We start from the raw sequence: 232,175 nt of genomic DNA on the forward strand, positions 1-232,175 counted from the left end.
GAGCAGTTGCTGATGATGTAAGCCAGATTAACAAACTCATGAAGAAATGAGTGCTGGTAAATAGACTGCCTTCATGGAAATAAGCTGGAAGGAGATATGTGGGCTCCACAGAAATGGACAAAAGCCCTTTGGGAGATCCATCATTCCATCTATCTTGGAATTTTCATCTTTTAATCAATCAATCAATCAATCAATCAATCAATTTGTTTATTGAGAGAAAGAGAGCATGAGCATGCACAAGCTGGGGAAAGGTGGAGAGAGAGAGGGGGAGAGGGAATCTTAAGCAGGCTCCATGCTGAGCCCAATGCAGGGCTCAATCTCATGACCCTGGACTCATGATCTGAGCCAAAATCAAGAGTCAGAAGCTTAACCAACTGAACCACCCAGGTGCCCTGGAATTTTCATCTTGATGTATTTTGCATGCTGAGTGATGCTTTGCTTTGAGAAATTGTAGCCCTCAATAGAAATGGCCATGCAAATGTTATACATTTATATGAAAAAGTAAAGAATTTTTGTTGCTTGGGTAATTCAAATTTATTTATAAACATTTATTCTGAACATTTATTCTAAATGTATGTTCTGATTGGGTAGTACAGAGCTGCCAGACAGATAACCTCTTATATCTGGTCACTAAGACTCTAAGCTATATGGGATACAGGGAGGGCTGGATCAAGGGGACATCTTGAGAGAGTTGTATTGCTGATTCTGCACATCTTCAGGAATTCACTTTCTAAGCCTCAGTTTGTTCTTTTGTAGAAGTGTTGATTTCTTCTAATAAATCAATATGAAGAGGACAATATGTCATTCTCACTTTTTTTTTTTTTTTGAGAGTGGGAGAGCGAGAGAGTACAACCACTAGAATCTCAGTGGTTATAAATTGTCAGAGGCACTAGGGCAGTATCTTCTATATTTCAGCACACCCTTGCTAAAGTAGAAGCTAATCCTTCTGGCGCTGGCATTCTGCAATATTGGGTTTTATGATTATGGAGCCTCACTTAGGTTTAGGTGAGAAAAGTAGCCAGATCCTATATGGTCTTTCTTTTGGGGTCCTGGACCAATTCCAATGTGTTTGGAAGGGGCGGGGTTCTCCTACTCCTCCAATAAGCAATTCTTAGACACCAGAAAGGTCTTTAAGAATTCAACTCAATTCTAACACTGTCTACTTGGAAACACCATCAGATTCCACAGGTTAAGGGTTTAGTCTTATAAGACTGTCCTACCCTCCCTTCAGATACAAGGCACAAGCCCAGGCTGTTACCTGTCCTTCTGACTGACCAGCTGTAGATGGAGGTTTCCATGACCTCCTCCTTGGACTTCAGATGCCAGCTGCAAGTGCACGTTGTTACCTTTACTTCTGGTCAACTGGAAATAAGTTAGTGGTTCCTACGACCCCCTCTTCTTGTTTGATTAATTTGCTACAGCACTCACAATTCAGATAAACATTGTACTTACTAGATCACCAGTTTGCTATAGAGGGATGTAACTCAGGAATAGTCAGATGGAAGAGGCACACAGGGCGAAGCATGTGGGGAGAGAGCAGAGCTTCCCTGCTCCCTCTGAGTGTGCCTCTCTCCTCCAATCTGCACGTCTTCACCAGCCTGGAAACTCTCTCAGCCCCGTCTTCTTGGGTTTTTATGGAGACAGTTATCTGAATGACTGAATATTTATTTTTCTTACAAGCCACAATTTCACAGTCTTACAGACTCTTACATGGCTTTGCTCTTCTCTGAGAAGGGAACCGGGAGGGTTTTGAACGAGGAGTGGTCTGCTTTGACTCAGGCTACGAAAAGGATCCTTCTGGCAGCTGTATGAGGATAATGTGGAAGACAGCACAGGCAGAGGCAGAGCGAGGAAAGAGGCTATTGCAGTAGTCTGGTTAAGGAATGATGGTGGCTCAGACCAGAGTGTTGGTGATAGGGGTGGTGACAAAGAGTTGCATTCTGCAACTACTTTAAAGTGTAATGCCCTAGGATTTGATGTCAGTAAAAGACAGATGTCAGGGATGACATGAAGGTTTTGGGTCTGAACACTAGTAAGGGTGAGTTACCTTTTCCTGAGATGGAGGCGACAATAGGAGGAACAGCTTTGAGGCACAGAAAGGCAGTAGGAATCAGGAGCTTGGTGTTAGACGTGTTTTTTTGAGGCACCAGTTAGAGGCCCCTGGGGGGCAATGTTGGGTGGGAGGCTGTTGGAAATGCACCTGTAGAATTCAAGGGCAAGTTCTGGGCTGGAGGTATAAACGGTAACTCTCAGGTATATATGAACCTTTTTAATGCCTTTGAAAATAGTTGTCAAATTCCTTTTCAGAAATGTTCATAAATTAATACTATCTCTAGAGGATATGGAAATTCCCAAATGCTGGCTATTACTTTAAAAAATTCATGCCAATTCAATAGGAGAAAGATGATGTCTCAATATTTTAATTTTCATGATGTGAATTTCCAGTGAGATTAACTTTTCTTAATGTTTTTTGGCCATTTCTCCTTTATTTCTTGTGAATTGCATGGTTGTGTCCTTTTGTCCATTTAAAAAGTGGGGGTGGGGGCACCTGGTCGATTGGGTGTCCAACTCTTTTTAGAAAAATTTTTTTAATGTTGATTTATTTTTAAGAGACAGAAACAGATCACAAGCAGGGGAGGGACAGAGAGAGAAGGAGACACAGAATCCTAAGTAGGCTGCAGGCTCTGAGCTGTCAGCACAGAGCCTGACGCAGGGCTTGAACTCACAAAGCACAAGATCATGACTTGAGCCAAAGTCAGATGCTTAACCGACTGAGCCACCCAGGTGCCCTGGTGTCCAACTCTTGATTGCAGCTCAGGCCATGCTCCCAGGGTCATGGGATCGAGCCCCACGTCGGGCTCCATAATGAGCATAGAGCCTGCTTAAGATATTCTCTCTCTCTCTCCCTCTCTCTCTCTCTCTCTCTCTCTCAGAAAAAAGTGGGAATGACATATTGTCCTTTTCATATTGTATTTAGTAGAAGTCAATATAACTTGTTAGGTGACAGTTTTTCTGAATTTTATTTTGTTTATAATGCTTGCTGATGTATGGGAAGGTTGGCATATTCGTGTAGTCAAGTATATTATCTTTCCTTTTTGAGTTCGTTTTGTTTAGAAAGTCTTTCTTCTAATATCAGAAAAATATTAATCTATATTTTATTCTAGATTTTTATATTTTAATTAAAGTAATAACTTGCTGATTGATGAAATTTATTTTGATGTATGATGCCAGGCCTTGAATTTTTTCCTGCCCCAAATGGTTAATGAATTGTTCTTGCATCATTTATTGGGCATTCTGCTACATTTCTCATGAATTTAAGCATCACTTTAATTGATACTAAATTCCTGCATAGACTCAGGCCTGTTTCCAGGCTTTTAATTTTTTCAGCTATGTCTACTTTTCTACACTGTTTTAATTTTTATAATTTACAACTCACCTAATATCTGGTAGATCAGAACCATTATTTATTTTTTTGAAAATTTTCTTTATTATTCAACCTCTTTTTTTCCTTTGCAACTTTAGACTTAACTTGAGAAAGAGAGAAAGTGAGCAGGGGAAGGGGCAGAGGGAGAGAGAGAATCTTTTTTTTTTTTTTTTAATGTTTTGAGAGAGAGAGAGAGACCACATGCATGAATGATGGAGGGGCAGACAGAGAAGGAGAGGCTCCACTCAGTGTGGTGCCCGACTTGGGGCTTGATCCCATGACCCTGGGATCGTGACTTGAGCCGAAATCAAGAGTCAGATGTCAGATGATCATCCCGACTGAGCCACCCAAGCGCCCCTAGACTTCACATTTTCAAGTTCTAGAAAGTTTCTAGCCAACTTTTAATTACAGTTCTCTGAAGCTTACACATTAGTTCGACAGGATCAATAGATTGATAATACTGTTTTCTCACCCTTGAATATGGTGTGCTCCCTAACCATGCAGGCTTTCCTTCATGTCCTCAGTATTCCTTTGTTGCTTCTTCATATACTAATGCACATATCTGGATGATTTTATTCCTAAGCAAAACAAAACAAACCAAACCAACAAAAACCCCGAACTCCCCTCCACCCCTCTGCCTAATCTGTCCTCTCTGTCACAGTGGTTCTGAACAAGAGCGATTTTGTTCCCTGGGGAACATTTGGCAACTTCTGGAAATATTTTTAGTTGTCACAGCTGGGGACCCAGTACTGGCGTCTAGTGGGGAGAAGCCAGGGGTGCTGCTAAACACCCTGTTACACCCAGGACAGTCCCCACAACAAAGAATTGTCTAGCCCCAAAAGTCAGTAGTGCTGAGGTTGAGAAACCCTCATGTACCTGTGTGGTGACTGGAGTCTTTCTCCATGGGTTGTCCTCCTGGTATCGTGGTATTTTGATCGGTGACAGAGGTGAGTCTGTTAAGTGTCACAAGGGGTACCTGTCCTCTGGGTGTCTGCTTCGTGCCTTGAGGTGAGTAGCCTCCTGTGAGAGGCTGTACCCCTGACTTGCATGGTGGCCGGGAGCACTGAGTTGCGTATCCTTCAACTCTTAGTCTGTCAAGTGTCTGTTCTGGACTCTTGGTGTCCTTCCTAAAGGCCAGTTTTTCAGAAGGAGACCAAGGAAGATCTGAAAGGAAACCAATGGTTGCATTTAAATTTCAGTAACTGGCAAAACTCACCTCAGATGGCATAAATCAGAAGTGTTTGCCAGGAATGAGGGTGGAGGACTGGTAGGGCCACAAGTGAACTCTCTGGGGATTATTTCTGGCATACTGGGTCCGGTGGTCAGATGGAGAGCTTTCTCCAGGTCTTTTTATTCCTTAAAAAAGAGGTACAACCATAGTGGAAGCCCCTTTGTATTCCTCCCACTCTCATTCCCCTTCCTCTCTTCCCAGAGGTGGCCAGTGTATGGAAGTTGGTATCTTTTACTTCTATTTTTTTGTATTTTTCCAAACAGTATAGTTTAGTCTGTTTTTATTTTATTTTATTTTGTTTTATTTTATTTTTTCTTCTTATTATTTTATTAAGTAGGCTTCACACCCAGTGCAGAACCTACCATAGAGCCCAGTATAGGTCTTGAACTCACAACCCTGAGATCAGGACTCAGACACTTAACTGGACTGAGCCACCCAGGCGCTTCAGTCTGTTTTTAAGCATTAAAGTATCACACTGTATATATAATCCTGCATTTTCTTTTCCACTTAATATTTTTATATCTACTTAATTCATCTTAACTGCTACATAGCATTCTATCGTGTGTGTATACTTCCAGTTTACTTCCAGTAAACTTACCCAGTTTCCTACTGTTGGACATTTAGGTGGTTTCCAGTTGTTCTTTATTATAATGCTTCAGTGAGCATCCCTACCTTGCCTTTGTATTTATTTTGTAACCAGTCAGAGTATTGTTTTTCAATTGGCCCTCTTGAGTTCTCTAGAAAGACAATATTATCATGGGCTAAAAATTATACTTCTGTTTCTTTCTCTCATAATTATGATTCATATCTATTTCTGGTCTTTTTACATTGCTTAGAAACTTTAGAACAATAGTAAATATCAGTGGGAACAATGGCCATCCTTGTTTTGTTCTTGACATTAATGAGGTGGCCTCTTGAGTTTCACTGTTAAGGATGATTTGGGCTTTCAGTTTGGGATAGATATTATTTATCAGTCATGCTGAGGTATTATCTTTTTTTAACCTGAGCTTATCAGGAATTAAAATCATGAATAAATGAATGTTGTAGACTAATTTCAATATTATTACGAAATGCTTTTTCTTATTTGGATTAGTATAGTAATAAACTTATAATATTGAAACAATCATGCAGTTTTTTGATGTATTATTCTTCTAATCTATTGCAGGATTACGTTTGCCAACATTTTGTTTACTACTTTTGCATATATAATATATTAAGTGTGATTAGCCTGCTTTGTTACATTATTTATTCATTAATTCACTCATTTATTTTGGCTGTCTTTTAAGTCATGGTCACCAGGTTTTTTTTCTAAGAGTACATTTTTAAGGTATAATTTACACACAGTACAATGTGCAAACCTTAAGTGTACAACTTGATGAATTTTGACAAATACAAATATCCCAGTAGCCATCGACCAGATCAAGATATGGAGCATTCTCATGGCCCCAGAAAGTTCCCTTGTGGTTCCTTCCAGGCAGTCCTCCACCCCCACCTCTAGCAACCATTTCTGTACTTTCTGTCATCACACATTAGTATTGTCTGGCCTTGAGCTTCATATAATTGGGATCATATAATTTGTACTCTGTGTCTGGCTTCTTTCATTCACCATAATGTTTTTGAGATTCATCCAAAACCTTATGTCAATGGTTTAGCTTTGTAAAATGAACTGATATGATTTACATCTTTTTTCATGCCCTGAAGGGGTTTATGTTACATGGAAATTATTTGTTCTGTGAAAGGCTGAAGTACCGCACCCATGAAATCCTCTGAGGCGGGAAGCCATTTTAGAAGGCAGTACTTGGCAACTTTCTTTACATTTTTTTCCTTTATTATCAGTCTTTTCAGGTAGTCTAATTTTTCTCGAGGCAATTTTGGTATGTTATGCTTTCCCAGAAAATAATCCATTTCACTGAGGTTTTGAAAGTATTAGCATATAATTATTCATAGAATCCTCTTACAATTTTAAAATCTGTGGTTTCCCTTTTTTCATTTATAATATTTATTTATGACTCCTTCAGTGGTGGAAACAAGGCTATATCATGAACCAGCTCTAAAACTTCTCTATCAACTTTACAGTTTTTCTGTTAAGTTTACGAATCAATAGTGTTTGCTTTAACTGTATTTTCTAGATTTCTTTCCATGTTTTTTTTAATCTTTTATAAAAACCAAATTATTTAAATGGATGTTTATTTTACCCACTTTCATCCTTTTCTGATTGACCATAAGGGCATTTAAGGTTATCAATTTGCCTGTGAATCAGCTTTGCCTCATCCCGTAAAATTTCCTATATGATTTTATCTTTTTCATTGTTTTTGAATTGCCTACTTACAGTTTTGATTTTTCTTCTTTAGCCCAAATGTTAACCAGGAGAACACTTAAAAACATCTAAGTGATTGGGTTTTTTGGTTTGTGCACTAGGGAAGCGTGTTATTTTTAATTTGCCACTGCCTTCTAGGTAGGATGGTTTCTGTGCCTTTAGGGTTTTTTGTCTGATACATAAGAAAGGTAAGAGATCTTACCCAAAGATAAGAAAATTAGAGAAACAGACCAAGAGATCCAACATCCAAATAATAAGAGTTCAAGAATGAGAAAACAGACAATGAAAGGGAAGACATTATTAAAGAAATAATTCAAGAAAAATTGCTAAAATTGAAGGATATTGATAGGGCCCCTCAAATGCTCAAGAAAATAGACTCACACCTTTGAAAAAATACATATTTTAAAAGGATGGTGCATCTTAAGTTTCTGGTTGACTTAGAAGATAATTGAAGTCACATTTGGGGAATGCAAATTAACTTAGGATTTGCATGTGGCCAGAGTGTATACAAAAGGACCTCTGGCATCTGATAACATAATGGATTGGTAACAGGGTGCCTGGATGGCTCAGTCGGTTAAGTATCTGACTCTTGGTCTTGGCTCAGGTCATGATCTCACAGTTGGTGATTTTGGGTCCCATGTCAGTTTCCACAACAGGTGGTGCAGAGCCTGCTTGGAATTCTCTCACTCCCTCTTTCTTTGCCCCTCCCTCCCTCACTCTGTATTTCTCTCAAAATAAATAAACCTAAAAAAATAATAGATTGATATCATGTCAAGGAAATAGGTATTCCTATTATGAAAGAATGTCCTATAGAAATATGACATTCTAACTTCTGAAGTATTTTAGATTTAAGTGGGGAGGAAAACCTGTCATAAAACAGGGAGGGAGGCAAACAAACAAATAATCTAGTACTTTTGAAGAGCTATATGATTTAAAAAGCACTGCACCTGTGTTTGATCAAATATTTCAGTCAATCCTAATAGTATCACAAGTGAGGCATCATGACTCCCATTTGGTAGACTAGAGTGTGGCTCAGAGAGGTTAAAATGAACGGTCTAAATTCATAGAATTTGCAGGTAGTAGAGCTGGGATTTAAATAGAGGTCTCTAATTCCCTTGGCCTGTCCCATATGGACACCTCAAGGACACAAGATGGTTGAAGAAGGAAGAAGAAAGGATAAAAAAAACAAAGTATGAAAAAGGACATGTGCCAGCTAAGTCCACCCTGCCTTTAACATTTCTCTGTAATTTATTCTTACATATCATTTGCCAGATGATGCTATGTGGCCACCCTTGTAGGCAAAGGAATCTGGGAAATGTAGCATTTTAACTGGGTACATTGCTTTTCTGAATGAAGCCACACTTATGCTAGGAAGAGAGAAGGAGAACTGAGTAGGCAACCACGAGTTTCGTGGAAGCCAGGAGCAGAAGCAGCCAGTATGTTCCTTCCTTTGGCTACCTAGAAATTGTTTACATGGATGAATGAGGTTGTTTTTTTTTGTTTGTTTTGTTTTTGTTTTTGTTTTTTTTTTTCTTGGCTTTGGATAATGTGGATTATTTTCATGGAATGGAATCAAGTTTTCAGTGTAGTGCATACATTTAATATTTAAATACAAGTTGGCTGGCTTTTTCTCTCTTCGTGACAAGATTATTATGATGATCCCAAATCCTGTGAAGATTTAATGTTGAGTTGTTCTAATAAAAATAAAGTGACAGCATTTAGTATTTTATTATTTTTTTTAATGTTTATTTATTTTTGAGACAGAGAGAGACAGAGCATGAACAGGAGAGGGGCAGAGAGAGAGGGAAACACAGAATGGGAAGCAGGCTCCAGGCTCTGAGCCATCAGCCCAGAGCCCGACGCGGGGCTCGAACTCACGGACCGCGAGATCGTGACCTGAGCTGAAGTCGGACGCTTAACCGACTGAGCCACCCAGGCGCCCCAGCATTTAGTATTTTAAATACACAGAAAGTGCTTGCCTTTTATTTTCTAGCTTTCCTTTCTCTGCCATCTTTCCCAGGACTACTTCCTCTCTACCCTCTCCCCACTTCCCATTCTTCTCCATCAATTCAACTGCTGTTACCTCTTACTGAATCTTCACCTCATAGAATTCCAGAGAGAACCTCTAGTTCAACCAAATTATGTTGTAGGTGGAGAAACTGAGGCCCAAGGAGTCAGGGAGATCTCTGACAAGGACTAAGGTCCCCTGTCTCTGCCTAACCTTCTTGAAGGAAGATCACTAATCCTTATTCCCAGCAGGGAATTTGGAAAGTGAAGGCTCTCAGGTGGGAAAGAGATTGGGGGCATTTGAGAAACCAAAAGGAAGATGGTGTGCCTTGGGCACAGGGAATGAAGAAGTGAGTGGGTAGAAGGGTTAGCAAGGACCATGGTAAGCCAAGCTATGTAAACCATGGTGAAGATATGGGGTTTATAAACTAGTGAAGAGTTGTCGGCAGGGTGGTATATGATTTATCTTCAAATCTCAAAAGATCCTTAATCTGCTTTGTGGAAACAGATTGGAGAGAACGAGGAAGCCAAAAGAGAACAGTGAGGAGCTACTACAATCCTTCAGGTGAGAAGTGATGAAGGCAGTTTGGTTGGAGAGAAGCAGACAAAAGGTAATATTGTCAGGGTTTGGTGACAGATTTATATATTGGGGTATGAGAGAGGGAGGGGGCAAGGACGAATCCTAGGTTTCTGTCTTGTGCAGATAGGTAGATGGAAGAGCCCCTATCGAGGCTGAGCATTGGAGGAGGAACATATTTGAATGGAAGATCCAAAATTTACTTTTGCATGGCAGTTTCTGTGATACATTCTCATGAAGATGGATATATATTGTGAACCATATTTTTAAAATTCTATTTCTAACTGGCTATTGTTAGTATATAAAACAATTGTTTCATGCAAATTTATTTTGTATTTGACCAGTTTACTGACCTTTTTCATTAGTTTGAATCGATTTTCTGTGATTTAAAAAAAAATGATTGTTTTGAGAGAATGTGCATGTGAGTGGGGGGAGGGGCAAAGATAGAGGGTGAGAGAGAATCTTAAGCAGGCTTCATGCTGTCAGCATGGAGCTCAGTGCTGGGCTCGATCTCACAAACCATGAAATCATGACCTGAGAGAAAACCAAGAGTCAGATGCTTAACTGACAGAGCCACCCAGGTGCCCCTTTCTGTGTTTTTTTTATTGTTATTGTTTTCTGATATATGATTAAATTGTCTGTAAATAATGGTAAGTCTGCTTCTTCTTTCCCAGTGGTTTTTACCTCTTTTTTTTTCTTGTCTTATCACCATGGCTATAGTAGAAGTTCTTCTATAGTTACCTTTATTTTTGTAAGTGTTTGTTTATTTATTAGAGGTGGGGGGGGAAGAGAGAGTGGGGGAGGGGCAGAGAGAGAATCCCAAGCTCTGTCAGCCCAGAGCCCACCTTGGGGCTTAATCCCACAAACCACGAGATCATGACTTGAGCCAAAATCAAGAGTTGGATGCTTAATGGACTGAACCACCCAAGCGTCCCTATAGTTACTTTTAAAGGAAAAATGACATCACTATTTGAGCAGCCAAGGGGCAGATGATTTGGAGACAAGAGGAAGCTAGAGGCATAGTAAACAGCTAAGAAATTATGGCAGTAGTTGAGGGGTGGTATGATCATGTCTTTGAATAGGGTGGTAACAGAAGACATAGAAAGAAAAGGATAGCAATACCAAGCCTCTTCCTCCAACACTCACAAAGAATTGTCTGGCCATACGAAATGATCACAAAGCCTCAAAACTAAAGCATGGTAGTCAGACTGACAGGAAGTCAAAAATATTGGGTATTAAACTGGGTAGTGAATATTAAAATTGGGTAGTGTATGTTCATCCGAAAAAGAGAACAGAAAGGAAATTTACAAAAATTCTGTTTGTGAACAGTTATAAGAAGGTAGGATCAAAAGATATTAACAGATATGTTTTTTTCTGATTTATCTCCATGGTTAAAGCTTAATCCATCTTCTTCCAAAATGTCTTATAACAACTACAATTTATGTAACACAAGTGTGCATATAACATCATTTGGTTCCCCAATACCTCTGTGATGTGGAGAGTAATTCATATTTATCTAGGACTTGACATTTTCTACCATGCTTAGATTACCTCATTTGATGCTTATAGTCCCAGGGCTCACTCCCTTGCAATTCAGGCTCGAATAAAAATCAATCTATTTTCAGTTCTTTGAACACAAAGTCTTGTGCTCCCTTTACTAAGCCTTGTGGTTTACCCTGTGCATACCTGTTTCTCCTTTAAAACCCAGTTCAGACCCAAGGAAAGGTCTTTGTTTCATTGCAGGAAGGGAGAGGTAGAGAGGTGGGTGTAGACAGCAAGGTCCCTAAAGAAAAAAATCCCAGCCAGGGGCCACAGCACAATGTCAGATATCCCACAGATACAATATTACCTGCTGGCCTGAGTTTTGCTGAGTTCCCTTACTTCTGGAAAGAAAAGAAAAAATCCTTCCTCCTTTAGCCAAATGCATTTCCTTTGCACATTAGACTGTTCTCTGGCTTATCTTTACCAGCCACCCCTCTGTTTGGGGTAGATGTCAAACCATGTGTTTTGTGGTGCAAGAGACTCATGGGGGTGATGTGACGTTGGGGGCTGGGCACTGTCCCCACAGGGAATGCCCCAAAGCTCCAGAGTCTGGATAATCTGAGGCCTTCTTGCTGGGTGAATAGAGTCTTGGGAAAGGTGGAATATGCTTTGCTGGACCTGAAACTTTTTGTAGTTAGGCTGGTTGGATGGGATGGAGCCTTGGATGGTCTTCAAGCCTTGGGGACCCCAAACCAAAGACCCTAAAAGATCTGTTTCTGGAACCTTTTCTATACATACCCCAAGCTGTCCCTCTGTCAAGCTGGGAGACTGATAGAGATATGGATGGAGTCTATTCCATTTCTCTCAACTATAGTGCCCAGTCTGGTGCCTGGAACACAGAGGACCACAGAGGATTTGGGTAGAATTCAAGCCACAGTCAGGCTTTTCTCTCTTCGCTTTGCCTTCTGCCCTAGCGTCTCAGCCATTGCTCCATAACCTGTCACGTAGCTGCCTACAAAAGAAGATAAAGGTAAAGTCCCAAGTGACTTTATGGATTGAAGAGGTTTCAAAGCTCTTGCTTTAGAAGCTCAAGCAGAAGTTTTACCCTGTGTTGACGGGATAAAGCATTCTGCCAGCAAGCCTGGGCTTGTCTGCGACTAGGGGGCAGGGGAGAAGGGAGAGCAATGTTGTCACTTTAATTGCATTGGCATAAATATTTGATATTCAATAAATTAGATCTGGAGCAAGGAAAACATTCTTGCAAATGGATTTTTTACCTGGAGCCCAGCCCCATTAGCAGAGGAGTGGAGGGCAGCCTGCCCCAGGGCCGGTAATTAACTCAAGTGGAGCAGAACTAAGCATTTTTGACAGCCTTCCTGGTCTGGAATTAACTGTCATCTCAGAGGAAAAAAGAAACTGCACTGTCACATTACGGTTTACAAGAGGCTCCCAGTGCTGCCAGTGAGTGAGTTTAGTTACGTCTCCCCCTCATGCCCTGCAATGTTTTTTCATCATTAAAGACAAGCTTAAAAGCAACTAATGATGTATTTTATATCCACATACCTGAATCACAGATTTCACCAAAAGAGAAGACATTAGCATGGTAATTCAATTTTTTTTTTCCCCTTTTGGCCGTTGGAATGCAACAAGATACAGTGGGTGCTGTTATAAGTCACAACACTGTGATATTTGAAGATAGTGCAAACTGTATTTTTTTTCTTCTTTCTATGTCAGGACTTGGCTATAATGAGCAAGAGCATAGCCACTGTCTGTCTGTGCCGCCTCCCTCTGCCCCCACCCAGTGTGGATGAAAGAGTAGTTGCTTCTCAGAAAAGGCAAAACCATTGGAGCCTGAAGCTCTTTCTAGAAGCCACTACTTGTCTTCTCGTTCTGTGGAAACGGATACAGTGGAAATTGGTGCTGTGTCGGGCCTCATCTTGCCAGTGTTGTGTGCAAGCAAATTTTTATAAGGTTGGAGATCTGTTAGCCAGACTTAGCATGCAGGTGTCTATATGTAATCTACTGTGATGGACTACTGGCTTCAGCAAGAAAGGGCTGAGTGTGTGTGTATGTGCTTGTGTGCATGTGTGTTTTTGTGTATGTGTGTTGGGTGGGGGGATGAGTTGTGCCACAAGTATACACAGATCACACCTACTTCTCAGATTTTCCACCTGCTTCAGTAGTAGTGGAATCACAGCTCACCTTTATCACTGACCCACACTGTTTCCCTTGTGTCCTGCAGTCAATGGGAAACCCCAGTCTCTTGACTTTTTCCCCTTTCTGCCATCCTGTTCACTCTTGGCTTCTGTCTGGCCTCACTTCTGATACAGTGTTAGATCTGAAGATGGGATTGTGTCCCTTTGTGGTTGGAAATCTTTCTGACTTTCCACTTGATGCTCCAGCGGGGTCCCTGACCTTAGATGTCCTCAGAATCTGAGGGATCTAGATTGCCTGGACTAGAGTCTACAGAGTTGGGTCCCAGGCAGTTTGAATGTTCTGTTGGGCTGACAGGCCCTGGCTTACAAGATCAAGCCCTAAAATCTTAGCCTAATATCTTAGCCTGGACTGACACCTCCCCTTTGGGCCCCAGAAAGTGTAAGCCTTCAGAACACCCTTAGACCTTCCCTCCTCCCACTCTTCTGTTGGTTAACTTCCACTCATCCTTCAAAACCCAGTGAAATGCCACCTTCTTCATGAAGAAGCCTTCCTTATTCTCCCAGGTCATTCACTCATTCATTTACTTATTCACTCAACAGATGCTCAGTGATTGCAGGTGCCAGGCTTTGAGCTGGGTTCTGTAGATGACTTAGCAGTGTATATAACAGAAGTAAGGAGTCCCTGGCTAGTGGGGAAGTTAGGAGAGACATGGGCTGGGCAAGGGGGGGGGGGGTCAGTGAGGGCTTCCTGGTGGAAGTGACAGTTCAGGGTGATCTGAAGGATGTTTAGAAGTTAGTCACAAGGAAGGGCAGCTGGGTGGCTCAGTCAGTTAAGCATCCAACTTCAGCTCAGGTCATGATCTCGTGGTTCATGGGTTCAAGCCCTGTGTCGGGCTCTGTGCTGACAACTCAGAGCCTGGAGCCTGCTTTGGATTCTGTGTCTCCCTCTCTCTCTCTGCCCCTCCCCCAATCATTGTCTGTCTGTCTGTCTCTCTCTCTCTCCCCCCCCCCCCCAACCTCAAAAGTAAATAAACACTATGGGGTGCCTGGGTGGCTCAGTCGGTTAAGCGTCTGACTGGCTCAGGTCATGATCTCACGGTTTTTGAGTTAGAGCCCCGAGTTGGGCTCTGTGGTGACAGCTCGGAGCCTGGAGCCTGCTTCAGATTCTGTGTCTCCTTCTCTCTCTGCCCCTTCCCAACTTGTGCTCTGTCTCTCTATGCCTCTCAAAACAAAACAAACAAACAAACAAACAAACACTGAAAAAAAAAGTCACAAGGTATGAGGGGTAGGGGAAGAAAAGAAAGTCCTTCCATATGGAAAGAGTGTGCTGGCGGACCTGAGAGGTGAGATCTAAGCTGTAAACAGAGGCCGGATTCTGGCCTGGTTCACTGTTTGGCGTGTCCCCCCAGTGGAAGAGGGCTCACTAGGTATTTGTGGGTGAAAGGAAAGGCCTTATCCTAGAGGATTGGGTCTCCTAGTTTAGAGAGCTAGTGGGAGTGCGGGGTAGAAGATATTGAAGTGGAGCTCCAATGTCAGGAAACAGGATGTAATCCCCAGGATTATAGAGATAGAGAGGTGGTGGGTCCTTACACTTTAAAGATCAATATGTAAAAAATTTAGGGCTCTGTAAGGAATCATTATTCCTATTTCACCTGTAGGTTTGGAGTGCTCAGGAGTTAACTAACATGTCCACAGGCATTCAGCTGGTAAGTGGTAGAGCTAGGATTCGAACCCCCAGCCTGGCTTTGGAGTCGTGCTTTTAATGGCTCTCTTGGGCAGACTTGGCCTGACCCACCTTCTCACCGGAGCTGTTGGTTTTTCTTTCACCTCCTGCAAGCAGCCCCACACCTGGCCCAGGGCAGACCCCTGGGGGTGACTGGAGACGGAGAGGCCTCAGCGGCCACCTCTCTCACTGAATGCTGAGATCCGTATCACATCCCTGGACTGGGATTTTCAACAATAACATTTAAGAAGGAAAATGGATTTTTGAAAATATGTTCAGATCCCTTGGAGAGAATGATATGTGGCCCACTGTGGCTGATGTGTTGCTGCCCTGTGCTGGGGAGAGGCAGGAGGTGTCGGAGGGCAAGTCAGCAGCCCTTTCCCGGGACCCGGTTCTGTCACTACTGTTGCTGGCTGGGCTCCCGAAGGCTGCAGCTGGGCGGTGTGCTGGCTGGGTCAGGGAGCATGTTATGTGCTTCTGTCTCCCCCGCCACAAATATTTTATTAAGAGCTAATTTACACAGTAAAATGACAAGTCTAAATATTCAGTCGGACACCTGACTGACTGAGCCACCCAGGTGCCCCTCAATGACTTTTAAAAAATAATCTTTTTACTTTTGAATAATTTTATCATCAGAAAAAAACTGTGAAGATAGTACAGAATTCCTAAATACTTTACACTGAGTTTTCCCTAATGTCAGCATCCATATTATCACAATACAGTTGTTGCAACTAAGAAACCAGGGTTGGTATGCTACTATGAATAAAGCTCATATGGATTTCACCCACCTTCTTCATTAATGCCCTCTTTCTGTTCTAGGATCCCATGCAGCATACCACGTCTCTTCAGGTCTCTCTGGTCTCTGATGGTTTCCTTGTTTTTCACAAGCTTGACAGTTTTGAGGAATATTGCTGTTTTGTAGATGGATCTTTAGTTTGAGTTTCTGTGATGATTTGCTCACGCTTGCACTGGAGTTGGGAATTTGGGGGAAGTGCCCTTCTCATGACTTCCTATCAGGGGCACATGTCCTCTCATTGATTTATCCCTGGTGCCAGTGACTTTTTTACAGATCTAGATCTAGAGCATCTCCAGCTTTCCAGAATGTCACTTCCTGCCCCTTTCCAGTCCATCTATGCCTCCTGCCCCAAAGGTAACCACTGTCACCTTGGGATACCACTGTTGGGATTTCTGTCACTACCAATTAAATGAAGGGTGCCAGTGCTCAGATTTGTACTAGTGGAATCATCAGAATCCTCTCTTCTTTGTCTGACTTTTTTTTTTTTTTTCAAAACATAATGTTTTTTTTTTTTTTTTAATTTTTTTTTCAACGTTTTTTATTTATTTTTGGGACAGAGAGAGACAGAGCATGAACGGGGGAGGGGCAGAGAGAGAGGGAGACACAGAATCGGAAACAGGCTCCAGGCTCCGAGCCATCAGCCCAGAGCCTGACGCGGGGCTCGAACTCACGGAGTGCGAGATCGTGACCTGGCTGAAGTCAGACGCTTAACCGACTGCGCCACCCAGGCGCCCCTCAAAACATAATGTTTTTGAGATGCATTCCATTTTGCTTTTTCACTGTTGCTGAGTATTCCATAGTAGGAATACACACAATCTATTTGTCCATTTGACTATTGAGCCACATGTGGGTTGTTTCCAGTTTGGGGCTATTATGGGAAAGCTGCCATGGACATTCTCATGTGGTTCTCTTTGGGGATGTGCCGTGCTTCAATTGAGAGAGTCCAGGTTGGGGGTGGGGAGGCTTTAACCTCATCTCTTCATCTCTCATTCTTGACAGCTTTCTGAAAATGCCCTCATTTGTTCTCTCTACAAATAGATTAGAGAAGAATGAAGCCTCTAAAAGGAACAGAGAAATTTGTGCCAGGAGGTGTACGTTCAGTGTGTTAGCAAATCTCATCAGCTCTGGCCCTAAAATATTTCTTCAATACGCCCACTTCACTGTTTTCCCAGCTCCCACCAGAGATGAAGCCACCTCTGTCTCTCCCCTCCTCACTGATCTGGCCTCCTCAATTCTGTACCCCCTAGCCTCCAGTCCACGAGAGCACCACCAACCAATCCTCCACCCTTTACACCCCATTAAGGCCCCAGAAGCTTCCCTTAGGAGACCCTTCCACCTCCCTCTCCTGCACTTCAGACTCTGTGGCCTCTAGTTCTGCCTCATCTCCCTCCCCAGCAAGCTCTTTGCCCAGGTCTCTGCAGTGGCTCTTCTCTCTGCCTGGAACGCACTTCCCAAGGACACCTGCCTGCCACCTTCCCTTCCTTCAGTTAGGACTGTTTCACTACCACCTCCACAGAGAGGCCTCCCCTGACTACCTGTTCATCCAGTCTGTCTTTTGACTGGGTAATTTAATCCACTTACTTTAAAAATAATTGCTGGTTGGTAAAGACATAGACTGTTTTCTTGTAAAAAACTCTTCTCTGCCTGTTTTGTAATTCCTTACTTCCTCTGGTTGTTTTCCTTTGTGACTTGATGACTTTTTTATAGTGTTATGTTTTGATTCTTTTCTCCATATCTTTTGTGTTTCTACTACAGGTTTCTTCTTTGTGATTACCACGAAACTCACATAAAACATCTTCTAGTTATGACAGTTCATTTTAAGCTGATAACTTAATTTCCATCACATACAAAAACTCCACACTTTTACCCCCTCTGCCCCATGTTATCGATGTCACTATTTACATCCTTTTATGATATGTACCAATTAGCAGGTTATTTAGCTATAGTTATTTTAAGTACTTGAGTCTTTTAACTTTTTTGAAATTTTTGATGTTTATGTATTTTTGAGAGAGAGACAGAGAGTGAGCAGAGGAGGGACAGAGAGAGAGGGAGACACAGAGTCTGAAGCAGGCTCCAGGCTCTGAGCTGTCAGCACAGAGCCTGATGCGGGTCTCAAACTCATGGACCTTGGGGTCATGACCTGAGCAGAAGTCGGCTGCTTAATTGACTGACCCACCCAGGTGCCCCGAGTCTTTTAACTTTTATGCTGGCATTAGGAGTGATTTATGCCCCACCATTACAGAATTAGGGTATTCTGAATTTTGCCGTGTGCGTACCTTCACCAGACAGTCTTCTACTTTATATGTTTTCATGTTCCACGTGGTATCCCTACCTTTCAACGTGAGGAACTCCTTCTAGCATTTCTCATAAGACAGGTCTGGTTGTGAGGAACTCCCTCAGCTTTTGTTTGCCTAGGAAAGTCTTTTTCTCTCCATTTCTGAAGGACAGCTTTGTCGGGTAAGGTATTCTTTGTTGACATTTCTGTTTTGTTTTTTTCCTTTCAGCACTTTGAGTGTATCCTCTGTCCCGACCTTCATGGGTTTGCTGGGAAATCCTCTCACAGTCTCACGGGGGCTCCCTTGTATGTGGTGAGTAGCTTTTTTCTCTCGCCGCTTTCAAAATTCTGTCTTTGACTTTGAACAATTTGATTTTAATGTGTCTAATAGAAGATTTTCTGATATTCAGCCTACTCTTGGTTCTTTGGATGTTATGGATCTGGGTGTTCATCTCTTCCCCTGGAGACATGGGAAGTCATCTGTCCTGAAGTCAGTGTTTGTGGGGGTGTGGAGGCTGGGCTCTCCTGGTCCGCCATCTTGCTGCCAGCACTCCAGGCATCTCCCCCTTTGCTGCTTTAGACATGGTTTCCTTTGGTTCTTTGAGCATACTTAAAAGAGCTGATTTAAAGATTTTGTCTGGTAAGTCCAACACCTGTGCTTCCTCACAGACTATTTGCATGGGCATTTTTGTGAGTGTGTGTGTATGGGCCACACTTTCTTTTTTATTTGCGTATCTTATGTCTTATTGTTGGAAATTGGGCATTCTAAATAACATGACGTGACAACTCTGGAAATCAGATTGTCCCTCCTTCCCAGGGTTTGTTGTTTTGCTGTTTCTGTTACTGCTGTTGTTGTTTATTTGCTTAGTGACTCTACCGTGCTAACTCTATAAAGTCTCTGTATTTTTTGTTGTTTGTGGCCACTGAAGTCTCTTCTCAGCCTCGTGGTCAGCCATTGATTGGATAGAGATGTCCTTAAGTCCCTGGAACCAGAAAGTCTCCCAGGCTTTGTCAAGGGGTTCTTTATGTGGGGCACACTTTCACCACACAGCCTAGCATCTACAGCGCTGGCTTGGTCTCTACTTCCTGCTCACAGGGGGCCCCAAGATGAGCCAGCGGTGATAGCTTACTGCCTTCTCCTACCTTTCCTGATCATGCACACAACCCTAGGCATGTGCACAGTTTTCTGTGTGTGCATGGCCTCCTTTTCCAAACCTTCTATGGAATTCTCATTCTCCAGCTTTTCCTTTTAAGTTTTTTGGTTATTAGCTCGTTGTTTGCCCAAACTTATTTCTCCTTCAGGCAGCTAAAATGTTATATAATTGCTACTTACTGTTTTTGACAAAAGCTCCTGGGGGAGGAAATAAAAGACTGTTTACACTGGCTGAGCTCTGAGCCAGGTCAACTAAGGATGAGCCTTACAAGTGGGGTTTTCCAGGGGACTGCCAGATCAAGTGATGATGATGCTCTGACATTGGGGCTCTGAAAAGCTCCACTCTGTTCTGACTCCATCAGTGGCAGCTGGGCTGCTGGGCTGCCGGTTTTCCCAGTGATTTGCTAGTGATTATGGGTCGTTAGTTTTCAAGGTTATTGTGGGCTGGAGAGCAGGGGGCGGGACTAGGGCAAGTTAAAATGTCACAAAGCTCTAGGTTCTTATCAAGATTCATTGTTTTCCTTGAAAAAGCACCCCATCCCTGATCGCTACAAACTTTTGGTTAATTTCTAACATTCTAAAGCAGTTGATTCTGACAGTTTTTGCCAGTGATCCCATTGCTTTTATGGTCAAGAGGGTTTTTGGAGATTCTTATTCTGCCAGTTTTTGATAATGTCACTCTTATGTAGACAAACTTAGGCCTTTTCTTCTTTGTGATACTTCTTATGGCTTTTATGCTACTGTTATTTTCTCCAGCTAAATGCAACCGTGGATATACCTGTAGTTGAACAAAGTTGGGTTTATTGACTGTTTGCAACACAGAAGCCATACATTATGGGAGAGAACTGTGAGGCACCTCATCAGGAGTATACAAAGGACTTACAGGATCTGCACCTGGGTCAAGTAGTTTTGAGAAGGTTTTAAGGAAATAAGGCTTTTCTTTGAACTGGACACTTTCTGGAAGTGAAGGCAAGTCTGTGATTGCATATTCTAATAAATCTGATTTAGAAAGTGCTAGGAATGAAGTGAGATTAAAGCTATAATTGACAAAGAAGTAGCAGTCACCCTCATTAGCTAGGGCCGGGGGTAGAGTAGTCTGAATAATGGCTGCCACAGTCGTCAGATCATAATCCCTGGAGGCTGCGAATATTTCCTTAGATGGAAAACTTGTCTTTTCAGCTGGGATTAGGTTAAGGATCTTGAGATGGGGAGATTATCCTGCGTTATTCAGGTGAGCCCTAAATATATTCCCAAATGTTTATGTAAAAGGGAGGCAGAGGGGCGCCTGGGTGGCTCAGTTGGTTGAGTGTCTGATTTCAGCTCAGGTCATGATCTTGTAGTTTGTGAGTTTGGGCCCTGCACCAACAGTGCAGAACTGCTTGGGATTCTCCCCCCCGCCACTTGTGCGTATGTTTGCTCTCTCTCAAAAATGAATAAATAAACTTAAAAAAAAAAAAAGGAGAGGCAGAGGTTCACACATACCTGCTCTCTGTGTCTGTCTGTCTCTCTCTCTCTCTCAGGAGAAGACAGTGTAAAGATAGAGCTGAGAGATTTGAGGATGCTGACATTGAAGCCTGGAGGGATGTGTCCACAAGCCAAGGAATGCCTACAGCCACCAGAACCTGAAAGAGGCAAGGGATGGATTCTTTCCTAGAGCCACTGGAGGAGGCACTGCACTGACTGTACCTTGATTTCAGCCCAGTGAGACTGATTTCATACTTTTGTCCTCCAGAACTGTAAGATGATACATTTCTGTTGTTTTAAGGCACTAAACGTGTAGTAATTTGTTACAGAGCCCTAAGAAACATACAGGAGATGTTTGATCATTTTTATGGTTTGGACAATGTCCTTGTTTTTGTCCAAGTTCATGGGTTATGGGTTGAATTGTCTACTCCTCAAGTTCATATGTTAAAGTTCTAACCCCCAGTACTGTAGAATATGACCTTATTTAGAAATGGCCAGTAGTGTGGGCCCCTAAACCAATATGACTTGTGTCCTTACAAAAAAGGGATACGTAGACAGAGATGCACTACAGGGGGAGCACCATGTGGAAATCGGAGTTCTGTTGCCATAAGCCCAGGAACCACCAGAAGTTAGGAGAGAGGCCCGGAACCGCTCCTTCCCTTGCACCTTCAGAGAAAGCGTGGTCTCGCAGACACCTTGATCACAGGCTTCCAGTCTCCAGAACTGCCAGACCTTACGTGTTATCTAATCCGTGTAGTTTGTGGTACTTTGTTACGGCTTCCTGGCCAATGAGTACAGTTCAGAGATGATTACAGAGTGGTCTTGCTTTTGTCTTGCCTGTGACCTTGTCTGACGTTGACATTGTATGAAATTGTTTATGTTCGACAGGAAAACTCCAGCGCCTAGCTGTGAGTGCTGGGCCAGCTCTCCCAAATGTCAGGGACCGCTTTTCTCTTTCTTATCACAGAATCTTTACTCATCTGATAAATGTTCACTTTATGTTGTCTTTAAGCATTCTAACTAATTCTTTCTAAAAATATTTAAACCTTTGATCCATTTGGCATTTATTCTGGAGGGGAGATGGGGCAGAGGTATATGGCCTCAAGTAGAGGCCGTGATCAAAGGGGCTTGAGGTCCAGACTTGCTGAGGTCTTTATGAACCTGAGTTCAAAGCTGTCTTAGACCAATCCCCTCAAACTGCTTCGATTACTAGGAGTAATCTCAGAACAGTCCTTTAGAGCATTTAGGGAGTAGTTTCTTTCTCTCTTCCTTGTCATTCTTGATCGAAGGAAAGGCGTCAGCCCCCTTTAGTTACAACAGGTCATGGCTGTGAGTGCTTCTCACTACAGCCATTAATTCGGAGGATAGGCTCATCAGCAGAAAACCCTCCCAGAGCCCCACGTGCCCCGGGCATCTCCTCTGTCTATTTGGATAAGTGCAGTGCGGGATCAATTATGGATGAGGCTCGATGGGAGATGAGTAAGTGGGCTGTTGTCTACTTTGAAAAATTAATGGGATCTGATTAACACAAGAGCACACTCCCTCTTCCTCAAGCCAGAGAGGCTCAGATCTCCACAGAAGCTCAGGGGCGGGGTAGCGGGGAGCAGTAGCCCCTGTGTCTGTGTGGGGTTAGATTTGATTCATGGAATCATACTTTAGACTTATCTACCCCCTTGACAGATGAGAATACTGAGGACCTTCAAGGTTAAACAATTTGCCCAAACAGCAAAGAAGGAAAGAAAAATAGCCAATTACTGGGTTTTAAAAAAAGTTTGCTTATTTATTTTGAGAGAGTGAGAAAGTGAGAGTGTGAACGTGAGTGTGAGCAGGGGAGGAGGGGCAGAGAGAGGGGGAGAAACCCAAGCAGGCTCCACACTGTCAGCACAGAGCCCGATGCCGGGCTTGCTTTCACAAACTGTGGGATCATGACCTGAGCCAAAATCAAGAGTCGGGCGCTTAAAATAAAATTTTTTAATACAGGAAATTTAAAACCTATGCAAAGTAGAGAGAATAATATCATGTAGACATTCTCAAACTTTTTGGTCTCATTTTACACTTACACTCTTAAAATTTTTCGAGAACCTCCAAGAGCTTTTGGACCTGTGGGTTGCATCTATTGCTGTTTGCTATATTAGACATTAGAACTCAGACATTTAAAAATATTAATTCACTTAAAAATAATACTCCCATTACATGTCAACACAAATACTTTTGTCCTTGATAATTTATTTCTACTATAGGATTTATTTTTATTTATTTATTTAAATGTTTATTTTTGAGACAGAGAGAGAGGAGAGTGTGCACAAGCAGGGGAGGGGCAGAGAGAGAGTGAGACAAAGGATCTGATGTGGGGCTTGAACCATGAGATCATGACCTGAGCTGAAGTTGGACGCTTAACCGACTGAGCTACCCAGGCCCCTCTCTGCTATAAGCTTTTAAATGCTAGTTATACATCATCCGTTAGATTTTACTTTATTTTATTTTGTTGTTATTGTGGTAAAATATATCCAAAGTTTACACTTTTAACCATTTTTAAATGTACCATTCAACGGCACCAAGTATATTCACATTGTTGTGCAACTCCCGCCACTACCCATCTCCAGAATGTTTTCATCTTCCCATACTAAAACTCTGTACCCATTAAACCCTAACTCCCCATACCCGCTGTCCCCAGCCCCTGGGAACTACTGTCCTTCTGTCTCTATGGATTTGACTGCTCTAGGTACTCCGTATGAGTGGAGTCACATATATTTGTCTTTTTTTTTGTCCAGCTTGCATCATTTAGCATAATGTCTTCAAGGTTCACCCTGTGGTCGCCTGTGTCAGGGTTTCCTTCCTTTTCAAGGCTGAATAATATGCCATTGTGTGTATAGACCACATATTGTTTATCCATTCATCCTTCGACAGACATTGGGTTGTTTTCACCATTTGGCTATTGGGAGCAGTGCTGCTACACACATGGGCGCACAAATACCTCTTTGAGACCCTGCTTTCAGTTTGGTTGTGCATATACCCAGAAGTGGCATTGCCGGATCAAATGGTAATTCCATGCTTAATTTTTTAACGATTGACACACTGTTTGCCACAGCCGCTCTACCATTTTACATGCCCCCCAGCAAAGCACAAGGTGTCAATTTCTCCACATCCGTGCCAACACCTGTGGTTTTCTGTTACAATTTTTTTTTAAGTAATAGCCATCCTAATGGTTGTTAAATAACTTTTTATAAAAAAACCTAAACTATGTTTTTCCAAACCAAAAAATTAGTAAGATGAGAGGCATTGTTTTACATTCTGCAAATCCTCTGAATGTCTGGCTTACTAGGCAGCTGGCTTTTCAGATCTGCTTCTGCATTTATTTCATGGTTGTCCAATCACATGCCATGTAGCCTCTGGAAAATTCCACAGTACCTTCATGAGAGGAAGAGAGGGAGAAAGGCAAATGACATTGTAGTGTTATTAGGCAAATAGTTCTGACTTGGCAGACCTGTTTTCATTATTACCTCAGGGTCTATCCTGTTGCGTCTCTTCTCCCTTTTGTGCCTCCCCTTTGTCATTTTCTTTTTAAAGCTTTTTATTTTTAAGTAATCCCTGCACCTAGCATGAGGCTCAAACCCACAAGCCGGAACCCACAACCCCAACCCACAACCCTGAGATCAAGAGTCACATGCTCTACCAACTGAGCCAGCCAGGCGCCTCTCCTGCTTTACCACTTCGAAGCAAATTGGCAGCCGTCAATTCTTACCAGCATTGTGTTGGGTACTTTCCTGCCCCAGCTTCTTAATCCTTGTTGCAGATCTGCTTTATTAGCATGTGTGAGTGTATGGTTGTTTAGTTGTGGGAACCAGGCCCCAGGGATGCTAGGAAATGTTCCCGAGTTCATGCCTCTGGAAGCTGATGGCACACGGGCTGGTGACCAGGTCAGATCTTTATTACACATTCTCTTGTCTTTGACTTCAGACCATGAGAGTCGTTGGGGCTGCCACTGGCTTGCTTCTTTTTCCCATTGGGACTTTGGGGAAGGCATTCCCTGCCTCCCTCTCTCGGAGGTATGGATGCTCTTTTCATAGATTTTAAAGAAGCCTTCTGGGCCAGGCCTCCTCTGGGGTGCTGGGCACAGAGCTGGGTTGGATGCTGCTGTGTGAGGTAATTCTGGACATTTCTTCGGGCATAAGCTGAGGAAGCATTTCCCTTCCCTATTTGGAGGCCGGGGACTGGGAGTGGTGGAAAAACAGCAGAAGAACCCAGGCTGGTGGGGTTTGGTATGGTCTGCTCCAGTTTGAGCCAGGACACCTCCACTCACGGTAGAATCACAGAGCTGAGAGAAGATGGGGCTCCAAAGTCATGTAGTCCCGATCACCTCCCAGGGCAGGAATCATCTCTGAAATGCCCTACCCAAAGGGTGCTAGACTTCTCTGTTTCACCCTCAATGACAGGGAACTCACTCCCTACCTCAGCAGACAGCCAGTCTGTGGATGGTACTCTCATTGTGAGAAAGCTCAGCTCACGTTGGGCGACCTTCCAGGAACAACCCAGATCTGTGTCGTGATGGGAAGAACCCAGACTGGGAGTAGAGATTGCTGGGTATACGATTAGGGTAGCCGTGGGAAAGCCTGTTTCCTCTGAGAGTTTGATTTCTTTGTTGTCAAGAGAACTCATCTCTGATTCTTTTTACCACTCACATTTGTTTATTTTCTGATTTGGCTTCTTTTTCTACAGAAGTGGTCTTCAGGAACTTGGAGAGAAACTGTGGTCCCCTTCAAGTGTGGGCATCACCTTTCCTCTTGGGGCACGTTCTCAGCTGCCCATCCAGGCACTAACTATCTCAAGAAACACCCCTGTCTTCCCCTGGCTCTTTCTGTGGAGTTTGATCCCAGCACAGGCCTCTAGGGTTTCCAGGAGCAGTCCTGGATTCCACAGACCTGCTGCAGCCCCGAACACCCATAGCTCCTTCATCTACCCTCCGTGACAACTCCCTCCCCCAACACCAATGTAAGCTGTCCTCTGACTTTATAAAGACTTAGTAACTGCACCATCCATGAGACTTTCCACACCTTTGGCATATATCCCAACTGATTTTCAAATAGTGGGACCTTCTGACAGGAAGAAGAAAGAAAAATAAAGCAGAAGAACTCCACAGTCAGGTAATTGAGAGAAAGCTGGGACTCAGACTGCCTTTTGGGTTTGGAAAGGGTGTGGATGTGGCTCATCTGGTCCTGGCCTGAGAGTCCTTCCAGGCTGGCAGGCTGGACCTCCCATCTCCATGGCAACTGTTGTTATTGGTAACTGAATAACCATCTCCAACAACAGCGGCTGGAGTGGCTGCTGATGGTTTTCCCTTCTAGTTGAAAGTAAGAGGAGCCAGGCTCTTTGCTGACTGATTCCAAATGCTGAGCTCTTTGCCCCTATTTGGGGATCTTCAGTTGATACTGAGCAGAGGCTGCCCTTCTATTCCCCTCCAACTTCTGTGACTTAAGCAGTGGGACAAATTAACTTAGCATGTACTTTCTAGATTCTTTCTGAGAGGCTGAGAAATCTACTCAAGGACATTTAGCTAGCAAGGTCCAGAAGCTGAAGCTTGACCATCTAATTCTGAAAGCATGCTTGTGACCACATGGCTGTGGTGTCTCCATCCTTTTCCTCTGAGACCATGTGGAAACCTTCTCAGCCGTCCTTGTGAAACCATTGTTCTGTCTAATATTGTGAGGACAAGTGGCATTTCATAGTGATTCACGGGCCCCCGTGAAGCCATCCCACTTGATTGTCCTGTAGTGGAGTCAGTGGGACCTCAAGATACTATAGACCTGAAATTATTAGGGAAGTAGAGTATTTTTTTTTCAAAATTACTTTTTTTATTAATTAACAAGATTTATCCGAGTTCATTTGGAAAGGGTTTGCATCCTTTCCATTCTCCCCAAGGTCCCTAATTTTGTTTGTTGGTTTGATTTTCTAATTTAATTTAATTTAATTTAATTTATTTTTTTATTTTTAAATTTACATCCCAGTTAGTTAGCATATAGTGCAACAATGATTTCAGGAGTAGATTCCTTACCTGTTCAGCCTATCCCCCCCCAACAACCCCTCCAGCAATCCTCTGTTTGTTCTCTGTATTTAAGAGTCTCTTATGTTTTGTCCCCCTCCCTGTTTTTGTATTATTTTTGCTTCCCTTCCCTTATGTTCATCTGTTTTGCATCTTAAATTCCTCATATGAGTGAAGTCATATATTTGTCTTTCTCTGACTAATTTCACTTGGCATAATACCGTCTAGTTCCATCCACGTAGTTGCAAATGTCAAGATTTCATTCTTTTTGATTGCCGAGTAATATTCCCTTGTATATGTATACACCACATCTTCTTTATCCATCTGTTGATGGACATTTTGGGCTCTTTTCATACTTGGGCTATTGTCAATAGCACTGCTATAAACATTGGGGTGCACGTACCCCTTCAAAACGGGACACCCGTATCCCTTGGATAAATACCTAGGAGTGCAATTGCTGAGTCATAAGGTAGTTCTATTTTTAAATTTTTGAGAACCTCCATACTATTTTCCAGAGTGGCTGCACCAGCTTGCATTCCCACCAGCAGCGCAAAAGAGATCCTCTTTCTCCGCATCCTCGCCAACATCTGTTGTTGTCTGAGTTGTTAATGTTAGCCATTCTGACAGGTGTGAGGTGGTATCTCATTGTGGTTTTGATTTGTATTTCCCTGATGATGAGTGGTGTTGAGCATTATTTCATGTGTTCGTTAGCCATCTGGATGTCTTCTTTGGAGAAGTGTCTGTTCATGTCTTTTGCTCATTTCTTCACTGGATTATTTGTTTTTGGGTGTTGAGTTTGATAAGTTCTTTATAGATTTTGGATACTAACCCTTTATCTGATATGTCATTTGCAAATATTGTCTCCCATTCTGTTGATTGCCTTTTAGTTTTGCTGACTGTTTCCTTTTCTGTGCAGAAGATTTTTATTTTGATGAGGTCCCAATAGTTCATTTTTGCTTTTGTTTCCCTTGCCTCCAGAGATGTGTTGAGTAAGAAGTTGTTGTGGCTGAGGTCAGAGAGGTTTTTGCCTGCTTTCTCCTCTGTGATTTTGATGGCTTCCTGTCTTATGTTTAGGTCTTTCATCCATTTTGAGTTTAGTTTTGTGTATGGTGTAAGAAAGTGGTCCAGGTTCATTTTTCTGCATGTCACTGTCCAGTTTTCCTAGCATCATTTGCTGAAAAGACTGTCTTTATTCCATTGGATATTCTTTCCTGCTTTATCAAAGATTAGTTGGCCATACGTTTGTGGGTCCATTTCTGGGTTCTCTGTTCTGTTACATTGATCTGAATGTCTGTTTTTGTGCCAGTACCATACTGTCTTGATGATTGTAGCTTTGTAATACAGCTTGAAGTTCAGGATTGTGATGCCTCCAGCTTTGGTTTTCTTTTTCAAGATTGCTTTGGCTATTCGGGGTCTTTTCTGCTTCCATACAAATTTTAGGATTGTTTGTTTTACCTCTGTGAAGATGCTGGAGTTATTTTGATAGGTATTGCATTGAATATGTAGATTCCTTTGGGTAGTATTGACATTTTAACAATATTTGTTCTTCCTATCCAGGAGCATGGGATATTTTTCCTTTTTTTGTGTGTCTTTTTCAATTTCTTTCATAAGCTTTCTGTAGTTTTCAGTGTATAGATTTTTCACCTCTTTTGTTAGATATATTCCTAGGTATTTTATGGTGTTTGGTGCAATTATAAATGGGATCGATTCCTTGATTTCTCTTTCTGTTACTTCATTATTGGTGTATAGGAATGCAACCAATTTGTGTGCATTGATTTTATATCCTGTGACTTTGCTGAATTCATGGATCAGTTCTAGCAGTTTTTTGGTGGAATCTTTTGGGTTTTCCATATAGGGTATCGTGTCATCTGTGAAGAGTGGAAGTTTGACCTCCTCCTGGCTGATTTGGATGCCTTTTATTCCTTTGTGTTGTCTGATTGCTGAGGCTAAGACTTGCAATACTATGTTGAATAACAGTGGTGTGAGAGGTCATCCCTGTCTTGTTCCTGACCTTAGGGGGGAAGCTCTCAGCTTTTCCCCATTGAGGATGATATTAGTGGTGGGTCTTTCATATATGGCTTTTTATGATCTTGAGGTATGATCCTTCTATCCCTACTTTCTTGAGGGTTTTTATCAAGAAAGGATGCTGTATTTTGTCAAATGTTTTCTCTGCATCTATTGAGAGGATCATGGGGTTCTTGTTCTTTCTTTTTTTGATGTGATGTATCACATTGATTGTTTTGCAGATACTGAACTAGTTCTGCATCCCAGGTATAAATCCCACTTGGTTGTGGTTAATAATTTTTTTTAATGTATTGTTGGATCTGGTTGCCTAGTATCTTGTTGAGGATTTTTGCATCCATGTTCATCAGGGAAATTGGTCTATAGTTCTCTTTTTTAGTGGGGTCTCTGTCTGGTTTTGGAATAAAAGTAATGCTGGCTTCATAGAAAGAGTTTAGAAGTTTTCCTTCCATGTCTATTTTTTTGGAACAGCTTCAAGAGAATAGGTGTTAACTCTTCTTTAAATGTTTGGTAGAATAGAGAAGTAGAGTATTGACAAGGTGAAGGGACTTGCTCACCCAGGCCACTGTCTCAGACTGCCTGCTCTCCCTGTCCCACTCTCCCTCCAACCTTGTAGGGGCATGCAGTGGGGCAGACCTGCCACAGGGATGAAATTCAGGCCTCTTTCATGGAGGACCCTTTGGCCTTGCATTATGTTTTATCACATCTCTGAGTACTTTAATTTTGTAAAACATTTCAGCCATACTTCCACTGATTGGTTTTCCTGGGTGGACTTTGGAGTTGCTTCTGTTAGTTCTTAGATCTGATCTTGCTGAGGTTTTGAGTGGAGTTATACACAGCTCACAACTCATGAAGGCCCTGCCCTGTGAAAGAGAGGAATAACCCAGTGTTAGGTGTCTGACCATCTGTGTTCAAATCCTAGTGCCCCTTCTCACGAAGGACCCTCATCTTTCTGATCTTTCATTGGCTTCTTACAGAGCTGACCACTCCCTCCATCATGAACATTGCCCTGTCCTGAGCTCCTGTGACCCCACCTCTCCCTGGTTTTCCTCTTGTCTCTCCGGCTGCTGCTTCATGGATCCCTGTGATCTCCCTCCTCTACTTGATGTCTTCATGTTGGAGTGGTTCAAGACTTGGTCCTAGGTGATACCATCCACCATGCCTATGGTTTCAATTCCTTCCTGTCCCCAGATCACACCTCTCTTTTGAGCTTTAAACCTGCATTTCTCATGGAAGGCCTTGCAGCTCTTCCTGGATGTCCCTAAGACACAGCAAATTCAGATCATCCAAAACTAAATGTGACCCTTTCCTACCAAAACTTGTCTCACTTAACCCTCACCAACCCCACCCTCCATTCCAGTGTTTCCCATCATAGGAAATGGTGCCACTCTTTCCACAATAGTCAATAGACAGGAACTGGGGAATCATTTTTGACAGGTACTTCCTTCAATTAATCCATCCTTTTGTCCTTATATACTAAAAAGTCTCTAGAATCTGTCCAGTTCTTTCCATCTCTACCACCATTGCCTTCATTCACTGTTATGGCTTGCTTCCTTACAAGTCTCTTTGCTTCCATCCTCCCCCAACTATCTGTTCTGTACTCTAGTTAGAATGACCTTAAAATATAAATCAGATCATATTGCTCCCCTGCTATATTCCTATTACAGACTTCCCCTGTTCTCGTGACAAAGATCTGTGGTGGTTTTAAGACACAGCTTCAGAATACATTCTCTCCCTTGAAACTAGGTCGTGATTGTTTCAACTAATAGAGCATGGTTAAAATGATGTGGGACTTCTGATCGTAAGTCCTAAAAGGCCATGCACCTTCTGTCTTGTTGGTGGAACATTAGCCCTTAGACATGGGTCACCATGTAAGATAGTTTGATCACCACGAGGCCACCATGCCACCAAACCCATGTCATGGGGAGTCCATATATTGGTGTTTTGGCTGACAGTCACAGCTGAACCCAGCCTTTGAGTTATTTCACACTAGGAGCCAGTTATGTGAGTGAAGAAGCCTCTAGATGATCCTGGATTCCCCTACTTTAGTCATTGAGTCACGCTGGTCATTCATGTCTTCCCAGCTGAGGCTCTAGACATTGCAGAACAGAGACCAGCCATTCATGTTGTTTCCTGTTTGAATTTCTGACCCACAGAGAGATGACCATAATAAAATGGCAGTTGCTTAGGGTGGTTTATTCTGAAGAAGTAGATAACTGTACCAAAGTTCAGATCTTCCACAACATACAATTAGTGCACAGTGAATGTTGGATGAATGAAAGAATGGCTACAGGTAATAGTGTTGATATTGTTTGGTGGCCATATTTGGGAGGCAGCAGAACTTTTGTTGCTTCCAAGTGACACGGGCTCTCCTGATTAAACTTCTTACCATGACAGGGAGCAGATAGGAAGGAGAGGACCTGGGCTGTGTGGGGTTTCATCCAGGTGGGAGGAGAGTCTCAGGGCAGGGTGGGTGTGGGGGGTGGTCAGGCAGGGTGTACATGCCATGCATAAGTTCCCTACATCAGCCTTTGTATCTGATTAATGAAAATTGGTCATGGTGGGTGGAGGCAAAGCCCATTCCTGACCTGATGGAAAACTTGGATAGGGTTCACTTGCCCTCCCCGGGCACCATTTTTATACAGATGTTAGATAAGAGCCCAACAAAAGCCTGCTCCGGCTCTGTAGATCTATATGTACAGACGGCCAGGAAACCAGGAAGAGCTGCTCATAAATGGCTCTATAATCCAGGCAAAGTCAGCAGGGAGGGTTATAGTTTGTAATTAAAAAAAAAAATTAACCAATTACGTCCTCAATACATTCAATTCCTAATCCCCTTGAAAAGGATCTTTAGGCATCTAATTGACATATTTTAAGAGACATATTGGCTAGTTAGACATCAATTGACATCCTTATTAAATATCAATTAACACATTCCCTAACTTGATATTTAATTAGCTTGCTGGAGCTATTCTTTTAAAAGTCAATTAAATGCTTAGAATATTCTTACAAGTTGACTCCACTGATAGCGATTATGTATGAATTCCTGTCATAAGTGGTTTTTAGTTAATTGCAGGGCAAGCTGATTCTGAATATACACATCAGGTCTTTCAATACGAATTTTAGAATCAATCATTAGATACTTAATGAACCCTCTTCTCGGTGCTGATTATGAATAAAAGTCACGTCTGGCTCTGGGACTCTGGGCTATTGTATTTTCACATGACTGCAAAAAGTCTAGGTCAAACAGTCCATGCCCCTGCCTGTAGGTAGAGTCATGCTTCAGTTTTTAAAAATTGTGATAAAATACACATAGCGTAAGATTTACCATCTTAACATTTTTTTAGCATGTAGTTCAAAAGTGCTAACTACATTCACATTGTTGTACAGCCAATCTCTAAAAATTTTTATCTTGCAAAACTCAAGCTTAATCCCTGTGAAACAATGGCTCCCTATTCCCCCTCCCTCCCAGCCCCTGGCAACCAGCCTTCTGCTTCATTCTCTCTGGGTTTGACTGCTCTAGGTATCTCATGTAGGTGGAATCATACAATAGTTGTCTTTTTGTGACCGGCTTCTTTCACTCAGCATAGCGTCCTCAGGGCCCATCCACGTCATAACCTGTGTCAGAGCTTGCTTCTCTTTTCTTGTTTCTTTTTTTTCTTACTTAAAATTTTTTTAAAAATGTTTATTTATATTTGAGAGAGAAAGAGAAAGAGGCAGAGCGTGAGTGAGGGAGGGGCAGAGAGAGAGGGAAACAACCTGAAGCAGGTTCCAGGCTCTGAGCTGTCAGCACAGAACCCGACACGGGGCTCAATCCCACAAACTGCGAGATCACGACCCGAGCTGAAGTTGGCTGCTTAACTGACTGAGCCACCCAGGCGCCCCATCTTTTTTAAGAATGAATAATATTCCGTTGTGTGTACAGACCACATTTCATTTTCCGTTCATCTGTCCATGGACACTTGGGTGGCTTCCACCTCTTGGCCATTGTGGATAACGCTGCTATCAACACGGGTGCACAAATAGCTCTTGGAGGCCCTGCTTTCAGTTCTGTTGCCTATACACCCAGAGGTGGAATTGCTGGATCCCTGGTCATTCTGTTTTGGTTTTTGAGAACATGCTTCATTTTGAGGTTTATTCATTCAGTGCATTCTTTGAGCATCTTGGCTATGTGGACACTCCTGAAATCAGGAGCTCGGTCCAGGGGCGCTGCAGACCCGGGAGTGACTGTAGCCTGGCGGGGCTGCTAGTGTGGTAGTCAAGTCCCGGCACAGATGGTGTGACTGGGATGGTTCTAAGCAGTCGTGTGGCATGGGTGTGGTGCACCAGAGGACAAGGACCAGGAAGGGGTGGTTGGGTGGGGGAGGTGTGCTGACAAGAGGTAACAGCAGGCCCAGGTTTCCCCTGCACGCTTGTCATCATTTCCACCGTGGTGGATGTTTCTTTCACCTCACAGGAACTTGCCCTTCACCTCTAGTAATCTCCCTATAATTACTGAGTTCCTATTATCTGCCTGGAACACTGCTACATTTTGTCACATCATCTGTCTGAGAAGGAGAGGTTGCTAGCATTTCCTCTGCTTTGCACGCAAAGATCTTGGGCTCAGGAAGCCTAACTCAGCTGCCAGGGGGTTCAGAGCCGAGGAGTCCATGCCTGACTAACGCCAGACCTGCACAGCTCCCCCAACACTCACAGCTGAGGAGCTAGGGTGGTACCTCAGGCAAAGAGGGCGCTTGCCTGGGGGCGTCACTGTTGCTGGAACTGTCCAACGCTGTTTTGTGGGCCAGCTTGGAGTAACTTGAGTGGTCAGTACCTGGATCAGTTAGTGGATCTTGCAGGGTTCATGTGGGAAAGAACTCTGACCTATCAGAGTCCTCAACAATGGGGTGGGCAGGTCCTAGGGGCAGTGAATTCCCTGTCACCTAAAGTGTGTGAGCAGAGGCTAAAGGATCATTTGACCATTTGGGAGCGAGTCGCACTGGAGAGAGTTTCAGGTTCACAAGCAGTTCATGCCCACAGTCGTTGCATTTATCGTTCTTTGTTTCTGAAGGTCTTTGTGTGTGCCTTCTTGTCTTTGAGATCTCAGTTTTAATGGCCCCTCCTCTAGGAAGTCTCCCTTTATGACTCACTCAAGGTAGGTTTCTTCTTCTCCCACCCTGCCATTCTCTATTTCAGAGAACTATCTGATTCCTACATAGCATTTTTCACAGTTTATAATTATTTAGTGTGTTTGCTTGTTTAACATCTCCATCCCTGGTACAGACCAAGTTGTTTTGTTTACTGTCTGTATCCCCAGTGCCCAGAACATAGTAGGTATTCAACATGCATATTTTAATGGATGAATGGATAAATAGATAGGTGGATGTATAGGTGGGTGGGTGGGTGGATGGATGGATAAATGAATAGATGGGTGGATGAATAGATGAATGGGAAGGTGGATCGATGGACTACTTCCCAGGGTTTCAGGTTCAAGCTTCTCTGTGTTCAGGACGTCCATATGTGTACATTCTCTGTAGAGAGCTTCACTGTGTGTGGTTTCATCTTCAGTTCCCATGGACAAGATTTATGACTTCTCCTTAGGGGTCACTGTAGTGAGCTGATTAGGGGATAATTACAAGAGAAAATTTTTATGTTTTTGACCCCAGAATTAACACATGAACTTTGATGAAGAGGAAAATCAGACATTGGGCAAATTCATTTGCATATAGTTTAACATGCCTTTTCAGCATGTAGGCCGCTAATAAAAAATGGCTATCTTTCAGGGCATCTGGGTGGCTCAGTTGGTTAAGCATCTGACCCTTGATTTCAGCTCAGGTCATGATCTCACAGTTCATGGGTTCGAGCCCCGCATCGGGCTCTTCACTAACAGCATGGAGCCTGCTTGGGATTCTCTCTCTTTCCTTCTCCTTGCCCCTCCTGCTCTGTGCCTCTATTTCTCTCTCAAAATAAATAAATAAACCAAAAAAAAAAAAAAAAGGCTATCTTTCATGTCCAAATCTCCTCTAGAGGATGTCCTGGATGTCCCAGCTTTCTTAGAGTGTGGCCTAAAGACCTCTGGAGATAGGTTCACCTCAGGCCTATTGAATGAGAACCTTGGAAATAGAGCCCATTGTGGGGAGTTTCTGAAGTACCCTGAGATGATCTTGGCTGTAGTGACATCCTCTCTGATTCCAGAGAATGTCAGTGCTTAGGACCCTGGAAAGCTGTCTAGTACAGACCATAACAGATGATGAAACAGGCCCAGAGACGGGCAGTGACCTACCTGAGGTCACACAGCAAATCCGTGGCAGAGATCAGACTGGAATCTTGTCTTTCTCCTGTTAGGACCTATAGTTTCCTCCTGATAATGGGCAAGAGGGAATGGGATTAGGGTTAAAATAATCATAGTGTTCCCAACCTTAAATTTATATTTAACAGTTAGCCCCAATTTTCTACGAATAATGTCCATTAAATAATTAATATTCCTTAAAATAGCCTGTGCTCCCTCATGCCTTTTTATTCCTGGAATATCAAACTCTTTCAGATCATCATTAATTAAGATGCTTGATGGCCCCGAGAGGTAGCCAGACACCCACAGAAACTTGGTAATTCATTCTGAATACCATGAGATACAGTCTCCATTCCAGAATTTTCCCAATTCAAAGACTGCCAAGGGAATGAGGAGGAGGTGGGACTGGAGAGAGACTGTAGTGGGTCCCGAGGGCCACCACGCACCAGGCAGCAGGCAGAGTTCATTCCAAGCACTCTGGCGTGTCAGCCTCACGACCTGGTACAGGGGAATTATTATTTGACAAACTGAGGCCACGGAGGCTCAGACCATGGGGCGATCTCTTCGGCACAGCGGCGTTTGAGAGGGTGGTATATCTGTGTCACATGCTCACCTGTCGAGGTCAAGGTGCTGACTTGTCCAATGCTGTTTTTAAAACACGCTTTCCTTGTTTGATTAGTCCTTGACCAGCGTGGCTGAGTGGAGTGGAAGGTGTTCATCCTGGGAGGAAGCAGAGATGAAGAGAGGTCTGCAGAGTTGGGGTCTGGGGTTGGACAGAGGCCATGCTGCAGAGAACCTTCCTCAAGGTGACTAGTTATTTGTAAGTCTTTGGGTTATTTGTGAGTGACCTTCCCTCACATCCATCATGGCCTTCCCAGGTACCACGCACAGTCACCTCTGGGTGTTTGTTCTTTCATTTATTCAACCAGTATTTATTCAGCATCTGGTATGTGCCCAGCACTGTTTCAGATGCTGGGAAAACAGCAGTGAGGAGGAAGAAACTTGCGGGTGACACAAGCAATAAATCAGCAAGCTAATTAATTAATTACTGACTGTGACCTATGTGATGAAGTTTGCAAATGTTGCTGTGGTTCAGGGCGTTGAGGAGGCAGGCCACGTCAGGAAGCATGGCCAGGGAAGGCCTCTCTGAGGGATGGAGATTTTAGACTGAAGGATGGGGAGGGTCCAGCTGTTTGAGGATGGGTTGCAAGGGTGCCCCAGGCATGTGCTGAGGCTCAGAGGTGAGAAAAGGTTTGATGCGCTTGTGGAATCCAGTGGAGACTCCCCCCTGCTCTTCTGTGTGGTGGGACAGTGAGGGTATGGGGAGGGTGAACAAGTGGGTCTGGGCTGGTTCTGCAGGATCATAGCACGAGGGCGGTTTAGTCCTGGGTAAGGAAACGGGTGTGTGTGGGTGGAGGGGACACTGGAGGGGTCGGAGCAGAAGAGTGACATGAGCTGACCTACGTCCTACGAGATAACTTTGGCTCCAGAGTAGACAGAGGTGGGGGCAGGTGGCTTCAGGGAGCCCAGGTGAGAGGTCCTAGCGGCCTGGTTTAGGGGCAGAGTGGTGAAAGCACGAGCCAAGGTCACACCCAGATCTATTTGGTGGAGGAAAGGATACCTACCAAGGCTGACTTCTGGCTGTTGGAGGCTCCCTCTGAGCCAGGGTGGAGACTTTTCTTTCATTGGACAGGTGACAACCCAGAGGCCCCCAGGGATGAAGTTCTCCCCAGTGGGTGCAGCTCTAGGCAAGGGCTCTGTCCCCCCATGTGGCTGGGCTGAACCCGGGGACCTAGGCCCTCAGAAAGTAGGTGAATCTGGCTTACGAGAGATCCCTGCCCTGCAGGCACACAGCCTCTGTTTACAGTGAGCCCCTCCCCTGGGCTCAGAGAGGAAGTCACTGTCCAATGTGGGGAGAGGAGAGGCCCAGGTAGGATGTAGTTAAAGAACTACACTCTGCAGGAGCTCTGATGGTGGACAGCAGGAGGCCTTTCTGGAGGAGGCAGTGAGGGAACCATAGGACCAAAGACCTAGACAGCAGGGATGTGAGAGATGCCAGTGAGAGTGGAAGGTGGTGGTGGGTGGGTAGTAGGTAGGAGAGAGCTTCAGGGAGCACTGTTTTGGGATTTAGGGTTAGCCTCATCTGTCTGGGCTGGGAGACAGGAGACCTGGCTTGTGGCCTCAGTTCTGTTCTGAGTCATCAGCTGTGTGAAGTGTCTAGTCACATGCCTTCTGTAGAGTTCTCCCCACCAGCTGAGCCTCTAAGGGGTGCTCCTCAGCACTCCCTGTTTATGGTAAAAGTAACCTCCCCAACTCTCTCAGAAGATTGACAGATCTATTTCATATGTTAAAAAGTAGTTAATTATTTAGATCAGCATACTATTAAAGATTGCATTACAAAGTTTATGTTTAATGCCATTGTTATACAGAAAGAGACATTTTTTATCTTGCTCCTTTAAAAATAAATGCACACAATTAATTTGTTTTGAATTAATTATGTAACAAACTGTACAGTTTGCTGACAAATACATCTTTAAGTGACAGATCTTATTTGATTTGGGGAACAAATCCACGTGAAAATGGAGACTGACATTTAATCATGTTGATCATCAAAACAGAAAAACTGCTGTCATGGCCTGATGTTAGGGATTTTTACATTTTGTGGCTAAAATAAAAGCCGTTGGCTTATTGGTTAATTTTGAGGTTTTGTTTCAAATTGACTAAATAGGAATGAAGGTCTCAGGCTGGTGCTGGTAAGACCTAGTCAAGGAACACATTGTGGGTTTCTTTTTCCCTCCCACTAAATGAAAAGCTGAATTGGTTGTACTCATGCCTGAATTTTCTCTCTTTATAATTGGTTTTTGAGGTGAGGGAAGCATATGGATGTGCTTCATAAGGACTGTGATCAGATGGCCCCAGTGAATGTTAGTTACCATGAGGCACATACAGCGAATTATCATCATTTCAGTGATGTTCACTAACTTGTATTTCAGATTCACTGTCGTCAGGCTTCCTGTCCTTAACCAAATTCTGTTGTGGATATAAATGAAACAGTGTATGAGTAAGAATGTGAACTTGAGCTGTATACAGCCAAAATCCTACAAACAAATGTGAAATTACAGCAGTGACAATGCTCATAACATGCTCACTACAGTGCCTGGAATATACTAGGTGCCCAATAAAAGTTAGCTATGGTGATGTTGATGACTAATGCCATGAAGGAGAGGAACGTGGCACACAGTGTGTATAATATGGCGTTTAGTGCAGAGGGAGGGCTGTGGAGCTAAACTTCTGTGTGACCACGAGCAAACTGATTAATCTTTCTGTGCTTCAGTTTTTTCATCTGTAACGTGGAGATGATTAAGATGCTTTCCATAGATTTGGTGTGAGGTTTAAATGAATTAATATATGCAAAGTGCTAAAAATGTTATTTTAAAAAACTTATCGTCATCATCGTATTGTCATGTCAAGGGAGGCTTTGCAGAGGAAATGACTTTGAGCTGAGCTATGAAAGATGAATGTGGTAGCTAGGCAACAGTGGGAGGGACAAGCATCCCAGGCTGAAGGAACAGCCTGTACAAATGCCCTATGGTGGGAAGGATGCTGGTGCATTTGGTTAGCTGAATAAAGCTAGTGGGGCTGTAGCTAAGTGATCAAGGGGGAGGGTGGTGGGACATGAGGCTGGAGAGATAAGCTGGAACCAGAGCATGTAGAGGCTTGGGAGGCTTTGCTAGGGCTTTTTTTTTTTTTTTTTTTTTTTTTGGTGTTTATCCTCAGAACCGAGTGCCAACCAAGGGTTTTAAGCAGGGGAGAGTCCAAATCTGATCTGCCATTTGAAAAGCTCCCTCTAGTGGCTTTGGAGAGAATGAACGGGAAGCACCCATGAGGGCTGTGGTGGGTGGGGCTAGTCTGGATGGATGAGAGCTGAGAAGACTGTATCTAGTAGGTGGACCCCACAGGAGCTGGTGATGAGTGGGGTAGATGTGAAGGGTGAGGAAGCGGATGGAGGCAAGGCCAACTTCCTCTTTCAGTTCATGTAGCCATTGGGTGGACGATGGTGTCTGAGAATGACGTTGTTGGGGTGAGTTGCTTTACCTCTCTGAGCCTCAGTTTCATTTGTACCCTCCATCCTGTTGTGAGGACTGTTAAGTAAGAGAACACATAAAAGTCAGCACATCCCCTAAAACATGTCTTCTTCCTCCACACTCAGTACCTGAGACCTGCCCCTCAGCTATCATGGGTGTGGGTAGGATGGAAAGTTACCTATCACCCACATTTAAGTCTCTGGGTCTTCACTTCTCATCTATAAAGTGGGGACCAGAACCCCCAGCTCCAGGTTTCTATGAGCTCCTGAAGGATGATGGAGGTGAAGGAGCTTTCTGCCCATGGAGGGCCATACTCATATGGATCATGGTCAGTCAGGGGCAGGCAAGTCTGGGTCTCTGAGACGTTTCCTCTTCCCACCCCCTCCCTTCTGCAGCATGCTCCAGCATATCCATTTCTGTGTGCACAGTGTGCGTGGACACACATTTGAGCCCACACATTCCTCTTGACACATGCACACCCCTTCATAGTACCCACATCCACACATCCCTCAAAAGATTTTAACTTAAAAGGTCTCCAAAGCTGTGCAGTCCAGCAGAAATAGAATGCAAGTCACACGTATAATTTTAAAATTTCTTGTAGCCACATTAAAAAATAAAAAGAAACTGGTGAAACTGATTCTATTTTATTTAAAAAAATTTTTTTAGGGGCGCCTGGGTGGCTCAGTCGGTTGAGCGTCCAGCTTCCACTCAGATCATGATCTCACGGTCCGTGAGTTCGAGCCCTGCATTGGGCTCTGTGTGGACAGCTCAGAGCCTGGAGCCTGCTTCGGAGTCTGTGTCTCCCTCTCTCTCTGCCCTTCCCCCGCTCATTCTCTGTCTCTCTCTCTGTCTCTCTCTCTCTCTCTCTCTCTCAAAAATAAATAAACGTTAAAAAAAGTTTTTTAAAATGTTTTAAATATTTATCTATTTTTGAGGTGGGGGAGGAGCAGAGAGAGAGGGAGACACATACTCTGAAGCAGGCTCCAGGCTCTGAGCTGTCAGCACAGAGCCCGACGTGGGGCTTAGATTCACAGACTGCGAGATCATAACGTGAGCTGAAGTCAGATGCTTAACCAACTGAGCCATCCAGGCGCCCCTTAGTGAAACTAATTTTAATACTATATTTTATTTAACCCAATATAGCGAAAATATCAAATAATATTATGTAATCAAAATAAAAACTTATTGAGATATTTTAAGTCCCTTTTTTTTTTTTTTTTTTGTGCTAAGTCTTAGAAACCCATTGTATATTTTACACTTTTAGGACGCATGTGGCTAGTGGCTACCATACTGGATAGCGCATCTCTGGATCATCTGCCCATTCAACAGATGGGGAAACTGATGCTCAACTGATGGGCATGGAGGAGTGAGAAGAGAAGTTCTCTTCAACAGTTCCCCATTCAACAGATGGGGAAACTGATGCTCAGAGAGGGCCAGTGACTGGCTCTTGGCTTTATCCCCTGCCGTGGAAGGTTTCCATGATGCCCCACTGCCTGCAGAGTGGCTCCAGTACAGCTTCCACAGCCAGCCTCCCAGGAGAGGTGGTGCCTGCACAACCTCTTATCGAACCTGCTGACCTTGATCTTCCTCTGAGGGAGTGTCAGCTGGAAGCACTGGGTTCATAGACAGGGAGGGAATGCTTGGGCCTGCCCCTTCACTTACACCCCCACACGGGGTGACTGGAATGGAGCCACATGGAAGGCATACAAGGCTGAGATGGGTGTAAACATGGTGGACACAGTAGGTATGGTCCTGGGGTCAGTACATCCATTCTGCTTGCCCTGGTTCCACCGTTAGCTGCTGAGGCTAGAGTTCACTGACAGTGGGTGGCTGACCCAGATCCCAGCCCCTCCCATCTATGAAGGTGGCTGTGTCTTCAGGGTAGACAGGAGGTAAGGGGTCCCCTAGAACAGTGGGTCAGAGCCTTTTAGCTTGTGCTCAACTGCTGCTGAAAGCCTCTGCATTAACTCTCCCATGGGGCTCCAGGATGAGGCCCAGCTAGAGTTGGGTCCTTGGAGAGCAAGGTTCAAAGGCTGGGCCATGGAGGGCCTGCAGGCCATAGGGGTTGGAGAGGAGCAGGTTCCCGGGAGGTTTTCTGGCCCTTGGAAAGGAGGCAGGACATCTGCCACACTCTCAGTACCAAGTGCCATCAAGTTTAATCCTCTCAGTGGCCCATGGGGGAGATCGTACCGTGACCATCCCCATTTTACAGATGAAGAAATGAGGCTCAGCAGGATAAGGGAGCCTGCCCTAATTCCCACCATCGGTAATGGGAGGAGCTTGGGTTTATTTCTGACCCTGTGGTAGGGGTGCTTTAGTTTGTCATTTAAGCCAAACAAGCTCCTTTGCTCAGATCTCTTGCCAGCCTCCTGTCCCAGAGAGCCAACGGCCTTGTGGGTCAGGGTTACCTCAAACACAACACACCCAATCCCAGCTCCGACTGGCCTCTACTCTGTCCCTTTTCTGGAGACAGAAGGCTCTCAGAGCTTGGAGTTAGACTCCCAGAAATCACTCTGAACTCCTGCCCCTCCCTCAACCCCATGCCCAGGGATTCACTCTCTCACTCATTCAACAAATATTAAGCACCTACTATGCCTAGGCATTGTTCTAATCTCAAAGGAGAAGTCCCTATACAAAATGGACAAAATGTTCTACATTATGTCTCACAGAGACAGACTAAACAGTAAGCATAAAAAAAAACAATTGATGGGTGTCAGATGTATATCTCCATTGCTGTGGAGAAACTGAGCTGGGTAAGAGAAATTGGGAATCTTGGCGGGGGGGTGGATTGCAGTTTTTAATAGGTGGTCAAAGTATGCCTTAAAAATTTTTTTAACGTTTATTTTTGAGAGAGAGAGAGAGAGAGAGAGAGAGACAGAGCATGAGTGGGGGAGGGGCAGAGAGGGACACACACACATAATCTGAAGCAGGCTCCAGGCTCTGAGCTGTCAGCACAGAGCCCAGTGCGGGGCTTGAACTCACAAACTGCAAGACCATGACTGAACCAAAGTTGGACGCTTAACTGACTGAGCCACCCAGCCGCCCCCAGAGTATGCCTTTTAAAAAAGCAGACACTGAGCAAGGACTTTAAGGGACCAAGAGAACTACTCATGGGTATATTGGAGGGAAGAACATTCCAGGAAGGGGAAGAGCAGGTGCAAAGGCCCTGAGGAAGAGATGGGCCTTGCATGTTCATGGAATAGCAGCATGTGGGCATGGAGGAGTGAGAAGAGAAGAGAGAGGTTAGTCATTAGGTCAGAGAGGAAACGGAGAGCAGGGATAACATGCAGGGCTTCATAGGACCTTGGTTTCTACTCTCAGTGAAATGGGCAGAGGAGCGAAGTACTCCCACATGCCTTCTGAAAGTCTCAAGTGGGGAGGCAGGGAGGCCAGTGAGGAGGCTGCTGCCCAATCCAGGTGAGATAAGACAGCTAGGGCCAGGGGTGGGTGGGAACAGAGTAGGTCCAGCCAGCAAGGCTTGCTAATGGATTAGATGTGAAGTGTGAGAGGGAAGGAGTCTGGAGTGACTCCCCCTGACTGTGGCCTGAGCAACCGAAACATGGAGTCGCTACCCCCTGTGAGGAGTATGGCAGTGGGTGGAGTGGGTTGGGGGAAGACCAGGAGTCCAAGCTGCATGTGTGGGGTTCAGATGCCTCCTAGACACCCACGTGGAGATGCTGAGCTGAGTTCGTGGGCTTGTGTGCAGTGAGGTCTGGGCCGCCGTTGCTTGCACGGAGTCAGAGTGAAGCCACTACCTGCAACCGTCGGCAAGGGCTGCGTCCCAGGGCCCTGGGTCGGAGGAGGGCACCAAAAAGGAGTGGCCAGTGGAGCAGGAGGAGGACCAGGCTGCTGTGGGTCCAATGAGAGGAAGACCGAGCTTTAACCAACATGGAGGTCATCAGCGACCACAGTTCTCCAGGTCTAGGCGGGTCTACCTTCACCCCCATTGTAGGTTGAATAATGACCCTCAAAGATGTCAGCTCCTAATCCCTGAAACCTAACGTGGAAAAGTGGTCTTTGCAGATGTGATGAAGTGATGGATTCTGAGATGGGAAGTTGTGTGCGTAGGCCCTAAATAGAATCACAGCTGTCCTTATGAGAGGGGGGCCCAGGGATCGGACACAGGCCAAAGGAAGGACAGCGTGAGTGCGACGGTGAGGTTGGAGAGAGGGCACGAGTCATTTAATGCCAGTGGCCCTTGGGAGCTGGAAGAGGCAAGGAATAGATTGAGTGTGGCCCTGCTGACTCCTTGATTTCAGATTTCTGCCCTCTGGAACTGGAGAATAAACCTCTGTTGCATTAAGCCACCAAGGGTGTGACAGTTTGTTACAGGGGCCCCAGGAAACGCATGTACTCCCTCTGGCATCAGATACCTTCCTTGCCCTCATCTGAGTCATCAGCTTCCAACAAGTGTACTGTACCAGCCTCCGCACGAGACTACCACTCCTGCCTGCCTCCAGCCCTGCCCTCCACACACAGCCTGACTGGGTCACTTCCCACCCAAATTCCCTCAGCATAGAGCCCACATTTATTAGCCCCAAATGCAAGGCTTTTCCTGGCACTCCCCCGCCTACTCTCCATGCACCTTCGTCACCACTGCCTTCACCACTTCTGCTGCAGTTACATCAGCATGTTCTCTCAAGCTTCTGAGCCTTTGCACCTACTGTTCCCTCCACCTGGAACACGCTTCACCAGATATCTCCAGGTATCTCCATGACTTGTCTCCCCATTGACTTCAGGTCTTTGCCCAAAGACCTTCCCTGATGACTGATTTCCAAGTGCAATCTCCTGTTCACCCTCACATTTCTGATTCCCCGCCCAACCTTGTTATTCTCCATGGTACTTACCTCTAGCTATGTATTTAATTTACTTGTTCATTATCCGTTGCCCTCCCCCCACCCAACCCTGCCCCATTAGGATTATATTCCACAGGGGTAGGGCATTTAGACCGGGTGGCTTAGATAATGAACATTTATTTCTCACAGTTCTGGAGTCTGAGAAGCCTAAGATCAAGGCGCTGGCAGGCAGTTCCCATGTCTGGTGAGAGCTCGAGGCTCTCATCCCCTTATATGGTGCACATCCCATCCTGGGGCTCCAACCCATTGACCTCATCCAAGTTGAATCACCTCTAAAAGACCCCAGCTCCAAATACCTTCAGACTAGGGATTAGACTTCAACATATGAACTGGTTGGGGTGGGGGGAAACACACATTCAGTGCATAGCAGGATGGCTTCAAGGTGATCTGTAACGCCTTCTGGGACCCTCAATCCCTTGCGGTCCTCAAGGCCAAAGATTCCTGACTTTTCTGAGCCATGGTCCTCTTCTCTGAACAAGCCTTCTAAGTGCATAAAACAAAATGGATTAGATTTACAAAGGATTCTGAGTATATTAAAATGCAGTTACCAAAATATTAGGAAAACATTTTTGATATAATAATAAATGTACTTCTTTATTAACACACTAAATACCAAGGACTAAGGACGGTCTAATTAGTATCATAATTTAGAAGCCATGATGAGTGTAAACAGTCTTTCAAGATAGCAGCAGTGATAGGAATGTGGCATGAAAATATCTGTGATTTCTCTTGGCGACAGTCATGGGCACTGCAAATACTGTGGTTTGCTGTTAGCATTCACAAGGGAAGGAAATGATACATTTCAGTTAGAGGTGAGTGAAGAGAAAGATGTAATCTTTTTTTACTTCCAAAGTTGCCAACCCCCCCCTCCATTAAGATTCCCCCATCTCTGCTGGAGCTGGAGGTGAGCCGGGAAGGGCTTGGACCCCAGGACTTTTCAACACAGAGAGGTGCCCCTGAGGAGCTTGCCCTCCATGGCTAGAATGGGGGTGGGGAGGAGGGTGGGATTTGAGGGGACAAGCCCAGCAGTGGGCAAACCCGATATCTGTGCAGGCCCTGCCCCTTCCTCCCTGCAGCCCTGGTGAGTCACAAAACGTCCTTTCTCAGGAAGACCAAATATAAACAGTTCAGCATTATCTTGAGAACAAGATGTTTGTTTACTTTTTAAAATTGCAGACATGGCAGAGCACTCAGGCCTACAACTGCAATTAATAATAATTTAGGTCAGTCTCTCCTGGGGTGAAGCTGCATCCTGATTTTAGAGAGGAAGACCAATCTTTTCCTTGTTTTGTGTTCAGGTAACATCATGTTGCTTATCTCTTCTTAGTCGTAGATATTTGTATTGCTTCCCCCCTCGCCCCCCAGATGATACAAGCGATACATACTCATTGTAAAAATTTCAAAACACTACAGAAAGTGAAATTTCCCCCATTTTAACTCATTCCCCAGAGAGAACCACTGATAATGGAGTAGAATATACCATGCATGCCTTTTGTTGCCACGCGTGTACTTACATTACCATACGTAGATTTTTGTTTTTCCAAATAGCATCCTATGAAAATTGCTCTACAGCTTACACCTTTCACCTAAGATATCACAATTATTATTTGTCTATATATCTGTCTCCTTAACTAGGAATTTGAGGTTCAGAGGGAAATCCTGTACTTTTATTAATCTATAAAGCTAATACCTTGCCCAATAATTTGTAAATAATAGGATTTAATAAATATTTGGCAAACAACCAAATTAATGAATAAATGATTTTTTTTCCAAAATGATATCATAAACACCTTTCTGTGTTTGTCCATTGAACAATGCTTCATTGTTTCAGGGTTGCTGCGAGTTAAGCTGTGTGGATGTGATGAACTCTTTCAATAATCACTAATAGGTACTTGGACTTGGATTATTTCCAATTTTTCAAGTTTATATCTGTTCTGCACTGAGTATGTATGTATGTATCTATCTATCTATAGAAATATAGAAATATATATATATGTATATGTACATATATATATGTATCTTTGCATACTTCTTTATGCATTTTTTTAGACTCAGAGAAAGGCTTATTTTGATAGATATTGCCAGGTTGCCCTTTTGATAGGTTGTACCAAATTGCAATACTATCTATCACCAGAGAATCTGCTTTTCTGTTCTCTAACACTGAATATTAAAAAAAATACATATTTTTGAAATTTCAAGCTTACAGAAAAGTTGCTAGACTACAAAGGACTCCCATTTACCTCTCACCCAGATTCCCAGATTGTTAACATTTTATCACATCTGTACTATCTCACCATTATTTTTTCTCTGCATCTGTGGAGGGAAAACCACAGACATAATATCCTATCATCTCTAAACATTGCAGTGTGTGTTTCCCCAAACCATGTGGGTTCTGCTATGTAAACTCCATGCAACTCTCCAAATCAAGAAACCAACTTTGGTGCCAGTACCCCTATCCAATGCACAGACCTCATTCAAATCAATTGTCCCAACCATGTGCCTTTTCCCTCTGGTCCAGGATCTTCTCAAAGAATATGTATTGCATTTAGTTCTTTTTTTTTTTTTTTTTTTTTTTTTTTGGCTTTAGTTCTTATGTGCCTCCAATCTCCTCTAGTCTGGAACAACTCCTCCATTTCCCCCTGTGTTTTGAGGCCTCCATAGTTCCAGGGGGTATCGGCCTTACATTCCCTAGGTTGACCCTCAACCCAGATCTACCTGATGTGTCCTCAGTTGCACTCAGGTCATGCTTCTTGGGCAGAAAGACTATAGAAATGATGCTGTGCAATTTCAGTGCACTGTGTCAGGAGGCACATGGCAGTGACCCATCCCATCCTGGAGATGTTAATCTTGGTCCCTGGTCCTGTTGGTGCCTGACAGGTTTTTCTATCTTAAACTTATCATTACCTTCTTGTCTCTGATCAGTATATTGTCTGAGATTATGCCAATACTCTGTTCCTTGTCAAACCTCCTCCATGGACAGCTCCTGCCTGGATCAACGACTTCCATGGTGGTTGCCAAGTGGGAATTTTCTATTCTCATCATTCCTTCTATACTAATTAGTTGGCCTTCTGTTGTAAGGAAAAGCTTTTCCTTTTGTCCCATTTATTTGTATCAGCAGGAGCTCATGGATCCCTATTTTATAATCCATTTCTATCATTACTTATTTTGATGCTCAGATTGTCCCAGATTTGCTCAGTGGGAGCTGCTTCAAGGACACAGTATCTTCTGTGTCCTTTTGACTTGACTCCATCATTCATCAATCATTTCCTTACCTTCTGGCACAATGAGATATTCTAGGCTCATCCTCTCATGTTGCATTTTCCTTGACTCATTTCTTTGGAAATGGAATCCGTCATTTCTTTGATTGGCCCTGGTATATTTCAGTGGAGGATGATATTTAAAACCAAGATATGAACACACTCAGTATGCTCATTGCTTCTGTCTACCTATCTGTGTATCTATCTGTATAATCAATGTAATCCATGCGTATGTGTGTCTGTCTACCTATCTATATATGTACACATATACACATATAGTCATTTACTCATCTTTAAATTATTTCCATACTTATTTGTGTGCATATTATAGAACCATGAATTCATATAGATACCTCCATTTCCAATCCGGCACCTCAGGGTTCTTTCTATCCTTCCTTTTACATTTGTAAATATCTTCTTAGGCAGTTAAAATCTTGGTTCTCTTTATCCTCAATATTTATATTTGCTCAATTAGTTTACTGATTTGGTTGATGTAACCCATCTCCTAACTTGCCTTCTGTCTTCTTTGCCCACTAGCCCAGCATCTGCCTCACCATCTTGCGACTTTGGCTACTCTGTCAGCCCACACTCCATGCAGTTCCTGAAGCCTCCCTCACCACCCAGCCTCTTCAGCCATCAGGCACATTGGCCCCAGACTTCTGCGTGATCCTCCCCACTGCCAGCCCTGAATCCTTGGCCACTGACTAGCACCTCCATGCTCCTACGCCCCCTCAGTGTTTTCAGTTACTAAATATTGCAAATCTTATAGTTTAAAAGGAATGTTGGTGTAATTTGAGGTCTTTAATCATTAGTGAGGTTGAGCATCTCTTCATGTGATTTCTTATTGAATTGCTTATTTATTTTGCCCATTTTTCTACTAAGTTCAGCTATGTTCTTTCCGGTATGAAAGAGTTCTTTGTACAGTAGAGACCTTGGCTTTGGTCATATGCTACAGTTTATCTTGTGATTTTGTTTATGGTGTTCATTACCATTTAAAAATTTCTACATGATAAAATCAGCCTTTTTTTTTTCAAGGTTTCATATTCCCCAATATATTTTTTTCCTAGCATTATAATCATTTAAAAAATAATTAAGCCATTGATGTCTGGAATATATTTTAGTGTTAGGATAAAAATTGGGAATATTTTTCCCCCAAAGGGCCAGAAAGTTATCCCAACATCTTTTACTGTATAATTCATAATTTTCTGACTAACTTAAAATGTTGCTATTATTACAGATTAAACTTCAATATATATATTTGAACTTAATTGGATTCTCCATTTTGTTCTACCGATTTGTCTATCTCTTTAGGCAACATGCCACATCATTGATTACTGTAGTTTTATAATATATTTAATACCTGATAAGGAAAAAAAATCCCCCTTCATTGTTCTTTTAAAAGAATTTTTACAGCTCTATACATTCATTTTTCTTGGCAAAGTTTAGAATTATTTTGCTAGGATCCCAAAAAATGTTTTCGAGGTTTTAATTTGGATTGCATTAAATTTTAGCAGAATTTGGAAGAATTTATATCTTTATGATATTAGAATCCTCATAGAAGAAGGTATCTATTACTATTCATGCAAGTCTTTACTTATATTTTATGTCCCTACATAACATTTTATATTTCTCTGCACTATAGGTTCTGCACGTTTCTTGTTATGTTCATTCCTAAGTATTTTCTTATTTTTGCTGCTGTTAGGAAATGAGTCTTCTATTCCATTGTATTTTCTGATTAGCTATTACTCGTATATACAAAAGTATACTGAGAGGAAGCAGTCCCTGATGGTTAGATAGATGGGCTTTGGAATGAGGCTACCTGGATTTCCATCTTGGTTCTGTCATTCACAAGCTGTATTGACTGTGGACTGGTGACTTTGCCTCTCTGAGCCTCAGTTCCCTCATTTTTAACATAAGGATAAAAATAGTGCCTATTTGATGGCAGTGTCCCTGGTACATAGTAAGTTCTTAATAACCAGTAGCTATTATTATTTAAAATTTTTGTAATAAACTATTTTCCTGAGCTATTATAATGTATACATTTTCTGAATTACTGCTTTATTATTTTTATATTCTTGTTTTGAATTGTTTCTTTCTTTAAAAATTTTTTTAACATTTCTATTTATTTTTTGAGAGACAGAGGCAGAGCATGAGCAAGGGAGGGGCAAAGGGAAAGGGAGACACAGAACCTGAAGCAGGCTCCAGGCTCTGAGCTGTCAGCACAGAACCTGACACGGGGCTCAAACCCCTGAACTGTGAGATCATAACCTGAGCTGAAGTCGGACGCTTAACTGACTGAGCCACTCAGGCGCCCCTTTCTTTCTTTCTTTTTTTTTTTTAAATGTTTATTTATTTATTTTGGAGGGAGGCAGAAGGAGAGGGAGAGAGAGAATCCCAAACAGGCTCCACACCCAGAGCAGAGTCCTGCTAGGGGATTGATCTCACAACTGTGAGATCATGACCTGAGCTGAAATCAAGGGTCAGATGCTTAACCAACTGAGCCACCCAGGCACTAACCTAGGTTTTATTTAGGAATTATGTAGTTTTCATTTTGATTTAAAATGACTTTTCACAGTTATTGAGACTTAGTTTTATATATAAAAGGACCCAAAGCTTGATTCTTATCCTTTCTTTTTTTTAATGTTTTATTTATTTTTGAGACAGAGAGAGACAGAGCATGAGCAGGGGAGGGGCAGAGAGAGGGGGAGACACAGAATGCGAAGCAGGCTCCAGGCTCTGAGCTGTCAGCACAGAGCCCGACGCAGGGCTCGAACTCACATACCATGAGATCATGACCTGAGCCAAAGTCGGACGCTCAGCCGACTGAGCCACCCAGGCACCCCATCTTATCCTTTCTTTCAATAGCTTTCCTATTTCTTTTTTTTTTTTTAATTAAAAAAAAATTTTTTTTAACGTTTATTTATTTTTGAAACAGAGAGAGACAGAGCATGAATGGGGGAGGGGCAGAGAGAGAGGGAGACACAGAACCGGAAGCAGGCTCCAGGCTCTGAGCCATCAGCCCAGAGCCCGGCGCGGGGCTCAAACTCACGGACCGTGAGATCGTGACCTGAGCTGAAGTCGGAGGCTTAACCGACTGAGCCACCCAGGCACCCCTAGCTTTCCTATTTCTTATTTCTTATTTTGAATTATCTTTTGACTGCCTAAATTTTATTATCAAAATTTTACATCAAAACATTTTAATATTTATTTATTTATTTATTTATTTATTTATTTATTTATTTATATTTTAGAGAGAGCATGAGCAAGGTGGGGTGGGCAGAGTGAGACAGAGAGAGAATCTTAAGTGGGCTCCATGCTCAGCTCAGAACTTGATATGGGACTCAATCCCATGACCCTGGGATCATGACCTGAGCCAAAATCAAGAGTCGGATGCTCAACCAACTGAGCCGCCCAGGTGCCCCTATCAAAACATTTTTTAATAGAAATGCTGATAGATCCTATAGTCTCTCAGTAAATATGAGTGAAATATTTGTTGGTTGTAAAACTCTTAAGCCATACTTTTGCTTTGAAAACTTTGCAGATGTTACTTTGCTCTTCTGACAGCAGTTAGTGTGGAGAAGTTGAGGGTTATTTGATATTCTTCCCCTTGTTGATAACTTGGTATTCCTGGCTGGATGCTCAGATAATTTCTTGTTAAATCCTTATGTTGAACGTCTTGATCAGAGTTGATGTAGATTTGGCCCCTTCTCTAATTATGTTTTTGCAATCTCCATACTCAGCTTTCCCTCCTTTATTATATGATGGATTATTTTTATGATTGATTTGTTCTGTTAGGCTAGTCATCAGTGTGTTTACTACCATTGTCTGGCATCCATGGCTATCATCTTCTTGAAATTGTTCCTAAATCTTGAATTTTTCCTTTGCATTTCGTGTGGTTTTTCTGTATGTTTTTCTCCCTTCCTTCCTTCCTTCCTTCCTTCCTTCCTTCCTTCCTTCCTTCCTTCCTTCCGTGTTTATTCATTTTTGAGAGACAGAGACAGAGTGCAAGTGGGGGAGGGGCAGAGAGAGAGGGAGACACAGAATCCGAAGCAGGCTCCAGGCTGTGAGCTGTCAGCACAGAGCCCAATGTTGGGGCTCAAACCCATGAATCATGAGATCATGATCTGAGCTGAAGTCGGATGCTTAACCCACTGATCCACCCAGGTGCCCCTGTGGGCTATCTTTAATAGTCCTCCCTGTTTCTCACCTATTTGATGGTAGCACAGTGGGATTATTCTGGTGCATAATTCCTTACCTTGGTTCCAACCAATCCTATTAATCTTATCTGTTATCACCTTATCTTTAGTTTCTTTGAAGCTGTGATACATTTGTGGTCTAATGTTTTTTTCTGTTTCCTGTCTTTTTGGCTGTATCTTTTTCCAAAACGGAGTCTCTGTTTTTAGCATGATCTATTTCTTCCTTTCTTTCCTGTTGTCTTTTGAAAATTTCCATAGTTTTGATGTTTGATGTTGTTATTTAAGCTTATTTGTTTTTGAACCAGAGTGGTTTCATCAGGCCTATTATTTACCCGAATTTAGAACAGCTGGATTCTCCCTCACCTCCTTCAGGTGGTCCCAGCTTCAGAGAAGGTCTCCCTCTGAGGCTGAGTCTTTGCCATAAGAGCAGTCTGTTTCAGGCCACGAGTCCAGCCAGGTTCTTCTGCCTTCTCATAAGGCTGAGTTCTAGGGATTCTGCTCCTCTGCCTATTCACAGGGAGGGAGAGAGGCCAAGTGAGTCATTCTTCACATTCCACATCTTTCCTGGAGCTCCCTCAACCCACGGGAGATGCTGTTGCCTCTCTCTGTTCTGTAAAGCTTTTGTTTGTCATCACAGTGTTTTGTCCTGGTGGTTACCCCCTTGAAAGGGTTCTGCTTCCCCTTCAGCTAGAAGACGTGTCGCAGGTTTGTCTGAGTTTGGCCAACTTACTGTTTTGTGGAGTAAGGAAGAGTCTTCTAGACCACTGGTTCTCATATTGGGGCAATATGGCCTCCTACCCCCAGGGGACACTTGGTAAAATCTAGAGACACCTTTGGTTGGCAGGATTTGCTCAAAACTGGTGGAGCCTTCGTGTTCAATGCCAAGATTTTGTTACAGATTAGTTTTTCCATAAAAGCCATTTTGAACCCCCTCCCCCCAATTAATTTTTGTTCATTCTCTTCAGAGAGGGGACATTTAGTAAGTCTGCATTTATTGTATCATCTTTTCTCGAATGTTTCAGATAATTTTAAAGAAAACCTCACAAAATAATTTAGCCATTTGATTTCATATTCCAGAAGCAGCTTTAAGGACCATTTGGCATACATTTTCAAATCGCTCTTTCCTGTGCATTATCTCATTTAACCCTCTAGCAGCCTGTTGAAGTAAATATTATTATGCTCATTTTATAGTGGCTTTCAATCACCTGTGGCTAGTAAGTTAATGTGGATTAGATGTGTCCAACTCCAGATTTTTGTCTTTTTTCCACCATGTGGCACTCCTTTTCAACAAATGAAGTAATGACCTCCTTGTCTTCTGGTGAGTGTGTTTTCTCAAGACATTGCTCACCACCTCTGCTCTACCTAAGGGCATATTTAATTGAACTTAATTGGAATACCTATCCCAGGTTTTAAAAATTACAACATTACCTTTTCTTTAAAAAAATTTTTTTTTAAATGTTTATTCATTTTTGAGACAGAGCATGAATGGGGGAAGGTCAGAGAGAGAGGGAGACACAGAATCCGAAACAGGCTCAGGCTCTGAGCTGTCAGCACAGAGCCCAACGCGGGGCTCGAACCCACGTACCGCGAGATCATGACCTGAGCCAAAGTCGGATGCCCAACCGACTGAGCCACCCAGGCGCCCCACAACATTGCCTTTTCTATCTCATTGCTAAGCAACTGCAAAAATGTTAAATGCTGACTTGAAGGGGCACATGCACCCGAATATTTATATCAACAACAGCCAAATTATGGAAAGAGCCCATATGGGCTCTTATGGATGGAGCCCATCCATCGACTGATGAATGGATAAAGAAGATGTGGTGTGTGTGTGTGTGTGTGTGTGTGTGTGTATGATGGAATATATGTGTGTGTGTATACACACACACACACACACACACATATATATATGATGGAATATTACTCAGTGATCAAAAAGAATGAAATCTTGCCATTTGCAACAATGTGGACGGACTAGAGTGTATTATGCTAAGCAAAATAAGACAGAGAAAGATAAATATCATATGATTTCACTCATATGTGGAATTTAAGAAACAAAACAGATGAACATAGGGGAAGGGAAAGAAAAATAAGATAAAAAGAGAGAGGGAGGCAAATCATAAGAGACTCTTAAATACAGAGAACAGGGTTCTGGGGGGTGCTGGGGAGTGTTGGGGTGGAGGGAATGGGCTAAATGGATGATGGGCATTAAGGAGGGCACTTGTTGGGATGAGTACTGGGTATTACATGTAAGTGTTGAATCACTAAATTCTACTCCTGAAATCATCATTATACTCTGTGTTAACTAACTTGGATTTAAATAAAATTTAAAAATTAAAAAAAGCAGGTGTTATTATATGTACAATTATATGTAAATGTGTTTCTCCCCCTCTGCCTATTGGAAATGGAAGAAATCTAACAGATGTAGTAGCTCACCTTGGATTGGAATTTTCCACCTAGACCCCTTTCCCAGTCTACTATGGGACACATCACCTCATTCGGCCTACCCAGAGGAAAGAACACTGTATTCCTTGTCTCAGCTGTGTGACCAAGAACCCGTTATATAATAGTTCTGGGCTTCATCTCTCTCCTGGTAAAAGTAAAAAGTATATTGTTGTATGTTCTTTTTGCCTTTAAGTTTTCAGATTTCATGAAATCCATACCTGGAAATTGGCCCCAGATCACAGCCTGGGCTTTGCTGTATTTCTGGGTGGCCCTGGAGAAGTTTCTTTGGTCCTCATTTTACCCATCAGTAAAATAACCTTGTTAAATGGGCCCTGTGTTTTTCAAACTGTGTTCCGAGGAGCCCCAGGAACTGTGGCTGGTGCTCTATATGGTTTTTATTTTATTTTAGAGAGAAAGGGAGAACATGAGCTGGGGTGGAGGGAAACGGAGAGGGAGAGGGAGAGGGGGAGAGTGGGAGAGGTAGAGGGAAAGGGAGAGAGAGAGAGAGAGAGAGAGAGAGAGAGAGAGGGAGAGAATCTCAAGCAGAGTCCAGGTTCAGTGCAGAGCCTGATGTGGGGCTCGATCCTATGACCCTGGGATCATAACCTGAGCCAAAACCAAGAGTTGGCACTCACCCGACTGAGTCCCCCAGGTGCCCTGGGTTCTCTGTATGGTTGAGCACTGGGTAAGGCTACATTTGTAACAAGTATTCTATCATTTACAAATTTAAAAGTTGATCTCAGATACCAGCTATTCCTTCCAGGACAGTGTCTTCCCTGAAAGGTGTAAACATTTTTAGAAACTAAAACTTGCTCCTTTAAGCATCATTTTGATTTGATATTGAATGGGAATGAATATCAAGTGGATTTAGATGTCTTGCCTTATTGAATGTAAGAGGCTGAATATGAATATTTTCTTGATGTTAAGGATTATCATTACAAATATCAGTGTGACACAGTGACACCTTGAGGACCTGGTTACGGTGTGAGCAGCTGTCACCCCTTCATGGACTGTGCCCTTGTGAGTGTGCTTCTTTAGTTTGTATGTCTGTTTTTCTAATGATTTCCTCTCCTGCCCATGACCATTGGGCTGTCTGATGTCCTTACTTATTGCACTGAGGGATCATTCTAGATGCTGGCAAGAAAGTCTGACCACAGTGAGGCTCATTTTTAGGGGCATCCACATCCCCCTAGCATACCTCTGTTTTCACAAATCCGTTGTCTCCGGATTCATTTATTGGTTGTTGTCAGAGATACTTCAAATCCAACACTCTGTCTCTGCTTCCTACTAACAGCACCTTTTCTTGCAAAGGCTCCTCATCTCTGTGCCTGACCCCAAGACAGAAACCCGTGGCTCACCCTGGATTCGTCCATCATCCTCAGCTTCACCATCCGCTTAGTTCCCCTGTCTTGGATCTGCCCTTAAAACAGCCCAGTAACTTTTCATATCTCCCCTGATTTCTCTGGAAGGAAGAAAAAGACTGGACGGCAAGATAAAACGAAGGAAACAGCTACCGAGCCCCTTCTTTTTTTTTTTTTTTTTTTATTTATTTTTGGGACAGAGAGAGACAGAGCATGAACGGGGGAGGGTCAGAGAGAGAGGGAGACACAGAATCGGAAACAGGCTCCAGGCTCCGAGCCATCAGCCCAGAGCCTGACGCGGGGCTCGAACTCACGGACCGCGAGATCGTGACCTGGCTGAAGTCGGACGCTTAACCGACTGCGCCACCCAGGCGCCCCGAGCCCCTTCTTTTTAACTGTAGGCACAGTATAAAGAATTTGACATCAACCAGATGGGGTCAGGTCCAACTCTGCTGCTTCTGCTTCTCCTCAGCTCTGTGTCCTTAGCAAAATAACACATCCTTGTTTCCTCATCTCTCAAGTGGGGGCGATAAAGTGCATTTTGAGGATGAAATGACACAGTGGGCCTGGCACATGTAAGCAGTTGATGTGTTCTAGCCAGCCCTGCATGTCGTTTCTCCCTCCTTCCTTCCTTGCCTCGTGGAGAATCTGTCTATTGAGCTGTACTTTTCCATCCAGGCAAATGCTCTCTGCCATAAGTGTGTGCATTGTTTGGAGTGTGGGCTGTGAGATGAGGCCGTGAGTTGCAAACACATCACCTCCTCCAGTTTCCGTTGCTGGCCTACAAATGTCACGTTCGTCCAAATAGCAATTTCAGGACATAACTTCTTTTCTGATATGTTGGTGCTTCTGAAAAAATTAAATGGAGAGAACATTGAGGTGCCAAGAACATGATGAGCTCACTGTGGAAGCAGAGTCAGCCCTTCCCCCAACCGCCAAAGCTCTAAAATTAGACTCAGCCAACCCTGTGAGGAGGGCTCAGTTCTCTCTTGCCCCCAAAGCAGAGGGTGTGCCATTTGCTCTGAGGACCTGAAGTTTGGGGGCCAGACCCTCAAGGCTGACCCAGAGTTCATAGCATCTCTCACCTCCCTCCCCTTCTATGTTGAACCAGGTCCCATGGGAGGGGCTGAGCACCTGCCAATCAATGTCTCATTTAATTGTTCTCTCTTTTAAAAATCAGCTGCATTGAAATATAATTTACATGTGAGAAAATGCACCCGTTCTAGGTGTCCAGTTCAAGGAGCCTTGTCAGAAGCCCCCATTCATTAACTACCGACACAGGCGAGACATGGAACATTTTCATCACCCTGATAATTTTTCTTTTGAATTCAGAAATGTTACAACCACCCAGAAAAGAACAGAGATTAATATTACAAAGTAACATTTACAGACTTGCCACCAAGATTTAGCAAATGTTACTGCTTTGCCATATTTGCTTTGCTCCAGCCTCATTTCTCCTTCTCCCTCTCTCCTCACTCCTTTTATCCACCTTCCCTTTTAAAGAAATGCAATAAAATTCTTTTGAAGAAACAAAACATTATAGATATACTTGGTGCATTCTTCATCTCAATCCCCAAAGGTAACCAGTCACTGCCTGTGTCTTAAAGGTAACGTGTCCTACCTACGTTTTGAAACTGTTACTGCATTGTGTATGATCACAGACACAGCATTGTGGGGGAGGGGGGGGGCTTCTGATATTTACATAAAACAGTGCCAGAGTGTAGGACACCTTTTGCAACTTATTTTTGCTCAACATGTGCTTTTATTTTTTACTTATTTTTTTAATTTTGTTAATGCTTTATTTATTTTTGACAGAGAGAGAGAGAGAGAGAGAGAGAGAGAGAGAGAGAGAGAGAGAGAGAGAGAGAGACACAGAGCATGGCGGGGGAGGGGCAGAGAGAGAGGGAGACAGAATCCGAAGCAGGCTCCAGGCTCGGAGCTGTCAGCACAGAGCCTGACGCGGGGCTCAAACTCCCAGACCGCAAGATCATGACCTGAGCCAAAGTCAGACACTCAACCGACTGAGCCACACAGGCACCCCAACATGTGCTTTTAAGATGTATTCACCTTTTTACACGTAGGTGTGGTCCATTTGCCTTTATATAGTGTTGTGGTATATGAACGTTTTAAAATTCCCTTATCCAGTCCTCTGTTGGTAGGCAATTAGATTGTTCTTTCTTTCTTCTTAACAATATCAGTGCTGCAGGGAATATTCTCGAGCCTGTGTATTGGAGTTACTCTAGGGTATTTACCCGAAAGTGGAATTGCTGGGTCATAGGGTTGTAGGGCATGCACATCTCCAACTTTACTAAATATTGCCAAATTGCTCTCCAAGGAGAGTACCCATACTCAGACTGTACAAGAGCTCCTATTTTTCCCACCTTCTCTATATTGTTAGATACCCCCTGACCCCCCACACCCACTAGTCTACTAGTAATTATGAAAGGTTTGTCAGTTGTTTTAATTTGCATTTCTCTGGTCACCAGTGAAGCTGAGCCTGTTTTCATTTATTTATTGGCCTTTAAAAAAGTTTTTTTCTGTGAATGTCTTGATATTTTTGTCTTCTCATTGCTTCTACTTCTACAAAATAACAAGCAACGTCAACAGCTGTGAGTGAAAGGTGGTGGGAGTTGGAGATTTGAGGGGAGGGGAAATGGGGAGGGTAGGTTATCTCACTTGGGGTTGCTCAAAAGCAGACCCTGAGACAAGGGTGTATTATATATAGGTAATTTGGAGGGGGATCCCAGGACACACAGGTGGGAGATGGGGAAGTGGGGCAGGGAAGGGAAGGAAGCCAGTAAAGTGTTCATGGTCAAGTCTGTTACCATGGCGGGCAACTGAAGGTCAATCCCACTGGGGGATTCTGGGAGCCACCCCTGAGGGGGGTGGGGGGCTGCTCCTGATTGAGGATTCCATAGGTCCTTAGCATTTACAAAGGCTATAGTGGTGGGAAGAGACCTCTGGCCACCAAAGAAAGCCCTTAGGCAAAGACATGCAGATGATGGCAATTAGGAGTTGAGTCAGCACTGAAATGGTCAGGGTCCAGGGCTCATGGGTAGGAGAGTGAATTCACCAGCAACGGGTAGTGGGCTGGCTGGGCAATGCCATAAAGGTTGCCTCAGGGCTAATGGTAGTTTGTTTTATTTATTTGTTTGTTGAGAGAGAGATAGAGAGAGAGAAAGAGAATCTTAAGCAGGCTCCATGCTTATCACAGAGCCCAACAAGGGACTCTATCCCACGATCCTCGGATCATGACCTGAACCGAAATCAAGAGTCAGACTCTCAACCAACTGAGCCATGATGGTGGTAGTTTAAAGGTAGCCAGAGAGCATAAGTGCCCAAAGGATCTCAGCCCTCACCAACCCTTTGGCTTACAGATGAGGAACTTAGGGCCCCCCAAGGAAAAGGATTCTTCCAAAACAACAAAGGACCCAGTGCAGTAAAGATGGCAGGCTGTGTCCCTTGCACAGAAGATAAAACAATTTTTAAAATAGTTTTTATTTTACAAAAGTAAAAGATGATTATCGGAGAAAATTCAGAAAATATAGACAGAAAAGTAAAAATCACACCTGTAGCTGTCAACAACTTGGTTTGTATCTTTCTAGGCTTTTTTTTCTAGGCATATATCTATATATCTATATCTATATCTATCTCTATATCTATATCTATATCTATATCTAATCTATATCTAATCTATATCTATATCTATATCTATATCTATCTCCATATCATTTTTTCCACATAGTTTTTCTTCAACAAAATTTCAATCACATTATACATGCAGAATATACCTGCCTATAAAATGATTTTGTCTTCACATTACTGTATATCATGTATATCTTTCCAAATCACTGAATATTCTACATAAATCTTAAATGCTCCACAATATTCCATTGTTAAACATTTAAATTGTTTGCACTTTTTATTATTATTATTATGAACACCATGGTAATAAATTTCCTGGAAACTAACTTTGAGCATGACCTTGATTATTTCCTAAGAAAAAATTCCTAGGAATGGAATTGCTAGCTAAGAGTGTAAGCACTTTTTAAGGCTGTTAGTACATATTGCCAGTGTGATAAACTTTGTTAGCTCTGGGAACTTGCACAACTGTTTGTTTGCCCAGTAGCTGAGGCCGACGTTCTTGAGTATTGCATGTTGTAATTTTTTACATTGTACAAGATTTCTGTAGGGTCCCCGGAAATGGGTTTGCTGAATAAAAATTTATGCTTGTTTCCTGTGTTTTGATAAACACTGCCAAATCTTCTTTTAAATGTATTTATACCAATTGAATATTCTTATCCAAAAACATGCCTGTTTTTCTCTCTTTTCAGTTAGTTAGTTGGGTAGAATTAGATAGCTGTTCTTTTTTCTGTATAGATCATGCACATTTTAAAAAGTTTAATTTTAGGTATATCTTTTGTTTTTTATTGCTGGAATGGATGTGATTTTTTTAAAAATCTGCTATATTTTCTAATTGGTCATTGCTGGAAACGTAAGAAAACTATTGATTTTAGTATGTTTATTTTAAACCATCTACTTTACTGAATCTATTATTATTTCTAATAAGTTTTTAATTGATTTTCTTGGTTTTTTTTTCCCTAGGGAGAAAATTATATAATGTGCAAATATTGATCACTTTGCTTTTCCCCCCAAATATCTATACCTCTTGTTTATTCTCTTCACTTCAGAAGAGAGGGCAAAATGAGTGGTAATAGTTGTCGCTTTGTCTTTCTTCATGATTTCAGGGGAATGCTTCTGAGTGTCTTCCCATTGAACATGATGCCAACAGTCATTCTACGTGCATGTGTAATTTTTTTTTTTTGTTATGCTACGGAAATATCTTTCTATTCTTATTTCTTATTTTATGAAACATTGCTATCAGGGATAGATGTTGTTTTTAAAAATCAGGTTTTTTGTCATTTATTGTGATGATTATTTACCTTTTTACATTAATAGTCTATAAAATTTTGAACAATTGTTGCTTGATCTCACATTTCTTCTTTTAACATACTATTTAGTTTATTTGCTAATATTTTAGTTAGTGTTTTGCAGGTGTATTCATAATTGGGTTTGTAGTGTTTCATTTTGTGCTTTGTCTGCTCTTTCTATATTGAATCCTGCATAATTTGTAAAAATAATTGGAAATTTTCTTTCATTATGCATCAGAATAATTTAAATGGCAATTGACTTCTGTGATATTTGAATGTTTGAGAGATTTCTGCTTTGTCTGATGTCCACGTTGCAGCTATGCTTTCTTCCTGTTTGCATTCCTGGGAACCTCTTTGCTTTTTGTCTTACTCATAATCTTTCTGAATCATTTTGTTTTACTCAAGTGTTTTGCAGGCATGTGCAAGCTGTATTATGTGTTTTCACCTAAGCAAGCTTAAAAAAAAATCTGTTTATCCCTTTTTCATTTATTGTCATAATAATTTCTATTAAGAATGTTCTTTGATTATTTTGTTTTTTGTTGTGATTCGCTGCAGTATTACTTGCCCTGTATCTTCTGCTATAACATTTACAATTTTTAAAGTAATATAGTGACTGTAGTTTCTGTTTTCTAGATCTGTTAAAAATCGAATGATTAATCCTAGATTCTCTAGTTCATCAATATTGGAAGAAACATCTTGTCTTTTGTCTCTCTCTATGAAAGGGAGGAACATTTTTACTCCTTTTTGTCCCCTCCTCTGTCAATCTCAACTCCAAATCTACCGGACCAGATTAGTGTATCCTGAATTTTTGCCCTGGGGCGTTATAATGAAGTTATTATTCGTAATTATATTATGTGTCATCCTCCATCCAGGAATTGAATATTTCCACTCTATTTTATAAGTATAATTCTTGGGGCGCCTGGGTGGCGCAGTCGGTTAAGCGCCCGACTTCAGCCAGGTCACGATCTCGCGGCCTGTGAGTTCGAGCCCCACGTCGGGCTCTGTGCTGACAGCTCAGAGCCTGGAGCCTGTTTCCGATTCCGTGTCTCCCTCTCTCTCTGCCCCTCCCCCGTTCATGCTCTGTCTCTCTCTGTCCCAAAAATAAATAAAAAAAAAAAAAAAAAACGTTGGAAAAAAAAATAAGTATAATTCTTATAGTTATTAAGTCCTAATTCCATGCTTAGAATTGGGTGGATTTGACTCTCCCCCATGACACAACTTCCATGTTCAAAAGTATTTATTCAGCTAGTTCTCGAGGAAAAGTGTTTGTGGTCTCCTCCTCAGATTCTCCAGTGTTTCATAACATCTTGTCCATTTCCTTACCAGGTGATTGGTGCCTTGACAATGATCTGGGGCCATGTTCTTATTATTTCTTCAAGCCAGCGAATTGTATGGCAGAGAAGTCAGGGTCCTGCTTCTCCTACATGGATATTTACATAAATTTTTATTTATGCATAAAATGAAATAATTTTATCAGAATTGGCCTTGTTACTGTTTGTTTGACCAATTTGTTCTGGCCTCTCCTTTGGGAATACCAGTCATTCTACGTTGAATCTCCGTTGTCTTTCCTGTATGGATTTTCTTATTCTTTTGTCCTTTGCCCCTATATCCTATATTATTTTTCTCAAGTCTACTCTCCACCTCACTGGTTTGGGTTTCTTCAATGATGAGTCTGTTTTTCATTGCTTTGTATACCTTTTTTTTTTTTTTAATGTTGCAATAACATGGTTTATTTCCTTACTGATTTTTCTTAGCATCCATCACCCATTCTTTTGTTAACCTGATCTGTTGTTATAGGATCTTATTTTTCATCCTTTTTTCTTTGGAGTCCTTGATGATTTTTTTCCATTCCATTGAAAGTGGATTTGCCCCAAATTTTCATCCGTTTTATGGGTTCAATTTTCAGAAACATATTCCTCATTTCTCTGGGCTGCTATGTTTGTTTCATTATCTTTTGTTGCCAAGTTTTTGCTTGTGTCCCCTTTTGTCATCTTTGAATAAGATTCTTTTTAGGATTTTTATTTGCCTCAGACTTGCACGGACAGATTTTCCGTGGTGATTCCCCATACCTCACACTTTACCCCTCGGTATTTGAATAGCTTTGGCATCATCTTACTAGAACCATATAAGTGTATATTTTGGATGCATTTGGAGAAAGAGTTGAAAGGCTACAAAACCAACAGAAAATATTAGTTACTTAAAGGTAATTTTGGAGGGAGAGACTATTTCTTTAAAAATCTCTTTTTGAAAAATGGACAAATATTATGAATATCAGATAAAATTTATAAATGACTGAATTACCCTGTAAAAAAATGCTTGACATTGCTGATATCCAATGAAATACAAATTAAAGCAACACTGAAACATCATCTCTTGCATATCAGATTGGAAGGAAGCATTACAATTTTATAATATTTAATATGGTAAAGATATGGGGAAGATGCACTATTTCAAAAAATAATTTATTTTATTTTAGAGAGAGAGAGCATGAGCTGAGGAGAGAGACAGAGGGAGAGAGAGGTAGAGAATCTTAAGCAGGCTCCACACTCAGCATGGGCCTTGACATGGGGCTTGATCCTATGGCCCTGGGGTCATGACCTGAGCCCAGATCAAGAGTTGGAAACTCAACCAGCTGAGCCACCCAGGCACCACCCCCCCCCAATTTTTTTTTTTTAAAAAAGGGAACTTGGAGACTGTATCATGTAACTTAAAATACTATTTCAGGCATTTAAAACCCAGACTGAAATGGGGCTATGGACAGAGTGGGTTAATTTAGTCTTTGTGTATTTTGACTAAAGAAATATTTCACATCCTTTTAAGAACACTATGAACAAATTCAAGATCAGACTTTATTTTGTATTAGGATTGCCTTCAGTTTTTCTAAACTATTATGTTTTGCCTAAAATGGTGATTTCTCCACTGCTTTATCAAATGCCAAATACATCAACATTATAAAATAGATATATACAGAGTCTGAGGACTTCAAATTCCTGTTAAGGTGACCTTGTAGCTGGGGTTGATGGCTCTTGCCCTCAAACTGTACCCCAGAGAAATGATAGAAATGGGAGAAAACATGGAGTCAAGGAATTAACAAAGAACTGATGGAAATTCCTGGGGAGCCTGAAGGCTGCCTTGAGCTGGAGTGTGTGTGTGTGTGTGTGTGTGTGTGTGTGCACATGCACATGTGCTGTGTGATGGTGTGTGTATGCACGTAATCTATGTGTGTATGTGTGATGTGTGTTCTGGTGTGTGTGTGGGGGGGGTCTGTGTGAATGTGTGCAGGCTCATGTATTTTGAGGGGTAGGAGACAGGGCAAACAGAGGCAATGGTGGGAAGATAGAGCAGTGGTTCTCAATCCTGGCTGCACATTAAGTGTCATCTGAGAAAGCTCTTAAAAGTATTCACAGATAACAGTGATATGTAGGAGAATGTCCTCGTTCCTACGACCTTTGTATTGAAGTATTAGGGATGAAAAGTTATGACATCTGCAACCTACTTTCACTGGTTCAGCAAAACAAAACCAACACCCTCACTCCCATCAGAGAGAGAGGAAGCAAATGTGGCAACATTTGGCAAAGCAAGGTAAAGACCATACCCGTGTTCATTGTATTATTTTTTTCAACTGTTTTATAGGTTTGAAAATTTTTTTTCAGAATACAATGTCAAGAAAATGTATGCTCACCTCCTGACCCAATCCCAGACATTCTGATTTTATTAATGTGTGGTGAGGTGGCTTTTTTTTTTTTTCAACTTCACATACAATTTTAATGTTGAACCAGGGTTAAAACCTGTTGGGTTGGAGGAAAGCTTTTAAAAGTTCTGTTCTTGCTACTCCTCCTGAAATGCCCTGCTGTCTTTGACAGCCATTTCACCATAGAAGTTGGAAGCAGCAGCCCAGACCTCCAGTGTCAGTGGAATAACAGGGACAGCTAGCTGCTCTGCTGGCCAGGTGGAACCTTGAACTCACAGGCCAAAGCATAGAGACACTGGAGAAGTACATCTGTTATGAAAGAAAGGTGAGAAATTGAATGTATCCCAGCTGAAGCAGAATTATTGAGACAGATGGATCTAGAATTAAAAATAAACATTATAAAAAGAATTAAGGAAATAAAAGGGAAAGGTTAGGAATATGTAGAAAAATTAAGAAATTGTTTAAAAATCAAGTGGAAATGTTAAGCGTGGAAAGTCGAGGTAAAAGGATACAGGGATTGGAATTGATAGCAGGATGGAAACAGCTGAAGAACAAGTTAATGAAATGGAAGATCAGGTTGAAGAACTTGCCCAAGAAGCAGTAGCAAATGATAAAGGGGGAAAATATATACTATTAAAAATGCTTTGAGGGGCGCCTGGGTGGCTCAGTCAATTGAGCATCCCCAGGTCATGATCCCAGGGTCATGGGATCAAGCCCCTTGTTGGGCTCTGTGCTGAGCGTGGAGCCTGCTTGAGATTCTCTGTCTCTTTCTCCCTCTGCCCTTCGCCCCTTCTCTCTTGATCTCTCTCTCTCAAAAAATTATTTAAATTAGGGAAGATAGAGGTAGAATTGCCAACATTCAGAAAAATAAGAACTCTAGGAGAAGAGGAAAATGGAGAGGATAAAATATTTGGAGAAATAGTAAAAGTTCAACTTTCTGAATCAAAGACAAGAGGTCCTGGCTTGAAAAGGCTTCTAGAACACCGTACAAAAAGAGACAGAGAAAAACCTTCACCTGCTTTAGGGTAAAACATAAGAACAGCACAGACACATCCTAAATATTTCTGGAAATGAAGCAGATTGTCAACAAACAAGAATCAGACTGACATCAAGAAGACACTACAAGTAATATGGAAAACAAGGAGGAGTAGGTATAAATATTGTCAAGTTCAAGAAATAAATAAAGGAAATTAAACTTGAGTAGGAGGTTTTTTTTGTTTTGTTTTGTTTTTTGCGGGGAGGGGAGAGGAAGGGGTGGAGGGAGAGAGAATCTTAAGCAAGCTCCATGCCTAGCGTGGAGCCTGACTCAGGGCTCAATCTCACGACTATACATCAAGAATCAGATGCTTAACCATCTGAGTCACCCACGTGCCCCATGAGTATGAGTTTTAAAGACTACGTAGTGGTTACTACTGACCACAATAAGACCAAAAGCAAAATATGTAACTTCTTAAATCAGCAAAAGGAAATTCTCCCTATCCAATAGAAACCAAGAAAGAAAGAAAAAGAAAAAAAATCCTTATAAGTTGTGAAATTCATATGTTCTAATCTAACAATAATTGCAATAAATGCAAATGAATTAAACTTACTTATTAAAAGATACCTACAATTAGATGTTTTAAAGAAACAGTCAATATTATTATTCTTTAAAATAAGAAATACACTTAACGTGAAAAGGCAAAGAAAGCAAGGACTGGATTCTAGGCAAATATTAAGAGATCTAGGGTAGCAATTTTAATATGAGACAAAACAACATTTAGTATAAAAATACAATAAACATAGCAAGAGGTTGTATACTAGAAAAAGGAATAGTAAAAAAAATCATTACCAACAGGAAACTATATGCCCTTAAAAGTGTACAAATACATCAACAATTCGCAGAATCCCAGGGAGATGCTGGTAATCATTATTTATCATTGGATGTATTATCATATTCCTCTCAGAAGTGGACAGATTAGTTAGTGGTCTAAAAATAATCAGAGCTATCTTGAAAAAATCTCTGCTACTGGTGTTTTGAAATTTCATGATGATGTGCTATAGCATGAGTCCATTTTTGTCCATCTTGCTGGGTCCTCACAGGCTTTTTTCAATGTGGCAATTGATGGCCTTCTCTGTGGGGGAAATTGTTATTGTTTTGTTAATGACATTTTGTGATATTGTGAATTATAATAAGAAATATGTATTTGGTCTTCAACCAATTCCTAGCACTGAGCTCTCAAAATCTTTGACATTACCCATGATCAAAGTGTCTTATTATGTTAATGAGGTGACTTTTAGAAAGCCCTTTAGGTAACTTAAGGATGGGGGCTCGTTGTGGGGGGGGTGGTGGAGGGTACTAATCATGTAACCAGAGGTTTGGAACTTTTAGCACCCCACCCCACCCCACCCCACCCCACCCCACCCCACCCTCAGAGGATGAGATGAGGGCTGGAAGTTGAATCTATTGACAATGGCCAGTCATTTAACCATCTTGACCATGGCCTCCATAAAGACCCAGAAGGAAGGGGTTTGGAGAGCTTCTGGGTTGATGAACACCTGGAGATGTGGGGAAAATGGTGCTCCTAGAGTGGGCATGGAAGCTCTGTGCCCCTTCCCTAGAGCTTGCCCTATGCAACTCTTCCATCTGGCTGTTCCGGAGTTATATCCTTTTATAATCAGCTAGTGATCTGGTAAGTAAATTGTTTCTCTGAGTTCTGTGAGCCACTGTAGCAAATTAATCCAGCCAAAGGAGGGGTCATCAGAACCTTTGATTTACAGCCAGTGGGTGAGAAGTACAGGTAATAACTTGGGCCTGTGATTGGTGTCTGAAGTGGGGCAGGGACCAGTCTTGTAGGACTGAAATTTTATCTTGTGGAATCTGATGCTGTCTCTAGGTAGGTGGTGTTGGAACAGAGTTGAATTGTAGGACAGCCACCTGGTGCCCAAGAGTTGTTTGCTGGTGTTCAAACTGGTACTTTAACCTATTTACATATTGCCCTCTGTTTCTCTGGAACTCCTCTTATTTAAATGGGGCATCTTCTAGAGAGTTTCTTATCTTTTCTTGCATATTTTCTCTATCTTTATCTTTTTAATGTACTTTCTGGGAAATTTCCTCACCTGTTTTTTCCAACTCTGCTGCTGACTTTTTGAAATTTCTCCTATCTTTTAACTTCAAGAGCACTTTTTTGTTGTACGAATGTTGCTTTTCTTAAAAGAGAATCCTGTTCCTAGATCATGCTTGCAATACTTCATTTCTTTGAGGCAATGAATGCTTTTTAAAAAAAGATTCTCCTCTTCTGAAACATCTGTTTCTTGAAATCCCCCTGTATTTGGTTTTTATTGATGCTACAATGAATTAGCACAACTGTAATGTATTGTCATACTATTCCATAGGTAGAAGTTCAATACGGATTTCACTGGGCTAACATCATGGCATCTGAAGGGCTATGTTTCCTTCTAGAGGTTCTAGGGAAGAATCTGTTTTCTTGCCTTTTCCAGCATTTTAGAGACCACCCACCTTCCTCGACTCATCTTCAAAACTAGTAACCCACATCTCTCTGGCTCTTTGCTGGTTGTCATATCTCTCTTTGACCATGGCCAGGACGAGTTCTTAGTTTTTAAGGAGGCATGTGATTAGACTGGGCTCATCCAGATACTCCAGGATAATTTCATCTTAGAATCCACTGATGAACAACCTTAATTGCATTTGTAGGCTTCAAACTGCAAAAGTGCCGTGTCATGTAATATATTCATGGGTTCTAGGATTAGGACATGGACATTTTGTGGGTGCCATTATCCTGCCTGTCTTTTTTTTTTTTTTAGAGTCATCTCTATGCTCAGTGTGGGGCTTGAACTCATGACCCTGAGATCATAAGTCACACACTCCTTTGACTGAGCCAACCAGGCACCCCTATCCTACCTGTCAAATCTCCTTCTCTCTCTCTCTCTCTCTCTCTCTCTCTCTCTTTCTCTGATTTTCACATTAGAGGATTTCCTCAGATGTCTGGTAGTCCTTAGTTATCTGAACATGGTCTTCATCATTCACCCCATTACCATGGCCTCAGAGTGCTGTCTGTGTAGGAAAATGGGTCTCTGATTTTCTCATGGCCCATCTGTGTCTTTGTCCTCATGCCTCCAAATTGGAGATAGTGCCATAACTTTTCACTTAGTTTTATAGCCATAGGAATATCCAACACCACATATGCTTAAATTGAGGACAACCAGAATGTAAAGCACCTCCATCCATTTTCCTATTTAGAATAGTCTCCAAATTCTTGGCCAACTTACATATAAAAAACCATTGCAACATAATTGAAATAGATATTTACTTCTGAATTTTATTGGGATAATTTCATTACATATACACATTTACAATGATATATTAGAAAACAACTTAATGTACTGCTTTTTTCCTCTTGTATATATTTTTAACTTTTTAAAAAATGTTTATTTATTTTTGAGAAAGAGGGATAGAGACAGAGCATGAGCAGGGGAGGGGCATAGAGAGAGGGAGACATAGAATCCAAAGCAGGCTCCAGGCTCTGAGCTGTCAGCATTCATGAGCTGTGAGATCATGACCTGAGCTGAAGTCAGACACTTAACCGAATGGGCCACCCGGGCGCCCCTCCACTTATATTTTAAGAAACAATTGTATTCAGACTCTTCACCAGCGTCTTGGACATCCGTGTCTTCATCATCAGTAAAGCCATGTTTTGAAACTCCACAGTACATCGTCTTTACTTCCATTTGGGGCATTTGACATACATTAATCTTTGAATCTATATTTTTGCTATCACTGAAATTTGTATCCCAAGCCACAATAATCCATGTCAGGACAGGGTTTTGGTTGTTTAATTTGTCCTAGTGGTATATGTGCATGACTTCCACAGACAACCATTCCCTGTATTGATTTTAAAGTGAGCGTTAAAGGCTTGTTTACAAAGACATGTGACACTTGTAATTGGGAGGTGCTACCTCCAGCAATAATTACTAAATCTGTGTCAAATTTCTTTTGCCTTCTTTATTTACTGATTCTGTCAGGTGCCATCCCTAATCATCCCAAACCAGTATTGATTGAGGTCACTTCAGGTTGATGTTTCCTCCCCAAACAGGATTTTTGTTCAAAATAAGGAAATTGAGAATATATTCCCAATAATGTGAGGGATTTTGTAAGAACTCAGATTTGGGGCAATTCTTTTCTGAGAGATAATTTTTAGAAATATATGATATTTGGAGTGAATTTCATCCTAAATCAGTTTTATTGCTTATTCTCAGTTGCCTCTTATGATCTTCTCATTTCTGGTTGCACATTTTGATCCATCAATCAGCAGCTTTTAAGGATAGGGGTTCTAAATATCATTTACACACTCTATTTTCTACCTCAAGTCCTGCCATTCCCTTCATCTTCAGGTACATATTCACCTGGCAACTCAATACCTCTGATTGATGTGATTGATGTCTATTAGGCATCTCCAACTGATAATGTCCAAAACAGAACACAGAAGTGGCAATGGACCTTCTTGCCCCTTCCAGAACTGTTCCCCCTCTGCCTTCCCATTTCCGTTAACAATGCCATCATTCATCCTGTTACTCACGTTCAGACACCTAAAAGGTATTCTTGAGTCTTCTCTTTCCCTTATCAACTCCCACACTGGATTCCTCCCCAGTTCTATTAACCGTCTTCAAGATTCACCACCAGTCTGACCACTTCTGACTTCCTCCACCACCCCCACCCTGGTTCCAGCGCTCATCTCTCTTCTCTGACTTTTGTAAAAAGCGTCAACACTGTCTTCCCTGTTTTCACTTTTGACTCCAAACAGCCTACACACCCCCCAACAGCCAGAGGGATCCTTTTTAAAACATAAGTCCTTTGCTCACATCCCTCCTGTGGATTCTTTTCACATGTAGAATAAAATCCAAAGCCTTCAAGTGGCTGACAACAGTGCCTCTCCATCTTTAACAGGCATTCAAATCATCAGGGGATTTGTTAAAATACAAATTCTGGTGCCATAATTCTGGAGCAGAGTCTGAGATTTTGCATTAAGCTTTCAGGTGACGCCCATGCTCTTGGTCTACAGATGGCACTTAGAATGACAGTGGTCTTTAAAACCATTCACAACCTGGCTGCTGTCTTTGTGAGCTCATTCCTACCACGCTGGCTCTTCCTCAGTTTGTACCAGCCATCCTTGGCTTCTTCCTCTTGCATGAAAATGCCTCTTCCTGTGCTATCTCCTCTTCCTTAAATACTTTCCCTCCAGATACACACAGGACTCTTGCTTCATTCAGGTCTGTGCTTAGATCTCCTCTTCCCAACTATAGCTTGGTCACACTCTTTCACTTTCAACTTTTCTGTGTCCTATTTTAGATCTGTCTCTTGTTAAAGAGCATATAGCCTGAGTGTTACACTTTTTATATAGTCTATCTTTGTCTCTTATTTTGGTCATTTAGCCCATGTGTATTTAATGTAGTTATGGGTGTACTTGAGTTTATATCTACCATTTTACTATGTGATTTATCTTTTTTTCTGTCATATATTTTTTTCTGTTGGATTTGGTGTGTGTGTGTGTGTGTGTGTATGTGTGTGTGTGTGTTCTCCCCCTCTGTTATCTTAGTAATGATACATTCTTTTACTATTGTTTTAAAGGCTACCATAGAGATTATAGCATGTATCTTTCATTTATCAAACTCTAATGTTAGTGGGTACTTTTATCTTCTTCCCAGTTAATGCAACTTGGAACCCCACAGCACTGCTTACCTTCTCCCAGCCTATATGCTATTATTGTCACATATTTTATTTCAATATATATGTTGAGCCCCATAAGCCATTATCATTATTATTTTTTTTATAAAGAATAATTTATTTCAATCTATCCGTATGTTTATCCTTTCCATTGCTCTTCATCTTTCTTACATCTCTGAGCTTTTCTCTCGGATCATTTTCCTTCTGCAAGACCCCTGGTAATTTTCTTTGTGTGAGTCTACTAATGACAGATTTTCTACATCTTGTGTTTGTTAAGACTTCTGAGACAGAATTCCAGGTTGGAGGGGTTTTTTTTTTTTGTTTGTTTGTTTGTTTGTTTGTTTGTTTGTTTTTTGGCCCCTACAGCATATTGAAGATGCCATTCAATTTTCTTCAGCTCATGTTTCCGGTTTTAAGAAGGCAGTTGTAAGTCTGTGTTGCTCTTTCAAAGGTAGTCTGTCTTCTTCCCTTGATGTTTACAAAAGATGTTCTTTGTTATTGGTTTTCAGCAGTTTCAGTTTATTGTGCCCAAGTGTGGATTCTTTTTATTTATTCTGCTTTGTCTTTGCCATGCTTCTTGAAACTATAGGTTGATATCTTTCATCGGTTTTGGAAAATTCTGAGCCCTTGTCTCCTCAAGGATTATTTAAGGGCCATTCTTTCTTTTCCTCCTGACACTCCAATTACACATATGCTGGATATTCTCACTTTATTCTCTATGCTCACTGTTCTCTTTCCTGCATCTTCCCTCCATTCTTCTCTTACAGAGTGAATATACCTCTGTGTATTTTCTTTTGTTCTGACTTCCAGTTTACTAATTCTGTGTTCTGGTGGGTCTCTTATGTTCTTTAACCCCATCCATAGGGTTCCTCATTTTGGTTACTGTCTTTTTAAGGCTCTAGTGTTAATATTGAGTTCTTTTACAACTATGCCATTTTTATTTTAAAAATATGTCCAGTTCTGGGGTGCCTGGGTGGCTTAGTCGGTTGAGCGTCAGACTTGGCCTCAGGTCATGATCTCCCTGTTTCTAGGTTCAAGCCCCGTATTGGTTCTGTGCTGACAGCTCAGAGCCTGGAACCTGCTTTGGATTCTGTGTCTCCCTCTCTCTCTGCCCCTCCCCTGCTCACATTGTCTCTCTCCCTCTGTCTCAAAAATAAACATTAAAAACATGAAAAATAAATAAATAAATAAATAAATAAATAAAATGTCCAGTCCTATAATGAAATTCTTCATGTTTCCTTTTATTTTACATTTGTATCTGAGTACTCCAAAATCCAGAGTTGCTGTGGGACCATCTCTTTATCTGTTGTTTCTGCTGGTTTTGTGTATGCTGTATCATTGCCTATTTCTTTTGAGAGGTCTGGGTTCGTGCCAAAAATCTGATATTAAAGCACTGTTCAAAAATCTTGATTGGCTTTCCACTGCATTCTAAACAAGAGCCTGAGTTTTGGTCTGACACTCCTATCTCTCCAGAATACGGTCCCAACTTACCTGTTCGGCCTCCTGTGCAGTTCTCCCCCGGCGTCTACCATCCGTCTTTGGTTCACCCTTCAGACGGGGCATCGAACCTGCCATTCCACACAACGCAGCAGAGACCATGGAGCTGAGATACAGGAGACCTGCCACTGACCAGCTGTGTGACCTTGAGAAAGTCGCTTCAACTTTTCAAGTTTTAGTTTGGTCAGCTGTCACAATGGTGACTCAGTCTGCCTGTCTCACTCTGTGGTTGTGAGGCTGAAATGCAATAGGGTATGTGAAGAGCCACAGAGGACAGATTTTGCTTAGCCCAGCATTCCTGTCTTTTGGAGGAGAGGCTTCTTGTCCTGCTTCCGCCCTTGGCTTGTGTGGGATATCAGTCATTGCAGCTTACTTCCCTGGACCAATCAGAAGCCTTCCTGGGAGATTTTAAATTTGAATTAAAGGAAGAGATACGGCATCTCTCAGGTGGGAGAGCTGGCAATGCGAGGCAGGGTGTTGGTGTTGGTGGGTTTCTAGTGGGCCCAGAAAGCCCACCTCAGAGTGAAGCCTCTCTGGGTTCTGGAGGCATTTAACTTTGGGATCTGGGTATTTCTGAGGCCAGCTGCAGCTCTTTCCACAGTAAGCAAATTCACCCATCGATGATTCTTTTTGCCCAAGCTAGATTGCTATTTGGTTCTGACTCTTGCGTGAAGTCACCTGACTAACTCAGGGGTCAGAGATCAAGGGACTCCCAGATGAGGTCACTTTCCTCGTCCATTCTCTCCCCTCCTCAGCGCCCTCATCAGGCCAGTTTTGTCTTGTTGTCCCGTCTGATTCTTATCTTCCCACCAGACCCGAGGCTGTGTGTGAGCAGAAAAATAGTCATCTGACTTGGTGTTCCTGGTGAGCTAGGATGGGGATGTCAGTGGTTGAGGATGAGTTTACTAACTCACAGGCTCAGACAGCGTCAGCAGGCCCTCAGAGTCCTTGCCAGGGAGCAGATACTAGAAAGCTCCAGTGTGGTTTCCAGGACCTCTGCCGGCTTCCAAGGAGGGCTGAATTTGGATTTCTATGAATGTCAATGGCTAAACTACCTTCATTTCCACTCAGATCCACCAAATGCACGTTTCTAGAAGTGGAGCTGAGAGTCTGCATGTCTGTCAAGCATCGGGGACATTTTAATATAACCAGAACTAGAGAATCTCTGAGCTGGGTTTCTTCTGATGCTTTGAGTTAATAGTTTTACTCCTTCAGACCCCTGAGCAGAGAGCAGTTTAGGGAAAGTTATGACCAAAGCAAGCCAGTGAACTTCGCTTCTTGTGTTAATGGTCATAGAGGCCTCATAATGACAGGATAACACAAGTGTCCCATAATTAGCGTCTGCTGTTCTGTTCCCTGAGGTCAATTGTTCTGCAACAATGGCCATGCTCAGCACTGGACAGCCAGCAGCTCAGCTCGATCCCCTCCACATTCCATTCTCCTGAGAGAAGAGCCCCTGGGTTCTCGGGACTTTAACCCTCTCCTGCCAGGATCCCAAGGACCAGCACTTAGGTGGGGAAGGTTTATGATCTGGGGCTGGGCATCCAGGGAGGTGGGAGAAAGATTTTACAGAATGACTATTTGGGTCGGCGAGCACTTTGCATCTAACTCTGTGTTTCCCAGACCCAACACGCCAGCTTTCGGGACCGAGGCACAGGGATGCTCCTGGGGATTTTGACTGCACCAGGATCTGAGACACACTGACCGATTCCCTGCCTCTTCCATGCCGAAGAGTTGGCTGAGACATGTCTCTGTCACTCAGACCGCACGAACAGCTTTCCCTATCTCAGCAGGATTATGAGTGACCAGCAGCAAAGTGGTGTGGTGACAAGAACACGCATTTGACCCTAAAGCCTGTGTCAGTTCCTGGCTGCCAGTCATCAGCTATGCGATTTCAGGGAAGTTGTTTAATCTCCGAGCTGCAGATTCCTCATCTGTAAAATGAGGCTAAGGATGCTCACCTCTCTTATTTGCATATTTAGATTGTTTCCAGTTGTTTTCTTCTTTTTTTCTTGGCATGAGCAGTTCAGCATTCAAGGTTCTGGCCACATTGAGGTGTCCACGAAAATCACCTGGGGAACTTTTATGAAACAAAGACCTAGATCCGTTGAGTGGAAATCCATGAGGACCCAACTACTTGGAGAATGGGTACTGGGAGAAAGCGCTGCAGGCCCTTCTGAGGGACACCGTTTGTTGAAACCCATCTCTGAGAGACTTGCAAGGACTGTGACATGTAAAAAAAAAAAAAAAATGTGTGATTTTGCAGAGGCATCAGTTTCAAGTGTGCACACCGCTCTGTTGGAGCAAACTAGCGAAGAGTGAGCCTAGCCAAGTGCCCAGCATAGACTTGTCTGTCTCTCTCAGGTTCACAATGGTTTCAACACTTTACTTGACTCCCTTATTTAACCTCAAATTTCTATTGCTGGTCTGGGCCGCTGCCCTGAGCTCCAGACCCATGTATCCAGCTACCTGCTGGGTCTCTCCGCTTCGAAGTGGACACTCCTCTCTGGCAGGATTTGTCCCAGCAAAGTTCCCGATCTCCCCAATGCTGTTCCACCGTCAGTCTCAGGGGCAACTCACTTCATGGCAATTCTTGCAGTCTCTCGGGCTGAACGTTTTGGTCCTCTGCACACTCATGGTAAGATAGCTTTACCTTCCTCATGGTTCCCGCTGCATCCTAAGCCACTGTCACCTGTCTCCTGAATAAGCGCTGTTAACATCTGAACGATCTCCCTGTTCATTGCCACCTTAATGGGAGTCCTTCCACAAATGTCCCCCTCAGGTGCAGCCCCCTCCCTCCATTCCATGTTCCTGCTTTATTTTTCTTTTTTGCACTTACTACTAGCTCTCATTATTTTGTTTATTTTGTGGTTGTCTGAACTCTGATAATAAAAGTTCCACAAAGGCATAGATTTTTGTCTCTTTTATCATTACTGGGTCCCCAGTATTTAAAACCATGCCAAGTGATAGACACTCAATATATATTTGTTGAATGAATAAATGAATTGCTTGCAACATCTAGGCATTCTTGTCTTCACTTTATTGACCAGGAAATGGAGGTTCAGAAGATGAGTTATTTTTTCCAAGGCCACACCATGAGTTGAGAGAAAAGCTGAGTTTTGAAATTAGGACTGACATACTCCAGAGATCATTTTTCCACATGTGGACGAGGGGCCGTTTTTGCAGTCTACCACAATTTCCTTCTAAATGTCGCTCCTGCGTTTGCATTTCAAATTGAGATTGCTGTACTTATAGAGCAACCTGAAAGCTTAACTTGAAGACAAAGGGGCTTTCTTACCCCAGTCTCCCAAAACTCTGTGCTCTGGACCCAGCTAACCCTGAAGGAAACCACACAGCTGTTGTTGGTACTGACATGATGAGGAGTTGCACCCTCCGTGGCTCTTATGTCCACTGTTCGCACTGGTGAGGAATCATAAGGAGGAAAATACACAAACCATGGGAAGACCCATTTACACAATATTTACCGTGGAATTACTCACTTGGTAGAATCCTTGAGAGTTTTAAGTCTGGGCTCCAGGGTCCAATGTTAAGAGGTTCTGGGAGAAGAGAAGGAACCAGAACAGATACCAAAAAGGAGTGACCTGAGAGGTAGAAGGAAGAACAGAGAAGTGTGGTGTCCTGAAAGTCAAGTAAAAAGTGCAGCAAGGAGGATTCTTAGAAACAAGATCAGGAAATGGTCTTATACGGAGAAAATGATGAATTTGCACTAAAAGATATAAAATAGGACCTTAATAAATATAATGGTAAGTAAACAATAGGACTTCCTATCTGGATAAGCAGATTTAGTATTATAAGGATGTTCGTTCTTCTTATATTAGCCTTTAATTCAATGTAATCCCAGTAAACACACATACACATACCCTCACATTGATGGCATTTAATGAGATTATTGTAAATCTGGAACAATGGGTATGAAAAAATAGAATGAAATTTTCTGAAAAGGAAGCATAATCAGTGGGACTTACCTTATCCTTTTCCCAAACCATGTTGTAAAGTAATGAAAACCACAAAAGAGACATGGATGCTGAGAACAGGGCCCAGAGTGTAGTTATAGACCCAAGGACCCCTGGCTGTTGGGCATAGAAGGAAGTTGGTGTTTCACCTTTGGGAAGGAAATGATGAATTATTCAGTAACTCGTATCTAAATTGGCTAGTCATTTGGATTAAAAAGTTAAGCTAGAAACTATTCTCAGGTCTTTACTCCAAAATAAACTTCAGAATTAGATCAAAGATGAAAAGAGAAAAAAAAAAATGGATCTGTAAATCCATGCAGTATTAAAAAAAAAAAAAAGAATATTTTAGAAAACTTTAGAAAAACTAAAGGAAAAGATGTACCATTTAATTGCCTGAAGATAGATTTCTACAGAACAAAAGAAGTTATAAAGTTAAAAGATAAATACCAATGTGGAAGAAAAACTTTTAAAATATGTATGAAGAGGGGCGCCTGGGTGGCTCAGTTGGTTAAGCGTCTGACTTCGGCTCAGGTCATTATCTCATAGTTCGTGAGTTTGAGCCTCACGCTGGGTTTCGTGCTGGCAGCTTGGAGCCTGGAGCCTGCTTCAAATTCTATGTCTCCCTCTCTCTTTGCTCCTCCCCCGCTCATACTCTGTCTCTCTCTCTCTCCTTCAAAAATAAATAGAAACATTAAAAAAAATAAAATATATATGAAGGAAAGGGTTAATATCATTACTATTAATTAGGAGTAGGGATAACGTTGGGGGGCAAATAAATACTTAGGTGGGGAAGGAAGAGCCTTAGGCTCTGTCCACCCCCACTTCTTACAGGTGTTCGCCTCTTTGAACCCCTACTAGTAGCTTGCAAGTGGGCAGGCTGGGCCATCAGGATGTTTCTAAATACCAGAAGCTGAACCCTCCTGTCCCCAAACCAATCCTCCATCCAGGGGGCCCACCCCGGACCCTACGGCTCCTTCCCCTTCCCCAAGTGGTCATCATGGGGACCAGGAGGAGTCCTGTGAGTCCTCTTCCCCTCAGAGAATGAACCTAGGGGACTTGAGGCCTTGCTGGGCATCAGAGTGAGGTGGGGGTGGGGGGGAGGGAGGCTAGGGCTGCTGGGTAGGGTTAGAGGTGGAGTGCAGAGTCCGAGGTTTAAGGTTACTGGTGTGGGGAGGAGATCTGAAAGTCATGAGCAGCATCTGGGAGGGGAGTTGAGGAGAGGAAGATTTGGGGGTAGGGGCCCAGCAGGTAAGATTCAGGAGCAGAGCAGATGCGGAGTGGGTATTGTAGGCCATGATTTGCAATGAGTCCCCTTTGCTAAGGGGAAGTTACCTTCGTGTCCTGTTTTTAGGAAATAATGTGATGTGTGAAAACCCATCTTGAGACATTACTTCTTTGGTTCATTCATTCAACACATCATTTATTATTTACTCAGAGCCACGGGAGCAAGGCTCTAGGATAGTCTCTATTCCTGTGTGTTCATAAAATTTTAAGGCAACATGAGAATATTTGGATTTAACATCAGATACCACAAATAACCAACCGCCGGCTCTAATTTGCTGCCTTTCACTGGGGTCAGAGAAACACAGGGTGTGTGTGGGTTTCTGTCTTAAGTTTATTAAACCTGCTGTGTGCCAAGCACTGGGTGAGGCACTGGGAGTAGAGGGCTGATGATCCTTGATTCTGGTTTCTTTATTTAATTAATTTATTTATTAAAAAAATTTTTTTTAAACATTTATTTATTTTTTTTTTTTAATTTTTTTTTTTTAATTTTTTTTTTCAACGTTTATTTATTTTTGGGACAGAGAGAGACAGAGCATGAACGGGGGAGGGACAGAGAGAGAGGGAGACACAGAATCTGAAACAGGCTCCAGGCTCTGAGCCATCAGCCCAGAGCCTGACGCGGGGCTCGAACTCACGGACCGTGAGATCGTGACCTGGCTGAAGTCGGACGCTTAACCGACTGCGCCACCCAGGCGCCCCAAACATTTATTTATTTTTGAGAGACAGAGCATGAGCGGGGGAGGGGCAGAGAGAGAGAAGGAGACACAGAATCTGAAGCAGGCTGCAGGCTGTGAGCAAGTTGTCAGCACAGAGCCTGATGCAAGGCTCAAACCCACAAACTGTGAGATCATGACCTGAGCCAAAGTCGGATGCTCAACCGACTAAGCCACCCAGGCGCCCCTGGCTTATTTAGTTTAATATGAGGTCCCAAAACAGGGTCACAGAGTATCCAAAGTGAAACAGCCTTTGTGACACAGTCTGTTTCAAAGCAGTTGAGATCAGTTGCCTTTTTGGCATTTGACTTTTGGTGCTGGGCCAGAAAAAGGTGTGTGTGTGGTGGGGGAGGGGGGGTGAGGGGTGGGGGACAGACAGAAAGACTTTTACCAAATGCAGCTATTTAATCCACTGTCACTTTGTATGAGTCCCATTGAATTTTTAATGGAGGAGATGTTTTTGTGTGGGTCCAACTTCAGGACAAAGGGAAATGTAATGAACACAGGGCAGAGTTGATAGTGTTTAAAAACATGTTCAAAGATCTTATACTTTGTAACTGAGTTGCTGAGCAATAATGGAAGAATTCCTGACACAGCAGGGTGAGCCTGGCTAAGCCTTGCCCACTGACAACTGGGAGGAGGGGCTTTTATTCCCTAGCAGAATGCAGGCTGGATTTCAACTCCACTCACCTCCTTTGTACAGTACACAACCTATACAACTGTGCATGGTCACCTTGGCTTTGAGCTCCTAAGCCCCAGTTGTGGGCTCCTCCCTCTGGCTTTGCCTCTCCAGCTATATCCAGACCCTGTCTTCCAGGTTCTATCTTCTCTACCAATAGCTGGCTTCATGGGGTGCTCTGCATGTAACAAGTTACTTCATACCACTCTGCCCTTGCTTTTACTGTTTCTTCTGACTGAAGCTCAGCCAGCCCCCGGTCATTCCCAAGACTTTGTTTGGGAAGGTCTGTATCCTGCAAGTCCATCTGTATTCCTTCCATCCTCCCTTCTTACCTCCTGCAGCCTCCATCCCCAATACCTGCAGCCCCTGGGTTACCCCCTTTGGCACTCACTGCCTTCCACTATTGTGTCTGCCCACACATCTGTCTAAACGCAGCTGCTCTAGGGCAAGGATCACCTCTGCCATCTTGGTAGCCTGCCTCAGCCCTGGACCTGGCCACAGAGGAGAGCAGGAAATGGAATCAGATGAGGAAATGGCTTCAGCCTGAAAAAGTGGTTGATAGGATGCAATGAGTCCACACTGTAGATAAAATCAGTCATGATTCGTTGGTTCAACAAATGCCGTCTGAGTACATGCCGTGTGCCAGGCCCTGTGCTGGCCCCTGGTGCACACTGAGTAACAAGGTACTGTTTCCGGCTCTGCTGGGGTCTCAGCTTCCACACACATCACCGGGACAGAGAGAAGTGTGAAGTGGTGATTCTGCTCGGAGGAGCAACAGGGGGAAGAAAAGGGGCTCTGAGAGCCTCAAATGGGCCTAACCTGGCAGGTACAGGGCGTGGAGCCCACGGCTCTGGGAGCAGGAGGAGGGCAGCAGCCCGGGCTGGATGCTGTTTCCTACCCTCCTGTGACCTTTAAGAGCTAGGCCTTCCTCTCAGGTGAGCAGCTCAGCCAGCCTGGGCCGGGCACTATCTACCACTACCCGCCCCCCAATTCCCCACTGCACCTTTGAGGAGGGAGGAGCGTCCTAGGCTGAATGCACTTGAGCCCCAGGTCTGATTGGATGGAGTACCTGGTCGGAGTGGGGGGCTGCCCTTAACGCAAGCCCCTTGCTCTCAAGTACAGAGGCTACCCCAGAGCCGAGGGCAGTCAGGCTCCCTTTCTGGGCCGGGGCCAGGCTGCTTGCTAAAATTTGAAGATCCCATCTGCTCACCTACTGCTGCTAGAGTTGCCATTTTAATAACCAAGTTTAGGAGATTCAATTAAGATTGGGAGCCTCATCCCTCTTCCAGGGAGGCCTTACAATTGGTGTTTTTCTTTTCAGGAGCATGAGTGGGGCCCTTTGCAGGGGTTTTTGTACAGCAAACGGCACAGAGAGAGAAAAGAGAAAAACAACTTTGGTTCAAAGATGCCAATAATAGGGGATTGCTTTTCTCAGTCTCCCCATGGAGGGTTGTCAACGGCACAGGCATAATCAGGCCGGCGGCTGCCCTGCTCCGAGAGGGGGACGTGTGCTCCTTTGTCATGATGGGCTGAATAGGATGTCCCTGCACCCAGACCTGGCCTCCCGGCTGACAAAGGGCCCCTTTGTCACCCCGGGCAAAGAGTGCTGCAGAGGTTGCCACAGCAACTCAGGGACACAGACTTAGCGTGCAAGTGACATTTCAGATGGGAAGCAGGTATCAAAAATTCAAATTTCTTTATGTATAGTGGTTTCCCTCTCTGGATATTTTAAAGAAACAATGTGGCAAATGAAATGAAAACAAGCCAGCGATAAACACATAACCAAGCAAGCAAACATCACTGCCAGTCAGCATGCTGCTTCATCCCCCCTCAATGGGTAAAAAGCCATCGCTGGAGCAAGCTGTGGGTTCTTCTTATCCAAAAGGCAACTGGACACCATTACAGAAAGTTTGAAAAAAAAAATCGTCTGCAATTGCACTTGCTGAACCCAGGACACTTTTTCCTCATCTCTGTCTCTGCACTCCTTCAGCAGTCGTGGATGATCCACTCCATGCCAGCCCAAGAGCTGGGGCGGGGGATGCAAAGATAAATGAGGTTCTTGTCTGCAAGGGTGTTGGTATAGTGGGGGTGCCCGTGTGCGTGTGATCTCCATGCAACTCTACTCAGCCTTTCCTTGGGGTCTAGACAGTGCCCATCACAGGCACTAACCGATGCTGTATGGGGAAAGGGGGTGAGCAGAGCTTTATGGGGGAGGAGAAATCCGAGAAGTGATTTGCTGCCAACTGGGCACTTTGTTGGCACTTTGTTGCTATTTGCTGGATGAAATGAGGGAGGAAGGGCTATCTTTGTGTTGTTTTAAAGGAGAAAGCATAGTAAACAGCAGCAGGCAGGTGAAAGTGTCCAATGCAAATGTCTTCTCACAGTAACTGGTGCAACACCGGAGACATCCCCCCACCCCCCAACGTTTTATTTTGGACAGTTTAACAAACACTGTTGAAAGAATGTTACAAGTGAACACCTGACTATGCACTGCTTAGATTAGTTAGCGTTAGCATTTTACTTTCCTGGCTTTATCATAATACATTTATCCATCTAGCCATTTCTCTGTCCATCCATCGTCCATCTTATTTTTTTTTTTCCTGGACGCAATTCAAGCACATCCTTTGACCCTGAAACACATCAGTATGAAATCATTAACGAGAGTCCAGAATTTGTTTACATTTTTTCTTTTGATTTGAAATTTACATGCAATGAAATGGACAAATCTTAAATGTTCATTAACAGATTTGACAATCGCATCTGCCTATGTAATCCAAACCTTTATGAAGGTATAGAACACTGTGATCACTCCAGAAAGTTCCCCCGTGCTCCTCCCAAGTCAAGCCCTGCCACACACAAGCTCTCTCACACACACATACCATTTTGTCATTTGCTTCACACTTACTATTACAGTATAATTACTTCCCATGTTGCTTCCTGGTCTTCATAGTAATTCATTCTTCTGTAACTCACTTCACCCTTTGGTCACCCAGGGTCTGCTCTCCTCCCATGTGCTGGGGACATGAACCCATATGAGCTGGTGGATCAGAGTTCCAGAGCCAGGTTGTCTGGGTTGAGTCTCAGGGCCAGAGTTGTGTAGGGCTAACCTCACCTAACCTCTCTGAGCTTTGCTTTCCTGACTTAGCCTAGAGATGGATGGTAAGAGCAACCTCCCATAGGTGGCTGGGAGGATTAGGGGAGTAATACATGTCAAACGCTTAATATGTAGTAAGTGCTCAATAAATGGTTTCTTTGAGAGAGTCCACAGCTAAGTGGTTGCTGTCAGCACTGCGGGACTGTGAAACCCTTCTTTTCATGTCCATTAACCAAACTGCTGTCTCTGTCCTATTTAGGACATAAGTCTCACTCCTCTGGGCTAGGAGATTAGGGCTTCTGCAGGATGATTTCCTGATGCCTCCCGGAGGAGACTTGGAAGGGAGTGGTCAGAAAGTTGTACATCTTTTATTTTAATGTACTGATGTTTCCCATAAGGTTGTGCCTCTACAAAGCCACCAGCAGTTGGGGAGTAACTGTCACTATAAGGAATTTTGCCAAATTCTTCCTTAAGGTGAGAAGTAGCAACCATTTGTATCTTTATTCTCCTTTGTCCAGGCTAGTACATGACTGAGGCCACTGTAGGTGATAGAAAATACCAGGTGGGTCAGCTGACAATGGGCCCAAGGGTAGAGCTAAGAGACACCCATCTTTTTCATCTGCCTAACTCCTACTCATCCTGCCGTGCCCCACTCAACATCACTTCCTTCAGGAAGCCCTCCTTTCTGTTCCCATTCCACTTTGTACTCACCTTTCTTATGTTGATCACATTGTATTTAAGTGACTATTTGCTTGTCTGTCTCCCCAGTTCAGCTGTAAGCTCCTTGAGAGGATAAACTATGTCTCAGTTATAATTGACTAGTCTCTGCCATGTGCTCAAAAATATTTTCCTATATAAACTTAATGAGTATTTGCCAAAAGCTAAGTTCCAGTTACTTTATAACTATTTTCTGTGTTTTAAAAAATATTATTAGGGGCACCTGGGTGGCTCAGTCAGTTAAGCGCCCAACTTCGGCTCAGGTCATGATCTTGTGGTCTGAGTTCAAGCCCCACATGGGGCTCTGTGCTGACAGCTCAGAGCCTGGAGCCTGCTACAGATTATGTGTCTCCGTCTCTCTCTGCCCTCCCCTGCTCACACTCTGTCTCTCTCTCTCTCTCCAGCATAAATAAATGTTAAAAAAAAATTTTTAATGTTAATATAAAAAAACCCAAGTAACTGTAGAAAATTTAGAGTAAAGGAAAATACAGAAAATATAGAATATGAAAAAATATAGTCTAGTGACATATAGAATATAGAAAAAATGTAGTCTAGTGACATAGACAAACCTTGAGCATGATTGATTAAGAAAAAAGGAGGGGCACCTGGGTGGCTCAGTCGATTAAGCGTCTGACTTCTGCTCAGGTCATGATCTCATGGTTCGTGGGTTCGAGCCCCGCGTCGGGCTCTGTGCTGACAGCTCAGAGCCTGGAGCCTGTTCCGGATTCTGTGTCTCCCTCTCTCTCTGCCCCTCTCCCACTTGCGCTCTGTCTCTCTCTGTCTCAAAAATAAATAAAAAAAAAACATTAAAAAAACATTTAAAAAAAAGAAAAAAGGAAAAAAAAACATTGCTAATAGATACAGTAGAATTTTTTTATTGAAGTATAGTTGACACACAGTGTTACATTAGTTTCAGGTGTACAACTTAGTGATTTGACAAGTCTCTACAGCTTGTGTTCATGGCAAGTGTAGCCACCACCTGTCAGCATACAACACTGTTACAGTTACCATTGGCTATATTCCCTATGCTGTGCCTTTCATCCCTGTGACTTATTCACTCCAGAACTGGAAGTGATACAGAAGAATTTATAAAACTGTAAAATAGTACTAAAGGCACCTTTGCACCAATCCATTTGAAAAGTTAGAGGAAATGAACAACTTTCTAAAAAAGTATAGTTTACCAACACTTACTGGAGAAAAATATAAGACATAATGATCCAATTATAATTTAAGAAGTTGAACCAGTTACTAAAATTCTTCTTCCCCAAGTCACTAGGCAAAAATAATGATAACTTTGACACGCAAAATTTGGCAACAACAGCATAAAAAAAGTACAACCAATTTTAATTATTAACATAGTTATAAACTGAAATAATTTTCTAAATGAAAATTCTAAATGAAATAATATCAAGTGGAATTTAGCAGAATTAAAAAAACAAATTACAACCATATATAAGTTCCAGCAGTTTTTGCCAGGAATTCAAGGATGGTTCAATAATAGCTTAGAAGATAAAATCCAAATGATTATTTCAATAGATGCTCAAAAAGCATTGTAAACCCTAACTAATGCCAGAAAAAAATTTCTTAGCAGACTAAAAACAAAAAGATACTATTAATTGATAAGAAGAATTACCAAAAGTTCACAGAAGTATCTTACTTAATGGCTTAAATGTAAACAGTGTGTTTGTTGAAGTAAATAATAAGACAAAAATTCCTGACATCAACACTTCTATTTAACATTGATTCTAGAGGTGATGGATAATGCAGTAAGGAAAAACAAGTGGTAAGATGCTTGGAAAGGAAGAATCTCTCTCTCTGCAGATTACATGATCATTTACACAGAAAATCCAAGCTAATCTACAGAAAGAAAAAAAACCGTTGGCACAAGTAAGAGAATTTGTAAGTTTCTTGGGTACAAGAGAAGCATTCAAAGTTTTCCTAGTATCCTTATACGTTGATATATGTGTACACATATACATACACACACACATATGTACATGTGCATATATAAATCTATATAAAAATATATATTGTATTGACTATTGTCAATATATATTACACTGTCAAATATATATTGACTATGGAATATTTTAAATACATTACATTAAATTTACATTACATAAATTAAATATACATTGTATTAAACATATTAAAATATAATTTATAAATATATATGCAGCCTCAATAGATTGAAAGGCTTTATTAAGAAATTTTGGTTCTCCCCAGTTTATCAATTAAATGTAATTCCAATAAAAACATGAACAGGGTTTTCTTTTTTGCTTAAGCTGAAATTTATATGTAAGATCAGAGGTGTAGTGAGGTCCAGCAGTCAGGAGTGTGGGCTTTGAGCCAATCCTGGCCACAAGATGTATGTACTAACTGTACGTAAGTTACTTGGCCTCTCTGTGCCGAATTTTCCTTACTTGGAAAACAGGGATAATAGTAGTACCTACCTCATGGGGTTTTATCAAGATGACTAGAGGTACAGCACTTAGCACAGAGTCTGGCACACGTCTGGCACTCAGTAGTTCTTAGCTGTTAGGCATGCTTCTTTTGATTTCCCTGCAGATAGCTGCACCCAGTGATTTCTTTTTTCTTTTTTGAATGGGGTTCAGTCACATTTAACTTTCTTGGCTTCTCTCTGTATTTAACCAGCACACTCTAATACACAGGTGTGCACTTGGCAGACAAAGTTCAGACCTTGACAATTCTCAGGGAGTGTGTTCCAGATAACTCACCCGTTAGAAGCTCCTTGTATTGTAAGACAATACGCACCATGTAATTTAAACTCAAGTGTAGTGTGTTGTAGAAGGAGCATGGATTTCAACTATGAATCCTAGCTCCAAGAAGTCCTGGCTATTACAACAGCAATATATTGGGACAGACCATAGCTGTACTTGTGGTGAGCACGCCGTAATGTGTCAACTTGTGGAATCACTATGTTGCACACCTGAAACTGATGTAACATTGTGCATCAACTACACTCAAAAGAAAGAAGAAGTCTTGGCTCTGGCTGTATGGCCGAGGCTCCAGGCCTTCTCTCTAAGCCTCAGTTTCCTCATTTGTAAAAAATGCTTTATAAATATCGTTCACTTTGAAGGCTGGCGAGAGCGTCCCAAAAGCTCAGGTGCTGGTTCCCAGCAGGTGCTCCATGAACTTCCCATGGACTCTCCACCCTCACTCCTTACATCCAGCCTTCACTTCCTCTCTGTGGGAAACCCCGAGGAGTGTGGAGTCTCCCAGATGGACCTTGTCATTGCCTTTCTGGAAAGATGGAGAGGAATTCAAGGGTGGGGACTTCAGAATCCTTGACTAGGAAAACATCACTTAATGACTCACAAGTTAATAGTGCTTCAGAGATTTAAAGTGCTTTGCTATTTCATCATTGCTTCTTACAACAAACCCATGGAGTCAGCATTACCACCCCATTTTGCAGAAGTGGAAACTGAGACTCAAAGAGGTGTAGTGACTTGGCCAAGGTCAAACAGGGACTTGAAAAGAACTCAGGACTTGAATTCGGAGCCCTTGGCATCTCACGCTTTTTTTCTGGGTAGGGGCCCGAGTGAATCGTCTTGTGCCAAAGCCTCTGCCGCGTGGGCATTGGTCCATTTGCTCTTTGGCCCAGCAGACGTTTGGAATGGAAGCTGTGTGCCATGCTGGCTGCTTCTCAGAGATAATGGACAGACTGGAATGCTGGGGACACGATGGCCAGGGCCCTAGGAATGCCTGGCTACTGCCCCGGATGGTAGTCACCCACCTCAACCAGGTTCCCAAAGAACATGCACACACATAGAGTGAGCATGCCTGAGGGAGCGGGAGTTCTGCCCTGTGACTGGATGGCCCGGAGCCCTGTGGCAGACACTTTCGGTGCTCTATCCACATCCCCACAAACCTCACCACTCCAGCACACGACCAGCTGCTGAGTGCTGGTACCTGTGTCTCTTCGTCTAATGGCTTTGCTGGTTGCCAGAGCCCCATTCTGCCTGCCAGGCTGAACTGCCTGGGAATTAAGGTCCTCTGGGAAAAGACTGCAACCAAAACTTTTAGGAGTTGGTGGGTAAAGACCCAACTCCTTGCCCCTCAAGTGAGATAACTCTGGGCACGTGTTCCACGTTGTTTTCCAGAATTGTGCAGTGGAGTTAATTTTCCACAGTGGTCATTTACCTTTTATTGACTGTCTTCCTTTTCTCCTCTTACTTTCCCACCCCCCTGCCTGTGTGTCCTGGGATCACTCTCCAATCAGCTACTTGCACTAGGATCCTTGTGTCAGGATCTGCTAAACTCAGAGAGGTGAGCTTTCCCCTGGGTTCCTCCGTCTTCCACACCCCAATCCAGCTTAACACGTCTCACCACATCTTAACCCAAGTCAGATCTTAGTGGCCACCAGGAATGCAGAGACAAAGGAGCAGCCATAGCTGGGCTTCTAAATTGTGACCCCCTCCCCCCACCTGCTCACCGGTAAGTGTATCCTGGAATCTGAACCATTTAGAGGCTACTTCTTCGTGTGTGTGTGTCTGTGTGTGTGTGTGTGTAGATGGGAAGGTCGTTCAAAGCTCTGTCTCCCCTGGAAGAGGGCATGAAGCATCCATGCTGTCTTAGCTCCTGTGCTAATCACTGGAGGCACCAAGATGAGTGAGCCCTTGTCCCTGCCCTGAAGATACTCATGGAGCAAATGCATTATTATGGTTTGGTAACACTTCTGTGTGCAGGCCGTTATTGGGGCAGCAGATTGAAACACTGAGTTGGAGTCTTGCAGCCAAGTCTTCATTAAGAGGTGTCACTTGAGTTGGGTCCTAGAGGCAGAGCTGGAATTTGTTAGTGTTTCCATGGTGGACAGAAAAGAGAATAGGGTCAAATATGCCCAGATCCTTAAAGCTCCTGCCCAGAAGGGACAAATAGCATTTCCACTTATGTTCCCGTGGCTAACGCGAGTCATGCTGTCATACCTAAGTGTAAGGGGGGGGGAGGGGGGAAGTATAATTCCTCCAAATGCCCATAAGAAGGATGAGACAGAGTATTAATGATGAGACCTAAGGACTCCCACAGCTGGCTACATAGCTTCTCTGCCACAGTTGTTTCTGAAATGTTGGCTGTTTTGATTTAAAGCCAAGACATTCCTCAGGTAAAGGGGCCATAGTTGGAGTAGGACTCATTTCTCTCTGGGATCCCATGGCTAAGTGGACGTGCCTTGTATTAACCATGTCTTTTCTGTATTTGATGCTTTGACATCTGGGGCCTTGCACACCCTGGACGGACTGCCCCTTCTAGGGTTAGCCAGTTCCTAGAGATAGTCAACAGCTCTGCTGTGCATGTAGTTTTCAAATGTACACCAGCCAATCCAGAGCCCGTACCAGCAACCTCCTCCTTTACTGAGCTCTCACACCCCATGCTGCTGGCTATCCACCTGCCCTCATCACCCAGGGCCAGGTACCACACAACAAGGGATAGTCCCTAGGCCCAGAGCCCACTGAAATTATTTGAATTAGCCAATCCTAAATCTTCCTGCCTCGCCTGTTCTTTTCCACAGAAGTTCTTTTCCAGACAGTAAACGCTTTTGCCCACACTTCTCCTCTCTCCCTCTGCCTCCTGAACAATGCATATGCTTTCCTGTGTGCCCTGCCCCACCCCACCTCCATGGCATGGTGTGCCTCCCCCTCTTGGGAGCTGTAAAAAACTGTCTTTTCAATGACCATCATCTCCTGATCTGTTTGCCTTGCCATATCTACATAATAAAACATATTAAGACATATATGTATTCTGATATCTCAGCTATTTATGATACTAGAAGCTGAGAACTGGAAGATGTACAAGCAGATATTCTGGGTCCCCTAACTGGCTTGCTGCAGGCAGGGCATGACCAAGCTGTCCTGAGCCAGCTGGTCACTGGGTGACACCTGAGATTCCCCTCTCTCAGATTCTGTATGGGGTCAAGAGGAAGAGAGGAAGGCTCAAGCCCGACTCCCATCCTCAGGACAATAAATGAGGCTGGCTATTTCTTTGGGGGAACTGAGTCATCAACTTCCTATCTGATCAACTGCCAACGTGAAAGGGCAAGTCCAAGCTTTGGGTCTGCGTGACTTCCTTGCTGGGCTCCCTCCTGGCCTTCCCGGAGACCTCCTTGGTGCTGACCCTCTCCTTAGGGAAGGGAGTGGACAAAAGTGACTGTGTTGGTGGTGTTGCTCCTGGCAGACCCTTAAAGAAGCCAATGGCTGTCTGTAGCTGATTCATTGCACATGGCCTCCAGCCTCTCATGGATGTAGTTCTATAGCTCTGGTCAGAGTTAGTGAGACCAAGACTGTGGAAATATGGGCATCAGGAAGTGCTCCAGGTGAGATATCTAGGTTTACGTACTGCTAATTAGTCCTGCTATTAAGACTGTGATGTTGAGCATTCCTCCCTGGACCTTATTCTTATCATCTGCAAAATGGCCAAAGTAGTCTTATTTGCTGACCCAGAGGATTGCTGTGAAGATTGACTTCCCCAGCCCACAGCAGAGGTGTCTACAAAAAACCCAAAACAAAACAAAAAAACGTAATGAAATTAAACAACAAATGATAGCAAGCTTTATAATCAATTGTGAAATATTGATAGCTTTCCTTCTGAGATCAGGAATGAGATAAGGATGTCTGTTATTATTACTCCTTTCCAACACTACTGGTAATACTAGCCAGTGCAGCAAAGCAAGAGAAAGAAATAAATGTATAGGGATTGAAAAGGAAAGAACTCTCATTGTTACAAATGAGACAGAATGTGGTATATATATTTTTTAAAGCCACAGAATCTACAGATAAATTGGTAGCCTAAGTGAGTCTAGCAATGTTGCTGAATACAAGGGCAGTGTACAAAAATATATATATGTTCCAGATCTACATTGCCAACTAATAATCTCTAATAGTTTCTGTACATTTAGGATTTGGGAAGGGCTCAGCTGGATGGTCCAGAGTTTTTCATATGGCTGTAGCCAAACAGTGGCTAGAACTGGAACCGCAGGGGGATGATCCAACTGGAGACTGGCAAGCCATCTTACTCTCCTTTTTAGTCTCAGGGTTGCTGCGTATGGATTCTCTGTGTCAGTTACTTCAGGCTTCTTTATTTTTTAAAAAAATTATTTATTTTAATTTAATTTTTTTTAAACTTACATCCAAATTAATTAGCATATGGTGCAACAGTGATTTCAGGAGTAGATTCCTTAGTGCCCCTTATCCATTTAGCCCATCCCCCCTCCCACCACTCCTCCAGGAACCCTGTTTGTTCTCCATATTTATGAGTCTCTTCTGTTTTGTCCCCCTCCCTGTTTTTATGTTATTTTTGTTTCCCTTCCCTTATGTTCATCTGTTTTGTCTCTTAAAGTCCTCATATGAGTGAAGTCATATGATTTTTGTCTTTCTCTGACTGACTAATTTCACTTAGCATAATACCCTCCAGTTCCATCTATGCAGTTGCAAATGGCAAGATTTCATTCTTTTTGATTGTACTTCAGGCTTCTTTAAAGCACAACAGCCTGGGACTTCTTGCCTAGTGGCTGAGGGTTCCAAAAACAAATAACCCAAGAGAGGGAGCCAGGCACAAGTTGTATCAACTTTCATGACCTAGACTCAGAAGCCATGTGTCATTTCTGCCATATTCTATTTGTTAAAAACCATTCACTAAACCCATCCCTTTTATAGGGGAAAGTTATTAGACCCCCACTCCATGGGAAGAGTGAGGGAATTTGTTGACTTGTCTTAAAATTGCCACATTGTACTTGCAACAAACAGAAAAATAAAAAGCTATATAAAGAAACCATTTATAATAGCATCAAAAGTATAAAACGCTCAGAACTAAATCTAATAAAAGATGTGTAAGATCTTTACATAGAAAACTACAAAAAAAAAACAAACAAACTACAAAACATTGCTGAGAGAACTTAAAAAGAAAACTAAACAAATGAAGGGACATACCATGTTTATGGATAGCAAGACTTAATACTGAAAATGTTGATTTTCAAATTGATCTAAAGATTCAATGTGATAGCAACATAGTAATCAAAATCCCAGCAGGACTGTGTGTGTGTGTGTGTGTAAACAGACTGGCTGATTTTAAAATGTCTGTGGAAGTGCAAATGTCAGGAATAGCCAAGGCAGTCCTGAAGATAAGAGTGTGTAGACTTATTCTATGGGGCACTTATTATAAAGCTACAGAAATTCAGACAGTGTGATAATGGCATGGGAAGAGAAAAATAGGCTAATGGAACAGACTCGAGAATTCAGAAACAATACATACACATATGGACGACTTGATTTACAACAAAATTAACACTGTAGAGAAGTGGGAGGAAAGGTGATCTTTTCAATAAAGAGTGCTGGGTCGGTTGGATGTCCAGATGGAAAAAAAAAAAAAAAAAAGTAGAGGGGCCAATGGGAAATTCCTTCTGATGAGATATGGCAGTGCATTTCTAGAAACAATGACTGCTGAAATTTATTTGGAATTTTTTCCTTTCTGAGCAGTAATTTCCCTCTGTTGTTCCCAGACTTTTAGCGAAAGCCTGTTTCCCACACCAGTCTTGTATTAGTGGATCTTTGTGGTTACAAATAGTAGTCACAGCTCATGGTCAGGACCAACAAAGCTGTTGGTCAAGAAGCTGTTGGGAGCTCTGTTCTAAGTTGTCTCCTGAGCAGGCAACAGGCTCACTCCCTTTTCTCCAAATAGCATCAAATGTCCAGCTGCCATCCAACAATGTCACTGTGACCCGCTTCTGGCTCCCGGCAGCCCAGTGTGTCAGAGCCAGGAACCAGTGCGCCAGTCGGTAGAGGTGAGGGAGTAGAGACTGCTAGTGTAGACAATTCTTGGTTGAGAAGGGGAGGAGCAACAGGCCAGCTGCCTGTGATGTGAAGAGTTAGGGAGCTTTTCTTCTGTGGGAGAGGAGCCTGCTTCCCTCACCTTTCTGTTCCACCATGGGAGCCATCGCATTTCTATTCTCAGGAGACCTTGGGGTAGGGGTGGAGGGGTAAATTCTGGACCCCTCTTCAGGACTTCAGTTTCTAGGCCATCTCTGTGGCCCTCCCTCTACTATCATTAAAGGGGTCAGGGTCCTCTGCCTTCTCCCAGTTGTCTCAGACCTGGATCCTCTGGGGCCCGTGGGCCCACACACTTGGAGCTCCGTTACTGAAGTCACCGTCCTTGCCTCAGTTTCCTCATAGGTAAAGTGAGAGTTTAACAGCAGCAACTCCCAGACCTCCAATGGCAGTGACTCAGGATCAGTGGGACAAGGAGGGAAGCCATCCTAAGATCAGTTGCAGGCGCTGGGCCTGGTCCCCCCGGGCAAGGCAGCACCCATCTTCGAAAGTGTTCCTGTCACCGCCTTCCTCCCCCGCCCCCACGCCCTAATTATTTAGGGTGGGCAGTGTCCCACTTCTGGGGAGGGGTGTCAACCGGGTTTCTCCCTCCCTTCGCCCTTGGTGGCGGAAGGCGGGACGGGAAAGGGCCGTCTGGACAGGCGCGCAGCCCTCCCGGACCCCCAGGGGTGCAGGGCCAGGCGGGGGACCCCGCGGCGGCCCGGCCCGAAGGAGGGGGCCCCCCTCCCCTGGGCCCGGGCCCCCGGCCCTCCGCGGCGCCCGAGGCCGGAACAATAGCGCGCGCGGGCGGGGCGGGGGCGGGGCGCTCCGCCGGGCCCCGCCCCCAGCCCGCCCCCCGCGCTCGCACACCCGCTCGCACACTGGCTCCCACCCGCCGCCCGCCCAGGCACTGCCCGCGGGAGCCGCCGCCGCCGCCGCCGCGCCCGCCATGGACGTCCGCCTGTACCCCTCGGCGCCCGCGGTAGGCGCGCGGCCTGGGGCCGAGCCGGCCGGCCTGGCGCACCTGGACTATTACCACTGCGGCAAGGTAGGCGGGGGCCGGGGGTGGGCGCCGAGGCGGGCGCGGCCTGCCCGCGCCTTCGGACCCCGCGCCGCGGCCGGAGCGTCCCGGGCTGGAGCGCGGGGCAGGAGACACCTGGCGGCTCGGGACCGGGCACTGTCGGAGACCCACGGGGGGAGGTGCCGGCGGTGCCAGAGCGCGGGGGACCCGCACGCATCCGCCCCGCCGACGGGCACATGCCGGTCACACCGATACGTTCGCCGTTACCCTCCGGCCCCGAGTTATTCCGTTCACCGGCAGGAGTCACCTCGACGGCCACTCACACGATGACACAGTGACACGCCCTCCCACGGCCCCCTGACAGCCTCACGCTCATTCCCAGGCTGACACACGGGGACCTACTGTCGCACACACAGACAGCCCTGCACCTACTTGCACTCTGTCTTACCGTCCCGCGCAAGTCACCCTGACAGTCATTGATACACAATGACATGTAGTCACTCGCCCACGCACGCTGTCACATAGACACAAGTCACCCATCCACACAGCACGATGCCACACACGCCGTTACATGCCCCCGGTCGCCTGTCACACCCAGCCACAACTGGGGACAGGCACACAAAGAAGTTGCTCCGACAGTCACACGCTCACACTCCCCACGACTCACACGGGCGCGCACTGTCACGCACAGCCACCCATGCACGGTGAACACGAGAACCACACAGCCACAAGCGGTCACACCCGGCCTCCGCGCCGCCCCAGCCCTCACCCCGGTCACCAACTCGCGCGTCGGGGCTTCAACTTCCTGGCGCCCAGACGCACTAATTGGCCGTTCACTAATTGGCCGTCACTCGCCCGGCGGGGCCTGGGATTCCGAGTTGACAGTGGCCAATCGAGGCCTGTCGCTTCCCGGGGACGGTGAGCGGGAGTCCTCACCCCCCCCCCCCGCCCCCCCGCCCCCAGGCTGGGGCCTGCGGTGACGGCCAGCCGCCCCCACCCCCGGCCTTTTCCGAGAGGGCCGCCCCAGCCCGCGGCCGGGTCCCCGCTGTGCTGTCCTGGCGCGTCCTCCCGATGGAAGCTCGCGTGCCGGGTTCCCCGAACCAGGGGCGTCCGACCCCCGCTGCCCAGGCGGAGGCCGGCCCGGGACGCTGAGGTGCGGCGGCGCCGTCCGCGTCTCTCGCCTCGCCGGGGAGGGAACTTTCAAACTTAGTTAGCAGGCCCGACGGTGGGTGCGTCCGGCGGTCGGCGCGTTGGTCCGGGGCCGGAGCCGTGAGCGGCTTTTCGTCACTCGGAGCCCGGATTGAACGGCGCGCGTGGGTCTCCCCGCGGCTCTGCCGCAGACGCACGGGCCCCGCGGCGCTGCGTGGTGAGTGCGCGTCGGTGGTCGGCTGGGCGGCCCTCCCGGGGTCTCGGCCTCCGCCTACACCTCCGGAGCTCCTGACCGAGCCCCTTGCTGTGTGGGTGCTGCGGGAAGGGGGCGGCCCCGCGCGGACCGCGGGGCCTGTGGGCTGGGCCTCGCAGAGCGCGTCCTCGGGCGCTGGGGAGCGGTTTCTAGGGTCGCAGGGCAAAGCCCTCCGCAGTTCGCCCAGGGTGGGGGAGTGGGGTCCTGGGCCGCCAGGACCTGGGCGGCGTGGGGACGAGGTGGGGGAGAAGTGAGGTCTCCCGGGAGGTGGGTGTGATTATCTTCTGTCCGGTGACTGGCAAAGTTAGAAGCGGGAGAGGGGGATGGTGTCTTTAAGAGAAGGCCTGTTCTGGGGCTATTTTCAGTCGGATGGAGGGAAAATTGATTACAAGTAGCAAGTGGAGTCTTGAGGGAGAAGAACACCGTTGGATGAGGGGGCAGTTGGTCTGTCTTCTGCCCGTGGCTTTGTTACTTTTTTGAATATCAAGTTGGCAAGGTTCCAGTCCGTGGTTTCAGGGTGTGCTGGGGATGCAGGATTTGTGCCTCAAAGTCTGGATGGGTGGATGACCGTTAGCCTGGAGTGCTCCTTTCTGGGGTGGTGTTTCTGTAAATCCCTCCAGAGTGGGTGGTCCCATATGTGGGCCTTTGGGGGGACCTCTGAGGGGAGGCCTTTTGGCACTTAGTTGAGGCCCCAGCTTTATTCAGATAACTCCACAAAGCTCTGACTCAGCACCACGAACCAGTGTGAAACCTGGCCAGGGAGAGAACCGCTCAGGGAATGAGAAGCCAGGTGATTCTGGTTTCTAAAGTGTGTGACCTAGGACCCCTGGACCAGAGCTAAGCGCATGTCCAGATGAAGGAGGGTGGCAGCTGGGCCACTAAGATAGGTGAGAGAAAGGTCTGACCTTGTACTTCGATGTGAGCCCTGCTTCTCAGGCTTCAGGCTTTTGTCAGGATGAGGCCGGGGAAGTCACTTGGCTCAGCTCGGGTGGGTCAGATGCCTGTTGGTAGCAGATGTCAAGTGGGCAGTCAGCTTTAGTGCTGGTGGTTTGGAGGTGGAGCACATTGTGGCCAGGACCTGATGGTGAGGGACTGCCCGGGCTCCCTTCGTACAGCTGATCACTATCAGAACTGGAGGGGAGACTAAGGCCCAAGGCACAGCCATGACCACACTTGGAGCCTGTGAATTGGGCTGCAGAGCTAGGACACAGCCTGCACACTGGGGGCTTGGCCCTGGCAGTCCACATAGGAGGCTTGCCTCCACAGGGAGCTGGGCCTGCGAAACACAAGGGCAAGGTTTTGCCCAAGTGATGCTTGATAACCATGGGACAGATGACCTGGAAGGGCCCTTGGCGACTGTTCCCTTGGTGACTGTCCCCTTAGTGATCCTCTACACAGAGATTCCAGCCACTTTAAACCAAAGTCATGAGCAGTGCCTGTTCTTTTGGTATCTTTTGTTTGAGAAAATACATAATGGCAAAAGCTGCTATGGTTTCATTTTTGCTTTGAAATAGATGTTACTTTATTAATCACAGTAATATTAGCATGCATTTGAAAAATAGCTTACCAGACATGAGGCGGGCACATTACTCATTTCATGTAATAACAGTGCCTGGTGAGCATAGGGGCCTGTGGCCCTGTGGCTCCCAGGATCTGTGGCCCCATGTTAGGAACCACTGATCCTCTCCTTCTCCCCTGCTTCACAGAAGGGGCAGCTGAGTCACAGAGTAGTGTACTCACAGGTTACATAGCATGTGAAGAGCAGAGTTGAGGCCTGAGCCCAAGTTTCTTGACTCCCAGCTTGACACTTCTGTGGCCCTCAAGTCTCTGCCGTGGTTTAGGGGTGGGGAGTGCATTGTGACATCCTCCTAGGGTATCTGCGAAGTGCCTTCATTCTGATTTTGGCAAGGCACTTTACGGGGCTGAGGGCACTGCTTAGGGCTTCCCACTCAACTATGGCAGACTCGTGTAAACAGGCCATTGGAATTGGGCAAACCTGTGTTCAAATCTCCAGTTGTGGCTTTGTGACCTAGGGCACATGACTTATAGCTCATTTTTTTTTTTTTTTACTGAGATATGATTGATATAAAATTAAATGCAAATTTTAAGTGTACAGTTCCAAGAGTTTTGACAAATGTAAACACCCATGTAACCATGATCCCAATCCCCATATAGCCATTTTCCATGCCCCAGAAAGTTCCCTTATGTTCCTTTCCAGCCTACATTCTTCATCCCCACCTTTATAGGAAATGACTTATCTGAGTTCTGTTATCAGCGCTTTATTTAAGTTCAGTTTAAGTGTACTAAGTATGTTTAAGTTCTAGAATTTCATGGGCAGCATGTACAGTTTTGCATCTGGTTTCCTTTAGCTTCTTGACTTAGTGTCAAGATTCATCTGTGTTGTGTATATCCAGAGTTGTGTTTTATTGCTAAGAAATATTACATTGTATGCCTACAGCTCAGTTGGTTTATCTGTTTACCTGCCAATGGACGTTTGGCTTTGTTTCCTGGTTGGGCTGTGGTAAATAAAGCCTCTGTGGACATTTTTACATAAGCCTTTTTGTGAGAATTGCACATCTGATGAACTCCAGGGTGATGCGCCAGGCGGTCCAGCGACCACACTTCATGTAGCAGTGGTTTGGTTGTTTGTGTACAGGTTTCTGTGGGGCTCCCAGCACCTGGCACCGTGCCTGACCCATAACTACTCAGGAAGTATGTGCTGGTGGGTGAGTGATGCAACTTCCCACCCACACAGCCCCGGGCACAGCATCTTATATCTTGATGGGGATAAACACAAGCTCCGCCAGTGAATCACTGGAGTCTCCTTGGGATGAAGATCCACGAAGCGGGGTTGCTGTCTCCGCTTCACCTGTACTTGAGGTTTATTAGTCCTGCTCTGTGTTTCTGGTGGATGAGGTCCCACTGCTTCTCTCTGCAGGGGCACAGGTGGCTGTGAGCCAGGTGAGCTCTGAGCTGAGATGGCCGGTCCCGGGGACTCTGGAGGCTGTTAGGAAGCTCTTCTACTTTTTACCTAGATGTGTTTTCTGTAGCCCTTCCCCTAGTCTGTCTCGAAGGGTCCTTACACCAAAACTCCTGTACCTTATGAATGTCAGGAGCCACAGCCCAGGCTTGGCACTGCTGCCTCCAGTCTCCTGGGTGACCTTGAGCATAACAGTGCCCTTCTCTGGGCCTCTGTTCCCCTCTTGGCAAAGGGGAAGCAAATCAGCGAACATCGGTCTAGTGAGAAGGAGAGCTGTGGTGTGGAGATATAATGAATGAAGGCTGGGTATGGCCTTTGTGACTGTAGAGTGTGGTCTACCTAAGAAGGATGAGAACGATGCTTTTTGAGGAGATGGGCCCTCATAAGCTTCAGAGGGCAGGAACCACTGTGCCTACTTTCACTTTTGTATTCCTAGAGCCGGCCTGGCACATAGGTGCCCAATCAATATTTGCTGACTGACGGACTGACTGACTGACTGAATGAATGAATAGATTCAGGGCTCACCAGTTGTCCCCTGTAGCTTGAGGCACTTAGCATCTGTTTGGCTCTTATAAGATTTAGTGAGCCATCAAATCCAGGGCAGGGCAGGGGCCAAGACTCTTTTGGCTGACTGGTCATTCCTAGAAGAGCTTACCCAAGTAGGCCTGGAGGACAGAGCCCAGCACAGAGAGCAGTCAGAAAGCCTGAAGAGCAGTTGAGACTATGCATACAGGACAGGGCCCCACACCTCACCCTTGTCCCAAGAATCCCCCTTAAGGACTGCCGGCCCCTTGTGATTCCATAGGGTCAGCTATCTTGCTTCTGATTTCCTAGAACTAGTCTCAACATATGAAGGCAGTGTGAGTTCTGGAACCCAGAGGAACTGGGTTTGAATGCTGCCTTCACCATCATCAGCATAGGCCCGTTATTTCCCTGTGCTTCAGTCTCCTCATCTACAAAATGGGCACAGCAACACCTCCCCTATGGGGTTGCCTTGAGGTTGAAGATCATGCATATATAGCATGTGGCCCCAGCAGGAAATGCTTTCATTTCTATTCATAAAGAGCTGCACAGTTGAAAGTTAAAATGCTGGAGGAACCTGTTTCAGCACTAGATGCTGGAGGACTGACCAATCCCAGCTGCTGCAGGGGAAGGGTCTTCCTAACATCAGGTGTTTCCATAACCTGGGTCTCTGGATCTGATTTTTCCTGCATCTGGTTTGAAGCCGTCTCTCACCGGACTGCTCAGCATAATGAATTGACAAGGCGCTGCTCATTTCCTTGGGTTCTGTTTCCTTTTTGAATCTGTGTGGGAGCAGAGCTGGATTCATGAGGCAGAGAAGACTGGTTAATTACAGCCTCACCATTCTCTGGAGTGGGCTGGTGACCTCGTGCACATTCTTTAACTGCTGCAGGTCTCAGTTTTCTCATCTGTACAAGGGGGCAGTAATGCCTTCCTCATACTGTTGCTATGAAGCTCAGATTAAAAAAGCAGACATGGAAGTTCCCTTTGATCTAGAACGGTGTTTCCCAGCCTCGGCACTGTTGACACTTCGGACCTGATAACTCCTTGTTTGGGGGGCTGCAGCCTCTCCTCCGTAGTCGTGAGAGCCAAATATATCCTCACACTTCGCTAAGTGTCTCCTGAGGAGCAGAAGTGCCCCTGTTTGAGAACCATTGGCCTGGAAAATGTGACACAGGTAAACTAGAAAGTGATGGCGATGAGAGTGACAGAGCTTTAGAGCTTGTGCTTTCTGTTCAGTATTTTAGTCCTGTGTCTCCCTGTCAGTAAATTCTGTGCCCACGTGGTTGGCAGTCATCCTATTTACATGGACCAAAAACCCGCGTAGTGATTTTTCAGTGTGGTTTGGGAGCAGCGATAAACACATATGGTAAATAATTATTAACTTAATGAGTCGTGGTAAATTGTAATTCTATCTCTTAGTGAAAACATGCTGTATAACACAGGATAATAAATTTTGATCAATTATCCTGATGCTTAAACTTGCTACTGTCTAACAACAAACTTCTGGTCCTGCTAGAATGAGCAACAAGACTGTGGTTTTTCACTATGTAATTACCCATTTACTGCTGGGCTTCTCAGATGTTTAGCAGGTTTTTATTGCGTGCCTACTGTGTGCCAGGGGATGCAGCCATGTCTTGAAGGCTCAGCCACTCAACGGGAAACTTATTTGCTAGATGAAAGGCTGTGTGGGTCTGTAACATGGCTTAAAATGCAGAGTCATAATTAAATATATAATTGTCTGGGGATGTGGCAGGGCTGTGGGAAGGCCTCATACAGCAGAGTCTTACAGGATACGCCAGGCAGGCTATGTGGGGGGCATGTAGAATTCTTGGAATGGTGTCCTGGGCAGAGGGGAGAGCAATTATTGCAAGGGGGCCTGGAGGGTGATTTGGGGATACTGTAGCCTAAGGCAGGGAGGCCTGCCTACAGGGGAGCTGAGACACCAGCAGAGATTGTCATAAAGGGTGTCACATCCCAGCTGGTTGGGTTTTAAGTAAAGGAGTGCCTTGGAGCCAGAGGTGTGGAGCAGAGTAGGGAATGCTTCATGTTGCTGAATCAGGCTGTTATCAGCAGCTGTCCCTTGGTCTTCTGCTGATGGAAAAGTTTAATGACTTGTGTTTCATTTCACCCGGTAGCCATAGAGGCTCTGCTTCTCAAACTTTAGTGCAATAGAATCACCTGGACAGAGGGCAGTTGAAACACAGATTGCTAGGTGCCGCTCTCAGAAGTTCTGACTCAGGAGGTTTGGGGAGAGGCTGAAAATGTGCAGCGCTAATAACAAGTGATGCTGATGTTGCTGGGAACATATTGTTGGACTGGGCCATGTGGCCTTGGCTCAGACACAGTCAGGTATCCCAGAGACCCCTGCCTTCTTTAGGCCCTCTGTAGTTATGGGGAGAGTCTCCTTTACCTTGGAGAGTCTTACATTGGGCTTCTTGGAAACAGACTCTGAGATGGAGGGTTGCCTGTGGAAAGTTTTTTGGGGGGGAAGTTCCCAGGAAGTGTACCTGTAAGGAAGTAAGGGAAGCATGATTGTATGGAGGGAGAAGCTGGTCTGGAGCATGGTCACTAATCTGGAGTGGCTTTGTAGCATTCGTTGTCTCAAACTGGGGCAAGGAGGGCTACCTGTGTCTTTGGTTCTTGCAACATCCAGTCATTAGCTGCAGGGCATCTCCTTGGCCCAGGTGGCTCCGTATAGCAGAGAGGTTCCCAGTGGGGGCTACAGCTGGGACATCCCCATCAGCTGGGCATGAATGCATAGAAAGGGGAGCACTATAGTGCCTGTTTCAGGGAGATGCAACATAGGGAGAAAACTCATCCTTCTCTTGGTTCCCAGGAAATCAAGGGCCAGCATGTTGATGATTTATACAGACTTTGAGTCACTTGCTGAAGATTCTTCCTTATCTCATGATGTGGGTGAGAACTGTAGGATAATTGCTTCTTAGGTCTGAGTGAAGAAAAATTATAATTAATGGGATTTTCTAGGGCCCAAAGAGATTCTATTACTGAGATGTCACGTACTTTCCTGTGTGGTGGGAAGGACTCCACACTGATTTCTGAGAAACTTCTGGGCCATGCCTCAGGGAGTCAGCTCTGGGCAGGGGACAGTGGCTTTCTCCTTGGGCTGGAGTCCTGTCACAGCTTCAATAAGAGGCTCTTCACCTGGCCCCTGCCTCAGTGTCAGCCCTTGTCCGTGGCTGTCCTATCCCCATTGTCTTCACCTTCTCTGAGCTCCCAGGAAGCTCAGAGGTAAATGAGCAGATCATCTGTAGCTATAACATAGGATAGATAGCACACACATCTTTTGCTTATTAACTCCCAATTTCATTTTGCTTTTCTGTCATTTTCCCACTTGATCTTGAGTCCCACCTTTTTTTTTTTTAATTTGTTTTTGTTCTTTGTAAGATACACAGAAATATGGTGGAATATAAAGGAAAACATGGGGGTCCTGCTCATTCTCATCCCCTCTCCCCACTGCCTTCCCTGCCCTACTCCCTAGGGCTAACCCCTGAGGGTATTGGGTGGAGGTACTTCTAGTCATCACTACTCTTCAGTTTACTTCTAATAAGTTTATTGTCTCTATTCTGTAATCACTTTTTCATTCACAGAATTTTGTATTATTTCTTGATTGATCTTGTATCAGAGTATCCCATTCCTTTTATAAAATGGTTATGTGAATATCTTGAGTCTTTTTGAAGATTATAATACAGTTGTTTTTTTTTTTTTTTTAAGTTATCTTCTGTTTCCTGTATTAACTCTGTTTTCTTGGTGGTTAGTTCTCTTCACCTTAGGCCTCTTTTTATGCTGATATTTTCTACACATGTCTGGTGATTCTTGATGGACATTTACTTGTAAACAGAGGTCTAGATTGATCTGCTCTGTAGTTGTAAGTTTCCTCAATGCCTGTGAAATCCATAGTTTTGTGGGTAAGCAATGTGAAGTTGATTTTAGGTGCCCTGGATGTGGTTTGTGTGTGGATACTTGAAGCTGGGGACTTCTATTAGCACATGGGACAAGTTCACTAGAGGTTGGGGGCATCTGTTTCCCATGTAGACCAGCAGTTACCCACGGGTACTGGTACACTTTGTTTCTCCTGCCTCATGCCTACCCACAGTGGGGATTCCCTGAGGAAGATCTCTCATTTAATTGGAATTCTCCTCCCTGGCTGGAGGCAGATCCTACAGTCAGCTTTTGTGAGGTCTGTTAAGCTGACACAAAGGTCCAGGTACATCCCTGGCCCAGGGCTTCCAGTCCCTGCTGCTTCTCTTCGGGGATTTTCTGGGGTTCAGTTAGGATAATAGTTTTCCCAAAGGGCTGTGTTGGTGTGCTGGTGCCTCGGAGCTGATAGGCTTTCATTGTCAGTCTGATTTCTTACTGCCTGGCACTCTTGGTGTTTCTGATCCCCAGCCCTTTCTTGTGTTCTTATGGGAGCTCTTTGGAGTTACTCCACTTCAATCCATCTATCTGTCTGAATTATGAATATTAATGTGTGTATATAAGAATTATGAATATATATGTTATATGTGTGTATATCTTTTTTTTTCTATTCTAGTGTTATTTAGAAAAGAGGCAGAAAGTGTGTGCTCCTTCTGCCATCTTGAACAAAAAGTCCCCTCTCACTGATTTTTATTTTTTAAATTTTGTGCTATTTTATGAAGGAAAGTAGGGTAGAAATAAGTGCAGATTTATTTGCTGAGCATTTACCCATCTCAGGCTCATTCTTGTACCATCTCATTAAGCCTCCTAACTATGCCAGGCACATGTGTCCCCATTTGTAGGTGACAAAACTGAGATCCAAGTAGATCACGTTACAAAAGGCAGCAGAGGAGCTGGTTGGCAGAGCTGGAGTTCAGAGTGTGTTCTCTCTCCTCCTCTCTCCTGCAGCTTCCATGGTGCCGGGTGGAGCTCCTGCCCTCTGCAGGGATGGAAGAGTGGATCAGCTTGCCCCTTGCTTTTATTGTTGACACCTTGGCTCTTCTAGGGGCCAGGGGATTCCCAGCTGGGCCTTCTGCCTTGGTTTTCAACTTCAAACATCCCTTGGTAATAGAATGCCTTCATATTACAGCTAATTAAAACGTGCTTGTCTCGAAGTTGGGCCTCATTTGCAGAAATGATTTAGAAACTTGTTGGAAATGAATCCAACTCAGTAGTATAACCCAAGGTCAATCTCATGCATAAATTTTATTGTTCCATTTTGCTGTGTTTTGACTTGAACTGAACTTGATAATGTGGAATATGGACGCTGGGCCTTTCGTTGCTCATTTATTTTGCAGATATTTACTGAGTGCCTAGTGGGTGGTATCTACATTATTTAAGGAGGTCCCTTCACCCCAACCCCCATGCTTTTTTCTATTCTATTCATTCACCTGAGCTGTAAGTTCATTGTTTTGCAAAATCAGTGGATTCAAATGTGACTTTGAGTTCAGCGGAAGTGCCTGGCTTCCTATCCTTCCGCTTACAAGCTGTGTGACTTTGTACCTGTCACTTAACTTCTCTGATCTCCTGTGTTCTCACATAACCACACTTCCATCTCAGGTTTGTGGTGAGGCCTCCATGATTTACATGACCTCCCTCATTCCTGCTGCCTAGTACCATTCAGGTCATCTGGGCCCTCTGTAGGACAGCGAACATAGGCTCCATCCCAGGTTTTTTTGTCTTTTATAAATGGCTGAGTCTCAGGAGCTTTCCCGTTCAGAATAGGTGTAGTGGTGGTTTTGGTTGGGATGGTTTCCTTTCTCTCCGTATCAGTTCCCTTATTTCTGGTTGTATATCCCACAGGGACTTGATGAGGTTCAATTAAACATTCAGACTCACAAGACACACATGGGCGACACTTGGTTCCTGTCTCCTTGAAGGAGCCACCTGCCAGCAGAAGAGGATCTGTTCCTCTTCTGCAGGAGTAGTTCTAGCCACAGTCTCTGCCTTAGTCCATGGAGGTAGCCACCAGCTCCTCTGTTACCTGCCTCCCCACCCTGTGGGGTTTTAGTTTAGGTGCAAGGGAATGAGACCCACAACGGGTAGGTTTGGAAGTCACCCTGGCTCACAAGCCTTATTCCTCAAAGGACCCATATCTGTTGTAGCAATTCCATAGCCTTTAGTTCGAGGGTTTCTTGCAAGGGGGCATGTCAGTTATAAGAGTCACTGCACTCAGGAAAATCTAAAGTTTGGTTTCTTTATCAGATATTTATAATTTATTTATAGTTACTTCCAGTCCAGGTACAGTTTACCAGTCAGAGGTCATTTTTACCATAAGCAGAGTTGCCTAGTAACATAGTTAACATCCTACTTTAATCAGGTTTCCAGGGAGTTATGCTAGACAATTAACAAAGGTGAAATTCTCTTGCAGAAGGGAAAAGGATTTGCTTAACCCTCTACCCCACATACATCATCCTGTTTTCCCCAGAGAAGTGGTGCTTTTCGGCATCTCTTTTGGAGCCATGAATGAAGTCCTTAGTATGGTTATGATATATTCCATGCTTGTTTATGTTTTCTGATTGATCTATATAAGACACAGACACAAACTCTGGCCAAGAGATATCCTGTGGAGTCATATTGGCTTGGGATCAAATCCTGGCTTTGCAACTTATTAAGAGTGCATTCATTCATTCAGCCATGCAAAGAACATTCACTGACTGCTGTCTGCAGGGCTTTATGGTAGATGCTAGGCAGGAACAGGTGATTAAGACCTGGTCCTTAACCCTTGAGGAGCCACAGTCTTATTAGAGAGATATGCAAAAATAAGCAATTCCAAATGGGTGTGGGATTACCAGGCCAGGCTGAGGTGGTCAGGGAAGGCTTCCCAGAGGAGGGGGGACACCTGGTCTATGCTTGAAGGTGAATTGGCCAGGTGAAGAACGTTGAGAAAAGTATTCCAGATAGAAAGAACAACATTTACAAAGGCGTAGAAGGGGTTGAGAGTGTCAAGAGATAAAGCTCAAGAGGGAAACGAGGGCATTTGGAAAGCTACTTAATATCTCAGAGCCTCAGTTTCCTCATCTACAAAATGGGATTACCATTTTGGGATGGGATTAAATTCCCGCTTATGAAATTAAATGAGATAATAATGTCTGCTTAAGCACCCGGGATAGGTTAATTTTAATTCCCTTTCCAAATCTGTCTATGGATGTCTAAGAGCGAAACTTTGACTTTGAATGAGAGACATGAGACAAGGAGAAACAAACAAACAAACAACCTGGAGGGCTTGGCCACCCACCTGTGCAATGCAAGCTTCTCCTCCAGTGACTCTTCTGTTAGTTGTCTTACCTCTTTTTTGGATGAAGCACTAAATGTTTGCGCTCTGTCTCAGATTATGTCTTACAATATCAGTGAAGCACATAATTGTGTTTTCCTAATGGCTCGACATTAACAATAAGCCACGACCCTGTTGAGGCGTTCTCTGGGACAATTTTCCATCTGCCAACAGCCTTGTGCCCGTCTGATGCTCTGTCAACACATCCTGTCATTTGCTGCTTTGTCTTGCTTTTCTGAAAGGCGTCCCCCTCCCACACGCCAGCTGGGGATGCTTAGCTTTGGGGGACATTTACTATCTAGTGACCACAAGTCACATTAGGATGAGCTGAGGAGTTATCCCGGCCATGATCAAGATCTTTCTGATGTGTAAATTGGGTCCTGTCATTTCTCTGGGTGAAACCACTCAACGGCTCTCTGTTACAGCTTGGTGAACTCTTACCAACCTAAATCAGACCTCTGCTTAAAACCTCCCAGTGGCTCCCCCTGGTGTGTAGATAACATCAAATACCTTTTTTTTTGGGGGGGGGGCCCATAAATCCTGGTGTGATCTAGCCCCTGCCTGCTTTTCCAGCCTTACTCCCAGCTGCTCTGTCCGAGGCACCAGACTTTGTGCTGGGGATACGGTGGTGAGCAAAGACAACCTCCCCGTGGCTGACCTCATTCTAGCCGTCCTGGCCTTCTTGCTTCCAGCCCCCTCATGCCTCCAGTCTCCCCCACAATCCTCTTTTTAGCTTGAGGGGCTTTGCAAATGCTATTCCCTTTGCCTGGAATGTTCTTGCCTTCACTCTTCACATGACTGGCTCTTACTCATTTTTTTTCGCCTTTTCAAAGACTCTGACCTTCTAATCACTGCGGTTATCCCATTATTTTCCATCACAGCCTCTAGTGTATTTTTTCCCCATCACACAATGTGTCTATGAGATTACTTGAGTGTCTGTTCCACCTTTCAGACCACTGGGGGTCATGTTTGTTTTCTTTACCACTGAGTCCCCAGCACCTCAGAATGGTGTCTGCTATAGAGTAAGTGCTCAATAAAAAATTGTTGAAAGAATATATGAGTCAGTGTGGAGGTTATATTTTCTAGAGATGGCCACTATAACATAACTTAGGCTGTGTTTCCAAGAATAAGTCACTCGCTATCTCTGGGCCTTTACATGTCTTATGTGTATATTGTTGTCAGGAGGGTTAGACATATAAACGTGAGAGGCAGTGTCTGGGGTCTGTAAGCGTTTTGTTTGTTTGTTTTTTGTTTTAGCTTTTATTTATTTATTTATTTATTTATTTATTTATTTATTTATTTATTTAAAGTAATCCCTACACAACAACATGGGGCTCGAACACATGACCCCGACATCAAGAGTCGCATGCTCTTCCGACTGAGCCAGCCAGGCGCCCCAGCCTGCAACTGTTAATAAATGTGAATTGGGGCGCCTGGGTGGCGCAGTCGGTTAAGCGTCCGACTTCAGCCAGGTCACGATCTCGCGGTCCGTGAGTTCGAGCCCCGCGTCAGGCTCCGGGCCGATGGCTCGGAGCCTGGAGCCTGTTTCCGATTCTGTGTCTCCCTCTCTCTCTGCCCCTCCCCCGTTCATGCTCTGTCTCTCTCTGTCCCAAAAATAAATAAAAAACGTTGACAAAAAAATTAAAAAAAATAAATAAATAAAAATAAATGTGAATTCCCACTGTTACCACATGCCACCCTCCCCTCCAGCTGAGCCCAAGAAAGAAAGTTGAAGTGTAAGTCAAGAGGGATGACGTTTAAAATCGTCTGGATTTTAATCAATGCTTGGCTCTCTGGGGCAAGGGCTGGTAGACCTCAGCCCCCTGTTTTGTCCGCCTCCCATCTCCCTGCCGGTGGTGACCTTGCCGCTTTCGAGGGGGAGGGTATCACTCCCTGTTGCCTGGGTTGGGGTATCTGGGGCACGGTGGGCCTGGCCTTCAGAGATAGCACAATCTCCAGCTCGTGGGAACATTTCTGTTGAGCAAGCAGGAGTTTTGGGTGACTTCTCTCCAGAAGGGATGACCCCCTTCTTTTTATTAAACTGTAAATTATAAAGATTATGTTACTTGCCCAAATGTTTAGGGAATGGGGGAGATCCCCTGCCACGACCCCACCGTGCAGACTAAAGAACAGTGTTGATTTGGGTCCTTTCCTTTCTGAATATTCAGTGCAGACTGTTCTGCCCCACCTGGATCCTCCAGGAACCCCTTACCTGTCTCATCTTTTCTCTTTTCATGGACCATAATTTGCATTTCTTGTTTATGTCCCACCCCCACTGCTAGAATATTAGCTTCACAAGGACGGGGGTCTGTGGGAGCAGCTCAAACTCCTGCCCATGTGTCTTCTAGGTTTCTTCTCAAGGGCCACCCCCCCACCCCCCACCCCCGCCAGGTCTTTACTGATGTTCTCTGTGCCGCTGTCATTGCCCCTTCAACACCTGGAACACCTTAGGCTCCCTGAGAGGTGGGATGCTCTCTGTCCCCAGGAGATAGGGCCTTGAAGGCCATGTCTAGGAGCTTGGACTTTGTCTCAAAGGGCAGTGGGAGCTGAGGTGTATTGCATTTTAGAAGAATCTTGGCGGCTGTCTTCTGGGGAAAACTTTGGATGAGGGTGAGAGTGGATGCAGGTGATTACTATTGTTTAGGAGAGACTCGATGATGGCTTCCTGCACTGTCCAACATGATAGCCACTGGCCACATGTGGCTAAATTTAATATCAAATCAAATCAAATTGAACTCCTAGGTCTCACTAGTGCTCGATAGCCACTGGGCTGTGCAGATAGAGAACATTCCCACCATTGCAGAAAGACCCAGGCTGTTGGCTGTGGGCCAAAGTAGCACCCAAAGTGAACATTTTTATGGCTCTTGATTTGGATTGTCATGTCATTTTCCAGAAGAGTCATCCACATTCCCTAGCAGCACGAGAAAGCGTCCATTTTGTCCCACCCTTCTGACGCGGCTTATTGTCTTTTGAGGAACCTTCAATTGTGTATATGCCTCTTGTCAAACCTGCCTTCACTTAGGGTGTAACATGTGGACCATGAGGTCTTTGTGATCAGGGAATTATATGTATATTAATGCAGATTTCAATAAAAAGAGTTATGTTTGCCATTGTGGTACGGTCTGATGCTGTTTAAATGCCTTTGGTAATATCTTCAATCAGATGGCAAATAGAAAACAGGAAAGTTAGTAATAAAAAATGAATTAGGACGATTAGCAAAAGGTGAAGCGCTTCCCTCCTCAGGCAACAGGCAGAGTTGACGGAGCTTTGCAGGGTGTTCCTGTCCAAACACACGTCTGGATTATTGCAGTCTCCGGGGCTGGCCCTGGGGTCTGCTCGGCACATAGGACTTGGTTATTGCCTTTAGTTTTGCAAAGGTCATGGACAACCCCTTAGAGGGTCTCTGAGGGACTCACACCAGGATGAGGGGGCTCATACCCTGGGGTGGCTGGATGGGGCCTCTGAAGAGGGGTTTCTGACTCAGGGCAGGCCAGGAATTTGCTTCTTCCAGGGCAGAGACATCCATGGCCTTGTTCCCCCTCCCTACCCACCAGGATCTTGGAGAATCCTAACCTCCCCTCTTTCTAGCATCTTCTGCAGAGGTGCCCTTGGGGAACTTTTCTTCGCTGTCTGGTGTTAGGGGTGCGGTCTCCTCAAGAAGGGGTAGAGGCAAAGGCTTTAACTGACTAATGCAGACCCTGGACTCGTTCCAAGAGAAACAGAATTCTGGTGACCAAGTAGGGTGTGGGATTGGAGCTCAGGCCAGAAGGACATGGAGCTTGCATCTTGCTAATGTTGTAACTCACACTCACCAGAGGGTGGGCCATGGAGATAACACACTGGTGTGTGGGGTGGTTATGTCCACACTAGCTGGCTCATCTCCACAGTCAATAATCAGGGTTGGATAATGCCCACGTTAGCTGTATAATTGCTGTAACAGATGGGCGCGTGTTGTTAATACCATATTTGCTGGATGGTCCCGCAGTTGGCTGGTGACTACCTACCTTAAGCCAGAGCTTCTCAAAACTTGAACATGCATGTAGATCACATAGAGTCTTGTTAAAATGCAGATCCAGATTTGGGAGACCTGGAGTAGGGCCGGAGATTTTTCAGCTCTTAACAAGGTCTGGAAGATGCTGGGCTGCTGGTCAGCGGACCACAATTTGAGAATCAAGTCCTTTGTGTCAGGATGAGCTCCCAAGAAGCAGAGCCTGAGACAAGGATGCTTGTCAAAGAGATCCAGTGGGGTGCCCTCCTGAGAAGGGTCATGGGGGCCCAGGACAAGCCTGGAGGAGGAGGGGAGCAAGGAGGTGGTCTCAGCTGGAGACCTGCTTCAGCCTGATCCTGCGGGGAACCCTGGAGCAAGAGTGGCACTACAGAGCTGGTCCCGTCTTGAGGTCAGGGCTGCGGGTGGCCTTTTGCACACCCTTGTCAGTTGGTCACTGGCCATAGGCTTCCTCAGGGAGGGGTGGGGGAGGAGTGATATGCTTCCTATGCTTTTCTCCTATCAGCCAAGGGCTCTTCAGCAGAGGAAGGGATATTAGCACCCATTTACTGGGGGATGGGTACAGAGCTGAAAAGGGAGATCTGGGTAAGACCCCATCAGTATCCACACACTGTATCCTTGTCTGATAGCCTTGAGAGTGTGGACAAGGAGGCAGGACTGTTTGCTCTTGTTTGAACTCTGCTGTGAGACCTTGGGTAAGCCACTTCTGCTCTCTGGGCACTGTGCTGCAGCCTCACAAGGTTTTGCTCATGATTGGTCCTTGGTCTTTGTCCTTAGGTTGTGATGGAGCCTGCAGGTAGGGATGGGCAGATAGGTGGGGCTATGTACAGGATAAGACAACTCTTACTTCAGAGCTGAAGGTGGGGGGAGGAGGGAGAGAGGAAAAAGAGAGGGAAGAGGGTGGGAGAAGGGAAGATAAAGGGAGGGAGGGGGAGAGGGAGAGAGAGAGAGAGAGAGAATCCCTGAGACCTGTAGTGTTCAGGGAGGACTTCCTGGCAGAGGGAGGCATTTAGGCAGGACCTCCAAGAAGGATAGGATGAGGACCTATAGAGGAGGGGAGAGCAGAAGAGCCATTAATTTAGTATCTATCATGGGATGGGTATTTCACTTACATTATTTATTTACTCTTTGCAACCACACTTGGAGTAGAAGCTGATCCCGCTGTGCAGATAAGCTGAGGCACCAGGAGTGTGGTGACTGGGCCCTGGTCACACTGGGACTGGAACCCAAACCTGTGAGCTAGGACCCCCATTTTTGGCCTCCATGACTGCACCAAGCAGGGAGGGGGTATGACCAAGGCCAAGGGGACCAGTGGCTTAGGGAACTATGGCAGAGCTGTCTGGATGGGTATAGGCTCGTGTGGAAGAAGAGGCAAAACCTGCAACTTGGGAAGGGCATTGAGTGCCAGGCCCTGGAGTTTGGGTCCTATGGGGGGAGCTGCAGAGGGCTTTGGGGCAGGCGTGGTGTGTGCAAGGGGAGTGAGCCAGTGTTGTGCCCCTCTGCTCTGGGGCCCTTCCTGCCCCCACACTGGTGCATCTATCTTCCCTGATTCAGCTTATTCATCAGTGTGTTTGTGTGCGTGCGTGCGTGCGTGTGTGTTTGTGTGTGTGTGTGTGTGTACATGTGCATGTGGGGTGGGGTGGGGTGGGATGGAGTCCATCCTCGACCCTTTCTGTAGACCATTTTCTGGGCATTTGGGGTCCTTGGGGCAGAGGGGCTTCCGCTTTTGCTGTAGGCGCTCTGTGGGACGGAAGGCCTGGAATAACACTGCTACCCAGCAGACTCAGTGTAGGGAAGAGCTGGTTGCCACTGTGACAAGCCCCCCTTCCTGCCTCCCTCCTTCCTGCGTGGCCAGCCCCAGGCCGCACACCCCGTGCCTTGGAGGCAAAGGGAGGAAGGACCACAGACAATTATCCCAGATGAAGGTAGATGTGGGCTTGGGTGTGTCAAGACTTTGAGGCTGAGGATTCAGGTCTGAAACATCTTCAGCCTTGTTTACTCTCTTATCCATGGCCCGAGTTTTTTCTCCCCCAGTAGAATCTGGCAATACCCAGCTCTTTCTCATTCTTCATGTAAACCTCTCTCTCTCTCTCTGGATGTTACGTAAGCTACAGTCACAACTTGGCACCTGGCGCAAGATGTTGATATCAAACACGGAAACTGTTACTGCCAAGTTGGGTGGCAAGGGGAGTGGTGTGAGAGGTACCCGCTAAGTGGGGGTGGGGACAGAGGAGGAGCTACTATCTACTGGATCCATACTATGTGCCAGGGGTCTTATGTATACTGTTTTACTTAACCCTCACAATAGTCCTGCAAGGTACATATTATTTTTACCATGTCACAGACACCTGACACCTGGTCAGGTGACACCAGAAGCTCGGATAGAGAACTTGTCTAAGGTCACACAGCCTGCAGGTAACAGAATGGATCACGAACCAGAATCTATCTAGCTCTGAAGTCATGATGCTTATTCTGCACCATATGCAAAGTATCTTTAGCTTCCTTTGAGGGGCCCTTTTGCATGTGTTCCCTGCTTAGACTCAAACCATCTCAACCTAGGAGACTTGGCATAGGATGTGTTATTCCCACTGCACAGACAGAGGTGAGTGCCTGCCTTGTCCAGGCTCAAACCAAGGTCATAGGCCAGTAGGGCTCAAACCCAGGGTTTGAGCTGCTTTCTACGTCCCAAGAGGCATTTGTTGTTCTCAGCTTGATGTTGTATAGACCAGACACACTTGTTCTTTGGCTGTGAGCGTATCATGGCCAATGCTCTTCTGTTAGCTCCTGTATCAGTTGTCTATTGCTGCATACAAAGCCACCTAAGATTAGTGCTTCAAAGCAACTGTTTTATTTAGCTCACAATCTGTGGGTTAGCTGGAAGACTCTCTGGGCATGGGCTGGCTGGTCTCCGCGGGGCTCCCTCCTGCATCTGTGATCAGTCGGTCATTTATCTGGCAGCTGGATGATCTAAGATGGCCACACTCACCTGTTTGGTGGTTGGCAGGCTGCTGGCCAGGAGCTGGCTGAATGTTGGCTGGGCTTTCCCCAAAACCTCTTCCTCCAGCAGGCCAGCTCGGGCTCCTTCACTTAGCGCTTCAGGGCTCCTGGTGCAGCAAGACAAGATGCTTTAGTTCACAAGTGCTGTTCAAGTTTTTCCTTATGAAACACTTGCTGCTGTCTCAGTGACCGCATAAAGTCATATGGCTAAGCCCACCTTCAAGGTGTGAAGAAAGACTCCATATCTTGATAAGAGGAGCAGTGACGTCACTGTGCAGAGGGCCTATGTGTAGAAACGGGAGGACCTGCATTCATCTTTATAATCTATCACGGCTGGCAGCAAACATTTATGGAGCCCCTGCTGTGTGCCAGGAACTGTGGCAGGAACTCCAGGGTGAACAAGAGACCTATAATGACATAATGGAACACAAAATGGGAGCATGACAAGGTTGGTCAGGAGAGCTGCACAAGTGCTATGAGGCCAGGTAACGGAGGGTCAGAAAGGACTTCAGGAGTTACAGGAAGATGCGTTGCTAGGTGGTGGGGGCAGGGTAGGCATTCTAGATAGCGAGAACAGCATGTGCAAAGGTCCTGTGGAAGGAGAGACTTGGCACATTTAAGCACCCATTGATGTGCCAGTTCCCTCTAAGTGTCAGCATGCTTGGGCTGCGAAAGGAACTTTGGTTCATAGATGTCCCTTGAGCAGCCCCCATGTGACACAGTTTCAGTAGGGAGGTGGTGAGAGACCTTTCCATGGGCAGCTTATACATTGTGCAGCTGGGCTTGGTGGCCTTTGGGAAGAGGGAGAGATTAATGCTCATGTAGGCACCCAGGAAATCCTGTGGAAGAGGAGGGATTTGGGCGTCGGAAACGACAAGGAGGCAGTGAGGGAGAAGTCATAGGTATAGGATTGAGGGGCAGGTCTAGGGTGCTGGGTTAAGTAAGGGTTTGGATTTAGTTCTGTTGGTCAGTGATCTTTGAACCATGAACTGAGAATGGTATCAGATCTGGGGTGGGGACCTGAGTGCCCAGCCCCCTGGGGAACCACCTACTTACTCCCGTGAGCTGCCTTCGATGTCCCTGAGCCTTCAGCAGCCTCTCTCAAGGCATATCAGACGGTGCAGTTTTAGAAAGGCCTGATCATAAATGAGCCAGCACAGAAGTGGAAAAATGGGACAGGTCAGACAAATTCAAGTTTGAATTCCTGCTCCTTGTGACATCACCATGAACCTCCAGGCAAGTGCCACCGGCCTCAAGCCTTGGTTTTCTCATCTGAAAATGGGGGCCTGGTCCCATCCACCCTGGGTTGGACTGAGCCCCTGTGGGGCGGAGTTAATCTTAGTGCCTGTTCTATGCATGCAGACTCTTCCTGTGTGCAGCCAGGGACAGTGCAGGGGCCTAGGTGACTGCCAAGTCGGAGTATAGCAAACACTCCTCTGTACCGGGCCCCAGAATAAACAGAAACCACGGCAACTGGGATGCATCACATGGCCGGCAGCCCATCTTGCTGCTGATGGCCAGGGGATGTCACAGATGCCCACCACCGGTGGGGTGACCCTTGGGAACTCCCTTAGCCCTCCTCTCTGCCTGAGGTAGGACCTAGTAGTTCTAGCAAAATCAATCCTGACTTTGGGTTTTATCCAACCTCATATTTTATTATTGAATTTTATTTTTTCCGTCTTGTCCCAGAAAGCATGTCCTAAATGAGATAAGTTGGAGCAAACCTCCCTGCCCTCTCCTTCCCTCTGTCATCTCCTGTTGGATGCCCTGGATGGAGTTGCCAGGATGCTGCTGGAGATCAGCACCGAAATAGCAACGCGTCTATTCTGGGAGTGTGGGCACAGGGCCAGTGGTCTCTGCCAGTGTCCACAGACATCCAGCAAGGTGGTGGCATTAATCCCCTACTTTGCAGAGAGGCTCACCCTTACCTGAGAGGTTCACAGCTACTAGCAGAGCTGGGATTTGAACCTGGGTCTTCATGCTTCGGAACTCATTTCCACACTGTCTTTGGTTGAACTGGGGGTTCAGGCACCAGTAGAGCTAGGAAGAGTGTGTTTGTCAGCTCCCCATGTGGGGGCCGCTGGCTTGCGATGCCTGCTCCACCACACAGGGGTCCAGGGCAGTGGTGGTGGTGGTGGAGGGGCAGCTAAGGTGGCCTTGGAGACTGAGAAGGTTTTCAGTCCTTGTGCTTCAGCCTGTCAGCCTCCTTGTGCACCTCTGGCAGGAGTGGACCTAGACCTTTGCTTCCAGAAGCATGGCTTTGCCTTGGCTGGATGTTGAGAGTGGGGCTTCCTGGAGCCACTGGCTTCTCTCTCTACATCTGCAGCCATCCAGACTGGAGAGTCAAAGTCCAGGCTAGGGTGATCCCTTTGTCTCTTGGAACCTTGACTCATCTGTAAAATGAGGGATCTGGTGACTCAGTTGATAACACCACAGTGAGCGTGGACGGCAGGCCCAGAACCTTCCTTCCAGTCCTGTCTGTGACACTTACTAGCTGTGAGCATCCAGCAAGTTACTTAACTTCTCTGTGCCTTAGTTTCCTCCTCTGTGATACGGGGATAATAATTGCATCTACCTAACAGGGTTGTCTTGAGAACCAATATGTGTAAATGCAGGAAGCAGTACCTGGGACAGAGTATGTGCTGCTGTAAGCGTTACCTTGTGTTGGGAAGTTAGTGTGGCTATCACAGGACCTGTCCTTGTGCTTGGCAGGAAGCAAATGCTCAGAAATTGCTTTTGGCTGAGGAGGGGAGGAAGAAGGTGATACCCCCGAGCCTGCTGTGGGACCTGGGGACACCCACCTAACCTCTCAGAGTCTCACTTTTGGTGGTTCCTTGTTTATTTTTGGTTATTCAGTGACAAGAACACATATGAAGCTATTAAGAGTATATTTAATACATTCCAAAATTAGAGGCAAAGAAAATATAAAATAGAAAAAATTCTAGGTGGAAAAATGAAAGCAGGTATGTTGGTCCTGGGGCTCTGCAGTTATAGAAATCAGAAAATCCAGCTCTGGGCTTCCTGGCAGATGAGTGAAAAGGGAAATAGATTTACCCCAGGATTTCTTTGATAAGGGGGAAGAGGCTTGACAGGTCCTCACAAGAAATACTGTCTTAACTGGCATTTGGAGCTGAAAGAAATTCCTCTCACCAGCCTCATGGAAGTTCTCAGGCTTTAGTTTCCCGTAAAATGGGGGAAATGGGGATGAGACCATTCTTCCTTGCTACTCCGGCTGATTGTGGGGATTATGTGGGTATAAAGTACGTGGTGTATGCCCAGCGAGTCGTGGGCACTCGGAGGGCACACTTCTCGCCCGTGTGCCCTGTCATGGCTAACTCCTGCCGATTTCTGGACGAAAGCTGAAGTCCAAACATACCCGGCAGTGCCTGGAGAGCACAGCTCTGCTGTTGGGACCCAGTCAGGGGGAGTCTCGTGTGTGGGAGGTGGTGACTGTTTAATAACAGGACAGATGCCAAGGCCAGTGGGCACTGTGACACAATGAGGCATAAGCCCCACAAATGAGCATGTGCAGTGTGTCTGAGGACTACATGAAGGCCACCTGGTGCAGTCAGACATGAGTTCGAATTCCGGGAGGGCTGCGGGGTGGCGGAGAGAGTGTTAGGCATTTACAGAGCATGAAGGGAGGCAGGGTCCTGTGTACCGTCAGGTGTCCAGTGCGGCCCCACACTGGCTGGCAGTTTTGGCGAGGAGGCACATGGGATTAAGCCAACCACGGTGCCCCAGTGGGTGTGAGGATCCAGACAGGCACCACAGAGGCGCAAAGCGGCTTTAATCACTTCCCTTGGGCGAGATTTATTCAACAGCAGCTCAGAGCCTCCAGCATTTACAGGTGCTGACGGGGGCATCACAATATTGTGAAATTAAGCAGGGAGCCGACTTCATTACAGCTTACCTGGCAAGGAGGCAGCTGCCTTAGTTAGCAGCGATGGCTGGATGTGACAGAGCTAAAATTGAACTTGGCAATTAGGCTCGTGAGAGGTTCTCGGTGCTGTAAAAGGAAGTTCCATGGAAATCAACCCTGGTAATCACAGGGTTTACAATTAGTCAGTTACTATTAAGGTTGCCCTGTCAGCATATACTGCAGGGCAATGCAGGGGAACAGGGATGGAAACTTGGGTTTTGACTGTCTCGGGTTACCATGTGCTTGCCTGCACCAGCTTTTTCCATTTGTTCCGGGGCAGAAGATTGACAGACCCTGTGTTAATGTCATGGTGCAGGTGCAGTGTGCCCATTTGCATTATGGATCATTTTAAAGTCCTTTTTTTTTTTTTTAATTTTTTTGGCATGAGCTTGCACCTCTTTCTCATTTTTGGGTTTCTCCTGACTTGTAAGGAGTTGTTTTCCCAAACAGCTTCGTATCTCTCCTTGGGATATTGCACATGAAGAGCTCAGCGTTTTGTTGACTCTTGGTACCGGAGAAAGGAATGATGCAATATTATTGAAGGTTTTTGAGCACCCTCATGGAATTATTTTTATTAAGCCATAACTAGAATATTTCAACAACCTCAGAATATTGTCCCCATTTTGCAGATAAAGGCAGTGAGGAGCTGGTGTGCACTTGGCTACTGGTGCTGAGAGAGGCAGACAGAAGGAAAGAACTTACACAGGTTCACTGCTGAGTCGGCCTGGGGTGTGTGCACTGACCCTCTCGAATGGGAAGATGGAAACTCAAGCCACCTCATTGCTTTGAGCCCCAGTCAATTCATCCGTAAAATGGGAACTTGTACCCGGTAGCATGTAAGGATTAAGTGAGATAATTCAGGCACAGTAGAAGGTCAGCACAGGTGGCTTTTGTTACTAACACTAATATTTATTGTCCACTCACTTTGTGCCATGAGTGATGGTGGCTTCGCACAAAGACCGCACAAGGCAGTCTTAAGTAAATGCAGGCTCAGAGAGGGTATGACTTTGTCCAGGTCTTCTTAGTAAGGGGTGGTGCCAGGATTCAGACTCAGGCAGTCAGGCCCCCAGAGTCTGGCCCTTGCCCCTGCCCCCAACTCTGGGAGCAGTTGAATGTCAAGAAAACAAGGCAGCCTGGATGAGCTGCTTCTGTGGCTTCTGAGAAGAGAGAAGCATTAAAACAGAAATATCTTTCCAAAAGGCTTCGGCTCCTTCACATGAAGCTGAGTCATCTCTCTGTGTTTTGAACCGTAACCATCAAGCTGCCTCAAAATGCCCCAAATAAAAATAAAAATAAAAAATGCTGAGTTCTCCCAAGAGGAGCTGAGTAGAGGGTCCGAAGAGCTGGGACCCCTGCCGCCCTGCACTGGGTACCTTGGCCCAAGTGTTTAATGGGGCAGGCGCTCTCAGGGTGAATGGGTCCAGGTCGGGAAGCTGTTCTGTGCCTGAATGCATGGGGACAGCATGGTCACAACCCCAGAATTCCTGCACGTAATGGAGTTCAGTGTTTAATGGAGAATGCAGGGATTTTCTGCACCTGCCCCGTGTCACCCCACCTCTGCCTCTTAACATGCTTCCTCCCGTCTCTGTGTACCCAACCCTGCCCCTCCTTCCACACTCAGCCAATGACACTGAGGTTCTTAGCTGTGAGCACTGTATCCCTTATATAATATTTTCTCACCTACATACATGAGCTGAGATGTCTTTGGGATCAAGGACAGTGTCCTAATTACACACTGCCCTTGTGTCTGGAACCGTCCCTTGCGTAGAGTAGGAAATAGGCAGAGGGAGGGAACAGAAAATGCTATTGACTGAATGAATTAATAAATGATAATTGAAGGCTTTTTACCTTCACACTTTCTCAGTCACAATAAATTATACCTTTTTCTTCTCAGTCTCTGATTCCCAGTTAGAAAGTTTAACATCCAGCAAGCACTATGGGCTTCTTTCCAGATCAGTGAACGCAGGTCATTTGTCTGGCTGCATACTATTCCATGGTACAGAGAGTTGTGGCTTATTGAGCCTATACCCTATCAATGGATTTTATTCTCATTTTCATTTTCTTATAAATAATGTTGTAATAAAGAAATAAATGTCCCTGTGCAAATAAAGTTGAACCTAGAAAGTCCTTTTCCATCTTAAGCCCATATAAGCATTCGAGGATGGACTTTTCTAGCACTCTCCCAGCTTTGTGTGTATGTTTCCAGATCTTCAGTATATCTGAAATTTCCACCTTTCTATCGTAGTGCAAAATGTGCATCTCCCTCTCCTTCACACAAGTTCCGTGCGCTTGGAACTAGGCCTTGGATCTACAGATTGTGTGTACTTTCTATTTGTTGAGCATCTGCTGTGTGTCAGGCCCTCTGCTAGGAGATGAGACCCAGAGATGAGCAAGGCAGAGGGCTCCTGGCCATCGTGGAGCTCGCAGCCTAGTGAAGAAGATGAACAATAAACAAATAAAAGCAGCCATCAAAACAAACAACCAGAAAACATTGGCTGGAGGGGTGTGCTGTGAACAGTGTAATTCAGGGTGGGTGAGTCAGAGGAGCCCTTTCTGGGAAGGAAGGAGATCTTTGAGCAGAATGCGAAGGATGAGAAGTCAGTTGTGTGAAGGCCTGGGCAAGGGAACGGCATGAGAAGGGTGTAGAGGTACGGGTGCAAGACTCTTCCTCTCTGGAGCCCCTTCTAGTCCCCCTGCCCCCTCCTCATGCAGATATGCTGGTCATCGGTCTCTTTTATCACCATGTGTTCCCCAGGTCTTTCTTGTCACTTAGTTTATTATTGTTACAAGTGTTCAATATTGGGGTGATTCCCAGAACTCCTCTCACTGAGTTCTGAGTATCCTCAGCTCTGTGAGGCTTCCTCAGCAGCCTCTGGTGTTTCTAAAATGTCCAAAAATGAAAATTGGTTTAACAGGGCCTGGCACAGTACATGGCACTTAATAGTGGAAAAGAGAAAAGAAGGAGAAGGAGAAGGAGAAGGAGAAGAAACAAGACAAGAAAGAAAAAGCAGCGACTGAAAATACCTCCTTATCCTACTCCCCAGGGTGACCACTATTCACAGTTTGGCATCTTTTACAGTGTGTATCCAAACACACACACAGTTGTTGTTTTTATAAAAATGGGATCACATCCTTGATTCTTTTTCCCAACCAGTCCCAAGTCAGTACCTGCAGACCTTCCTCATTCCATCGTATTCCACAGAATGGATATATTTTAATCTGTTCAACGCAGCCCTGCTTTGAGACATTCAGCGTGCCCCCGATTCTTGTCTGTAACAAACAACATCTGTGGGTGTGCACTGTGCACGCCAGTGCAGGTATTTCCGCAGGACGGATGCTCAGAAGTCTGACTGCCAAGTGAAACGGCATGCAACTTTCACGTGTTGACAGGTGCTGCCAGGCTGCCTTCCAGAAGCTTTTCCAGCTCAATACCTGCTCCCGAGGCAGCATGCGTGAGTGGGGAAGGCTCGTAAGCCACAAACGATGCAGAGCCAGTCTGCCTCCCCTTCCGCTCCCTGAGACCTGGTGTGGAGACCGCTGCCAGGAGCTCCGAACACTCAGGCCCAGATTGGGATAGAAGATGGATTTTGATAAAAGAGATTAAATAACAGGTTTTTCCATTTCACCTTATAGGAATGGGATGGGGGGGGCGGGGGTGCCGGGCCTCCAGCCAATAGAGGACCAAGACTTGTCAGGAGGGCTTATAAAGCTTGCTATTTCTGGCATTTTTTCTCTTTCTCTGCTGATTATGCAGCAGAATCGCACAGAGGCTGTCGCGGGCGCGTTCTCTCGCTGCCAGGGCTTCTGTGGAATGAGACTCGGGCTCCTTCTACTTGGGAGACGCTGGTGCATTGCAGGTGTGTTTCAGCAGAAGGTAAGCAGCGGGTGCCCGCCACCTCCTGAGGTGGAGGCGGCCAGGCCGTTGCTGCGGGGTGAAGACAGACAGTGCCTGGGTGGGGGCAGGCAGCGACCTGGACTGGTGCCTGTCACATTGTGGAATGAAGATGCTTTGGAGGGTTCCAGGAGGCCTGCACTTGGCAGCTCCTTCTTGAAAGGGAATTCTAAAAGTGGCTGGGATTGGCCCCTGGAGGGGCAGGTCTTGGTGCCCTGAACATCATAGCTGCCCAGGGTACTCAGGAAGCATTTGTTCATTCACTCATTCATTCATTCATCCATTCAGCACACCCCGAAGTGGGCCTGGCCAGGTGTGGGTGGGGGGCCTGGCCAACTCAGACCAGAAACAAGGGTGGGGATAACACACGGTATGGCAGGGGCCCAGAAGATATCTAGGGTGAGGAGTGGGAGGGGCTTTTCAAGGCAGGAGGGGTGAGGAGTAGCTGGGGCTGTCACTAGGAACCAAGTTTGAGCTGCTGCTTCCATTGGATTTTGGAGTTTTTAGAATCAATAAACCTTCCTCCCCAGATTTGCAAGTACCACCTTTTCCTTTTGCCTGTTAAGGATATTGAAAAATAAGCAGTTGGGATCTCCAGTTGCTGTCCTGTTGTAAAAGCAAGGACAGCAAAAGATAAGGAAGGACATTGTCACAGATTTTTTTTAAGTTTATTTTTATTTATTTTGAGAGAGAGAGATGGAGTGTAAGTGGGGGAGGAGCAGAGAGAGGGCAACATTGAATCCCAAGCAGGCTCTGCACCATCAGCATGGAGCCTGACCTGGGGCTTGAACTCATGAACCATGAGATCATGTCCTGAGTTGAAATCAAGAGTCGGAGGCTTTACCAACTGAGCCACCCAGGTGCCCTGACATTGTTACAGATTTAAAGGCAAACACATACACACATAATAGGCGACAGAGATTTTGAATGCAGAAACCTACTACTAACGACATTTTCCAGCTGTCACTGGGGAGATTGTCTTTGTGGAGGGAGTTGGCTGAGCTGGAGGTGGGGCTTGTTGCAGGTGACAGGGCTGCACCCAGCTGAGCAGGAGGCCTGACCTCTTCTGGTGCTCTGATTTATCACAGTCGTTGTGGAGAAGCTGATTTTGTGCACGTGTGTCCCAGAAACGGAAACCGCCCTCTCAAGCCTGCTTTCCCTTGCTTGGAATGTCCCAAGGGAACCAAGAGAGACCAAGAAAGAGGAGCTTCTGTGCCCCCTGGCGTGATCTCCACTTTCTGCATGCTGGTTCTAAAGGCAAGAGGACGCAGCCCCTTGGTCTGTGGGGGATGGCCTTGGAGCCAGCCAGCCACTGAGGAAATAGCCACGGAGTGCCTCCTGTGTACCAGGGTCTGGGTTAGGTACTGGTTTCAGATCTCAGCTCTGCCACACATACAGTCTGTGACATAGGGCCAGCTTTTGGAGCTTTGCAAGTCTCTGTCTGCCTTTCCATAAAATGGGGACACTGATACCTCCCTCCTTGTGTTGTGATGATTGTGTGTTGTGCACACACATGTGCTGCCTAACACTTTGCCTTGTATGTGGTAGGACCTCCATAAATGTTGAGTGAATGAATGAGCAAATGACCCAGAACCCATAGCTCTGCTTAGGAGAACTTCATGGCTAACACTGTGTGTGTGTGTGTGTGTGTGTGTGTGTGCGCGCGCGCACGCGCATGTGCACACGCACAGATGACCTGGGGAGCTCTCCCCCTTGTGCTTACAGCCAGAGACTTTGTGTTCTGGTTCTCTTCTTAGGGAGCTTGGATGCAGGGCCACATTCTGCTTCACAGTCCTGTCTGGTACGAATTTCTCTATGTCTCTGGTCACATCCATAGCTCTTGACTGGGAGAGGAGGAGTTAATTACAGGGACTTACTGATTGTCTTGAAACAGGCTGAGTCTTATTTTTAATGCTTGCTGAGAGCCCAGGGTGGGAAGAAAGACTTTGGAAGGGAGATGGGAGTAGTCTTAGAAGGGAGGGTGTGACTGGAGTATCACCATTCCTGAATACCCCCAGATCTGGAGAACAGAAGCTGAACCCAGGGTTGGTTTTTTTTTTTTTTTTAATGTTTTAGGTTTATTTTATTTTTTAAAGTTTATTTATTTTTGAGAGAGAGAGAGAGAGAGAGAGAGAGAGCAAGCGAGCAGGAGAGGGTCAGAGAGAGAAGAAAAGAGAGAATCCTAAGCAGTTTCCACACTGTCAGCACAGAACCTGATGCGGGCTCTAAACTCACTAACTGTGAGATCATGACCTGAGCCTAAATCAAGAGTTGGACACTTAAGCAAATGAGCCATCCAGGCACCCCTGAAGCCAGGTTGAAGACTTGGCTTTGAGTCCTGGCTCTGCTTTGTGTTTGCTGTGTGGTCTCTGGCAGGTCACTTACCTCTCTGAACCAGTTTCCTTACCTATAAAATGACAGATTATTAGAATTAAATGGGACTAGGTATATAAAGCACTGTGTTGGTGCTCAGTAAATAAAAATACTCTTCCCTCTTGGGGATGGACCCTGGAGCCTTTGACTGGGGCCCAGGGTATCTGCTGGCACACAGGGTTTGGCACACAGCAGATACCTAATGAATATTTATGGAGCTGGTGAAGGTGCCCAGGGAGTGGGAAGTCAGAGTTGTATGTTTATATCCTCCTATGCAATTGCTTTGCGATCTTGAGTAAGTTCTTTGCCTTCCTTTGGTCTCTGATTCCCTTAGAAAAAAGTAGTTCAGGCTGGTCCTGCAAACTCCTACTATTCTGTTCCGTGTTGGAAATTCAAACATAAACTCATGTTTGAAATTAATTTCCTTTCTGCGATTAGTGGAACCCGTGATGACTGTCTCCCTCCTGCTGCCTCCTGCATTCGCAAACCAGTAATTAACAAAATTGGGAGCAGAGGCAGAGATGCGAGGTTTCCTGAGGAGGCCGCGCGGGCATGGCTGGGGCTCCCTCTGTGGTACCTGCTGTGATTGCCTCCAGGAGTCACCATCTCTGTCCAATCCGGGGGCCTGGCAAGTGTTCACGTGTATGGATAATCACGAATGGAGCACTGAAATATCATACATGGGAAGTGGTTTCTCCAGTTTCTCCCAGACCCTGGGGTGCTGTTTTCCAGGGAGGGTGTGGGGTCCTCCTGCTCTTGGGTGTCTGTCCAGATGGGCACTGATAGAGGAATCAGGTAGGCTGGGATCTTCAGTCTTCCCTTTCTTGATTTCTGGCTGAGACTTTAGGCAATGCGCTCACCATCTCTGGGTCTGCCTTGCTGTGCAGCCATGGGGGCAGCAGCCTGTTATGAATGGGGGGATCGTATAGAAAAGCCGCTTTGATTTACATCTTCTCTCCCCAGAGGATTCATCTGAAGAAGACAGTGGCTCTAAATGGTCCTTGTCTTGATTCACACGCCCCACCTTCCGACATGCCCTCCCCTGTCATGCCCATCTTGGTAAACACTGTGACTGTCTGCTCCTTGGCTTGCATCACTCCTGGCCCTTCTCTCTGCCTCACTACCCGATGGCTGTACCTGCAGGGTACAACCCCACCTCCCTACTTCACTATTACCTGTTGCTGGGTGATACAGGAACCTCTGCCCAGGCCTCCCTGCCTCCGCCTTCCTTGTAGAGTCCTCTCTCCTCACACAGCTAGCAGGATCTCTGTGAACCACTCCCCTGCTGAAAGCCTTTTGTTGGATGGTTGCTTGTAGCCTGTTGGGCCTGTTCCGATACCCTTAATGTGTATTAATGTGGCCCCTTGGGGGGCTGGGGCACCTGTCTGATTTCAGTTTTTGCAGTCAGCAAGCTAGCTTCTGCCTCCTCCCTCCCAAGCAGAATCATTGCTGCTGTACAGCTTCCTGAAGCCCCCTCCCCCACTAACCAAGCTGTCATGCTTCTGGATTTATACATGCAGACCTTTTTGTCCAGAATGTTTCCTCTACCCCTTGAACTTCTGCTCATTATTGCAGACGGAGTTGTGGCATCACTGCTTTCCAGAAGCCTGCTCTGAACAGTCTGGGCCAGGGACCCTTCCCTGCCCCAACCCCATCGTAATCCTCCTCATCAGTGCTCTGATGCTCTGGGGGACTGAAGCTGGGTATGATGCATGTTATCCTCACACCCTCTGGAAGGTGATGCAACACAGAGTATCTGCTTAGGAAACATTAATTTAGGTGTAAATGCAAAGAACTCCTTGCAAATTAAGGGCCTTCAGACCTAGGCAGACTGGATTAGATCCTCAGCCTGTGGTTTGATTTGGCTTTGTTACCTTGGAGAAACCATCTAACCTCTCTGATCTTGGAGGGTCATGAGGATGGACAAGATGACACTTACAACAAATTTCCTGTTATTTCCCGCCTGCTGGACTGTAAATGTCCCCAAAGGCACTTGGAACATTTAAATGGCTCCCCTACTTTGCTCTGAACAGAGCAAACCCAAAGAGGGGCCAGGCCCAGCGGCCCCCAGTACCGTGCACAGAGGAGCCCTGCACAGAACCTCAAACAGGAGCAAAAATAGCATCCATTCAGGCAACCTGAGATGCAGAAGCCACAGGAAGAAGCCGCAGGCCAAGCGGATGTCAGCTGCTCTGAGGCCCCACCGAGGCTCCTCCGATGTACCGAGCTATTGCAGGCCTCACGCCTGCCCTTACTGGCTCCTCTGACCACAGCCATCAGATAAGGCCGAGGAAAAAAGTGCTGGCTTCCTCTCTCTGGGGAGGAGTAATCTCAGTGCCATCTGTGGGGTGCACTCCACTCTCTGTTGCCTCTCTGGCATCTCTCCCCCCTGCCTCCTTGCTCGCTTTGCTTACCTTACTGGTCTTCACCCATACAGTCCCACCTTCGGGCTTTTGCACAGGTGGTTTCTCCCCCATTTACTCGCCTGACTTAGTCCCTTACCTCCTTTCAGTTTGCCCAACTGCCTCTTTCTTAGTGAGGCCCACCATGGCCACCCTCCTTAAACTCACATAGCCTCCATCCAGGCATTCCTGATTCATCTCACCTGCTCACCTTTTCCTTCCTTCCCTAATTCTTGAACCTTCTAACATACTGTGGAAGTGACTTAGTTACTATATTTAATGTTTGCTTTTTGTCTTCAATGCAAGAGGCAGGCTCCAGGGATCTTTGGTCTTAGAATAGTGCCTGGACCCCAAGTAGATACTTAATAAGTATTATTTCAGGAAATGGATGCATGAGTGAGGGGATAAGAACCAGCCCAGCCATCAGAAGGGGGTCGGGCTGGATTTGTTTGGATTCTTATTTCACATGCACACTCACATGTATGAACACACATGTGTGCTTGCATAGATATCTCTAGCCACTTTTTGAGCCTCTCAATGTTTGAGACAGGGCTGGTCTGAGGTCATCAAATGGCTCATCAAATGTTTGTAGGAAGGAAAGGGAGATTGACAGCTGGGCCAGTGTGAAGGAGACCTCGTGCTTTAGGGAAAGGGCCTTTCCAGGAGTGGGTCAGCCGGCAGGAGAGGAGAGGTCCAGTGGGAGATGGCAAGGGATGGGGCTAGAGAAAGTGGCAGGAATCAGGTCAAGCAGAACATTGGGACCAAAGAAAAGAGGTGGGAGCCTTTGAAGGACTTTAATCAAGGGAGTGACTTATTGATGATTTAAGACGGGGTTCTCCTGGTTTGTGACTAGGTGGGAAAATTCAGTCTTTGTTCTAAGAGTCAACTATATGCCAGACCCTCTTGGCTGTGCTTTTCATGAGGTTTCTCATGAACCCATTATGTAGGTGAAAAAATTGAGACTCATGGAAGGGAGTTTCACAGAATCCATCCTCCATATGACAGCCTGAGTCATCTTCTAAAATGTAAATCAGAGCATGCTACTCCTTTGCAAGAACTCTCCAGGGTCTTCCCATTTGGGATAAAATCCAAATCCCTACTATGGCCCCAGGTTTTCATATGCTTTGGCTCCTGCCGACCGCTCTGATCTCAACCTTGTCCCTCCCCTGTGCTCTAGCCACATTATTTCTCCCCCATGTGACAGCTTTCTGCTTGCTGACCTCAAGGACTTTGCCCTTGGTAATCCCTCTGCCCACAGTACTTTTTGAGCCCCTAGGGCTCCCCCAGTTTAACTGTTATCTCTAGAGAGAGATCTTTTCAAGTTGTTCCTTGTTGTCTTCTATCTCTGCAAACAAGGGGTTGCTTCACAGCATTTTATCACAGTTGTGCCCATGTTTGTGTGTTTGCTTGTTTGTTGCCTGCCTTCCCCAGTAGGCTCTAAGGTCTGTGGGGGCTGGGATCATGTCTGTGGAGGATGCGGGGAGCTCTAGGCCTGTGTGGCCTGGATGGCTGCGTGCCTCTGGACCTGCCCGAGAAGGCAAATGCCTTACGGGGACCCCTGGGAGGGGGGTGGGTAGCACCATGATTCCTGCTGCACCTGGTCTTGACTTACTCCCAATGCCGCCATATTCCCCATAAGATGCTCTACCTGGCATTTCAGCTGCTTGGAGAATCCATGAATATATGTGGAAAGATGTCAGGTCTGGGCTCGAATCTCAGCTCAGCCACCTAATAGCTGTGAGATCTTGAGCACTTTCCTTTACCCTTTCTGAGCCTCACTTATCTCTTCTGTAAAATGGGCACACAGAGGGATGGTCTGTCAACAAGGTCCTATCACCTGTGTGCCCAGTGCTTGGTTCAGCTCTAAAGTCCCTTATCTGAAATCCAAAAAGCTCCACCACCAAATACTGGTTTGTAAATATGCTGCGAACTCATTTGACCCCAGAACCTGATCTGAACTGACACAAAACTCTTCATAATTTTTACTTAATCTTTGTGTGGATATTCACAGGATATGAATGTGTTTTATTGCAGGTGTGGACCCGGACCCCACTCCGGCTACTATGTAATTTGTGGGATTTTCACTTCCTTTTTGGAAATCAGAACACATTCTGAATTCTGGAATCCCATGAGTCTGGCTCAGGGGCTTGGATCCGTGTGTGCGAGCTGATACTGAAGACCCTCTTGGGGCCCGGGAGGGTCGGGGGGCCTGTGACAGCTGTTGCATAGCCAGAAACCTGTTTCCTCTCGGTTTCTTGGTGGCCAGTGTCTTTTTAGCTGTCTGGGGTTACGTTGGGTTTTGTTTGCTCAGGGGCAGAGGTTATGGCTTGGGCAGGGTGAGCTCAGGTGCTCGAGCTTTTTTGGTTTGAATTTAAAAGGAGAATTTTTTTTCTTATGAATCATCAGAAAAAGAAATCAGAAGGAAGTGTGTGACCAAAGAGAGGAAATTAGGGTTTGCGAACTGCGTGAGTCACCCCCTTTCTGACTCCTGGGTGATCCCTTGCTCTTGGCAGTTTTCATTCATCTCTGAGACTCTCGGTTCTGTAGCTTGGAAAACATACCAGGGACTGCCGTGGTTTTATTCTGGCTCCAGCCCCGCTTCCCTTTCTAGCCATCAACACAAATGTCTCTCTTTGAATCACTGCCACACTGTTTTACTTCTTATTGCTTTATCGAATGTTTCTTCTCTGCCCAGGCTCTGCTCAGAGTCCTACTTCCTGATCCTCCCCACCCTCGCCCAATCACTGCAGCAGCTTCTGCTTGGCTTCCTGGACAGGTTCCAGTCTTACCTTTTCCAACCCATTCTCCATCCTGAAGCCAGAGGCCAGCTTCTAAAATGCAGCCCCCACCCCCCCGCCACTGCCAAAAGTAGAATAAAGTAAAGTAAAGTAAAGTAAAGTAAAGTAAAGTAAAGTAAAGTAAAGTAAAGTAAAGTAAAATGCAGCTTCATTCTGGGTGTCCAACTCCTTGGTGTAGCCCTGAAAGCCCTATCATGACAAGGTCCTGTTTGCCTTGCATCTCGGCTCTCACTGCCTCTCTGTTCAGTGAATGGGCCCCCTCTCCAGCCCCCATGTCTTGGTGAGTGCTGTTCCCATGCCCTCTCCCTTCCATTGGTACCTTCTCTCATCACCTGGTCAGTTATGCTCATGCTGCAGGTGGGTCTACTTAGAAGCCATCTCCTTTGTGAAGTCTTCTCACACGGCCCATCTCTAGGCTCCTGTGAACTCTGGCTCCCAGTACACTCACCACCCACGTTACAGTACCTGGTCCCATTCCCCTCAGTACACCACAAGCTCAGGAGGACAGAGACTGGGTCCCATCCATCGCTGGTACCATCTCCAGCCCTTAGGACAGAAGACTGTTTTAAGCAAGACTGGATGTACTTGAGACAAATAGGCAGTATATCGACAGGGTGACTCCTAAGGCAGGAGACAGGGGTCTTGGGTTTTCATCTACCTTGCTTCTGGCTGGCTGTCTGCCTTGGGGGTGGGTGCCATATTGCTTTCCAGTAGGCTGGAAACTGTTTTCCATGTCAGCAGTGGCATGAAATATCCCTTTCATTATAGTAGGTGTGTTTCGTGTATATTTTTCTCCTGTCATCATCGAATCAAGTGTACAGTTTCCCTATATATTTGTTTCTTGCATGACTTTCCTGTTTGTGTCCTGTGTCCTTTTGTTTATCAGCATCTTGCTGTCTCTTTAATTTGACTGAAATGTTTCTACGTCTTATGTATTAACTGTCTCATAGTTGGTGCTGATATTTTCTTAGTCTGATGTCCTTTTCATTTTGGTTTTATTATGCTTCCTTCTACAGAAGATATTAATGCATATATATTTGAATCTGTCAATCTCCCTTCCTCTGTGATTGCTTCAAGGGCTGAGGAAGTTATCTTGGTGCCATAGATCTGATAAACATTCTGTTCTGTTTTCTGATTATTTCCCTATAACATGACTTTTTATACTTAACTCTTTAATCTGTTTAGAGTACATTTTGGTGGGTGGCTTGCAGTGGGTATCTAGTTAAGTGTTCCTAAATAGGAACAGGATAGCCCTGTTATCCCCATTCTGTTTTTTAAATAATTGGTCTTTGTCTCTTTGTCTCCAAAAGGAGAGACAAAATAGAATAGTTGTTATGAGGGTGAACTTTGGCAGAGTTAAGATGCTGGTCTTGCCATTTTCTAGCTGTGTGACCTTTGTTGCTTCAATTTTACCATTAATTTTCTCCTCTGTAAAGTGGGATAATATCTCCCTCATAAGCTTGAGTAAAATATCTTATGGCAAGGCATGTCACATGGCACCTGACATTGTGAGTGCCCTCTTTCACCATACATTTTCTTTTTTATTTTAATGTTTATTTATTTATTTTTGAGAGAGAGAGAGAGAGAGAGAGCCCAAGCTGGGGAGGGACAGAGAGAGAGAGGGGAACACAGAATCTGAACCAGGCTCTAGGCTCTGAGCCGTTAGCACAGAGCCCGATGCGGGGCTCGAACTCACAAACCATGAGATCATGACCTGAGCTGAAGTCGGATGCTTAACTGACTAAGCCACCCAAGCATCCCCATCATACATTTTCATACAGAGTTGGGTCTGATTCTGCACTTTCTCTTCTGTTGCACTGATTTAAAGTTCTTCTTTGGCATCATTATCATTCTCCTTTGGTTGTGGCTTCACAGAAAGTTTTAGTCTCTGGCCAAATGAGGCCCCTGTCCATTAGTCTTCATTTAGGAATATTGCTGCAAACTCTCCCTGTTTTTTTCAGTGAATGCTGATTCCTCCTGCCCCCTGCCCCCTGCACTGCAGCCCACCTCAGTGATTTATAGACACCCTCCCGCCTCCCATCATTCATGTATACCCCTCCCAGCTGCCTTGCCTTTGCTCACTGTGGTCCCTCTGTCTGACAGGTGTGTGTCAACTGCTCTCACCTGGCCTGTCTCAATCTAGTGCCTTGTCACCCCCACTCCCCCATCATCAGTGCTGGTGCCTGCACTCCCTATGGACCCCAAGCATCCCCAGGGATCATTTTTGTGTCTAGTCCTCAGAGCCTGGCCCATGGTCAGGTACATCATAGGTACTCAGATCAGGGATTGGGGAAGGCAGGATAATCCCCATGACCTTCAGCTTTGAGGACAACCGGGCTAACTCTGGCTTCTTTTGGAGGCACAGGCTCAGGGGACCTAGTAACGTAGTGGTTGTAACCCTCAGCACGCTGTTGCCAATAACTGTAGGCCATCTACTAGCTCTGGCCTCAGGTTTCTCCATGGGATAAGGAGAAGGTCTCTGAGGCCCCTGATTTATCTTAAACTGGGTGGCTATAAAGTGATGATGAATTAGAAGAACTCACTGGCATATGCTGTGCCTTGGAGTTTGGGTTGCCCTCTCTTTCTCTTTTCTGGGGAGAAAAGGTCTGTTAGGACACAGGTCCTCCATTGCCCTCCTGGCCTCTGTGCTTCAGGGACCTCGGGAGAACCCAGACTTGGTGTATAAGGGTTCAGTTGTTAAGAACAGAGGGATGGGGGTGAGAATGCAGCCTTCTAGGGCACCTTGGTGTGCCCTCACACGGCCAGGCTGCCCTCCCAATCTGCCAGCTCCAGTCCTGTTTTGTGGGGGAGAAGCCTGAGGCTCTGACAGGTGAGGTCCTTCCCTTGGCCACAGGGCCACTTGGCTGAGTGCGAGCCTGGGAGTGAGTGAACTCAGGGCTGCAGGCTTCCAGAGCTGCACCGCACCAGTGTTCTCAGCTCCCAAGTCCAAAGGCTGGTTTTAAGACGGCCCTTAAAAAATGAAGCAGCAGTGTTTACAAATATCATTTCCTGTGTTATCTGGTACTGACAGAAGGAAGTGAACTTGGTACTTTGTCTGTGTTAGGTTTTGGGGTTAGATGCATAAATGCCAAGTTCAGGTGACCTAGAAAACCTTTCTAGGTCAAATTACTATTTCAAAAGATTTTTTTTTCTTTTCTTCCTTTTTTTTTTTAACCGTCCCACAATTCGATGCTGTCGTTGAGACATATTTCCCCTCCAACAATGCAAGCCCTTTGTGGCATGATTGAGGGCTTGTTTTGTAGAGCCGGGGAGAAAATATCTCCCAAATCATCTGCTGCTCATTGTCTCAGGCACTTGCTCGCCCCACCCCCCACTCCATGCCCCAGTCCCACCCAACACACGCTCATGTGGCCTCTGGTTAATTGTCTTTGGCAAGGATCAGTTTTGGGACTTGTTCCCAACCGCTCGGAGGAAAGATAATTGTCAAGCACGAATACTGGCAGTACTGGCAACCTGAGGCTCTAGACCGCTGACCGCAACCCAGCCTCTGGGGAGGAGACTGGGATTGGCCAGCTCTGCCCTTGCAGCATAGCAGGGCAATACCACAAAAATGGAGCAGCCTAACTGTTAGGGCATCGGCCCTGGAGGTGGACTTTCTGGGTTTGAGTCCTGATTCTACCACCTACTGGCTGTATGGCCTAGGGCAAGCCACTTACCCTCACTGAACCTCAGTCATCTCATCTGTAAAATGGGAGCCTTGAGAAGATGGTGTGAGTCAAAATTTACAAATCAATTAAAGGAGTGCCTGGCTTCTGCAAGCACTGTGTAAATGTTGCACAAATTAGTTAAAATAAATAAGTGCTCTCTTTTTAAAAAAATTTTTTTAATGTTTATTTTTGACAGAGAGAGAGACAGAGCATGAGTGGGGGGGGGGGTCGCAGAGAGAGAGGGAGACAGAATCTAAAGCAGGCTCCAGGCTCCGAGCTGTCAGCACAGAGCCTGACGTGGGGCTTGAACTTACGGACCGCGAGATCATGACATGAGCCAAAGTGGGACACTCAACCGACTGAGCCACCCAGGTATCCCAATAAATAAACGCTCTTAGTGGTAGCAGACATTATCGTAAGTCACCCATGTCTCTCCTCAACTGAGACACTCATTCTGCTGGCCGTTGAGAGTGGTGGCTGCTGTCGCCTCTCTGGGTATTGCCTTTGTGGAAGGAGGGGGCCTTTCCCAAGCTTCTCCCCCTCCCCTGGGGCAGCCTGAGTCCCGAGGCTGGCTCATCTGGGAATATAGCTTTCCTGTTGAGCTTCCCCAGCTCCAGAGCTCTCCTGTGGACAGGCTGCTGCCTCTGATGTGACTTTATCACAGTTCAACTTGTCCCTTTGCCCAGTCCTGCCTCCCTGCCTTTCCTGTGGTGCCCCCCGGTGAAACTCCTACCTTCACTCTCAAGGTCTATTCCCAGGACCCTCCCCTAAAACCACAGGTAGCCACCAGATGTTGAATGGATCTTGACATCCATTTTAAAACACATTTATGTCACTTGCTTGCATTTCCAGAAGGTCTTTGAGGAGCAGTCTTGGGGTTTCTGCACCATCCCTGTCCCCCCACATCTCTGTGTGCACCATTGACCTGCCTTGGCAAACTTCCCCTGCTCTGTAGGGTCCTGGTGGAACGTTTGAAGGTAGGTTGGTGATTTCAGGACCCTCTTCTGGCAGAAGAGGAAGGTCTAACTCCGGGACAAACCACCAAAGTTAAAACCAACCAAACTGTTTAAGGGACCCACAGAGCCTCACCCATTCAAACCCTTTATGTACAAAAAAGGAAAGTGAGGCTCAGAGAGAGGAGGGTATTGTTGGAAGCCACACAGCGAACAGGTGCCACTCCTTTTCTCCACAGAGGAGATAGTGCTTTGGGAAAAAGTGGGACAGGCTGGTCTTAGGAGTCAGACATGACATAGTCGAGTATGGTGTTATGGTCCAATAAATGCTTTCATGGTGCCTCAAGCAGAGGGCAGCCAGTCTCTTTGGGGGCTTCCTGGACAGGGCGGCATGGAGTAAGTGGGAGTTAACTGCAAAGAAAGGGAAGGGAAGAGAGGTTTGGGGCTGGGGTGGGGGGAGTGCAGAGCTTGGGTGTGTGTGTGAGAGACCTCCTGGAAAGGCAGAGCAGGGGAGGAGCCCCAATGAGGACCAGAAGGCCACCAGCATGGTTGGGTTGGCAGGGGGCAGGTTTTCAAGTGCTTTCAAAAACTTTGCCCCAGTGGGGAGGATGGGACTTGAAGGAGAGGGTCTTGGGCAGAACCAGACAGGGGCCTTATCTTTCCTGACCTACTCTTGTCCCTCACTGCCAGCTCAGGTCGCTGCTCGGGGAATAGTTATAGAAGAAATGAGTGAGCGGATGAGGGAAGGGAAGATTGTGCTGGAGAAAGATGGCTCCATTGCAGCGTGGGCAGGGCCGAGCGGAGGCTTTGAAGACACCAGTTCTGGGTTGGGGAGGGTATGCGGCTCCGAGCTGGGAGTTCAGGTCCCTGTCTTCCCTCCTCCCACCCCAGAGAGGCCCACTGGCGCCAGCTGAGAGGAGACTGTGGGCACACGAGGGGTGCAGGTGGGACCAGCTGAGAACACGCACGCCGGCATCTCCTGCCACAGAAGCCCGGTGGGAGGCCCTCCAAGTCTGAGCCAGATCTGATGGGGTCCTTGCCCTGCCCTTGGACAGCCTTATGTGACCACACCCTGACCCACTTCCCAGCCTGCTCTCTCCAGCCACAGGCAGCGTCTGCAGTCCCCTCGGAAACATTCCCCCTCTCAGCGGCCAAATGAAAATGTTTGTTGAAAACAACATGTGCATAATTAAAGCTTAATGAGCGCTTGTCTGTTTGGAATGTGCAATTAGATTTATAATCGGGGATGGGAGCGAGCTCCAAATGGCTTTAAATGGAGCTGAGAGAGAGGATAATTTTTGCCATAAATCTGCGGTAGCTCGGATGGTGTGTAAGCCACCACCGGCCCACCAGGCAGCCATGCTGTGCCCGCTGGGCTGCCCTGTCCATCCGGCTCTCCTGGCAGCTGGCTGATGGCCTGTGTGGGACTCAGCAGGGGTCTTTGAGGTGGTTCTGCTCCGGGCTGGAGCGGGAGCTCCCGTGTGTCTTCCTGCCTGCAGTCTCTGAGCACTGTGATCAGAACTGACTGTGTGGAGAGGAGGGTTGGTGCCGAGTCCAGCTGCCCCGGCCTGTGAGGGCTTGGCCGAGCAAGGAATGCTGCACCCCCACCACGTCACCCCTGGGCCAGGGGGTTGCCCCATGTTTTATTCTCTGCTGTAACCCAGTACCTAGAACTCAAGTAAAATATGAGTGGTGTGCCTCTGTCCCAAACTCTTGCCTTAAGTCACTCTCTGTGGGCCTCAGTTTCCCCATATCTATCACAGAGAACTCAGCTATTGGTGATGTGCACTCTATCCCCAAGGTTCTGGGTCTACAGCAGAGAGTGGCTGCATCTCAAGCAGTGCCGTCCCGCAGAAATGTCATGCAAACCACATTTGTAATTTTAATTCCCTAGTAGCTACATTGAGAAAAGGAAAAACGGGGGACGCCTGGGTGGCTCAGCCAGTTAAGTATCCAGCTTCAGCTCAGGTTACGATCTCATGGTTTGTGAGTTCAAGCCCTGCATCGGACTGTCTACTGTCAGTGTGGAGCCTACTTCAGATCCTCTGTCCCCCTCTCTCTGCCTCTCTCTCTCTCTCTCAAAAATAAGTAAACATCTAAAAAAAGTAAAGAGAAACAGGTAAAATCAATTTTAACAATATATTTTAGGTAGCTTCATACATCCAGAGTGTTATCATTTCAGCATGTAATCGATAGAAACATATTGATGAGGCATTTTACATTCTTTTGTTGTTGTTCTAAATCTTTGAGACTGGTGTGTGTTTTACACTAACACACATCTTAATTTGGACTAGCCGTGTTCCAAGTGCTCAGGGGCCAAATGTGGCTGGTGGCCACCATACTGGACAGCACAGGTCTAGATGGAGAATGGCTGGAGCCAGTTGAGAAGGGTCTGCTTCTCCATCTGTAAAATGGGGACACTGACTTCTATCTCCCAGAGGTGGCAGGTGCCAGGTAACCCCACCACAGGAGTTGTAGTGATCACTGTCTTTTTATGCTACCTCTCAATGTATATTAAGACTGAACCAGGAAGCACCATCCACACCAACTCTTGTCAGCAGTGGGGAGGAGGGGCCTGCAGTAGCCACAGCTCTGGGCTTGCTCACAAGCCTGCTCCCAGCCCCACTGGGCATTGTTCCCCCTTACTGGTAGATGAGGCCCCAGGCCCAGAGTTGTGCTCTGGTTCACACAGCTGGGAAACGGTGGGGCTGGGAAGCCAATATAGGCTTTTAGGGGATCAGCAGCCTGGACTACAGACTCAGCTCTGCCATATCCTGGCCGTGTGGCCTTGGGCAGATCCCCTAACCTCTCAGCCAGTCATAGTGCTGGATTTCTCTGGGCAGAATAGGAGTGTGCACTATGCCCAGCAATGTAGGTACACCAGTAAGGAGAAAAACTTTTTTTGGAGAGAAATGATACTTGATATTTAGCAACAAAGCATGAAAGTCATCATCATGGAAAAGAATCAGCTCTCAGACTGTCTTAGAGATTTTAGTTTACAAATTTTATTTCAAATTATGTATGGCAGGTAGAGGCATTAGGGGGCTTTCCCATGTTTAAGACCTCAGAGATTTGCATGTAGCCCCATTGTTTCCTCACCTATGGAATAGAGGTAGTTACAACGACCTCCCGGGGTTGTTCTGAGGATTAAATATAAGTAATAGCTGACAATTATTGAGTTCTTTCTGTGTACCGGGCAATGTTCTGAGTACTTTTGTATATTGACTTATTCAATCAAAATGATAGTCATACCCATTTTCCAGATGAGGAAACTGAGACACAGTAACTTAGTTAAAAAGTCACACAGCTTGAAGAGCAAGGCTGAGATTTGGACCTGGGCAGCCCGGCACCAGGGCCCATGTTTGTAACCACAATACTATCATGCTTCTCTAAGTGCATTTGCGCCTGAGGCTCTATCGCTGGCCCCCTTCCATCTGCCCTGTGCCTCTCTGCCCCTCCCTCCTGTCTCCCTGGTCCTGATGTGCATCTCTCTGTGATTCTGCCACGTAAAACCGCACTCTCGGCAGGCCCAGGGTGCAGCTGCCACATTCGCTGCCTCTAGCTTTTGAGCCGTGTTTTATCTGTGTAGAAGGAGTGTTCTCACGGCCCAATGTGGGGGCAGGCAGGTGCAGTATAAGCTGCTTTGATTGTTTCCTCTTTAGATCTCTGTGAGGTGCATCTCTCCCTGTCTGCTACGGGCTGTGCTGGGGGCTGTGCATCCTTGGTCTTTGATCTGTGTCTCTGTGTGGGAGTGGGGAGCAGGGGGAAGAGCTTCTATAGAACAACTGTTGCTTTGGTACCTGGAGTCAAGCCCAGGTTCCTAACTGGCTGGGTGGGTTTGGGCAAGCTCTCCAGCCACCCTGAGCCCTGCCTTGGTCATCTCTACGACAGGACTGGTCATGCAGCCCTGGCATTTCTGGGAGGGTTCCAGTGATGACCAGGCACAGTTCTCAAATGAGGTCTGGTAGGTGCTCACGGGCCTGAGCTCGCAGCAGCCTCGGATGCCGTGTTCCCTGCTCTTTGCCTCGCCAGCTCCTGTGTGTCATCTGTCATGGAGCTTCCAAGTTACCTTTTCAGGACGCCTCTCTTGAGAGGCCTTCTTTCTTGCTTCCACTCCCCTGTGATAACCTTATCCTGCCATTGTCACATTCATCAAAGAAGAAGCCATTACTTGATATCTGGAGTGCTGAAAACTCATTGCCGTACTTTGCAATGTTAGTCTCTCCAAATCAAGCATGAGCTGAGCTTTGTAGGGCTCCGGGGAAGCACAGAGTCCTAGAGTAGAGGGACTTTCATAAGCAGGAGGTTCTGGGACTAGCTGAGCCCCAGAGGTGGACGTGTGGCTATTGGAGTAAGACTGGCATTGATTGCTTGACTTTCAGAGGCTGGGTGAATGAGAAGCTGTCACTGACCAATTGGGACAGGCTTCAAACAAGTTTGTATAGTCACTTATTCCCATCTTAGGACCAGAACTGCGTGTCTTTCTCACATTTGGAGAGTGGGAACATTTTATTCTTTGAAATTTCTCCATAGAACTGGGGACTCCTTGAGGGCAGGGACTGTGTCAGAATCATTACCGGGTGCCTTGTGTGTCACTACTATGTTGGGCACATAGTATACACTCTCTAGACGTTGTTCAATAAACAGCAGTTGCCCCCTCTGTAACCTCAGAATCCCTTTACTTTTACATTTCTGTGCCTTGTGACAAGTTTTATTTATTGTAAATACTCAGTGGTTGGGAGTTTATTACTTGGTACATTCTGGGTGCTTAATATATGATATACAAGGGCATGGACTGATTTCATTTTGCTTCTGCGTATTTAAATTAGATCCTAGACTCAGGACAGAGAGTAAGAGTGAATGAGGGGAAGACATGGGAGGGTGGGGTCGAGGTGAATGAGTTGACCTTGAACAAGATGGAGATACTTCACCTTTTCAGACAGAAAGGAAGAAGGTCAGGATGGGTGAGCTGTCAACAGTGTCAGGGAGGGGAGAGATTTGAAGGGGTAGCTAACAGCCTCAGTGACATAGGAGACATGGTCCTGTACTAGATGGAGGGGGTTGTGGCTGACATAGGGATAGGAGTTTAGCACATAATAGCAATGATAGTTTAAATCCAAGGTCACACACAACTGGTTACTGGTGGAAGTAAAACTCCAATTCAGGAATCCATGCTGTTGCCCAGTGTACCACACTACATGTAGAAGTTGAATTAAGACCAGAGCCACTTGGGATGGAGGCTTTACGGTTGGGCCCAAGAATGCAAGTCTACAGAAGCAAGCAAGACCACTAAGGGTGGAGCGCACAGCCAGAAACAAAAGACCTAGGGAGAGTTGGATTTCATTGGGTAGAGAAGGGGAGGAGGGGGATGCTCCACACTGTCTATGGGACAATATGTGTAAAGTCAGGGGCTCTGGAGGTTCCTGCAAGCTTTAGGGAACACTGTGGGAGCTGAGGCTCAGGGGCAGTTGTCATGGAGGGTCCTGTATGGCACAGCTAATGATGTGGTGTCACTGCAGGGTTTTGATCTGAGCACTGAAGTGATCACTAGTGATAGCCAGGGTGGAGGGTGGATTGGGAGTGGGGGTAGCTTAGCACAAAGACACTGTGGGTGTTTGGATTAGGGGGACATAGGAGTGACAGGGTCCAGAGTCATCCTGGTGGTACTGCCTGTGTCCTATGCAGAGGGTGACATCTTCTCTCATGGTGGCAGACCACTTGGAGAAAGAGCAGGTTCATGCCCATGTCATGAGTTCAGTGTGGGGTGTGTGGAATTTGAGATGCTCATGGACCAGATGTCCAGAGGGAGACTGTATGTCAGAATCTGGAGGTAACTTGGCTGAAGATAAGCATTTGAGAGTCAGTGCTGTGTTATAACCCTAAGAAGCCATGACATTGTCCAGAGAAAGTGTGGCTCCAGTGAGAAGGAAATACGAGATACACTTATCCACCCACGTATCCATCTCACTCACCCATTCAACCCATTCCATCAAACCAGGCATCCCACCCATCTCTCTGTCTCACCCACCATTCCAAGCATCTTCTCATACACCTACCTCTTCATTCTCACCCCAGCATCCCATCTCATCACAAATTCCATGCATCCATCCATCCTTCCTACCCTCCCGCATGTCCTGTCTTCTAAATCTGCTATCCAGTCACTGAGTCATCTGTTTATCCACCTACTGGCCCATCGATTCCATTCATTCCTCCAAACCACTTATTTTCTCTACGCACCTGTCATCCATCCATCCATCAATCCCTCCCTCCCACCGACCCACCTATATACCTACCCACCATCCATCCACTCATTTTACCCATTACAACTATTTCCTTCTTTATTCACTATGTCAACCACCAGCCACATGTGACTTTTGAACACTTGAAGTGTGACTAAGTCTAAACTGAGAGGTGCTATAATGTAAAATACACACCAGATTTCAAAGACAGTACCAAAAAAAAAAAAAAAAGACTGTACACCATCTCATTCACAATTTTTATGTTGATCACACGTTGTAATCATAGTATGGTAAAAATATTGGGTTAAATAAACATGTCATTAAAATTAATTTCCCTTGCTTGTATTTGCTTTTTTAACTGTGACCGCTAGAAAATTTAAAATGATATAATGTAACTTGCATTTGTGACTTGCATTATATTCCTATTAGACTGTGCTGATCTATACTATCTATCAGCCATCCATCCATCCATCCATCCATCCATCCATCCATCCATCCATCCATCCATCCATCTTATCCTTCACTCCCTCACTTCTCCCATCCATTTATCCATCCAGTTATCTCATTTGTCCATCCCACAGGTATTTAATTTACAGCTAATATGAATCAATGACTCTGTGGGTCATAGGAATGAGGAAACTGAGGCACAGAGCAGCTAGGGCACTTGCTCAGGGTAGTGCTGATGGAGCTGGCATCATCTGACTCTAAGATCAGGGCTCCCAACTTTCACCTTGGCTGCCTATTTGCTAAGTGTCCTTAAAGATAAAAATGGGATCTAGGTTGGGAGAGCTGTTGAATAGGAGCCCAGGAACCCCTCTTGCCCAGGGACCACATGGCGTGGGGGGAGATACAGACTCTTTAGAAGCCTCTGTGAGCAGAGTCCCTGGTGGCCGTCATGAAAGGGTTATCCCCACACATTCGATATTTGCAAAAATGTGGGTCCTTTCAGATTCCAAAACTCATTTCCATGACAAAACTCTTGGGAAGAGAAGATGAAGGTCTGGCTTTTACAGAACAATCTTCCAGCTGTAATGAGGACTGAAGATGGCGATGGGAAAAGGAATTATAATTAGAATATGAAATGGGGAAAATTAATCTATTCCAGTCAGTGGTGAGAGGATGTTCTCCTGGCGTTTCGTGGAAATTCTTAGGCCCTTGTTTCCCCTGCATTCCCCCACTCCCCGATTTTAAAGCATACAGAAGGCTGTGTGGTGTGAAAAAAATATTTTTGGCTGAGGGACTGATAGACTGTGAAATATGCACAGAATTTAAGTTCTTGTGTATCTTTGCTTTGTGTATGTGTCTACATGCTTATGCCTTATATGTTTGTGTGCACATTTATGGAGTTCTATTTATACAGCTGCAGGTGAATGTATATTTATATACATCTGGGCAACGTTTCTTGTCCGTGTGTGCATCCTGTGGGCATTGTGGTTCAGTCATGTAAAGAGTCTCATGCTTGTGCCGTAGACGCCTTTGTGTTGGTTTGTGTTATCCATGGATGTGGTACGTGTGTGACCAAGTGCATTCTTGAATGCTGTGTTGTGTGTGACATGGTTCCCTCACTGGTTTGTGGTGTGTATGTGGTCACCGTGCTTGGGCACGCTGCGTCCATTGTGTTCACTTGTGTCCACATACACACTCAGCATTTGCTGTGTGGTGGCTGTCGATATGGGCATTCATGATCTTGTGCACACAGAGGAGGAAGTAGCCCTGCTTTGCCCTTTGACTTCTCCCCTTGGCTTCTTTCCCCCAGAAAGCAACCTCCCCAAAAGGGCTGAGGAGGTAAGCCCCAGGCCATAGGACCTTGAGGGTCAAGCCAGAGGAAGCCTGGGACCCTCGGGATCATCCTCTCTCCTTCCTCCTCCTTGCAAGAAGTCTGGCATGGTAGAACACTGGATGGCAGGGGGGGGGGAGCAGAGGACAGACGCCCCCCACCCCACCACCACCTCGGGTTCTTGGCTGCTCAGTAGCCAGGTCCCAAGCGCAGTGTGCTCCCAGTGCACCCTGCAAGACACCTGGGAGTAACCAGAGGCTGACCCAGGCCCTGCCTTGGGAACCTCTGCCAACTTCTCAGGTCCCTTGAAAGCAAGAAGCAAGCTTTACTTTGGTGTGGGGCAGCTCTTTCTTGGGTGAATAAACGAGTGAACGAATAACCCCCTAGAGGCAGGCTCTGGTGACCTTATGTGGTCCACGGGCCAACCCCCTTGCATCCTCCAGCATACACACATCAAAATCCAGGGTTTTCTCTCCTCATGTCCCCAGAGCCATTCCCCACGGCTCACTGCAGATAATGCCTCCCTCCCTGAACCACTAACACATACTTATTGTGTGCCACCTAGTAGGTGCCAGGCCCAGGCTAATGATTGGTTCCATAGTGGGGTGCAGCAAAGCCTTGATCCCCCCTCTTGAGGAGCTTCCAGCCTAGTGGGAGAAACCAAACCAAAGAAGCAGACAAGAAGCTGTGAAGAAGCTGTCAAGAAGCTGTGAAGCCCAGCTTGTCACTAAGTGTGCAATTTTGAGGCAGCTGCTAATCCTTCCAACCTGTTTCCTTGGTTTTAAACAGGGAAAATAATACCTGCTTTCACTGGGCTGTTCTGAGGATGAAATAAGATCTTTTATGGAAAGTATTTTGCTCAGTGCCAAGCATATTCATTCATTAACCAAATATTTGTTGAGCGCCTGTTGTGTGCATTGGGGAGAGCAGACGGGTTCCTCCTTTTGCGGTGATTCCGTTGTAGTCAGCAGTTAATAACTGGGCTGTTTCTCGGGCTTTGGGGGGACAGCTTTCCCTTGCTTCTTTGATACATGTTCCTGTATTTTTAACCTCTGCCATACTGTTTGATTACTGTTGCTTTATAAATGTTTCAGATATCTGATTAAACTCTAGTCCCCCTCCATTTCTAGTCATTCTTTCTTTTAGGACGTACTTATAAATTACGTGTGGTTTTTTTTTTTTTAATTTTTTTTTTCAACATTTTTTATTTATTTTTGGGACAGAGAGAGACAGAGCATGAACGGGGGAGGGGCAGAGAAAGAGGGAGACACAGAATCAGAAACAGGCTCCAGGCTCCGAGCCATCAGCCCAGAGCCTGACGCGGGGCTCGAACTCACGGACCGCGAGATCGTGACCTGGCTGAAGTCGGACGCCTAACCGACTGCGCCACCCAGGCGCCCCATACGTGTGGTTTTTAAAAACGTTCTACTTTTATCAAAGTAACAAATGGCCATGGTGACACATCAGAAAGTACCCAAGAGCTTAGTCCCTTCTGATGCCAGCCTGTTCCAGGTGCTTGGGGTTTGGAGATGACCGGACACAGTCCTAGCCTCCATGCTGCTCCCACTCTGGGGCGGAAGACAGATGTGGAGACAATCTGTATTGTAAGAGAGACAGCCAGAGGAGGCGAGAGCATGGCAGGCCTCCTGAGGAGGTGATTTCTGAGCAGGGCCTTGAAGTGTGAGCTCAAGGTGCAATGTGGTGGATGGAGCCCTGCATTTGGGGCTCTAGGCATGCTGCAGCCTTTTCTTTTGTTAATCCTGCAGTCACTGAGGGACTCTGCCCATCCCTATGCCGGGAAGACATTTGGGAATAGTCATTAATCCTACTGCCTTGATGGGGAGACTGCACTAGGAAAAGACAATATGAATGGTGCAGTGGTTGCTTCATTCATTCATTCATTCATTCATTCAACAAGCAATAATTGACTTCCTGCTTTGTGCCAGGCACTATTCTAGGTGCTTAGGAGGTAGCAAGACTAAGATCCCTGACCTTTGAGAGCCTCAGTTTTAATAGGGGGAATCTACTATAAGCCACGAGCATGGTAAATAAGTAAATGATATAGAACGCCAGAAAGTAAAAGGGTCTATGGAGCAAAGAATGAGGTAGAGCAGGGCAAGGGAATCGGGAAGGATAGTGCTGGTGGGCTCGCAGGACCCACACAGGTAGGAGACTGGCATCAGAGCCAGTTGTTGAGGAAAGCCTCTCTGAGTGACAAGGGTCCAGACGTCTTGTGCGCGATTGTGGGAGGGTCGATTTTTACAGTCTCCATGAAGGTGCTTGGCGATGCCTATCAAAATTACAAATGCACACACAGTTGGACCTGTTATTATTATTCAAACTAATCCTACAGATAAACTCACACCCATGCGAAATGATTTGTGAGCGCACTGCTGGAATAGGGAAAGACTAGAAACAGCTCAATTGCCCGTGAGCTCACCTAGTTAAATATATCTGTTACATCCCTACTATGGAATACTAGGCACCAGAAGACAGAATTATGATCTGATATAAACGAGTTCCCAAGATGTGTTGCTAGGATAAAAATGAGGTGCAAAACAGTGTGTATAGTATGTTGCCATTTATGTGAAAGAAACTGCTCTAACATGTATATATGTGGACCATCTCTGAAAGGATATAAAGGAAGCTTGTAGGTACAGTGGTAGCCTCTGGAGAGGAGCGTTGGATGGCTGGGAGGTGGGGTGGGAAGCAGACTTTTCACTCTGTTGCTTTTTGTGCTTTGGAAATTTTGAACCATGTGAATATAACCTAATAAAACAATTAAATTTTCAATTAAAATAAAATGGCCAGCTGCCATTGGGGCCCCACCCAGAACACAGGATCCCTTTACTAGCCTGCACAGCAATCTCCCATCTGCCAGGAACACTGGCTGCAAATGGCTCACAGCTGGCACAATTCTCTGGGGAACTGTCCTTGGCCAAATGGGGGCTGCCCTGTTTAGAAGATTATGCCTTCCCCTGTCCCCTAAGGGCAGCCCACAGCCAGTGACTGACTTAACCCCGTGGGGCAATTCATGCCCCACAGCCCCCCCTGGGACCAGGCTACAGCAGGCCTCCAGCTGAGATTGTATCTTTGCTTAGCTACTTCCACTGCCCTGTCCTGCTTCCTTCCCTCCCTCATAGTTTCCTAAAGAGCACTTCTCAAAAATCACATGCATTTGAATCCTGGTCTTAGGCTCTAAATTTAGGGAACCTGATCCAAGACACCTATCTCAATGGAAGAGAACTTACTGGAAATGAGCTAAGTGCTCCACATGTTTCCGTGAAGCACCCCATGGAGAGGAGACTGCTGTCATTATCCTCATTAAACACATGAGGGACCTCAGAAGTTCAGACCCCTACTCAAGATCACGCATCAGGGGAAACAGCCAGTGGCCCCAAAGCCCACACTTCTCCCACTATATCTTCCTCCTACTGCAGGGAGATCTTCCTGAATCCAGAGTTGGCAGCTTCTCAGAACACAGGATTGCAGTTTCTATGTGTGGTCTCTACCACAGTCCTCTCTTGCCTGTGAACACGGGTGGCCTGAAGGGCAAATGTGAGGGGGGGCAAAGCTTCTTAGGATGGTAAGACCTGGAGGGCATGTCTGGGGGAAGTGTCATGACCCCCAGGGCTCTGAAGACCTCAGCCTCTCTCCATCATGTGGAATTTTAGCTCTAGCTGATAGTCTGATGTCATTTTGACCAAGAGAGATATTTGCATACTTCGAGGGAAGGGGAGCTCAGTATCTGACAAGGAACAGCTGCTGCATCTATGGACAGGGCAGAAGGGTTTTCCTCTCTTCATCCTAACTGTGATTAATGGTGCTAATCCAAGCCCACAGGGGCCACAGGACAGGGGCTGCTCATTTCACCCCAGAGGGAATCCTGCTGAAATGGGATTTGAGCATCTTGGGCTGGAACTTTGCTTCTCTAGGCCTTACAGACAGACCTTGCCCCTCAGTGTATTCAGTCCCCTGACCTACTTGAGCTTCTCCAGGGGCCTTCTTGAAAACTTTACTCAGACCCGCTTCTCTCTTTCTCTGTTCCAGTTTGATGGTGACAGTGCCTACGTGGGGATGAGTGACGGGAACCCAGAGCTGCTATCGACCAGCCAGGTGGGTGCTCCACCCTCCCTGTGTGGGGGTCCAGCCTGGAGCTGGCTGGAGCTCAGCTGCTCCAGGGTGGGGCTGGGATGGTGCAGAGCAGCGGGGCATAGCCCACTACTGTCCTCTCTCACAATGATTAATATCAAGAGTCCCCTTAAAAGGGACAGTCCAACTGGGACTACAGTATTTTCTATAGATCACTGACCTGGCTACTGTTGGCTTAAAGTGAGCACCTTTGAAAACTTGGTAAAACTCAAAAGGTGTGACCCACATTCCCGGTGCACAGAGGAGAAATTTTCAGCTGTAGTGAGGCCTCTTGCTGCGACGCAGCACCCATGGGACATACACTGGCACAGAGGCACACACACCCATGAAAAGGCACACAGAGTTCTCCTGCCCACCTAGAGTTGTCTAGTGCCACCGGGGGGCAGATCGCAGGGTGTGGTACACAGGGAGGAGAGCAGAGACTTCCTCTGCAGTCCTCCCTGCTCTTGAAGGAAACGGAGTCATCCTTAGGCAAGGCTGTCCTGGTCCCTAGCCCTCTGGGAGTCCCAGATGCCAGCTAGAATATGAATTTCCACTGAGTCTGGTCTCCAGAAGTTAAATTTTCTTTCATCTGGGAGCATCCTCACTGCAGCCTGGAATGCTGGGGAGGTTCTAACTGCAGGCTGAGATGCTGGGGAGGGTCCTCACTGCACACTGGGATACAGGGAAGGTCCTCACTACAGATTGGAATGTTGGGGGTGTGGTCCTCATTGTAGACTGGGATGCGAGGGAGGGTTCTCACTGGAGGCTGGGATGTTGGGGAGGGTCCTCACTGCAGGCTGGGACACCAGGCAGGGTATTCACTGCAAGATTGGATGCTGGGGAGGTCCTCACTGCAGGCTGGGATGCTGGGGAGGGTCCTCACTGCAGACTGGGATACAGGGGAGGGTCCTCACTGCAGACTGGGATGCTGGGGAGGTCCTCACTGCAGACTGGGATACAGGGGAGGGTCCTCACTGCAGACTGGGATGCTGGGGAGGTCCTCACTGCAGACTGTGGCAACCTGGAGGATGGCTCCTTAAGGCAGTGGTGCCTGCAGTGTGGCAGCAGCTCAGGGTGCAGAGGAACTTGGCAAGCTGAAGGACAAGCCTGTCCCTGGAGCTGACCTCCATCCTCTGTGCAGCAGTGATGGTTGTGGCAGTCCAAATTGGGTGGCTGGGCCCACATTTTCTAGCTGGGGAGCCAGAATGCTATTAGTTCACAAACATTTATGTGCCCTCCTATGTGACAGGCCCAGTGGCAGACTCAGATGAGTAAGGCATTGACCTGTTGCCCTTAGGGGCGCACTGCCAGTCAGGGAAGATACTCTCAGCTCCGCTGCAGGGTGCCGCAACCCCCTCCCCTGCCATGGCAGGTGTGCGTGCTGGGGCCACCGTGCCATGCCCCTTCTTTGGCCTGTGAGCACATGAGCATCACAGTGCTGCTGCAGAGCTTTTATATTGCACTGACTCGTGCCAACCTAAAAGACACTCTGCTGGGCAAGACTCCAGGTCCTGGAAATGCTCATTTTGGAAGAGACCACTGAAGTCATTTAATTGTCCATAATCAGCTTGGAAACAGGGTTGTCTCAAAAGAGCAGAGCTTCCTCCTGAACATCTTATCTGAGCCCTTTCACAGTGTTTCAGGTGCATCTTGCTAACACGCTGAGCCCTGGCTCTCAGAGCCATAGCATGGTGGGATCGGTGTGGCTCAAACCCTGATGGAGAGTGTTGGCTCTATACCCCCCGTGAGAACGGAAGGTGGGGCTCCGTGTCTGCTCCAGGCTTGGGCAGGGGAGTGCAGTCCTTTGGAGAGGAGACGCAGGGCAAATTAGTGCCCCAACAAGCTGTTAACAGCTGCACCCTCACCTGCCTACCCAGCATCTCATGGTTGCAAAGCCTTTTCCTTAGTTATTTCACAACAGTCTTGAGAACTACTAGGTTGCCATTAATCCCATTTTATAGATGAGGAAGCTGAGCCTCAGGATATTGACTGGCTCATCCAGGGACTGGGACAGCTGGGGCTCAAAGCTCCACACATCACTTTGCTGTGTCTGTGGAACACTCTGTTCCCACTCAACGCCTGCCACCAACTTGCTTCAGCCTAAATGTCACTTTCTCGGAAAGCTGTTGGTGACCCTGAAATCCAGATTAGGTCCCATCCCCTTGATTCTCTCTCATGGCACCATGTGCTGTTAATTCATAGCATTTGTCATTGTTTATGATGGCCTGCTTATCTTATCTGTGTGACGACTTGGTAAACATCTGATTTCCACATTAGACTGTGCCCTCCATGAGGGCAGGATCCAGTCTGTCGTTCACTGTTGTGTCCCTCAATGTGTTACAAAGCCTGGCACGTAGAAGGCACTCAGGAAAGGTTTGCGTAATGGGTAAATGTGGCCCCTTCTCTTTTCTGGACTTAAATTTCCCTGACAGTGAAATGAGGTAGTTGAATTCCCCAAGGATCCCTTTAAGTCTCATGTGCTGTCACTCAGAGTCTCCTTAACTTAGCACTTTATAAAGAAAACATCAGGATTCCCCATGATTAACTAAGTACCCCTGGTGCCATGAGCCAACCTGGATGTGAACAGATTAGCAATTATAGTCTAGACTCTTACACTGTGCCAGTTGGCTTTTGCTGCATAAGAAACATGTCAAAACTGGGGTGCCTCCAGTTGAGCGTCCGACTTTGACTCAGGTCATGATCTCTCAGTTCGTGGATTCAAGCCCCACGCCAGGCTCCGTGCTGACAGCTCAGAGCCTGGAGTCTGCTTCAGATTCTGTGTTTCCCTCTCTCTCTGCCCCTCCCCTGCTCATGCTCTATCTGTCTCTCTCTTTCTCTCTCAAAAATAAATAAACATTAAAAAAAAATTTTAAAAAAAAAAAGCATGTCAAAACTCAGCATCTTAAAATAACAAACATTTGTCTAGCTCATAGTTCCAGGGGTTGGCAGTTGGTTGGGTTCAGCTGGATGGCTCTTCCAGTCATGGCTAGGACCCATGTAAGTGGCAGCTGTAAGCTGTCAGGTCAGCTGTGGGCTGGTTGGTATGGAGACTCACTTCTCTTCCACACCCCCTGGCAGGCTAGCCTGAGGTTGTTCATGTGGTTGGAGAAGGGTTCCCAGAGCAGCAAGAGCAGAAGCTGCCAGACCTTTTGAGGTCTAGGCTTGGAACAGGCACATGACTACTTCTATCTAGCACATTCTATTGGTCAAAGCAAGTCAGAAAGCCAGTCTAGACTCAAGGAATGGTGAAATAGATCCCATCTGTTTGATGGGAGGAGCTGAAAAGTATCATGGTCTTTTTTTTTTTTTTTTTTAATTTATTTTTGGGACAGAGAGAGACAGAGCATGAACGGGGGAGGGGCAGAGAGAGAGGGAGACACAGAATCGGAAACAGGCTCCAGGCTCCGAGCCATCAGCCCAGAGCCTGACACGGGGCTCGAACTCACAGACCGCGAGATCGTGACCTGGCTGAAGTCGGACGCTTAACCGACTGCACCACCCAGGCGCCCCAGTATCATGGTCTTTTAACAAACTACCACCTACAAGGAACATGGTATGTCGTTCGTGCTGATTTTACTGGAGAACAGCAGGCCCCTTCAGGACATGCAGCCCGCAGTGGCTTGGTGGGGCTCCAGGACCCCTACTTCTTAATTTTTTCATCCAGTCTTTTCCCTGGAGTGCTTTCCTGAACCCACACACTCTCATATATACATGAACACCTGTCATGGTGTGGTACTCACCAACGGCAGGAATTATATGGTCCTAGTCATGGGGGGACTGACATAAACATGTGGGCAAAATGAGGGTCTCCTCGCCAATAGCGGATTCAGAGTACAAACACTCTAAATGGCATAAAATGCGTTTTATAAATACAGTTAAATGTAAGTTTCACCTATTCAGCAAATGTTTATTGGGCACTTATGTGCAAAGCTCTGGATATAGGCAGGAAGCCATTTCTGGGAGACGTTTGCTTTCTGAGCAAACGTACAATTTCGTCATGTTAAAAAACCTGCTCTTTAACCTTTTCCTGAAACACCATCTTCTTTATTTAGAAACTTGATTGGAGACACAGGTTCCTATGGGGTATATATCAGCCAGTTGTGCCCCCTTTAAAAATTTTCAAACCAGCTCTTAGGGGCTCAAAGTTTCTTTTGCAAATGGATCCTTTGTTGTTTGGTTTTTGCAAGTTTCCACAAAACTCCTGCCTGGCTGCCTTAGCTTTCATACAGTATCCCCTTTCCCCCTCCCTGGACCCTGTGTTTCTTTTGCACCAGACCTGCCTGGGTGGTCTGAGATCGAGATGCACTTCTCAGGCCTGGCTCTGGCTCATCAGCAGCTTCTGGGAGGGGAAGGCCTGGTAGAGATCAGCTTTTCTCCCTGTTGAGAGCAGACCCTGGTCAGGAGTTACAAGGATAATGTTTCCTGGTTATGTGATGCTGGGAAGAGTCTCCCTCTTCCTGGGATGAGGGTGAAGAGGAAAAGAACTGGGCCATGGGCTCAGCAGACCTAGATTCAAAGCCAGCTCTTGGACATCCCAGCCAGATGCCCACTCTAACCCTATGCAAGCTGTGTCAGCTTTCTGTCAAATGGGAGAAGTAACTTCTGCCTCCGAGGGTGTTATAAGTACCCAGTGTGAGCGTTGTGGATTCCCGTCACCAGGCTGGGGCACCCCTCACCCAGCTGTTGTGAATGCTGGCTGGTAACTATTCACAGCTGCCCCTTCTCTGGAGAATTGGCCTCTGCCAGATGGGAACTGTGAACGGGGAGGGGTGTGGGGGATGGCCTACAAGACCAGGAAGGTCCTCATCTCAAGCAGGGAGCAGTTTCTACAACTCCCCACGGACCTTCAGCTGGCATGGCCTCCTTCCCCTGCTCTGTCCTGCTTCCCTCCCGTCCCCTCTGAGTCACTTCTCAAAAGGAATGCCAGTGTCATAGGAATCCCCATCTCAGTCTCTACTTCAAGGGAATCTAACCTAAGATAGTATATAAACTACCAGTGTTTCATAAAACTAGCTGGGACTTATTTCCATGGCTTTCTTATCATAAATAATGCTTTGGTTACACAGACGAATCTCTGGTCACCTCTCATGCTCATTTATAGCTCTATGCCTTTGTATGCATGGATTCTGATAGGAATCTCCTAGCCATTTTCACCCAACAAATGCCTATTTGTTCTTCCAGGGGTGCTGAAAATGTCACCTCTTCAGTCCACCCTTCCTGGCTGTAGGTAGAATTTTCCACTCTCATGGCTGTAAATATGACTTCTGCTGAAGATTTCTGACTTCATGCTAAGAATTATTGAAAGGACATTGTGTGTGTGTGTGTGTGTGTGTGTGTGTGTGTGTGTGTGACACAGAGAGAGAGGGAGGGAAAGGAGAGAGGAGAGAATTGGCACATGACTACATTCATCACATTCTATTAGTCAAAGCAAGTCACTGGGCTTTGTTAGTGAGAAAGAGAGATTGATATTGAATAACATGATCAAATAGTGGTTTTAACAGCTCTCAATGGCAAGAGTGGATACAGAGAGACCACATGGGAGGGTAAATGAAGGATGGTGTTGTCCTCTATGGTGGTAGAAGCAGAGAAGATGGAAATAAGTGGTTGGATCTGGGATCTGTTTTGGAAATAAAGTTGGTACATCTTGACAATGGATGGATCTAGAGGGAGAGAGAAATGAAGGAGTAAAGGAGGGAGAGAGAAATGAAGGAGTAAAGCATAGTGCACTTTCCAGATGGTGGTAGCATTTTTGTGAGTGGGAGAAGGCCTGGGGAGGTGCAGGTTTCACAAGGTCAGACTTGGACATGTTACTTTTGAGACGCTCCTCCGAGGGGAGATGTCCAAGGCTGTGCAAGTCTGGAACTTCTAGGGAAGTGAACTTGGAAGTTCTTAGCCCATGGTGAGGATCAAATTTGCAAAGACAGAAAGAGAATAGTGAGAACCACAGAGAAGAGCAGAGGACCAATGAGTCTTAAATGTTGAGCTCCAATATTTGAAAGCAAAGTGGAGGAGAAGACTGTGAAATAGGTTGAGAAGTAGACCAGAGAAACAGGAGGAGAACATGGAGGCTTAGAAGCCTAGGGCACACACAGTGTTCTGAGATGGAGGTCAGGAATCTGGGGAAAAACGATGTTGGATCCACAGCTTCTTCCCTGTCAAAGGATAACTTTTAAATAAATCAAAGATTTATATGTACTCATGGAAACCATAAAGGCACCAGAAAAAAAGCCTTTAAGGTATACTCTACAGCTTTGGAGTGGGAAAGACATTTCTATGACTCAACGTCTTAGAAGAAAAGACTTAAATATTTGACCACAAATAAAAATGTGAAACAACTTTTGTATGGCTAAAAAAGTCAAAAGACAAATGAAAAATTGGGCAAAATTATTTTCAACTCACAATATAAATATATAGAGTTCCCAGGAATCAATTCAAAACCCTGGTAGAAAAACAAATGGGAGATATGAACCAATAGTTTACAGAACAGGAAATGCAAATGGACCTTACATTTATGAAAAGATGCTAAAATTCGTAAGAGAAACAAAACTACCATTTTCCACCTCTTTGACAAAAATCCAAAGATTTGGTAATATACTCTGTTGTAGCCCTGTGGGGAAAGAGGCACTTTGTACATTGCTTGAAGGCAGAGTAAATTGGTGTAACCCTGTGGAGAGCAAATTGGCAACATCTATCAAGATTACAAATGCATTGACCTTTAACCCGGCAATTTCCCTTTTGCAAGTATTTCCCACAGATATATTTGCTTATATGAGAAGTGATGGCCTCAAGATTACTCATTTTTGGTATTGGCGTAATGGCAAAATATTGGCAACAACCCAAATATGCAACAATGTGAGAGTAGTTCCATACATTACATACATCTATCAAGTGGAATACTGTATGGCTATAAAGAAAGAAGAAAGTGAATAGATATAGAAGTTCTTTAGATACATTATTTACTGAAAAAAGCAAGGTGGCCAATAGTAAGTACAGTATGTTACCATTTGTGAGAAAGGGTACTGAGAATGTGTTTCTAGGTGCTTGTATATAATTAAAGTAACTCTGGAAGCTAATAACAGTGGCTTTGTACATTGTGTGTGTACCTATATGTGTGTGTTCACATTTGTGTGTGTGTGTGTGTGTGTGTGTGTGTGTGTGTGTGTGTGTGAGTGATGCAAATTGGGCAGGTGGACAGGGATGGAAAGACTTTTCATTGTACCTTTTTAGATTTTAGGGGTTTTTAACTGTAGGGATGATTATTTCAAAAAGTTGAATAAAATGTAAACAAGAAGGAGAGGGTCAAATGATTCTGAGGGATTGGTTGGGATAAAAGTTGAAATGCGTCCAATAGTTTTAAGAACAAGAAGTCATCCTGGATCTCAGAAAAGGCAGCTTTGATGTGTAGTGGGCTTCATGCAGGTCCCAGGGTAGATGAAGAAGGGAGTCTGCATTAAGGATGTAAACAGTGTGTGTAGACAGCTTTTATGTGAAGTCTGGCTGTGCAGGACCAGGGCAAGGGCCGTTAGGGCGATGGGATGAGGACTCCAAAGGAGGGACTTTTTTTTAAAACTTGTTTTATTTTTTATTTTTTAAAATTTATATCCAAATTAGTTAGCATATAGTGCAACAGTGATTTCAGGAGTAGATTCCCCAGTGCCCCTTACCCATTTAGCCCATCCCCCCCTCCCACCACCCCTCCAGCAACCCTCAGTTCTCCATATTTATGAGTCTCTTCTGTTTTGTCCCCCTCCCTGTTTTTATGTTCTTTTTGTTTCCCTTCCCTTATGTTCCTCTGGTTTGTCTCTTAAAGTCCTCATATGAGTGAAGTCTCTTAAAGTCCTCATACGAGTGAAGTCATATGATTTTTGTCTTTCTCTGACTGACTAATTTCACTTAGCATAATACCCTCTGGTTCCATCCACGTAGTTGCAAATGGCAAGATTTCATTCTTTTTGATTGCCGAGTAATATTGCATTGTATATATATATCACATCTTCTTTATCCATTCATCCATCGATAGACATTTGGGCTCTTTCCATACTTTGGCTATTGTTGATAGTGCTGCTATAAACATGGGGGTGCATATGTCCCTTCGAAACAGCACACCTGTATCCTGTGGATAAATGCCTAGTAGTGCAATTGCTGGGTTGTAGGGTAGTTCTATTTTTAGCTTTTTGAGGAACCTCCATACGATTTCCCAGAGTGGCTGTACCAGCTTGCATTCCCAAGGAGGGACTTTTTGTTTTTTTGAAGACAAGAGAGCCTTTAGAATGTTTCATTGCCAATGGAAGGCATCCAAGAGAGAGGGTAAAGTTTGGCGTTCAGGAGAGGGAAGAGTTAATTGATGGTTTAAGTTTTGGGAGAAGGTGGGAGGGGCCGGGTCCTGCCAAGAGGTGGAAGCTGTGGCCCTAGCCAAGAGTGGGGACAAAGTGGGAAAGAATGTGTGTCTCTGTAGAGGGTTGCCCAGAAGAGAGGATGCTGCACCTGAAAGCATCTGTCTTCTCCAAGAGATTGGTGGGCAGGTCACCCGCTGAGTCAGGGTGCCAGAGGTCTGCGGGGGTAGAGAAGGTCTGGGACATTTGTGTGGCCTGTGGGAGGCTGAGCTCTTGGCACGGGTGCTATGGGTGCAGACAGTTGGGTGGATCCACAGTGGGGATTTGTCAGGCAGGTGTACCAGAAGGACACTCAAGCTTTTTTTTGCAAAAGAGAGACTGAAATGAAGGACCGGGGAATCTAAGCTGGGTAAGGGGGACCTGGGCAGTGAGGACATCTTAGTCATGGAGTGGAAAGTGGGTGATGATTCTGAGAGAAGCAGCTGTGGGCATTGCTGGGGTCCTGGGTGTGTCTGGAGAGTGGGCAGCTGACACTGAGTGGAGCAAGCCCAGCATCAGCATGGTGTCTGAGCTGGAGGGACCCAGGATGAAGCCGAGGTGGGGTTGATGGGAAGGCCTCTGGCACCCGGAGCCAAAGGCTGGGAGCCTGTCGGGTAGGGGGACAAGCAGAGGCGTGTGAGCAGCACGTGGGGCCGGATGCTGATGGAGCTGAGTGGGGTGGGGTGGGATTTGTGGGGAACATGGATGGTGGTCCAGGTGGGGCAGTGGAGAGGGAGGAGGATGTCAAGCCTGCCTTCCAGCCTGACATGTGTGAGCAGTGGGGGATGGACAGCTCATCCACAGAGGAGACAGGAAGTGAGCAGAAGGCATGTTCTAAGAAGCTCTGGGGAAGTAGGGAATTTTTTATTCTTAGAGTAGGAATCCCAGTGGGTCCAGGGACAATTTGCGAAGCGAGAGGTTCAGGGGGGCTCACGTTTGAGGTGCTCCCTGGGGAACTCTAGGACCCATGGAACACGGTCAGCACCACCAACCATCAGCACTGCCAGGTGTGAGCAGTGTCCAGGGTGGGCCCTGCCTGCCGCTGCTTCTTTTGCACCCCTTCCTAACGTTCCAGCAGAGCGAGTGCGGTAGTGGAATTCTGTCTTAAAGGCCAAGATTCCCACGCTACCAAATGAGGCCTTGCAGTGCCTCGCACCACACCCGGCACACAACAGACACGCAAGGACTTTGAGTGAAGCAGATTCTTGCCGTTGGGTCTGCACACCAGTGTGTGTGTGTGCGACCAGCTTCCTTCGTAGATCCCCAGGGATGCCTGGTCTGTTTTGCTTACCACTTATATCAAGCATAGGCCTAGAGGGGGCCGATGGTATAACCAGGAACCCAGAAGACCAGAGCTGGTCACAGTCACGCCTACAGCCTCCTTCCAGCAAGGGATGGTGTAGGATGCCCAGAATGGGGGGAAAGCCCGGAGCTCTGAGTTCCGGGTTCTGTCTGCTCCGTTTCCTTCACCTCTGTTGTTATCTCTCCCAGCCTATTCCTCAAGTGAATGATGAGGGTAGATGGTCTGTGGGATTTTCCCAGCCCATGCTGCTGCTGCTGCTGCTTTCGTAGTGCATTTCTGTGGGCTCAGGCACTGGAGCTAAATGTTTTCCATGAACTCTATCAGGTAGCTACTGTTGCTATCCCATGTTGCAGATGAGAAAACTGCAGAGCAGAGAGACAGGGAGGTGGTTGAGTGTTTTTGAACCAACCAAACAAACAATGTGCTGGGAATAAATGCACGGATAGTAAATGCACCTGAGGCAGGCCTCCCTCCTGTCACTGTTCAAATCTAAGATTCTGGCCTCTGAATCTGTGTACATGGTAAAGGGCAGAGAAGACACGGCTTTTATTGCTTTAATTAAAACCTGGGTGAAGAGCTCGCGATTCATATTAAAATGAAATTGTGTTTCGCTGGCCGTGGTGCCGAGAAGGGACCGGCAGTGATTACTGCTAAGATTACAAACAATCAAAGAGAAAAGGCCTTTTGCAAGCATTTCCTATTAAAGCCACAAACATCACACTTTAAAAATAATTATGGTTGTGTTATCGGAACATGATTCATGAATTCTGAATAAATATGAGGGGGCCTTGAAGGAAACTGTTTCAAGACCATAGATTTTGTTCAAATCTGATGAAATTTAATATCATTTCGCAGCTGGAGAATAAAATGCAAGGAGGGGAAAAAAAACCCATCCTATGTGTATGGAGAGAATTGAGTATATGTCAGACTGAACTAATGAGCCTTCCCTCATCAGTCCTACACACGTGCTTAGAAAAATGGACGAGCGTCTCTTGTTTTCATTGAGAGAAAACCGCTGAGAAGGAGTTGGTACTTACACCTCACAGATCTTCATTTTGCATTCCAGTGGCTAAAAATATATTCACTTTAAAGCTCTGCATTCCTGGCTGTGAGATGTTTAAATATTTGAGGGCGCAGGCATAGAGGCGTTAGGGAACGGGCTTGGGGGTGGGGTATCTTGGTCTGCGTTTACCACACCTCCCCTGTAGTAAAGATATTTTTCATACAATGCGGTGAATGTTTACAGCATATAGTTTTGTTTCCTTCCAACTATTATGAGAGAAATTGAATCCCTGGAAACGTTCCCTCTCTCTAAATGGGATGGAAACAAAGAAGATGGTGCAGGAAGTTTATGGGTTGGGGGAGGGAACAGCAGTGGGTTGGAAATGTAAGGATTTTCTTTAAAACAGCACCCCTCTCCCACTCTCAGCCACCTTGAACTCAGCATCTTCTATAGGGCCTGGGTCTTTGCTGGGGAGTGTGGGAGAGCCCTCTGGTTTAACACATTTGTTTGTTGCTAAATGAAAGCTAACCCTGGGGGCGTCTGGGTGGCTCAGTCGGTTGAGCGTCCGACTTCAGCTCAGGTCATGATGTCGCGGTTTGTGGGTTTGAGCCCCGCGTCGGGCTCTGTGCTGACCGCTCAGAGCCTGGAGCCTGCTTCCAATTCTGTGTCTCCCTCTCTCTCTGCCCACCCCCCCCCCCCCCCGCCCTCCACTCACACGCTGTCTCTCTCTCTCCTTCAAAAATAAATAAACATTAAAAAAAAAAAAAAAACAAGAAAGCTAACCCTGTCATCAAGATGTGAGAGCCAGAGAGCCACATGTGAGGCCTTTCCAAAATGGTGCACGGTTCTTAGCTTCTGGAGGGTCAGGAGCCTGGTTCTGGCCCCCTTCAGCCTCTTTCACTGTGTGCTCTTGGGTAGGTCATTTGTCCTCTCTGAGCCCTGTTTTTTGTGTCTGTGAATGAGAGTCTGAATGGGTGTCTCTGAGAGACCTTTTAGGTTATATCTGTAGCCAACGGATTGGTTTCCTCCACCTCCTGTTTGAGTCTCTAGGAAGGACACTGGTCTGTCCAACAAGCCAGAGCTCCCCTCCCCCACATAGCACCAATGCTAAGGGACCCTTGGAGATGGTGCTCAGTGGTTCTGAGCAGGGTTCCAGCCCACCACTGGCGACAGTAAACAGATGCTGGTAGTCGGATGGGTTATAAGGGTAATGACATGAGAAGACAGACAGACCTGGGCTCAAATTATGGTCTTCAAGTTTCATGACTGGATGACCTTGGACAAATCATCCAGCTTTCCTGAACCTCAATTTTGTCTTTAGAAGTTCCTCAGAGTGATGTAGGGAGAAATAAGTAAATAAAATGTATTTATACCCTGACTTTTTATTACACTGTTTGGTCCATGGCAAATGAACAGTTGCATGAGGTGCTATTAAAGTATCCATCTTACAGGGGCGCCTGGGTGGCTCAGTCGGTTAAGCGGCCAACTTCAGCTCAGGTCACGATCTCGCGGTCCGTGAGTTCGAGCCCCATGTCGGGCTCTGGGCTGATGGCTCAGAGCCTGGAGCCTGCTTCCGATTCTGTGTCTCCCTCTCTCTCTGCCCCTCCCCCATTCATGCTCTGTCTCTCTCTGTCTCAAAAATAAATAAAACGTTAAAAAAAAATATCCATCTTACAGATGAAGAAAACTGATTTTCAGGAAGATAAAACAGCCTGCCCAAGGTCATCCACCTAGGGTGTGTGGTGAACGTGTGGTGAACCCAGGAGTCAATGCGGCATCAGAGATATCAGCAAGGAGCCAGTCAGCTATTTTATCTAATACAAATCAACTTATGTTAAGGGTTGAAATTGAAAAGATGATATTGGAACTCTCTCGTTTTTAAAATGTGCCAAGAAATGTTCCCCCTCAAATAACAAAAACAGTAGATGCCTCCTGGCAGTTACCAGCTCACCGAAGGTGTGTGATCCCTTCCCAGCCCCCTCCATTAGACCTCCAGCCCAGTGTGCCAGGGAACAGCTGGGCCATTTAAGCCTCCTTGATTCACATCTCATTAACATTAAAAGGCCTTCATGTGGTCCAGACAGCCGATTTCTCTGTGTCTCAAATACCCAAAGCCCCTGGCTCTGATGAGGAACAAAAGTCCAGGTGTGAGTGAGGTGGTTGCCCATGCTGGGCCTGGCATCCTCCTTGGACCGTGTGGAGCACAAGGGGCTCAGGTGAGAGTGAGTGGCAGGCCTATGGTCTGTGCGTGACTCCTCCTTCTGCCTTGTTCTTGCTGTGTGGCCTTGACCAAACTACTTAGCCTCTCTTGGGCTTGCTTTCTATCTCTGTAAAATGGGAGTATGACTCCCTTCCTTGCAGGTTAAGAAAGCCAGAAATAGGTGTAGCTTAGTTAACTAGTTTAGTTTAGTTAGACTAGTTAAGTAAGTGTAGGCTGGTTGAGCGGACTGGTTAAGTGGGTAGAAGGTAACCAGCCTGGCCAGTGCTGATTATATAGGAGCTTGGTAAAGTTTTTGTTGTTGTTTTTAGAATTTACAGTTTAGAGAAGAAAAGTGAACTAGTGAAGGAGCTGGGAACATGTTGAGTAGCTCTAATTTTCTGTGAATGTGTGTTATGTAGGACTGGGGTGGAATGAACAAGACGAGATTGGTGGTTCAGGTAAACCCAAATCCAGCCCAGGAGCCCTCAGCTCAGATGCACCTGTGCGCCTCGTGGCACAGTCTGTACAAGCACCCAGGGGCACTGAGCCATTGGGAGGGTGGCTCCCAGGAACCTGGGGGAGCTGGGGTGCTTGAGGGGGAGGTGTGTCAGGCGGGGCGAGGATGGGGAGCTGGGCCGTGTGAACGACTGTTGGCTTTGGAGATGGGGAAGGAGCGCCTTGAGGAAGTCTGGCTTTGCTTTGTGAGGGATCGTTTCTTGGAAGCCCCCTTGAGAAAACCTTAAATAGAGTGTTCTGTAACAGCACAGGCCTTGGAGGTTGATCTGGGCTGCTTCTGGCTGTGTCCTATGCTGGAGTGGCCCTCAGGGGCACGGGGGTCGTGGCTAGAGGCTATATCTGTGCGGTACATAAATGCGGGGCAGTGCTAGTTCTAAGCGTCCTGCTGGCCTCATTAACAATCGCCAGGGATGGCAATGTGAGCCGGACGGCAGGAGAAGGGGTGAGGAAGCATTTTGAAATGTATTAACTACTCCCCACCACCACCAAAGGTAGAAAATGGAAAAGACAGAAAGTACCAAGGTGGCAAGAATGTGGAGGAACGGTGCCCTCACACGTTGTTGTGTGAATTAGCACAGCCACTTTGGAAAACCATTTCTCAGTGTCTGAAGCTCTGTGACCCAGGAATGCAGCTCCCAGGTGCTCACTCAAGAGGAACACGTTCATCTGTTCACCCAAAGACATGTAGAAGAATGTCCATAGTGGCACTTTTCATAAAAGCACAAAACTGGAAACAGTTCAAATGTCCGTCCACACTAGACTATGTGAATGATCGCAGAATATTCTTACACGGTGGAGTATTATGCAGCATAGAAGACCCAGCAGTTTATAACCGCATGCAATAATATGGGTGAATCTCACAAACCCCAGGTTGAGAGAAGAAGCCAGACACAACCAGAAGCCAGAACATTCTAGATGATTCCATTGACTTAAAGCACATAAACAGGCAAAACCAATCTGTGGTGGTAAAAACTCTGAATTGTGGTTACCCCGCTTGAGGGTGGGTAGTGAGGAGTCTTAAGGGGCTTCAGAGGTCTGGTATGGTGCTGTTTACATAAGTCTGTTCACTTCGTGAGGATTCGTCCTTGAGCTATATACTTATGACTTGTATCCTTTCTGTTGGTATCTTGTGCTTAAAAAAAGAGTAAAAAAATTTCAAGGTATTTGCACCAGTGTCTCCATTTTTAGAGACAAGGTAAGATGGGGAAGGCGACCTAGCCAGATATCTTGTATAGTGTGTTCCCAGTAGGGGTGTGGACGGACTGATCCTTCATAGCTTGGGAAATTTATTTAACTTGCTGGGAGGGGAAGGACTATTTTAGCCTCATAACGGATGATGAACTGTGAAAGTGCTCCTGCCATGGCTCGCTCTAGGGAAACAGGTGGTATGGGCTTATCTGGATCGACTCAGCTCTGTGGGCCCTGACCTTCACTCCTATTTCTCTACAGAATTTTAGGAAATGACTGAAAATATGAACATCTAATAAAAGAAAGTGTGTGTGCATGTGTGTGTTTTGGGGATGCTGTGTTGTGGTACCAGGAAATCTTATTTATGGAATATGTGAGGATGTCTGTGGAAAAGAATCCACACACAAATACGAGCATATGTGCATGTCGCACTCATATGGGCACGCTTGCTGATACATACCTTTTCACGTATTAAGCATCGCCTTGTGACTCTGAGCAAGTTACTTAACCTCTTGGTGCCTCGGTTTCCCCAATGAAATGGCAAGAATAATAGCACCCAGCCCTTGGGGCTGTTATACACAGATGCACACACAAATTACATTTTTATTTGCGTTTATTTGTTTACTGGCTGCCTCCCTCCTAGACTGTTGGTATTGTGGCAGCAGAGACCTGACACGTAGTAGGAGCTGAGTTAAAAAATGGGGAGGGAGGGAAGGAATGAATGGACAACTCTCAAAAATCCACTGGCACACGTGCTGATGTTTAGACACATTGACATACACATTTGTGCATGTCTGCAGACACATATGATCACATGTGTAGACTTGTATGCAAGCACCCAAGGGTTATGCATGCACACACCCAGACATGTCCAGGCCCAGAACTCAGGAGGGTGGGGTTAGCTGCAGTTTCAAGACTCTGCCCTGGAAGTCAGAACACAGGGTTCTGTTTGGGGTTCCACATAACTGTCATTTATTATGTGACTTTGGGTAGGTCTTTTTAAAAAAATTATTTTATTTTATTTATTTTTATTGTTTTCCTTGTTTTATTTTTATAAATATAATTTATTGGCAAATTGGTTTCTATACCACACCCAGGGCTCATCCCAACAGGTGCCCTCCTCAATGCCCATCACCCACTTTCCCCTCTCCCCCACCCCCCATCAACCCTCGGTTTGTTCTCAGTATTTGAGAGTCTCTTATGGTTTGCCTCCCTCCCTCTCTGTAACTTTTTTTCCCCCTTCCCCTCCCTCATGGTCTTCTGTTAAATTTCTCAAGGTCCACATATGAGTGAAAACATATGGTATCTGTCTTTCTCTGACTGACTTATTTCACTTAGCATAATACCGTCTAGTTCCATCCATGTTGCTGCAAATGGCCAGATTTCATTCTTTCTCATTGCCAAGTAGTATTCCATTGTATATATAAACCACATCTTCTTTATCCATTTGTCAGTTGATGGACATTTAGGCTCTTCCATAATTTGGCTATTGTTGAAAGTGCTGCTATAAACATTGGGGTACATATGCCCCTATGTGTCAGCACTCCTGTATCTCTTGGGTAAATTCCTAGCAGTGCTTTTGCTGGATCATAGGGTAGTTCTATTTTTAATTTTTTTGAGGAATCTCCATACTGTTTTCCAGAGTGGCTGCACCAGTTTGTATTCCCACCAACAGTGCAAGAGGGTTCCCGTTTCTCCACCTCTCAGAGGTTGCGGACTCCTAGCCAGGATATGACAGAATTGGAATTTGAACCATGGTCTGTCCAGGTCAAAGCATATGCTTTTAATGCCTATGGCATTGCTGTCCACAGTGTGACCCACAGACCAGCAGCATCCCCTGGAGCTTGTTGGAAATGCAGCATGTCAAGTCACACCCCAACCTCCTAAATCACAACCTGCATTTACCAAGTTCCACAGGTGATCTGTGTGCACATTATGGGTTGAGAAGCAGGGCCTAAGGTACACTGTTTCCCTCAAGCATTAAGAGGAAGTAGGGTTCACAAGGCGGGTAGAGCACAGGTGTAGGCACACCCTGAGGACCACCAGAGAGGAGCAATCAGAGAACGAGAGACGATGCAGCCAGGAGCTACCTGTGCAGACAGAATCAACACGGAGGCTCTGCATTGCACATGTGGGGGCCTAGTCCCTGCTGTTTAGAAAGGTGCAGAATCACAGTCATTAAGGGTACCAATTCATGAGCTAAACTTTTACATTTAAAAACAACACATGTTAATCATCTTGTAGTTCCCATAGGTGAGAAACCCAGGTTTACATTAACGGGGTGCCTCTGGCTCCAGACCTCTCACTAGGCTGCGGTTCGTGTGGTGATCAGGGCTGCAGCCTCATCGGAAGGCTCGACTGAAGGGAGGTTTGCTCCTGAGCTCATTGGTGGTTGTTAGCGGGATTCAGATCCCTGGAGTGTAACTTTTGAGTTGGGACTTGGCTCTGTCCCTTCCCAGTGGTGTCACTTCCATTGAGTTTCACTCTCAGTGCCTCTGTTTCTTTCTCTGTGAAGTGGAGTAATAGCACCTGCCTCATAGAGTTATGGTGAGGACTAATAAATTGATGTATGAAAAGTCTGTAGAACAGGGATACACTTAGCACCTCACAAGCACTATCTATATAAATGCTTGCTGTTATTATTATTATTTGAACAAAAGTGCAGAGAAGCAGGACTACACAAGCTTCGTTCACAGAGGGCCACTTAATAAGCCTTAGGGGAGTGGATGAGCTCTGGGTTTCCTGTGGGGACTTTGGGGCATATTAACAGGAGCATGGGGGTCCAGGCTAGAGGAGGAGGCCTTGCTCCATTCTGCTTAGAGTAGGCTTAGAGTGCTGGGCATAGTCCTTGGTACTACCGCTTGGGAAGGCACAAGGGTGTTGTGGTGATCCTGAGCAGGAGCAAGTGTCATCTGGGGGTAGACAGTGGCCCAAGTGGAGGGTCCAGCATCTCCAGGAGTCTGGTGATACCAGAGTATGCATTGTCCGGGGGCTGCAGTGGGCTCACTACGCTTGGTGTTAGGTGATATTGCAGGATCTGGTCCAGGAGGCCTCATATACCAGAAAGATACTGGGACCCTGCTCTGAAGGCAGTGAGCCTTGGAAGGGTCTGAGCAGGGCAGTGTCCCTGGAGCAGCATGGATGGGGGGACTTGCCTACTTAGCCGTGTGTCACAGAGCCTAGAGCACTCACAAAGGCCAGTCTCTGAAAACTTCAGTGCCTTCATATTCAGGCAGCTGGCTTAGCACATTTTTAGATGATGCCACTTCTGTAGTTTTCAAAAGGTAGAGATGGAAAAGAAAAAAAGGCTGCAAATAGACATAATTTTTTTTTCCAGAAGCTATTTTAACACGGAAATAACTGGAGAGCCTACTCATCATTTTTAAATGCTTTTAAAATTAGTGCTGCCTCATGCCTGCCTGTGGACCTGCAAACCAATGGCACATACATGAATTCAATTTGGGTTTAAAAATCCCTTGGTCCAACTCTCTCTTTTCGTGTGTGGTGTAACTGAACACTAAAATGGGGGGCAGTGACTTTCCCAAGGCCACACAGCCCATCAGGGGCAGAGCTGGGACTCAAGCGCCTTCATAGGAAGATGATTTCTAAGATGAGAACATGGAACCAGGAAGCCCTTGTGAGCATTGTTTCATTCTGAGAAGCCTTTCTAAGGGGAAGACCACTTCAGATGTTTGCTGACTTCTTGGAGCTTACGGGGAAGGTGGTGAAGAGCCCAGCCCCGCGTAACAGCAGGCTGTCAGTACATTCATTCATGCAATCATTCATTCAAAACAATATTTACTGAGCAGCTACCTTGTGTCAGGCAGTGTTCTAGGTGCTAGAGATACGAGTGTGAACACGGCAGTCCAATCCCCGGTTCTCATTTATTCGTGTATTGTTTCATTCTGCAAATGTTTATTGAGGCCATACTATGTGCAACCACTGTTCTTGGTCCTGGGTTAATCAGTGACGTTACAGCAGAATATACATTCTGGTGAAGGGAATGGGGAATATGTATTTTTTTAAAAGTCAAGACTCTTGTGTGTTAGATGGGAGAGGTTTGATGGGAAAGAGAAACCACCTTTAGGACAGGGTTCAGCAAACCATGGCCCCATAGGTCAAATCTGGTCTTCTACTTGTTGTTTGTAAATAAAGTTGTGTTGGAACACAGCTGTATTTGTTAGGTTAAATATTGTCTATGGCTACTTCCATGCTACAGCAACAGAGATGAATAGTGACAGAGATTACATGACTTACAAGCCAAAAAAGATTTATTGTCTGTACCTTTGCAGAAAAAGTTTGCTGACTTGTCCTCTAGGACATCCAAGGGAAACTGTCAAAGAGGCAGTTGGGTAGGTGATTATAAAAAATATGTTATTAAGGGGAGCCTGGGTGGCTCAGTCAGTCAAGCATCCAACTTCCACTCAGTTCATGATCTCGTGGTTCCTGAGTTTGAGCCCCACGTCGAGCTCGTTCGCTGCTGTCAACATGGAGCCCACTTCAGATCCTCAGTCCTCCTCTCTCTCTGCCCCTCCCCCTCTGCTCACTCTCTCAAAAGTGAATAAATATTTTAAAAATATGTTATTAAAATAAATGAAACTCTGCCACTTGCTGGAAAAATGAACTTCCTTATCTATAAAATGGAGTGATGCCTGGTGCTCAGGCACCCCCCTGACTGGAATGCTGTGGTCCCAAGTTATCCTCAGCTTTGCTACTTGCTGGGACTGTTTCCTCCTAAAGAAGAAGGCAGCTCCACCACTCATGGATCATTTTTCCAGAAACATCCCCCCCCTCCCCCAGGTATATCAGTCCGGAAAGCTACCTCAAGCTCAGAGTGTCAGATGATTTCTCAAGCAAAAACACATGGAGATGATCATGTTTGTTCCCAGATAGAGTTTTAGTAAACAAAACTCATGGCTGGGGCGCCTGGGTGGCTCAGTTGGTTAAGCATCCAACTTCAGCTCAGTCTGATCTCACTGTTTGTGAGTTTAAGCCCTGCATCGGGTTCTGTGCTGACAGCTCAGAGCCTGGAGCCCGCTTCAGATTCTGTGTCTCCCTCTCTCTTTGACCACTCCCCCTCACAATCTGTCTCTCTCTCTCTCTCAAAAATAAATAAAAATTAAAAAAAAAATTTTTAAACCCTCATGGCTAATGTGACCGGCGGCCATTGTCACATTGTGATGCCTCTGATCTAAGCTTTTCAGGGTCAGAACCACCAGCAGGGGAGTGTTCTACTCCCTCCTTCACTCCCTTGACACAGCTTGGGAGTTCTGCCTGTAAATAAAGGCTTAAAACGATGTTACTCCCCCCTCCCATTCCTCCAGAATCCACGTGTAATTTTAACAATATGGCTTTTTCATTTCCATTTTGTTTATATATGGTATGAGCTTTTATTTATTTATTTATTTTTAAGAAGCATTTTGAGTCCGGGAAAATGATAGCCCAACAAGAAGGCATAATTGTACTGATTTTCAGAAGTGCAGCAATACTCCAGCTCCAATGTACTGCGAGACATGAATCAGAAAGATTCTATTACACATCTCTGGGACAGGCGACACAGGGGTATTATCCAAGATGATTAATTTGGCTTGGTCATTATGGACACAGACAAGCCTGACAAAATTGCGTTTCATTCCCCACTGAATTCATAAAATTGCTGTACACATAATAAGTTACAGCGCTGGGTGCCCTGCTCCTGTTGATGGGATTTCAGGTTTGGATAAGGTTTTCCTTGGATAAGGTTTCCTTGTTTTGAAAACAGAGCCAGGAAACACTGAATTGAATGACAGTCTTTTCACTGAGATGTTCTTACAGGGTGTGGATTTTACTTGTGAAAATAGTAGGGTGATAGGGTAGCTGTGTAATTTATCGTCCAAACCAGGACAATTTTATTTTTTTAGTTTTTATTTAAAATTAAAAAAAAAATTTTTTTTGAGAGACAGAGACAGAGAGAAAGTAGGGGAGAGGCAGAGAGAGAGAGAGAGAGGGAGACACAGAATCAGAAGCAGGCTCCAGGCTCGGAGCTGTCAGCACAGAGCCCGATGCGGGGCTCGAACCCACAGACCGCGAGATCATGACCTGAGCCGAAGTCGGACACTCAACCGACTGAGCCACCCAGGCGCCCCTTTTAAGTTTTATTTTAGATAGAGTGCGAGCAGGGGAGAGGAGCAGAGGAAGAGAAAGAGAGAATCTCCAGCAGGCTCCACATGCAGTGCAGAGCCCAGTGTCGGGCTCAATCCCACGACCCTGGGATCATGACCTGAGGCAAAATCAAGAGTCAGATGCTCAACCGACTGAGCCACCCAGGCGCCACCAAACCAGGATGATTTGGGGGTGAAAGAAGGCGCTATTGAAAGATTACCCTGAGACAAGAGGCATAAACAGGACTGACCCGGGCTAATCAGGATTAATGTGTGTGTTGGGAGGGGTGCAAATAATGGCAGAGCATGTGTTGGCTCCAGATAGGGCTGCCTGTCTTTATTTCCATAAATGCTACCCGTGCGACTTTGGATAAGTCATTTTGCCCTTTTGAACCTCAGTTTCTTCATCTGTAAAGTGGAAAAGATATTTAGCACTTGTGCTTACCACCTGATGTCTTTTCTCCCCCTCCTTGGGTATGGGGGAGGGGATCATGTTGATTTTCTGTTCACGTGTTTTCACATCTGTTTCCTTGTGCTGTTCTCTCAGCGGTTAGGTGGAGTTTCATAGATAAGGACACTCAGGAGTAGACAGTTTTGGATAAGTTGCCAGAGGTCCCTCAGCAAGTAAGTGACTGGAATTCCCCCAGGTCAGACTAACCCCAAAGCCAACATTCTGTCTGCAGATGAAAGAAAGAGAGAAAGAAAGAAAGGAAGAGAGAAAGAAAGAAAAGAAAGAGAAAGAAAGAAAAGAAAGGGAAGAGAGAGAGAGAGAGAGAGAGAGAGAGAGAGAGAAAGAAAAGAAAAGAAAAGAAAAGAAAAGAAAAGAAAAGAAAAGAAAAGAAAAGAGAAAGAAAGAAAGCCAACAACCCAGTACTCACTGATTATGTATTCCAAGAAACTTCAAGCATTTTGGGGGAAAAATATTTGAAATACATAAAAGCATTTGGAACCCCAAAGTCCTGTGTCAGTGCAAGGTATTGTTGCTGTCACTCAGGTTATTCAACAGGCTGGACTTGTACAAGAAGGCAGAGATCCATCCCTCACTCTTTCCTCCGGGCTCATGGCCTTGGGAACCTGCCGTGAGAATGAGGGTGGTCTGTTCCCTTTCCTACCATGCCTACTTCCTCTGCTGCTGCGGGAGACCCTGGGATCGGGCAGGGCGAGGTGGGGCTCAAGAAGTAGGGTCAGAACATCTTGCCGACTAGTGTCCTACCATCCATGCCTGCTGTTCTAGCCGATTTTCACACACTGGTTCTTTCCATGAGGCACACTGAGCTGGGGTTCACACTGCAGCTCATGACCTGCTCCGCGGCTGGTACACCTACTGCCGAGGCCCCCATATCGTGTCAGGCCGCTGTCTTGGGTGGGACCCTTTCAGAGGCCTTCAGCCCCTGCCTTCCTCAGCTTTCACTTGCTCTCCAGGACCACTCACACATCCTTGCCTTGCCTTGCCTTGCCAAACCACGCACCTGCAGATTGTTGTCTGTCTCTGTCTCTCTCAACCTGTCTCTCTCTTTTATTCTCTCAATCTCTGCCATTTCAGGCAGTGCCAGCTATCCTCCCATCTCCCCAAAACCTCCTGAGCCTCTCAACTCTGGGGACACAAGCTGGGTCCTCCTGAGAGCTCTTTCTTGCCAAGCTTCACCAGGGAGTGAGGTACCACCTCCTGTCTTGTGCTGTATCCTGAGTCCCAGCGAGCTGTGCCATTGGGGACCTTTCTTGCTCGGCTCGAAGGTGGGGCTCCCCTACTGCTATAGATTCCCCCTCAGTGAATCTTCCTCCTTTGTCTTATACAACATGGGGGTGGATGATGGAAGTGGAGTCCAAATTTCAGTCTGAGAACCTTCTGGAAGCATTACCTGGATAAAGTAGGAAACCATCACATTGTGAAAGGCATACTTCCCCAGAAAGATATCAGCAATCTGTAAATACTTAATGACATAGCTCTGAAACAGATGAAGCAGAAATGAAACAGAAATACAAGAAGAAATTGATCAAACCACAATCACAGCAGACATTTTTACCTCATAAACCAAGGATCAAGCAGAAAAAGAAAACTAGTGTGATTTAGACAATTTAAGTAACAGAATTAAGCTGGAGATAATAAACATTTATGAAAATTAGCTTTATACTACATTACAAAGGAATTATCATTGACTTTCAAAGGATCGGTATATTTTTCATTCCCTTTTGGGTATACTCTCTTTTCTTTTTTTGTCGGTGGTTTCCCCTTTTGTTAGCCTTTTAAAAACACCCATCTGTTCCTTAAATTTATCAAAATTTTTGTTTTATTCCTCTCTCTTCTGACTTTTGGTTTATTTTGTTTCCATGTCTAGCTTCTTGAGTTGAGTATTGAGTTGTTTGTTTGTTTGTTTGTTTGTTTGTTTGTTTGTTTTTCTTGCCTTCTGATAAGTTTACTTAGGTAAAAAGTTATAAATTTTTCATTGTTCACTTCTCACAGGTTTTGTCAGATAGTGTTCTCATTGTCTGTAATTTCGGTTTTGGTTTCCTCTTTAACCCAAAAGTTATTTAGAAGATTGCTCTTGGGGCACCTGGGTGGCTTAGTTTGCTGAGCGTCCGACTTCGGCTCCAGTCATGATCTCATGGTTTGTGAGTTTGGGCCCCGCATAGGGCTCTATGCTGACAGCTCAGAGCCTGGAGCCTGTTTCAGATTCTGTGTCTCCCTCTCTCTCTGCCCCTCCCCCACTTATGCTCACTCTCTCTCAAAAATAAAAAAAAAAGATTGCTCTTAAAGGGTCCAAGGATTTAAGAGCATCTGTCTCCCTCCAATTTTTTCTATTCCTTCTTTCTCTACCTTCTTTGTTTTTTGTTAAAAACTAGGTTAGTACATTTAGATAGTAGAGTGTGGTCTATATCATTTCTACCTTTTGAAAAATTTGAGATTATCTATGTAGCTAATACATTGTCATGTTTTTTAAGTGTTCTAGGGACGTTTGAAAAGAATATGTGTTCTTTAAATAGTGGAAGAAATCAAGAGGGTGAATCATCTTATTCAGCTCTTGTATCCTTACTGATTTATATCTGATTGATTTATCAATTTTTGAAGAGGAGTGTTAGTGTCTTGTTGTGTTTATGATTTTGTTGAATCTTCTTTGTACCTCTAACAGTCCTTTACATTTTATATTCCTGTGGTTTATCAGTCTACATAAAAGTTTATGTCTGTCATTTCTTCTTAGTAGAATGTATCATTTATCAACTTAAGTATTTCTCTTAGTTCCCTCAGTGCTTTTGCCCTGAATTGTACCTGATTTGTTACTAATTTTGCCACGTCTGCTTTTTACTTACCCGACATATCTGTTTATTTTTAACCTTCTGTGTCATTTTACTTTGGGCATGTCTATTATAAATGACATGTGCTGGATTCATTTATTTTAACCAAAATATTAATTTTGATCTTTTAGCAAACAGATTAAAATCATTCATATTTATTGTGATTAGTAATATTTAACCTTAGTACTGTCATTTTATGAAGGTTATTTATTATCATGTTTCATAGTTCATTCCTATTTTCTTTTTTTCTTTTCAGATTTTTGTTAGGTTGATCAGATTCCATTTTCGTTTCCTTTATTTTGGTTCCTCCAACGGTGTGGAGTTTCTGCTTTCCCTTAAAATTATAAACAAAAATAGCTAATCAGTGAATTCAGCAAAGTTTCAGGGTGCAAGACTAACACACAAAAATCAGTTATGTTTCTATATACAATGAAATGAGCAGTCCTAAAAGGAAACCAAGAAAACAACTCCATATATAATAGTGTTAAAAAGAAGAAAATATGTAGGAATAAATTTATCCAAGCAGGTAAAAGACTTAGAACACTGAAAACTACAAAACATTCATGAGAGAAATTAAAGAAGACCTAAAAAATGGGAAAGACATCCCATATTCATGGATGGGAAATCATAATTTTGGTAAGATTGCAATACCATGCAAGCAAGCTACAGATTGAGTATAATCTCTATCAAATTTCTACCAAGATTTTGGGGCAGAAATGTAACTGATGATCCTCAAATTCATATGAAACTCCAAAGGGCCCTGGGTAACCACAAAAATCTTGCAAAAGAAGAGAAAAGTTGAATAACACACATTTCCTAATTTCTACAAAGCCACAATAGTCAGAACAGTGTGGTACTGTTCCAAGGATAGACATACAGGTCAATAGAATAGAATCAAAATAGTCCAGGAATAAACCTCTACCTACATATAGGGCCAATTAATTTTTTGACAAAGATCCCAACACCCTTCGGTGGGGACAGAATAGTCTTTACCAAATAGTTCTGAGACAACTGAATGGCCATGTGCAAAATAATGCAGTTGGACTTTACCTCCTGCCATATGCAAAAGTTAAGTCAAAATGGACTCATTACCTTAGTCTCAGAGCTAAAGCCATAAACATCTTGGAAGAAAACATAGGGATAACCCTTCATAACATTGGATTTAGCTGTGGATTTTTAGGTATGACATCAAAAGTATGAGCAACAAAAGATGAATTGATGAAAAATTAGATGAATTGGACTTCATGACAATTACACACTTTGTGCATCCACAGACATTATGAGAAGGGTGAACAGACAGCCTACAGATTGGGAGAAAAACCTGTGCAAATCCTATATCTTATAAGAGTGTGTATCTAGAATACATAAAGAACTCTTATAATACAACAACACAAAGACAACCAAATTTTAAAATGTGCAAAAGATTTGAACAGACATTTCTTCAAAGAAGATATGCAAGTAGCCAGGAAACACATGAAAAGATGCTCAGCATCATTGGTCTTTAGGGAAATACATATCAAAACTATGAGAAGATACCATTTTATACCCCCTAGGATAGCTGTAAAAAAAAAATAGTGGAACATAAGTTGTTGGTGGTGAGGATGTGGAGAGATTGAAACTCCCAGATGTTGCTGGGTGAAAAATGGTTTGATGGTTTCTCATAGTTAGATGTAGAATTACCATAAACCCAGCAATTCCACTCCTTGCTATATACACAAAAGAACTGAAAAGAGGGACTCTAACAAATATATATACACAAAGAAGCACTAGTCACAACAGCCAAAAGATGGAAATAGCCCACATGTCCATCAGTGGATGAATGGAGAAACAAATTGTGGTATTTACATACAATGGAATATTATTGAGCCAGAAGATGGAATGAAGTGATAACACACTACAGTATGGATGAACCTCGAAAACATTGTGCTAAGTGAAAGGAACCAGACACAAAAGATCACATATATGGTTCCATTTATATAAAACTATCCAGAATAGGTAAATCCACTGAAAGAGAAAGCAGATTGGTGGTTACCAGGGGTTGGAGGGGCCAGGAAGAATAGAAACTGCTTAATGGCTATGAGGTTTCCCTTTGGGGTGATGAAAATGTTCTGGAACTAGATAGAAGGGATGGTTGCAGAACACTGGGAACATACTAAAAGCCATTGAGGTCTTAATTTTTAAATGGTTAACTTTATGTGACAGGAATTTCACCTCAATAAAGTTTAAAAATTGTAACAAATATATTTAAACAACTTTTCCTTACACTGTAAATAATTAATCAGTATCTGTAATTTGCTTCTTTAAGGAAAGAAGACACAGCTTATAGCTGAAATCCTCCAGATTTTTAGTTGGTGATCATTATTAACTTCTTAATCCTATGCTATCTCTTCTATTTTAGGAATCCTTATAAAATAGTCACATTAAATCCTGCAGTCACCTTAACAATAGCTATTTTGAATGAATATAAACTGTAGTGGTTTCTGAGCTCACTCCTTCTAAAATTCCTTTTTTGGGTTTACTTTTCATTCTCTAGGTTTGAGCTTTGACAGTATTTGCTTCAGAAAGGAACAATTTGAAAGAATACACACACACACACACACACACACACACACACACACACACACGCACACAGTATGTATATTTTACTCCCTATGGATGAATTTTTGATTTGTTTGTCATTTTGTTGTAGTAAGTGAAAGAGTATATTCTGATGATTTCATAGAACATAAGCTTATCACCACAACAGGCTTCTGGCCCATTGGCTATTCTTGGATTTGTTCTTCTCTAGCCCCTCCTCAAGGCCCAGAGACCTCCCCTTTGCCCCTGTTTACCCCGCCCCATCTCAAGGAGTCATTGCCTGTGATGTTTACTGAAGACTCTTCCTCCTAGAAACTACAGGGGAAGGCTTACCCTTTCCTGACCCAAAGGGAAAGCCACATACTGGAATCAGCCTAGCATTCTTCCCTTCCTGGAATTCCCTTCCTGGTGCATGAAGAGTCTGGGGCAGTCTGTCCTTATTCATGCCCCTTCTACCCGAGAAATATTGCTCTGCTCTGAATTCCCATTCCTTAGTTATTTGGAAAGAGAACCACAAATGGGGAAATTGGGGAACAAGGTGATTCTCGCAGCCTCATAACCCACCTCTGTGTGGTTGGTGAGCTCTAACTTCTTGCGTGTTTATAAACTTCACAACCTGGCCCTGCCATTTGCCTCAATGCTTCTTCTCCTCAACCACTCCCCACAAAGGACAATCAGTTATGGTTTTTCATGCACCACTTCTGGGGAAGGAGGAATGCTGGCCTGATTCAAACCACCTGTCCTTCCCCTGGGTCACAGCCAAGATAAGCCTTCCCCCACATGGAGAATCTTCATGGTCTGCCAGTCCATTCATTTTCTTACTATTCTTGCTTCTTGGCATTTGGTGAGAAGTTCATTTGTTCACTCATTCATTTACTTTTTGAGCACTCATTACTGTTGAAGAAACTGGGGATACAGCAATGACCAAAACAGATGAAAATCTCCTCCATCATGGAGCTGACATTCTAATGGGGTGAGACAGGTAATCAATAAAATGTGTAAGGTGTTAGAAATTGATAAACACACAAAAGTGATCAAAACAAACAGAAAACGGATCATGGCCATGGTTTGCGATTTTAAATCGAACAGTGAGGGTCGAACTCATTGAGAAGGGGATATTTCAGTAAACATGAGTGGCAAAGGAAGGAGCTGTGTGAGTATTTGTGAGAAGAGTGTTCCAGAGAGCAGTGCAAAGGCTCTGAGGCAGAATCATGCGTCGTGTGGCCAGAGTGGCATGAACCAGGAGAATGGTGGCGGATGTCAGGGAGGTGAGGGAGACAGAGGTGTGCGTGAGGGCATTAGACCATATGGCATGTGGTAGGAGGCCATTGTAAGGACCCTGTTCTTCCTCTGAGGGACAAGGGGACCACTGGAGGGTGGTGAGCAGAGGAGTGCTGCGATCTGACATTTTAACAGGATAATTCTGGCCCCCGAGGGAGAAAAGACCATAGCAAGGGTGGAGGCAGGGAAGCCCATCTCTTACTTAGGAGGAGTGAGAAATGAATCTTGAAGAAGCCTCTGATCCAGTGTGGGACAGTGCTGAATTCAGAGTCACAAGACCTGGGTTTGAATCCCATCCAGGACGTACCAGGGACACGACACCCCCACTTTCTGAGCTTCCCCTTCTTCACCTGGAGAGAATAGTCATGTGAGTTCTTTGCAGAACGGATGCGGGTTAAATGGAGAACGCGTGTGGAAAAGCTGGGGTCAATGGCTGGCACACGCTAGGTGCTCAGTAAGAAGCAGTAGCCAAGCGGGTTGGTATTCAGGTGTCACGCATTTAGGATTTGATTGCATCCGAGGGAGACATGTAGTGTTTGCATGTTTAGTTATTTTTAAGTGTGCTAATCGCCTTTTTAAATGAATTGTCATAATTGTGTTATTCCAATATTTGGATACAACATATGCTTATTTTTGCAAAAGGCTTCTGGCTGGTTGGGCTGGTTCCAGTGTGTTGAGGTTTTGGGTTTTAAAAAAAGGAATGGACTCGTGCAGTCATTCAAATCTCATTGGGCACATGCTCCGTACTAGCACCTGTTCTGGGAGCTGTGGGGGCAGGGAGCAGGCAGGAAGGCGGTGGTGGAGAGAGACATGAGCCATGGATAACTGAAGGGTTTCCAGTCTGCCGGGAGGGACCTAGGTGAGCTCTCAACCTGAAGCCTGGTACCCTCCCCATCTGATGTGCTCACTCACTACATTCTAACTGAGCACCTATTGTGTACCATGTGCTATGCTAGGTGCTGGTGACGAGACAGTCTGGCCCCTGTCTTCAGGGGGTCGGGGTGGGGTTGGGGGGGGTCACAAGTAAAAGGGAAGTAAAGAATAAAAGATAATTGGAGATGTGTGTGATACTGTGGGGAGCACAAGCAAGGGGCCGAAGAGGGGGAATGTGAAGAGGGGAGTCTTGTTGCGGGATGGGCAGGGGAGCAGGGGGAGGCTTCCTGGGACCCTGCTTTCTGGGATGATATGAGGCCCATGGCTGAGTCCCACCTAAAACCAGTCATCCCTCAGCCCATCAGGCCAAAGACAGACATCACCCCATGGTGTGCAAGCCTGGGGCATGCGGAGGAGGAGTGCAGACCATTCACAGTGAGGGTACCAAGTACATGAGCTGTGTGTTCTTGGAGTAGTTCCTTAACATCTCTAGAACTCTGAGCAAGGGCAACAATGGCAACAATTACAGCCGGCACTGAGAGGGCTGAGTCAGGACTTTTACACAGTTACTTTTTACACAACCCTGTAGCACCTGCTGTTATTACCTTCCTTTCACAGACGAGGAAACTGAGGCAGAGAGAGGTTAAGTAGTGTGCTTCAAGTCACATACCTAGAGTGTGGCAGAGCCAGGATTCAAACTCAGGCCCTCCTGAGCTTCACCACACACTGTATTCCTGTGCAGTGGGGACAAATATCACCTGTGTCCAGGGCAGTCACAAAGGTTGAGTGAGGTGTATGCTCATGGCGTCTGCCCTGGGGCCTGGCTCATACCTGTGCTCAACTAATTATTCTTGAGCTCTTACTTTGTGTCAGGTTCTGGGAAACAGGACCAACAAGGGCTGTCCTAGCAGAACTCACATTGAACTTGAACCAAATAATTATGTAAGCCGTTAGTTAACTGCAGGTTTGATGAGTGCTTCCAAAGAGAATGCAGAGCCACCTGGAGGCATGTAAGGGGCTGTGAGCCACTCTAGAGAGTATCAGGAAAACCATTTAAACCAACCTGTTGTGGAGAGGTGACTAGAAATTAGATGAAGGGACAGCGTGTGGTGGGCACAGCATTCCAGCAGAGGGAACAGCCTACGTGAGGCCCTGGAGGCAGGCAAGGTCACTGTGGCTACAGGGGTGGCGGGGAGCAGCCACGTGACGATGACAGAGCCATGTTTGGGACTGGGGGGGCTTTATCCTCAGGACAGTGGGGAGCCATCAAAAGCATTGTAAGCATGGGAGTGGCATGCTGGGGTGATCGTCTTTCTAGAGACCCCTCTGGCCACATGGAGGGGATGCACTGGCAGGGAAAGGAGTGGGCTGTGGGAGGCCAGGACAGAGGCTGCTGCATTTGTCCGGGTAAGAGACAGTGTGGCCTGGACCAGGGCAGTGGCGGTGGGAATGGAGAAAAACGGGTATGTTGAAAAGATAGTTTAGAGGAGTTTCACTAGATTTGAGGAATGACCAAGGGTAAGCCCCAAGTCTGTAGCTTTATTAACTGGATGGAGGACTGGATGAGGGAAACACAGGTGCAGGGTAGGGGAGGGCAACATGACTACAGCTTTGCACATGTTGACCCTGAGTGGCTTGTGAGACAAGAGGTGAAAATATTGGGTGAGGGGAGGTGTTTAGATGCTCAGATCTGGAGCTCAGATGGGTGCCAAGATTGGAGCTGGAAACATGGCAGAGGAGGCAGGTCCCAGTGGGCTGTGGAGTGAGTGGGAGATGAGGAAGAGGGGGCTACAGGTGAGGACAGCCCTTTTAAGAAGACAGGTATGGACCAGAAGGAGGTGGTAGCAGCTGGAGAGGGATGGGGGAGTATGCAAGACCAGAGAGAGATGGGCATGTTTTAGTGCTGATGACAGTGGTCCAGCAGAGGGGGAGGCCAAAAAGCCAGGAGCAAGAAGGGTTAATGGGATGCCCAAGGTCCTTGGACAGATGGGGAAGGATCATCGCCTATAGAAGCAAGGAGCTTGGCCTTAGGAAAGAGGGGTGGCTCTTCTGGCATCACAACAGGAAGCAAGTTGGTACCAAATGGGCAAGTTTGTGGTTCTGGCATCAGGATGCTGTTCCCTCCTAGTGTTGTAACCTGGGTGAAGCCTCTAGATCTTGATTATCTGATTTGTCAAATGGGGATAAATACAGGATTCTTTTAAGAATTGGAGAATTAATTGCATGTCAATTACATCTTAATAAAGCTGGAAAAACTGGGGAACCCGGGAGAACCTGGAAGACATCCATGTCAAGGTAGACTCACCTGGAGAATTAGGGAGACAACCCACACCAGGGTAGATATACCTGGGGAGTTTAGAGAGCTATCCAAGGTCATATTAGACACACATTTGTAATTAGGGAAACATAGGAGGTCATTATAGACATGCCTGGGGTATTATGAGCACATTCCAGGTTTTGTGTCACATGCCTAGGAGATTATGGAGCAAAGACAGAATTGGAGATGGCATGCATATAAAACACCCTGCATGATGGGTGGTCAAGGGTCAGGAGGGTTATTATTCTAGGTAAGAGACAGTAAGAAAGAGGGCTGGGTTGGGGTCCTGTGTAAGGAAATGTGCTTTTGATCTGCACCATTTAGAAGGAGGTGTTGCTTTGCCAAGTTTCTCAATAACAAGGCTGGATCAAAGCCTGTTTCTTGGTCCCCAAGCCCTCAATTTGGCCATGACTTGGCACTGCAACTAAGGATTATGTGCACCCAGATTCTTAGGATCTGTGTCACAGGAAAGGACACATTACCTTCCTTTGGAGACAGTATAAATTGGAGGAAGGGGAAGGTGACTGGAGTTAGGCTTCTTTCTAACTGTGTGACTTTGGGCAAGTAAACTCCCCTCTCTGTGTCTTTGTTTCTCTATCTATAAAATGAGCATATAATACCAGAAACCTCCTTCATTGGGTTGTTGTAAGAATTAACTCATTAAATGTTTGTAAAGTGCTTGCACCTGGCATATACTATATGCTCAATAAATGCTAGATACTTACATTTTTTTATTAAAAAAAAAAAAAAAGCTTGAGGAATTTGTTTACAAAAGATCTGAGACTTACCAGGACATGGTTTCCACCTATGTGTTGAGCTTCATCAAGAGGGACTGAGTATTCCTTGGGTCTCCTCCCCTGGCTATTCTGTTAACCTCAGGTACCAGCTGTGTGTCCCTTATTGAATTAGGTTCAATTCCACAGATATTGATCGAGTAGCTAATATTTTTAGCCACGGAGCTTGAGATGGATGAGATGAGTCCATCCTCCCCTCTCTTTATGCAAATGGAGAAACTGAATCCAGAGAGGGACAATGATCATGCAATAAAGAGATTGGAGTGTACATATAGAGCGGTGAGGCAGGGGTCCGTCCCCAAACCTATGCAAGCCTTTCCTGCCCCATATCCTGAGTCCTGGTCCAGATCTTGGAAGCAGTTTCATGTGATGGGAAGGAGCCAGATCTTGGGGGCAGAAGACTAGGTCTCGTTCCTGATGGTTGTGAATGTCCTTTGCCACAAGCACGATCACTTCTTCCCAGACTGCACGTTGTCCATCTGTGAAATAAGCCTGCAGCAGCCCTGCAGAGGGAGCCAGTGAGCAAGAGATGGCTTGGGCCCTGGGTCCAAGGATGGGTGTGAGTGTGGCAAGGCGCTTATCCTCTCGGAGCATGTTTCTGTAGATATGCAGGGCTCTTCCCCGGGCAGTTGTGGTGAGGTTCAAACATGGTGCCTGAGGAGAAAAGTTTTGACACCAAAGAGGTGTTTAGATACCATGTGCTCCTTGCTCTCGCCACACCTCTACTCAAATCCTACTCACCCTTAGCACTCAGTGGCCTCATCCAACAAGTATTTACTGGGAGCCTACTTACCAGGAAGCAGGTATTGTGTTGGGCTTCAACTACCCTAGTTATTCTAACATACATATTTAACTTATCAAAGAAAACAAGGATGTTGGAAAGATATTATTTCCCATGTTCTACTCTGGTATTGTGGGGTTCCCCCCCTTTACACATTATGTATTATGATTGTTCTAAGATTTACCATTCTATTCGCCGGTACCTCTGGTGTCTTTCTTCAGTTCTGAAATATTCCCAACCATTATCTCTTCAGTTATTCCTCTTCCCTTCTGTCACTCTTCCAGAATGCTGATTGAACAGGTGTCCTTTGGACACCCTCCCTTTGTCCTCAGTGTCCCCTAACTGCTCTTTCCTAGAAGTTTTCTCATATCCATCTTCCCGTCTGCACACATCCTTTCTCTGAGCCCTGATCTATTTCAGAATATAGAAAAGGGGAGTGATCCCCCAGGCTGACATCACCTCGGTACCAAAACCCAATAAGGGCAGAAGGAAAAGAGGGAAACTACAGGCCAGTCTCACTCATGAACTAGATGCAAAAATCCTGAACAAAATGTCAGCAATCAAGATCCAGCAATGCATAAAAACAGTAATACATCATGACCAAGTTTATTCCAGAAATGCAAGGTTGCTTGAACATTTTCTAATGTTAAACCAAGCGAAGTAATTTACCATATTAACTGTATTAAAGGAGAAAAGTGACTTGAGCCTTTCAGTAGATGCAGGGAGCAGGAGTCCAATAAAAACAACAACAACAACAACAGCAGCAGCAGCAGCAACAACAAAAACCCATGCACAGTTGAAAGAAAAATAAACACCTTGACAAACTAGGAATGCCCTCACTCTGTTACAGAATTCCTGTAAGAGCCTATGGCAAACATTGACCTTAGTGGTAAAACACTGAGCTATTTAAGATAAGGAAGAAAGCAAGGGTCCCCACTTTCACCATTTCTATTCAGCATCGTCCTGGAGCTTCCTTATCAGTGCAGTAAGGTGGAGAAAACAACAAACAAGGATTAGAGAGGAAGGTGTCCAGTATGGCTCCTAGCTTGTGCTCCTGGGGGATGTTTGTGCCATTTACCAAGATGCGAAAGACCAAGAGAGGACCCAATTGGACTGGGTGTTCAGGGCACACAAGGGAAAGGCATCCAACTGCTGTGGAAGACTACCAGGCAGGAAATCAGGATACTTCAGCTCCATCCCAACTCTTCAACTAACCTTGGATGGGCCACTTTCCTCTTGGTGTTTGTTTGTTGGTCTTTTTAAGATTTTAAGTAATCTCTTCACACCCAACATGGAGCTTGAACTTAACCCTGAGATCAAGAGGCGCATGCTCTTCCAACAGAGCCAGTACCTCTGGTGTCTTTCCTCTGGTGTCTTTCCCCTGCCACTTTCCTCTTGGACCTGAATTCTCCCATCTGTAAAATGGGTGGGTATAGGAAGATGGGATCAAAGTGGACTGCAGTGGCCAGATCTGAATGGAAAATGAAGAAGAGAGGGGAGGGAACAAGAGCTGGTCCCATTCTCCAGGAGGGCAGGTTTTTGTATACAGACCCTCTAGTGAGAGGGAGCACCCATTTAGAGATGGGTGGGAACCTGACCAAGTCATAGGGCCATTTTGACTGTCTGCCTTGCAGAGGGATCATCCCTTCTTTCCTTTGCCAAGAAGTTGTTACCATTGTTGCTGCTCTTATTGGTGCTATTAAACATGTTCTGCGGTTGTAAGACACTGACTCCTAACAATATGCCCCTTTGATGTTTTAGACCTACAACAGCCAGAGCGAGAGCAACGAAGACTATGAGATCCCCCCGATAACACCTCCCAACCTCCCTGAGCCATCCCTCCTGCACCTGGGGGACCACGAAGCTGGCTACCACTCGCTGTGCCACGGCCTCACGCCCAACGGACTCCTCCCTGCCTACTCCTACCAGGCCATGGACCTCCCAGCCATCATGGTGTCCAACATGCTGGCCCAGGACAGCCACCTGCTGTCGGGCCAGCTGCCCACAGTGAGTCCTTTTCCCCCACCATTGTTCCTGCTGGTTACAGTAGGGAAATGGGTTAAGAAAGCAGAATGCCAATGTTTTGTGTGCTTGTGTGCAAGGTGTGGGCTTGGATGTTTGCATGTGGGTCTAAAGAATATGAGGGCTGGGCATGGAGAATAATCTGTGTCTTCACACAGGTAGCTTCTGGAACTCTCTTTATAATATCTTGGTATTATTTGTTTTGTCATTATTTCTAATGGTATAATCTCATCTTTATTTTTATTTTATAATGGCCTTATTGGGATAGAATTCACACACCATACAACTCACCCTGTTAGAGTATACAACTCAGTAGGTGACACACAGGGTTGTATGAACATCAACACAGTCCATTTTGGATCATTTTCATCACCCTGAAAAGAAACCCTGTACTCCTTAGTCATCATTCTCAACACCCCCAGCCCTACAACCCCCAGCCCTAGGTAACCACTGATCTACTTTCTATTTCTAGATATCTGCCTATTCTGGACATTTTATATAAATAGAATCATAATAGTTTTAAAATAATTGTATTTTGGGGGCGCCTGGGTGGCTCGGTTAAGCGTCTGACTCCGGCTCAGGTCATGATCTCACAGTTTGTGGGTTCGAGCCCCGCATCCGCCTCTGTGCTGTCAGTTGAGAGCCTGGAGCCTGCTTCAGATTCTGTGTCTCCCTCTCTCTCTCTGCCCCTTTCCCGCTCACGCTCTGTCTCTCTCTGTCTCTCAAAAAACGAATAAATGTTAACAAAAATTTAAAAAAAAATTGTATTTTGTATCTTGTTTAAACTACCAGGGAGGAGGGGGGTTCCTGAGTTAAAGTTTTCAGGATAAGTAGAAATGCGGCAGGCAGACTAGGGCAGGAAAGTACTTTCCAGGTTGGGAGAACAGCATGTACAAAAGTAACAGGCGGGAGGGCTCGCGTCATGCTTGGAGACAGCATGTGGTTCATTTTCTTTATAGGGCTGGAGAGAAAGGACTTGGAGCAAGAGAAAAGGAGGAGGTGAAAGAGCTAGCAGGGCCTGGACCACAAGGGTCCTGAATCCCATGATAAGGAAATGTATGATTTCTTAGCATAATGGCGGATTTGAACAATCAAGATCTATAGAAAACTAGCACAGCATTGCTTGTATAATAGAAAAAGACCCTTAAGGGAATTGTAGTACTTCTCCTGAGTAACTATGATTCCTGTTTAGTTTCTGCTTTTTCCTTCACAGTTAATATTATATACTAGTCACAACTCTTAAGTTCATTTCTAAGTGACAGGGACCAATCTCAAACTAGCTTACGCAAAAAAGTCTGAAATATCCAGGGGCGGACACGGGGTTTCAGGCATGGCTGGATCCAGAAACCCCAGTAGTGTCATTAGGTCCCTATTCTATGCCCATTTACACGCAGCAGGCATGGTGGCTGCTGGTAACCAACATCTTCCCTGACATCTCTGGCAAGTGGCAGTCTGGGTCTTCTGGATGGAGGTGGGAGGGACCACGACAGAGCATGGCTGGACCAACCATTGTGTCCAGGAGGAACAATCTTTGATATTGTCAGCTTGGGTCACAAACTCACCAGTGGCAGAGGAGAAGGGACTTCATAGTTGATTTCCTATCAGAGGGGCGCCTGGGTGGCGCAGTCGGTTAAGCGTCCGACTTCAGCCAGGTCACGATCTCGCGGTCCGTGAGTTCGAGCCCCGCGTCAGGCTCTGGGCTGATGGCTCGGAGCCTGGAGCCTGTTTCCGATTCTGTGTCTCCCTCTCTCTGCCCCTCCCCCGTTCATGCTCTGTCTCTCTCTGTCCCAAAAATAAATAAATAAATTAAAAAAAAAAAAAAAAAGATTTCCTATCAGAATCACTTGGTATTGGGTGGATCACTTTCATCTCTGCAGGGGATACTCAGAGGCCACAGCCACGTGTTTGGCCCAATTCTAGCTGATGCCCGGGACCTTTGGGCATGCAGTGTGTATTCTAACAATCTTGACTGTGTTTTATTTATTCCTTACTCTTATTATCACCAAATCTTCTTGCTTAAAAAAAAAAAAAGCTGGTATCCTCTATGTATTGTTGTAAACTACATCACATTTTTTTCTTCTTTGAATCCAGGTGAGAAGTAAAAGGAGGGAGAGGCAGAGGGGAGAGGGAGGCAGCCAACTCAAGCTCCACATCTTGTAACGTTCAGGGTCTGACTCAAGTGATCAGTGGAAATGGATCCTCCATTTTTTGAGGAATGCTTTTCTTTGGGGCCCATCAATAATGCAGGTCCTTGGTTTCCTCTTCTCTAAGAGACCTCAGGATTCCAGAGCCATATGCTTTTAATTCCACTTTTTTAGAATGCTGTGCCTTAGCTGCCTGCACGGCTGATTGCTCACAAGGCATCACTACTCCAGACCATCTCTTTTGGGGTATTATGGTAACACAAGCAAGGGCAGGGCCCGCAGACGCCTCTGGCATGTGCCCTGGGAAGGGCTGTGAATGCAGGGGTGAGTATGGCTGTAGTCCTGGGCGGCAGTGCTGCGGGCCTCTGGTGTGGTGGACAGGGGAGACAGTGGGTTAGTGGCTAGCGTGTGGGCTCCAGAGTCTCACAGACCTGCCTTAGATCCTGGCTCCACCTCCCGAGCTTCATTCCTTTATCTTGGAATCATAACAGTACCCACCTCAAGACTGCAGTGAAGTGTATCTGAGATAATGTGTGCAGTCTTAGCAAATGCCTGGCAGAGAGCAAGCGATCAGGGAATATTTATTATTATTATTAGTAGTAGTAGTAATAACAATGAATTCCCACCGGAACCAAATGGCAATGTTTTCCGTGAACCTCCCTTACCTAAAGGAACAGATTGCAGATACTCTCAGGTACTTTTGTAGGGCCACCTGATTACAGTAGCTCTGATAATTACAAAGAATGCTGTCTGTTAATCAAAAATGATCTTCTGATCCTTCCTCCTAGGATATGTTTTGGTTGGGCTCGGTCCAAATAGGCACTTTGAGTCATTTTCCATATTTCTTTAAAACTAGCTCATGTTAAAGATGCTTCACAAATTCAGATAGCTTGAATTCTTTCATTAGTTTTCAAGGGTTTGCTGAGTTTTATATTCCCTTGTTATGTAATGAAAGATAAACTAAACTTTCTTATCCAGGGGAGGGCTACCGGAGCAAATGGGAAACCGGGTAAGCACAGGTCCATCTGTCGGGACTGTCTGGTGAAGAGAGACAAGGCGCCCTTAGAGACAAGTTTTTAAAATTTGTCTGAGCTGTAGGACGCAGGTGTGTGTCTGTGTGCATATGGACATGCACACTGAGGGTGGGGCTGGAATTTGCTTCGCCACCTGCTAGGTGTCAAGCCTGGTGCAGAGGGCTTTACAAACTGCTCACACACTGCTCCCAAGAACCGAGTGCCACATTACAATAAGGAAACGGAGGCTTGGAGCAGGCAGGTGATTGTATTGGTTTCCTGTGGCTGCTCTAACAAATTGTCACAAACATGATGGCTTAAAACAACCAGAAAGTGATTCTCTCAGAGCTCTGGAGGCTACAGGTTGAAATCAGTGTCACTGGGCCAACCTCAAGGTGTCTGGAGGGGTGAGTTTCCTCCGGAAGCTCTGGGGAAATTCCATCCCGTGCTGCTTCTTGCTTCTGAAGGTTGCTGGCCATCCTTGGCTTGTGGCCACAACACTCGAACCTCTGGCCTGTCTTCACATGGCCTTCTCTTATGTCAGTATAGTCTCCTCTGCCTTTCTCATAAGGACACTTGTGATAGCATTTAGGAATAATCTAGGATAATCCCTCCATCTCAAGAGCTCTACCTTAATCACACCTGCAGATTTTTTCCCAAATACACCTTCCAGGGATTAGGACCTGACATTTTTAGGGAGCTGTTTTCAGCCTGTGGTATGGTGATCGACCATGCAGCAGCCTTTATTGAGAGCCTGCTAAGCACCAGGCATTGTCTGAGCCCTGGGTCTACAAGACGCCCTTTATGCACACACATATATAATGTATGTAAATATATGTAAATAATATATGTAATATATATGTATATTACATATGTATATGTATATTACATATTACATGTGTATACATGTGTATATATGTATATATGTAATATATATGTATATATGTAATATATATGTATATATGTAATAATGTATGTAAATATATGTTTATATATGCAAATATATGTATAAACATATGTATAAACATATATGTAAATATATGTTTATTATTTATTTTGAGAGAGAGAGCATGAGTAGGGGAGGAGCAGAGAGAGAGAGAGAGAGAGAGAGAGAGAGAGAGAGAGAGAGAGAATCTCAAACAGGCTCCATGCTGGCAGCACAGAGCCCAACACAGGGCTCGAGCCCATGAACCGTGAGATCGTGACAGCAGAAACCAAGAGACAGATGCTCAAGCGACAGAGCCACCCAGCCGCCCCTACAAGATGCCCTTGAGGAACTCCTGGAGCAGGCAGAGAGACAGGTGAAGACTCTGTTTCTGCTATGTGTGCCCAGAAGAGGCACCTTTAGGAAGTGATGAGCTGACACATAGCAGCTTCTACAAACACTGTATGAATGAATGAATGAATGAATGAATGAATGTCACACAGTTGTTGAGAAACAAACCCAGAATTCCAGCCCAGCTCTGTCTGCTCCCATACACCTCTCAGTTTCACCAGGTGCCTGAGAGATGGAGCAGCTGGGCTGCAGGGCCGCAGGCGGCACAGGTGTTCCGATGGGCAGGAGGTCACAGATGCTATTTGGACAGGTTGAGATGCATCAAGGATGTTGTTCCTGGAGATGTGGTTGAGGCCAGAGCGTTTGACAGCCATCTCGTTTATGCCCAGCCCTTTTGGCTCTGGTCCAGAGGCCGCTGATTCCTTCTGGTCCCCCACCCTGGCCTGGTGGCCTCCTGATGTGCGTGGCCGCCGGCTTTTCCGCTTTTAAGGTATGGCTACTGGCAGGAATCCTGTGCAGTATTGGAATTGGGCCCCTTTTACAAAATTAAATATGCTTAAAGCTTCTCCCTCGACTTCAGCGTCTTAACTGATTAAACATTCATTTCCAAGACAAAAAGAGTCAATTTAGTATGAAAGATACATTTTGCTGGTTTAATTTAAAGCACTGCACCTCCATCTGACCCCTATTTTCATAACTCAATAATTTTATCCTGTGTTGATTGTCTCATTTTGAGAGAGATATTGTATGTATAAATCAGTTTCTAAAATAACCAAAGAAACTGGAAGAGTGGAATTTATTAAGCGGCCTCTGTTAAGTCTGAAATAATTTATTTTGGAGTCGTCCTTGGGAAACGTTCAAGCTTACGGTCCTGGCACACCCAGGAGAGGAATTCTCCTGGGAAGGGCCAATGCTGGATGCTGCCAGACAAGTCCCGGGGAACCTGCACCTTCTGTGAGACCAGAGAGAGTTGTGGGAGAGTCTTGAGTGGGTGGAGATGGGTGTGATGGAAAATGAGTTCTGGCAAAGTTGTCCCCGCCCCAGCCATGGGTTCTGGTGGTTTGGGAAATGTGGGGTTTCCCTAAGCCGAGCCCTGGGAGTCACTGGAACTGAGTGGTCCAGTCTTAGTCCTCAGCACAGGCGTGGCATACAAGTGTCATTCAAGCGTTCTCTTCCAGAGTTGACTGTTGTTTACTGTTTCTGGGGCCTTTGACAATTACTGTCTCTCCCAACCTCAGTTTTCCCATCTATTGAATGGGGATTGAGATTCCAGCTCTGGTGAACTCACCAACGGGAAAATGGGAATAATTGCTCTGTCCGCTAGGACACATTGAACAAGTATATGGGTTTGAGGTTGGATAGACCCTCCACTACCACCACCACACATGTCCCTGGCCCAGGAGCCTCAGATCTTACCAACTTGGATTAAAATCCTGGGTGCTAGACTGGTAGTTTTAGATACTTTGTGTTCTATGTCCCTGTCCCAAAGCATCTTGGTAGGACTGGTCCTTCTCCCACACAGAGTGGGCTAGGGGCCATGGTTCAGGGACCCCATGCCAAGTGAAAGGTCTTTCCAGACTAGTATCCTGGGGTAGGCTGCTGGGGAGGGAGCTGGGCATTCTTAGTTTCCACTTCTCCCCCTTGTTTAGAGGTGGTTCCCATGAGAGAGCCTGCAGCTCTGGGTTAGGGCCTGGGGACTGGGGCAAAGTCTGTATTGACTCTGGGAGGTCCTTGATATATGTCCTAACACCTACACCCTTCTCTTCCTGTTCTCTGCTCTTCCCCTCCAATCTCCTCTCTCTCTCTCCTCCCTTCCCTGCCTTATTCCTCCTCCCCCAGGAGATTTGGTCTACCTCTATTTGATTCTCACAAGTTGAGATGCAGGGGATTCCCCTCCTCAGTCTGAGAAAAAAGGACCAAAGACACCGCCCCCCACCCTTGTCTGGATTACTGAGCCACAGTGGGCAGTAAAGACCACCAATCAGACTATTCATTTTGTTGCCCTTAATGCATTTAATTTATTTTTTTGTTTGTTTTGGTTGATGATTGTATCAGTTTTTGCTGTGTAACAAGCTTGAAGCAAACAATGAACTTTTACTATTTCTTGTGATTCTGTGGGTCGATAGGTCTTTTATCTGGATTAGCTTGTCTGATTCCTGGGGCTAGGGTACAGCTTGGCTGGGACGGCCTGGTCTAGGGCGGCCTTGTTCACATCCTGGCGGTTGGCCTGATACTGGCTGGGGCCAGTGGTCTCTCATCCCATAGTGGCCGGGCCTGTTTACATGGCAATGGCCACAGGGTTCCCAACAACATCAAGGAAGGACAGGCCCCAAGTGCAACTACATTTCTTTTTTTTTTCTTTTTTAATGTTTATTTATTTTTGAGAGAGAGAGACATACAGAGTGCGAGTAGGGGAGGGGCAGAGAGAGAGGGAGACACGGAATCCAAAGCAGGCTCCAGGCTCTGAGCTGTCAGCACAGAACCCGATGCAGGGCTCGAACTCACGTAGCTCAAGATCATGACCTGAGCCAAAGTCGGACTCTTAACCAACTGAGCCACCCAGGTGCCCTGAATCACTTTTCAAACCTCTGCTTGCATCACGTTTGCTGATGTCCCACTGGCCACAGCAAGGCATATGGCCATGCCTAGATTCCAGGAGTGAAGAAATCGGCCCCTCTTCTTGAAGGGAGAAATATCAGTGTCACACTGCAGAAAGGTGTGGATGCAGGAAGGGCAGGAATTTGTGGCTGTTTTTGAAATCTGTCGTGATAGTGTTTTGTTTGGCTTATGTGCTTTTGTTTTCTTGACGTTTAGTATCACCTACTAGTTAGGAGCATGGGCTCTGGAGTTAAGTTGACCCAAGTTCAAAGCCCAGCTTCACTATTTGTTACCTTTTACCCTGAAACTCAGACCAAGAGGTTAATCCTCTATGAGGCTCAGTTTCCTCATCTGTAAAATGGAGGGAATGTTACTTGCCTTGTAGGAACTTGTGAAGATTTAATGATCAGATGTAGGAAAAGTGCTCAGCTCAGTGCCTGGCACACATTGGGCATTCATAATAAATGTGAGCTACTCTATTAATTTTGCTGGTGGAGTTTGGGTGGCTTCAGCCTCGTCTCTGTCCAGCCTGAACTGTTAGGGGGTCGGCTTTGTTGGGGCAGTAAGTAGTCAGGCTGGCTCACCTGCAGGGGCCCGGGCCCAGGGTTGGGTGTTGGGAAAGGCAGGTCAGAAGCTCAGGTGGAGTGGGTAGGGAGAGGGCCCCAGCTCAAGAGTGGGCTGGAGGAAAGCATGTTACCTCCACTGGGACCTCAGTTGGGGCTCAGAGCTTAAAAGCAACTGCAAATTGACAGTCCCACTACCTGCCAAGAAGGCAGGGCCCCTAGCCTGAATGGCTCAGTCAGCTGGGTGTCTAACTCTTGATTTTGGCTCAGGTCATGATCCCAGGGTCATGGGATCAAAGCCCTGCGACCAGCTCCATACTGAGCATGGAGCCTGCTTTGGATTCTCTCTCTCCCTCTTCCCCTCTCCCTCACTCACACTCTATCTCTAAAAGAAATAAAAATAAAGACAGAAAAAAGAAGGCGAGGACCCTAAACCCAACTTTTCTGGGATGCTTGACGGGGAGCAGGATCCATCTCAGTAAAAACAAGGGGCTCACGGGGATACCCCAGCTTGGGTTTTTCCTGGGTGCCATGTTTTTGTCTAACTCCCCTCGGGGGGGTGGGAATGGGGGTGCTGGTCTCTGAAATGGACCTCTGAGGATCCATAAGTGGGGGTAACCAGACGCCCAGAGGTTTCTTTATATTCAGCAGAGTGTGGATGAGACTCCCGCCCCCTGTTTTTCAGAGGCAGTAAGCAAAAGAAATATGTCTTTTTACATTTTATAAAACTCAGAAAAATGGCTTTAAACAGCTTTTGCTCTCCTGCTATAATTATTTATTTTCAAACACTCCTGCAGGGGACTGCTCCGTTTTCTTATCCTGCACTCCTTTTTCTCATAAATGAACCATCACTTCAATAAATCATTATGAAAACAGAGACTAACACCAGCTCTGAAAGGTTGAAAGATTTATGTAACACATTTATGTTTCCCATTTTCTCATTCTGGTACTCGGCTGCAAAAGCTAAGCTAATAAAAGCTGCTATTAATATTTCTTGTTGCCTAGCAACCCCAGAGCGGGAGTAATAGCTTCAGCTAGAAAAATAGATGACCGATAAGGAAAAATTCAATTCTTTTATTATCTCAGGGGGAAATGGCCTTTTACTGGAACATTATGATGTACGAGTGTGAAGTTGAACACAAAAGATTTTTTTGTGTGTTTGTTTTTCTATTTTTAATGAACATTATTTTACCTCCACTAACTCTTTTAGGGCACTTTTGTTTTCCTTTTGCGCTCTCCCCCCGCCCACCCCATCCCTCATGCTTAATTTAGCAGCTATAGTAGTTAAGAACCTGTCAGCGTTTTTTAGTTTAAAAATGGTTTTTGCAAAGGTTTATAACTCGGTCATAAAAATTCACTCCCTGTGAAAACTCAGGCCAGTGATAAGCCAACACACAGGCTAGTTCTCTGCGAGCAGACTCCCGTTGGTTGAGAGATAAGACTTGTGGTTTTCACTAAAAGAAAGGTCGGAAAAGAACAGAATGTGTTCTTTTCTGTGTCCCAGTTTCCTTTGGAACCTGGGGGTGCTGTCTCTTCTGAGAACTGTTTGCTCTAAAGTTTGAGATGTGTTCAAAGGGGAAAAAGTGGGGGCTTAAGCGTTTATTGAATACCTGCTGTGTACAGATTGGTCCCATTGCTTCCTCCCAGCAACCCGTTATTACCCCTATTTTTCAGCTGCAGAAACTGAGACGTAGAGAGGCCAAGCAACTAGCCCAAGGTAGCATGATGCCACGATGTCTCACATGTCCATTCATTAGCATTGGGTTTCTCAACCTAGCACCAATGACACCTGGGGCAGGAAGGCTCTCTGTGGTGGGGGCTGCCCTGTGCCTTGTAGGATGTCCAGCAGTGTCCCTGGCCTCCACCCACTATTCCTGGCCTCTGGGAGCTCTCTGTCAGTCAAAATCACAATAAAAAATGCCTCCAGTGGGTGCCAAATGTCCCCCGGGGCATAAAATCAACCCTTGTTGAGGACCACTGCATGCTGTTTCTTCTGTTTGGAAGGCTCTTCCCCCCTGTCAACCTGCTCAACTCCTTTTCCTGTGTTAGGACCCAGCTCAGAAGTCATCTTCTCTCTGAGGCTGTCTGGACCCTCTGGGCTGGGAGTAGGGCGAGGAGAGTGGGGCATTTGCCTCCATCTAAAAATTTAAGAGAGGGCCAAAAAACTCAGTGATCAAGATAAACAGTATCTTACTGCAGTATTTTTTTTAATCAAAATTACCACAAAAAACTATGATGAGCAGTATATGAAAAGTTTGAATAAAGGTGAGATCAGTCTGAGTTCATGGATACAGGCAGCTGTCTGTGCTACCAGCCTGGGACAGCCTGAAGGCTGGGTCTGTGCTTAGGCCTTCCTCTGGCACCGGCATCTGGCAAAGGGCCTACCTTAGCGGATAACCCTCAACACCTGTTAATTGACTGAATGAATGGGAGAAGAGAGATGGCTTGTTCAAGGTCATGGAGTGAGAAGAAAGGGGGAGCGAGAACTTGAACCTGCGCCTCTGGCTCCAAACTCAGTGCTCTCTGCACCCTTCTGGCTGTGTACAGGTGAATGGGGGTTGCCTGCAGAGCTGTTGGTACCTAAGCCACGGAGGACTCAAAGATGCCCTGGGGGGCTCATAACGTGGAGGAGGGGCCAGGTAACAGCAGCCATGATTTTAGGTTGGTGTCCACCTGGCTCTCTCTACAGCTCTCACTTTAGGCTTACAACCCGCTTCCCAGGCAGCAGCTGGCAGCTTTCTGAGGCAGAGCATCTCCGAGAACAGAACCCTGGTGGCCAGCCCCTCAGAACACTGTTGTCCACGTTCACTGTGGTCACAGATTCCTTATCTTGGCCTTTGGAGAGGGAGGACCACATCTTGTTGGACCCCATATCCTCTTGGCAAACTTTTCCTAAACGAGTGGCTGAATTACCTCTAACTGTAGTCTGCTAACATTTATTTAGCACTTATATGTGCCTGGCACCCACTTAAGCCCTTTATATTTGTTATCTTATTTGGTCCTTCACCCCAAGAAGGAGGTATTCTTATTGTTGCTCCTTTACAGATGAAAAAGCAGAAGCTTAGAGAGACAAATCACTTGGCCACACAACTATCAATGGTGGCCCCAAGATTTGAACCCTGGCAGGCTGACTCCTGGGTATTGTAGTATCTAACCTGAATACCCTTCGGATGAGTGAGTGAATGAAGAATGAGCAAGGGAGTGAGCCAGTCAGGACTGAGACCCACTTCATCTATTCGACTCTGAGTCAGGCCATTCATGTTCATAAGTAAGCACAGCATGAAGTATGAAATGCTAGCTTGGAACAAGGAACACATGAATCCCGAGGAGTTCAGAGGAGAGTAGTAGCAGAGAAGGCTTCCTGGAAGAGGTGGCCTTGGAGGAGGGCCTCAAGGGCTGGAGAAAAGCAGCAGAAGCCTGAGAAAAGGAAATTTCACACCTGTCCAAACTTCCTTGTTCAGACCCAGTCACCACCGTTTCTGCTGGGATTCGCAAAACAGTTTGTGATGTCTTATGATTGCCCAGGTAGCCTCTGGTGCCCACCCTCTCCACCCCCTGCCGGGCTCCTAATTGGAGCCATGATCCTCTGGCCGCAAACAGTGCAAGGGCCAGACATTTAACTTCCATTCTGGGCAAGATGCCAAGCTTGGCAGACTACCTCTCCCCCTGAGACCTGCTCCAAGTCATGAGGGAGAGTTCAGGGAAAGTCCCAGCAGCATCCGTCAGCCGCAGCTGCGGCATTACCCGGCATAATGGCCCTTTCCTCCGAGTGCATATTCAGTACCATGTTTGGGAAAATGAGCTTTTAATGTACCGTCGGCATTGCTCAGAAGCCATCTCCGGCTCCGCAGAGTGTCTGGAGCACATAAAACTTGAGATCTATTGGAGTCATTTTCCCCCTGCTCCGGCTGGATAATAAAAAGTCAGTCTCCGCTCTTTCTCTCGTCTTGTGGCTTTGTCCATTTAGAACTCAGAGTCTTTAGAAAAGGCAGCAAGACAAATAAAACTCATCTAAATATTAAGGCTCCAGAGGAGAGTGTCGGTGCACTATTGAAGCCGAGGGGCCAAGAGCACCTCGAGGAGTGTCCGTGGGAGATTTCCGCTCACCAGTGGGGATGGGCTGTGGCCGCGGCTGTGGTGCTGCCTCCTGGTGTCCAAGCAATAGTGCATCATGGGAGCCTGGAGTCCCAAGGTCCCTGTTCTGCCCTGCTGGGTGGTCTGGGGGCATTATTCTCCCTCTCTGAGCCTCAAGCATGGTGGAGCTGATGCTATTTACCCACCAGGGTGGTGGTTAGGGTCAAATGTGCTAATAAAATACTTCTGGTGCTTAGCTCTATGTGTGGGTTGCAGCAGTGTCTCATATGGGTTTGTGGACTGACTGACTGAATGAATGAATGAACAGCAAATGCTGCCTGTGGAAACGGTGTCACAAACTGTAGGGCGTTGCCTACATCATAGGTGGCGAGCAAGCCAGATGGGGTCCCAACAGCTTATTCCGTCTCACAGTAAAATCCACCTTGTCTCATCTAACCTTGGCGGGAGATGGAATTATCCTCATTTTACAGATGTGTACCTGAGACTCTGAAGGCAAGTGGCTTGTCTGAAGACACACAGCCAGGAAGTGGAGGAGGCATGATGGGAACCTTGTTCTCTTGACCCCAAGTAACTTGTGCCCTCAACATTGTACAGAAGCATTCCTGACCCCAGCCCCCAGCCCCCGCCCTGCACCTCTGAACTGGGGGCAGGACCCTCACCCCTGTCAGTCCAGCCAGTGAGGGGCGGTCAGAGCTGTCACCTGAGACAGAGCTAGTAGGAGGGACAAAAATGGCCCCCGGGGCTCTTTCTCCAAACTCTTGGTAGCAAGGTCAAAGGAAAGGAACTTTGGGGTGAGTAGTTGGGGCCTGTCATTGGGCTGAGCCTGTTACATGGAGCCATGGGCCTGGGATGCTGGAGCCTTGAGGAGTCTCTCCCGAATAAGCCATTGTGAGTTTTCCCTGTCACCCCAGAAACTGATGAGAGACCTGGGGTGAGGAAACCCGGGTTCCCGTCCTACCTCTGCCACCACTAATGGATTACGTAAGGCCAGCCACTTTCCTCCCGGCCTCACATTCTTCATATGTTGAGTGGGCAAACCCCACATTGCCACAGGGAGTCGAGGAGAGAGGATGTAGGTATAGAGAGCATCTCTGAAATGTGTCCTGCATGGGCCCTGCAAGGGGTTGTTGTCACTGGAGTTGCAGGTCAGAGCCACAGGTCAAGGAGCCTAGGGGCTTGGGAGAGAGTGCTCTGGGGTCAGACATCTGCACGTGTAACCAGTTGTGTGACCTCAGCCAGGCCACTTGACCTGTCTGGGCCACAGTTTCCTGACGGGGTTGTTGTGAGGAGAGAATGGTAGGTGCTGTCCAGATCCGCATTAGAGGGAGGTCCGCCTGGTCCCACAGGGAACTCTCAAGCGTGAATCAGACCACAGAGTTGCCAGCATTGGTGCCCTTGGGTGAGGTGTGAGTCAGTCATTGGTCACGGGCTAGGATGGGGGTGGGACTTGTGCAGAGCTTCCTAGGCAAGACGACTCCTGCTGATCAAGGACAGTTCTGAGAGAAGAGGGCAACTGCGAACCTTTGGCAGCCGGCACACCCAGGAATCCATCTGGTGGGGGCTCGGGCAGCATCTGTGTCTAAAATGAGTTCCTGGTAGGATCAACATCACCTGGGAATGTGTTACAGGTGCAGACTCTCAGGCCCCACCCTAGACCCTCAACCTGTGTTTCACCAGCCCTCCAGGGGATTCTGATCCTGCTGAGCACCACTGGATTGCCACCATCCTCAGTGGGGGCCCAGGTTCTGCATGTTTTTAGGGTACACAGAACCATCACTCATATGTCAGCTTGCCTTGAGGATTTTATCGCACTGGTGACAGTTGCAAACCTTATCGCCCAGAGAAACCAGAGAATCCACACCTCTGCCAGTGGCTCCAGACTCGTCTCATCACCTTATGCCTCCCATTGGCACAGGCCTTGAAACAGACCCTTGGGCATGAGGACCATCCCCAGCCTAGGATCTGAAGGCCAGCTCTCCTTAGATTGTAGACTGTCTTATCCTTGTGAGGTTAATGGGTAATTGTGCACCAGGAGTGGCCCAGAATTAGAAAAAAAGGCAGTAGGGAAAAGAAGGGAAACTCAGGGCAGGGGAGGTCACCGGGACCTCTGTATGACCGGGAGGGAGGGTTCTGCCAGCTGCTTATGGGGGACTGTGCCTGTGTACCAGGTGTGGGGCAATCAGTGGAACCTGTTCTTGGAGACCATGAAAGGATGGAGTGTGGGCAGTCAGACAAACAGACTCAAGCTAGACACCTGCAGCACTGGCAGCAGCTGGACAAGAAGAATGGGGCCTTGGCCAAAGGTGACAGCAAAGTGTAGGGCCCCCACCGGACATCCAGGGCCCAGTGGGTCAGCCAAAATGGTCACTCCCCCATCCCGCAGGACTCTTCCTCTCCCTTGGGAACCCCAGACCTTGGGCCCCTATGCCTTTGCACATAAGACCCCTCCTCCTTGTTCCCTTTCACCTGCCTTGTGAACTTGACATATTCTTACTTGCTGTGTACCTGCTAAGGAGAAGCAGAATTCCAGCCAGCAAATTGGCTATGCCCTTCTCTGCATGTCCTAACCATTGTGACTTTGGTCATACTAAATTGGAACTGTGTCTTCCCATAACCCTAAAAGGAGTAGGGAACAGGCTCACTGTGTCCCCAGCATATGGTGGAAGCCTGCCACCCAAGAAGGTGTTCACGGTGCAGGTGACCAGTGGCCAGTCAATGATATTGGAGACAAAACTATCTTCTGGGAATAGGGGCTAAGCCTCTGCTGTGGCCCCTTGGCCTAGACACTCACATCATGTCTCTGTGCCCACTGCCATGCTGGAAGGGGATCAGCACTTTGCCAGAATTGATATCACTGGCTTTAGACCTCAAGGGAAATGGATTTAAACCTGAGTTCTTCCAGCTGCTTGCTGTGTTGAGCAAGCTACCCACCCCCTCTGAACTTTAGTTTTCTAATGTGTAAAGTGGATATGTTAATAATTCTCACCGTATGGAGCTGTTTTGATAATTAAATGCTATAATGCTTATAAAATGCTCAGCATGGTAGCCATAACAATGATATTAGTCTCTAAGCACTTTGTGATGAGCTGCCTCTGTTTTTCTTCCCCGCCAACCCACACAGAGAACTCTGTATCCTTTCTGGAACCCAAGAAATCCACCTGCCCAAGTATTGGTGGACAAAGTCGGCTTCCTGGTGGTGTTACGGGGGTGGGGGTGGGGGGAGGCACCCACCACAGACAGCTGCACATGTCTATGCTGCCAAGTCCCCTTTTTGGCCACACTGACACTGTGATGACCTCTCTCTCTTATCCCTGCCCACATGGCAAGTTCAGTGTCAGGCTCCCCTCTGTTCTGTCTCCCGCTGTGTTCCCCTTAGCCTCTGCATCTCTCCCAAGGTCTACAGATCCTCTGAGGTCAGCTGAATGAAGGCTCCTCCATTACTAGCACCTGACTTCCATAGAAGTTAGTTTAGGGCCCCTTTCATTTGAAATGAGCATCTTTGGGGACACCCTCTACCCTGAGCAGGTCATGGTGTGTTTCTCAATACAAGTTAAGTACAGTTTTCTCTCAAAGAGAGATTCTGGTTGCATTTGTTTGAATCCACCAAGAAGCAGCACTAGACAGGATTAGGCAGGTAAGAGATTTATTGAGAGGGAGAAAGAGATGGTGGGAGGTGGGGGGAATTTCAGACCACAATGCAGGCCTGATGCCTGCAGAAAGAGGGGAGGAAGGAGGAGGCTTCAGTATGAAGAGTCTTGGACAGTGTGCAGTTCCCAGAAAGGTTTGGCCAGGCCAGTGGGGGGTCCCCAAACCAAAGTCGCTCACTGGAGGAGCTTCTTGTCTCACCAGAGGGTCCTGCCTTGGTATCCCGAGTGTGCTTAGTCATTGACTGGGGGTGGCCCTGGTGAGAGCACATTCGTGGAGCCAGAGGAGCAGTGGCTGGGGCTCTCAGCACTGCGATTCCCAAAGCAGAAGGGCTGACCAGTGCATTTCCATGGCCTGCCACAGTCCACCCCTTGTGCCACACAGATCTGATCCATGGTTCCCTGGGCCCCTTTTCCCGAAGGACACTTAGTGGAACAAATGACAGTTTCCCTCTCCCTCAGCTATCACCTTGATGGAGCTGGTGGCTTATGTGTCTTACGGGCTCTGGAAAAGTCCGAGTCTTTGGCACTCGTTCAAGTTTGCCACACCTGTCCCCTTCACAGTTACAATGGGAAAGGGGGTGGCAGGATGCATCCAGGTGGGTCCCCTGGGTTACATGTGTATTACACTCTCTGCCCCCACTGGGTCACAGCCACCCTTGTTCCTCCTGCCCATCAGGACTGATTCCCCTGCCCTTATGGTGAGCCCTCTTCTCACCTGCCAGTCCTTAGACATAAGAAGCCCAAAGGCTTCTATGACAGCAGATATAGCTGCTGTGTCCTCTGGCAAGAACACGCCCCATTGGGAGACCAGGTCCTCCAACCCAGCAGAACCCAGAACTGCAGTCAGGAAGCACAAGCTGCCCCGGTGAGTCTCTTGGAGTGATAATGAGTAGGGCCACTTCTGCTTCTTCCCCTTGGTTCCTGAACCCATGTATTCTTCATGGAACCATATGGAGGTCCCAGATCTGATGCACATACCACATCAAGAAAGACAGGACCCCATCCCTTCAGTGTTTTCAGGCTAGCACTTTGCACCTTTAGAAGGCCATTCCAGAATTCTGTGAGGCATTCTGTGATCCAGCTTCGGGCCGGTGGGACATGTGATATGGCCAGTAGACCCCCCCATGACGGGGGTCCATTCCCACACATGTCACTGTGAAGTGGACCCCCTGGTTGTATAGTACGCCATGCGGGATTCCATGCCTGTGGGCCAGTCTTTCTGTCAGTCTTCAGAGAGCAGTGCTGGCTGGAGTTCTGCCGATAGAGGCAAACCATGCCCAGAATATCTATCCTTGAGAGGACTAACTGCTGGCTCTTGCATGATAGAGGGGGCCCAGAGTGGTAAACTTTGCATCCAAGGGCTGGTCATTCTCCTCAAGGAGTGGTGCCATGTTGGGTCTCAGCATTGGTCTCTATTGTTGACTGGGTGGATATTCAGAGGCAGCAGCAGCTAAATTGACCCTGAAGGGGGAGTTCGTGTCATTGGGCTCATAAACAGCCTCCATCTTTGCCACCTTGGCTATTAGATCCATGTGCTTGGTGCCATTGGGGGGTGGTTGATAATAATGGCTAGCTAGTGGCAATGGGCTGAGCCATTTCATCCACTTGATTATTCAGTGCTTCTTCTATGATGAATGCCTTCTGGTTGGCAAAACGTGATTCAAAGATGACACTTCGTGCTCACTCTTGTATCTCCATCCATATACCTCTCCCCGAGACCAGCTTGCCTCCAAGGTCACATTTCTCTTCCTTCTAGACCCCTGACCAGACAGCCAGGCCCTTAGCTGCTGCTATGAATCTGTATATAATCCATCCCCATTATTGGCAGATTTCTCCATTTGCCACTTCATCTACTAGCTCAAAATTTTTTATAACCTCAAAATCAATATTCACGGGGTGTTCGTAGTCATCTGTGGACATGCACAAAACAGCAAAAAATTCATGTCATCCCCATGTGCACATTCCCAGCTGAGGTCGAACAAGGCAACGGATGCTCTGCCTTCTAGTCTCAGCCCTCGTACTCTACACAAGAATCTGTTCTGCAGTCTGTGCGGTGCCACATTTTTTGCATTTTGTGGCTTATTTCACTGTTTAAAGTGGTCCCCAAGCGCAGTGCTGAAGTGCTGTCTGGTGCTTCTCAACTCAAGATAGGCCTCACGGAGAAAATAGGTGTGTTCAGGTATGACTTATGGTGCCTTGAATTCCTAATGAGTCAACAATATCAAATACGGTGTTTTAAAACGGGAACACGCATAAGGTTATATATGGGTCAGCAGATGAAAACAGTGTGACCAGAGGCTTGCAGGAACCTATCCCTGTCTTTCCTCTAGAAAGACAATTGTTCAACATTCGCTAATTCAGAAACTAACTACCGTGAATAATGAGAATCGACTTAGTGTCACGGTGGGGGGCTCCTCCTTCCACACAAAGTAGGTGATAGGATTCAGGGCTCACAGCCCCAGCTGTGGGGAACATCTTTCGGCTCTGTTCTCTTTCAAGGCCCACTGTGTACATTGCTCAAATGGGGTTCCCCGCCCACTTTTTGGCTGGTACCCATGTGGGTATACTGACCCATGTGTAAATTGTCCTTGGGCCTTTTCTTCTTGTTTCAGCTGGTTGTACAAGACCGCTCCATGTATCAAATGCCTGTTAAGTATGAATTGAGATGATCATGTGGTTTTTCTTCCTTAGTATACTGGGGTGATGCATTTTATTCATAGATTCCCCAGTATTAATATATTCTACTTGGTTGTGATATTCATGTATACATATATATTTAAACATACATACACAGGGGCGCCCGGGTGGCTCAGTCGGTTAAGCATCCGACTTCGGCTCAGGTCACGATCTCGCAGTCCATGAGTTCGAGCCCCGCGTCAGGCTCTGGGCTGATGGCTCGGAGCCTGGAGCCTGTTTCGGATTCTGTGTCTCCCTCTCTCTCTGACCCTCCCCCGTTCATGCTCTGTCTCTCTCTGTCTCAAAAATAAATAAACATTAAAAAAAAATTAAAAAAAAATAAACATACATACACATATATTTTTTTCATATGAGGCTAAATTTAAAGCACTATTATTTTACTTAAGGTTTTTATTTAACATTTTTTATAGTGAATAGATCTGTAGTTTTCTTTATACAAGATAGCTTTCTCATATTCCTGTATTGAAACACAGGTTATAACTATAATCTATATAACCATTATCAAGGCTATACCATCTTCTTAAAATGAACAGTTCATTACACTAAGATCTACACAGCTATTACCGCTGAATTACATTTAGTAGTAGTCTTATAATTTTTATAGTCTTTGTACCTGTAATTATGTCCCATTCATATTCCTAAAGTTGTATATTGTAGTTTTGCTCTTTTTTCATGTTCTTCTTTATGGGAGGTTCATCCGTGTTACTAGTTTATCCAATTTCACTCATTTTATTTAGAGAACCAACCATCAGAGTTACATTTCAATTCTGTTACTTATCTTTTTTCTTAACATATCCATTTCTCCCTTAAAAATTTTTTTTTAATGTTTACTGATTTTTGACAGAGAGACACAGTGCGAGTGGGGGAGGGGCAGAGAGAGAGGGAGACACAGAATCCAAAGCAGGCTCCAAGCTGTCAGTACAGAGCCAGACGCGGGGCTTGAACCCACAAACCGTGAGATCATGACCTGAGCCAAAGTCAGACACTTAACCGACTGAGCTACCTGGACGCCCCTCCCCTTTTTTATCTATTAATTCCTTCTTCTTCCTTTCTTTAGATGTTTAAATTTGTCATTTTAGATTCTTTAGTTCATTTACTTTTGTTTATTGTGTAATGATAAAAAAGTTTATGGCTGTGCATTTTTTCTGAGTATGGCTTTGGCTGTATCCTATAAATTTTGAAGTGAGGCCTTCTTACATCCTCTACATCTTCCAAAAACAGAGCTGTGTTGATTTTTATAAAATGGCACATGTTCACTGTAAAAGAAAAAGTAAACACAAATACAAAGAAGAAATAAAAGGTCATTAAACTGTACTATCCGCAAGTAACTATTATTAACCTAACTATTTGCTGGTTGGGTATCTTTTCAGTCATATCTTTGAACATCATATGAATATCATTTACATAAACAAGATATAGTATGGGGCCTTTTCCTGTACTTTTTAGCCTGTTCTGTTAGAGCTGTTGTGTGGCCTGACGATTTTCTGTAGGAGTAGCTAATGGATGTGTTTCCATGTCCGTAATTCTAGGTCGTGCCCGTATTTTTAGTGCCTGCATAACAGTCCGTTGTGTGGATGTTCCATTGTGAACATAAACAATGTTCTGTTGGCATCTGGGCTTTTTCTGACATTTCTGTACTGTAACACTGTCTTGGGATGGGTTCCTCCTGCATTGTGGAAGTGTTTTTCTGAAGGTGTGGTCTCAGAGAGGGAGGAGAAGAGAGCTTTACCCCAGGCAGACTGCTTCGTCCTCTGAGCCTCAGTCTTATCTGTAAAAATGGGAGTCATCATGATGCCTGCCTCATGGGAGAGATGTGGGAATAAATGAGGAGCCATTTGTGGCGACTTCAAAACTATATACAGGCTGTGGGGGCCCTAAAACTCATGCCAGAGTGAAGGGCACATAGTCCTGTGACCGGGTCCTGGAAGGGCAGGAACTCTGATCTTTAAGGGTGGAGCCAGCCTGGATTCTAAAACAGCCTGTGTCCCTGAACCGCTTTGGCAACAGTTGGCTGTTGCCTTTAAGAGGCTGGGCACCAAAGAATGCCAGGCTTCCTCTGTTCCTAACATTGAGTCACAGCCAGATGCCCCTACCCCCCTTTCCCAATTACTTTGTAGCAGCCGTGGCAGTGGGAATTGCACCAGAACTCTCAGCCCTGTCTGTGCCTTGGATGCACTGTTACCTGAGGACCAGTCCTTGCCCTCGCTGGGCCTCCCCTCCTTGGACCCTTCCAGCTTGACCACCTGCAACTCTTCTGAGAAGGGGTATCAGAAGCTTTGCCTCCTGCCTCCAGCCCCTCCCAGGCATTTCAATCTTGGCTTAACCAGGGACTTTCAACAGGCAACGCGTTTCTCGAGAGTTCATAAAAACATGTAAACACGGATGAGGATACAAAATATTGAGCGGCAAGGCAGTAAAACACGCCAGTGTTTGTTGTGTTAATTGAATATTCATGAGCTGACTGTTTAAATTACAGTTCACAACTGTTGCAGGGCCTGATGAATAATTTAAACGAGGGTGGCCAAAGAGATTTCAACACCGCATTAGCAAACTGCTCAGGATCAGCTACAGAGAATTTATAATTAGCTTGGAATATCCTATAATAAATTCTTTGGAAAGATGGTTTTAATTAGCACATGTGCTAATTCAGAATGTAGAATGTTCAGTGTTCAGGAGGGGTGAGTAACCCTTCACTCTCCTTGCGCTTCCCTCTCCTGTGGGTCCCAGCCACCTGCCAGGAATCTCTGAGCCACGCAGAGCCTACCTCCTGAGTCACTCCCACCTCCACTGCCCCTGCCTCGGGCCTACTGCCCCATCCCAGCTCAGACCTCCCCTGTCATGGCCTGGGCTGGCTCAGCAGCCTCTGAGCTCTCCTCTGCCCCCTGCCTCTGTCTCTCCCCATCTGGTTCATTCATGAGCTGGTTCACTCCCACAGGGGCAGCTAGAGTAGCTTTCTGAAATGCAGATGTGATTCTTCTACTGCATTTAGAGTCCTCCCATTGAGGAAGCCCAGAAGGTGAAGTGGCTGGTCAGGGTCATTCAGGTCATTCAGGTTAAGGTCTTCTCACCCTGAGCACACCAGGACCATCTGACTTCAGCCAGTCTCCAGACTTGGAGAAACAGAGGAACAGCATAAGCAAAGGCAAAGAGGCAGATCTGCCACTGGGGAGCAGACAAGGCTTGAAGGAACAGGAGCCCCGGAAGGCGAAGGCGTGGAGTCTCTGGTGTTAGAGGGGGAGGGGCGGAAGCAGTTCCCACTCAGGGGCCGGGTGTCTACTGGGCTGGCCTGGAGCTTGGGAAGCACCCAGGCCTACCTGGCTCATTCCCTCCACATTTCCTTAGTACCTGCTGTGTGTCAGGCCTGGGGCTAGACGTCCGGGGAACCACCCTGAGCAAAGCAACCTGGTCCCCACCTGCATGGCTGGAGCACAGAGCCAGAATCATGCACACTGGCAGCGAAAGTATTATCCCAACCATGACAAGGCCAATGAAAAAACTAACAAGGTGCCGTGAGAGGCAGTCCACGGGGGGCCCTGGTTTAGGTGAGAGAGCCAGTTGAAGCCCTCCTGGAGGTGGTGACATTTGAGCTAAATCCTGAAGAATGAGTAGGGGCTAGAGAGACAAACTGGGTTGCCAGGCACATGGCACTGGGCCAGCAGGGCGTCACAGCTGCCCCATCCCTGGAGGGAGGTGCTGAGGATGGGGGAAGGGCAGAGTCCCTGGCAGTGGCCTGGGGTGGGGGTGGGGGCTGGACTGGTCATTCGAAAGGGGCATCTGTCCACAGGAAGCTATTGCTGGAAAGGAAACAAGCCCTCTTTCTGGTCCCAAACCCTGGCTCCTGTCCTTAAAGTTGTGAGACTTTGAGCAAGACCAGTGGAATTTCTCAGCTTCATTTCATTGGGTTCACTCATGCACTTGTTCATTCATTCTAGAACCTTTTATTGAGCTCTTACTGTGTACCAGGCACTCTCTCAAGCCCCGAGCAGATGACAGTCCTGATCAGTGGAGCTTCCATTCCAGTGTGGTAGGCAGACAACAAGATAAGGAAATAAAATACACCCTTCCCGCCGCTCAGATGGAGAGGCAAAGGCTGGCTGTCAGATAACCAAGTGCATCCTTGCAGAATGTGGCTCAGCCCTAGTGCTGCTGGCACAGGCATCAGGCCCCCTTCGAAATAGGAACCGAAGATCAAATTCGGGAAGAGCGGGGGTTCCCGGTCTGGGCAGGTCATTGTGGTTATCAGCTCCCTTTGACCGTGGGCGCTGGCTCCACCTCCTCAGCTCTCTCCTGTCCATGACGTCTGCCCCAGGTGCCTCCTGACCCTATCTCTGGCCTCTTGCCCTGAGAACAGGAAACCTGCTGGTCCATCCGCTGCTCATGGCCACCCAGGCTCTCCAGAGCCTGTAGGACCAAGCCCTCACCGTGTGTGATCTGCCCCCAGCTTCGTCACTGCCTGGGCCCCAGTGTACCCCCAGTCCTAGTAGCTCCCTGACACTCAGCCCCTGCCCCAGTTCTTCACAAAGACAGAGGAGAGCTCAGTTGTAGTCAAAATAAGACAGACCTGCTGTGCCGACTCCCTGTGTGGTGATAACAGAGCCGTTCCCTCTCAGATGCTCTGTTGCTGTGGCCTGGCCCAGCCTGGGCTGCACCCCTCTGCCCTCAGTAGTGAAAAGAGCTCAGACCCCCAGACTTGGGTGGGGATCAGGGAGCAATTGATGTTACTGCTCTGGGGCTCCACGTGCTCATCTGTAAAGTGGGCACAGCAGCATCTACCTCACGGGGCTTGTTAAGAGGCTCACTTGAGACCAAAGATGAGCATGTGGCCAGCAAGAGGCATGCATAGTGGTGCTGTGGCCCATCAGTTCTGCGGTGCAGGTCTCCAAGGGGGCATTTCTGTGCTCCCCCTTAGCATCTAAGTAGAAGGTCATCCTTGGACCCTGCCACTGTCTGGTTTCTCTCCTGATGGTCCCAGTGAAGCTCCCAGGAGGGGTCATCAACCGTGGTCGTATTTCCTCCCCTGCCATTCACTCTGACTTCTGCCTCCCCCCAACTACAAAACTGCTCCGCTTTGGGACCCTGGTGGCCTCCAAATTGCCAAATCCATCAGGTACGTGCTGCTTCTATCGCCCTTGACATTTAGGGGCCACTCCTTTCTTCCTGAGATGCCTTCCTGTTCTGCTTCCTCAATGTGACTAGAACTCCTGTTCAGACACCCCTTCTCACACCCCTCCCTCTTGGCCTGATTCTCCCCCATGGTGAGTGGGTACCTCTCTCTGGTTACCTGTTGGTCCCCACCTCTAAATACCAGACCATGTAGTCGACCATCCCCACCTGGGAAACCCCACTCGGATGCTGGGCCCAAGCTCAGCCTGCCCACAGCTGACCACTCCTTCCTACCTGGTTGGACATGTCTCTTCTCTCATGTGACCAGCCCATGAATATCATTAGTGATCTGGTGTCATCCTGGACCACCCACCATGACCAGTCCCAAATCCCAGATCTGCCCTTGGCGTCTCTCACAGCCATCTCTTACGTTCCATTATCCGAATCTGAGTAGTGATTATGTGACTTCTCACCTGCCACCTGCCACATAGCAAGCAAGCTGGCCTTTCTAAAATTGAAGTCACTGATCTTCCTAAAATATTTCTGGGTTCCTTGTGACCCTCAGGATGAAGTCCAAATATCTTCACCTGGCATTCAAGGTCCTACCCAGCCTGGCCCCTTCCTGGCTTTCTAAGCTCATCTTTCCAGCCCTCCTCCCCCCTCCCGACTAACCTTCTAACTGGGGCCACTACATAGCCCCAGCCTGCATTGCACAAGCTCACAGTGGTCCGTGGCTTCCCTTTCAGTGCTCATCACCATTGTGACTGCATACTGATTTGGGTGTGGAATTGATCGATGCCTATCTCCGCCACAAGACCGTCAGCTGCATAGGGCAGGGACCGCGCCTGTATTACTCACCATGAAATCTGTGTTCTGCAGTGCCTGGCAGGCACATAGCAGATACTTAGTAAATACAGATGTTTCTGCTATTCTATGAGAGACACAGTTCTACAAAGCCTGCAAATTCCTAAAATCAACAGAGCTTGTGGGGAAAACAGGGTTAGGGCAAACCTCTCAAAGTCTATGTAACTTTGTAACCACAGCATTAACAGAAAATCATAGTGATACTAATTCAGATACCTGTACAATTAAAAAACACGTGTTAAATTCTTACTAAAGAAACTCTCAGGGGGCACCTGTGTGGCTCAGTCAGCAAAGCATCCAACTTTGGCTCAGGTCATGATCTTGGCGATTCATGTGTTCAAGCCCCGCGTTGGACTCTATGCTGACAGCTCAGAGCCTGGAGCCTGCTTCGGATTCTGTGTCTCCCTCTCTCTCTGCCTCTCTCTCTCTCTCTCTCTCTCTCTCTCTCAAAAATAAATAAACGTTTAAAAAAAAGAAAAAAGAAACTCTCATAAGACCTGGGAAGGTAGCTTCATGGGAGAAGGTAGGAGGATGCCTTTTCACTGCTGGGTTATGTAGAAAAGGACAAAAAGAAACATGTAGAAGGAGCTGACCCCTCCATTGCCTGCTGGGCTCAGCTGGGTTGGCATCCTCTGCATTGAGGCTGGGCCTTGGTGGCACAAAATATTAATGTGCTGGAAGAATCTTGTAGGCCTGAACAGGACCTCTCTGTGGAGCAGCCGTCCCCTGTTGACAGGCATGAGATAGTCTGTGTCCCAGGAACACAGGCCACAGGGAACACACCGCATTTGTTGAGTGGGTGAGAGTGTCCGCAGTGCAGTAATGGTGGGTGCGTTAATAACACGTGTCACACTGCATGACATGGCTGGCTCACTTGTCTTCCTGTTCCATTGGACTTGATGGTCCTTCCTGAGTGACAGGGGCTATGCCTGCCTTCTTTGTGTCTCAGGGTCTGTGGCTCAGGGGCAGTCATCGTGTGGGCTTTGGGGTTGTGACAGATCACAGGCCTCCATTTCTGCCCTTGAGGAACCAAGAATGTGCCATGTGGCATGTGGGAGTTACCCCAAAACTCTTACTGGACAGATCCCTAAACAGCCCATTAAGAGACGTTTCATTGTTCAGGAAAAAGAAACGGGGTCTGTGTTAGGGTTCTCCAGAGGAAAATAACAGGGTATATAGACATCCAGATAAGAGGAAATTTATTATAGGACTTGACTCCTGTGGTTATGGATACGGAGAAGTCCCATGATATGCTGTCTATAAGCCAGGAAACCTAGCGGGATGTGACTTAGTCCAAGTCCAAAGGCCCGAGAGCCTGGAGCTCCAGTGTCTGAGGGCAGGAGAAGATGGATGTCCCAGCTCAAGAAGAGAGAGAATTTGCCCTTTCTCTGTCTTTTTGTTCTGTTTTGTTCCATGTGAGGGTCTTCAGTGGATTGGCTGATGCCCACTTGTATTGGTGAGAGCAACTTTTACAATCATTGGCCAATTCAAATGCCTATCTCTTCTGGAAGCAACCTTCCGAACACCCCAGAAATAACATTTTACTGGCTCTCTGGGCACCCCTTGACCCAGCCAAGCTGACACATAAAATTAACAATCGCTGGCTCTGAACCTTGACAAGAGGGGGTGGACTTGGGACATCATGAAGAGGTGGTATTGTCCAACCTCGAGGCCAAGAGGTTGTAGGAAGTGAAGGAGGAAGGAGTAGGGACAGATAATTCCTTCAACAAACATTCACTGAATCCCTGCTATGTGTCAGGTGCTATTCTGGAACAATGAAGATGTGAGCCTGTGTGGAACTGGCAGGGGGAGCAAGATAAGAAACAGTAAAATAATAAATGAGTCATATAGTGTGTTCACAGGTGCTCAGTGCATTGGAAGGAAGAAAACAGTGGCATGAAGGTGATTGGGATGGCTGGGGGTGGGCAGAGGGCGGTTTTGGGAGGATGGTCAGGGAAGACCTCATAGGAAGGGGGAGACCTGAACAAGATCGGCAGGAGGTGAGGGAGCTGGCGTAGGTACCCCCTCGCTGGGGAAGACCATCCTGTACAGAGGGAGCGGCTAATATACAGGGTTTCCCACCCTTGCCACTGTTGACATTTTGGGCTGGGTCATTCTTCATGGTGGGAGGCTGTCTGGTGCATAGTAGGATGCTGAGCAGTACCCTTGGCCTGGTAACCAGTAGATACAAGTAGCATCTCCCAGCTGTAACTGGCAGTGTCCCCAAATATTGCCAAATGTCCCCTGGGGTGTGTGTGCAAAGTCACACTGAGCTAGAGAAGGGCCCTGAGCATGCTTGCGTGGGAGTGTGCGTGAGTGGAGTGAATGGGGGGGCGGGGAGGCGGGCAGAGAGGTATCAGGTGCTGCTGCTGGGGTTGTTCTCAGAGCTTGCGGCTTAGCAAGGACTTGGGCTTTTCTGGGAAGAAGGGAGGGAGGGAGCTGGTGCAGGCTCTGAGCAGAGGAACAAGGGCCTGCATCCCAGAGCTGCGCGGCACCAGGACCACAGCCCCCACCCCAACCCAGGCAGAAATGTCACTCCCCCAGCAGGGCCGTCCCAGACCCAGTGTTTCAGCAACCCTGTTTGCAAACCTTTCTTCAGAGACCAGATCAGCCCTGAAGGGGACAAATTGCTTTCCATTTACATCCTTCCCTGCTGGTGCCTTCATATTCATAACAGGATGATCAGTGTAACCAGGAATGGGGTTGTTGCTTTAAAAGGATAAATTAGTCTGACTCTTAACTCAATAATTAAAACTGTGATGGCACTCGGCCTGCAGGGATAATGTACTATTATTATAGTCGTTTGTTTCAATTAAATGCTTACTGATTTTACAATAGCAGCTGGGCACCTGTGCACTATAGCTATTACTCTGAACAAGACATCTCAAATTTCAGGAGAAATTTGTCAGCGTGCGAGGGATCTCCCACCAAGCATGAAAGTTTATTAGAAATACTTACTCACAAAAGGCTTTGGAGTGAGAGGCAGGCACTGGGGAAGGCTTCCTATTGGCTTTCTTTTCCTCTCTTTTGTGCTGAAAAAAATTTTTTTTCCTAAAAGAAAATAATTTTCAAATTTTTGACCCTTAAAGCCCAAAGAAGTCTCAGAGAGCTGGTTTGGTTGGCTGAGGAGGGGCTCTGGCTGTGACCTCACACATCATTGATTCCAGGGTGTGGTAGATTAAGTAATGCTACCCTGCCCAGATGACCATGTTCGAATCCCTGAAGCCTGTGCATATATTACCTTATATAGCAAAAGGGATTTTGCAGATGTGACTGAGTAAAAAAATCTTGAGATGCAGAGATTATCCTGGATTATTTGGGTGGGCCTGGGGATGTAATCATGAGTCCTTATGCGGGTGGGGGCAGAAGGGTCCAACACCTAGACTAGGTGGTGTGACAATGGAAGCAGAGGGAGAAAAGCCCTTGTGATGCGGGACCACAAGCCAAGGAATAAGGACAGCAGCCATCCTAAAAAAAAAAAAAAAAAAAAAAAAGTGAAGACACAGAGTCTCCCCTGGAGTCTCCAGAAATAACCAGCCATCCCTGCACCTTGACGGTAGCCTGGTGACACTGATTTCAGACTTCTGGCCTCCAGAACTATAAGGGGTTGAGTTTGTGTTCTTTTTTCTTTTCTTAAGATTTTATTTTTAAGTAATCTCTACACCCAACGTGGGGCTCAAACCCACAACCCCGAGATCAAAAGTCACATGTTCCACTGACTGAGCCAGCCAGGCGCCCCAAGTTTGTGTTCTTTTAAGCCACCAAGGTTTTTAAAAAATTTTTTTTAATGTTTTATTTATTTTTGAGAGAGAGAGAGAGAGAGAGGTCAAATGGGGGGGGAGAGGGCAGAGAGAGAGGGAAACACAGAACCTGAAGCAGGCTCCAGGCTCTGAGCTGTCAGCACAGAGCCCAATAGGGGCTCGAACTCACGAATGGTGAGGTCGTGACCTGGGCCGAAGGCAGATGCTTAACTGACTAAGCCACCCAGGTGCCCCTAAGCCACCAAGTTTGAGGTAATTTGTTACAGCAGCAACAGGAGACAGCCACGCTGGCTCTCTGCTGCTTCCCAGTGTCCTGAGACCCTTCTCAGAGTCCCGAGACCGCTTTCCCTAGGCAGGCAGTTCTGTCACAGACCCCAGGACTCCCTGGAGGCTGGTGGCACACAGACCTGGGCTCTGACCCTCCTCTGCTTAAAGCCCGTGGCCATCCACTTAGCACCTGCAGGCACGGGCCCTCCACCTCGGTCCCCCGAGTGCTCGCTTCTGATGCCCCTTCATCCTTATCTCCCGCTGTTTCGGACACTCCGGCTTGCTTGTGGGCATCTTGCCAAGCTGGTCGTGCCGCTCGTGTTAGAGCTCTCCCGAGAAAGAGAATGTCCCAGCACTCAGGCTGGTGAAGTTCCCCATCACTCAGCCTTTTCGTTCCATTCAGGTTTCAGTGGACCGGATGAGGCCCACCCACCTTATGGAGGACAATCAGCTGTACTCAGTTGACTGATTCAGATGTTAGTGTCATCCAGAAACACTCTCAGAGACATATCTAGAATAATGTTGGAGCAAATGTCTGGCCCCCCTGTGGCCCCGTCAAATTGACAGAGAAATTAACCATCACATTACTCCATGCCTCTGTGCCCTTGCCGAGGCTGTTCCTGCTCCTGGGCATGCCCTCTGCACCCTCCTCATTTCTGCAAACTTCCTCTTCAAGAGCTGGCTCAGTCTTCCCCCATGGAAATGCTTTCTGGCTCACCAGGCACTGGAGGGGCCCCTTCTGTGACCTCCTCCACCCAGGTCCCTTTGCTGCACTGGTTAAAACAGTGTGGGTGCATCTCTGCCTCCCCCAGCAGACTGTGCACTCCAGATGGGGTGTTCTTTTAGTCTGCTCTTAGGGTCCCAGACACAGCAGCCCTCAGGGAATGTCTGTTGAATGAATGAGTGACAGGAGCAGACTTGGGGACCCAAGAGGACTAGAGAAGTAAGATGACCACAGAGGTCGGTTCTGCTAAGGGCAGTTCAAGGCAAAGGCCCAGTCAAGGACCCGAGAAGGAGGCTGCAGGCAGCAAAGGAAGGCCAGCGTCAGAACGGGGGCTAACTATAAGGTCTCTGTGGCCAGTCCAGGCCTTCTGATTTTAAAGAGAGGCTGTAATGCAGTCAGAGCAAGGGCCCAGATGGTGCCCAGAGCAGGGTTTAGTTGAGAGACGGCAGCAAGTGCCTGTTTCCTGGGGCCAGGTCTGGACAAGATGGCGGGCTGGAGGTGCAGTCCCTGAGGACAAGGACATGGCAAGCAGATAGACCTTGACTTGAATCCCAGCTCTACCACTTACCCTAAATGACCGTGGTCATGTTCCTTCCCTTTTTGAGCCTCAGCTGTCACATCTGTAGGATGCTGTTGATAAACCTACCTCCTCCCATGGCTGGGTGAGAATTAAATGCGCTCAGAAGGTCAGTGCCTGGCAGATGTAACTGCCACCTGAAGGGTAGTGCCTCTACCACTATTTCTGTTTACTTCACGTTCAGCTAAAACAGAGATTGGCGGGATGCCTGGGTGGCTCAGTTGGTTAAGCATCCAACTCTTGACGTTGGCTCAGGCCAACATCACAGTTCGTGAGATCGAGCCCTGAGTCAGTCTCTGTGTGGACAGTGCGGAGCCTGCTTGGGATTCTGTCTCTCTGCCCCTCCCCAACGGCATACTCACGCACACTCTCTTTCTTTCTCAAAAACAAAACAAAAACAAAATAAAAAAAAAATGCAGAGATTGGCAACCTATGGCCATAGGCCAATTCTGGCTCTCCACTTGTTTTTGTAAATAAAGTTTTATTGGAATACAGCCACGATCATTCATTTACATATTGTCTAGGGCTGCTTTTGCACTACAATGGTAGAATTGAATAGTTGTAACAGAGGCCATCTGGCCCGCAAAGCCTAGCATATTTAATATCTGGCCCTTTATAGAAGAAGCCTGCCAACTCCTGATACAACAAATAAATATTTGTGAAGTACTACCCTAGTGCCAAGCCTAATGCTGTTATTTTTATTCTCACTGGAGCCTCCTTTCTGGCTTCTCTCATACTTCTCTCACTTTCCAGACACTTCCATTGTTTCTCACCTCTTAGCCCGGTTGAGATCTGGTTCAAACATCAAGTTTATACCTCCAGCAAGTTTGTGAGGGGATGAAGGAAAGGAACACATACCAGTGCCAGGCTCTGTGCAAAGTTACCTTTTCATTGGATCCTCACAGCTGCCCTATGAGAGCAGGTTCATTACCCTCCACCCACAATAGAGCCATTAAGATCTGTGTGGGTGCCATGAAAAGATCTCAGTCTCAGAAGACAACCAGAATTCTGACTTTCTCACTTCTGGCTGTGTGACCTTGGGAGAGTCACTCAACCTCTCTGAGTTTCAGGGTCTTTATTGTAAAATGGGGATGATAACAGTGTTCATGCAGCTCATGGCATGGTGCCCAGCACATAGTGAGCACACATCCAGTGAAATAATAAGTATTTTTAATCATTATCACAATTGTTACCATCCTCTGTAGAACAGAGGGATTAGTATCTGTTGGAAAGAACCACTCTGGACCGTGGGAGGGATTATAAAATGCTGGTCAGTGGTTCGTTAGTTTTCCTTTGGGGTCTGAATGTGCTTTGAAATTAAGAAGTTTCTGGCCCCTCTAGAGCTGAGGCAAAAGCTTCAGTGAAAGGACACAACTGAGCTGAGCTGCTGTCGCCTTCAGAAAAAAGTCCCAATTCTCCAGGCAGAGTGTGAGGCTGTGTTTAATGATACACGTCCCTGCCTCAGAGGAAGCAGGCGGGGTGTTAGTTCTGTGAATCATCAGAAGGCAGGAAGGAGTAGGTGTGATTTCTTATCCTCTCCCGTCTGGGTGGAGGCACCCTGGCACCTGGGGCTCCTCTCCACAGAGGCTGCAAATGGGGAATTTGTGAAAAACACCTTTGTGTTCCTGCCCCTCCGAGAATCTATTAAGCCAGGCGAATCTAATTAAGTTCACAACGATGCCTCCTTACTCTTTCCTCTGGCTCATCCTTCCTGGAGAGGCCACAGGAGCGGCTCCTAAGTGTGCCCATATGTTTCCATGAGGGAAGCAGGAGGCTTGGTGCCCCTGGCCACCAGATATCTCCTAAGTGCCAGCTGGATGCCGGGCCATGTCTGCACAGAAGCAGATGCTTGATGCCCACCATGCTGAGCCCTGGGAAAGCTCAGGAAAGGAGTGTGGCTGGAAAGGGAGGTCAGGGGAGGCCTCTCTGAGGAGGTGATGTTTCAGGTAAGCCTCAAAGGATGCTGACATGGAGGGAGGGAGCAGTGAGCCACAGGGGAAAGTCTCCATTTAGAGGGAAGCCCACATGGGCTCTGGGAAGGATCTGGAAAGGTCAGGAAGACAGAGGTGGTGCATGCAAATCGTTGTTTCACAGGCTAAGACAATGCTAGCAGACCCTGAAGGAGCTTCTGAAGATTCTGAGCAGGGAGGACACCCTTTCTACTTGAGTGGGGTCACTCCAGTGGCCAGCATAGCACCAGAGAGGGGGCTGGTATCTTAATTTGGGACCCCCTCCCTAAATCAGACTCTGATGCAAAGGTTTGGGTGCAAGTATTTTGTTTGGGGGTGACCCCAAGAAGCCATGCAAAGGATGAAGGGAATTGAGACTGGAAGAGAAGAAAACCAGGAAAGGATGGGCTGGTGAGTTGTGACACCGTGGCCACTGGAACACAGTTCCGCTGCGGACACTCTGAGGAGAGCATGGAACACAACTCGGAATCGCCCCGCCGAGGAGAGAGGGAGCCCAGGCTGTCCCACACGCTCCTGGTCCCTCATGGTTGAAGGGCACTCCTGGACCCTCAACTGTTCAGCACTTCTGTTCTGCCCTGGGCAGAGGATGCTCTCAGGAGACCATGAACAAATAAATGAGCAAAATAATTTATAGCTTGAAATAACCATTATGAAAGAAAGAGACAATATGATGATACAAAATAATGGTCGTGGGTTAGGTTTTTAGACAACGTAGTCAGGGAAGCCTTCTCTGAAGAGGTAACATTCCAGTTAAGAACTGAAAGATGAGGGGCACCTGGGTGGCTCAGTCGGTTAAGCGTCCGACTTCGGCTCAGGTCACGATCTCACTGTCCGTGGGTTCGAGCCCCGTGTCGGGCTCTGTGCTGACTGCTCAGAGCCTGGAGCCTGTTTCAGATTCTGTGTCTCCCTCTCTCTCTGACCCTCCCCTGTTCATGCTCTGTCTCTCTCTGTCTCAAAAATAAATAAGCGTTAAAAAAAAAAAAAATTAAAAAAAAAAAAAGAACTGAAAGATGAGCCACGTGCAGAGACCAAGGGGAGGAAAGCTCAGGTCAGAAACCTGAGGCCGGGGTAGGCCTCCTGCATTTGAAGATCTGAGAGGAGGCCAAAGCAAGCTAGAGGTGCAGTAGGTGCGGTGGGGACAGTGTATACGAAGGGCTGGAGCGTCAGACTGGGGCCCATCATGCACAGCCTTGAAAACTGTGGAAAGTGGAGCACATTTTAGCCTAAGGGAATGGGGACGCTGAGGAAGACTTTTGAGGAGGGGAATAGCATGGTCCCATTCGCTTATTTGAGAGATCTGTCTAGTGATTGTGGGGGAATAGGCTGGTGGGAGGTGGGAGAACAGGCAATGGAACAGGAAAACTGGGAGATGGCAGTGGCTTTGGGGGGGTAGGGTGGGGAGAGGTGTGTGTGGGACTTCGGATTCGCTGCAAAGGCCGAGCCAACACAGGTGTGTCTGGGGCAGGAGAGGGGTGCAAGGAACACAGAGAAATCAAGGTTGGGGCCCAGGTGTGGGGCTTGGTGAAGCAGACTGAAGGAGAATTAAGTTCCATTTTCAACATGTAAAGTCTGACGTGCTTGTGGGGCATCCAGTGAAGACACAGCGAGGCAATGGAATGAAGGTGTTTGGGGCCCAAGCTGGAGATCAGGGCACCAATCCTATCTTATTTCAGGATGCATCACATAACCAACTAAGTGATGTGGATGCCAGCTGCCTTCCCAGACTTCCCAGAACCTAGTACATTCAAGTTCAACACCAGGCTTTGAAGAGCCCCTGTTTATTATTATTATTATTATTATTATTATTATTATTGTTAGTTTGGGGTCTATTTTTGAAAAAATAAAATATTACAGATACAAATTAAGCAGCCTTTGTATCTGTCTTTCTTTTCCTGCTTTTCCTGTTTTTAATGTTTTTACTACATTTTTATATGTCCTTAAACACCTTATTGTAATGTTTTATGTTATAAACATGTACATTAAGGTATTTTACTGCATGGATCCTTTTGAAACTCTTTTTATTCATTATTGTTCCTGAGTTCATCCACCTCACTGACAGGTGTAGCTACAGGTCATTCCCTTGAACTCTGTACAGAATTCCGTTATGTGAATATATCACGGATTTTCACCATTTCCTAATTGGTGAACATTCACATTATTTCCAGTTTTTCTGGAACTTAGAAAATGCCATAGTAATGATCATCTTTATTATAATATATAATTTTTGAAAGGTAACTTCATGACTCTCACACAAATACGAAATGAAGACATGTCAATTTATTTAGCTCATTAATTAATGAGAAAGCCAATAATACATTACAATTGGCTCAAAGGAGAATCTGATGAATAGACATATATACCAGCAACCCAGAATGATAAAATAAATTTTGTAATAAAGATAAAACTGGGGCAACAGAATACCGTGTTTGAAATCTTCTTTCTACAAGGTAGAATCAATTGTACCTCTACCAGACAACACTTATTTGCGTTTTTATGGACAAGAGTCAGTTGCATTCTACCTGATGCCCACTAAGATGGCTCCTATAAAAGAAAAGTTACAAGTGGTGGTCAAGAAGTGGAGAAATTGAAACCTTGTGTACTATTGGTGGGAATGTAAAATGGTGCAGCCACTAGAGAAAACAACGGGGCAGTTCCTCAAAAATAGAATTACTGTGGGGCGCCTGGGTGGCTCAGTCGGTCAGGCATCTGACTTCAGCTCAGGTTGTGATCTCACAGTCCATGGCTTTGAGTCCTACATTGGGCTCTGTGCTGATGGCTTGGAGCCTGGAGTCTGCTTTGGATCCTGTGTCTCCCTCTCTCTTTGCCCTCTCCCGCTTGTGCTCTCTCTCTCAAAAATAAAAATAAACATTAAAAAAAAAAAGTAGAATTACTATATGATCCAGCAACTCTATTTCTGTGTTTATAACCCAAAGAATTGAAAGCAGAGTCTTGAAGAGATATTTAAACACCCACGTTCACAGCAACATTATTCACAACAGCCAAAATGTGGAAGCAACGCAAGTGTCCATTAATAGATGAATGGATGAATGCAGCATCCACATACGATGGAATTTTATTCAGCCTTTAAAAGGAGGGGAAGTCATAAGAGACTCTTAAAAACAGAGAGCAAACTGAAGGTTGGTGGGGGAATGGGGGAGAGGGGAAAATGGTGATGGGCGTTGAGGAGGGCACTTGTTGGGATGAGCACTGGGTGTTGTATGTAAGTGATGAACCGCAGGAATCTTCCGCCAAAACCAAGAGCACACTGGATACACTATATGCTAGCCAATTTGATAATAAATTATATTTAAAAAAAGAAAAGAAGAAAAGAAATTAAATAATGCAAGGAAGGGAAGTCTGGTATAGGCTACAACGTGGATGAACCTTGAGGACATTTTGCTTGGTGAAATAAGCCGGTCACAGAAGAACAAATTCTGTATGATTCCACTTACAGGAGGCACCTAAGGTAGTCAGATTCATAGAATAGTAGCCAAATGTCACAGTAGTAAAATGGTGGTTGCCAGGGGCTGCAGGGAGGGAGGAATAGGAAGTTATTGTTTTATAGGTAGAGTTGCAGTTTTGCAAGATGGAAAGAGCCCTGGAGATGGACGGTGGGGATGGCCGCACAACAATGGGAAAGTGAACTGTACTCTTAAAATTGGTTAAGGTGAGGGGCGCCTGGGTGGTGCAGTCGGTTAAGCGTCCGACTTCAGCCAGGTCACGATCTCACGGTCCGTGAGTTCGAGCCCCGCGTCGGGCTCTGGGCTGATGGCTCAGAGCCTAGAGCCTGTTTCCGATTCTGTGTCTCCCTCTCTCTCTGCCCCTCCCCCGCTCATGCTCTGTCTCTCTCTGTCCCAAAAATAAATAAAAAACGTTGAAAAAAAAAATTTAAAAAAAATTGGTTAAGGTGGTAAATTGTATGTTGTGTGTATTTTACCACACTGGAAAAAATGTAACAATGAAAAAGATGCACTAATTTCATTTTTTTACAAAGTTGTAAAATAGCCTAGTCAAAGACAAAGGCACACATTCCTGTAGACACAGATAACCCCAGAGGCCCAAGAGCCGTGCTCAGCAGTCCGTCGAAAGGACAATCATTTGCCCATTCTAATGTCTTTGAGATTTATCCTGCAGTATTTATTTCTTCTTGTGCATCTGGGAAAGTTCTTTATAATAAATATCTTAGAATAGAATTGCTAAGTTACCGAATTACATGTCTTCAGTGTACCTGGGTATTATCATTGCTTCCTGAAATGTTTACCTTACTAGCTTACACTCTAAGAGCAGTATAAATAGACACCCAAATGACCAGTAAACTTATGCAAAGGTGTTCAACCTCTCTAGTAGTCAGGACAATGCAAATTAGAACAAGTTTGAGAGCATTTCGCACTTTGAAGATTTGCAAAAATTCAGAAGTCTGCCATTATCAAATGTTGGCAAAATATGAAATTACAGAGTCAGGAATCTCTGGCTAAAGAATTCTAAGCACGCTGCTGGGAAGAAAAATGAAAAAACAAGTCCTAAACACAGAACCCCAAGGCCATTTTGCCCTTGAGGAAATAATGTCAGACTCTGTTTAAGATTCAGGGAAGGAAGGGTATTTACGCATGGAAGTGGAAAGAGGGATGTTTAGAGATTTTAAATCCTTCGACTCTTATTTCTTCAGAGTTAAATTTTTTTCCCAGGTTTATTGAGATAGTACTAACATTTAACGTATATTATTTTAAGGTATACAACATGATGATTTAATGCATGCAAATATTTTGTGAAATTATTATTACAGTAAGGTTAGTTAATACCTGCATCCCCTCACATAATTACCTTTGTGTGTGTGATGATTTAAGATCTCTGTTCTTAACGACTTTCAAGTATACAATATAGTATTGTTAATTATAATCCCCGTGCTGTACATTAGGTACCCAGAACTTATTTATGCTGTAGTTGGAAGTTTATTCCCTTTGACCGCCTTCACCCATTTCCCAGCCCCTGGCCCTGGAAACCACCATTCTACTCTCTATTTCTTTGAGTTTGGCTTTTTTAGACCCCACATGAGGGAGAGCACAGTCTGTCTTTCTCTGTCTGCCTTATGTCACTTGGTATAAGGGCCATCCATATTGTTGCAAAAGGCAGATCTCCTTCTTGCTTGTTGCCAAATAACATTGTACATACATTCCACACTTTCTGTCTGTTCATCTGTTCAGAGAAACTTAGGTTGTTTCCATGCCTTGGCTATGGTAAATAATGCCGCAGTGAACAACGGGGATGCAGATCTCTCTTCAAGGTAGTGATTTCATTTCTTTTGGATCGATACCCAGAAGTGGGATTGCCAGATCACATGGTAGTTCTGTTTTTAATTTTTCAAGGAACCTCCAGACTGTTTTCCAGAGTGTCTGCTCCAATCTACACTCCCACCAACAGTGCACAAGGGTTCCCTTTTTTTTTTTCACAGCCTCACCAACACTTTTATCTCATATATTTTTGATGATAGCCATTGTAACAGATATGAGGTGGTGCCACATTGTGGGTTTGATTTGCATTTCCCTGATGATGAGTGATGTTATGGACCTTTTCATGTACCTGTTGGCCGTTTGTAAGTCTTCAAAGTATCTATTCAAGTTCTTTGCCCATTTTTAAATTGAATTCTTTGTAAAAGTTTCTACTCTTTGAAGTAGTTCACTTGAAGTCTGTTTCCTGGGCTTCTTTATGATTAATATAATAATAAAATATAGATTTCACAATATATTATATTAAGAACTCAGAACCAAAATCTACTTACGTGCTGTTCACAAGATGCACACTTAAAATGATGAAGGACAGTAATAAACAGTGGGAAAATAGAGGTACTGATCACAGGTGAAGTTGGATCTAAAATAAAAACATTAATTGAGGCAAAGATACTGGGGTTTTTTTATTAAGAAGAAGAAGCCATCATGAAAATATAGCATTCTGGAACATTTATGGGAATGAATAGCGTCACATCAGTATATGTGAAGAAACCTGTTTAAATTCCATAGAGAAACTGAAGGGAACACAATAGCAGTGGGAGCTGCTTTAACTCATTTTTCTTGAAATCTCACAGCTAGAGTAGTCAAAACAGTTGATTGAATAGACATATAGAGAAATGTGTATATTGGAGCATAAACACGATTTCAGATACACATGAACATTTTACAAAAACTCATCATACCCCTAAGCCATAATGAAAACCCCAATACCAAAAAGATAAAATTCTAGGAGTCATGTTTTCTGACCATAATAACAAAAGAATATATTAAATGAAGACTCCTCTCCAAATAACTTAAGGTAAAAAAACAAAACAAAACGAAAAACCAACAAACAACCCTTCAGTTGTAGAATATATATTTTTATTTTGGGGGGGATGAGTAGGGGCAGAGAGAGAGAGAGAGAGAGAGAGTCTCAAGCAGCCTCTATGCTCAGTGTGGAGCCCAACGTGGGACAGGATCCCACCATCCCAGGATCATGACCTGAGCCAAAACCAAGAGTCGGATGCCCAACTGACTGAGCCACCCAGGTGCCCCGTAGAATTAAAAAAAAAATTAATGTTTATTTTTGAGAGAAAATGAGAACGAGAGTGAGAGTGAGCACAGGTGGGGGAGGGGCAGAGAGAGAGGGAGACACAGAATCCAGAGCAGGCTCCAGGCTCTGAGCCCGATGTGAGGCCCAAACCCATGAACTGTGAGATCATGACCTGAGCCAAAGCTGGACACTTAACCAACTGAGCCATCCAGGCAACCTCCCCCCCCCCCGCTGCCTAACACTGTAGAATATTTTTTAAAATATTTGTGTGGTATACAATGAGGGAAAAATCATAGTTATGGAGCAGGGATTCTCAACTTCAGCACTACTGACATTTTGGGGTACATAACTCTTTGGGTGTGTGTGTGTGTGGAGGGGGCATTCTACACATTGTAGGACATTTAGCATCATCCCTGACCTCTACCTGCTAGATGCTGGTAGCACCAACTACACACACACACACACACACACACACACACACACACAGACCAGTTGTGACAGCCAGAAATGGCTCTACATATTTCCAGATTTCTCTGCAAATGGTCCCTGTCTGAACCTCTGCCCTAGATAGTAATATTACTAGAAAAGAAAATCTGAGGGGCATCTGGGTGGCTCAGTTGGTTAAGCATCTGACTTTGGATTTCAACTCAGATCATGATCTCATGGTTCATGAGTTTGAGCCCTGCATCAGGCTGTGTGCTGACAGCATGGGGCTTGCTCAGGATTCACTCTCCCTCTCTTTCTCTCTCTCCTCTCTCTGTCTCTGCCTCTCCCCTGCTTGTGCTCGCTTTCTCTTTCAAAATAAATGACTTAAGAAAATAAAATGTGAAAGTAAATAAATTATTTAATTTGAAAAGCTACATAAAAAGCAACTTATGATACCCGAGGTCAACAGTAATAGAGAGGAAAGCAAACTTAATAATCAGAAAACTTGTCAAATTTATTTTTTTAATATAAGAACTGGTTCTTTGGTAGATAATTAAAACATATAAACTTTTTGAGAAGGAAATTTTAAAAAAGCAACATGCATTCACAGTATTATAATTGGGAATGAGGATTTAACTACAAAAACTATAGGTTAAAAATATGATAACATTATCCCAGTTATATGCTGTTAATGTTAAAATGTGGACAAAGTAGACAGTTGAAGTATATATGTAGGTAACTTACCAGAATTAACTAAAGAGAATATGGAAACTAAAATAACCACGGAAAATACTGTGAAAATCAGTCTTTCGAAAAGCACATAACACAAACGCCAACATTGGCCAAAGATAACCCCCAGAAAATGGAAATGAGGACAAACCTAAAAAAGAAAGTTCCTCAGAACTGAGGACATACCAGACAAAATCAAACAAACACACATCCAGGCAAAGACGGCGATGTTCCGATCAGATTCCACTGAATTCAAGGCAAAAGGAGGCACTTTATAATAATAATAATAACATTCATGGGGCACCTGGGTGGCTCAGTCAGTTAAGTGTCCAACTCTTGGTTTCGGCTGAGGTCACAATCTCATAGTTTGTGAGTTTAAGCCCCACATTGGGCTCTCTGCTGACAGTGCAGAGCTCGCTTGGGATTCTCTCTCCCTCTCCCTCTGCCTCTCGCTCTGCCCCTCTCTCTCTCTCAAAATAAATAAATAAACTTTTAAAAATTTCATAAAAACATTCAATCCATAATGAAGACAGTTTTCTTTTTCCAACAAAAACCAACATTGAGCCCTGTGATGACAGCTCGGAGCCTGGAGCCTGCCTCAGATTGTGTGTGTGTCTCTCTCTGCCCCTCCCCTGCTCGTGCTCTGTCTCTCTATCTCAGGAATAAACATTAAAAAAAATTTTTTTTTAATTAGAAAAAAAAGAAATTGGATTCTTTTGAGGAGAAAAAAACCTCCCACATAATAAAATGGGAAATCCATGAACTTGCCTAATGAAGAGAACATGGGAGGAAAACAGCTCCTCGACATGAGAAATTAACAAAAGGAAAAATAACCACAGATGCAATGGAAATAAAAATAGGGGCGCCTGGCTGGCTCGGTCGGTGGAGCATGTGATTCTTGATCTCAGGGTTGTAGGTTCGAGCCCCACATTGGGTGTCGAGATTACTTAAAAATAAAATCTTTTAAAAAAAAGGAAATAAAAATAATTATAGAGTATGCAAATTGTTATGCCTCACTCAACAGTGTGTGCGTGTATATATAAAATATTTAGGTGAAAAGAACACACCGTTCTACAGATGTATTTAGTATGAGAAATGCCTGTATGTAAAAATCAGGAGCTTTCTTATATTCCAAAAATAACAAGTTAGAAATATCATAGGGAAGATTTGATAAGGAAATTACTGACTTAGAGGAAGAAAAGTACAAAGCTTTATTAAGGGATTTATTTCTTCTATGTGTTTAACAAACACTTATACACAATATATGGCTTACTAGGGGCCAGGCACATTTTGTCCTACCCAAACCTAAAAGGTAGTTTTAATTATTATCTGCATTTTTTGGATGAAGAAACTGAGGCACAGAGAGGTTACATAACTGGGCCAAGGTCACGCAGCTTGTAAGTGGCTGAACCGGGATCCAAATCACAGCCAGCCTCCAGCACCTGTGCTCTTTGCTGTAGCGCTGCATAGCGAGTAAATGAACAGACACACCGTGTTCTAGGAGGGAGGACTCAGTATCAGTAAATAGAAAATGATCAGTAAAATGATCAATTCACTGCTGGCCTGAGCTCTCTGGCGAGGGCTGAACTGCTAACCATCTGTCCAGGGTGAATGTCAACAGAAGGCAAACTGTCAGGGAGCTCTAGGCTGCCCCTGGGTACACCGAATCTCACCCCTGCCCACCCCCCGACCCCACCGCTGGAGCCTGGGGAAGCCCAGCTGGGAGTGGAGCCCCCCAGCCTTCTCATCTGCATGCCGCTGCTCTGAGTCCCATGGTGCAGAGGTGATGGTGGCCGGCGGGTCCTCCCTAGCTCACAATGCCCTGTCCTATTCTCTTAGATCCAGGAGATGGTCCACTCGGAGGTTGCTGCCTACGACTCAGGCCGGCCTGGGCCCCTCCTGGGCCGCCCGGCGATGCTGGCCAGCCACATGAGTGCCCTCAGCCAATCCCAGCTCATCTCTCAGATGGGCATCCGGAGTGGCATCGCCCACAGCTCCCCGTCACCCCCAGGGAGCAAGTCAGCGACGCCGTCTCCCTCCAGTTCAACTCAGGAGGAGGAATCAGAAGCGCATTTCAAGGTAGGGAGGGTGGAGATGCAGAGCCCTAACTGATGCCCTCCTGTCAGCAGGTGGGTGGGCCCTGTGTGGAAATTGGCATCACCTACCTCTAGACAAGACTAGAAGGGTCTAACTGTACCCTTTGCTGGAAGACACGGAGGAGGAAAATCAGCAGGTAGAACGGGGCCCACTGGCTGGAACGCCTGGGCAGTGGGGATGGTGGTGACTGGAACTCGGGATACCTGGGTTCAGCTGCTAAATTTGCTGAGCATCTTTGACAAGATCCTCAGGGTCACATCTTGGGGCCACATTGGCCTTTTAGGAGAAAATGTTCTGATAAAAATGGGTGGCCCAGCAGAAGGCATCTCTGGACTGCGCTGACCGCAGGATGGGGCACTAAAAATGAACACCACCACCCCAGTCACTGGGGACACGCCCCCCCAACATCCCTGGAGTCATGGGTGGTCCTGCCTCTTAAGAACAGGTCGGAGGGGAGAGGTCACCAGCTGTCCAGGCTTGTCCTTTCTTTGCACTGACAAATCCCCCTGGCTGTTGGAAAGCATCTTGTTTTACTGGGGCCGAAAACAGAGGCCCAGAAAGGCCCAGGATGGAAGCTGTCACTGGGAGCCTCCCAATGAGCCCGTGGCAGAATAAACTTGATCCCACAACTTCCGCCTCCCTTCCTTCTTCATAAGGGCCTCTCACCCCTTTCCACACGGTGGCCCTGCAGATGCCTGGGAGCAGGAGCCATGGCACCTGTCCCCTCTAGCAGAGACCCTGACCTCCTGGGCTTGGGCAGGGGGTGGGGGGGCAGGGGGAGGCGCATCTGGATCTGGTTCAGCTTCATCCTCAGGATAATTTGGTCTCTGCCGTAGGCCAGTCAGGAGCCGTTTTTATTTTATTTTTTATTTAACGGACACTTGGGGCCAGACGCTGTTCTAAGCACATGACAAGTATGCATCCATGTAATCCTCACCACAGTCCTGGCGGTAGGTGCCATCATCTATCTCCAGTTGGCCGATGGGAAAACTGAGGCCCAGAGAGATTGTGTAACTTCTCCAGCGTCACCAAAACAGGATTCAGACTGAGGTGGTCACAGTCTGGCTCCAGCTGATGTGCTCTTGGCCACCTGTAGTGCCCTGTCATCTCTTCCTCATCCAGCGGTATATCCGCATCCCTCCTCCTGCTAGAGCCTCTCCTGGGGTGAACACAACCGGGCCCGGAGGGCGGCCAGCTGCACATAGAGGCAGGAACAGAACGGGCTCTGCTGCAGACTGCCCCTCACTGTCCCGCAGACTCGGAGGCCTGAATCTTGTCCAGTGGCCCACGGTTTCCCTATCAGTTCCCGGCGTCACTTTCATCTGCTTGGTGCAGGCTGACAGTCCTCATTGCAGGATCCAGGGCCTTTGACCAAAGTTCCTGGTCCCTCCTGTGTGGCCTGAAGGGTCCTTTTGGGGACCCGCTGAGGTCTGTGGTGAGCATCCCTATACTGTACCCATCCTGCAAGCCCTGAGTCCGACACTCACGGGATTGCAGTCCTGGAGTCTGATTGCTCCTGAAGGCCAGGTGTCCAGAGTGAGGCCACACCCAGCGAGTCACATAACCCCTTTCCCATCCAGCCATGTCACAGGGGCCCCCGGGGACTATGCCCCCTGCCCCAAGTTGCACACCTGAAAATTGGCGGGAGACACTGATCTTCTTTGGTTAAGGATCATCTTTGGGGATGATTTGTGATCACAAGAAAGGAGAGCTGTTAAGAAAAATGTATATAAAACTTGGAAATCGGGCCCTGAACAACAGCTGCACGCTCTTTCAGTGGCGTACCACAGCATCGTCCAGCAGGCTTGCTCCAGAATTACCGGTCCTCTGGGAGAATGTGCCGCTGTTGTGATTCATTACTCATGATCGATTAGGGGACTTTACACCCTGTAAAGTCAGATGTTAACTTGGGAAAGAAGTGGTAGAGATGTAAACAATTTTTGTCTGATTACAAGGCAAATGAATTTTTCCCTGTAGAGATGCAAATGACTTCTGCCCCATAGAAAAGATTAAAAGCCCCAAAAGCGATAGTTTCATTACTCTGTAGGGCAGTTTTGCTTATATTTCTTTGAATCAACTTTGCTGCCTTGCTGATTTTCATTAATGAGTTAAGCACAAACCCCGGAGTTCCTAGCTCCTACCCAGCCTGTGCGTATGTCTGTTGCCTCCCTCACCTAGAGAGCGAGGAGCATGACCATGTGTTCAAGCCCAGGGTGGTGGCCAGCCCACCACCGCCCATGCATGCGTGGAGTCAGACAGGGAGGTGGTGGGGTGCCGAGGAAGGTCCCCTCTGCCTCAGGCTGGGGTGGGTAACCTTTGACAGGAGGCCCCCAGCTTCTCTGTTTTTCTGACTCCTCTCACCTGCGCAGATGTCCGGAGAGAAGAGACCCTCGGCTGACCCAGGAAAAAAGACCAAGAACCCAAAGAAGAAGAAGAAGAAGGACCCCAACGAGCCTCAGAAGCCTGTGTCAGCCTATGCGCTCTTCTTCAGAGACACTCAGGCCGCCATCAAGGGACAGAACCCCAGTGCCACCTTTGGAGATGTGTCCAAAATCGTGGCCTCTATGTGGGACAGCTTGGGAGAGGAGCAGAAGCAGGTGAGTCTCTGTCCCTTTTGGGACTGTCCCCTGAGGCTTTGAGGCCCTGGAGCCAGTGACAGACTTGGAATGTCTGAAACCAGGAAGACGCTCTTACGGAGGTCTTTTCCCGGACTCAGTTTGCCCATCTGTAAGCTGGGAAGCTATTCCAGTTCTGCTGTTTGCCAGCTGCGTTCTCTAGTGACTTAACCAGTCTGGATTTCGGCTTCCTCATCTGTAAAACACAAATAAGCATCTCCGTCCATCTTGTCGCTCCAACTGTGTGAGTCTGGAGTCCAGACCAGAGCTTCCTCTCCCACCTACCGTGTGCCCATGGCTCCTCTCGTGGGCGTCCAGGGAGGATAGGGAGCAGAACCAGCCCTAGGCAGATTCCAGTTACCAGCTGTGGGACCTCGGGCTGATCGCCGGAGCCCTCCCCAGTGTTGCCCATGTCTTGAATCTTTCAGGCCTACAAGAGGAAGACCGAGGCAGCAAAAAAGGAGTATCTGAAGGCTCTGGCAGCCTACAGGGCCAGCCTCGTATCCAAGGTAACACCCTGGACCGTGGGCCCGGCCGTGATGAGGGTGGCACCCCCCAAGGGATAGAGCAAGAACTGAGGCCCATGGGAACGGTCAGAGCTACAGTTTGTGGAGAGAGTGGATAAGACCAATGTGGTCACTTCTCCGGTGTGCCTACTATGTGCTGCGCTCATGCTGAGCACTTTACATGTATCTCGTTTCATTTAATTCTTCCAAGAACCCAGCGTTCAGTGAGGTTAAGCAACTTGCCTGACATGATGAGCGTAGGGGCGTTGTCTGAAAGCTATCCTAGAGGACATGGCAGGTGGGTTAGGCCCTAAAGCGTCGGGTGGGGGGAGGGGGGGTGTTCCAAGTTGAGGGAATAGCACGTGCAAAGGCATAGAGGCCGTAGAGGAGCATAAATAGAGGATGTCCCAGCTGGATGGTGCTGGCCTCACGGGCCAGGCTGAGGAGTATGGGCCTCATGGGCAGGGAAACCCCAGGGATTAGTGCAGGAGGTGGTTGGATGGTCAGAGCCAAGTGCACTGAGGACCCAGAATTACCTCCGGTTAGCCCATAGCTCCCTGCCAAGGGATCAGAGAGCCAGCCAGTGGCCATGGCAGTGGTTTGCAGACCCTGCTGGTCTCATGGCCCAAGTTCTGGCTTATCCGTCTTCCCCAGAATAATTGGTGTCTGTCTCCTTGCAGAGCTCCCCAGACCAGGGCGAGACCAAGGGCACTCAGGCAAACCCACCGGCCAAAATGCTGCCACCCAAGCAGCCCCTTTATGCCATGCCGGGCCTGGCCTCCTTCCTGACGCCATCGGACCTGCAGGCCTTCCGCAGCGGGGCCTCTCCCGCCAGCCTTGCCCGGACGCTGGGCTCCAAGTCACTGCTGCCTGGCCTCAGCGCGTCCCCGCCACCGCCCCCCTCCTTCCCTCTCAGCCCTCCGCTGCACCAGCAGCTGCCGCTGCCGCCCCATGCCCAGGGTGCCCTCCTCAGTCCGCCTGTTAGCATGTCTCCAGCCCCCCAGGCTCCTGTCCTGCCCACCCCCATGGCACTGCAGGTGCAGCTGGCTATGAGCCCCTCACCTCCAGGGCCACAGGTAAGGACAGCCCAGTAGGAACATGCCCTTCAGGACCCCTCATGGGGAAGGGAGGTGGCTTGGGATTTCGGATACTGGCCCTGCCCCTCCCCAACCTAGGCTCCTTACCTCTCTCTGAACCTCAGTCACATCTATGAACTGGCTCTAGCATACCTTCCCCGAGATACACCGGCTACAGTGAACAGTTGACGAGTTCCCAGACAGATGCTTTGGATCCTTAGGATGTCCCAGGCCCTCCTCTTCTCCTCTGTCCATTTCTGCTCTCTGGCCCGAGGGGCTGAAAGCCATGCAGCTTCTGCCAGACCAGCCCCAGCCCCTGACTCTCCCCAGCGCCTTCAAAGTCTGACCCCACTGATTGTTCCACAGATACTCTTACGAGACTTGTGTGGCTCAGCACGATAACTCCATTTTATAGACTGGGAAACCAAGGCCAGAAAAGGAAAGGCCCCGAAAGCAAGAGTCCTTCACCCCGCTGATGCAGCCAGGAGAAGGGTTGAATTTTCCAGAAGGTGCTCCGCTAGGGAGAAGGAAGAAGCATTCCAGGCAGAGAGGCAGAGTGGAAGTTTTGTAGAGGCCGGAGGAAGTGTCTCCGTGAACACCCTCAGGCACATAGAGTTCCCACCCCCTGCTTGCTGCTGGAGATGTGCACCCCATTTTCTCCCCTTTGCTCACCTGCCTCCTTTCCCCTGGGCAGGACTTCCCTCACATCTCCGAGTTCCCCAGTGGGTCCGGATCCCGCTCACCCGGCCCGTCCAATCCCCCAAGCAGCAGCGGAGACTGGGACAGCAGTTACCCCAGCACGGAGTGTGGCGTCAGCACGTGCAGGTGGGTCCTCGCCCTGGCCTCCGCCGCAGCCCCGGGGCTGCCAGGGGACGGGAGGGGCAAGGCTCTGCGGGTCACTGTCAGCCCTGCGGGAGTGCCCCGGGGGTGCCCGCAGTCTTGCGAGAAGACACAGGACGAAGCAAGACCCCAGAAGGACTCCGCTGGTCTGACGCCAGGGCCTGGGAGACGGGGCCAGCTTCAGTCTTCCTTTTCCTCCTTCCGTCCTGGTTGTCTCACCGGTGCCACCATGTGACACTCACCGATGGCTCCTCTGTCCTCAGTCAGGTTCCCTGGAAGCAGAGCTGATGCGGGTGCCTTCGATGGTGCCGAGGGAGAGCTTGTGGGAGAAGGGAAGGGAGAGGGGCAGGACAGGGCCCCGGAGGGAGCTGAGAGAGCTCAGCCACAGACTCACTTCAGCCTGATCCCACCGTGAGCTCGGAGCTCGGCCACAGATGGCCCTGCAGACTTGGTCTTGCTCTGAGGTTAGGGCTTTTTGTACCCATGTCTGTCAGCCATTGGCTCTGGGCTGCCCCAGGGGGTGTGGCCCCCAGGCAAGGCAGGTCTCGTCCGCCCCCGGGCAGCTCTCTGGGGAGGGCAGGAGAGGGGGTATGGGGGAGGCACGAGCAAGAGGGGCCAAGTGGCCAACACGGGGAGCCTCAGACCTTACTGGTACCCCTACCGCCCGCTGCAGCCCAGCACCCCCTCTGACACCCACCCCCCCCGACTTGGCTGGTCCCTGGTCCTCATGTGGACCTCGTCCTCCAACCTCCTCTCCCATCCTTCATTCTCAGCCTCTTAGCCTGTCAATGCCACGCTAACTTTCCTTCCTCTAGAAGGTCTTCCTGACCCAAGAGACAGTGACCCCTCATTTCAGAAGAGGGAAACGGGGTACGGATGTCACCTTATTCCTCTACCCACCAGCCCTGACTGCCATCCCCTGGCAAGAACTAACCCTGTGGCCACACCCTGGGTATGTGGTCCCAGCAGCAGCCCCACACCCTGGAAGTCTGGATGGTCATGTTTGGTGGACAGGAGGTGCTCTCTGTGGCCGGGCTCCAGCTGCGCCTAAGCCTGGCTGTCGGCCTCTCTGTTCCTCACCCAGCCAAGCCCGCCAGGGAGCGAGCAGACAGGGCTCGTGCCCCGCTGCTGAGGGCCAGTGCCCGGCTCTGCCTGGGTGGGCAGACTGCGCTCAGCGGGAATTCCTGTCCCCCTACCTGGGCAGGTGCAGACCCTCCCTCCACGGGCTCCCTTCCCAAGAGTCAGAGTGTGGGGCTGGGGGCTCTACGATGGACATTAGGGAATGCGTCCGAGCTTCCCCCCAACACGGAGGGCAGCCCACAGCTGTGCCCTATTTTACTTATGTTTTAAGTGGAGGTAGAACTGGCATATTAGTTTCAGGTGTACCACAGAGTGATCGAATCAGACTCGCGCTTCCTGGGAGATGATCACCACAGAGAGTCTAGGTAACATCTGTTGCCACTCAGAGTTACAGATTCTTTTCTTGTCCTGAGAACCTTTCAGATCTACTCTCTTAGCAGCCTTCAAGCGTATAAATGTACAAAAATACAGTATTAGTAACCGAGGTCCCCTGCTGTACATGGTATCCCCAAGACGTATTCATCTTCGAGCTGGAAGTTTATTTATACCTTTGGAGCCTTCACCCATTTTACCCATCCCCCCCGTCTCTGGCACCCAGCAGTCTGTTCTCTGTGTCTATCAGCTTGGTTTGGGGTTTGTTTAGACTCGACATGTAAGTGAGATCATCTGATACTGGTCTTTCTCATCTTTCTCGGACTTAGGTCACTTGGCACAAGGCCCTCAAGGTCTCCCGCTCTCACAGATGGGCATCCTATTTGTAAAAAAAATTTTTTAATGTTTATTGATTTTTAAGAGACAGAGCAGGGGAGGGGCAGAGAGGGAGGGAGACATAGAATCCGAAGCAGGCTCCAGGCTCTGAGCTGTCAGCATGGAGCCTGATGCGGGGCTTGAACCCATGAACCGTGAGATCATGACCTGAGCCGAAGTCGGATGCCTGACTGACTGAGACACCCACGCGCCCTGAGCGTCCTATTTTAAAAACACAGAAGGCACCTTCCTGCCCTCCTTGGATTCCATGTGGAATTTACAAATGGAAACCGACTCCACACGGACCTGAGAGCTGGGGTGTTGTTGGAACACCTTCTCTGAAGGACAGGCACTCACAGCCACCTTTCCCCAGCGCTGAGGACCTCATGGTCCCCAGCCGGGGTTCCAGGAGGGGAGTTTGGTTCTGCCTGGTGGCCCATCAGGGAGGGACCAGTGGTCTCCAGAGGGGCAGCGAGCGCATCCAGGGTGAGGGTGAAGGCTAGCGAACAGGTGGCCTGGCACCGTCCGCTCTAGGCCGTGCGTGCGTTCAGGTCCCTGGGAGCCGGAGGGCGCCTGGCTGGGCTCCCCCGGCTCTGACAGCCCCTCCTCTCTCCCCAGCCTGCTCCCCAGGGATAAATCGCTCTACCTCACCTAATCCCGCCTCCCCTCTCCTCCCTGAGGCTTGCTGGAGGGGCACTGCTCCGAGCCTGAAGGGCCCACAGCAGAAGGGGAGCCTTGGCAGGAAGCGGGGTGACCGGAAGGAGACGGCAGTGACACACGGACGCCCCGGGGCCTCGTCTCTTCCTCCACCTCACACCAGACTCTGCAGAGGCAGCCCGCCGCCCCGCCGCCAGCCCAAAGAACCTGCAGGAACCTTCTGCCCCCGACCTGCTTGCTCCAGGGTTACCGTGGACCCCGCTCCTCGCCCTGCACGCCGTACTCTGCGTCTGGACGTCTGGCCCCAGCCCAGGCTCGCGTGGGCTGCCCCCGGAGGGGTCGCCTTCTGACAGAAACCCACCCCCAGATGCACGGGCCCGGGGCCGCCCGGCCACAGACGTGCACATGCGGTTTTACAGTGTGAACAAAGATTATGAAACGTCTAGACTATTGCCTCCACGTAAGTAGTTGACTAAGTGTTTTAGAACCGTGAAGACAGCTGTGAGATTATTTTGTGGGGGAGGGGAGTAGTTTCCTTTTAAGGTGACAACCATTTTCTATGACCCTTAGCACACTTTTGTTTAAGTCTTCTCTTATGGGAGAGGTGCACCAAGCAGCGGCCAAACCGGCTCCCCGCCTGTGCAGCACGTGCCGGACGACTTGTAGCCACACTGGGAGACGTTGCGCTTTTTTTCTTAACCCTACATCCGTCTATTTAAAATTGCCAACACCGACCTTTGTCTATTTATGGAGAAAAGTTGAGAACAGAAATGCAGTCTATCATCAAGTGTGTGTGGTTTTCGGGTTCGGTTTGGGTTTTGGTTCTTAGTGTTGTTTGCAGCTGTTCCCTGGCCCTGGCGGGTGTCCGTCCCGGCACCCAGTGCTTCTCTCCGTTCCTTTCTAATAAAACTTCCGAAAAGTTGAAACTCGGTCTGTTCCTTCATGCGCTTGGCGAGCCAGACCCAGGCCTTCCGAGGTGCCTTGTGGCAGCAGCTCTGCCCTCGACGCCAGCGGCATCTGGGCTCAGCGTCACCTGCCGTTTACTCGCCCAGAGGGGAGGGTCTGTGTGGACGACTGCACCTCCGTGTCACGTCTGCAGAAGTAGGACAGCAGTGGTGCCCACACACGCCTGCCGGTGACGATGGCTGTCAATGGGGGCGGGGGGCTGGCCGCGCAGGGCGCATCTGCCTGGGGGAGGCGAGAGCTGGGTTCGGGGAGCCCTGAGGATGCTCCCAACCTGAACGTAAGGGGCAGCCCAGACAAGGGCGTCTAACCCAGATTTCCCAACAGATGTTCAGTGGTGATACCAAAAAAAAAAAAAAAAAAAAAAAAAAAAGTAATAATTATGTGACTATTTTAACTGTATCTGGAAAAATCACAGTTTCTTGGTATGGAGGAGCCCTCCCATCCCCACCCCAACCCCGTCGGCTCTCAGGGCCTCTCCCTCTGCCACCACCCATCACCGTCACCTCCCTTCTCCCAGATAACAGCCCCGGGGCTGGGGCGCAATCTCTCTGTGAGCAGTTTCCTCACTGGAGGGCATTTTGTAATCCACTTTGGAAAAAGAAAAAAGAGAACCAAACCAACAACAAAAACAACATGCTGTCATGTCAGTAGCATCATTGCGATGCGAAGCATAAATATTTCATGTGGTTACAATTTCCTTTCCTGTGTGGAGCTTGTCAGTAACACGGTGATGACTTAGTTTAATATTCGACTCTTGCTTCTACATTTGAGAAAACAGTGTCATTGGGATCCACACAGACAACCCAAAATAATGAGTGTAAAGCTCTCAGGTTCTTGCCGGCCCCCCATTGCTGCCCTGGCCTTTGGACGTGTCCACGTGCCAAGGCTGACCTCTCCATTGCAAGGGGCGCTCCGAGATGCCCAAGCGGAGTCTAAATACCCTGCCTGCAGATGTCAGGGGTTGTCCGGTGGCACCCCCAATCTGCCAAGGCCAGTCTGCGTCTGGACCTTAGAGCGGTGCCCCTGACATTGTAAGGACCTTCAGCCCCTGCAGCCCACCCACCCTGTCCATGGAGCCGACCCTTCCAGGTGTCATGCACCTGCTTCAGATTTTTCCACCTCCTCCTGCAGACAGACTGGCATCCCAGCAGAGGCACAGCTTGGGCAAAGGCCAAGCCTCCAGACCCCAGAGGAAGGGGTGGCTGGTCCCAAGAGTGTCCAGCACTAATCCCGCCCTGGAGCTCCACAGGAAGTTCCACATTAGATTGGAAGATGGACAACACGGCACGGAGGGGCCTTCCAATTACTCTTTAATTAAAGAGTCCACAATGTGGGCGCCTGAGTGGCTCAGTCGGCTAAGCGACTGACTGTCGATTTCGACTCAGGTCATGATCTCGCAGTTTATGAGTTCGAGCCCCCCGTGACAGGCTGTGTGCCAACAGTGTGGAGCTTTGCTTGGGATTCTCTCTCTCCCCCTCTCTCTCGGCCCCTCCCATGTGCTCTTACACTCTCTCTCAAATAAATGAACTTTGATAAAAAAAAAAAGAACTAATCGTGGTCAACAGTCCAGTTACATCTTAAAAAAAAAAAAAAGACGAGTCGCCTGGATGGCTCAGTTGGTTAAGCATCCAACTTCAGCTCAGGTCAAGATCTCACGGTTCGTGGGTTCAAGCCCCGCGTCAGGCTCGGTGCCGACAGCTCAGAGCCTGGAGCCTGCTTCAGATTCTGTGTGTGTCTCCCTGTCTCTCTCTTCCTGCCCCTCCCCTGCTGGCACTCTGTCTCTCTCTCAAAAATAAACAGTTTAAAAAAAAAAAAAAGAGTCCACTGTGCTGAAATTCAATGTGTTGATTCAGCAAGACTAAAAACAGGTGAGCAGTTACTTTCCGCCCCAGCTGAGCGCAGGGGATGCCTGGGGAATCACACACAGATTCCACCCCTAGGAGCTCCCTAGCTGTGGTAGCAGAGAAGGAAAATGGTAACAGCTATAAAAGTGTAAGTGTATATTATAAATCATAAAAATATAAAATTCACAATACTATGTGACGAGTACGTAAAGGGGCCGGGAGAAGGCAGAAGAGGGGCCCCCAGGCTAGCCAGGGTCCACAGCGTCTTCCTGGGGGAGGCGATATGTGGGCTGCTCCCCATCCAGTGACCGGGACTGAGCCAGAGCACTGACATGTGGTTCTAGAGTGCCGTGCTTTCCTGATTCAGGACCCCCAGAGGCCGTGGCTCTGTGATTGTGATTCTCTGTGATTGTGAATCGCAAAGAATTCTCTCTGGAAGAAGCTGAGGCTGAGTCCACAGAGCTGCGTGGGGATCTCAGAGGCAGGAACAGGGGCGGCTGTCCTCAGGTTGAAGGTGAACCTCAGGCGCAGTGCATGTTCTCACCTGCCGGGGTCTGGGCCAACCGGGCTCCCTGTATGGTAGGGGTGGCTGAGGGTGCCATGCGTGCGGAGGTGGTGTGAGCGTGGGTGACGTGCCCCTGTGTGTGAGTTGTGTGTAGGGTGGCGAGGTGTGCACGTGTGGTGTGTCTGTATCTGCAGGCTTGTGCTGCGCACCTGCAGGTCTGTGGGGTGCACGTCTGTGCGGTGTGCTTGTGAGTACAAGATGCAACGTGCATGCGGTGTGTGTATGTGTAGTTGGTGTGCATGTAGGAGAGGACACACGTGTGCACTGTGCCCAAAACACAAATGCATGCACACACATCAAACTCACACGGGGGCACATTACACACGCCTGCACCCTACGAGCATGCATGTGCACGTGCACACACATCACACGCATTCACGGTACATAATGCATAGCACGTGGACGTGCACACCAGACACATCACATACCACAGGCACACAATGCCCATGCACACATGTATGCTACGTGTGCGTGCATATCATGCAACGACACCACACACATGAGCATGTGCACGCGTACATCACACATATGCACACTACGTTCATACACACAAACGCACCGTGCACATGCATACAAATATCTTCCTTTCACCCACCCAGTGGACACACAAGTGCATATATATATATATATATATATTTTTTTTTTTTTTAAAGGGGGCAGAGAGCCTGAGGGGGTGAAGAGCAGGGGAGGGGGGGAGAGAGAGAGAGAGAGAGAGAGAGAGAATCCCAAGAAGGCTCCATGCTTAGCATGGAGCTCGTCATGGGGCTCTATTCCATAACACTGGGATCACGACCTGAGCCAAAATCACACGCACAAACCACACAACTGCACATCCTCACGAACGGCACATACGTATCCATGCATAAGTTGATGTGGGAATGAAATGTTCTTGAAAATTTGGAAGAGTTCACATGCAACAAATCTGGCACACAGTTATAGGTTCGGGGGCTTTAAAAAAACTGCCCAGCACCTCCGTTATTACACAGCTCTGCTCCCTAAACCTCCCCAAATGAATAACCCCAAAGCCACCAGAGGCAGAAGGGCAGTCACTCAGAAGTGGCGCGCGGTGATGAGGAGGGAGGCAGGGCGGAGGGCACCCCTGCAGACTATGGCTCGGCTGCCCGCTGTCTGTGTGCCACGTCCCCCTTCCCGCGTCCTGCAGTATTAACTGTGGGTCAGCGTCCCCTGCTTCCGAGGTGCCGTCACGTAAGCTAACGCTCACTGCTGGACCAAGCCGTGTACCTGAATCGTATTTTTTCCTTTCCTGCTTTTGCTTCTCGTTTCTCAAGTGGTCACTTTCCCAGTCTCTGCCACACGAGCCTCTGGGACCTCACGGCCCTGTGACTCACTCTGCCTGTGCTCGGATGCTGGTGCCAGTCCGTCCTCTTTCTGGAGGTGGCCTCGCCCTGAAGCTTCCTTTCTGTGCTTGTGATTCGCAAACCCCTCTGTTCTCGCCCACCAGAGGGTCCTCTCTTTTCTGGGTTCCATCGAGCCCTCTCTCTGGCGTCGCTTCTCCGTGGTGGCGGGGCACATCTGCCCCTGGCTTTCTCAGAAAGGGCAGATGGAGAATAAAGGTGCAGTTCCGCCATCATTTTCATTCTCCCTGCGCCCCCGGCCCATGGTTTGACTGGGTGAAGGTGTCTAACTTTCTCTGCGACCCAAGGCACTGCTTCATGGCCTCCTGGTCTCCAGCTCTGCTGCTGGGGAGACTGCTGTCATCCGCTTCTCCGCTCTTTGTCACTTCATGTTCCCCCTTCCCTGGTAGCTTTCAGATTTTCTGTCTCTACATCTCGAGACGGCACAATGGTGCACGTTTTGAGGGTCTTTGCTGTGCCGGCCCCCTTCCAACCTGCAGCGAGCTAGATACGGCATCTCGCCTCCAACTTCGGTCTTACAGACCGTATTTTTGTAATCAGAAGGCAGGAACTCGGCTTCCTGGCGCTCTTGTCCAT

The 232,175-nt window shown here is 46.3% G+C and overlaps 1 protein-coding gene and 1 long non-coding RNA gene across 11 annotated transcripts; both read left to right on the plus strand.

Moving 5' to 3' along the window:
* The first annotated feature begins 18,385 nt into the window (after nt 1-18,385).
* Nucleotides 18,386-21,655, plus strand: LOC131485794 (uncharacterized). Its single transcript, XR_009249020.1, has 2 exons — nt 18,386-18,628; nt 20,662-21,655. It is a non-coding gene; the product is annotated as an uncharacterized LOC131485794 (long non-coding RNA).
* Nucleotides 21,656-92,118: 70,463 nt separating this feature from the next.
* Nucleotides 92,119-227,190, plus strand: TOX2 (TOX high mobility group box family member 2). 10 transcript variants are annotated; one of them, XM_058685689.1, is made up of 9 exons: nt 92,121-92,291; nt 143,498-143,563; nt 177,979-178,224; nt 219,070-219,309; nt 221,697-221,924; nt 222,371-222,451; nt 223,129-223,524; nt 224,219-224,349; nt 226,810-227,190. In XM_058685689.1, the coding sequence occupies exons 1-9, from the start codon at nt 92,193-92,195 to the stop codon at nt 226,844-226,846; spliced, it is 1,524 nt and encodes a 507-aa protein (XP_058541672.1). In that variant the 5' UTR covers nt 92,121-92,192; the 3' UTR covers nt 226,847-227,190. The 10 variants fall into 10 exon arrangements, with proteins under 10 accessions (XP_058541674.1, XP_058541672.1, XP_058541676.1 ...); XM_058685693.1 differs by lacking the exon at nt 92,121-92,291 and adding an exon at nt 93,333-93,630; XM_058685688.1 differs by lacking the exon at nt 92,121-92,291 and adding an exon at nt 102,080-102,211.
* Nucleotides 227,191-232,175: the final 4,985 nt, after the last annotated feature.

The sequence above is a fragment of the Neofelis nebulosa genome, chromosome 9 (assembly GCF_028018385.1).
Source record: "Neofelis nebulosa isolate mNeoNeb1 chromosome 9, mNeoNeb1.pri, whole genome shotgun sequence".
Lineage (NCBI taxonomy): Eukaryota > Metazoa > Chordata > Mammalia > Carnivora > Felidae > Neofelis > Neofelis nebulosa.

Bases quoted from the DNA above. Each gene is read 5' to 3' on its own strand.
- TOX2 (XM_058685685.1), top strand. From the start codon at position 119,094: ATGCAGCAGAATCGCACAGAGGCTGTCGCGGGCGCGTTCTCTCGCTGC. The intron at 219,310-221,696 runs GTAGGGAGGGTG...TCACCTGCGCAG, and splicing joins AATCAGAAGCGCATTTCAAG to ATGTCCGGAGAGAAGAGACC. The intron at 224,350-226,809 runs GTGGGTCCTCGC...CTCTCTCCCCAG, and splicing joins TGTGGCGTCAGCACGTGCAG to CCTGCTCCCCAGGGATAAAT.